At 44.0% G+C, this 288,358-nt stretch overlaps 1 protein-coding gene across 1 annotated transcript; it reads right to left on the reverse strand.

Annotated features, from left to right (window-relative positions):
- Positions 1-21,058: 21,058 nt before the first annotated feature.
- Positions 21,059-183,194, reverse strand: LARS2 (leucyl-tRNA synthetase 2, mitochondrial). The gene is made up of 21 exons (XM_082848549.1): positions 183,103-183,194; positions 179,440-179,694; positions 173,730-173,858; positions 149,054-149,145; positions 146,205-146,265; positions 118,050-118,139; positions 106,901-107,044; positions 81,837-81,944; positions 80,488-80,647; positions 72,193-72,297; positions 69,274-69,389; positions 66,088-66,371; positions 62,236-62,334; positions 59,080-59,217; positions 44,106-44,206; positions 41,247-41,429; positions 39,509-39,678; positions 37,495-37,572; positions 36,485-36,596; positions 25,037-25,164; positions 21,059-21,307 (listed from the first exon to the last, which is right to left on the reverse strand). Exons 2-21 carry the CDS (start codon positions 179,671-179,673, stop codon positions 21,128-21,130), a joined length of 2,712 nt encoding a protein of 903 aa, XP_082704675.1. The 5' UTR covers positions 179,674-179,694; positions 183,103-183,194; the 3' UTR covers positions 21,059-21,127.
- Positions 183,195-288,358: the final 105,164 nt, after the last annotated feature.

Here is a 288,358-nt window from a genome sequence, read left to right on the forward strand (position 1 = left end):
TCCTGTCTTCTTTGTGAGACAGGATATCAACTGATGTAGGTTAATGAAATGCAATTTTTAAAAAAAATTATTTATTTTATTTATGGCTGCATTGAGTCTTCGTTGCCGTGTGCAGGCTTTCTCTAGTTGTGGTGAGCAGGGGCTACTCGTCATTGCGGTGCGTGGGCTTCTCATTGCGGTGGCTTCTCTTGTCGCGGAGCACGGGCTCTAGGCGCGCGGGCTTCAGTAGTTGTGGCTCATGGACCCTAGAGCGCAGGCTCAGTAGTAGTGGTGCACGGGCTTAGTTGCTCCATGGCATGTGGGATCTTCCCGGACCAGGGCTTGAACCCGTGTCCCCTGCATTGGCAGGTGGACTCTTAACCACTGTGCCATCAGGGAGGCCCCGAAACGCAAGTTTTGTTAAGCAAATGAATTTCGTGATCAGGGGCTTCAAATCTGCAGAGCGTATGTGAATATAAAGATATCATCTTTATATGTATTTGTGTTTCATGTAAAAGAAAACATGTTTTCTGATGCCAAAAATAATTTAATTGACAAAATTTGGGAAAGCATGGCAAGTACATAGAAGAATATCAAAGCCAGCCCCCTGGGCAGCAAAAGCCAAGACAGTGTTAAAGTGCAAATGATTAATTCAAATATCACCTGTGAAATTAAAAGGGGTGAGGGACCAGGAGTGGGTGGGAGAGCACACAGACTGTGATGCAGGTCTAACACCTGTGAGGGCAAAGGGAGAAGGAAGGAGGATTGGGCAGGAAGAGCCTCAGACTGCAGTGAGCTCTGGGAGAGTTTTGGCCAACGCAATGTAAAGCTCCAGCACAAAGATTGCCTAGAAGAGTCTCGTGCTAGGCAGGAATGACCAAGCCGGAGTACTCCACCACACTTAGTCATTGGTTGTGGCTGCCAGGAGACAGCGTAGCCTTGGCTCCAATGTTGCAGCTGGAGGCTCTCAGCTAACTACCTCCTCTTGGCAGGTTCTCTCTTAAAGGGAGAGCTGACCATATGTATGTGTATGAATGTGAATATGTGTGTGTACGTAAATTATTTTTGTTTTACAAAATTGTGATCATTTTGTACAGACTGCTTGGTAGTCTGAATTTTTTCTACTCAGTTTATGCCACTGAGTACATTAATACATATCATTAAATGATTCTTTCAAATCATAATTCATTAAATGGAGCTTCTGTGAATCCACCAGTTTTCTGAAATGATGTGCTAAATTTCGTGACAGTGTATTTATGAGCATTTTCCCAAGGACAGATCTGGTAGTTTTCCTCACATCCTCTAAGGGGTCCAAAAAGGTTAAGACCCACAATCTAAAACATTATTTATGGCAGTGATATACCATGACTTGTGAAACCGGTTCCCTACCATTGAGTGGTTTCCAATTCTCGGCTATGGTAAACATTGATGTTCATAAATCTTAGCATAATATGACTATTCCCTTGGGATAAGTTCCTATACAAGCAATGCTAAGTCAGAAGGTACGTGCCTCATCTTTAAGGCTTTTGATACTATTGCCAAATACACCAATGCCTGGGAATAGAGAGCCTTGGACAGATGGTAAGAAAATCCTGGTTGCCATAACTTTTTTATCCCTTTTATCTTCTCCACTGGTGCACATTATTATCCTCATTTTACTGATGAGCTCACTGAGTCTCAGAGAGGTTAAGTAATAAGTCCAGGGTCACACTGGGATCTGTCTGGTTCTAGAGAAGCCAGACTACAGGGGACTTTTTCATAAAGAGCCCCATTATTTAACCATCCATAGGCTGAATCTTAAATACTTCCCCTCTGAATTATTTATGATTCTTTTGCTTGCAAGTGACAAGGGCGCATCTCAACCTACCTTAAGAATAAAGGAAGCTGACAGCAGGATATGTCATGGTGCATAAGGCCCGGAATGTGGGTGATGCTGGGTGTGTGAAAGATGGTGCTCAGTCAGGGTGCTGCCTCAGCCCTCTCCTCTCTGTTCACCACGGCCACGCCATTGGCTTCTCTGGCTGCATAGTGACCACCCCCAAGGCTCAGGTCCTGCCTGTTGGAGTCCAGGTAATCACTGGGAGATTGACTCTGCTTTTTCTGTCTCAAACCCAAATTCCTGGGAAGGAACTCTGACTGGCCGGGTTAAGTCAGGTGATTCCCCCTCTCAGTCACTGCTGCCAAGGGAGGAGGTGGGGCAGGGGGTGGAGTTGCCCCGTATTAACAAGAGCTCCGTACACTAAGTAGTCACCACAAGCAAGGAGGGGAAATGCCATGACCCCTACAGTTTGCCCTAGAAGAAGGAGAATAGGATTTTTCATGGTCCCTCTTCAGCTCATGGAGATAGTCTTTGGGGAGAAAAGCACATGCCCTTGACCCTGGGCTCCACCTACAAGTGTGGTAGGAGATCTGTGGCGCTGCAGGAGAACAGGTGTCATTTATTTGTTCAGCCAATTCTTTGTGGTACTAACAGTGAGGCCCTGGAGCAGATGAAAATCATCAGTTAGCCTTTTGGTTATTAGCCTGCCACCCGCCTCCCCCCAAAACACACATGCGGCTCAGAGTCCAAAAGGAAGAGCTTAAGTAAAGGGGGAGATGAAAGTTCTCTGTACAATAAAGGCACAGGCATTTTCAGAGAGCCTGTTAGGGAGAATATTTAAGGCGAGATCTGGAAAAGCCAGATACTGGGGGAGCATTCTCACAGAGGAAAAGCAACTCCCAGTTCTGGGGCAGCAAGGCCAGTGTGGCTGGAACGAAGGGAGCACTGCAGGAGAGGGGGCATTGAGGCCAGCAGGGCTGGGACAGGGAAGGGGGGGCTCTCAATGGCCCACCGCTGGGTTTGGCCCTGGGGATTGTTAAGGCAAGTATGTGATTTGAGCTAAGCTCTGAAAAGATCAGCACAGCTGCCATGTTAAGAATAGACTTGGGGGCTTCCCTGGTGGCGCAGTGGTTGAGAGTCCGCCTGCCAATGCAGGGGACGTGGGTTCGTGCCCCGGTCCGGGAGGATCCCACGTGCCGCGGAGCGGCTGGGCCCGTGAGCCATGGCCACTGAACCTGCGCGTCCAGAGCCTGTGCTCCGCAACGGGAGAGGCCACAACAGTGAGAGGCCTAAGTACCTCAAAAAAAAAAGAAAAAAAAGAATAGACTTGGGAGTGGGGTTGGTGCCAAGGGTAGGCGCCGGGAGACGGGTGAGAAGGCGAGGCTGTTGTAGGGCTGTTGAGGGGATGGCACTGAGATCAGGGAGATGGCCCTGGAGCCAGAAAACAGTGGACGGACTCGAGATACCTGGAGATTGTGGATGGATATGTGGGAGGCAAGAAAATGGGGAGAATCAAGGATAATTCCTAAGTTTCCCATTTGCGCAACTGGATGGTTGGGCGACGGGTGACGGGTCATTTACTGAAAGGGAGCAGACTTGGAGGGAAACAGGGTTGGAGGGAGAAATCAAGCGGAGAGGCAAAGAAGACAGCTGAGCGGCCAGAAAAGAGGTCTGGCTGGACATTAGATTTGGAGTCATTGGTGTTCGAAGCCGTGAGGCTGAGTGAGCTCACCTGGGCAGGGGGTGTAGCTAGAGAAGAACAGAGGGCCCAGGACCAAGTCCTGAAGAGCCCAAAGAGAGGGAAGAGCCAGAAAATGAGCCTGAGGCAGAGCAGCCAGGGAGGTACCAGGAGAAGAAAGAGTGTGTGACATTAAGAGGAGGGTCAATCCCTGTTGTGGGTTTGCACCATGGAGGTCACTGTGGGGGGCAGTTTCCGTGGGGAGGGCCATGGCTTCCCTGGTGTCATGGGAGCAGGGGCTGGATCTACTTCACTTGGGTGATATGCAAGTGGGTGACTCCACGCCAGAGGACTTGGGGACCTTTGTGCTATGTCTGTAGAGCAACATGAAACAGAGAAAAGTGCCTGTGACATTTTCATCAACCAACATGGTTGGGGTGTGAGCTGTGAGGGCAGCCTGCGGGCAGCCTGAGGAACGCCCTCGGAGCTGCTAGAGGAACTGTGAACTGAGGACCTGGGTGTGAAGCCACTCCCCATCTGCTACATGGGAGAAGTGCCCTGCCACATGGGGAACGTGAGCCCTACAGACAGGAAGGAGGATCGCCCTGTTTATTTCTGTCTGCCTGATTTCACATCTGCTGACGTCTTCACACCCACCCTCCTCCTCTTCTTTGAGCCTCAACGGTTGAGGAGCTAAAAATGTACCCCTAAGGCCAAAGCTATGCCTTACGCTTGGTCAATTTAGCACAACCAGTCTATTGGGGAACTCAAAATGCAAAATACTGAGAAGTAAAAATGCTCACAATCCTCTAAACCTGTAAAAAAACAACCCCAAAAGATGGAAGAGATGTGCTCCATGCCCTCCGAGCACTGTGATCATAAGACTAAGACGCAGTGGGTGTCCACAGGGCACCCACCACAACTGAGGGCTGGTTGGAGTGACTATTTTTTTTTCTTGTCAAAATAAATGGGCCTTCTGTGTTGAAAATGATTTCACGGTTTCATTTCCTTCGAAGGCATCCTGCCCTCATTGACGTGAAAATGCCTCATGGAAATTCCTGCTGTGGGCTGGCTGTCATGGGTGACCTTCAGGGCACCTGGGGCCCCCTCCTGCAGCCCCCACCCACTTGAGAGCTGACCTACCTGGGATCCCCCAGACCCCAGGCTTCTTCCCCTGGTAGGGCCTGAGTTTATGGCAGGGCTGGGAGAGAAGTGCTGGCCCTTGGAACCCCCTGGTAGGCCCTCCAATCTCCAGCTGTGGGGAGCACGATTGCCTGATGCCAGGCTCTGAACCCAGGTGTGCTGAGGCTACATGTCCCATAGGCTGCTCCCAGCCCCTGGCTGAGCTTGGCGGGGACAGATGCTAAGACAGGCCTGTGCCTGGGAGATGCAGGGCTCCTCCAACAGGCAACTTTGGCCTGGGGAAGACCTTTCTTCTCCCTTCCTTCTCTCCTTCCCAGGGGTCAACCAGCATCTCCTTCTCCAGCCTCCCGCATCTCCCTCCCCATCCCCTACACAGGCTTGGAATCTCATCTTGGTATTTGCATCTCAGAGGATCCAAGTTAGCACACCTGGAGCTTCCAGAAATTGATGGGAGTGTAGCAAACAGCCCCAGTGTTCATTGCCTGGAGGGCAAGGTCAGTCTTATGCCATAGTCTGTCTCTAATTGGGGTCATCCCTCTGTCCCCTTCTCCTTTTTTTTTTTATTTGAGTTCCTTATATATTTTATTTTATTTTTTAAAATTTTACTTATTTTATTTATTTATTTTTGGCTGCGGTGGGTCTTCGTTGCTACGTGACAGCTTTCTCTAGCTTTAGCGAGTGGGGGCTCCTCTTCGTCACAGCACGCAGGCTTCTCATTGCGGTCGGTGGCTTCTCTTGTTGCGGAGCATGGGCTTTAGATGTGTGGGCTTCAGTAGTTGTGGCACGCAGGCTCAGTTGTTGTGGCACATGGACTTAGTTGCTCTGCGGCGTGTGGGATCTTCCCAGGCCAGGGCTCGAACCCATGTCCCCTGCATTGGCAGGCGGACTCTTGACCACTGCGCCACCAGGGAAGTCCCCTCTGTCCCCTTCTGAAGAGACAGATTCCCTCATGAGAGGTGCAGGTGGCATCCCCATGCCTTTGTGGTGCCTGCTGCAGAGCACTGACACTGAGCTCCAGCCTGTCTTAATTCACATCCGCCCAAGTCAGTGAGTGTCCCCATGATGGGCACCTCAGTGAGCTGGTGATTCCCATGTTCAAGTATGAGGGGACATGTGACTTCACACTGAGAAACATAAAGCGCAATGGGACGCAGTCAGCAGTCCATCCTCTTGTTTGTCAGGGAATGTGACTTTAACCAGGGATTCTGAGTGCTGGGAGATTAGAGAAGAGGGATGGGAGAGGAGGAGGGAGCAGGGAGGGATGGTGAAGTAACAGGGTCATTTTTTCATTTACCAAGGGGAGGTGTGGGGCTGACAGTGAGTGGAACATAGGCAGGAGGTAGAGAAATCAGATGGAAAAGAGCAGCTGAAGACCTGTACTGGGTTGAACAGTGTCCACCCCATCCTCAAGAATTCATGTCCTTCCTGGAACCTCAGAATGTGACATTATTTGGAAATAGGGGAGTTGCAGATGTCATTAGTCAAGATGATGTCAAACTGGAGTAGGGTGGGCTCTAAATCCAACATGACTGGTATCGCTATAAGAAGAGGAGAGACAGAGAGAGCCAGGAGGAGATGCCATGTGGAGACAGAGGCAGAGGTTGGGACAACGCAGGGGCAAGCGAGGAATGTCAAGATTGCTGGCAGGCCTTTCTCGCCTTCTGAGATGGCCCACACTCTGTCTGTGGAGTGTTTCTCTCTAAATAAATCCACTTCTTACCTATCACTTTGTCTCTCACTGAATTCTTTCTGCGATGAGAAATCAAGAACCTGAGCTTCATTAAGTCCTGAAACCACGGAACAGAAGGTCGAGCCCTGGTCCGGGAAGATCCCATATGCCGTGGAGCAACTAAGCCCGTGCGCCACAACTACTGAGCCTGCACCCATTCAACTTGTCAGTTTCAAGTCTGACACCCATTCAAGACTTGAAACTAAGTGAACTGAAACTACCAAAGCTATTAGCCCCCAGAGAGTTCAACTCCTGAGCATATGAGGAGATCAGCCCCTCTCTACGTCCCCTGCATCGGCAGGCGGACTCTCAACCACTGTGCCACCAGGGAAGCCCTCTAGTGTGCTTTTATACCTATGTCTGGCATATACTAAAAAAAAAATTATGACACATGAAGAAGCAGGAAAACGTGATCTTTCATGGGGAAAAAAGAAACAAATAATAGAAACAGACCCACAGATAACCCAGCTGTTGGAATCAGCAGACTAAGTATTTAAAATAACTTTAAATACATTAAAGAATTTATGTAAAGAGATAGACAAATATAGGGGAAAATGGACTAATTCAACAGAAAAATGAAAACTTATTTTAAAAAAGCCAAATGGAAAAATTTGAATTAAAATATATAGTATCTGAAATGAAGAATTCCTTATATATATAAGTTTAACAGTAGACTAGACACAGGATAAGAAAGAATCAGTGAACTCAAAAACATGCCAGTAAATAAACAATTACCACATAACCCAGGAATTGCATTCTTCGGCATTTATCCCAGAGAAATAAAACCTCATGTTCACACAAAAGCCTATATATGAATGTTCATAGCTGCTTTATTGGTAATAGCCAAAACCTGGAAAAAACTCAAATGTCCTTCAGATAGTATGTGCATACCATGGAATGCATCTCAGTAATAAAAAGGAACGAACTACTGATAAATGCAAAAACTTAGATAAATTTCAAGGGAATTGTGCTCAGTAAAAAAAAGCCAATCCCAGAGGTTACATACCATATGATTCCATTTATGTAACATTCTTGAAATGACAAAATTATAGAGATGGAGAACAGATTAGCTATTGTCAGGGGTTAAGGAAGGAGTGGGAATGTGGTAGGGAGGTGGGGTGGTTATAAAAGGGCAACATGAGGAATCCTTATACTGATGGAACTGTTCTGTATCTTGACTATGGTGGGGGACACATGGACCTACTGTTGTGATCAAATTGCACTGGACTAAACGCATGCACACACATACATCAGATCAGTACAAGAAAGACTGAGCAAATCTGAATAAGATCGGTAGATTCTATTAATTTCATTATCATGGTTGTGATATTGTACTACAGTTCTGCAAGATGTTATCATTGGGGGAAACGGTACAGGATCTGTTTGTATTACTTTTTTTTTCCCCTTTTTAATTTTTATTGGAGTATAGTTCATTTACAATGTTATGTTAGTTTCTGCTGTATAGCAAAGTGAATCAGTTATACAGATACATATATCCACTCTTTTAGATTCTTTTCCCATATAGGTCATTACAGAGCATTGAGTAGAGTTCCCTGTGCTATACAGTAGGTCCTTATTTGTTATCTGTTTTTTTAAAAAATAGTTCTTTATTGGAGTATAATTGCTTCACAGTACTGTGGTAGTTTCTGTTGCACAACAAAGGGACTCAGCCATATGCATACACATGTCCCCATATCCCCTTCCTCTTGAGCCTCCCTCCCATCCTCCCTATCCCACTCCTCTCAATCATTGCAAAGCACCGAGCCGATCACCCTGTGCTATGCTTCTGTTTCCCACCAGCCAAATATTTTACATTCGGTAGTGTGTATGTCGATGCTACTCTCACTTCGCCCCAGCTTTGCCCTCCCACCCCATGTCATCAAGTCCATTCTCTATGTCTACCTCTTTATTCCTGCCCTGCAACTAGGTTCATCAGTACCTTTTTTTTTTTTTTTAGATTCCATATATATGTGTTAGCATACAGTATTTGTTTTTCTCTTTCTGACTTACTTCACTCTGTATGACAGATTCTAGGTCCATCCACCTCACTACAAATAACTCAATTTTGTTTCTTTTTATGGCTGAGTAATATTCCATTGTATATATGTGCCACATCTTCTTTATCCATTCATCTGTTGATGGACATTTAGGTTGGTTCCATGTTCTGGCTATTGTAAATAACGCTGCAGTGAACATTGTAGTGCATGTCTCTTTTTGAATTATGGTTTTCTCAGGGTATGCATTACTTCTTACAACTGCATGTGAATCTATTTTTTAAAAAAGAAAGGAAGGACTTCCCTGGTGGCGCAATGGTTAACAATCCGCCTGCCAATGCAGGGGACACGGGTTCAATCCCTGGTCCTGGAAGATCCCACATGCTGTGGAGCAACTAAGCCTGTGCGCCACAACTACTGAGCCTGTGCTCTAGAGCCTGCGAGCCACAACTACTGAGCCCACATGCCACAACTACTGAAGCCTGCGTGCCTAGAGCCCGTGCTCCACAACAAGAGAAGCCACCGCAACGAGAAGCCCGTGCACCGCAATGAAGAGTAGCCCCCGCTTGCCACAGCTAGAGAAAGCCTGCACACAGCAATGAAGACCCAACGCAGCCAAAAATAAATAAATAAATAAATAAATTTATTAAAAAAAGAAAAATAAATACCAAAGAAAATTCTTTAAGCCAACAGGAAATTATCTCAGACTGAAGGCCAGATCTGCAGGAAGAATCAATAATATAAGAAATGGTAAGTATCTGGGTAAATATAAAAGACTATTTTTTTTTTGTTTTTAAAGCAAAAATAATAAGCAATTTGTGTGGGATTTATAACATATGTATAAATAATTTTGACAATAGCTAATAATTTGACAAAAGGACAGGAGGGGATAGTTGTGTCAGAACAGTTCGATTTGTCCATTGTGAAGTGATTACAACACTAACTCAAGGAAGACTATTATTGGTTAAGGTTGCACATTGTAATGTCTAAAATACCCATGAAAAATAATACAAGGAGATATAATAAATATATTATCTATTCAACACTCATGACAAGTAGGTAGAATGAGCATTAACACCCAATTTCACAGGTATAAAAACTGAGGCTTGGAGAGTCTAAAGCTTTGCCTGAGGGCACCAGATGGGAAACAGGTGCACCAGAACTTAAGACAGGTTTTCAGACTCCCCAAGCCCAGTGTCCCTCCCATCATTCTGAGGTTCAACAAACTTTTTCTGTGCAGGACCAGATAATAAATATTTTAGGCTTTGTGGGCCACAGAGTCTCTGTTGCAACTACTGAACTCTGCAAAAACAGCCACAGAAAATTCATAAATAATCGAGCATGGCAGTGTTCCGATAAAACTCTTTATTTATAAAAACAGGTGGTGGGCCAGATTTGGCCCATGGGTCACTGTTTTCCAGTCTTGCATTATGCTACTGTCCAGCGGTTTTGTGGCTCTGGCCCAGAGAGGGTCATTGTGATCCACAGCCAGTGTCCACAACCACCAACATAGCAACAGGCTCTTTTTGGTCTATGGCTGTCCCCCGCCCATCTACCCTGCCTGGCTCCCGTGGGCTTTGGCCCCAGCCTTATGATAAATAGAAACCTTAGTTCCTTTTCATTCCTTCCTCAGGGGAAATATCCAGCAACAGGCCAGGGACTGCTGGGCCCTGATTACTGAATCACATTTTGCTCCCTCACCTCTCCTTTCCAGACTTAAAAATAAACCCACAGCGCTTCCGCCAGCAGCAACTCACCGCCTTCTCACTGTCTCCCTGTGGCCTTTACTTGAAGCTCTCTCCCCTGAGGGCTTCCAGTCCTTAGGGTCAGCCCAACTCTTGACAACCAAGACTTTAAAACACACACAAACAATATTTGCAAGAGGCTGATGTGCTCTAATAATGCCCCATGACTGATGTTTAACAATGACTCTGTGGCAGCCCAGGCAAGAGAGGCCAGAACTGAAGGCTTAACTGAAAGAGCAGGAAACCATCCTGTTGCTGTCCTTTTGTTCCCCGGCAGAGAAACCCCCAGACTGTTACTTAGGCCTGCTCAACACTTTCTAGTTTACAAAATATCCCCAGACTATTTTCAGCAGATTTCCCTTCCAGGACGCCCATCTCACCCAGCAGCTGGTATCACTGTGTCAATTTTGTTATACTTTTTTTTTTTTTGGCCTCGCCATATGGCATGTGGGATCTTAGTTCCCTGATCAGGGATCGAATCCGTGCCTCCTGCAGTGGAAGCGCAGAGCCCTAACCACTGGACAGCCAGGGAATTCCCTCAATTTGTAATTAAGGAAATAAAAACCTCTGCTGGGTTTAACAACTTAACTTGCTCAAGGTCACTGAGCCCACTTAGGACTAGAATCATTCATGCAAATATTTACTGAGCACCTACTGTGTGCCTGATGGTGTTCTGGGTCTGAGACACAACAGAGACTAAAATTGCTGTAAATAAATAAAATAAGGCTGCATGAGTCCCTGCCCTCACGATGCTGACCTTCTGGAAGGAGAGACAAATGATAAGATAAATATGCAAACTGTGTCATTATTTGCTAGGGGGTAGGGGATGCTGGGGATGGGGTGGTATTTGGTATAGGATGGTCAGGGAAGACCTTACGAGCACAGAGACCAGCAGGGGGTGAGAGAAGGAGTGACCTGGGGAGGGACTTTCTTGGTAGAGGGACTCCAAGTCTGAGATGTTGAGGCAGGAGTGTGCCCGGTGTGCCCTGGGGAACAGCAAAGAAGCCAGTGTTTCTGGAACAGAGTGACCTCGGAGGAGTGTGGAGAGGCAGCGGTGGGAGGGAGTGGACCCATCATGTGGAGACGGCGTCTTATTCATTTCCAGGTACACTTTGCTTAGCACAGCACAGAGCAAAGCACGGCTGATCAGAGGTTTATGGCAGCTTGTGGGGCTGCAGTAACAGATGTGGGGGAGCTCAACCCTGCGGGTGACCCGGTGTTCTGTCCTCACCCGGAATCTGTCCCGGACCTCCTGCGGGGAGGAGGGGCACAGGTAGAGTGCGTGGGGAGAGGCCTCCAACTCACATTCCTAGCTCTTGCACTGAAAGATCAGCACCTGGATAAAAGCGAGATGGGATCTGGGAAGCGAAGACCCCTCCGCCCCCTGCCCCCACCTCTCCCTGACCTCCAAGTCCACCCTCTGGGAGGCTCCTGTTTGTCGTTACCCTAGGCAGGCCTCCGCCCAGACCTCTGACCCCTGCCCTGGCCCTGGGGCTGTGCCTCAGCTCACCTGCCCCACCTGTGACCACCTGGCAGTCATTTGTGGCCGCAGGGAAAGGGAGGGCTCTGGGAGGGGAAATGGGGAAACCAAGGTCAGGTCTCTGAACCCTCCTCTCCTTCTCTGCTCCCTTCCGCAGGGTCCTGTCTCAGGCCAGGAAAGCGCGGAAAAGGGGAAGAGAAAGGAACTATCCTGTGCTAAGCACTTACTGTGTACCAGAGCTCATGACCTCGCGCATCCTGGTGGGCACCGTCCCTGTGGGGCGGTGGAGCCTCTGAGCTGTGGGAGGCTGGCCCAGGGTCCTGCTGGGTAGGTCATGACTGGCTATTTTGCTTTTAGCACTTGGTGTTATAGATTTTTTTTTCTTAAAGTATAATTGATATACAATATTCTATAAGTTATAGGTGAACAATACAGTGATTCACAATTTTTAAAGGTCATATTCCATATATAGTTATTATAAAATATTGGCTGTATTCCCTGTGTTGTACAATATATATCCTTGTAGCTTATCTAGACTTCTTAAAAAAAGTGAACATTTGAGGAAATAGAGATTCTGAAAACTCATACACATTAAGCGTACAGGTCAACAAATCCTCATAAACTCTGCCATCAGCACCCAGATCATGAAACGGAAACCAACAGCACCCACCTCCAGACACTCACCAGCTGGCGACCTCAGGCAGGTTCCCCGACAGCTCCAAGCCTCAGTCTGCCCATCCGTAAAGTGGGGCCCTGCTTGTTAACCTCCTCACAGCATATCTGGTGAGGATTAAATGGGATAAAGCATTTAATCATAAGAACACTGGCCGAGTCATCAGCCTTTCTACATACATGAACTCATCGAACCCTCGCAACAACGCCAAGGTTAAAACTGTCATCCCCACTTCCCCAGGTGAGGAGACAGAGGCTCGGGGGGTTAAGTGGCCCGCCGAGCTCTCAGGACCAGTACCTGGGAGAGCGGGGACTCCAGCCAAGCCGAGTTCCAGGGTCCCCCATCTCACCTGCCATTTGCCGAGCTCAATCTCTGCACAAAGTTAAGCTTAATACACAGTAGAGTCCCGACTTATTACTGTGCTTCCATCAACAATACAGACGACTCCCACCATAGGTGGGTGCTGTCACAAGAGGGTTCCCTGCAGTTTGATGCCTCCGGTGATGGTGTCACCTGAGCCCAGGTGAGGATGGGGGCCTCCCTGTGTAACTGTCTGCCTTGGCCCCAGCCTCAGGCCCTTCCTTGACTGGCAGCTGTGGCTTGGATTAATCCTCAAGACTAAACTGCCCTCCCCACGACACTCCTAGTCACTTGGTGTGAAGCTCATCCTCTGTCAGGCAAAACTGAATTACCAGTTCCCTCCCCCAAAGCAGGTTTCTGGCTGTGGGCTTGTGCATGTGTTGTATGCTGGCATGTATGGCGCGGGATGTGTGTGCAGTATGTGTGGTATTGTGTTATGTGTGTGTGGTATCTCTCTGTGTGTGTGTGGGTGTGTGTGTGCGTGTTGAGGTGTGGGTGTGTATATGTGGGGTGTGTGTGTATGCGGTATGCGTGTGTTGTGTATGGGCTGTATGACGTGTGTGTATGTGGTCTGAGGAGTGTGTGTGGTGTGTGTGTGTGGCATGTGGTCTGTGTGGCGTGTGTGTGGCATGTGTGTGTGGCGTGTGTGGCGTGTGTGTGTGTATGGCGTGTGCGTGTGGTGTGTGTGGCGTCTGTGTGTGTGGTGTGTGTGTGTGGTGTCTGTGTGTCGTGTGTGGTGTGTGTGTGTGTGGTGTGTGGTGTGTGTGTGTGGTGTGTGTGTCATGTGTGGTGTGTGTGTGTGTGGCGTGTGTGTGGTGTGTGTGTCATGTGTGGTGTGTATGTGTGGTGTGTGTGTGTGTGTATGTGTGTGTGTGTGTGTGTGTGTGAGGTGGGATGGGGTGGGGTGGGGGTGTTAAGCCTCCAGGACCAAAACAAGGTGAAGCATTTAGGGCTGTGTCACATTTCTACCGTTAATGAACAGCTCTGACCCTTCAGAAACAGGAATCTGAAGAATTTCCCAGGTTTCCAGCAGGGCGTGTGGGAAACCTGCCTTTCCTACCTTTTAAAATGCCCCACATCTTCCAAACCAGCAAAACACTCCAAACTGTCTGCATTAATCAATGTGTGAATCTCATGGAGGAAGAAAGTGGGGAGAACTAGAGACCAATAAACGGACCTTTGGAGTAAAAATCAGTCATTTATAAAGTGGCACAAAGCAGATCTGTGATTTCATACATTTCTGGAGTGAGGCCTGGAGCCCAGAACAGAGCGCAGGGCCGGCATCAGCCGGCAGGCGATGAATGAGTTATTTCAGAGCCACTGTTGGCAGCATTCACACACTTAGAAGGTAAACAGTCGTCACTCAGGAGATGCCTATATATCCAGGTGTCAGCAGACAACTGAGATATTTAGAAGATAACAGATTTACACAGACAGCCAAGAATTTAAAAGCAAAGATTGTTCAGGTGGTGGAGGCAGGTGGCTGCCCACCGAAGATTTGGGTTCCCCTTCCCTTAGGCAGAGTTGTTCTTGGGAAGGGGCTGCCCAGCCGGGACCACATTTCCCAGCTCCCTGAGGCCAAGAGAAAGTGGGCAGAAGTGATGTGTGGCTGTTTCCAGACCCGGCCCATGAAAACCACCTTATAAAATTCCACCTCTCTCTGCCCATATCTGAGGGCTGGATATCAACATCCAGGGTAACTTGAGAGCCAAGAGGTGAAGGTGGTGGAGGTTCCTTCAGCCTGGGTCCCTCCATCAAGCTGGAATGGGATGGAACAGGATCCCTCCCTGCTCCCTTCTCCAGAGGATTAGACTTAGGGAATGAGAAATAAAGTTTGCTGAGTGAGTGAGCCCACTGTGGCTTAGGGGTTTATCTGTTATAGTTACATTAACAGCTGATAATTTTTGAAAAATTATTGCTCAAGATGATTGGTAGACAATCAAGATACTGGCAGACCACTAAGGTGTTAGTGCACAATTAAGGGGTTGCAGGTAATCATGAGGTAACTTGTAACTGAGGTCTACTGCACTCACTAAGAGGGGAACTGACTCCTAAGATGTTAGTAGTTATCTTAGTTCTGGCTGCTCTAACAAAGTACCATAGACTGCATGGCTGATAAACAACAGAAATTTATTTCTCACAGCTCTGGAGGCTAAGTCTGAGATCAGGGTGCCAGTTTGGTCGAGTTCTGGTGAGAACCCTCTTCCGGGTTGCGGACTGCTGACTTCTTGTGTCCTCACGTGGCAGAACGCAGAGGGGAGGCAAGCTCTGTTGTGACTCTCATGAGGCCACTAATCCCACCCACAAGGGCTGCACCCTCATGACCTCACCTAGTTACACCTCCAAAGCCCCACCTGCTAGTATCATTTGGAAGTACGATTTCAACATATGAATTTTAGGGGGCTACAAACATTCAGGCCATAATAAAAATCAATTAAGATATTACTAGAAAGCTAACATGTTATCTGATAACTAACAGGCTAACAGACAACTAATCATGGAGATACTTGGTGACATCTGGTTTTTCAGCCTATTTCCACGTGGTTGGCTACCTTGTGTCCTGCCCACTGACAGCGAGCCCCCTGGGGAACCCACCTCGCAAAGCCCCACTGGCCCACCCTGTCCCTGTTTCTATTGGAAGGGAGCTGCCTTTTCCCTGATGAATGACATTCCAGGTTCAGTGAATAATAGCACCTTTTGGGTGGCCCCGCCTCCCTAGTTGACCCCACAGTGTCCACTATACCCACTGGACACTCGCCCCTCACCTCACAGTGTCTGAGGAAGGGGATCCCTGTCCAGGCCTGGTTCTTCTCCTGGTCCTGAGGCAGCCCATGAGGGTGCAGCTGCAGCAGGTGTGGCAGGTGAGTCCACCTTTAGAGGGGGCTGGGGCGAACCACCCCTAAGTAATCACAGATGAGGTTCTGCTGTGGGCAGAGGAAAGGATGTTCTGGGGAAAACACTGGCCCAGCCGCTGTGAGGCCAGGCAGCTCTCACTGTGCCCACAGGCCCAGGCCAGGTCTCCCCTTCCATGGAATTTTCCTCGCAGTATGTGGAGTAGAGCCAAGTTGACCCCCTGACTTCTAGGTCTCACTGATGGGGCTCAAAGGTGAGGACTCCCTGGGAGTGGTCAGTCCCAGGCTCAGAGAGAAAGCCCAGACCTCTCCCTGGGCACCAGGGAGGTGCTCACCCAGGTGTCCTCAGATCAGGAAGTGTGGGCTTGGCAGGTTCTAGGGTACTCTGAGAGCCAGAAATCAGGGCTGTCTTGGAAAACCCAGGAGGTTCAGGGCTGGTTTGCATCAAGGCCTTTGGGAAGCAATGTGGTAGAGTAGGGTCGGAATCACGGCTCTGCCAGCCTTTCATGTGGTCTTGAGCTGGGCCCCTTCTGTGGTAAGGCTCTTACAACAGGGTCTAGCACAAAACTAGTCCTCGGTAAGTGGTAAGTGTTATTATTGCTGCTGATATCGGGGCATCTCAGGCATCACTGGGTGTCTGGCATGGGCCTGCTCTTCCAGAAGCCAGACAAGAACTGGAATTCAAGTTCAGGGCTTGAGGCGCATGGAGGTGAGTCATGACTGTTGGGTTCCAGGCGCGTGACTCCAGCAGGCCTGGCTCCCCACCCCCGCAGGGCCTTGTTACCCCTGCATCCGCTCCCTCACGTGGGCAGACGCAATGAAGATCTGGAGTGAGGTCAACCGTTCTGGATGGCTGTTGGCCCCACCCTGGGATCTGAGGCTGCTCCCCACAGGACTGGCCCTTCCTCAGCCGTTCCAGGCTGCCCCCTCCCTGCCAGCACTGCCTGCCCACCCACCCTTGGGGGGGTTCCTCCTTGCTCATTGTTGGTCACCCCAGATTCCGATCTCCAGACTCATCAGCTTGGATGAGAGCCTTTGGCCGCCCACCCTCTGAGCTTCAGACAGGGACTCAGCCCGTGAAACAGATGTTTTCTGCTTGCTCTTCTCACAGGAAGAAACGGAGTACAGACTCTACTCATTTTGTCTACCCTGATGGTTTCCACAATTAAGAATATTTACCTCCTGAGCTAAGTTTTGCCTGGCGGTACCACCAGGCTTTTCCTGCAGGGTAGGGGCAGGGGCCCCTGAGTGGAATGAGCACAGAATGGGGGTCAAGATAGTCCATCACTTACTGTAGGACCTTAAGCAAGTCACAGCCTGTGTGAGCCACGGTTTTGTCATCTGCAAAAGGGGGAATGATGCCTTCCAGTTTGGTCTCACCCACTGCCTTGAATGCAGCAGCACTGCCCGGAGCCACCCAGCCCAGGGCATCAAGGCAGGCCCAAGGCAGCTCAGCTTGTCCTCACTCCATCCTATGTTCATCCGCGTCTCTTGTGACTCTGTGTCTGTCTAGAGCGTTTCCTCACCCACAGACTCGCTGCTTCTCAGGCTTCTCAGGACTCTCACCTTCTCTCCTTGTGGGGGTCGCCTTGGGTGCTCCACCGGGTCCTCCTCACAAGCAGGGGTGCCTGTCCCCAGCTCCCGTGCATGCTGGCTGCCGACGGCTCAGCTGTGCTCCTCTGTGGAAACCTTCCCTGAGCCAGTGGGAGTCCCTTCATCCCAAGACGCCCAGGAAATTACTAACTATCCCCCTCCACCTGGTGTTGGCCCACAGCCAGTGATGGACAGATTCAGGGTACAAAAGCCCAGCCCCCTTCTTTAAGGAGTGTCTGCAGGGAGGTGAATCATGAGTGTGGGGCTCCAGTCTGCGGGGCCACATACATGCCAGAGCTCCAGTTCAGAATTCCCAGGAAAGAAAGAACAAGAGCTGTATTTCCTCCCAAGACACCCCACTTCTTCCCTCCCGGAAGGCAGGTTGGGGCTGAAGAGAAAGCATGAGCTGTGAACAGGAAGGCAGAACTGGGGCTGAATCCTGGCTTGAGCAGCTATCAGTGGCATGATGTAGGTAATCTGCTATACTTTTCTAGGCTTCAGTTTCCTTCTTTATAGGATGTGCGTCATAATTCCCACTTTGTAGCACTGATGTGAGGATTTAAGAGCACCAGCAAAACCCCTTGCACGGTTCCTGGTGCACAGAATGACCCTGTAGACTTGTCTGCCTCCTTCCCTTTCCTCCTAGGCTGAGAAACACCAAGAGGGCAGCTGGTGGTGGAGGCCAGGGCAGCTGGTGCAGGAACCATGCCCTCTTTGGCCCGAGTAATGGCCAACTGTGGCCCAGCAGAAATGTCATCAGCCCAGTTGCATGTTGCTGCATGTCCGTGTGCACTAGTGGCCTCATAACCCTGACTTGGGCTCAGTTCAGGAATCAAACCACCTGGAAATGAAAACCAAAGCCAACTTCGGATCCTCAGCTTTTGGTTTGGAGGCCATCTTGTCTGAGCATCGGCCTGCCAAGAAGCCTGTGGGCCATGAGTGGCTTGCAAGGATTTCTGGTGGACTTCTTTATGTGGCCACAAACCTCTAGCTCACACCACTGGGCCATCTGCCCCCAGCAGCCTCAGGCCATCAATCAGTAAACCCCAAGCCAAGGCAGCAAAGGCAACAGGAATAATGGCCACTCCATTCAGTCGTGAGGCTTCCCTAGTAAGCCCCAAGCTTCCAGCCAACATCTCAATTTTCCTGACTTCAAGCAAGATGGGCAATTAGGTGAGGGGACTGGTAGGTACAGTGGATGGCATAAGGGGATTTGGAGGCCAGAGGACCTGGGTTTGGATTCGGTTCTTCTACTTAGCTGTGGAAACTGAGCAAATTACTGAACCTCAGAACCTGGGTATCTTCATATTTATGAGAGAATAATTCCCTCCCTCTAGGGTTTTAGTGGAAATTAAATGACATAATGCAAGTGAACTTGTTGAGTCCAGTTTTTGACCTAATCAAGGCAGTTAATAAAGGACTGAGATCATTTCCCACCCCAGGGATCAGATTTTTCTGTTCAATTTTTCCATTACACCAACCATCTCAGTAGTACCAATGAGCTCTTGTTTTTAAAAGTTTTATCCTCTTGGAGAAAAAGGTCTCCAAAGACGTGCTGGTTAGTCCAGTGGCCTTGAGGCTGGACTCGCCCATTGCTCTGGCCAGATTATGTGCAAAGGGCTCCCTACACTCATCTTGTTGACAGACTCAAGACCACTTACGTTACTTCTGGAATAAACAAGACAATCAAGCAAAAACACTCACTCGCCTCCTTGTACCAAATATCCTCATCCGTTCACTTATATTTAATCCACATTTGCTGGTACATGGAATTGGATTGTGTGCACTCAAGTCAGCTCTAGGAACGTCTTAAATATTTGCTCCAGAGTTCCGGCCCCTGCCTTCCCTTCTGGTCCTAGTCTTTCCCAGCTCTACTTCATTGTGTTTTGGTCGTTACCAAATTCATCCCAGTTAAGCTGAAGGTTAGGGAGAGAAAGGACTAGTTAGACATATGGTTCAAATGCATCAATTAATCCGGTGGTTTTCAAACTTAGCTGTCCATTAGAATCACCTGTGGAGCTTTTACGATTCCCAGATGCCCAAGTGCACTTCAGATCAATTAAACCAGGATTTCTGGGCATGGGGATCAGGCAGAATATTAAGTTTGAGCCAAGTGACTTAGTTGCTGTTACTAACGTTCCTGAGTCAGTATGGTCTACCATGTTCTGTAAGTTCCCCATGCATCCCACTTTATAACAGTCCACGTGGAGTCAGGCACATAGCCAGTGCTTCAGATGACGATGGAATACCTCAATCTGTTCCTGATTAACTCCCAGAATTGGAATATGGTGGCTATTCCAGGATCACACATATGTCCCAAAGTCATACATGACAAACATTTTATTCCATTAAAAAAAGTCATCTGTTAACTGCTGAAGTGCAGGGGACCACATCTGAGGCTACTTCAGAAAAAGGCATCAGAGAATGAATACAGATTTTCAGTGTCACAGAATGGCTAGATTCTCCTCCTCCCTAGATTCTCCTCCTCCTCCCCCTATTAAATAGTAATCAGTGGCTTAGGCCAGTTCTGGTAAGAGCACCTGATAGCTGACTTCACAGAAACCCAGGATCACCCTAATATACAATGACACAGGGTCTCCCTGGCAGCCAACTGCAGTGGCTCAAGCACAGGAGGAGATGCCTGGGTGGCATCAGTCCCACCCGCTGCGGTAGACTTGCTCTTCCTAATGACTGGCTCTGGGGGCCACATCCATGGCGGCATCACCATCTGCGGCGCACATGAGCAGACTCCCTGTTGAGCTGCAGCGGGCTCCGAGATTGGTTCCATCCGAGGCTGGAACCAGCTCTGTTCCGCTTCACTTCACAGCAAATTTTACACCCTGAGGGAGTGGTTAGGAAGCGCTGCTCACCATTCACAGTGGGAAGTGGTACTTCGTCCAAGAGCCTGAGTACCAGGATCAGAGAAGGCCTGGCAGGCAAGTCCAGCTGGGCTGGGGTGGAAACAGCCTGCACGGCAGGGCTGAGAAGTGGTGGGAGTGCTGGCAGCCAGACTAGCCCTGCTTGCCTTTTGATTCCGAGCAACTTCTTCTTTTTTTTTGGCTGCGCCAGCCCACAAGATCTTAGTTCTCTGACCAGGGATCAAACCCAGGCCCACGGCAGTGAAAGCGCCGAGTCCTAACCGCTGGGCCGCCAGGGAATTCCCCCGAGCAACTTCTGAAGACCCCAGTGTCCACTCCGCATATGGATATTTGGACACGACCCAAATGGCTTCTCCATCTAGCCTGAAGGCGGGAGACAATCCACCACGATGCTGAGGCTCTGTCACCTGTTCAACAGTGACTGCCCACGCTGCTCTTCCGCCCCTGTGCCTCCTCAGTTTAGCCTTATGTTCCTAACACCTGCCCAAGGCAGTGCAATTTCTGGGGTCCAGAAGCTCCCAGGCTGCTCGAGAGGCTTCATGCTCATCCTCACTTGCTTTTCAATTCACCTTCTCCCTCCCACCCAGCTGAATCTCTGGTGGCTTCCTATGGGGCTAGATGCTTCCTCCACCCTGCAATGGTGGAGGAAGGTACTGGGTCCCCACCCCGCTTCACTCATATTTCTCCTCTGCCTCCACCCACCTTCACCCCTGCACCAGGCCACACCTCAGAGGCACCCTGTTGATGCCAGCCCGTCAGAGTGCAAAGGCAGACATTCAAGACATTGGGCTTGGGGCTTGGTGGCGCAGTGGTTAAGAATCCGCCTGCCAATACAGGGGACACGGGTTTGAGCCCTGGTTCAGGAAGATTCCCACATGCCGCGGAGCAACTAAGCCCGTGTGCCACAACTACTGAGCCTGCGCTCTAGAGCCCGCGAGCCACAACCACTGAGCCCGCATGCCACAACTACTGAAGCCTGCACGCCTAGAGCACGCGCTCCACAACAAGAGAAGCCATGACAAAGAGAAGCCCGCGTACTGCAACGAAGGCCCAACACAGCCATAAATAAATAAATAAATAAAATTTATGTATATATATAAAGACATTTGGCTTTTTCCTGCCCCTGGACCCCAGACTCCTTCTTTCATCCCAGACCTGGAGGAGGTGCCTCAAGCCCTCGTGGTAGCCGCAGCATCCCTGCAGTCACTCCTGTACCAGGAAGTTGATGAGGGCGGTTCGGGGGGAGAGGAAGGCCTTCTTGATGCTTCGCCCCTGTAAGAGCCTGACACCCAGTTCACTTTGGAGAACCAGTTCGTGGACTTTGTCCTGGTCCTGGGCAACTTGTTGGGGCACAGGGATTTTGCCGCAGGCTTTGTTGTTGATCTGAGAAGGTGAAAAGCCGAGACAAACAATGAGGAAAGTCCTGAGAGTGGCAGGCAGCCAGACATCAATACCCACTGCCCCTCAAGGGTACTGCTGCCTCTGTGTGGGGAAGGAGTACGGGAAAAGAGAAAGAAGAGGCAGCACCTAGCTTCCCGGAAGAACAAAGCGCACTTAGATGGGTAGGATTAACGCCTGAACGCTTTGGATAAGGAGAGGGAGAGGGCGCCACCCTGTACTTCCTGAGTGCTGCCCCGTCACAGCTGTGGTGGAAACTATGTCAAAAATCCTCAGCACGAGATGGCTTAGGCTGTATCCGGGGGTAGAGGGATTATTGTGTTACTGAAGCTCAAATCAAGTTTAGATCTGGCTACAGGGGGTGTCACCGAGGATTTACCTAGATCTCACGTGGACTAATTTCTGGGGTGTGTAAGCAACCTCCCTCCCTGATGACTGGCTCCAGAAGGGGGCGCTCAAGTTTGACCACCTGGAAGCTGGACCCACATCACACACAACTCTTGCCTAAAATGGGCCAGTATAGTTCTAGCCGTAGTGGTATTCACTGAATATTAGTTTCATAAGGATAAACTTCACATCAAATATGAACTGATACTGCCACCGAGGAAAGCGACACATGACCCAAATAGCTTCTGAACAGCCGTGCTTCAATTCCTCCATCCCATGGCTCCTGTAAGAACGTTTACGTTTTTTTCACGAATGCTCCTGTTTTTAACTTGGAAAATAAAGTCACTGTGTTATGAAAAATTACCAGGAATAACTTCTGAAGTTTCAACCCAAGCACATTATCCAGGATCCCTTAATCACCCACCTCATCTTTTCAGATTTCTGTAGAATTTAGTGGCATTCTTATGGGCTGCATTAGCCTAGATCACTGGGTGGGTGACAAGTAAGACATCACCTCAAACAGCGGCTGCTTGACTTTAGAAAGGTCTCCCAGTCCCCATTTGGGGGCCTTGCAAGCTTCCGCCCCTCCAGCTTTGCCACCTCCACTTCATCGCTCAGCCTTGGTCCAGGCCTCTGCATTGTTCTCTTGGACTTTTCCAACAGCTGCCTGGAGGGTCCCTGGCCATGAGCACTATCCACCCGCCCCATCCACCACTACTCACTGACAGGAGCCCTGCAATGGCTAATGACAATAAAAGCTCACGTTGTCTGAGTTCTCACTCTGTGCCAGGCACTGTGCTCCACAATCCACCTGAGTGAACCTGTTTATCCCCACCACAAGCCTGTGAGGTAGGTCACAGCCGTTCCATCCCCAATTCACAGACGGCAAAGCTAAGGGATAGGAGGTGAAGCCACTTACCCAAGGCCCCTTTCCAGCAAGTGGTGGGGACGGGATGATCCCATGGACCCTCTCTCTTCCCTGTCAGCCCCCAACCTCTCGGGATGGAGTCTGGCCTTCTCTCCAGTGCTGCCCTGCCTCTGCCTCTGTTCCACCCCCTCCATGGCTCACGGTCCAGTGAGGACTTCCCCCGCCTTTGCTCCTTTCTCCACTAGGGAAATGCTGCTCCTCTTTCAAAGCCAAGGTCCACATCCCCTTCCTCGGATGCCTCCTCCAATCCCCCAACTGCCAGAGGCAGCGATGCTGATGCTAGCAGCATTTAATATTTACTGAGTGAGTTATTAAGCCCTGTTCTGCCACTGTTTCCTCACTTGTAAGATGGGGTTAGGCACGTATCTGCCTCATCTGTGAAATGGGGAAAACAGCGGGGCCTGCTTCACAGGGCTGTTGTGTAGGGTTAATGAGTTAGTATCTGGAAAGTCCTAAGGGCAGTCCCTGCCTCTTAGTCGGTACTCACTGCGTGTTAGTGGCTTTTGTCATTAGTGTGTCCAGAAGCAGGCTAAGTACCTCCTGGCATTATCCCATCTAATTCTTTCAACAACCAGGTAAGGCAGGCCCTGTGTTTTCTAACTGAGGAAACTGAGGCTTAGAGAAATTAAGTATTTTGCAAAACTGAGATGGTCCAACTCCCAAGCTCTTACATCTTAACCTGGAGGCTACACAAACTCTCGGTGTGCATGACAATGCGTGTACCTCCCCAGACTGTCCCTCCTGGGTGCTGGGCTCCATGAAGACGATGTAGTGCCTCTGGGCTCAGAGCACACGGGCACGGCTGAACTGAATTACACCGAGTTATACTGTTCTGTGTTGCAACTTCTATTTCTGGCCATGGCACCAAGTGAGATCACGTGGAGACAGAACACAGACCTTGACAGAAGTCCTGCCACATGGCACAGTGCCCCAACCCAGAGGTTCTTGAGTTGGGTGTACTTGCAGGGAGTCCTCCACACATTTTAAATCTTGGATTTTTATTTCAATGATAATCTGAAATTATTTTACCAATTATCAAAACTAAATTTCTTTTCTTCAGTGGTAATTTAAAATGGAAAGACATTTTCACAGATTAAAACTTCAGTGTCTCAGGTTGGTATTTCTCAGTTGCGCTGAGGATGAGTTCTTAGGGGTACACAGATAGTTATTTCTTAGAAACATTATTCAAGTTAAAGAAATCGCCTCTCTGTGCCACAGGCTGGTTTCGGTTTTGAGGATTTTGGGAAGAAGCCTAGCAGGGCAGCCCCGCTCCTCCCCTCCATGGAGGGGGGGGGGCAAATCGGAGGCAGCGAGGAACTAAGTGTCGGGGAGGTGGTATGGAGACAGAGCATCTGTGAAGGAGCCAGTCTCCTGGGGGCAACTGGCTTTCCCAACATGGATCTGCCCGCAGGGCCCAGGGTTTGCAGACGAAGCAGGTGGGGCCTGGCAGGCCCGGCTCCTGTTCAGCCCCTGGGTGATTACTTTGTGGTACTTTCCACAGTTTGCAATTATTTTGTTTATTTTTCTCTTTCCTTCTTCTTTTCCCCTATCTTTCCCACCAGGCTTTAAGCTCCGTGAGGGCAGGGACCCTGTTTTTTGCATTTCAGTTTGTGTCCCCAGAGCCTAGCACTGTGCCTGATGTATTGATAGCATAGGTAACTTGATAATGACTGAGGAATAAACAAATAAACGTGGGCAAGGTGACGAGCTTCTCTGAGCCTGTGTCCTCAGCCGAAAAAAATGGGAACAGCTATGCCTATCTTTTAGGGTGATGAGAGTTAAATTAAACTTGGGATGTAAGTTAGCTGGCCCACGTGTGGTTCAGACTAAAAGGTTCACCCCTTGTTTTCTTTCCCTCTTCAGCCACATTAGCATATTTAGGAGATATTCCTCATAATGGGTCTCAGATTAAACAAATTAAATACATAAAAATTACATAAGGATAAACTATAGGAGAGTTATTTGCTCTATAATCAACTACTTTTGTGTATTTAAAATGATGCAATTTACCAAAAAATAAATTTCATGTAGCCTTTCTGAAATATATTTTGCAGCGCGAGGTGTTCCTTGCCCACCTCCTCACCATCACCCTACCCCCTCTAAGAGCCCAGAGCAGCTGAATGAAACTTAGAGAGATTGAAACACAGTTGTAAAGGAAGACAATTAGAACCTATAATGCAGGACAGGTTGATACTTTCCACTTTCTGGCCACAAGTTTTATGCTCACAAGCTTTTGGTATGTGGTAACTTCAAAACTGAAGGTGCTGGCAAAGGAAGACAGGCTGGAGGGTTGGGCGGAGAGCTGAGTGGGCTAGAAAGGCCTGGCGAGAAACTTCCAAACCCATCCGTGTGTGTGTGGCCGGTTCACCTTGGCCCTGGGGGCTGCAGGAGACACTCACCAGAACCGCCATCTGTATGACATCGGGCTGCTGGAGGAACTGCGGGTCCACAGCTGGCCAGGCTTGAAGCAGCACACTGGTGTCCCAGGCGTAGTGAGTACACAGCTTCCTTGGCACCAGCGCCAGGCCTGCAACGCCAAGGCACAGAGAGTCACTGAGCACGTACGAGGCCCTTGGGAGCACTAATAAAGCGTTTGCCCTGACACAGCCTGGCTTGGAGCCGTCTGAGGCCCCAGGAGGCCACATCATGGCTTTCCACAGCCTACCAGGTGCCCCCTACTTCCTTCAGCCTGCCTCATCATCCCAGTTTATAGGTAGCTTTCTTTTTCTTTTTTTTCAAACAACACCCAGAGCCATAACGATGGATGGACACACTGTTCTCAAGTGCATTTGCAAAAGCAAGGCTGCTGCTTTTACTCGGTCTCTCTGCAGTCCTGCTGGTGAAGGAATCCTTTGTGCTCCTGAGAGTGGATCCCAAAGTAATGAGCTGCATTTGCTTCCTTTCTGGCCCATGAATACTTGTGGCCTGAGAGTACTTTTACTCATAATCACCAGAGCCAACATGCTGAGAACAGCGGGTGCTCCTCCTGGACCTACTCTGAGGGCGCTCAACCTTTCCGCTAAACTTCTTCTCAGGAGGGGCTCCCGCCATTACCAAATTGGAAAGAGCTGTCCTTGGCTCAGGGTGGGCCAAACCCGAGGAAGCAGGGAGGAATGAAACCCTCTCCAGTCTCTCTTCCCAGAGTGCTTCACGCTGCAGCTCCCAAAGCAGAGGAGGCTCACCATCCAGAGCTGCTCAGGGCCAACTGTCAGTGCTTTGCGACTTCAACCAGGGGCTTCCTAGCCGGGAAAGTTGGATTTCCAAGCCTCTGTTGATCTCATGAGTACAAAAGATGCCCCCAAATGGGCAGGAAATACACAGAGCAGAAAACAGATCCCTGGGCAATTGTTGTGTGGTATCCCCGCTGCCTCCTGGTCCTCCCAGAGGCAAGCCCTGGGCAAGCGGGCAAGTGCATGTGGCCCGTGTGCCCACACTGGGGGCGGTGCTATGGTAGATGCACAGCCCTTACGCTGTGAATGGCTTTTCCAGGGCTGGTGGAGGTGGGGTGGCCCTTACATACCTCCCCCTTATTACTAGCCTTGAGACCAGCAGATGCATTTGAGGGACGGGCCCATAGCTCAGGGGATGGTCTGAGGCCAAGTCTGGGACAGAGGGAATGAATCCCACCAATGCCAGTCCCGAACACTGGGCTGTGAATGACAATGTTTTATTTTATGTTCTTTGATGACAAAAGTAATGCATGCTCCTTGCAGAAAATTTGTAAAAAGTCTAAAAACAAAGAAGAAAATCATGTTTACATGGATAGCATCTTTTTAACTTTTTATTTTGAAAGATACTAATGTAATGTATTTAATGAATACTTGTATGTACAAACCAACTCCACAAAATGAAACCAAACTACCACCAGGATCATGCTATAGATATAGTTTTGGATTCTCTTTTTTCCTACATTTTAAACTAATAATCAATTTCATGGAAAAGGATGACACACAATAGTATATACAGTATGGCCACAGTTTTAGTAAATATTTAAATAAACAGATAAAAATTTAGAAGGAAATACATCAGAAAAGCAGCAAGCATTAACCCCGGGAGGCAGAAGTATAGGTGATCTTTCTATTAAAAACAAATTTATTGATGATGATGAAAAACCACCACTGAAACAATACCAATGCTGGTGAGGAAGCGAAACAATGGAATTCTCATGTACTGCCTCTATCTAGGCCTTTAGTAGTATTAGGAAGAAGACAGCTACCAGAGCATTCACTGAAGCATTGTTGACGTTTTTTTAATAGTAAAAATAATGAAAACTTCAAACAGCCCATATGTCCATTAGTAGGGGACTAGATAAATAAATTGTGAGCTATTTATTCAACAGAATATTATACAGAGTGAAATGGAATAACTAGAACTATAAAAATAAACATAAATTTCAAAAAAAATTATAGATTTTCTACAAGGAATACTTATTACTTTTGTAATTAGAAAAGATATTTAAAAACAGTTTTCCATGCTATAACATCAGTTCAAGATTTTTCTTCTGTTTTTTTTTTTAGGTTTCATTTTCTTGCCCATTTACCCATAATTTATTTTGCATATAATGTGAAAAAACATTCTTAAAAAGAACTTGGTCAGGGCTTCCCTGGTGGCGCAGTGGTTGAGAGTCCGCCTGCCGATGCAGGGGACGCGGGTTCGTGCCCCAGTCTGGGAAGATCCCACATGCCGCGGAGCGGCTGGGCCCGTGAGCCATGGGCCCATGAGCCTGCACATCCGGAGCCTGTGCTCCACGACGGGGGAGGCCACAACAGTGAGAGGCCCGCGTACCGCAAAACAAACAAACAAACAACAAAAAAAAACTTGGTCAATTCTCCAAATCCAATCTGTTGAATAAACCTTCTCTTCCCTATTTTTTTGTGATTTTTCTTTTACAATATATTATATTAGGGATGGTTTCAGAACTATTCACTACAAAGATACTCAAAATGCCTGTCTGTGATGAGCTGAAGAACGGGCCAGAATATGAATTAACACACTGCTTCCTTCATTGAGAAATTCTTGCTACCAAAAAAATGGTCAGCCTTACACGAATATGTGCTTAGTGACACAGGTGATGTACCTACTAAGCTCCTTATCTTGGCCTAGAGACAGTTCCTAGACCAGCCTCAGGTCTACGGACCACTCTGAATAGCACTGGTCCATTTTGTTCTGTTGACCTCTGTCTTGGTTCTTGTGCAGGCATCACAGATTTGTTGTAGCTTCACATGTTTTACTATTTGTCACTCCTATTGTAACCCTGTGCTGCTAGTCAACCTGAGGGAAGGAAAGGCCCATCGGGGTCTGAGAATCAAGTAGCATAAAAGATGTATTGCTGGGGCCCATCTGGCCCCTGTGTCCTGGGATTCCCATGCTTCTAATGAACCTACTCCATTTCTAACAGATGTGCCTTTTGGCAGAAGCAGAAAGGAGCTTCCTGCTTGTTCCTCAGAAGGGATCCTATTAAGACTCATATCGCAAGACAGAGGTCACAGAAGGAAGATAATTACTTCTTTATTTTAGCTGGCTGGGCCAGCACGCCTTGTCCTGTGACCCAGCTGCAGTGGGAAGCATTCCAAAATCTCCGCATGGCAGTTGTACAGGATGCCTGGGAGATGAAAGGACATTGGACACAAATGTTCTGGGCAGAAGCTGTTACAAATTCCACTTTAAAAAAAATGAGGAAGTCTAGCCTTCCTGGAGCAATTTGGATGCTTATTTATAGCGGCCTGGGCCCCTGCCAGCAATTCCATATAGATGGGAGCGGGGCCATCCTGCTCAGCAGGGAGGAAAAGAAACTTACCACCCCCAGTTCTACGTAGTGTTTTTGCCTTCCTGCTCTTTTTAGGGTAGTAAAAATACCTAATATTTGCATGGCAAATACAATGGTTTCTTTACGTGACACAGGTCAAGTCAAGAGCTGGCCTTTGGGAAGCATGTGGAGAAAGTCTGAACACAGGCTGGGAAGTGGCAAGGCCCTGGCACACAAGGCCACCACGAAGGGCCAGCTGTCGCTCTCAGCCCACGCCCTTCCTGCCCCTCCTCTGGAGAGCTGTTGTTGCTGACCTTCCCGTGAAATAACTGAAACAAGCCTCCTCTCCTGCTCTGAGAGCTGGTGAGGTTGCCATGCCACCATGGCACCCGAAGTGAGTGCTGGGTGGTCATGGTGCCTGTGGATGGCAGACCTGTCTCCAGCCCACCCCCATCCTCATATACACACAGAGGAGGACCTGAGGACTCTGTGGTGTCTCATCCCCATCATGCCTCGTCCAGCCCTGGCACTTCCAAGGAAGTGGACAGGAAGTGATGCTACTTCACATTAGCCTTTACCCACAGAAAGGGTTCTGTTGACATTATTTTGAAATAACAACACTGACACAGCATACACATTCATGTATAAAACCATCCGAACATCAGCAGATGTCTTACTGTCCCTTACAAGCATCTTAGCGTCCCTTACAAGAAGTGTTCCCACACTTCCAGATTATTTGTAGATTTGCAGTTGTTGTTGCTGTTGTTGTTGTTCCTTGGCTGCACTGCGTGGCTTGTGTGATCTTAGTTCCTCAGCCAGGGATTGAACCTGCACCCTTGGCAGGGAAAGCGTGGAATCCTAACCGCTGGTCCGCCAGGGAATTCCCAAGATTTACAGTTTTGTTGAAATTAATGAATACAGCATATATGTACAGCAAAACAATACAGCTACAATATTTTACCACCATTTTTACTAAGAAAAATGGGTTTATGGTGGTAGACTATACTTCAAGATTAGAGTTACTTCAGAAACTTAAGAGAGGCAAAGGGTCACCTTGTTGTGACCCTCACAATTAAAGTATTGATGGAAGACTTGGAGATGACAAGAGGTAAAAGCCGGAGGCAAAAACCAAGATAGATAAATCACTGTTGAAACTGTAAAAATGGCCAGAGAAATAGAAATGGAGATCTTATCACCACATTTTAAATAACTTGTATTTTGGACAAGAGGCTCATCTCAAAGCAGCACAAAAAAACAGAAAAAGAGGAGAAATCACTCAAATGCCCATCAGTGGATGACTGTTTAATAACCTATGGAATATTCACTGGGTAGGACGCCATATAGCTGTTAAAAAAGAACAAGGTCAGGGCTTCCCTGGTGGCGCAGTGGTTGAGAGTCCGCCTGTCGATGCAGGGGACGCAGGTTAGTGCCCCGGTCCGGGAAGATCCCACATGCTGTGGAGCAGCTGGGCCCGTGCGTGAGCCATGGCCGCTGAGCCTGCGCGTCCGGAACCTGTGCTCCGCAATGGGAGAGGCCACAACAGTGAAAGGCCCGCGTACCGCAAAAAAAAAAAAAAAAAAAAAAAAAAAGAACAGGGTCAGCCTGTAAGTTTTGATATAGAATGACTCTATACACTCCATATGGTAAGAGAGAAACATTTCACATACATGCATGGAGTTCTGTCAAATCAACTATCCAACTGGCAGTGGAGGTGCCTGGGGAGAGCAACTGAGCATAGGGGTGAGGATGGGAGGGAACTTAGGACACACCCTTTGTAAGAACTGAAGGTTTTACAATATGCATATAGATGTACTTTTCAATGAAAAATCTAGGTTCTGCTTTTGCTTTAAGAAGCCCAGAGAGGTACGCTGGAGGGTGAAGCTATTTTCTGCAGCTGGCTCTATGCACTTTTCTTCGGAAGCGGGGCTTGTATAGCTGTGAGATCACCCTCGAGGAGCAGCGCTCCTTGGGCACTTAGGGCAGACCCATCCCATCACCACGAGCTCCTTCACGCTGCTCTGCAGAGCGATGCAGGAGACACGGGAGCCTCACACACTAGTGGGATGAATGGCTGCATCTGGTCAGTTGTGTGTGTGTGTGTGTGTGTCTGTTAAAACCTTCCACAACAAGAAATAAATTGCTTCTTCCCTTCCTTCCTTTCTCATCGTCTATGACATTCCAGAACCAGAATCTCAACACTCAGGACTTGTGGGTTTAGAAAGGTAATTTAAAACAAACAAACAAAAAGAAATTGAAATAATTATAGATTCATAGGAGGTTGCAAAGAAATGTACAGGAGGTCCTGTGACCCCTCCCCCAGCCTCCCCCAGTGGTAACATCTGGCATAACTACAGCACAATGTCAAAACCAGGAAATGGACATTGGTACAATCCACAGAGCTCATTCAGATTTCACCAGTTTTTGTTTGTTTGTTTGTTTGTTTTTTGTGGTACACGGGCTTCTCACTCTTGTGGTCTCTCCCATTGCGGAGCACAGGCTCCAGACGCACAGGCTCAGTGGCCATGGCTCATGGGCCCAGCCGCTCCGTGGCATGTGAGATTTTCCCGGACCGGAGCATGAACCCGTGTCCCCTGCATCGGCAGGCGTACTCTCAACGACTGCGCCACCAGGGAAGCCCAAGATTTCACCAGTTTTATAAGCACTAACGTGTGTGCGTGTGGCTTCATATAACCACCACTGCACTCAAGAGACAGAACTGTTCCATCACCACAAGGCTCCCTTTCCCCTTTTATGGCCACCATCCCTTCTGCCCAGTCCCCAACCCTACCCTGGGCAACCACTAATGTGTTCTTCATCTCTGTAATTTTGTTTTTTTCAAGAATGTTATAAATGGGATCATAGAATATACAGCCTTTTGAGATTGGCTTTTTTTTTTTTTTTTTTTTGCGGTACGCGGGCCTCTCACTGTTGTGGCCTCTCCCGTTGCGGAACACAGGCTCCGGACGCGCAGGCCCAGCGGCCACGGCTCACAGGCCCAGCCGCTCTGCGGCACGCGGGATCCTCCCGGACCAGGGCACGAATCTGTGTCCCCTGCATCGGCAGGTGGACTCTCAACCACTGCGCCACCAGGGAAGCCCGAGATTGGCTTTTTTTTCACTCACCATAATCCCCTTGAGATCCATCCAAGCTGCTGCCTGTTAGAAAGGTCTTTTTTTTTTTATAGTCAGGCTATAGTTTATTACAGCAAAGGGATAAAAAGCAGGATCAATAAAGGAAAAAGGTACATCAGGCAGAAGCTGGAGGATACCAGGTATAAGCTTCCAAGAGTCCTCTCCCAGTGGAGTCACACAGGACATACTAAATCCCCCAGCAAGGAACTGCAGAAACACATACAAAATGTTTTCTTCCAGGGAAGTCTGCTTGAGCCTAAGAGTCCAGGGTTTTTATTGGGGTAACTGCAGTGGTAACTGCAGTTACTGAAACTTCAGACCCTCCAGAAGGAAAGCACGTGTTCACCATAAATCACATTTTTTACACAAACTATCCACACAAGCTGGTATAATGTGGTTCAAGACCTCAAACATGCACAGTGCCCTAATCAGTTAGTAGCATAGGGAACATTCTAAGACCTCAGTTCCTAGGAGCCAGCCAAAGGCTAGTCATACAAGTAGGCCCTTCTGAGAATGTACAAGATTTGAGTAACTCAAGGCTGCTGGGTTAATTATTTACTTCACAGATAGGAATCAAATTATCGTGAATTTAATGTACTATATATATATATGATAAAGCAGTACATTATAAAATACATACATTAAATTATAATTAAATGTAAATAAATATATCATAAATGTTATAGGACATATCATACATATGATAAGCAGTACATTAAATGCAAGGTATTATTATTATTACAAATGGGTAATGAGGGCTAGAGCTGTCCTAGGGTGTGACTGAGCAGAGTAATAATGGACATTTGCGAGGCAACTCCTCAGAGCACTGAATGGGAGGCTGTGAAAAAAATCCCACTGAAGAGTTTTTCTCTCTGATAGAGATAATTTTGTCACTAGAACCATTTTGTCCCTCTCCAGTTTGACACCATACATTCTTATCATTAGCTACGTATTTCTTGGGGGGGCATGCACAAGCTAAATTGTTCCACCACCCACCATGGAGTTTTGGCAAGGATGTGACCCTTCCAAGGAAGGTGCAGAATTGAGCCTCTGGAAAAAGGCATAGACAGGTGCTTCCTAACAAACCCTGAGCAAGGCTCAGTAAAAGACTGTGATTAGTAATATGATGACTAATACCAACAGTGAATTTGAGTCTGAACTGAATTGAGATGAATTTATGTGAACCTGAATACTGTGGGAATATCATTTTGAGCTAAATACTGGACTAGATGCCCAGCCAAACCCTGATCTTTTTTTTTTCCAAAAAAAATGTGCCCTCTAAGGATGAAGAAAAAGACTATGGAGATGAAACTTGGGCACTGTTTGGGCATTAGAATGATTTCCTTGTGGAGAGGGGAGGAGGAGGGTCATCCTGAGGAGGCACACTTACCCATGCCTAAAACTGCCAAAAGCATTTACCAAGGGATAGTCTGTATTATCTGAACCCAGTTGGTGGTGGCAGCCAGTAGACTGGAGAGCAACTTGGGGGAGGGTGGATCTTACAGATGGACAACAAGCCTCCTGATGGAGCTTTGGTGAGAGAGTGCATGTTAGAGTATTTTAGCTGCTGTCAGGCTCCTCCCTGCTTTACACCTGCGTAGCTGCTGTAGTTCCCCCCACCAACTGCCCAAGAGGGGGACCTGAGGCAGTTGCCCTTATTCTGCATATAAGATAAAACCAGCTCATTTGTATTGCTGGTATATTCTTAGAAAGGTCATTTTTGATGGTGATAAAATGATACCTTTAACCAGAGTACCACCAAGGAGCTCCCTGTTTGGTGATTTTCCGTTTTTTTTTTACTATCCACCAACAAAGGAAACCTTGTGTCCTTTGTGTGGAAACAGTATCAGTAACTCCAAATATGCAAAATTTCCCTAACACCCTCATAGATAGGACAGTATTCTATGGTGGTAAACAAAAGATAAGTTTGTAAATTCAGATGTGGTCTATTGACCTTCTCAGATCCAAAGTTTCAGGAAGGAAAAAAAGATTTCCTTATCCTGTTGAAGTGTGCACACTGCCAAGACACTGGTTCTGTTTCTTGGGTCTCCACTGATTCTTAAAGTGATCGGTAGAGAAGCGCTCTGGGCTTCTCTAAAGGTTTCCTTTTATCCAGAGCCATGATGGCCATTTTGCCCATGGACCCCAAATTGCCCCCCAGAAGACAGATCTCAATTCTGCTGCCCTTGAGGGAGGATCTCTTTTATGAAAACCTGCTTCTCTGGAGAATTCTGAGAAATGGTAATTTCTGAACATCCCACCCTCACTGACCACATTTCCATTATAATCATTGTGAGGTTATCTTTCGAAGATGCAGGAATGAAACCAGAAGTTATATGAAAGCTATGTCTTTTAGAATAAACCAAATGGGTGTAAAAACTGTCCCAAAGGCTTGAGACAAGAGTGACTGACAGTGTGGGATGACAATAATGACCCTCACAACATAGCACTTCTGTTTGCAAAGAACTTTCAACACCTTGTGACACTGGCCCTTATCCGCTGCTGGGAGAGGCAGGAAGGGGTCATGGCCCCATTCTCTCCAGAAGGCACCTGACAAAGACCTGTCTGTGAGTTAATGACCAGGGTGATATGCCTGGTGTGTAGGACTCCTCACTTGACTGTGCTATAGCCCCCGATGCTCATTCAGAGGAGCCACACACATACACATGTGCAGAGCCAGGAGACAAAGGCTTCCCATTGTTTCTTTGAATTAAAAAAAAAAAAAATTAGTTGCCATGAATTTGTAAAGCTTGAGGGAAGATCTTCTCAAGTGAATGAACACAGACTGCAATGCCCACTGCTCAGAATGCCCTCCCCAGCTTTCCCACCAATGCCTAAAACAGAGCCTGGCACAAAATACATTCTCAATGAATGTTTACTGAATGGCTGAATGAGACATGCTAGCAAAACTAAGACTCAGTCTAGATCCACTCCTTATTATAACACAGCTCACAAAAGCCCACTGGTATTGTGTGTGGAAAAAAACATGGAGCAAAGTTTGAAATGGGCCAGTTGCTACCATACTGCTTTAGTGTATATCCTACTGGAGATCTTGTCACACAATTGAAGGACAGACTAACAGGGTAACACCACAGTGTACACCTGTCTGGTAAGACCTGCTGGGCAGGGACAGGACCCTGGAGACAGCAGACCCTCTCTGCCACCCTCCCAAATCCTGGCCCTAAAACACAGAGACTGGAGGGGCAATGCAAGGAGGGAGTTTCTGAAAACCCCATTTACATCAGTCCCTCCTGGGAGAAATGAAATGAAGGAGGCAGACAGACAATGTGGGACAAAAAAGGACGATAAAAGGGAGAGATCTGTATATTCTAGGGTCAGAGTAAACACTTTTATTATAAATTAGATAAGTTTTGCTTTAAAAGAAGAGAAGACTAGGAAAGAATTAACAGTGTGCCATTTAAAAGACTTAATGATCACCAATGCTAAATGAAAGAGGCATGTTTCCTGCCTAAGGAGATAATGAAAGGCTACACAATCTAATATGATATGGCAGTATCCTGGCAGGGCCTAATACCACCCACCCTTTAGGGCATTCTGGCTATTCAGCAAAGAATGGGTGAATGTCTTGTCCTGTATAGTCTGTTCTAAAGCACAGAAGCAACTCAATTCACTTGGTGAAGTCAGCAAAACCCTTATTCCCAAACCTGACAATGCCTACTAAGAAAAAACTGGTGTCTCTTAGGCGTATAATTGCAAAATTCTAAATAAAACACTAGCAAATAGAATTTAACAGTATGTTAAAGGTTTACTACCCCATGGTTAAGGTAAATTTATCCCACAATAGGCTATTAGGCAATCAATTAATTGGACGTAGGTCATGACAACAGGGCAAAGGGGAAAATTAAAAGCAAAGGATACAACACCATAACAATTGAAGAATGGATGTTAAGTAAAATCTACCTCCCAATTCCTAAGACGAGTTCTGGTAAACAAGGTTAGAAGGCCACTTCCTTAACATGACAGGGAATATCTACTGTAAACCAACAGCCAACACCATACCTAACAGGGAAGTGTTCCATTTAAATCTGGAAATGAAACAAGATTGGCTCTTGCCAGTATTCTTTAACATTACATACGGTTTTCTAAGCAGTATATTAAAGAAAGTAAACAGACACAAGGGCATTACTATCAGAAAGGAGAAAACTTAAACTTATTTGCTGATCATAGACTCCTGGAAAATCCAAGAGGATTCTACCCCTTAAATGAAGGAGGAGAGATTGGTAGGGAATCTGGTTAGAAAATAAGGAAGTAAATTAATATTAAAAATTATATGCCAGATATTACCAGTCAAAAATTATTAAAGAAAAAAGATTCCAGTCACAATAACAAAAATAAAATGAAATGTGGCAAGATTACTTGAGAATAATCTTAAGAAATGTGTGGGACCTACATGAAGAAAATTACAAAACTTGCCCAGGCACGAGGGAAGTCTTGAATGAATGGAGAGACAGATCATGTTTTGGAATGGAAGCCTAGATGCAGTAAAAATGTGAAACTTTCCCAAGTTAATTCTAGGTTTAACCAAATCTCAATCAAAATCTCAAGGAGATTTTGGGAGAACTTAACAGAACTATGCCAGAGTTCTACTGAGAAGAATAAACAGGTGAGAAGAGCTAAAATAATTATGAAAAAGAAATGAATGCTACTTCTCAGAGGCCCCCAGATAAAAGCATGATGTAAACACAGCATCCCTTGGCTGCCTGGCTTCTGCAAGCTTTGAAACATCCACAGAAGTCACAGGAGACCTCTGAACACAAGGTCTGGAGAACGGGGCCCAGAATAACCATCAAGTCCTCCTGCACAGCACCTTCTCACTTCATTCCCATTTCCACAGAGACGTCCCAAGTGCAGATGCCAAACGCTGGACCCCACGGCTGCATAATGCTCAACAAGAGGCTGGAGCACATGCTGCTCAGTAGTAACTGGTCAAGCAAGGCCTCCCCACCTACCTGCCCAGAGCTCCGAGGTTATGTGAGGGGCCATGGGAGCAGCCATCACCATCAGGGCGCAGAGAGCATCCTCAAACTCAGGGCTGTGGAGAACAACTCTCTGAGAAGCTTGCTGAGGAACAGAAAAGAACAGCAATGTAAGAACACTGAGGTGTACAAGATAAGCCTGGGTAAGAAAGGCCATGAATGCATGTGAAATCCAGAGACACAAACAGGCAGGAAGAAACCCTCTTCAACATCATTTTTGCTCTAGGCAAAGAACTTTCCCCATTTAATCATAGTATTAAAAATAGCTGGAGCAGCAACAGCAGATATATTACTATTTGTCTTTTTGGCCGTGCTGCGCGGCTTGCAGGATTTTAGTTTCCTGGACCAGGGATCGAACCCGTGCCCCCTGCAATGGAAGTGCAGAGCCCTAATCACTGGACCGCCAGGGAATTCCTGAGCAGATATACTGTTGACTGAGCATTTAACCACGCCCACGGTCTGATGCTAACGCATTTGGTTTTTACTACCCTTTGAGGGCAGTATTGTTACCCCATTTGACAGATAAAGCAGCTAAGGGTTAGAGTGGGAGAGTCATCTGTCCCTGCGTACACGGTTAACCAAGAGATGGAGACCAGATTAGAATCCAGGTCGGTCCTAATTCTTAACTCAGCTATGATTCCTATGTGCACAGAACCAGTGGGAAATACAGAGACTAGCTCAAAGGTTCTGCAATGTGGAACCTCCAGGACAGGAGTCCTCTTGCGCCCCTCAGGGAGCTCAGGGTTCCCCATTCTTCGACAGTTCCTGCAAACACTCAGTGTCTTCCTGAGGTGTGGCTAATCAGTTAACTCAGTCACACCCATTCACTTTATGGGGTACCTACTATACACCAGACTTCAGAGATAAAACGTCCAGAAAGGCATAGTCTCTGCCCTCAAGGAGCTGCAGGCCACCTCACCACGTGACTGGAAGCCACGCTCCCTCCTCGGTTACCAGCAAATGAGCACAGACGGGCCACCTACCGAGAGGGCACTGCTGAGTCCCATCAGTTGAGAAATCGCAGAATTCAGTGAGAAGTCCTCTGTGAAATGGGCAGTCACCTATTCGTAAAAAGTTGAATTATTCACTTTGTTCAAATTTCCTCTAAGCTTTCCATAAAAAAACTAAATTATCCAAAAAATGTGAAACTAAATGCATGCAATAAAAGATATTTATAAATGTATTCACTATCTTAAATAGTCCCTTTATGTTTCGTCAGCACAAAGATTTTTTTTTTTTTGCTGTACGCGGGCCTCTCACTGTTGTGGCCTCTCCCGCTGCGGAGCAACAGGCTCCGGACGCACAGGCTCAGAGGCCATGGCTCACGGGCCCAGCCGCTCTGTGGCATGCGGGATCTTCCCGGACTGGGGCACGAACCCGTGTCCCCTGCATCAGCAGGCGGACTCTCAACCACTGCGCCACCAGGGAACCCCAGCACAAAGATTTTAAAAATCAAAGTCAATGTTGTTTCCACCACTCAAGACTGTTACTCTTCCCCCATATTTGGGACAGTGTTGGTTCCCATAGTAGGTGCCTAAGAAAACACTGATCATTACCTGAAAAGGAGGCAGGACCCATTTGATGAGCAAACATCAAAACGATAGTAAACAGGAGATGGGGTAAAGGATGTCACCTCTCTGTGGTTACATGACTTCAATTCACAGTGAAGATTATTGGTATACGGGATAAGGTTAGTTTTACATTGTTAAACATGGAGTCAACACAAGAACACAAATACGATTTGTCAGCTTTTTCCTGTTGGTGCTTTTCAATTTTGACCATGGGCAAAGATATAGAAAAATAACACATCCTTAAGATGTCCAGAGTTTCCAACTTGTTGAAATAACCCAATTCCATTATCTGACAGAAGAGAAGAATTTGCCAAATCCAAAGAGAAAATATGGGGTATGAAAACGATCATTCAGGCATCACTCAGATCACTAAATTCAATTCAGTGAGCTCTGTTTCTCTGTACTATAGTAGAGAGGATGAAAATAAAGCTGAAGAAGTGTCAATAAATGAGACCATGCTGGACCCAGGGCCACTGCAGGTTATACAAACCAGAGGAAAAGCCCTGCTCCTTCAATGTAATCAGTTGCCAGAGTCCAGCGAAGTGACCTTGGCTAACTTTCTAAGCTTGAATCAGCACAACTTAAAAAAAAAAATTCAGCCTAAGGAGAATTTGGGGTATCTGGTACCCATTAAAAAATGGCTTCAGATTTCCTAAGGGCCTTCTTTCAAAGATATATGACATTTTTTCACAAAGTTCTTAAAAAAGGTGAATGTCATGGTATTACAGCAGACCTCTAGATGAACAATTTAAAGGGATGCTATCAATGAAGAATCTTTTAAAATGATTTAGACAATAATATACTATTCTCTAAGAAGATAAAGTGAACAATTATTTTACCTGTAAAATTTAACCCACAATAACTCACGTGAACATTGTGTAACAAAGTACCTGAATGGGAAAGTACTCGCTATTCTGAGTATCAGGGAACTCTGCTCTGTTCCTCACTGGTTGTGTGACTTTCATAAGACATTTAACCTCTCTGTGTCTCAGCTCTGCCCACAGATGGGATGAGGAGGAGGCTAAAGAAGAGAGTCTTTTCCAGCCCCTTTCAACTCTAAAATTCTGTTTCTGTTTTTATAACATATACAGTGTGTCATCAGTATGATATTAAATTTGGTTCTCTACCTGGATGTGTTAAATATGGAAACATGGAAAGTGGGCAGCTTCTTGAGATCCGGAATGGTTAAATGGGAGGCACCATTAGTGGGAGCCATTTCCTGAGAGCATCTCTGTTCATGACGTTTGCACTGTTGCTCCACCTTGGTGAAATACCCAAAGCAGTAAGATCAATTAATCAAGGCAAGTGGGCCACCATAATAAGAAAGGAGGAAGACCCAGAGTGCCCACCCCAAGGCAGGGTGAGCCACACAGATCACGAGGGCTCAGTTACAGAATCAACCAGTGTCCCCTGGAAGGTTTCTGACCTGAGAGATGATGGAGTTCTTGTACTCCCACAGCTTCCTGCCCTCGGCTTTCTCCTCGTTACTCAACAGCTGAGGCCTGGGAACCTTCCCAGAAACCCTGGCCTCGATAAATCGAGTTGCCAAGGACCAGAGACGCTGCTGCCATCTCAGCACCCCAGGGAGAGCGTCGGCTGAGTGTAATGTCAGTGAATGAGAGAGAGAAAGAGAGACATATGAGAATGATTGGTTTGGTTATACCTAAGTGACAAAGCACCTGTGAATGAAGAGACACTTCATTGTGCCCGGTGGATCTCTCCAAGGGCACGGAGAAGGGTCCTTCCTGGCTTCCAGTGTCTGGGAACTCAGACCAGGACTGACTCTATCATTTCTTAGAGCTCCAAATATTCAGAGTACAGGATGGCAGGGCTACACAAAGGGTTTCCACCAACTGTCACTGGCCCACAACGAGCTTAGAAGCTTGGGCCAGGATGTGCATCAGGGCACTGCCTCCTTGGTTAAGAAATCTTGCTGTGACAAAAGTGTCCTCGGAACTAACAGTGTGCTTGGAGACAGGGTTGACTTACACTGGTGCAGGTGCCCCATCTCACGTGGACAGGTAACATGCAGAGGCGGCAGTGGTCCACAGACCGCACTCTGAGCTGCAGTGCTGCACAGCCTGAGGTGTTTTAACACAACCCCTGTCCTTGCCAGATCAGATGTGTTCATCAAATCAGCTGTTCATCTGATCTGGAGAAGTTGAACAGCTTCACCTGGTGGCCCTGGTCACATGGCTAACCAAATCAGGGCCAGTTCAGGTCTTTTACACTTCAGCCACTGGACTAGACATTCTAAAGCCTGGAGGCACAGCAGGATCTTCTGGAAGGCCTGTTAGAGACAGATTCCTGGAGCTGGTCCCACAGGGAGGGCTGGGGAGCCAGAACCTGGGCCTGAGTGTCCCCAGGGATTCTAGTTCCAGGACTGGCATCTGTGACCACTGCTCCAGACCACACTTCTCACTAGAAATGGTGTGTTGAACTGAACGGTGATTCCAGGCATCTGATTTCTTTTTCCCATAACACTTGGATAAGACCACATGAAGGAAAACTGAATTACTGATTACTGTTGGACAGCTTATTCTAGGATATCCAGATACCTGAGATTATTCTACCTCACACCATTTTAGGTCTAAACAACTTTGGAGGGACGAATCTCCCCTGCGGGGGGCCTCTGAAGGCTACTGTGGGTGACTGAAGAGGTCACAAGTAACATCAGGACCAGGCCCCATGCGGGGTTTTCTGGACTGGTGACAGGCAATGACACCATTCTAGAAAAAACCTTTCAGGTTAGACCAAAAGGGGACTGGCCTCTGTGGAACACAGTGGGCCCAGGAGTACCACAAACACCAGTCTGGCTCAAGGAAACGTTTTCAAAGTGGGATCCTCGAAGAACCTGCATGAGAACACCACAGACTCACTGAAGGCAGGCTCCGGGGCTCTGGCCTGGGGGCTGGGTCAGCAGGGCTGTGGTGAGGACTGGGAGTCTGCAGTCACAGCGAGCTCCCCCAAAAGTTGGACGCTCATTACATCTGAGAAAACTAGCCTAGGAATGGCACAGGATGTTGGGCAAACTGCTACTTGCCTCACAGAGCTGATTCCTAGAACCCTACTATTGACTCAGCAAAGACATTTCCTTCCTTGAATTCCTTTGGCACCGAGGCGGTTCACAGAGGAGGCAGGCTGGGAAGAGGAAGGTGACTTACTTTTTACATCCCACAAGATATCCTTCTCAGGAGGGGCGGCGAAAAGGATGTAGAGCCGGATGGTGTCAATGCCGTACTGCTCCACAACGGCCTCGGGGTCCACGCCATTGTGCTTGGATTTGCTCATCTTCTCCCAAGTCACCTCTAACTTCTCCCTCGTGTTTGCATGAACAGGAACAGAACCTAGACACCAGAAAATTGCAACAGCAGGGGATGTGTGATGCCGAATTGGTTCTGTGACAGTATATTCAATAAGAAAATACTGGGTGAGCAATTATAAGTGTCAATTTAAAGGATTCCATTAATTCATTTAACATGACTCGTTCTCTCCCTCTAGACATCATAAAAATGTTTTTGTTTTCAAATGAGTGAGGCCCACCTCCCATAACAAACTTTCCTTTTTCTCAATGACAAAACAACACAAAGTAATTTCCCTTTTTTTTTTTTTTTTTTTGCGGTACGCGGGCCTCTCACTGCTGTGGCCTCTCCGGCTGCGGAGCACAGGCTCCGGACGCCCAGGCTCAGCGGCCAAGGCTCATGGGCCCAGCCGCTCCACGGCATGTGGGATCCTCCTGGATCGGGGCATGAACCCGCGTCCCCCGCATCGGCAGGCGGACCCTCAACCACTGCGCCACCAGGGAAGCCCAATTTCCCTTTTTTAAAACAAGTAAATTACTTATATGCAAAAAGGAAAGTGAAAAAGGATAAGGAAGACTCGCATATTGCACTTCTCTTTATGGATTCAGGGTCTCCTTTGGAAACTGGCAGATGACCAGTCAGGGTCTCCGAGCAGCAAAGCACCTGAGAGGTCACTTCACCTGGGGGCTAGGTCCCCCGTCCGTGTTGAAGTCACCAGAACATGATCTCGCAGCATCGAAGCCCATGCGTGGAGTTAGCTTGCTGGGCTCACAGTAAACGCGGTGTCCCGTTGTGCAGCCCTGTTCTTTGTCTCCTTTCCACCCACACACCATCGGTCCAGACGGTGCTGATGGAGGAGGCCTTCCATGGCCATGTTTGGAGGAGGTGACCTTGCTGCCAAGCTCCAGTGGCTGGGACCAGGAGGGACATCTGAGAAGGCTAAGCTTCCTTCTCAGGAATTGGAACTAAGAGACAGAAACTCTGTCTCGATGCTGTTGGGCACTGGAACCAGAAGGTCCTAAGGAGCTGGGCCAAGACGTGGCTCTGCGGCTGCCAAAGGTCACTCTGTAAACTGAAATTAGGGAGAGCAGAATCCAAGCCTGGCGGAGGAAGGGGAACACGGCAGAAGAACAGAGAGGGGCAGGGAGAGGAACTGGAGGCTCAAGAAAGACAGAGGAGAGAGGAGTGGCCCGGCGGCTTCCTAAATGTTGTACTTCCTGCGGCTGGGTTTGGGCGATGTCCCTACATCCCTGTGCGAAACCTGCCTTTGCGTGGATTTCTGTTCCTTCCAGCTAAATACTCCCTCTAACAGCAACCAAACTTACTCCCCAAGGGACCAGCGTATATACCTACAAGCCAACTCCATATTTCATGAGAGGCACACCCACTAAGTAGACAGATGCCTGCCCTTGCTGATCCACGTCCATATTCTCCCCCTGGGGGCAAGTCTGCGTGGGAAGGGAAAAGATGTTCACAACAATGCTTGACCCCGTGACATCAGAGCAAAGGGAGACTGAAGTCCTGGAAGATGTTTTATCCAAGCTGTGGTGAGGATCAGGGAAGCACTGCCCCCTCTACCCCACACCCCAGTCCAGGCTGCAGCAAGCCTTTATAACACTGTTGTGAAAATTAGGAAAAAGGCATCTTTCTGGGAAGAGAAGTTGAGAAGTTAGAAAAAGGTGCCCTCTCTTGGCAGATGTGGCCCTGAAGTGTATAGTTGGGTGAGTAGCTGGATCTCGGGCCCTGCTCACCCCCTCAGCCGGTTGCTTTTGTACATTGCACAGACTGCACAGTCATACGTAGCAGCCCTGCCCATGACACAGACAGCCCTTCACCAACAGCTAAAAGTTATGTGTCCCCTGGATTTAGCTCCTTTCCCTCTGGCAAGTGTTGGAGAAACACTGCCAATTTCTGCTTCTCCAGCTCTTTTTCTCCCAAGGACCATGGTGACCCTTCCAAACCCTGAGGAATTACTGCTTTAACTAGGTAATCCCATTGCCTGCTTCCACCTAAACCTTCTCTCTAGTGTTCGGCTTGGGAGCCTGCCTACCATTTAAGGGGTTGTGGGGTTTACCTAATTTCATCCATTAAGCATGAGTTATTCTAATTTTAACTGCCAGAGTTTCTCACAGCCACCTCCCAATTTTCTGACACGTCATTTATTTGTATGCTGGGTGCACGTGATACACCCTCATCATGCCACCTAGAGATCTTTGAGGATGAGTGAAAACACAGGGTGGTAGGAAAAGGCTCGGGAAAGCTGGGAGAAGGGGAAGTCCAGGGGGTCAGGGGGAGGAATTCCACCAGGGGGGCCCAAGTAGACTGGTGGCCCCTGATGTTCTGAAATGCCCCTCTAGACCACGTGGGGAGATGTGCCGAGAATGCCCTGGTCTTACAAGAATGTCTCTTGGGTCCGGGGGCTCTGTCCCTGAGATGGGCTGTCAAACACAGGCTAGGACAGGAGGTGATGCCAGAGTTGACTCCATGTTATATACAAAAGAAAACACTTCCAGAAACTGAACTGACACTTGAGCTGGATGGGATGGGGCTGAGGGCAGCCAGCCTCAGCCTCAGAGGGCGCCAGCCCAGAGTCAGCTGAGGCTTTGAGACCATGAGGCTAAAGGGTCACTCGCCTAGATTCCTACCCAGCCAGGGCCTGGCAGCGTTCGCCTGCTTGGTTTTCTCTGAGCACCTGGATGGGACTAGATGGGCCATTCTTACCTGTGAGATCTACTTCTTCTCGCTGTAGATACTGTCCAGATGGTAGGCGGAACGTCTGCCCCTTCACAAGGCCTTGGGCCAGCAGTTTATGAAAAGGCTCTCTGAGGAAAGATAACAAAAAAAGAAAACTGGTGGGGCAGGGATTCAAAGCATCCAGAAAACAGCAGTACAAACCTTACCAGCTGATGAGCAGAGATAACTGCCCTGCATGAAAACTGGCTGACCAATGCCACTTGTAAATCCAACTTGAACAAATGGCTCCTTACAAATAAGTGATAAGGAAATTAAGTCAAATCAGAAGAAGTTAACTACTTTCCAATGTGGCAAAGTGGAAAGAACATCAGGCCTCACATCTGGAAGGCCTGGATCTGAATCTCTGTTCTGCTTCTCAAAGACTTTTATGAGCCCAGACAAGTCACTTACTCTGAGCATCAGTCTGCTCCTCTGTAAAATGGGGATTTAAAAAACCTGCCTCAAAGGGTTGTTGGGAGAATTAAATGAAATGACTGCATGAAGATACTTGTAAATTTTAAAGGTCTGTACAAATGTCAGTTATGCTGAGCCCGGAGTAATGAAGGGCTCAGGAGGATGTAGACAGGTTTACGTTGGGGTTTTGCTCGTTAAGATTACTCTTTCCTTAACTTTTATACAGTGCCTGCTTACATTCTTTTTAAAATTTTAAAATTGTACAAATTATATATGAATATGCCCTTTCTCTTCAAATTCAAACACCCCTGCCCCGGCCTTCCCAGGCCTATTCCCCTCTGATGAGGCAGTTACTATCAGTCCATACAGATCTATTTCCTTTTTTTTTTTTTGGCTGTTCCAAGAGGCTTTCAGGATCTTATTTCCGCAACCAGGAATTGAACCCGGGGCCCCAGCAGTGAAAGCACAGAGACCTAACCAGTGGACGGCCACGGAATTCCCCAGATCTATTTCATTTTTAAACATCTATCGAGCATTTTACATATGGGTGGCTTACAATTTACTTATAGTGCCTATTTTTTTTTAATAGTGCCTATTTTTTTAAAAATCTGTTTTAGGGCTTCCCTGGTGGCGCAGTGGTTGAGAGTCCGCCTGCCGATGCAGGGGACACGGGTTCGTGCCCCGGTCCGGGAAGATCCCACATGCCACGGAGCAGCTGGGCCCGTGAGCCATGGCCGCTGAGCCTGTGCTCCGCAATGGGAGGGGCCGCAGCAGTGAGAGGCCCGCGTACCGCAAAAAAAAAAAAAGCTGTTTTAGTCACACCCTTACTGGCTGAATAATGAACTATAGATGTTTTCTCTTAAAAGGACAAGAAGGGGTTGACCCTCCTACTGAAATTACTTTGTCTCAGATTTGAAATTGTTACTCAGTTTTGAAGCATGTGAGCAAGAGCTATTCCAAACTCAAAGTATTTGTGGAAACCTCTGCTAAGAGCATGTGCCGTATTTCACGCTTACAAAGCAGAAGGTAGGAACGTCTGAATGAGGGGACAGATTGATGTTTTCCACCAATATCACCCCCAGCATGACGAGCCTATCGATGTACAAACCCTCGGGTGCTTCAAGCTCACTTACATGGAATGGCTTTTATTTAGAGGCTCAAAAACCCAATAACCTCAAAGAGGCCAAGCCGACCACAAACCCAGCTCTAGTGATGGAGGTAGAGGGCGCTGTCTTTGTTAATTTAACAGGATCTCATTTCACACTCGAGGCTCATGTAGATGAACCCTGATACAGGGTAAGGCCTCTGGACAGGCCTCTGATTTGTACACTGTGCAGCCCCTGTCACAGCAGCTGTGTGGACAGAGGCAGTTTAAAGGAAACTTTCTAGTGGATTCAGAGGGACAGAGTGGAACAAAGAGGCTTACTGGGAAAAAGATGAAGGTCAGCTAGAAAAAAAGGACTCCTGCCCTTCGTATTTTAAAATCTTGTTATGAGCGTGTGTATGTATGCATGTGTGCATGTGTGACTTTGGTGGTATGTGTGTGTGGGGGGGGTATTTTCCAACGTGGAAAAGACCCATATATTTGACATCAAATGGAAATGTAACACGTATTTTTGAAACCTCAAATTATTCAGTGTCACAGGGCCCATCCAGCATGGTACTGTGTTAATTTGGAAGAAATTTCACATGTGCATATGCATAAAAATAGTCATCCCATTGTTCCGGCTCTAAGATCTATCTTAATAATAAGCTCTTTTGAGTCATAAAACTGCCTTCCTTCCACCTCCAAGAAATTCCACCAGCAATGTCACCATTGGCAGAATGACATCCTTTTGTGCCACATCCCAGCAAGATTCCCAGAAAATGTGAGTGATGGAAAGATATGAAAAATGATTTAAAAATACAATGCACTTGGATCTCATGATGCATTTTAATACAGAAGCACCTTGAAGGGGGAGCAATGGTGTCTGGGGTCCCTGTTTCTCAGGAACACTGGCACAGACTCCACGGGAACCTTGTGTCCTCGGGCCACATGAGCCGCATCCAGGGTAGGTTGGGGTTTTGATGCCCGAGGACCCAGATCTGCATTTTCCTCAGGAAGCTCAGGGAATTGTACCCACAGACCAAGCATGCAGTTCTCTACCATCAGCCCCATCTACCTTCCTGGCCTCTCCTCTCACATCTAAATGCCCCTGCTCCTCATAGAGGTCACAAACACACTTGACCATTCCCAGAATGTGCCGTGCTTCCTAGGATTCAGCAGGAATGCCCACCTCAGCCTGGGTTCCTGGGGAAACCTGGACCCAACCTTTACCACTGAGCTCAGGCATCCCCTTCTCCGGTGGCTGTCCCTGTACCCTGCACACAGTCCCCTTCACGCAGCTCCGAACCCTCCTTTGTGCCCTGCCACGTCCAGCACACCCTGCCGTGAAGAGCATGACCAGGTTGCCCTGTGATTACAACATAAATACCCGTCCGCCCCCTGCGCTACCCCCACCGTGGCAAGGAGCATTCTCTTGTCCTTCCCTCTATCCCCAGCACTTAGCACTGTACTCAACTGACAACATTCTCTTTAAACATGTTCAAAACATGGATGGATGGATGAACAAATGCGAATGAACAGACAGATGGCGGGATGGAAGGAGGAAGACACGGGATGTTTGGGGCTGCCAGCTCCTGAAGCCATCTTTGCCTTCTATCCAATCTGAGGTGGAACCTGGATTTTAACCTCATTACAGAAACAATACAACACAGTTTTAAAACAGAAGGAGAAAATTGTATGGCTACGTTTCATTGGGCAGATGAAAAGACTGATTACAAAGCAAACTGCACAAGTGTTCTACACAGAAGGGATGCCTCCCCAACCCGCAGTGGCCATCAGTGGCTCGACGGGACTGATTTCTCACACGTCCAGGATGCACGTTTTTGAGCACTAGCTTATCTTTCAAGAATCTTCCTCAAATAATTTTACATGCTGCTGCCTAACACAAAAGAGACAGACTGCAACCTTGTCCCTGCTGTGCTCGGTGGCAGGAGGATGAATTTGCTGTTACCGTCTTAGGCTCTCGTGTCCCTGTACCAGTTTTTGGGGCTTTTCCTCTCTTTTCTCACTTTGAGTACATGGCTTTGGTCACTCTCAAGAGAAAGAAAAAAGATGTCTTTGGGATGGAAGGAGGGAGGGAATAATCTGGATCCCAAAGATAAAAGACCAGTAGGATGATCAAAATCAGTAGCATTAAGCCTCCAGAAGGGGCGGGGTCAGAAACAAGGAGCTTGTTCTCCAGTCTTGCAGGTTATCAAGTGGCACAATGCTACCCCCTTCTGGGAATGGACAGAATTGCAACCTGCTGGAATCTTGACCCTAACTCCAGCCTTTCCGCCTAAGGCTGCACTCCTCAGACCTCATCTTTTACAACTCTCTCTTCTTTTGTTTTTTGTTTTTTTGTTTTTGTTTTTGTTTTTGTTTGCGGTATGTGGGCCTCTCACTGTTGCGACCTTTCCCGTTGCGGAGCACAGGCTCCGGACGCACAGGCTCAACGGCCATGGCTCACGGGCCCAGCTGCTCTGCAGCATGTGGGATCTTCCCGGACCGGGGCACGAACCCGTGTCCCCTGCATCGGCAGGCGGACTCTCAACCACTGCGCCACCAGGGAAGCCCACAACTCTCTCTTTTTTAAAAGTAAACTTTTACTTTTTAAAAGTAAACTTTTAAATGAGGTAAAGCACACATACTGAAAAGCATATAATTCCTACGGGTAAAACTTGAGGAATTTTCACAACATAAACACACCTGTGTAACCAGTACCCAGGTCAAAGATCAGAATGTGACCTACTTTCTGAAGGCCCCCTCCTCCCACTTCTAGGCAACACCTCCCCACCATGGGCACCACCAGCCTGGCTGCTAACACCATAGATCAGTTCTGCCTGTTTCAAAACCACTTCTAAGCCTTTCAGAATGAGGGATCTCAGGGGAGCGTCCACACTGGAGGCCTTCTCCAGAATGGCAGACGTACCCTTCTCACACAGCAGCACACCCAAAACAAGGCCTGCCAGTTAAACGAATAAATCTTAATTTCCAAAAGTTAGCAACAACACAACTTGATAGCTGAGGCTCATCTGGGCTACCTTCTTCTTCCAGGGCTGAAGCACTGCAGGGCTGGCTGGAAGTGTCATCTAGTGCAGGGATGGCAAGACTGCCCCAGTGCCCCTCCCGCCCCATCACTGATCCATGGCAGCACTTCCTGGTGGACTCAGGCCGAGGCTCAGAATTCTTGGTATCACGTCCTCAGAAAGCAGAGTTACGCCGTGAAATCTATCATTTATTTATTCGGCAGGTATTTATTGAGTGCTGACTATGATTCCGTCACTGAGCCAGGCATTAGGGATGTCATGGTGGGCAAATCAATTACTGCCCTCAGGGAGCCAGCCTGTCTGCTATCACTGAACCAAACCAATGCCTGACCACCTCAGAGCTGGGAAGGAGGAACAGAGAGTCCAGTCAGATCTGAAGATCAACTCCCGCCACATCAAGTCCAAACTGCCGGCTTGGCCATCGGACTTCTATCCCTCCCTTTTCGCTTCCTTTGCTCTTTCTACATGTTGCCCATATGCGTTTCCATGTCCTCACTCACACACTGTTCCCTGAAGTGCTATCAAAACTGCCCATTTGTCAAAACTCTACTCCCTCTTCCAGGCTTGACTCAAATGCCACCTCCACTGTGAAGGCATCTCAGGCCCTCCTGGTCAGAATTAGTTGCTCTTTCCTCGGTGTGTCCAGTGTTGTGCCTGTGACGGCATTGGGCAGATACTACATGTCACTGTGTATTCAGGTGAGTTGCATTGCTGCCTGTCTTCCTCCTGAGAGGGAGGAGGAGGAAGAGGAGGAGCCGTGAAGACCCCTCCCAGCACCCAGTTCATAGTAGATGCTCAATTAATGAAACTGGTTCGAAATGAATGAATAAATAAATCTGCCAGCAGCAGAGGGGGGGACAATGTGGAGGGGACAAGAGATGAAGGAAGAGAGGGGATGAAGAGTGAGCACTCGACGCTATGGCTTCCAGGTGGGGCCAGAACCTTTTTGCAGACAGAGGCACACTCAAAGATCTCAAACTCTTTCTATTTCAAGCCCTTGGGAAGATCAGCAGGGAATGAGAGTGAGAGAGAGAGAGAAATTCCACAGTGGCGAGGGGCGCTTCCCAGGTCCTGGAATCCTGCTCACCCCCCAGTGATTCTCCCTCCACTCTTCCAGGGCCAAAGGGCTCTGGGAAGCTGGTTCTTATTCCATCCATCCTCAGGTGTAGTTTAGCCCAGAAAGAGGAGTCACATTTGTATTTGAGCGACAACTGGGTACAGAGCCCTCTGAAATTAATCAAAGAGCTTACAGTAAAATGGGCGGCCCAAGACATGCTCATAAATCGCCACCACCACAAGGAGGAGGCATGAAGTGTGATATAGAGAAGCACGGTACAGGGGAATGGGGGACAAGGGGACATCAAGGGCCCTGCTAGACTTGGAGTCTAGTCCTGCTGGAGCAGAGATGACACCACATTGCCAGGTTCATTACTCAGATTCATAACAATGTAACTAATGTATTTTCCATTTGTTCATTCATTCATTCATTCAACAAATGGTACCTGGGAACAAACCTGTATAAGCAAACAAGTTATTCACGCATCATAATGACTGTATAGCAGGGAGCTTTAGAAGAAAGTGAAGAGTGAATGTTTTTAAAGTCTGGGAACAACTTGTCCACTGGGTTAAGATGATGGCCACGCCTGGGCACCCAAGCTTCTACTTTCCTCCATTTGAAGGTAAAAGGAGGCGTTTCCAGCAAGGTCAGGAGTGCAAACGGCACTTTCTCTTGTAGGTGGCACCCTCTGCCACTTTGGGTGGGTCATGCTGCTGGTGCCCGCAAGGGACCAACATGACCAGGCCATGTACCTGGGTCCCAGACCCCTCCGAAGGAGCCCGGGGACACCTGTCCAGCCAAGCTATGTCCCAGGGACCCGCTCACCATCTCCCTGGTCACTGCTCCCACCCACTCTAGCTCCTGGGCCTTTCTCAACAGCCCTCCTCCAAGCTTCCCTCTGAAGGGAAAACTGGACAACAAATACACAAACTGGGGAACAGGGCGGTGGACAGTATTAATGCACTTTCATCTTGTTTGAATTTTTTTAAACATGCATTTGTCCTTCTACGATATTTATTTACTTATTTATTTAGCTAGTTAGCTAGTTATTTTTCAAGAGAAGGAAGGATTTATCATTACTGGCAGCAAGTAAGGAAAACACCGGGGATCTTTCCCAAAGCAGCGTCTCCCTGAACAGCAAAATTGGGAAGTTTTTTTTTTTCGGACGCATAGGCTCAACAGCCATGGCTCACGGGCACAGCTGCTCCGGCGGCATGTGGGATCTTCCCGGACCGGGGCACGAACCCGTGTCCCCTGCATCGGCAGGCGGACTCTCAACCACTGCGCCACCAGGGAAGCCTGGGAAGTTTTAAGCTAAGGGTACATGCATATTCATGACTTCTGTGATTTTTAAAATAAATTAAATTAAAAACAAGAAAAAGAAAGTGAAAAGTCTGCAACTGTAAACCACCAACAAACCCCTTCTGACTCTGAAGCCATTAAAGGTAGAGGCGTTCTGCAGGGCATCTGCCTTGAGGAAGGCCTAGATGGTTTCACTTTCATGAATACAAATTTGTGCTCTTTGCTGAGCCAGCTTTCTTCTCACTCCTTCAATACCACCCCTAGAGATGGATTACCTTTTTTTGTACCACAGGACAGCTATATGCAATCAGAATGATGAAAAGGGACGGAATCTTCAGTTTCCTTGATAGTTTGGACTGCACTAATTCAGAAATTACAATGAATACCTGCTGGTCATTGAAAGGCACCTTTGTTCAAGGAAGGAAAGAAGGAAGCAAGGGAGGGTGGGTGTGAGGAAGGGAGGGAGGGAGGAAGGTCACTAATTCTTAGGATTAACAAGGAATTTCAGAACATAGACAGGCTATTTTAAGCACCCTTGTAAAACTCACTGCATAAAGGAATGCATTAACCAAGATGGGCTAAAAGAATCTCAGGATCCATCAGAGCCCTAACTAGTCACTGCAGATGACATTTCCCTACTTAAGAAGACCTGGAGAGCCTGCTACCCACTCTCCTGCCTGGTCAGGCGGCTACTATAGATCTGAAAAGAAGAAAACAGAAAGCCATGGATCTCTGAAAATAGTTTCTAACTGGGATTTTTCAGACTAAGTTCACCTTGCTCTTCATCCCTGCCCTGAGTCTAGGACCAACATGTTCACATAATTAGCCCGTTTCTAAGTATCAAGACATGGCTCATCTTAAAATATCACGGTTTCCATTTCCTAGCAGCTAGCTAGGGGCATGGAAGGAAGCCTTAGCTTTACGGCGAGACTCAAGTAAGGTTTTTCTTCTCTTCCTTTGCCTTTTCCCAATAGCTCCATTTCTGGTGTGATCAGAAAAAGTTCCCCGGACCATGGATGGGGGCCTGCTAAGCTCTCAATGGTCAGCAGGTGGCTGTTAGCACGGGAGCAGCAGCTTCCGACACCTCCCGCTCTTTGTTGTTTGCGAACTGCAGGGAGAAAGTCGATTCAGGGAATTTAGTGTCTGAGTTGTATGAAAGAGCAAGAACAAAAACTGACAATATTCCGTGTTACAGCTGTCTCTCACAAAGGGGGAGAAAAGGCTTCCTGACCCCAGTTCAGTGGAGATGAGCAGAGACATGTACCCCCACCAAGCGTGCCCCTCTGTGCCTTCCAGCATCCTGGTGAGGAGCAGCCAAGACCGGTGCCAACCTCATACTCACACTGGCAGGCCCAGTGCACTTCCCTGCTTCAGAATATAAACTGTAAACGACTTTGCTTTATTTTCTGTTATAAAGTTACATAATCATTGGATAACATCTGGAAAAAATCCATTAAAAAATAATAAAATCATCAATAAGCTCATCATCCAGAGAAAAATAGTGTTAGCACGCTGACATAATTTTTTCTAGTCTTTTCTCTTGCTTTGTGTATGTGTATTGGTATGTGTGTACATGTAAAGACAGAGATAATCAAACTATCTACAATTTTCTATCTTGCTTTTTTCACTTCTCATTACTAAGATGTATTTCTCCATGTTATTCAACATTCTTTGTACAAGAATCCTCCCTAAGATGGGGTATACTTTGCCCTTTCTCAGCATTTTGGGGCAGTTAGGTTCAGGGTATTTAGCTACTTGAAGTAATACTTACAGGAACACTTTGCTGTATAAGTTTGCATTTCTGATTATTTCTTTAGGATAGATTTCTAGAAGTGCAAATAGTGTCCAAAAGTGTGACTATTTTTAAAGCTCTCACTATATACTGCCAAAATGCTTTTCATGAAGCCTGTTCGCAATTGCCTTGTAGTATATGAGAGAGCTGTTCTCATTGGGATGCTATACGGAAAACAGTACCTCACTGCTGTTTATTTTGTATTCCTTTTGCTGCTAGAGAGATAAACATTTTATAGTATGTTTATTGGTCACTTGTATTTCTCCTTTTGCAAATTTCCTGTTGACATCAATTGCAGCTTAATCATTAACCTGGTGTTTCAGACACAAAATAAAGGCACTCACTGTCCCATGTGATGGCATACCCAACCCAGAGGCCAGTTTCTTATAAAAGGTAAAGAGACCTTCTGAAAGTTCAAACTGCAGACCTAAATGTACCAGTGATGAAAGAAAGGGCCAGGGCTCTTTTAGGAACTAGGAAGATTATTAAATCTACATAAACCTTTACTTTTATATTGATATTTGAAGACATTTAACCAGAATCATAGAGTGAAAAGAGGGCTCAGAGGTGACTGAATCCCTAACCTATGAGGCCACTGAGAACCAAAGGGGTTAGGTCTCTTGTCCACACCGCTAATTACAGGCCCATGTGATCTCGGGACAGAGGTTTTTTTGGACTCCCAGTCCAGAGCTACTACTTGAGACAGTGGCCACGTGGCTGAGAAATGAAAACAAAAGTGAACAGTTGTAGTCTCAAATCCCTTCTGAAATGACAACGCTAATCAAAAAGAATACAGAAATGGACATGAAATTCCAATTTATACACATTTCAGGAAAAATAGCTAATAAACAGAGAGAAATACACACATAAGGTTGACAGGTTTCAAAATTTCCTCTTAGGCCAGCTTGATAAAATTGTTTGGAGGCTTTAAAAAATGTTTAATCAGAGAGTTCTGAATTACTCATCACAGAAAGTAGATGATTTTCATTTCATCCGAGGCCAAGTGGTTTACCAAAACACCTCTGATAAACAGGTAACACTCAGAAATAGTTTTCAGAGGCTATTGTTGCCCTGATGTAATGTAACAGGAGTAATTCTGACAACTGTGCTGAGAAACAGAAATAAGATGACTTTCTGCACCTTCCTCAAAAAAGTCAGCCTTCTAAATACTTAAAATAAATCTCCCTCTTTTTGGGGGGTGGGAGGGCATGGAATAGAACATACCATCTTGTGAAGAATTAAAAAAATATACTGCCTAGGTCTATTTCCATTTATACCATACAGCTGTCCCTTAAAGTTGATGGTAAGGCACATACCAGGTGGCCCTTGAGGATTTGCAAATTAGAAATTTATCTGAACAGAAACAAGTCACATCCAAAACTGTATTTTAAATTATGTCGGAATGCTACAAACATTTTTCCTCCTTGACTATAGTTTTAAAACACTGTAAAGAAATCAGAAAAGTAGCCAGGGCCTGTCCTACACCTTAAATTAGTGAGCCGTTGAATAATTTATTTACTCATTCATTACTTCTACAAATAATTGTTCCAAAGCTGAGAAATGTGCCCTACTGTTAAGGAGCCAGAAGCCATTTATGGTCTTTGTTTCTAGACCTACATGAGAAGGAAATATTTCTCATGTTGTATTTGGCCTTTGAACTAAACCTCTCTCTATCCAACTCTCCTTATCCCAAGAAGAACATTTCCTTTGAACAACATAAACTTTTATCTGTTTATATCAAGGGGTTAACCTCAACTTATTTAAACAAATATTCACTGAGAATATATAATGTCCATGAGACTGTGATAGTAACAGAACACAGTTTCCATCCTCCAGGGTAATTTTTATCTAGTGAGGTAATGAAGTTTCCATAGAGAAAATGCAAGGCAGAATGGTAAATTCTATAATCCAAGTTACAAACATTTTAACGACAGTCAGCCCTCTTTATCTGTGGGTTCCACACTCGTGGATTCAACAAACCGTAGATCAAAAATATTCAAAGAACAGAAAAATTCCAGAAAGTTCCCAAAAGCAAACTTGAATTTGGTGCACCCAGGCAACTATTTACATAGCATTTACACCGTATTAGGTATTATAGGTTATCTAGAAATGACTTAAAACATTCAGGAGAATGAGTGTAAGTTATATGCAAATACTACACCGTTTGGTATGAAGGATTTGAGCATCCTCAGATTTTGGTATCTTCGGGGGTCCTGGGATTAATCCCCTATGGATACCAAGGGATGACTGTAATTTATTTCTCTGAAGATTAACACTGTTAATGTGTTTACTGTCCTTCTGATGCAGATGGGTTAATTTTTACACATGAAGGTCTCTGGGACTAATGAGAAGAAATTATTTTAAGCATTTAATTTATATCCTAAATTAGCTTTCTGTAGACTTTTAATCCATGTATGCATGCACAGAATGAGGGAGCAGGTCTGAGCATGGGGTGAAAAGGGACGGAGCTTTCAAGGTACTTCATTTTAATGAAACTGGATTTTAGTCTGCATTACAGAGGTTCTAAAAGTAATATATTTTTTAAGGATCAAAAATTTAAAAATACATATTCTTTGACCCAGCATTCTCCAGTGTCAGGACTTGAACCTACAGATATGATCCCAAATGCCTGCTAAGCATATAGATAAAGAGCATCATTGGACTTTTTTTTTTTTAATAGCAATTAGAAAATTAGGTGACTGCTTAAATAAATTATGGTATATGCATATGACAGAATACTATGCATAAATTGTAAATGCCGATGTAGAACGACCACTGAGATATATTATATCAAAAATGTAAAAGGCATATATATATATATATATATATATATGTAACATTTAAAAATGAGTATATCAATAGAAATATGGAGATATGCAAAATATTTTTCAGGAGGAAATCAAAAGAAATTCAACAGGTTGAGGAGATGGGTAGAGGGTGGGATGCAGAGAGGGAGATTTCAATGTTCACTTTCTGTGCTGTTACATTTTTAAATTTTAACCTTAGATGTATTACTTTTTCATTACTTAATTTTTAAATTGTTAACATGAAGTTATCTGGACAAGGAGATAACCAGATTTTTCCCCCCTTTTCTTCTCTGCAACTAAAAAATATTCTAAAGGTTGTTGTATTATAAAAACAAAACACAGCAAAAACTGAAAAAAAATCCCAGGAACTATGCTCCAGGCAGTATGGAAGACAAGAGAGCCTGAATCATTGTCCTGATGAAAAACAAGTGAAAAAGTCAGATAAGATATAAAACGTGTATAAAATGTTTTAACTGTGTTATTGAGCTGGCAAACTCTAAGAAATGAGGTTGAAATAAATGTATTTTTAGATAAATAATAATAGATGGACCTTCACTAAAAAACATGAGATATATTTCAATATAAGGGAGAGTATGTATTTCAGATAAAAGGGAAATGATTTCAGATGTTAAAGTCAGAGATGCAAGTAGGAAGAGAGAAAAGATATTAGTAAGTATGTTGATCCAATGCAACTACAGTTGAACTCCCAATAGATAATCTCTGTGGAATTTGACAAGCTAAATCTGAAATGTATATGGAAGAACAAAGGTCCAATTATAGTCAATAAACAAATAGACTAATGGACAAAATAAAGACCCTATAAATAGGCCCTTGCATATATATGAAAACTGGATTTATAATGGAGAGGGCACTGCAGATCAGTGGGGAAATGGATGGACTGTTCCATTAAAGGTACTGAGACACTAAAAGCAATAGCCATAAAGGAAAAGATTATTAAAATGTACTACATTAAATTAAGAGTTTCTATTCATCATTAGTGGCAGGGCACAAATAAAGACACAGATGTAGAGAACGGACTTGAGGACCACGGGGTGGGGGGCGGGGGGGAGCTGGGATGAAGTGAGAGAATAGCACTGTCATATATACACTACCAAATGTAAAACGCATGGCTAGTGGGAAACTGCTGCATAGCACAGGGAAATCAGCTCGATGCTCTGTGACTGCCTGGAGGGGTGGGATAGGGAGGGTGGGAGGGAGGCTCAAGAGGGAGGGCATACGGGGATATATGTATACATATAGCTGATTCACTTTGTTGTACAGAAGAAACTAACAACATTGTAAAGTAGTTACACTCCAATAAAGATATAAAAAGATACATGAAATCCATGTGTGACATGAAAAAAAAATAAAGAGCACAACAATCATTAAAGAAAAAAAAAGTTTCTGTTCATCAAAAGACACCATAAAAATAAGACAAGCCGAAAACCGGGAAAAAATATTGCAATACATATAGCTGATAAAGGATTAGCATCCAGAATATTTATAGAACTCCTACAACTGATAAAAGACAACCCAGAAGAAATAAGGGGAAAGGACACAAATAGGGATTTAACAGAAGAGGAAACACAGAAGTCCATAAACATAATAAAAATATGCTAAACTTCATTAAGTAAGCAGTGTCTTTAAATTCAAATTTAACTCACAAAGTGATCCATTATATAACCACAAGTTTGACAAAATTTTAAAAGTTAGATAATACAGTCAACCCTCTGTGATTATGATCCAAGGTTGGTTGAATCCAAGGATGTGGAACCCATGGATAAGGAGGGCAGACTATGAGAATTGTGCATCTACAGATTTTGGTATCTGTGGTGGGCCCTGGAACCCATCCCCCACAGATACACAGGGATGGCTGTACTATATGTTGTAATGATGAAGATCTTGAGTGATAGGACCCTCACCTCTGTTGGTGCCAGTGTAGGTTTATATAACCAACTTGGAAAACGGTCTGGCATTTCTTAGTGAAGCTGAACATGTGGTTACCCTAATCCTACTCCAGGTACACATCCTAGAGAACTGTTAACACGCGTATGTCAGGAAACGTACCGGGATGCTTACGGCAGTTTTGTTCTTAATTGCACAAAACAGCCCAAGGACCATTAATGGTGGTATAGACATAAACTGAGCTCTGTATTAGAAATTCCATTCCATGTAATGGAATACCAGATAGCAGTGAATCACGAATGAAACATAACTCCATGCAGGAACATGGATGAATCCCCAAAAATGCTGAGCAAGAGAAGCAAGAGAGAATACATGAAATATGATTCTACTTATACAAAGTTCAAACACAGAAAACTAAACAACACATACTGTTTAAAAATATATAAAGAAGTATGGGTTTCCCTGGTGGCGCAGTGGTTGAGAATCTGCCTGCTAATGCAGGGGACACGGGTTTGAGCCCTGGTCTGGGAAGATCCCACATGCCGCGGAGCAACTAGACCCGTGAGCCACAACTACTGAGCCTGCGCGTCTGGAGCCTGTGCTCTGCAACAAGAGAGGCCACGATAGTGAGAGGCCCACGCACCGCGATGAAGAGTGGCCCCTGCTCGCCGCAACTAGAGAAAGCCCTCGCACAGAAACGAAGACCCAACACAGCCAAAAATAAATAAATAAATAAATAATTAATTAAAAAAATATATATATAAAGAAGTAATACATTTAAGAAAAGCAAGAAAATGATAATTCAAGATTCAGGATAGGGATTGTATGGGGGAGGGGTGGGTGGTGTAGGAAGGAGGATGATCTGATTAGTGAGGGCCCCCTGGGTAATCTAAGGACCTGTAATACTCTATATCCTAATCTGAGGAGGGGGTGCATGGATGTTCATTTTATTTTTTAAATTGTATAATACATTAAATACATATTATATAATATATATATATTATATATACATATATATGATACATTTCATGGGAAAAAAGCACACACACACATCTTTCTGAACATGATGGGGAATATATTATAGTCCAACAAGAAAAGAATTTATCAATGGATTTACAATGTGATCCCTAGTTTTTAATCCATTTTATCAGAATGACATATTGAGACAGGATTCAGTCAAGCTTGGAAACATAGCTTACACCAAGGAACCATATGATAAACATGACCTCACATGAGAAGCTATAAAAAGCTGTGTGACATTATGAACCGCTCTTCTCTGCCTCACAGCGAAAATCTCAACTACTTAACTCAGTTCAACAGAGAAAAGCTGAAGGGAAGATCCTATGCAAGCAGGCAAACACCACGGGCTAGAACTGACTAAGCAACATAAATGGACTTCCAGTGGTTAAGGCTGACAATGACCTCTAAAGTATGCTTAAAAAACAGAGTTCTTCTGCCACATATATTTACCTTGCTTCAGAAGAACCAACACCTGCCTTCAGTTGCTGTTCAAGGAACTGAATTCTTTTGCAAAGCAGTATAAATGCTCACCTGTGCTTGACCATTTTTTGATCATGGCAAAAATGACTAAAGAATCTTGCATAGAACAAGTGCATGACAGCATGTTCTTTCCCTCCAATGTACAAATCCACAGGCATCCAGTAATCTGCCAACGCTGTGCTGAAAGGGCTGGGAGGAAGAGAGATGGTCATTTATTAAAAAACCCTGCTTTGTCACAGTTGCATAAATTAGACCAATCATAATTTGCATATTCCCTGAAATAAATTATGTCAGAGAAAAACAGTGATTTTCTTATTAAAATATAATGAGAGAAGCTTATATAACAAAGGAGAAAAATGTCAGAGCAGTGTTAATTTATGAAATTTATAAAAACTGTTTCAGAAGCCATTATTGACATATTTTAACAAATGTGATTTTCATATATAATGAGGACAAAAGGAAAACATACCAGCAAAAAGGGTATTTCTGTACAATGCATATTTGACTATCCGGATTTATTTTAATTTTTATTACCATAGACAATCAAGATTTTTGAGTTCTTACCAATAGAGGGCAATATGGCATGTACAATGGAGACTCTCATGCAGACACTAAAAGTTCATTTTAAGACAGAAATTCATTTGCCTTTATAGTGCATTAAGAAATGACATGCATGTCATTTCTTAATACACTAGAAAGGGGAAATAAAGTACACAAGTCCAAGTCTAAAATTAGTACTTTTCCGTGCAGATTTGTGCACATGTGAGAGGGTGTCCAGTTTGTCTGGTGATTGTTAGAGAGTTGGACCACTATTGTATGTTGCTAATAATCATCGACTGTAGTCCCAAAAATGCCTTGTGAAAATGTTATGCCCTATGTAACAGCAGAGTAACATAAAATTACATTTTATAAACCAAAAAATAAATAAATAAATAAAACAGAAATTCAATCTTATTTTTAGAGCAGCCTCAAAATGCAGATAGTCAGCAAGAGCCTGCATATGCTTCCTGAATGCACTGAGCATACTTGGAGTAATTAACATGAAACAGCCTAGTTCTATCACCTAATAGATACTTTTTAGTCAAGAGAGGTCCTAAAAGAAAGCCTTCCTCACTGGAGGCATCATTCCCTAGTCCTAATGGATGCTAGGGAGGAAAAGAAATGCCACTCACTTTATTTTCTGTGTGTGTGTGTGTATGTGTACACTATGTGTGTATACACTCCGTGTGTGTGTATACTCCGTGTGTGTGTACACTCTGTGTGTGTACACTGTGTGTATGTGTGTGTGTATATATTCCATGGTTTCACATATATGTGAATTCTCTTCCCCACATCTCAAGGTACTTTTTTCCCTGGCGCTCAGCAGGTGGGCCTGGCCAAACACCATGTGTTTGCATCTTAAGGCAGCTTGTTTTTCTCTCCTCCAGTTACTATGCCAGAATTCTGATAAAATTTTAAATAATGTTTCTTTGTGAAAAATGCTTCCCCAGAGAAATCTAACTGCTCATGCAGGTGACAGAAAAGCAAGGGAAGTCAAGAATGGTACTCGGCCTGAAAGTAAGTTTGAAATAAATTGAGCAGTGAGATGTTGAAGGTAGCTATAGCTGGGATCTATGATCTTTCCTGGAAACCACCTAGTGAGAATGCAAGCCAGCATGGAAATAAACAGCAGCATTTTACAAAGGAAACGATGTGATACGTGGTATTCCCAAACTGGGGGCTGTGAAGGTCTTGGGACATATCTCTCACCAGCTAAGGGTCCCATCATTAAATTGGAGTCTCATCTGTAAGAAGGTTTTCCCTTGAAGCATTCTGAGAGGTGGAGAGCCTGATTTCCCTTGCATTCTAAGGCAGCTCTTCCTAACTGGAAGTCACCAAAAGCCCCTTCTAGAAGGAAGACCCAGAAGAGGGGCCCCTCTGTGGGTTAGCCGGGGCTGCCCTGGTGGTTCCCAGCCACAGCAGTCGCCCTGTATCCTTTCTTGCCTCTGCCGGCTGCTATTTACTCCGGATCCTGCTCATTCTGCACAGCCTCAACTCAAATCACAGATCCGCAGGACTGCAGGGCAGGCAGGAGCGCCTGTCTCCCTGGAAATATATTATCTTACAACCAACGAAGAAAATGGGGGCATTTTCATACGTGGACTATGGGGTTTCAGTATAATTGTTCTCCCATGGACAAGAGCAAGCTGGCAAGGTCTTTGAAGCACAGTGTCTGTGGTTTTCCTGTGCTCTGTACCAGTTTTCTTTTGTTCTCATTTCCTTCTTTACCTATCTACCTACTGCTCTCTTACCCTTATTTATTTATTTTTGTCAAGGAAGCACATGCACATAGCTGAAAAAAATCAAATAGTACCAAAAGCTTTATAATTAAAACAGTGGTCTCCAGCCCCATTCCTTCACTAACCTCCCTCCCACCCCTCACCTGTCACTTAGCCACTTCTAATTATTTCAGATGTGTTTTCTGGCAATTATTAAAAAATGTTTATGCTCTTTGTTCGTTTGTCAATTTTGGAGATTATCTAGCACTGTATGTGCTAAGAAGTCATGCTTCTCAGCTCTCTCACACTCCCTACCCTCCTATCCTCCCTGAATAGTTACATCATTATTTTCAGTTAAGTAAGTAACATTACACCTTTACAACTGCATAAATGCAGTTCACCACAGGGCCAACGAGGGTATTAGCACTTCCTTCCTTTTTCTGCTTTTCATTTTTCTTGTACCTGAGACTTACTTGGCTGTGAAGAATCTAATTTAATAATCGAACACACTCCCTACAAGAACCTGTTTCAAAGAGCACAATTGATCAACAGCTTCTAGCTCTTCTGTCTTTGGAGCCACTGGGTGTTCACACAATCCATGCCCTCCTATAGGGAGCGGACCACAGCAGGCGTTTCCTCCTGACCTGAGACTCTCTAATGGACAAGCTTTGCTTGAGGCTTCCCGTCAGCCTGCTCGAGACTTTCTCAAGCTGCACTGCGGTCTGAGGCTCTTCTACGCCATCCTCCTACCTCCGCCCTCTCCTTTCACAGGGGTCAGACCAGCATCACGGTCAAGGGCTCGCCCTGCCAACTCCTGCCCCCTCACCTCCTTATTCCCTAGAGGCACTTGTCCCCATAAATCTCTTGCCCATCGAATTCCATCTTGGCGTTTGCTTCTTGGAAGACCCAGACTGACACATGCTCAAGAATTCAGCAGGGCTTTCTTTACCTCTGAGTATTCTGAGGGTCGGTATATCTGAAGTAGTACCAAGCAGAATCAACAAAGGTATCCATCGTATCTGTCTCTCTCGTGGCTGCTCCCTTGCACCTAAGAAATAAATGAAGTTCATCGATTGGTTTCTTTTTAAATATTAATGCATTTTCCACCAGCTTTTGAGAAAGCTATGACAATCATTATGAATTTAAAATGTCATAAGAACAATGCTCCATCATGAAAAGATAATTCACAGTGTGGACTCTCTTTGTACTGCAGAGTACATGATGTTTTAAAGAAACTTACAAAATAAACATTTAAATCTTCAACAATTAAAAGCCCTATTCTGTACTTCTCTGAATTTAACATGGTAGAATATCTAACAGGAATCTTGTCTCTTTACTGCATTCACTTCTCTTTTAGGCATATCAAGACTGCCTTCAGCCGTATGAGGCAAATCAGTTTATGAAGAAAAGCTGAAAACCAAATGTAGTGAGATACTGTGCTGAAAAATGAACTTGGGGTTTTTTTCTATCTCTGTCTCTTGGGTAAGGGGAGCAGAAACCCACAAGAGGTGACCTTAGGAAGATAAATCACCTTGGGAGCCCAAAGGCAGAGGCATGCTGGAGCCACCTCATACCAGCTTGTGAGGACTAACTGTTGGGATCGCTTCCCAACTCTGGGACAAATGATGCCAAGTTGGTAGTCTGAAATTAGCCCTTGGTGGAAGTACCTATACCACAGAAATGGGCTAACACTACAAATCAGAAGCTCCCCTCCAGAGAGCTATTTAGTACACACTTACCAACACACCACTGCCTAAAGGAAGCTTCCTTATAGAAGGGTGAAGATAGCCCCACTGTTCAAGAAAGTGAATGAAGTGAGATGCCTGGTGTGTAAAGGGTTGAAAAGAAAAAGCAATCCTCATCCTAGGCATGCAGATGACTGGGGAGGACTAAGGTTCCACAAACACCTAACTGCTGAACCAATTTTGAAACATGTTGGTAGGGTGATGGCCCTGTGGGACTGAAGCCAAAAGCCACAACTTCTGGGAAGCCAAGAGAGAGTACCCTGAGCCAAGCCTGGCCAAGGAGGGTGCTTGGCTTCCTTGAAGACCCCCCAGAGGCATGGAACAGCAGGGGATGGGGTGAGCCAGCTACCGACAGCTATTAGCAGGGACCCTTTGTGGCCGTGAGAAGCCACAGCAGGAGAACATGGCTCAGACTCCAGGCTCTCCCTTCTGAGGCATGAAGTGGGACCAACCACCTCTCCAAATGCTGCCCTTTTGGCAGTATGGGTCCTCGGGGGTTCTTGGAGAATTTGAGGAGGGGGACGAGGAACCCCAAGAGGAACTGATGAATCCTCTGCTAATTTAGCATGCAAGGGCTTCAGTCTGTTTTTAATTCAAAAATAAAAGAAGGGGTGCCTTTATATGTTGCATCTGTGATACAGTTCATACTGGCTTTCCGAATATTATTGGAGGAAACAGCCACTCCCCATCTTCTGCTTATTAAATGGAAGTGGCTCAGCAGAGAGCACAGGAGCCCAGATCTGGCAGGGCTCTGGGCTCCCAGGGGCCTCCTCATTTCAGTCAGGGGGCCTCCCACTGGGAAGAGTGGTGGTCCCTGGGGTAGGAGCTTATCGGAGAGAGCCCCAAGGGAACCCTAGTCCTGTTTCCTACAGTGCATCTCTAAATGAAAGCCAGGGGACTTCCCTGGTGGTGCAGTGCTTAAGAAACCGCCCGCCAAAGCAGGGAACATGGGTTTGAGCCCTGGTCCGGGAGTATCCCACATGCCGCGGAGGAACTAAGCCCATGCGCCGCAACTACTGAGCCTGAGCTCTGGAGCCTGTGAGCCACAACTACTGAAGCCCACATGCCTAGAGCCCATACTCCGCAATAGGAGAAGCCACCGCAATGAGAAGCCTGTGCACCACAACGAAGAGTAGCCTCCACGCACTGCAACTAGAGAAAGCCCGCATGCAACAACAAAGACCCAAAGCGCCGCCCGCAAAAAATAATAAAATAATTTAAAAATTAAATAAATAAAATCCAGGTCTTTTTATTTGGAAGGCAATCAACCAGAACACATACTATTTTGGGAAATAATTAGAAGGTAACTGTTACTTCTTCTTCCTCACCATTAGGGCACCCACACAAGTTAGGAAGAAAATGTAGGATTCAACTGATAATAGGACTAATATCTGACTAAAACTTGCCATGCTGATTTTCTTTTTAAAGGTCATGTTGGACTTGAAGACAACCAACATGTTTTCCTGCTGACACTAAAAGCTGGATTACATGGAAAAGGCTACTTGGTAAGTGGGATGGACAGATGATGGTGATGGTGACAACGTTATTACCATTATTAGCTCCAAGAGTAATAATACTAACACTGGGTGGCAGACACTAAGCCAAATGCTTCATGGGCATTATCTCATTTAGTCCCTAGTAACCCTGGGGATTATGAGGTAGACACTACTCACGTCCCCATTTTGCAGTTGAGTAACTAGAGTTCCGCGAGGTTAAGAAATCTGCTCAAGGTCTTAGAGTTCAAGGGTAAGGAATCCACCTTTGCTGGACTCATGCCTGTGGTCCTTACCACCATGCTGTCCCGCTTGGCCACATGGGCTCAGTGGCTCTCAGCCCTGCGTGCTCATTAGAATCATCAGGGAGACTTGACCAAGACCAAGTCCTGGGCTCTGCCCTCCAGGAATCTGCAGCCAAGGTAGGAAAACTTATCCCCACCACCAAGGCCCTGGGCTGCCACAACTGGCGGGCTGAAGGCTGCTGATGTCTCCGGCAGGGAAACCCTTTGTCACTGCTTATCAACAAAGAGGGTGATACCCTAAAATGGCCCAGAGCTTCCTATGTTCCTGACTGCAAGCCCCATCTCAAACCTCAGAACCGCCTGGGTGAGGACCTGGGCGGACTGTTGGCAGGCCCGGGCAGGATGGCACTAACATTTCCAGTCACAGAGTGTCTGCTAGGTGTCACTCTGCAGTGTTACATGCATTAATTCTCGTCTTCTGAAATCCCTTCGAGGGGGTTATTTTAGCTCCTGATAAGGGAATCACAGCTCAGAGAGGTTAAGTGACTTTCCCAAGACCACACAGCTAGGGAAGAGGCAGGGCCAGGACTTGAAGCCATTACTGTCTGACTCCCCATTCTGAGCCATGCACTTGCACTACATGGTTACCTAATTACTGACCTAGAGATGCTAAGAGGACTAAGTTATTTTAAAACAACCCCATCATGATCTATAAGGCAGAGAAAAATTGCTTTTCCATAGAAGGAAGAAGGGAAATATTACAGCTTGGTATCTGTTATTTGTTTAATCAGCTGGAATGGTATCATAAAAATCACATGTGAGACATGCCAGTGAATTAACAGGAAAACATAATCCTACTGTCAAAATGAGAAGAAATGAGATATGGTATGTTTCAGTATATTAAAGAATGAGACCCCCTGAGCATACTTGTCCTCGTAGCTACTACTACTCTGCTACTTGTGATAAAATCCCCACTGTTATCACAGTCACTATGTGGGAAAACGGTAAGGCATTTTCTCTCACCTCTGAGATGCTCTTTGGAATATAAAATGGAGGAAAGTGGTCTCTTCCAAAGCTATCATGAAAATGTGTAGCTTTTCCATCAGTTGGATCAGCTGTTTCTGGGAAAGATATGAATTGACATTGCTGCTTCTACCAGCTCAGAAGAGAGGACGGGGCGCTCATCACAGGGGCTGGGCCCCAGATTCCAGCCCCTTCTCTCAAAGATAGCAAAAGACCTAAGACCTATGTTATTCTTTCCAGCCAAGTGGAAGTCTGGGACCAGACATGGTCACAGCTGGGGAACGTGGTTTCTTACCTAGGGCAGGAGCAATTCACCCACTCCGAAGCCGAGGCCAGTGGGGAGCCTCCCTTGCCAGTGAAAGAGGTGATGCTGGGCAAGGTCACAGGCAAGTCCTCCAGAGGCACGGGCACAGGACCGCAGGCCGGGCAGTGGACCATGGGGATGGGCGTGCCCCAGTACCGCTGCCGAGAGATGAGCCAGTCCTTCAGTTTATCACTTGTCACCTCTCCGCCCACTCTCTTCCTCCGGGCTTTCTGAGTCAGGGCTAGAAATGCATCCGGCCGGTTCATACCTGTGAACTGAGAGGGGAAGGAGAGAGATCGCGTTCCTCCCTTGGTAAGAATGAGCTGCCACCCTGATGCCACCACCCTGGATTGCCATTTTTTGTGTGGTCTGTGCAGGGCCACATTGTGACTCTCTGTTGCCTTTGTGGGCACCTTCCTCCTTACAGTATTAAAACTTATATTTTATGACAGTGGTGAATAAAGATGAATATAATTTTTGACCTTAAGAGTTCACTTTTTTCTTCTGATGTTAAAGAAATTAACACTTTTTGGGGGGCCCCTGAGAGTACTGTGGGCTCTGGTTTGGGGCTCTCCTTATCACCAGAGCCCTGTGGCACCTACAGAGAGAGGCAAATATCAGCATTCAGCTGCCAGTAAAAAACTGCACATTTATTTTAATGACTGCTCCCCTCTTGAGACAGGGGTGGCCAGAAAAGAAAAGTTCCATATTATCCTAGAGCCGAAGGAATTCGGGCAAGCAGGGGAACAAACTGAGGCCTCAGCTTGAAGGACCACCCCTTTTGTATTTAAATGCTCCCATGTGAGAGACAGCAGGGCAGGACACTCATAGCAGAAAAGAGGAATTCTCTGTTCACCGGACACTTTTTTTTTTTTTTGCGGTACGCGGGCCTCTCATTGCTGTGGCCTCTCCCGTTGTGGAGCACAGGCTCCGGACGCGCAGGCTCAGCAGCCATGGCTCACGGGCCCAGCCGCTCCACAGCATGTGGGATCTTCCCGGACCGGGACACGAACCCGTGTCCCCTGCATCGGCAGGCGGAGTCTCAACCACTGCGCCACCAGGGAAGCCCCACCGGACACTTTTGAGAGGACCAAACTAATGATAAGAATCGGGCCAGCATGGCTTGCCAACGAGGGGATCGTGGGAACCTTGGAATTGGTTCAGTGCAGGTGTACCGCAAACCTACTAGGTGCCAGGCTTGTGCTAGGCGTTGGGAGCACAAAGATAAATCTGATCTGCCCCTAACCTCAATGAGCTTACAGCCACGGGGCATAAAGAATAGGAAAGTACAGCTATGTTTATCAAAAGCAGCCTTTTCCATTAAGCGTCTGAAATGTCCTGAAGACCGAGCTCTCTACCAAGGAACCACTTACACTCTGGGAGAGCACTTTCTTTGTCCTACACTCCCACTATCATGTAATTATGGTGCAGGTGATCACAAGCTCTCTTGAAAGTCTATCTTCTCAATGCATTACTGTTTTCACATCCCAGAAGCTCATGGAGGCTTTCACCATCCGTTCTCCTTCCATCCATTGAAAGAATTCCTCCAGTCTAGATATTCAGTCTAGGCCACCAGAGGATTCAACAGACCACCTGAAGCTATTTGAAAGAAGCCAGGGAGCGTAATTAATGCTCAGTCCTATACTAAGGAGGGGGCATTTTTCTGGCTAATTCATAAGACTAATTTTGGCCATGACTGTCCTCTTTCTCACCCTGCAGAGGGTTATCCGGGTCTCCTTTCTGGCACCTTGGCTTGGCTCTGCTCTACATCTAAGAAACCTGCTCACACACAGTCTTAAGAAGGGTTTAAGGTTCAGTATCTTAAAACATAACTCATGTCTGGGTATATAATTTATGAAGTGAAGGCACAAACATGAGGTCAGAAAACATTGCCACTCCTTACACAGGAAAAAAAAACCTGGCTATTCCCTTATTTTTTATATACATGATATCCTATAGCCAGGTAGTTCCAAACCTGAAAACCCTGGATCTTCAGGTCTAATGGAATCAGGATCACCCAGGTGGGGCCAGTAAGCATCTCCCAGGTGATTCTGAGACATGGCCAGGTTGCAATCACTGTGTTAAGCCAGGAGTTCCTAGGCCCTACTGCACATTAGAATCACCCGGGGAGCATTGAATTCTCCTGATGTCCGATCCATGTCCTCTCCACTCCCTCAACCATTAAATCAGAATATCTGGGGTGGGACTCAAGCATCAGTATTTTTCAAAACGTTCCAGGTGTTCTCAAAGGGCAGCCAAGTTTAAGAAAGAGTGCTCTAAACCAGAACTCTCAAACTTTAATGCGCACACAAATCACATGGGGTTCTCACTAGACCAGGTGGGGTCTGAGAGTCTACACTTCTAACAAGTGATGCCAACGCTGCCGGTCCAGGGACCAGACTTTGGGTGGCAAAGTTCTAACCCAGGGATTCTCAAAATGTGGTCCCTGGATCAACAGCAGTAGTGGCATCACCTGGAAACTTGTTAGAAATGCAAATTCTTCAGTTGCATCAGGGACTGTGAAGCAGAATCTCCAGATGGGGGCCAGGGAATCTGTGTTCTAACAAGGCCACCAGGTGATACTGGTGTGTGCTCAAGTTGGAGAATCACTGTCTGAGCCATTTCCCACTTCCCCCTTCCCACCTCACCCTACCTTCCCCATCATAATTTCTGGCCTAGTTCGGTATCAAGGCTGAGCTCAAATCCTGCCAGACTTACCACCTAGCAAGAGACAACCTTGACCAAATAAACATGACTCAAAACTTCTCTGCTGATTTCTAAAAATGAGTCAAACTTTAGGTGGGAATAAGTCAGTAATCTGGGGAGAACAGAGATCTCTAAAAGGAACAGCCAATTTTGGTCACCTGTCCCAAGGAATCAGTTTCCCTGGAAGAGGTCATTTTTCTTAAGCAGAAGATTCACAAAATAAAGTTTAGTTCCTTCGATAACCACACTATCCTAGGATCAGGTTCAACTTGGAGCTGATAAGCTTTTAGATCTTGAAAAAGAATATTATTTTGTTTTCATAGATTAAGAAACGAGGCTGCAAGACTGTTGGTGTGGGTATGAATGAAATGATAGGTTGTAACTTGCACCCAAAGGAAAATGTGTCATCAAGCTCATGTCAAGGCCCTGAGTTTATAAGTAAGTTCTTCGGCCACCTCCACAGGCACCAACCTCCGCAGAGCTGCTCAGTCTCTCCGTGCCATCTGGCATGGTTTCAATGACTTCAGAGTACGACAGGCCCAGGGTTTGGGCTAAGACAGTGTCCTCTAAGCTGGTGCTGGGAATTCCTGTTTAGGGGAAGAAACACAAAACGTCTCCTTTGCAAATGGCCAAATCACAAAATAATTGACAGCACCGACACTCAGCGTTAGCTTCTCAAGGGAGACTCTAAAAGATTTTAGTCACAGAAATTATAAAACCACATCATATTCATTGGGAAAATGGAGAACAGGCTTGGAGAAACTCACTACCGTAACACAATAGTTTACCATATTGGCACTACTTCCCGTAAGTCTTTTTCCATTGCTTAGTTTCTTTTAAAAAATAGTTGTAATTCTAAAATATACAATTTTGGGTGCTTCTGTCACTTAAATAGTAAATCACAAGCATCTGGGGAAGTGTCTCTTTTGAGTGACACAGGGCAGTGGAGTTCTCTTGAGAAGCAGGGCTGACTCCTCCAGCAGCTCCTAGTGCCCCAGAAAAATCCGCTTGGTCAGTAAGTGGAAAGCTGGCCAATGTGTTTCTTCAAACTATGCTTTGTTCCCAGAGGCAACAGTACGTTCTGAACAGACATTTCTTCTTCAACCCACATATGCCCTTGAGGAGATGGAGTTGAATGTAAGTAAATCACTCATCCAGAGGGCCAAGGCATGCTGTTTCAGCTTCAGCTAATTAATACAAACAGGCTTTTTAGTTGTTGGTTCTGTAGGCCAGGGTTTCTCAACCTGGGTCCTACTGACATTCTGAACTTTGCTGGGGGGCCTGTTCTGTGTGCTGTAGGATGTTGAAGAGCATCCCTGGTCTCTACCAGTAGAAATGTTTCTAAAATTGCCAAATGTTGCCTGCTGCAAATCACCCCTGGTTGAGAACTGCTGTAGGGTCAACTGTCAAGACTGCTGACATCCTTGTGGACACTACACATCACGCAGCAACTGAGAGAGATAAAACTAAGGGTAATACACAAAATGCTTACGTCAGATGTCCATGAACAACCTCTCTGGAATGCTGCCCTAAAAGGGTGATTTAATGTTTGGGACACACATTCTAAAGCTCCTTGGTAAGATGGAAAACTCCATGGTATGATGGAAAGTTCTGCAGTGTTCCAGCTGAGATTATGGACGAAAAGCATCTAATGAAGCAAATAAACTCTCAGAGTGGACTTGAAGGATACTGAAGGGTGAGGACAAATGGCAAGCAATAAAGGTTGCTGAAAAGTGTTCATGGTCAAGAAGGGAAAAAAGTCATTTACTGCATTCCAAAAGTTTGTGGTCTGTAGTAACTAGGAGCAATCTTCGAATGGAGACATTGTAACCACAGAATTTATTTGATCACATAAAGACCACTCTGGACCACTGTGTTGGTCATGTGGGGCTCAGTAGAATCTGAACTATTTGTAACATGCAGGTGAGATGGTGAAAACACCACTTTAACTCTTGTTTACTTTTGTTTCTGTTCTTCTTGGAAGGCCAAGAGCCAATAATTCACAAAACATTAATTACAGAAGTGTGGGAAATCAAGACAACAGGAAAAATGGTTTTCCATGCATACCCAAGAAAATCAGATTTTCCTTTTTCTTTTTCCCTTATCCTTCAGAACTCTCAATATTCTGTTAGTACTTTGACTCAAAATACCAAAAGGGGAGACTTCCCTGGTGGTCCAGTGGGTAGGACTCCGCGATCCCAGTGCAGGGGGCCCAGGTTCGATCCCTGGTGGGGAACTAGGTCCTGCATGCATGCTGAAACTAAGAGTTTGCAGGCCACAACTAAGAGTCTGCGTGCGGCAACTAAGAAGTCTGCACGATGCAATTAAAAGATCCCTCATGCCGCAACTAAGACCCAGCGCAGCCAAAATAAATAAATTAATATTTTAAAATAACAACAACAACAAAAAAAGGGAAAAAAGCCACATCAACAAGAGCTTCCTTTATTGTTTATCTTGGCTGGTTGTATTAATGAATTTTACTAATTATAAAATGCATTAAAGTAATAGAAGGAATTATTTCCTTTAAGGAACATACTTTCTAGGTTTAAATTGTCAGAGGAGAATGACTTGGGTGGCTTAATATCTGTTTTCTGTGTTGATGTTTCTTCAAATCAGTTTGCCAAAGAAGGATCTGAGAATTGTGAGCAAAACCATGATTTCAATAAGCAATGCTATTTCTTCTGTGTGCTAGGAGATACAGAGTGTGGAAATAACTTCCTCCGCAGGTTCTGGCACATTGGAGACTGGCTGGAATCTACAGCAGGAAAGCTGTAGAGATTGCTCGGGTCTACCCTGAGGGCAGGTCTTGGATGGGGTATGATTAGGTCTCACACCTTGGTTCAATCCCAGACTTCCTGTTCGGTGATGATAGGTTAGAACTCTTAGGAATGAGTAAGGCCGCCAAGGAAATCCAATTTACAGCTCTAAATATGACTTCGATTTTACTGCTATTTCACGATCCCTTTCTTGCATAGCTGAAGTTCACCTCCTCCACAAAGCCTTCACCAAAAACCCAGCCCACATCGATCATGTGTGCTTTGAACACCCATCTCAGCAGTTGCTGTTGGTTCTATGAATTCTGAAATTGGATTTTCATCTGAGTTGTATGGTTCCCCACATTGTATAGGCAAGTCTCACCAACTAGCTCTACTGGCAAAATCCATGGGCCAGACATTTTTCATTATTCTCAGTAGCAACTAGCAAGATGCAATATACTTGATATGTTTTCAAAATATGATGCTTAAATAAGAGATGATGAAATGAAGGGACATTCATTTTTACAAAGAGGCAAAACAGATCATGGAATATATAGTCAGCTCTTCCAGGCTAGGATTTTGATCTTAAACCTGCTAAGTACACTATCCTGATTACATTTTAATGGCTACTTACCTATTTTTGCATCCAGAGAGCCCTCAAAGTCAGCTTTGGCCAAGATGACAACAGGGACTTCCTGCTGGGTGAGCATGTTCACAGCTGTCACGGGCGTGAGGCAATCTGAAAATGAGAGCAAACAACTGTGGACGCCAGTCTGCTGGGACTCTAACACCATCTGAATCTCAGAGGAGACAAGTGAGAAAAATAAGCTTTAGAATTTCTGTGTTTTTGTGCTAATTATTATAGAATTTGTTCTTTGAAGGTATTAACAGATAATTCACACTAGTGGAGAATCAAAAGATTAAACAAAAAAATGAAAATATTCATTCGCACTCCTAACCAAAGACATGAAAATGGCATTTTTACTTTCCAGATGGTGGAGTAAAGATGATCCCACCACCCACTTTTCCTTTTGAAAAGTACCTCAAGTATACAGAAGAATGAGAAGCACAACAATCTATCTATGGTGAAACTAAAAGATATCTGAAATTTTAAACTATAACACTTGAAGGTGGAAGTGGATAGGAAAGGAGAAAATGACTAAACAGAGAGGAGATTTCCACACATACAAGGACAAAACAGTTCCTTCCCATGTACCATTTCTAAGGAGATACCAGAGGTTGTGATCCAGCAAAAGGAAGAGGTAAATCAAGAAAGAGACAGACATGGGATCTAGGAAACAGAGGATCCAACAAAGAAAAGAGGGTAGGGACATTTGCAGAGCAGAGACAGAAAGAAGTCCCAGGATGACAGATATGCAGAAGCCTGGAGGATGACCAGGTCAGATTTAAGCAGGACAGAGAGCCCCAGGAAGCATCTTCAGGAAAAAAAGGGGATGGATAGATTATCTGACAGGGTGGAATATGTAGAAAACTTGAGAGGAGTTTTAAAGAGCTTCTGGAAGGATGTGGGAAGACAGTCAGAAATTCAAAGAACACAAAGCAAATTTAAAAAATGAGGACACCATGAACTTCAGGAAAAACAGAAAGTTATATAAAAAGGAAAATGTAATCATAGTATATTTGGCTCAGGTGACCAATATTTATGTGGTCATAATAAAACACTTAATTTGGAATTATCCAAACAGTGCGTCATCTTAAATGAAGCTTATTACAACTACTGCAGCAGTGAGATAAACCATACACACATGAATCTTCACTGAATATATGTAGGACTGGAAGCATGAAGACCCCAATAAAGTCCCAAAGGAAGAAGGGATGAGAGGTGGTAAACAATTAGTGAGTTCATTTGTACTTCTGCAACATAAGCAATTAACTAGTTATAATTTATGAACTATTACTATTTACACCCGCTATGTTTTAAGACTTTATATAGATTTATCTAAAATATGTTCTACAAACCCCAAAGTTAAAATAAGCCTAGGGGACTTCTCTGGTTGTCCAGTGGTTAAGACTTTGCCTTCCAACACAGGGGGTGTGGGTTCAATCCCTGGATGGGGAGCTAAGATCCCACATGCCTCACAGCCAAAAAACCAAAACATAAAACAGAAGCAATATTGTAACAAATTCAATAAAGACTTTAAAAATGGTCCACATCAGAAAAACCTTAAAAAAAAAAAAGCCTAGGAATTAGGATTTATTTTTCAGAGAGGTAAAGATAGGCTCTGTAAACATCTAAGCCAGCTCCGATCTTCCTTCACCTTGGGTGTCAGGAAGCACAGGACAGGGTTACGGTGGGGACAGGGTGAAAATGCAATGCAAATGGGTCTCCAGGGATGAGGTTCAACCAGCACCCTGGTACCATGACTGGAAGGCACCTGCTGCTGGAGCTGCTGAAGTGCTGACACCCTCAAAGTGGACAGCCAGATTTCTGATTCCATATGGTCCCTTCTCAAAGAATAGGTATACATTTGCAAATTCTGCAATTATGGTATGTTATTAGGAGGATGGACAGTGAGGTGTGGTGGAGTGAGAATAACAGTCACTAGGTAATGTCTAGAACTGGTGAATGGAGAGACAGCAGTGTAGGCATATTATACAGACATGTGGCGGTCTATACCAGAGAAACGGCGGTGGAACAGACTGCCAGTTGACACCATATCTGTCTCTCCTTCTGATTCAGCAATAGAATGTTTAGTTGGACACATGACTGCGTAGCTAATGGCAGCACTGCTCAGCTTCACTTGCACTGGGTATGGCCATGGGGTTAAGTGTAGAAGCAACTTGCAGGTCAAGCTCTCAAAGGGAAGGAGCTGCCCTTCTTCCCCCACCACCTTCTTACTGTGACGCAGATGAAGTGTAGAACAATCTGGAACACACAGATAAGGGCAACGTCCTAGAGGGGCAGAGCAGGAAGACAGAAAGAGCCTCGGCCCCAACCACCCCACAAAGCAGACTTGTTATACCCACTCTACATGTCACGTGGGCAAGAAATAAACTTCTGTCCTTTTAGTCACTGTTTTTCTAGGACTCTGTCACAGCCATCGAACTTATATCCTAAGTAACAAATTCCCCCCAAAATTAAAAGTGGCTGGGTAAGGAGGCTACTGTCATTGCTGTTGTTAGTACCCTCTGAAATTTCACATAATATACATATATCACCTAGATTTTTAAAAACACAAATTAATTTTTATAAAGAGAGATGGAAATTAAAGTAATTTTGAAGTAGTATTATTTTTCACCTGGTAAGTTAAGAAAAACTTTTAGAAGGGTACCATCACTGTTTGTGAAGTTGCACTGAAATTCATATATCATTGAATACAGCACTCTAAACTGATACAGCCCTTTCAGAAACCAATTAAAGCAACTTGTAAACAGAACTAGAAAAGGGTTCATAAACTTTGACCAAAAAAATCACACTCTTGGGGATGTTTCCTAAGGAAGTAATTCTATAGAGGCAAAGAGCTGTCTCCATAATAGCCCAAACATGAAAAAGGTCAAATGTTCAACATGATAGGGAAGATTTAGGATATTATGATACACTTGAGTTGACAGAATATTATGTATGGATTAAAAAAACAATTGGGAAGCCTGCCTAAAAACAAAGAAATATTTCTGATATCACATTAAGTAAAAACCAAAAAATAAAGATAGAATCAGTCTGATTTTTAAGATAAGTGTGTGCGGGAACACGAATTTAAAAGATTTATGACACATACAAAAGAACAAAGTTGAACTCCTATCTTTGCTATATATAAAAATTATACTTAATTTAAAAATGGATTAAAGACCTAAATATAAGATCTAAAACCATAAAACTCTTAGAAGAAACATAGGTATAAATCTTTGTGATCTTTGATTAGGCAATGGTTTCTTAGATATGACACCAAAATCAAAAACAAAAGAAAAAGTAGATAAATTGGACTTTAACAAAATTTAAAACTTCTGCGTTTCAAAGGACACCATCAAAGTGAAAAGAAGACCCACAGAACTGGAGAACATTTTTGTAAATCATATATCTGATAAGAAACTTGTATCTAGCATAAAAAATTATTACAATAATAAAGACAACTAAATTAAAAAATGGGCAGATGATCTGAACAGATGTTTCTCTAAAGAAGATATATAAATGGCCAATAAGCATGTGAAAAGATGCTCAATACCATTAGCCATCAGGTAAATGCAAATCAAAACCACAATGAGATAATGCTTCACACTCACCAGCATGACCATAATAAAAAAGACAGACAATAACAAGTGTAGGCAAAGATGTGGAGAAACTGAGAACTGAGAACCCCCATGTACTGCTGCTGGGAATGTAAAATAGAGCAGCTGTTTTAAAAAAGTCTGATTGTTCCTCAACCAGTTAAAAATAGAATGACCATAAGACCCAACAACTCTACTCCTAGATATTGGGTTGGCCCAAATCTGAACGAATGTTCATAGCAGCTAGCTGGAAAGTGGAAAGAAACAAAATGTCCATCAACTGATGAATGGATAAATAAAATCTGGTATATACAATGGAATATTCTGAAATAAAAAGGAATGAAGTACTGACTACAACATGGATGAACCTTGAAAACATTATACTATATGAAAGAAGCCAGTCACAAAAGAACAAATATCATATGAGTCCATTTATATGAAATGTCCAGAACAGGAAAGTTTATGTAGAAAGAAAGTAGATTAGTGGCTGCCTGGGGCTGGGGGAAATAGGAGGAATGGGGGTGACTGCTAGAGGGTATGGGACTTCTTTGGGGGATGATAAAAATGTCCTAAAATTGACAGTGGTGATGGTTGTAAAACTCTGTAGATATACTAAAAACCATTGAATTGCACATTTTAAATGGGTGAATTTTATGATATGTGAATTATATCTCAATAAAGTCATTACAAGAAAAATATGAAAAAAAAGTAGAGTACTTGCATTAAAGGGTTGAATTTTTCTCCATTTTCCCACATAAAAGGTCTATTATGACAGTTTTTCAATTAGAAAAAAGTTCTTGGCCAGGCCTAGCATTCTCCACATTTCTCATTAGTCATGTGCTGGTGACATGAAGCAGGAAGCCAAGGAGAAATCCCAAGTAACTGAAGCAGTTCATACAGGGGTTAAGTCATAGCTAAATGCTTTAGAAGATACAAAGGATTACTAACTTAATAGTTAGTAATTACAAAGGAAACATTCCAGTCAAGAAGCTGCCCTCTGCTCTCAGGGCCCCCACTGCAAAAAAGGCAGGTCTTTCACGCCCCATGGAAAAACAGACCAAAGTCTCTGTTCATAACTCAGCAAAGCAGTGCTGCTTGCAACTAGGTCCCAGGGATGCTCTGTGGAAACAGGGTCCTCTGGTCAAGTAAGCGTGAGGAGAGCTGCATGACGTTCCCCTCATAGACAGTCACAGTGCACGTTAGCACAGCGAAGGCACTAAAAAGTCCAGAAGCAAAGAAACCTATTTATTTTTGCTTTATTCCAGGTTACCTGAGCACGGAAGCTTTCCTCCACACAGTATCTATTAACATGTGCTGAAAGGATGCTAGTAGGAGCAGTTTGATTGAGAATAAACTATTATCCACAGGATTCTGTTCCTTACCCTTTGTCCCACCCCCATGCTGAATCAATGGAGACGGGGCAAGACAATAGGGAGCAATAAATTATTCAGTGCTCTGGGGCTTCTCTCTAATATGTCAATAACAACAGGGTTTCTAAGTCACCCATTAGGGAGACCTCATTTACCCTTTTGGCAAAAAATACATTGTGTAGACCACTGGTGACTCAGAGCTGAAATGTGTGGTTCCAAAGCCCTAGGGTTTGCATATTTTAATATTAGGAATGTAAGAAAAGGCTCCAGGAAATGTCAGAACCGCTTCTAGAACTCTGATGATATTTCCCTATTGATGCTTTTTATGGTTTCTAGTTCCTATCAAGTCACAGCTTACATAACATGACTTAAATCAGAGGTGGTCAGCTGAGAAAAGGAGGCAATGCCAATGATTATGTAAATACACTCAATTTCAAGAACTGTATAGAGAAGGACCTTAATTTTTGCTCTCTTAAAGGAATCTGTGCCAATTATAGTATGCTGAGCAAAAACCGTACATTTAGTCAGTAACATCAGCAACCCAGTCGGCCAGGCCAGAAATCAGGGAGTTGTCCCAGGAGCCTTCCAAATACTTCTCAGAGCTGTTCTCGCCCCTCCATTCTGATGGCCACTGTTCTAGGGTCTTCACCATCTCTCACCCTAACTAATGGGGTAAGCCAGCTCTCCTGCCTCTACTCTGCGACTCAAGCATCACCCTGTCTACATGTGTCACCCTCCTCCTCAGACCCCTCAGGGCTCCTTCTGTTCCCACCAAGCGCTCCACCCCACCTTGCCCGATAGCCTCATCACCTGCGCTGCAGAGAAAACTCAACTTACAAAGGTGAAATGACCATCCTTAAGTCATAGGATGGATCTGGGATCAGAACCTTGATCATCTTGTGCCAACTCAGGAGACAATATGCAGAAATCAACTTAGCAACTGCAGGAACTCATGTTTGAGAATTTAAACTTGTGCAAGTGATATATTCAGTCACAACTGTGTGCTGCCATGACTTGCAGCAGTTAATGCTCTAACATTAGTTATCCTCAAAACTGGACATTTGAGGGAAAACCAAGCTGCTTGCCTGATTTGAGCCACATGGCAATGGTAAATGACACTAGTGATAAGATGTTCAGGTTTAAAATGTGACCTCAAAGGCCAAAGGAGGCATAAATCCATATTCATATGGTAATTTTAATTCATTGGGAAAACTGCATTACACTCTAGCACTGTACTGGCCATAAATGAGTGATTCTACATGTCAACATCCAGAGACTTGACATGCAAATTAATCTAGAGACTTTGAATAAATTGACATCTGCAAAAAGAATATTTCCATTCTGAAAATTAGAATCAGAAAATTTAGAGCCAAGTGTAGTGTTCCATTTGTAATTATTTCAGAGATTACTAAAAAGAGGGGAGAACAAAGTGAATGAGCCATTCAGCACCAAAAGGAAATAACCAGGCCAAGTCAGATCTGCTGATATCCAAATGATCATGAAAACAGTGCTCTCTGCATATGCTAAAATCATTTCTTAATTTCTTACATATGAAAATGTTTTAGATTTATATAGTGTCTTTCATGTCAGGAACTCCATCTTTTGTAACTTATTGGCTAGTTAATCCTCTATTGCTATTACTTCATTTTCATTTGTGTCCCCAAATTAACCATGGGAAAAAAATCTAAGGCCAGATGTTTATATTTTTCAGTTTTTCAATTTTAGATATTATTTAACCAACATAGCCCTCAAGGAATCTCAAAATGCTCATGAAAGTAAAAACAACAAGTTTTCCCTTTAAACTAAACAGTTGAAAACAATCCAATCTTTCTTTTGAATACGTGGAAAATAAAACTGAGAGAGATAGCTACTGGACTTTATAAGCACACACTGAAATCTTAAGAGTCTTTTCTCCATTTCAATATACAACAAAAGAGATGAAACCAAGTGATATCTGTCCTGTGCCAGTGAATTACATATGCATCTGGGTCTCCTCGGCTATGACCCTGCCTCCGCCCCCCGAAGACAGGACTGTGAACGGCCATCTATGCATCCCCAAGCGCTCAGTATGTAGCAGGCTCTCAGTAAGTATTAACTGATCTGAATATTGATGTTGTTAAGCAAACAATTAGAAGTTCTAAGCAGAGATAAGCTGGGATGACATTGTTTATCTTTCCAATGTGATCAGGAAATCTTTCATTCTGACTATTTTAAGAATAGCAATTAAAAAAAAAAACTTTATGCCACCATTCAAAAAATTTTATTAATCAAATAATTTAAATAGACCTCCAATAATTCAGATGGTGTGCTTTTGGGTTGAAGTTTATAGTCTATGAAAAGTGAAGGAGGCTGAGATTTTTACAGAAATTTTACATTTCTCTGGAGACCTACTTCTAAATGACAGGTGAGTTCTTTTCGCCTGCCCAGGATCATATCCCCTTCCTCTAGGAAGAGCCTCTGAGTTTCAGAAAGCTACCCCTTCCTCACTGATGACTTGTTGGTCTATCAAGGAAGGTGCCTGGCCTTCCCTTGGCCAACAAAAAGGCCAGGGTCCCCAGTTATACCAAGTGAACACCCTTCTCTGCAACAGGAATCTCAAACCAAGTGCCCCAAGCACTGAGGGCGAGGTGAGAGCAGATTCACTCAGTCAGTGGTACGCAAGACACTATTAGTTCCTACTGCCCAAACCCCCATGGCTGTCTGGTCCAAGTCCTCTTCCAGACTGGTTCCTCCCCATGGCTTTCCAGTATGTTCCCCTCCTCCCCTGGGTTAGCCAGAGATGGATTCTGTTGCTTGCAACCCTGGAATACTGACTAATGCATAGGCACTTCCCAATCCTCACTGACCAACACCTGCTATGCCAATTCTAGGTCAGCTTGATCCACTCATTTAAGACCTGTATTGAGCAGGACTCTGCTTGTCTGCTCAGATCACTGTGTGAATTCTTAAAGATACTAAAATTAAGTTATTGAAATGTTTCCTTTAATTGTCATTGGCTTCCTTCCTGTCCCTGTCAGTATCGTTTTATTTGATGATAAAATTATAAGTTAAGTACCAGATTCTATTCCTATCAGAAAAGAGCTTTAAATCTAGATTATATTTAAAGGGAAAGAGTTGAGCTTTCAAACAAAAACTTAAGAAGCGGACAAACTAGTAACTCAAAGTAACTTAACATTTTCAAAGTTCTTTTTGATCCTCATGTTTTAAAATCAAAACATGAAAAGTTAGGCCAAGGAGAATAACAGATCACACAAGATGACAAATGTGAAAGGACCGTGAACTCTGTGAAACATAAGGCATAATGCCCCCGTCTTAACCTTAACTTGCCAACTCACCTTTGCCAGGGATGAGAGCCTTCCGAAAGGCTTCCTTCAGAGAGCTGTGCCCATGTAAGAGTCTGTGGCTGGGAGAGATGGCCACGTGGGCGGTGCCGTAAACGGCCTCGGGGGTGGCCGTGTAGGCGCTCAGCTTTTCTCCTGTGACTTGCCCATCAACCTGGCAGGGGGGAAGCAGAGTCATTTCCTCAGTCCTCCCTCTGGGCTGCTGTGCTCCCCAGCCATATACCTTCCTCCCACCCCTCCCCAATCCCAGATACCGGTGACAGCTTCTGACCATAGCCACAGGGATGTGGGGACCTGAGGTGGTCCCTGGCAGGGGCAGAAAGGGCAAGAGAGAAGAGGGTCACAGCTCCTCTTTCAGGAGGCCTCCCCAGTGCCCACAACCAGTCGTACTTGGGGGCCCCAAATCAAAGGGGGTCAAAGCATGCTCAGAAGGATGCCTTCCCCGGTTCTTGGCTCCTTTGTTCACAAATCAATAATAACTGTCAATGTTATTCGTCCTGAGAAAGGAGCTATACTTTCCTCCAGGATTTAAGTTACAAATAAAGGCATCAACATTTCTAACCAGAAAAAGACACTGAGGCTAATTCCATTTTGAATAGGAAAGAAAGGACAGCCTGAGCTGAGCTCAAGAATGAGTGCTCCTAGGGCTGGTTAAATGCCTTTCAAGGAAGAGTCAAACATTAGGTACCAACTGAATGCCAACTATGTGACAGACACAGAGGACACAGAGAGGCCAGATCCTCCTTTGTTCACACATTCAAATGTGCTCACAAAGTGCCAATGATGTGCGAAGCGCTTGGGGCCCAGAACTAAAAGTCCACACTATGGACTGAGTGCCAATTAGGTGTCACCTGTGGAGCCAGGCCTGGGGCCTCAGAGGCACAGCCACATGGCCCTGTACCTGCAGGACTGAGAGTGTTCCCTCCGGAGATGTCTCATTTTCAGGTGGGTCCAGGAATGGAGGTGGAGACACTTTCATGATAAAATATTGGGCAAGGGAGAGAATACAGAAGACATTCCACATACAGTAGCCAGGTGGCTCAGAGACCCGCATCCCTCACCCTGGTGAAGGAGCAAAGGCCTACAATGTGATCACATCTTGAAATGAAAATTTTGGATGTAACGAGTTAAATAAAATGTTATTAAAATTAATTTCACCTGTTTCTTTGCACTTTAAAAAATGTGGCTACTAGAAAATTTGAAATTACATATGTGACTCTCAGTATCTTTCTACTGGATAGCACTGTTGCAGAGTCTCAAGTTGCTGGTTTCTTCAAAGAGTTCTAAAAATGCAGAAGGGGGTTTCTGAGCATTAATTGCTGGAGATGCTCTTGCTCGATCACCTTTAATGTGAAGTCCAAATGGCAGCCCACACAGTCCCCGATCCAGTGGGCCTGCATGCCTTTTATTCCGTACCATTCCGGAAGGTCTGCCAGCGCGTCCTGCATGGGCTGTAGGAATGAAAGGAGAACGGAGAGGTAGAAGCACACAGCTTACTTAAGACAAAGCAAGTGATCTGGGGCTCGCTAAGGTGGGAGAACTGGGGACACTGAAGGAGGTTCAGGATATAGCCCTTTTCTTCTTCACTTGTCAATCAGAGAGGCCCAGCAAAGGTCACACAGATGCACTCATCATGACTCAATTTAGTGAGATGGGTTTCACTCACTTCTCTATTTTGAGTGGGCCAAGGTTTCAGAGAGAGAAGAAAATTAACAAGGAGAGACCATGATTAACATCTTTGATGGATGTGGTTAGTGCACTCTCCTCCACAGTCTGGGACCTAAACAAAAGAAGTTCAAGTTTATGAATTTTTAAACCCTAAGATAAGTCATTCACAGGTATGGCTATTCTACAACTCAACTGTATCATATATAGAACATTATAAGTTTATTTAAAAAATAAAAATTAGCATAAGGGAAACCATCACATTGATTTGTGTAACATTTACTATTAAAAGCACACATTTATTTTCATCGTCTAATTTTAATCCTAAAATCCTACAAAAGGGAGGCTTTTCAATAAACTATTCTCTATGGTCTCAAGCTCATGCCATCCCTTTATTTGAAGATGAGATACATTCTTTCAACAGATAAGTTTAAAAGTAAATCATATATTTATAATAAGAGTCCAATTTTAAATTCCTAATTGTATTATGACTAATACAGGCAACATAACGATGCTTTATTCGTGTAGTGTTTTGTAATTCATAAAGTGCTTTTACACACATCTCTTCTCACACACTCTGGGTAAGGTAGCTCACTTTCAGATTAATGAACTCACACTGAGAAAGCGTATAGCTTTCTCATGCAAGCCTGCAGGAAAGGACAAGCCAGGACTAAAACCCAGACCTTACTAACTGCATTCTTTTGCCTACAGGGCAGAGACTTACTCTATCGTGTGATAAACAACACAGAGCATTTTTTACACTTGTCATCTATCTATCCATCCATTCTCATTTATTCGGGAGAGCCTGCAAGTTTCAAGATCCAGAAATTTCTTCTGAGGCAGAAATTGTGGATTATGGACACCATCAAGTTGACCAGCAATGTGTTCATTCATTTGTTTATTCCCAGGAATGTATTAATTCCCCAACCCTAAACACAAGGACCTCATCTAGGCATTGGAGACTGGGGCATACACAAAGCAGGATGTGCCAGAGTCCCTAAAATGAAGTTTAAATAATGCACACATGGAGCCTGCTGCTATTCGTTGGGTAACTGATCAAACTGCAATGCCAAATGCTATTAGCATCAAAGAAGATGGGACACGGGTCGTGGAAATGAATCAAGGGAAAAGAAAAATAGTGGGAGGGTAGGGAAGAAAAGTAACAGAGTGAAAAGTAGGGACAGGTATAAAAGATTTGGGGGGTGGACCACAGAGGAGAAGGAAAGTCACAGGAAGTGGGTGGGTGAGGAAAGAAAAGCTCCAAAAAGAAAAGAAAGGAAGGGAAAAGAAGCAACTAAAGAGTGCCTGCCCAGCCCACAGTAGGGTGCAATGACCAGTCAGTAACAGGGTGAGCCTTCCTGCCATGGGGCTGTCAATCTTAAGAGAAAAGCAAAGGAAAGAGGGAACGGAGTTACACTAATATTAAAATAGAAACCAGACGTGTGTGCAAAATTGGAAAAGGAGAGCACTGAAAAGCCTCAGTGAAGAGCTCAAGCTGTCCTTTTAACGCAACGTCACACTAAGGCTCAGTAAAGGCAGGTCCCCTTCCTTTTTGCTACCAATAGGAACCTAGCTGTGTGACACTTGGCATAATCCTCATGCAGAGACCCAACTACCCAGCTCATGTTTATAGGTCATCTTCAACAAAATGATTCTAGGGTTCTCCCATTTCCGGACCATTAATCACGAAAGATAAAAACGTTTTTTATGAGGAAATGTCATTAATTAGAAACCGTGGGTATTTTATAGTCTACCTGGTCATTTGGAAAGGAGATCCACAAAAACCAAATAGCTGATGACAAAGACTCAGAAATATTTTAGGTAAGTTTTGAAACTTCATAATTCAGCATGAACTATGCTTAAGCCAATTCATGATGCTGATGAAACCGTACTGCCCAATCTCCCAGGGCAGGATCAAGGAAAACCAGAGTTGCTAGTTTTAAGTAAAATAAGCAGATCAACATGTGTCAATGCCATACATATATTCCAAAATCTGTGCTTGTGAGATGGCTTTCCATAGGATATACAAAATGCTTTATGGGCCAACTAAGTTGCCCAAAAGGACCATTATGTTTCAGTATTTGCCTGAGTGAAAATTGACTTTTGAGAAGGTGGTAAAAGTCCTGCTTCAGGTTCCTGACTGTTCATTACTTCAATTAAAGTGGCTTTCTTTTGGTACAAACTATTATGTATAAAATAAATAAGCTACAAGGATATATTGTACTGCCCAAGGAATATAGCCAGTATCTTATAATAACTATGAATGGAGTATAATCTATAAAATTTTTCAATCACTACATTATATACCTGAAACTAACATAATATTGTAAATCAACTATACCTCAAAAAAAAAAAAAGTCAGAGCAACGAGATTGGTTCAAGATGGTGGAGTAGAAGGACGTGCTCTCACTCCCTCTTGCAAGAACACCAGAATTACAACAAACTGCTGAACAATCATCGATGGGAAGACACTGGAACTCACCAAAAATGATACCCCACATCCAAAGACAAAGGAGAAGCCACAATGAGATGGTAGGAGGAGCACAATCACAATAAAATCAAATTCCATAACTGCTGGGTGGGTGACTCACAAACAGAGAACACTTATACCACAGAAGTCCACCCACTGGAGTGAAGGTTCTGAGCCCCACGTCAGGCTTCCAAATCTGTGGGTCTGGCAACGGAAGGAGAATTCCTAGAGAATCAGACTTTGAAGGCTAGTGGGATTCGATTGCAGGACTTTGACAGGACTGGGGGAAAAAGAGACTCCACTCTTGGAGGGCACACACAAAGTAGTGTGCTCACTGGGACCAAGCGGAAGGAGCAGTGACCCCATAAGAGACTGAAGCAGACCTACCTGCTAGTGTTGGAGGGTCTCACAGGCAGGGGATGACTGTGGCTCACCGTGGAGACACTGGCAGCAGAAGTTCTGGGAAGTACTCGTTGGCATGAGCCTTCCCAGAGTCTGCCATTAGCCCCACCAAAGAGACCGGGTAGGCTTCAGTGTTGGGTTGCCTCAGGCTAAACAACCAACAGGGAGGGAACCCAGTCCCATCCATCAACAGACAAGTGAATTTAAGTTTTACTGAGCTCAGCCCACCAAAGCAACAGCCAGCTCTACCCACCACCAGTCCCTCCCATCAGGAAACTTGCACAAGCCTCTTAGATAGCCTCATCCACCAGAGGGTAGACAGCAGAAGCAAGAAGAACTACAATCCTGCAGCCTGTGGAACAAAAACCACATTCACAGAAAGACAGACAAGATGAAAAGGCAGAGGGCTATGTACCAGATGAAGGAACAAGACAAAACCCCAGAAAAACAACTAAATGAAGTGGAGATAGGAAACCTTCCAGAAAAAGAATTCACAATAATGATAGTGAACATGATCCAGGACCTGGCAAAAAAAATGGAGGCAAAGATTGAGAAGATGAAAGAAAAGTTTAACAAAGATCTGGAAGAATTAACGAACAAACAAATAGAGATGAACAACACAATAACTGAAATGAAAAATACACTAGAAGGAATTGATAGCAGAATAACTGAGGCAGAAGAACGGATAAGGGACATGGAACACAGAATGGTGGAATTCACTGTTGTGGAACAGAATAAAGAAAAAAGGATGAAAAGAAATGAAGACAGCCTAAGAGACCTCTGGGACAACATTTAACATAACAACATTCGCATTATGGAGGTCCCAAAAGGAGAATAGAGAGAGAAAGGACCAGAGAAAATATTTGAAGAGATTATAGTCGAAACCTTCCCTAACATGGGAAAGGAAATAGCCATCTAAGTCCAGGAAGTGCACAGAGTCCCATACAGGATAAACCCAAGGAGAAGCACGCCGAGACACATAGTAATCAAACTGGCAAAAATTAAAGACAAAGAAAAATTATTGAAAGCAGCAAGGGAAAAACAAAACATAACATACAAAGGAATCCCCATAAGGTTATCAGCTGATTTCTCAGTGGAAACTCTGCAGCCCAGAAAGGAGTGGCAGGATATACTTAAAGTGATGAAAGGGAAGAAACTATAACCAAGATTACTCTACCCAGCAAGGGTCTCATTCAGATTAGACAGAGAAATCAAAAGCTTTACAGACAAGCAAAAGCTAAGAGAATTCCACACCACCAAACCAGCTCTACAACAAATGCTAAAGGAACTTCTTTAAGTGGGAAACACAAGAGAAGAAAAGAACCTATAAAAACAAACCCAAAACAATTAAGAAAATGGAAATATGAAAATACATAGCGATAATTACCTTAAACATGAATGGATTAAATGCTCCAACCAAAAGCCACAGGCTTGCTGAATGGATACAAAAACAAGACCCATATATATGCTGTCTACAAGAGACCCACTTCAGACCAAGGGAAACATTCAGACTGAAAGTGAGGGGATGGAAATAGATACTCCATGCAAATGGAAACCAAAAGAAAGCTGGAGTAGCAATACTCATATCAGATAAAATAAAGAATGTTACAAGAGACAAGGAAGGACATTACGTAATGATCAAGGGATCAATCCAAGATGAAGATATAACAATTATAAGTACATATGCACCCAACATAGGAGCACCTCAATACATAAGCCAACTGCTAACAGCTATAAAAGAGGAAATTGACAGTAACACAATAATAGTGGGGGACTTTAACACCTCACTTACACCAATGGACAGATCATCCAAACAGAAAATTAATAAGGAAACACAAGCTTTAATGACACAATAGACCAGATACATTTAATTGATATTTACAGGACATTCCATCCAAAAACAGCAGTTTACACTTTCTTCTCAAGTGCGCACGGAACATTCTCCAGGATAGATCACATCTTGGGTCACAAATCAAGCCTCAGTAAATTTAAGAAAATTGAAATCATATCAAGCATCTTTTCTGAACACAAAGCTATGAGATTGGAAATCAATTACAGGGAAAAAAATGTAAAAACATAAACACATGGAGGCTAAACAGTACGTTACTAAATAACCAAGAGATCACTGAACAAATCAAAGAGGAAATCAAAAAACACCTAGAGACAAATGACAATGAAAACACAACAATCCAAAACCTATGGGATGCAGCAAAAGCAATTCTAAGAGGGAAGTTTATAGCTATACAAGCCTACCTCAAGAAACAAGAAAAATCTCAAATAAACAATCTAACCTTACACCTAAAGGAACTAGAGAAAGAAGAACAAACAAAACCCAAAGTTAGCAGAAGGAAAGAAATCATAAAGATCAGAGCAGAAATAAATGAAATAGAAACAAAGAACACAATAGCAAAGATCAATAAAACTAAAAGCTGGTTCTTTGAGAAGATAAACAAAATTGATAAACCATTAGCCAGACTCATCAAGAAAAAGAGGGAGAGGACTGAAATCAATAAAATTAGAAATGAAAAAGGAGAAGTTACAACAGACACTGCAGAAATACAAAACATCTGAAGAGACTACTACAATGAACTCTATGCCAATAAAATGGACAACCTGGAAGAAATGGACAAATTCTTAGAAAGGTATAACCTTCTAAGACTGAACCAGGAAGAAACAGAAAATACAAACAGACCAATCACAAGTCACGAAATTGAAACTGTGATTAAAAATCTTCCAACAAACAAAAGTCCAGGACCAGATGGCTTCACAGGTGAATTCTATCAAACATTTAGGGAAAAGCTAACACCCATCCTCTCAAACTCTTCCAAAAAATTGCAGAGGAAGGACCACTCCCAAACTGATTCTATGAGGCCACCATCACCCTGATACCAAAACCAGACAAAGATACTACAAAGAAAGAAAATTACAGACCAATGTCACTGATGAATATAGATGCAAAAATCCTCAACAAAATACTAGCAAACAGAATCCAACAACACATTAAAAGGATCATACACCATGATCAAGTGGGATTTATCCCAGGGATGCAAGGATTCTTCAATATACACAAATCAATCAATGTGATACACCATATTAAGAAATTGAAGAATAAAAACCATATGATTGGGCTTCCCTGGTGGCGCAGTGGTTGAGAGTCTACCTGATGATGCAGGGGACACGGGTTCGTGCCCCGGTCCGGGAAGATCCCACATGCCGCGGAGCGGCTAGGCCCGTGAGCCATGGCCGCTGAGCCTGCGCATCTGGAGCCTGTGCTCCTCAACGGGAGAGGCCACAACAGTGAGAAGCCCATGTACTGCAAAAAAAAAAAAAAAAAAAAAAAAAACCCAAAACCATACGATCATCTCAATAGATGCAGAAAAAGCTTTTGACAAAATTCAACACCCATTTAGGATAAAACCTCTCCAGAAAGTAGGCATAGACGGAACCTACCTCAACATAATAAAGGCCATATACGACAAGCCCACAAAAAACATCATTCTCAATGGTGAAAAACTGAAAGCATTTCCTCTAAGATCAGGAACAAGACAAGGACGTCCACTCTTGCCACTATTATTGAGCATAGTTTTGGAAGTCCTAGCCACGGCAATCAGAGAAGAAAAGGAATACAAATTGGAAAAGAAGAAGTAAAACTGTCAATGTTTGCAGATGACATGATACTATACATAGAGAATCCTAAAGATGCCACCAGAAAACTACTAGAGCTAATCAATGAATTTGGTAAAGTTGCAGGATACAAAATTAATGCACAGAAATCTCTTGCATTCTTATATACTAAAGATGAAAAATCTGAAAGAGAAATTAAGGAAACACTCCCATTTACCACTGCAACAAAAAGAATAAAATACCTAGGAAAAAACCTACCTAGGGAGACAAAACACCTGTATACAGAAAACTATAAGACACTGTTGAAAGAAATTAAAGATGATACCAACAGATGGAGAGATATACCATGTCCTTGGATTGGAAGAATCAATATTGTGAAAATGACTATACTACCCAAAGCAATCTACAGATTCAATGCAATCCCTATCAAATTACCAATGGCATTTTTTACAGAACTAGAACAAAAAATCTTAAAATTTGTATGGAGACACAAAAGACCCCGAATAGCCAAAGCAGTCTTAAGGGAAAAAAATGGAGCTGGAGGAATCAGACTCCCTGACTTCAGGCTATACTACAAAGCTGCAGTAATCAAGACAATATGGTACTGGCACAAAAACAGAAATATAGATCAATGGAACAGGATAGAAAGCCCAGAGATAAACCCATGCACCTATGGTCAACTAATCTATGACAAAGGAGGCAAGGATATACAATGGAGAAAAGACAGTCTCTTCAATAAGTGGTGTGGGAAAACTGGACAGCTAGATGTAAAAGAATGCAATTAGAATACTCCCTAACACCACACACAAAAATAAACTCAAAATGGATTAGAGACCTAAATGTAAGACCAGGCACTATACAACTCTTAGAGGAAAACATAGGAGGAACAGTGTTTGACATAAATCACAGCAAGGTCTTTTCTGATCCACCTCCTACAGTAATGGAAATAACAAAATTAAACAAATGGGACCTAATGAAACTTACAAGCTTTTGCACAGCAAAGCAAACCATAAACAAGACGAAAAGACAACCCTCAAAATGGGAGAAAATATTTGCAAACAGATTAACGGACAAAGGATTAATCTCCAAAATACATAAACAGCTCATGCAGCTCAGTATTAAAAAATCAAACAACCCAATCCAAAAATGGGCAGAAGACCTAAATAGATATTTCTGCAAAGAGGACATACAGATGGCCAGGAAGCGCATGAAAAGCTGCTCAACATCACTAATTATTAGAGAAATGCAAATCAAAACTACAATGAGGTATCACCTCACACCAGTTAGAATGGGCATCATCAGAACATCTACAAAGAACAAATGCTGGAGAGGGTGTGGAGAAAAGGGAACCCTCTTGCACTGTTGGTGGGAATGTAAATTGGTACAGCCACTATGGAGAACACTATGGAGGTTCCTTAAAAAACTAAAAATAGAATTGCCTTATGACCCAGTAATCCCACTACTGGGCATATACCCAGAGAAAACCATAATTCAAATTTGAAGACACATGCACCCCAATGTTCATTGCAGCACTATTTACAGATGAATCAGTTTGCAGGGCAGAAACTGAGACACAGATGTAGAGAACAAATGTATGGACACCAAGGGGGGAAAGCAGCGGTGGGTGGTGGTGGTGGTGTGATGAATTGAGAGATTGGAATTGACATGTATACACTAATATGTATAAAATGGATAACTAATAGGAACCTGCTGTATAAGAAAATAAATAAAATAAAATTCAAAAAAAAATTAAAGCAACAATCACACAGTGTATAAGTAGTTCCTTTTGTATAAAGAATAAAAAAGTCAATAAAATTTATTGTAAAGTTAAAAAAAAAAAAGTGGCCTTCTTTCAGTTTCTCAAAAATACCAAGCCTGCCTCATGGCCTTGGCACATGCTATGTTCTTGCCTTGAAACACCGTTTCCTCACCCTCTATACAGTGGCTGCTGAGTCTCCCCATCTAAAGAGGTGCCCCTATCATTCTCCTTGCTCTTCCCACATCCCTAATGGTCCATCTCTTCTCTAGTCTGTTTGACTGCTTGTTGATGGTCTGGCTCCTCCTCTGCATTATAAGCTCCCTGAGAGTTCTGTTCACCAGTGTAAACTCAGCACCTATAGTTTCTGATATATAATAGGTATTTTGAATAAGTGAAAAAAAAAATGAGAAATGGGCCTCCTGCCAAGGTAATGCAGAAACCAAAACCTTTCCCCTTCTCTTTTCCCTGATAATGACGAGGAAGCCTACCTCTAATAACCTGGGTCAGCCAAGGCTCTGGTTTCAATAGACCTGTCCCAGGGGACACACTGCTGACCATGGACAGGTGGCCTTGTCCTCCTGTGGCACAGCCAACAGGAACCTGGCTCTTCAGTGGGCCCCTTGGTGGCCTTTCAGTTTCATTGGTGTCCCTCTCTTTCCCTCCCTCATGGATCTCAAGAGGAGTCAATTCCATGATTTTAAGTCTGCAAACTTTGTGCTTTAAGAGAAAGTTACAAAAGTCCAAAAAAAAAAACCATTGATACAGATTTATTTATTTATTTATTTGATACAGGTTTATTTTTAAATGTGACTTTTGGGGTGTTTAAAAATCACTCATAAGGACTTCCTTGGTGCTTCAGCAGTTAAGACTCTGTGCCCCCAATGCAGGGGGCCTGGGTTCGATTCCTGGTCAGGGAACTAGATCCAGCATGCTGCAGCTAAAAGATCCCACAGGCTGCAATGAAGATCCCAGGTGCTGCAACGAAGACCCAGTGCAGCCAAATAAATAAATATTTAAAAAAATATCACTCATAGGGGTGGCCGTAAGGCAGCATAAGATCATGATTCACTGAAGAAAAGTTGAATTATATTCCATATGTAGTTTATATGTATTTAGTTGGATATGAATTCCTTGGAAACTAAGCATATACGTAAAGGTACCTATAAACACACTCAGCTAAGGAGAATATTTACTTGATTGAAAGAGCTTATTCCCAAAATCTTTCAGATAAACCATAGTTTCTCCGTATTTTCCCTTCCTGGCCGACATAAATGGAACATGAAATTGCAGAGCTACACATACATGTAACATTTTAAGAATGTTACAAAACAAATATTAGAAACATAGAGTTTCTGTTACTGACAGCACAGACTTGAAAAGTCGAACAACTAATTTTAGCATAACCCAGAGGTTAATGGGATTTCTGGGATTTGATCTTTGATATACTAACCTAAAGATGCATGAGAGACAAAAATGAGTTAGTTGGTAAGAACTGCAATGTAAACTTCATCTAAAATAAGGCTTTCCTAGAAATTCTTTCAAAAGAAACCAGCTGCTATGGACACTAGAAGATGGCATGTGGTATCTCAATTATGAATGAATCATGTACCAAAGTATCCATGCTCCCATACACTTCAATTATAATATGGCCACTGAGCTCCCTTGTAGAAGACATTGTGTTTTGTGTAATAAAAGGTGCCAGGAAATCCAGAGAACACAGGGACATGTTGAACTGCCCCATGAGTGTTCAATCAGCAAAACCCAGGAAACTATGGGCCAAACAGCCCAGGTCCTTCAACTGATAAATTGTAAGAAAAAGAAAGGGATAAAGATGGAAACCTGTAGATTAAAGTACTTGAAAGACATCAAATTTAAAAAGTGAAGGTAGGAATAAACTATACTCTCTAGGGAGGCACATTTAGGTGCTAAAACTATAGAGAAATGTGAGGACGTGACTATCTAAAAGTTAGGATAGTAGCTACTTTGGGGCCAGGGAGGCACTTATGTTGAGATGAGGCATGTAGAGGGCTTCTGGAGCGCTCTGGCAAGATCCACTATCTTGACCTACAAGGGCGGCTGCTTTAAAATAATTCAGAAGCTATATATTTGTTATATGGTTATCTGCATTTCATTTTATAATAAAAATGTAAAAACAAAACAAAAACTTACTACTAAGTTTGGTATTACATAGGTCACAACTCTTATCCCACATTGTTCCCAGAGTATGGCATAGAGAAATGTTGGCCTGTGATCTCTATGATTCAAGTGCAAACTCTCGTTTTTCTTTAAACCCCACAAGGGGCCTGACCTAGAGCCTAGGACTGTGTCTTGAACTGGGCAAATGCTCATCAAATTCCCATTTAATTCCCTCCACTCAAGGGAGAGTCTCAGAGAGCAAGCAGTACTACAAAACCAGATCCCCAGGCATCTAGGGAGGGGAGTAGTAACCTTTGTAGAACACTTCCTATGTAGCAGGCACTTTTATGTATGTTGCCTCATTTAATCTTCACAACAGGACAAGTCAAGAAGTATCTCCACCTCACAGATGAGAAAACAAGTCTCAGAAATTTCCTCTAAGTCACTCCAAAAGTATGGGGTGGAATAGTGAAAAAGCACTGGCAGCAAGGTGTAGCTGACTCCTAAGTTCATATGCATTCCTATACTCTACTATGCAATGACTACCCTCCAGCAGAGGTCCTTAAATCCAGCTTTCCCACAACCATATTTCAGATAGTTTTGGCTTATCATTCTCTAAGTTAAAAGAGACACTTATTAGAGATCTGCCTGCTTCTATTATCCTATTTATATTTTTATTTTTTTCCTGGAAAGAAGACTCTGGTTATAGAGTCATAGGGCTTGGGTTGTGATCAAAATTCCCTTTCTTCAGATAAGGACACAAAGGCTCCCAGAGGTTTAGCAAGCTGCCCAACATCACTTAGCTAATTGGAGTGAAGCTAAAAACTCATTCCTCAGGCCTCATTTAACTACAATGCATCTTCCTCAGAACCTTTCTCCCCAGTTGCACAGTGAACTTCTATTGTTTAAGCTGCCCAGCACCTGAAGTCTCTTCTTTCTTGGGGGCAGGGGTGGGGAGGTGAATTGCAAGATGGAGTGGCAGGGCCCCACCACCAACTATGGAAGCTAGAAAGAGGGTGCTTTTCCCATCCCAATCTCCTCCTCTGTGGAAGTTAAACAAATAGTGTAACCAATCATAGGCTCAGTACAATTGGAACACTGAGGGGGGACCTAGAGGCACAAGGTCAACTGGTTTAAATGCCACACCAGAACTGAGAGGCTGGAGATGCTGGTACCAATGGCAGCAATGACTTAACCAGACCATTCCTAGGACAAGATTTCAGCTGTGCCCTTGTTCTCCCTGATTCCTGCCTAGGCCTGGGTCTCCTGCCTTCCCATCCAACTGTGAGGAAACTGATCCTCTCCTGACCAATTCCTTTTTGGCTTAAGTTAACCAGAGTAACTTTAGGTTGTTTCAACCAAGTTTCCTAACTAATAATGGATTTTAAAAGTTTCAACATCCTGGGCTTCCCTGGTGGCGCAGTGGTTGGGAGTCTGCCTGCCGATGCAGGGGACGTGGGTTCGTGCCCCAGTCTGGGAGGATCCCACGTGCCGCGGAGCGGTTGGGCCCGTGAGCCATGGCCACTGAGCCTGCGCGTCCGGAGCCTGTGCTCTGCAGCGGGAGAGGCCACAACAGTGAGAGGCCCGCGTACCGCAAAAAAAAAAAAAAAAAAAAAAAGTTCAACATCCTGATGTGTATCTATATTAGCTGAAACTATACTGTCTGATATCATTGTAGCAAAAGTGTAAAATCTTGAATATATTAATTAATATTAGAAAAATAAAACATAATGCTAATAAACTATTACTCAATCTTCTGATACAATTATATATTTTAGAAAGCTTTTCAATTTATGCAGCGATTTAAGGGGTCTTAAATGCCAACAAGCACGTAACTAGGGCATTATGAACTCAGAATGATCCTCGGCTTTTCCTCTCCAAGGATTAGTGAGATTCCATTTAACTTCCAAGCAAACCTATGTGTGATATCACGGGATCTGATGTCTTTCCATCAGATAAAACCCACGTTATATGATCTGAAGGTTAGCCCCAACTCCCACTCCATCCTTTCCTGCCACAGAAAATTCGGAGCTGATGGGGTCCATTTCTGACACACTTTACGCCCCTCCCCTTCCCCTGCATTACTGAGCCACAGTTTACAAACCCTCTCATTGTGTTTTTCTTCTAGATTGAACTGTCAAAGCTGGAATACTTCCTATGGAGGTGCTTTGCTTAAAATATTCAGATCTTGATGAGGACAGAAGATTCAAATAGAATGAAATGTGAATGTTTTGATATGCTAATTGCGGCAGGGAAAAAAGTCCACCTGCTTAAAACCTTACCAAATCTATGAATATTTTTTAAAAATCAAAAGAATTGAAAAAGAAAAAATGAAACCAAACTCTTGAGAATAACCCAGCAAGCCCTTTTTAGTCCCCACTATAAAATAAACTCATTATTCACGACTGAATTTTGAAGAACAGGGCTCCAGAAAGCACCTGCCCAACAGCTTCCAACAAGCCCCCCTCAGCCCAGGGCCAGCCCCACCAAGTCTCCACCAGAACAAGAAGAGCCTGGTGAGCATTTACAGTGCTACAGTTGTTCAATGCAAAGAACTGTTTTCATTTGTTTGTTTGTTTGTTTGGGGTTTTTGTTGAGATTATATCCTTTTTGTGGTGTTTTGTAATTACAGTGACAGTAGATGGTATTCATCTCAAGTCCTTACGTTTGCCAGTTGGCAGTGCCTCCCTTACCCACTCTGGCCAACCTCAATTTATAGAAATCTTACCGGCTCATAGAATCCAAAAACTTGGGGAAGTACCAGGTTTTGAGACTCTTTATTAAAGTGCTATGAAATCCCTTTTCAAATAAAATCTGAGGGAACCCAATATCTAAGAGTTGAAAGCTGAACTATTCTAGGAGATGCCCTGCTCTCTCCTCTAACCCCTCTACATCAACTCCCAAGGCTTGGGCACAACTTGGAAACCATGAATTATTCAACTCCCTTCACTTAATTAATGAAAAAATGGCTCACTCGACCAAGTCAACAGCAGACCCCAAATAATGAATTCACCAGATCTGATTTTTCTGGGGCCATCATGCTCAGTTTTCAGGCATCTTTCTGTAAACTAAAAAAAGAGACAACTTCTTCCATATGCAAAACCTAGAAATGAACAACGTGAATGGGCTCCTCATTCAATTTTTACAAATAATTATTGTATTTAATACTCAGCTGAAGTCAAATTGTAAAGTTTCCCTGTGGTTATTATTTAGCATATATAGAAGTACTATGGTTAGGATTGGGGGGACCTATTATAATCATTTCACTAGGATAAGTCTGAAAAGATGGCCACTGTTGCTCTATAGGTATAGCGCGTGAATGAAGATGCCTTCAGAAGTTGAAACAACACTGTAGAGGAATGAGTCTCAGTGTGAGCCTGTGTTTAAGAGCATGTACCACCAGGAGATGGGCTGAAGCAAACATCCAACTGAAAAGGCTTTAGTAATACAAAATAGAATCAGGAATAAGAAAGAGGAAGATGAAAACTACAAAGCTAGGGATAAAAAGAGGATTAGATATAACATGGCTAATCTGACTGTTTCTTCAAAGAAGCAGAAATAATGCCAGGAATAAATCCATACTTCCCAAGAGAAGACAGGATGTGAGCTAAAGCAGGAAGAACAAGGTGCAACAGGACTGTAAATAAGAATTCTAGAAGACGTGGTTTTAAAAACATGACACATTTTAAAGACCTTGGTAAAAAAAAAAAAAAAAGTTTAGGCAAACTGAGAAATATAGACCTTTTAAAACAAGTGGATTTATTAGCTACTAAGGGGCAAGTCGAGAAACTGGAACCTTGAGAGCTGGTTACAGATTTGAGACAGGATTTAATGAGATTTAATTAAAATGGACAATTTTTAAAAAGCTTAACACTTAGCCTTCTTCTGAATCAGTATGATTTGATTAGCAATTTTTTTTTTTTTTTTGCGGTATGCGGTCCTCTCACTGTTGTGGCCTCTCCTGTTGTGGAGCACAGGCTCCGGACCTGCAGGCTCAGCGGCCATGGCTCACGGGCGCAGCCACTCCGCGGCACGTGGGATCTTCCCGGACCGGGGCACGAACCCGTGTCCCCTGCATCGGCAGGTGGACTCTCAACCACTGCGCCACCAGGGAAGCCCAGCAATTATTTTTGAACGATAATTTGTCTGTATTTTTTCTAAAACAACTTATTGTTGCCAAGATTTCTTTATTCTTTTTGTTTCTGGAATCATTTCAGTGCAATTACTCCAAAGACACAGTATATATTTGAGTTGTAATAAAGGAAAGTCAATTCTGGAGGCAATAAGATGTTTAAAAAATCTAGATGTCCCCTCTGGAATATTCTAGAGAAATAAACTCTCTCACGTCCTAGTCTCCCTCTTCTGCTTTGGCTCTGGCATGAAGTTGTGCATGAAGATTATAAACACATTAAAAAGCTCTGGCATGATGTTTACCTTGTTTACCTCTCTCTCTCTGATGGTTCTACTTTAATCTCTCTTCTGCAAAATAATATGCATTTCTAGCAAAATCCATTTGTTGTGGCATCTCAATGTAAAACATTTATTTACAAATTCAGTTGTGCTATCCAAGGGTCTCAATTCCAGTGAAGGTGCTATTAACCCAGAAGGGAAATAATCAGTTCTAAGCAACGCACCCTGCAAATGATGTATGACTTGCCAACAATGTACGGGTCATGAGACTGCAGAGGCAAAAGGAAAAGAGGCACCAAGCAGCCCATGCTTACATCAAGGGTGTACCTCAGAGCCATGTGAAAAGGAGGAACAAACCAAGTGCTATTAAATAGCTTCTGAATAGCTGGAAAGAAGGAAGTGCTTTCTGGGTATGACCAGCATGGATGTCCCGGTGTGCATGCTCTGTGGGAAAGGATGTGGTGAAGGAAACCAGGAAGCTACAGTGGCAGCCATGTATCAAGTCATATATCAACTTACTCATGTATCAACTCAGGCCACACACCAGCCTTTTTGTTTTTTCCCTCTGTCTCAGGTAACCCACTTTTTCAGCAGCAAAATGATTTAAATTCCACTAACTTCTAAGAGATGGTGACTATAGGTTCTGAAATGTCACCACCAAAACCTAAGAGTGCAGATGACAGAGGACAAACTCTCTCAGTGACAGAGCCACCTGTCTGATGAGACCGCTTCTGGTTCCCAGAGGCCACCCACATCACCTCACTGCCCCTGTCTCCACAGTACAAGAGAGAGGCTGTAACTGTACCCCTTAGGGGGAGGGAGAAATTAAATCACTATCCTGCAAACAGAACATGGTACTCAGCCCAATCTGTGGCACTAGGCTACCCTTGCCTGAAAAGGTGCTTTTGTTCCGAGAAAGGGAGTTTTGGGAGCAACACTAAGAGCTTTTATTGGTCTAATTAAGAAAAACAAAATGGGGACAGCAGTTCCAGGGGACATTCTGCTCAAATGCCTTCAATCTGGAAGCTTGCTTATAAACTTAAAACTTGCAAGAACATAAGACCATCCCTTTCCAAGACACTCAGGTCTAAAGAACATGTGTAAATAAATGCTGACATAACCCTGCTATCAGGCTGTTTTGTTTTATGATTATCAAAATAACAATAATCATTATGGAAAATTTGGAAAAGACAGAAAAGGATGGGGAAAAAAATTACAGTTACCCAAAATCAACTTAAGCATCCAGGGAGATCACTATTAATATTTGTTCTATATTTTCCATCCTATTTATATCCCATCTTCCAGTGATACTGAGATGCATATTTTCCCCACAAATTCTGAAATTGAGACATGTCTTACAATCAATGGTGCCTTTGATTGAGCATTTTTCATTCTCAGTGGAGCATAAAATTTAAAACCAATCGTGTGTTAGAACTGATAAAACATAGTATGAGTGTGTGTACTTGTGCATATGCTTTTACACAGTTAAAATTATGCTGCTAATATACTGTTTTTAAATGACTAGAGTTTGCATTTTACCAGAGTTCACAACTTACTACAGCTCTAGAAAGGATTAAATCTCTTTTTTAAGCAATTCTGACACTCAGAATCAGCCACCCTGGAATAGTAAGCAAAATAAATAGAGAAATGGAAAGATACTGTGGAAAATTGTCGCTTTCTATAAGAAAACACATTTTGATAAACAAAACAGAACCATATAATATGGATATGTATGTATCTGCTAATGTCTGTTCGCTTCCTTAATAGCAGTGGAAGCCACTGGATCAGTCTCACTGTTCTCCAGGCAGCTGGGTTTAGAATGCCCTGGGGTAAGGAAAGGGCCCTGGATTAGAGAATAATGACATAAAACATGACACTGCTCCAGCTCTGAGGTCAACAAGCCAACTCCATCAAGAACAAACTAGAAAACCTCTAATCACTGTACTTTCCGTTATCTGGCCATTTGTGCCCTCTCCCTGTACCTATAACATTTCCTAACTTGCATTAGTTGGCTTCCTGCAACACTCACCCTCCGACTGTCTGCCCTCTGCATGTGGTTGTCGGAAATACTTGGTTGCTTGGGAACTAGTGCTCAAGAGCAGGAGGACAAAACACAGGCCTAGGGCTTGGGAGACTCAGGTTGGGTCCTGGCTTTCCTAGCCTTGGGGGTCTGAGTTATAAAATGAGGAATGGGATCAGGCGGTAATTTTCAGGGACATCTCAAGCTGGCCATCAGCCTTCCTGAGGAGCAGGAGGAGGGCAGGATGTGGCCTACTTAAAATAAAGCAACACCTTATCCCGTCGTTTTTAGACACCATATTGACTTTGTAATTTCCGGCAGCAGTAAAGGCAGGCACGAGAGTTGTTTGTTTTTTTTTTTTTGCAGTACGTGGGCCTCTCTCTGTTGTGGCCTCTCCCGTTGCGGAGCACAGGCTCCAGACGCACAGGCTCAGCGGCCATGGCTCACGGGCCCAGCCACTCCGCGGCATGTGGGATCTTCCCAGACCGGGCCACGAACCCGTGTCCCCTGCATCGGCAGGCGGACTCTCAACCACTGCGCCACCAGGGAAGCCCCATGAGGGGTTTTTTTTTTTGTCGGCTTTTATGTTTTTCAGATCAGGACAGTGATTAGAAAGCACAGGAGACTGAGCCTAATGTCGGGGAGCCTGCACAATGTTCTCTCGGGTTTCTTCTAGTGTTAAAATTCAGATGACTCCCTAAGTTAAAGGAGTTCGTTGGTGACACTCACTAGCGCTCCTGAGCACAACCAGGGACTGCCCCCAACAAGGTGCTAATCAATCTTTTTCCTCCCACGGAGTCCAGGCTAACACCTTGAGAAAGAAGGTGGCCTTTACGCTCCTAAAGGACCTGGCTGGGAGCTCAGAAAGGCTATTAAGGGTTTAAGAGCAAGACATAATGTTTACTTTGTTCATTTTTTTTCCTAATCAAATTTATAATTTATTTCATTGTCAATACACAATAAGAAATATATTATTAATGTATTTCTCCCATTTTCCCCTTGCAATCATTCCATCTTGAAACAAACAAAAAAAAAGGAAACCTTCCGGCTTGCAGAGTATGTGTGCCAAGCTGGAGACTGTGTGTCTCCTTCCTTCAGAAGTTCTCGTTCATTCTCACACACTCTGGAGTGGGTGTGCAGGCAGGGCTGTCTTCAGTTCCCTGATGGGAGGGACAGGGTGTGGGCAAGAACTCTGGGGTGAGGAAATAAGGCGGCCCTAGAGACCTGACCTAATAGAGGCCACATACAGATGTGATTAGGCATTGATGGGGGACATTCCCAAGACAGGCAAGAAGGCACTGCATTTAGGGGACAGGAAATCTCATTGCCTGTTCTGTCATGAAATACCATGGTTTCCAAATCCAGTGCTGGAACCCAGCCCTGCACCAACTCTAGTGAGCTCTTCCAGGCAGAAGTTATCCCTGAGGCCTGCTCAGAGTCAGCCGGTGGCCTTCTCCCAGCAGGCTCACCGTCAGCCCCAGCTGACATTAAAGAGCCTGTCCCCTTGGCTGGGGCTGCGGGCCGGAAGGGAGGCTGGCGTACAAGTCTCCTGATACACCCCAGGCAGCCTCTCGCTCACCTGCAAAGTGCCGGGGACTGTCAGCCTCAAATCACCTACTTTCCTTTCGCCTCTGTCCCCCTCCCACCCGCGCCCCCAGAAGGACTTCACTGCGCCCCTTGGCACCAGACAATGATCACCCTGAGGAGGACTTAGAGGACAGGACGGAAGGTGAAGAGTAGAGTTCGGCTCACGGTTTAGGACAGAAAAGATCCTGGAGAGGCAGGTTACACAGAGAACAGAAGGAAGTATTATGTAAGAAGGAACAGAATTTAACAATTAATTAGTTCTGTGAGACAGGGAGTCAAAACCAGATCCTGGGGATGGGAGCAGAGTCTGCTGCTTCCAAAAGAAGAGACAGCCAGGGCCTGGGGGAGAACTCGGGCAGGAAGCTGGTTCCGAGAATGCGTCTGAGCACTGGTCTGAGTCCCGGGGTCCAGAGCTGTATGGGCTCTGCCCCCGCTACCACGCAGGAGCTGATAAACTGCTTTTTACAAGGAGGGAGGAATAAGGCCACGCTCAGCCCTGACTGGCCACAGAGGGGCACGGTGGGGGTGAATGCAGTAACAGCGTTAAAGCCACTGGGCTTAACCCTAACCCTCACAGTAGATACACCTCAGCATTAGCGCTGTTAAATCTGGCCCTGGTCTGGATCCTCACGGCTTTTTATCCCAACCGCCCTGCAGAGAAGCTGACAGTTCATTAAATGTTTCTCACTTGCTCCTCCTGGTTCTCAGAAACTTTGCTTCCTCGGCCAACATCTAATCTGTGCACACGCCCACCGTGCGAAGGGCCAGGCTGAACACACAGCAGGCGACACTGGGGCCAAGGGTCTTTTTGGGGGGACAAGGTGGGGTCAAGTCGCCAAACCTCACTGATTAATCCCTTTGCAAAGTTTTCTGAGAGCACAGGAGGACTTGCATGCTGTTACGAGGAGGTGCTTCCTGGCACTCTCTCTGTTCTGGGGCTGGGAGAGGACCTGAGGGTAGAAGCAGAAAGCCAGGCGACAGCCCACTTTCCAGCAGACAGCCAAATGCTTTCAAAGGGACCACAAGGCCTCGGGATTAGAACAAGGGTGCCCAAGGGTCCCCATTTCAGAGTGCAGGGGACTCTTAAGCAGCCAGGGGCACCCAGGGGACTAGACCCTTGTACCGCTGCTCCTCCGGGGCTGTCCTTCTGCTCCAGCCTCCTCCTCCACCTCCCCAAGGAGCTCCTGTCATAAGCCTCATTCCCTTCCCTCACCTCCTTGGCTCTCCAACTCCAGAGTTTCACTCTTTGCATTGTCCAACAAGACCAGTGCGTTCTGGTAAAGGCGTCTCTACTTTACCCACAAGTGCAAGATGAAACCAAGATGAGAGGCGCAGAGGGGGCAGGGAAATGGGCGGCTTATTACCTCCCATCCTCCCTGATTTCATAAGGGCTCACTGTTGCCCATCTGCTTCTTGCCAGCAGAAATTCTACTTGGAAATACTTGTGAAGCGTGAAGTTTCCTGCATGTCTGGGAGGCAACAAAATACTCCCTTACAGATATTCTGCACTTCCCATCTTTCATCACCATCTTGTGATACCTCCTCAGACCACTGGATAGAGCTGGGGCTTTTCCTCGCCTCCCCTGCACTCTCCTGCAATGTGATGTTGATCCCAACGGCTGTGACCTCTCATGTCTGCGAATGTCTCCTGCACTAGCCTCCAAGCTCCCAAAGAGCAGGGACCTCAGCTTTTCTCACCTGTATTCTTAGCACCTAGTCAAGAATACAGCTGGGGAGAGAAAGAATGAATTCAGGCTATCTGAGAAGTGGCACATACTGCCAGTGAAGAGCTCAAGCACCTGGATTTGAATCTCAGTGCTGTTACTTATGACCAGTGTGAGCCTTAGTTTCCTCATCAGTAAAACAGGGATAACAGGTGTATCTACCCTCCAAAGAATAATGTGAAGGTTCAATAAGATGGTGTAAGTGAAAGCCTGAGAACTGATCAGATCAGGGGCAAGCAGATAGGAAGTGCGAGGTGATCACTGACTTGGTTCACATTCTAGCAGTTGCCGGGTAACTCCTGAAAACTTAGAAAACATAAGCACCAATTTGGTGTGGGCATTGACTAAGCACCATCAGGGCATGATTATGTCCATCTTAACGCCAAAGAGGAGTCCATGTATAGTGTCCCAGCAGCTGAGGGCCTGCGAGAAGTCAGCCTCTGGGGGCTAAAGGAAGCCGCACAGAAACCAAAACCACAAATCTATCAGAAAAGTTCAAACGGGAAGCTGTCTATTTGTCTCGCTTTCCAATTGTCACCCTGTTGTCAGGAACTGAAGTGTTCGTTCCATCCTGCTTTGAATCCCTCTTGCTTTCTGTATGTAAGTCTCCAATCCGTCCTCCTCCCCTTCCTCTCACCTCGTGGTGCTGCCCACAAGCATCCTCCCACACATCTCTGCCAAGACTAATTCATTTTCTTCAGATACTCCTACTGCCAGTTTTCTTTTTCACAGAACGAGTGGCTGAAATCACTTTTAACGTTTCATAAAGCAAACAATCCTAGGAAGACTTGGTGGGGGGGGGGGGTAAAGGGAGGAAAATCAAATACGTCACAGAACAGCCTTAATAAAGGATTTTTATATTTCAGGGTTCCCTGTAATTTTTACATCAGGCATCGTCTTTATAATTTGGAAGTTAAGTGAATGAAAGGAGGTCTCCTTCACAGCCATGCTTCCAAGCAGACCACCAGCTGTACATCACAGAGGCAGCCCTCAGAGCTGCAAAACTAGATGTAAATACAGAGCTCTAAAGATAACTGTGGCAGGCACAGCTCACCGGCCATCCCAGCACCCATTCCCCATCCCTTCCCCCAACCATCTTGACTATAGAAGCTAAAAAGCCTGAGCCTGCTTTCCTAGTTTTCCTTGAAGCTGGGTGTAGTCACATGACACAACCGGGGCTAACAGAACATCAGTGGAAATTGGCTTTGGGTTTGTGGGAAAGTTCTTGCATTCTAGTCACTCACACTGCCTCTTTTGCTTCTTTCTGTCTTGAATGGAAGTGTGATGTCTGATCTGCAGCAGCCATCTTGCAACCATGAGTAATAGGTAGGAAGGAAAGGTCATGAGAATCACAGAAATGCCAACTCAGAGTCCTCTCCCAATTTGGTCCCAGCAACTGGGACTTCTTGTGTGGGAAGTAACCTCCCATCTGTTAAGCTACTGCTTGAGTTTTTATTTACTTGCAGCTAAAAGCATTGTTGACTCAATATCTCATCCTTATCTAAATAGGACCTCATCACTAACTCAACACTATTACTGTTATACCAGGTTTTAAAATAGATGTCCTATCTCATTTGATCTTCTTTGAAGTTTTGGACCCATTTATCCAAGCATCATTTATTTCTACATCTCTACTCAAATGACTCATGGCCACTGCAAACTCAAAAGGGTCAGGACTATGTCTCTTCCAGGACTCCCTATCCCAGTGAGTAGCTTAATCATTCACTTTGTGTCTAAGTCAGGGTCTTTCTTGATGACATCATCTCCTACACACTCTCATTCATTATCACCAAGTTCTACAGATTTCACCATCTGAATATTTTTCTAACCTACCCATCTCTTTCCACTACCATCTAAGTCTAAGTTATGCATGCCTGGACCACTGCAATAACCTCCTAACTAGTCTCTCTGCACCCACACTTGCCCTTTCCACAGTGAATTTATAAAAGCACAAATCTGACCATGTCATTCCCTTCTTTGGAATCCTTTAATGGCTTCTCAGGGACCCCATGATAAAGTACATATTTCTTAAGACCTAAAAGGTGTTGCCTGATCTGGCCCCTAACCACCTATTCAGGTTCTCCAGCCCTATCTTGAGTTTCTCCTCTTGGCTCTCTTAGTTTCAGGTATACTGTCATTATTTCAGCTTCTCAAACTTGTCATATCCGTTTCTGTTTTAGGGCTACCACTTGTTATGTTCTCTATGTGGGGGGATGGGGGTTCCCCTATAGCTTTATGGCCTACTTAACCCATACTCATCCCTCTGCCGCTCAAACAATAAATTTTCCATTTTAGAAGTTGCACTTTTCTGTTCTAGATTTCCAGTTTTTTAAAAAAAAAAAGTTTCCATTTCTCTTCAGAGATTCCCCTGTCCACTCATCTTTTCCTTTAAGTTCCATTATCTCAGGATCTATTTCTATTGGGCTGACTCCATTTTCCTCCCCTTTATTATGAGTCACAGTTTCCTGATTCTTTGCAAGTCTAGTAATTTTTTTTTATTATATGTTAGACATTGCAGATGAAACCAACCCTGCAGAAAGTCTGGATTATGTTGTTTCCTTTTAAAGGTGTTGAGTTTTGTTCTGAAAGTTCCTTTTGAAACTGTCAGGCTTACTTTTTTTTTTAATTAAGGTGAGTCTATTTTAATTTTGTCCTTGGTCCTAGGGTGTCATCCACACTTGTAATATATAGCCTTTCTGAGGTCTCAACTGCGTACTTTTGGCTGGGCCATAACTCCAAGGTTTCAGAGCACTGTGCAGCCCCCTGGTATCTCTGTTCTCCTCTCAATCTCATAGTAATCATTTTCTATTAGGCCTTATGAAGTCTTGCTTTGTGCATGTGCAGCCCTCAGCCAAGGACCTGCAGTGAACATGGATTGCTGCCCACCCCTACCTCCCATGCCACCCCCTCTTCTCCTGATTTTCAGGGCAAACCAAGTGTTGACCTCCAAACTCAGCTTTTTCAATAATTCTTCACTGGAGTTCAGCAAGAACCATGCAAGTCACCATGGTAACTAACCATTTCTGCTGAAGAGCTGAAAATTCACAGCTGACAGTTTAAAGAATAATGCCACTCAGTTAGATTATTACATTTCCAATTAGAGGCAGAGGACAATTAGGTGGCCTTTCCACCAGTGCCTATTACAGAGTCATCTGACAGGTCCGCGAGGTGACCTGGCATGCCTCCCAGTAATGCAGTCGACCCCAACTGTCAGCAAGTAGGGGCTCTCACTGCCTGGGACGTTATAGAAAGCAATGTCCTCGGCTTCCTTATTATTATTCAGCCTCTCAATACTACTAGTGTGCTTAAAAGGAGTAAGGCATTATGTTAACAAGTTCTAATTAGTAGTTTTCCAAATCCATATGCTACATTCTGAATAAATTAAAAAGGGAAAACAGTCTCATTTTTAAGACATGTCTTTTGAATGAGAGAACTAGAGGTCATATAACCATATGGCATTGGTATGGTGAGCTGGTGTACTACAGTTCTAATTCAGCAAAGTTTTATAGTGATCAGAGGTTATTTATAACTTGTGCTTTCTTTGCATATAAGAAGTGCAGTATTGGATCTGACCCAAAGTCCATTTCAGTCCAGTACCCTCTCTGTGATGGAGCAACCCATGGGCTACTATGGAAAGGTACAACTATCCTTTGTATGGTGACTACCCCAGGGTAAGAACTACCATGACATACCATCAGTAGCCCTTCATGATGCCTTTACCTTTTCAGATCCTGCTTACTTCCTGTCTTATGCTAATACAGAGATTATCAAATTGCCATGGGAAATGCCCCTGATTTGCTCTAAGCACTTTTCTCTGGAGTTTCAGGGAGTGATCACTCAATTCCATATCCTGAAACATGGTAGGCTCAAAGAATACCTTGCACAGAATGGTTCTGGCATACCCAGAACAAGTTATTTTGCCAAGGCTATTGGTGATTTAGTAAGCAAGCTCCCACTTTCAATGGTTGGGTTTGCCTTGAATTCCTGAAAACATAAAAAGCCAGAGGCACCTTAAAGACCACTTGGTCGCACCCTCTCCTTTTATTGATGAGGAAATTGAAGTGCAGGGACTTGCATCAGTTTACACTATTAATCAGAAACACAACAAGAGTTAAAGTCCAAAGCTTTGGTTCCTGGCTTAGTTCACTTTCACCCTGGCCTTCCCTCATGGAGACTGGCCATCTCTTCACTCCTTTTAGATGGTCTTCTCTGGACCCTCTGAAATGTCATTCTGTCTTTCCGGAGGTCTTACTAGAACTGCACAGGTGAAGATACTTTCTTCCTTTCTAGCTTTATTGTTGATATAATTGCAGATGAAGATGAATGTTTTTTGGCCTCTATGGCAGTACAATGATATGTTGAAAGGTCAGCAAACAATGGCCTACAATGACCCCCAGGTGCTATTCTTGATTTCCAACTGAAAGACCCAAATCCATCAACCTCTACGTGAGTGACCCTGAGGTTCATGTGCTTCCTGTCTGCACACCCATGGCTCTAACAGCTCTAACTAGAGTTCACCCCCAACAGTGAGGCTCTCCAATACCGAGAAGACCTTGGTGTTGCCTATCAACATGTACGCATTACTGGGGAGCCTCCAGGCTGACACTCACCTTTGCATAAGCAGTTGTCTTAATAAACCACTGTCTGAGGTACTTCTGTTCCACCTTCGCTCCAGAACGCCACGAACAGCCATGTTCATCCACCTGCTCATTGGCAAGCACTGTTTGATCCACTGGGTCCCAGTTAACCAAGGCCTGTTATAATTCATGAAACAAAATGATGCAATCTGGTAAGTATACTGAATAGGATCATATTGAGGTTCCTTACATGTGAGAGGGTCCGCAAAGGCAGTATCTCTGCTCTGAGACTTGAGGGCACCTCCTTGGAGCATCATGTGGCAAGGAAGCCACTAGCAAGCTGTAAAAAAAGAATGTGAACTGCCTCTGTGCTTTCATTTTATTAGAATAGGTTTGGGAAGGGAGGCTCTAAGCATGTGTCTAACTCAAGTTTGGAATCTGCCTGTATGAAAGGATGGACTTGCAGATTGGAAATTTTAGTAAACAGAGGAAAAGAAGAAAAACTGGTACTTAGAACTTAGCAAAATTGGGTTATTTTAGGGGAAAAAATGTATTTATTTTAATGTAAATAGCTAACACTTACCGAGAGATTACCATGTGCCAGATGCTGTGCTAAGTGCTTTCCTAAGGTTGGCTCTTCTAATCCTCAGGACAACATTTTGAGGTAAGAATATTATTATCCCCATATTGCAGAGGAGGAACATAAGGAACAGAGAGATTAAATAACTTGCCTAAGGTCACACAGTCAGTAAGTGGCAGAGATAGCAAGGTAGGAACTCAGGTCTCTAGGAACTGTAAACATTTTTGCAATTTTTTAAAACTTCTGTTTAAATTAAGGTATAACATACATAGAGTAATGTGGATAAATCTTAAGTGTACAGCTCAATCAGTTTCTACCATCACTCATACCAAGACATAGAACATTCCCAGCAACCCAGAAAATTCTGTCGTGCCTTCTCCCAATCAATATCTGCCCCCCCGCAAAAGGTAACAATATTCTGAGATCTATCTCTATAGATTTCTTTGGCTGATAAAACCTGTAGTCTTAACCATGATGAAGTTTCTCTCCATAGAGTTCTAATTCGTTTCTATTTTCATTTAAAATACCTCTGCCATCTACATTCACTCCTTTATGACATTTAGGTACAACTGAGTACAAAGAAGGCAATGAGTACAGAGACATGTTTAGGCAGTAAAATACACATTGTTTTTAAAAATTTTAATAAGCAATTTTAATAAGAGATTGTGCTGAATGTTGTCAATTTGCCCGTCCAAATCCTCTTTCTACCCTGTTCTGTACCCCAGGAAGCTGTCCCCTGTGCCTGCATTAACCAGGACCCTTGCCCTCTGGCTGGGTTCAACCAATGAGAGGCACCCTGGCTTCTTCCCAGTTGGGCCACGGCCCCCGTTGGGCAGGCCTCTCCTGCTGCTCCAGCTACTGCTCTCCCAGTTCCAGTAATGGCTCCCGATGTCGCCCCTGCTGCCTGGGGTGGGCAAAAGCTTCCTTCTGTTCCCAGTGCCAGGTGCTCGACCATCCCTTGTGGGTTTCCCTGAACTCTGCACAGAAACAGTCTTTTTTCTTTTTTGTTTTTGACGTGGACCATTTTATTTTAAAGTCTTTATTGAATTTGTTACAATATTGCTTCTGTTTTATGTTCTGGTTTTTTGGCCGCGAGCCATGTGGGATCTTAGCTCCCCGACCAGGGATCGAACCTGCACCCCCTGCTTTGGAAGGCGAAGTCTTAACCACTAGACCTCCAGGGAAGTCCCAGAGACAGTATTTTCATTACATTTTCTTCAGTGACTGCTTTCGGGTAGGCCCTCTTTTTCCTGCTGGGACCCTGACTGATTCAGAGACATATCTAAAAATTACATAAAAAGTAGGAGTGGAGGAGGGGCTAACCCATCTATGGGTTGTGATTTTACAACTAAAAAGTAGTACATCCACTGAAAAACTTAAGCCTGTGAAGCCTAGAGTTGGAGTGGGAAAGACATGCATTGAATGATTTTCTCCCCTGATTCTAGGGCCCCCCAAATCCTTGAATCCATAAATATAGACAAAATATAGGACAAATTACCTTAGACCTAAAAACTTGAGGTGGATAAACCAAGGGTGACTTACTTATCTATTATCATTGCCCATATTAGGGGTTAGGGGGAAGGACACCACTTAAAATAAAAGATAAAAAGAAAGAGCCAAGTATTGTTTGGTAACAAGGACAGCTCCTTCAAAGCCCGCCCCCCCCAAAAAACCCCATGTACAACTAAAATGGTATAAAGTACGAAAGGGGGGGAAAAAAGCCCTATATGCCTTCACCTCTGTCTCCTGCCCCCTGCAGGTGACATGGAGAAGCAAACACTCAGCACTGCAGATTGCAAAAACAAATAGGACTTTATTTTCCTATCAACATTCCCACATGGCCTGGCATCTCTCAGACTCCAGGTCACAAAATGCAATAAAACCCTGGTAATGAACGAAAGACAAATAAAAGCAAAACACAAAAGCAATTTTTCCCGCAATGAAAGTCTTGGGGGTGGAGAAGAGGAAAAACACAAAAGGAAATAAAGTCTTGAATCAAAGATGCATCCTTGTGAGAACCCACTCTCTTTTCTTCCCAGGACTGTGATCCACCTCAAGCACAGAGTTTCAGGGTTCGGACTCAGCCTTTCTGCTGGCGGTAAAACCATGGGTGGTCAAAATGTAGGGCCTGTGGGGTCCAGGGTGCACAGCACCTGTGGCCTCTTGAAGCCCTGGAGTTGCTTCCCAAATACCTTTCTCCGGGTCTCCTCTCTTATGTAATGGTCTCTATCCTACAGCTTCCCCTCAAGCCACAGTCTGTCTTCTCTCATCTGGCATTCTTGGGTTTTCACATTTTGAACACTTACTTTGATAGATGCCCTGATTTTTAAGCAAGCACAGTCTTGCTACATAGAATATAGTTTCTGGACAACTTCACTGACTGTAGTCACTGCACTGGTTGATGCTGGTCTCTATCACCTCCTGAAGCCAACTCCATGCTCCTTAGAGTGAACTAGTCGTCTTAGTAAAATACAGCCTATCTCTGTACTTTGAAATCAACTTTAAATCAATACTGAAATCATTAAAACACTTGCAAAAACACTGGACTCTAGTCGATTTTGCCCACTGCTTCCCTCACACAAGTTATCTGGCAACATCACAGAATGAGCCATCCCAAATAAGAGAACTTCCCCGGTTGATCAAGGGTTAAACACTAAGATTAACATTTTTTGTCTGTTTGTTTGAGTGATTTGTGGGAAGCTTTCAGAAAGCATTTAATAAATGCACATCACAATTCTAAACAACACGATTCTAAACAAGAATCAGCCATGTTCACAGGGTCAGTTTTGTACAGTGACTGTGGGTGCTGCATCATTTTTGCCTCCTCCCCCTCCCCTTCTTGGCTGTTAGGCTCCTGGAGGTGTGGGTGACTACGGGGTCCATCGGGGATTCTCAAGGCAATTTCATCCTGATTTTGAGTTTATCAGCTCTCCTCTCCGCAACACAGCAGCTGTGGTGCCTGTTGCCCAGCAGGCTTCCTATTCCAAACCTCATCCTTTCTCATCTCATCCTCCTCTTCCCCTGGATCCTCCTTCCCCTTGCGTCCCTGGCCCTCACCCATTTCACAGGGTGCCAGTCCCAACTAGAGCACATCCTCCATTAGTATGTTTTTGTCTCCTGGCCAAGGCATCACTCTTCAGGCCTTTGGCTGCTCTCCATCATTTCCCTTGCTTCTTTCTCCTCAAGCTCTTCTTTTATATGACTGAAGATGTTTTTTGAGTATCCTGTCATGTAGCTTCACATTCCAGAAGGCTGGTAAAATATATGTTTTAGGGTATTGATTTCCTCAGGGTCTATTAGCTTTTTTCTCGACAAAAGCTTATTTAATTAAGGAACACCATATAGATCTTATTAAAGGATCTAATTCTCAAAATTGATTTTGCTCCATTCCATCTAGAATGGGCCTGAATTTGGACTCAGTCCAGAATGGGGGGTGGAAGGTTCCCAAGGCCTGTTTATTTGTTACCTGCCACCACCTTCCAAAGCCACCAGGGGGCAGACTGAGAAAGGCTGCCTGTCTGTCCACCATGTTTCTTTAAGTAGCTTAGGTAGGTGAATTAGCACTATAAGCACCTGCCACTGAAATCATAAAGACAACCAAAGACAAACTCATAAATTAGGTGGCACTCCACAGGTCTCTAGGATGTCCAAGTAGAACACAGCATCATTTTCTCTACTAGCTACATCCACAGAATAATTTATTTTTAAACCAAAGAGGTGAAATTAATGTTCTCCCAAGAAGAGGTCTCTATATTCATATTTTTGGCTGAAAATATTTTGTTCTGTGAGAGCAAGAAGAGATTCCCTTTTGCATGGAAAATAAACATTCTGATGGACAGTGCTTGTTAAGAACAAGATTTAAAGACTCTGGTTCTGTTTTGTAATGCTCTGCTAAAATACTTTCCCTAAATGTCCATTTATACAGCTTGTAGCAGAACTGAATTTAAGAATTAAGGCTATCTTCTTTTAAAAAAAAGTAAGTTATGACAATGCCATTAGAGGAAAAGTATTAATATGTGAGTTATTTTTTGCCAAATATGCTTTACAAAGTATGCTATATGCAGTCTTTCTAAAGTAAATTAACTTTCTAATGTTAATTTCAAGTTTATATTTTGAAATAAACCCCAGGAATAGAATGTTAACTGATATCGATATGTTTTTATTTTTATTTATTAATTTAAAAAATTTTGTTAATTAATTAATTAATTTTTGGCTGTGTTGGGTCTTAGTTGCCGCACGTGGGATCTTTCATTGGAGCGCGCAGGCTCTTCGTTGTGGTGCACAAGCTCTCTAGTTGTGCAACGCAGGGCTTAATTGCCCCATGGCGTGTGGGATCTTAGTTCCCAGACCAGGGCTCAAACCTGCGTCCCCTGCATTGGAAGGTAGATTCTTAACCACTGGGCCACCAGGGAAGTCCCAATATGTTTTACGTTCTAAAGCCAATTTGAAAATGGCTATCCAATAAAAGGAGATCTACCTGGAAAAAATACTTTGGATTAGAGCTAACTCTGGTCTTCAAACAATGTACCAATTGTGCACGTTTGCATTCTATTTATGATTTTTTTCTTAAGATCATGTCATTTAATAGTGACTTTTAAACATTAATACACCAAAAACACTTAAGTCAATGTTAGCAAGTTTTAGTTAGCAATAAGAACATTATCTTTCTAAATGAAAATCCATGAAATAATCTACATTGTTTTTCTGTGATACCTTCCCATGGACAGCCTGCCTTAGAATTAGCCAGGAAGCTTCAGGATTTTTTTTTTTTTTTTTGGCTGCATTGGGTCTTCGTTGCTGCATGCGGGCTTTCTCTAGTTGTGGTGAGCGGGGGCTACTCTTCATTGCAGTGTGCGGGCTTCTCACTGTGGTGGCTTCTCTTGTTGTGGACCGTGGGCTCTAGGCACGCAGGCTTCAGTAGTTGTGGCACACGGGCTCAGTAGTTGTGGCTCACGGGCTCTAGAGGGCAGGCTCAGCAGTTGTGGCTCACGGGTGGATTCTTAACCACTGCACCACCAGGGAAGTCCCTTCAGGATTTTTTTTAACTTTCTGAAGGGGTCTCTTCAGATCCCTTCAAGATTTTTTTTAACTTTCTATTTTTCCAATTTAAATATCATAATGGGGCTTCCCTGGTTGCGCAGTGGTTGAGAATCTGCCTGCTAATGCAGGGGACATGGGTTCGAGCCCTGGTCTGGGAAGATCCCACATGCTGCGGAGCAACTAGGCCCGTGAGCCACAACTGCTGAGCCTGCGCGTCTGGAGCCTGTGCTCCGCAACGAGAGAGGCCATGATAGCGAGAGGCCCACGCATCACGATGAAGAGTGGCCCCCGCTTGCCATAACTAGAGAAAGCCCTCGCACAGAAACGAAGACCCCACACAGCAAAGATAAATAAGTTAATTAATAAACTCCTACCCCCAACACCTTCTTTAATAAATAAATAAATAAATAAATATCATAATGACTCCAGGTACCTGCAGGCACGCACAGACAGGCACTTATTAAGCACATACTCTGTGCCAGGCACCATCCCAGGCTCTCCACAAGCATTCATCTGTTTTACCCTTGCAACACCCTATGAAGTGGGGAGAAGAGGGTGGTAGGCAGAACAATTGCACCCCAAAGATGTCCACACCCTATGTCATCCAGAATCCAGATGCCCATGTCACTTGCAACCAGTGAATATGTTACCTACATGGCAAAAGGGTCTTTGAAGATATGATTAATGAAGGATTTCGAGATGGGGAGATTAACCTGGATTAACCAGATGGGCCCAAAGTAATGACAAAAGCTCTTATAAGAGAAAGAGGAAGGCAGAAGATTCAGAGTCTGAGAAGGAGAGGTAATGATGGAAGCACAGGTCAGAGAGATTTCAAGTTGCTACGCTCTGGCTTTGAAGTTGGAGAGCAGTTCAAAGTCAATGACAGAAGCAGCCTCCAGAAGCTGGACAAGGCAGGGAAAGAGATTCTCCTCTAGCGCCTTCAGAGTGAAGCAGCTCTGCCAACATCTTGATTTTTATCCCAGTGAGACCTATTTCATGGACATGTAAGACAATGAATCTGTGCTGTTTTAAGTGACCCAGTTGGTGGTAATTTGTTACAGCAGCAGCAACAGGAAAGGAATACAGTCTGTTCCCATGAGAGAAGTAGTCAGAGGGAAAACTGGACCAAATTCCCCAGGGCTATGCAGATTGTGAGGCTGGGGGGCGGATTGTCACACTGACATGGAAACAACTGGGGAGAAGAGAGACATCTGGAGCCAGGAGCATGGTCATCTTTGTGCAATGGGGGGCCCCAGAAACCCCTTCCATCATCAGAAAAGTTACTCAGCTCCGAAGATGCTGTCTGTGATTGGCTTTGGATCCAACCCAATAGTGATGAGATTAAGCTTCCTACTTGGGTTTGATGTGCTTAGAACTGAAGCAGCATGAACAAACCCGGGGTGTGGAGACAGAGAAGCAAGTGTCCTATGAAGAAATGTTATAATAAACATTCAATATATTCAAAAAGTCAGCTTAACTATACAATAAATAGATACAAAAAAATCAAGTGTCTTGTAAAGGGATATTACACAACCAAGGGCTCCATGCAAGAAATGTTTACACTATTACATTAACATGTCACATCATTTCACACCCCATGCATATAAATAGTAACTATGCAACTGAGGATAGGTAACACTGGCTAATCTAATTGATGCTGTGTACGACTGCTTACACTCTTTAAAGAACTGTTCACTCTTTCCTGTGTTTTACCTGCAGGACGCCCTTTGCTTTGCTGTGGCTTTTTCATGTCTTATAACTTCAATTTTTGTTTGTCCTTCCTGCTATCACTTGGAATACACAATGTAGCTCATGATCTCTTACTCCCTCTGCCTGGACCCACGGGTGATTCCAGTGTAGAAACCCCTTTTGGGTATAATTATAATCCACCTGAGCAAGGGAGGCTCTTCTGGGAAGGTGTCTGCCAGGCTGCTAGATCAGCACCGAACCTGTTGATCAGAGTGGAAATCTGATGATTTTCCCACCAATTCTCTTCCAACCCTTTTGCTTTTGGATATTGAATAATGCTGCTAAGAAAAATTATCCAAAACTTAGAAACAGGCAAAAGGGATTGCTCCTTCAGTGTAGGCTGGGATTGGCTAGCAGACCCACATCCCCCAGGGATTATCTGATTTTCTAGGGATGTGTACCTTTGTTTGACTCCCTATTCACTATTGTTTAAGTTATTTTACAGCACTGCTAGGTGAAAAGAAGAGGTTAACTTGCAGAAAACTCAGAGCTACGCAAACCAAACGCTTTATGTCTGAGAGCGATGCAAATGGCTCCCATGCAAAGACAATGCCAATGATTTCTGTCTCACAGAAAAGATTGTCCCCAGAATTAGGTTTATGCCTTGTAGGACGGACATTAAGCAGTTTTGATTCTATTAGTAAATTCATTTCAGCACGCCTGTGACCCTATAAACCACCCTTCCTTGAAATCTCATTTGAACCAGTCTTAACATACAAATGGTTCTCTCACTAATTAATGAGTTGAATAAAATCCTTGACACATGTTCATTTTATATTTGTATGGGAGTCATATTTTTAACTTCTGAAAATAAAGCTTTAACAACACAAAAGGTCTGTTGCAGTCAGCACTTTGAACAGGTACTCGTCTCTCACCACTCCTCACCTAACGGGGCTCTGAGCATAGGAACAGCTATGGTGTGTTAAGAAATTAAATTGACCCAGGAGGCTCTACAGTGGTTAAACATCAGTATGACTCAGTTCCACAAAGTTCTCACTCTCAATTTATCCCAGATGTTAATGGGGACGGAATAGTCTCTTTAAAAAAACAAACATAACAACATAATATTTTAAACAAGCAATATTTTAATATCCTTAATTTAAAGATGAGAGTGGGTTAGGGATTGTATATGCTGTACAGTGGTTCTCACAGTGTGGTCCATAAACCTCTGGGGTCCCTGAGACCCCTGCAAGGGGTCTGCAGGTCAAAACTATTTTCATTATAATAATAATGCATGGGTACAACGTTCATTCAAAGTGTAAAATAGGCCAACACATTTTAATATAACAGAGTACAAAAAGTTCATTGATATTTAGATTCAACACTGCAACTGACCTTTAAGAACCCACCACTTGTTGAGTTTTGGTGTAGTATCAAAGGAGAATACTCATAATTATCTGCAATGGTTATTAAAATACTTCTCCACTTTTAGCAGGTTCTGTTAATTAGTTCTTCTGGTATTTACTATTATAACTTTAAGTAATAAAATTGTACTACCTCAAGTATGATATACTATCTTTATTTTTTTATTATAATTATTATTTTTGGCTGCATTGGGTCTTCATTGTTGAGTGTGGGCTTTTTCTACCTGTGGCAGCTTCTCTCGTTACAGAGCATGGGCTCTAGGCGCACGGGCTTCAGTAGTTGTGGCACATAGGCTCAGTAGTTGTGGCTCATGGGCTCTAGAGCACAGGCTCAGTAATTGTGGCACACAGGCTTAGTTGCTCCACTGCATGGGGGATCTTCCCGGACCAGGGATCGAACCCATGTCCCCTGCATTGGCAGGCATATTCTTTTTTTTTTTTTTTTTTTAAATAAGATTTAATTTTGTTTATTTTTTTGGCTGCATTAGGTCTTCGTTGCTGCATGCAGGCTTTCTCTAGTTGTGGTGAGCGGGGGCTACTCTCTGTTGCGGTGTGCGGGCTTCTCCTTGTGGTGGCTTCTCTTGTTGCAGAGCACAGGCTCTAGGCACATGGGCTTTAGTAGTTGCGGCACACAGGCTCAACAGTTGTGGCATGCGGGCTATAGAGTGCAGGCTCGGTAGTTGTGGCACATGGGTTTAGTTGCTCCACAGCATGTGGGATCTTCCCGGACCAGGGATCAAACCCATGTCCCCTGCATTGGCAGGCGGATTCTTAACCACTGCACCACCAGGGAAGTCCCTGATATACTATCTTTAGACAGTTCTGCTGACCCTCTACCATATAATATGAGATATTCAGCACAGTCATACAGCCTTCCTCCCACCTGACCCCTATTCTAGTTTTTGCTACCTTTGTTAGCTTTAGCTTTAATAGCTACCTTTCAACTTAAAAAAAAAATGGACATAAATCTCTAATTCTCCATCTATGACTCCTTGTTATGAAAGATGTAGGGATCATCTCACGCTTGCTTCTACTTCTCTTTCCCAATTTCACCTCCTGATTTTTTTTTTTCTCTTTTAGATGTTGGGGGTAGGAGTTTATTAATTTATTTTATTTATTTTTGCTGTGTTGGGTCTTCATTTCTGTGCGAGGGCTTTCTCTAGTTGTGGCAAGTGGGGGCCACTCTTCATTGCAGTGCGCGGCCCTCTCACTGTCGCAGCCTCTCTTGTTGCGGAGCACAGGCTCCAGACGCGCAGGCTCAATAGTTGTGGCTCACAGGCCCAGTTGCTCCGCGGCATGTGGGATCCTCCCAGACCAGGGCTCGAACCCGTGTCCCCTGCATTAGCAGGCAGATTCTCAACCACTGCGCCACCAGGGAAGCCCTCACCTCCTGATTTTTGTTAGCTATGTTATTTTTTATGTTGTCAAGGTTTAAGACATTTTGTGTTATTCTCATATTCTAAACTGAGCCTTCCATATGAGTCTCTATACTGATTGTAAAATGTTTTATATTTTAAAAATAATGATATTATAAGTACTATTCTTTGCAAGACGAAGCAATGTGATGTGACCCACAGAAAAGTAAATATAATTCTATGTCATTAAATCCCTCTGGTCAAAGGAGAACATCTAAAGTATAACGGTACAATGAGTTTTCTACTTGGTACTTCTGAATTTTCTAGACCAGTGCTATCTGGTACTTTTCTTATGTGGAAGCATATTCTGTTATGATGGGAATGTTTTATATCTTTGCTGTCCAACACTAGCTACCAGCACGTGAATGTGGCTAGTATGACTGAGGACCTGAATTTTTAATATTATTTAATCTTAATTACTTTAAATTTAAATTTCAACAACCACATGCAGCTAATGGCTATCATCATACTGGACGGTGCAGTTCTAGGCCATGTGATGATACTCTTTCTCTCAACTTCCACCATCTAAGGCTTATCTACTATTACTGACCTCCTGTTTTAAGAAGCATTCCATTTCTTGGGAGGCCACTAGGTGTGGGCACTGTGCTTGTTGTTCTTTAAATATTACCTTTCTCTTCCCAAGACCCGGCAAGGAAGATATTATCACCCATCAGCAGATGAGAAACCATGATTCCTAAAGGTTGTCACCAGCCGGCACACATCTATGAGAGGTAGCTAGGATTTGAGAAACGTGTTCCTCCTAAGCCTCCTTCTTGACTTCATTACAGACATTGTTATGTGCTGGGAATTCAAGGGTGAAAGAAGCTCAAGCCCTGTCCTGGAGGCACCAAACTAAGCCAGACAGTAGTTACTCTCTGGGCCCGCTGTGATTGATTTCATGAATGTGAGGTTGTGTACATTTTCACTGCTACTGTGCAAACAGGGTTTATTTTATTCCTTATTTAACAATGATGTCTTCTAAGAAGATGGAGAAGGTTTACAGAATCTTAAAAGCAGAGCTAACTTTAACTTACCTCTTTTTGATAGGCCAGTCCAGCTTCATAGAGTTTAATAAAGAGATACTGAGTCCATTTGTAGTAATCTGGTAAACACGTGGTTATTTCCTGCCAAAGAGGGGGAAAATCAGGTATAGGCCATTGTAAATATCCCCTCTCCCAACATATGCATCAGCTTTGCAATTCAATTTTGAAAAGCAATCACACTGCAAAAATATTTATCAACCTACAATATTTTTACCAATTTGCAAAGTAAGGGAAGAAGCAATTTATTCTGGGAAGAGAGATGTTATCGAAACCCACCCTCACCTTTCCCAGGGCATGTTTAATGATGAGAAACTCGACATAAGTCTTTTGCACAGCACCACCCACCATGTATGCAAGTAATAGCTGAATTACATTGTACAAAATTGGGTACTCCCATTCTTGTCAGCATAAACATATTTGGGGGGCCAAGAAGCTAATTCATAAACATAGTTCATTTTAGAAGCAATCACAAAATTCAAGAACAATATTTGCCTGCTTTGGTATGATCCTCACTGGAAAACAAACCTGTGCTTCTATATATAACTGGGGACTGGTAGCTCTTTTAGACTCATTATATTCCATTTATCCCATTATGTGAATCATGCTGTAGTCTACTTAGGAAGGCCCATTAAAAAGCATTATCAGGGCTTCCCTGGTGGCGCAGTCGTTGGGAGTCCGCCTGCTGATGAAGGGGACACGGGTTCGTGCCCCGGTCTGGGAAGATCCCACATGCCGCGGAGCGGCTGGGCCTGTGAGCCATGGCCGCTGAGCCTGCGCGTCCGGAGCCTATGCTGCGCAATGGGAGAGGCCACAACAGTGAGAGGCCTGTGTACCGTAAAAAAAAAAAAAAAAAATTACACAGGTCTGCAAGATGAACTGGAATAGAGAATGGGGTGGGGGTAAGGGGAATGTGGTGGAAATATTCCCAGACCTTGTTATGGTAGGTATGTTCTTTAAAATTCTTATCCAGTAGAGGTTTAAAGAAATAGGTGAAGCAAATATGACAAAATAATGACAACTGTTAAATCTAGGGGTTGGGCTCTTTTCTCTATTTTTCTATATATTTAAGTTTTTCAAAACAAAATATCAAAATACTCCTAATGAATATATATATGTATGTATGTACATACATATGCATTTTCTCAGCCCCTGAATCTGCTTCCATAGATTGAGAGTAAAAATTACACAGCAATGGAACAGCATGATAATCTTCACTTACGTTTGTAGTTTTGAAAACTACTTTTATCTAAAATAGAAAAAAGATGATAGATCCAGTCAGGGGGAGAAAAAAAACAAGATTATCCAACCACGCATTAGCCCACTTTCAGTCAGACGGGTGATGCAAAGTGCATTGTCTTTGGAAGTGTCAGCTCCAAGGTGAGATGAGGTGTGTGGGGTACAGGTCCCCTCTTTCACTCTGCCTTCAAACTTGGGTCTGACATTTTTTATTTATATTGTGTTTTTGCACATGTCATTTGAAGAAAAAGTAACATCAGCTGCTAAAAAAGTATACCTCGAAAACCACAGCTCCAGAACCGTCATCTCAAACCCAACAGAACTGTTTCAACTCATGTTTACCTCACTTGCACCGCCCCTCCTGCTGAAGTGTTGGAGGCTCCTGCCTAGAGGAGGCTGGGGACGTCCTGGGGACAGGAACCTCGCTCCTGCCCATTTATTCCCATCTGCTGCACACAGGGCCCAGCCACGACCCTCAGTACTGCCCACTCCATGAAGAAATGCCAGAGCAGGAGTCCAGTCTCACAAGAACCATAAGCATGGTAGGTCACAGACCCTGCTCGGAAAAGTATTTCCTGAAAAAGTCAAAGAGTCTTTCTGGAACCTCCCTTGATTTGTTGATTAAAAAAAAAAAAAAAAAAAAAAAAAAAAAAACCCGAACAGCTATTTCTAGTCTTCTAATGCCTCATCTTAGTAAAAAGCATCAAACATATCTTTCTGAAATTAAACTGCTTAAAAGCTTCACTATAGTCAACTGTCTAGAAATTGAGACTCCCTTTTCATGCTTTGGGAACTAATTTAAAACCCAGCCCTGTAGACAAAGGTCTTCTGGGGTTTCAGCACCCACGAAGATGTTAAGACCCCTTCCTTCCTTTTCCTAAAGCAGGGATTCTCAATGGGGAAACTTTTGCTCCCCAGGTATGACTGGAAACATTGCTGTCTGTGACAACTGTGATGGGGGCGAGGGTGGGGGCAGCTGTCAATTGCACCTAGTGGGTGGAAGTCAGGGATGCTGCTAAAACCCTACATACAATACACAAGACAGCCCCTAGAACAAAAAATTTTCCAGGCCCAAATGCCAATAATGCCAAAGGGAGAAACCCTACTCGAAGGATTTCAATCTTTTTTAGTCTGAATCTGTAACCATAGATTAAGGGGAATGAGCCAAGCAACTCTGGAGGGCAGTCCGTAAAAGCGATAAAACGTCCTTGGGAAGAGTGGAAACGGGAGTAAATTAACTTAGGTTTCCCTCTCCAGCTGGTGTGACCCCATCTCCGTTGAGCACATCATGCAACGCAGGTGGGAATGCTGCACGATGCAGCCACCGGCCCTTCCACCAACGCTGAGACCAACCAGAGGGGAGATCTGGCAAGTTGGGTGCCAGGAGACACAGGTCTGAAACTGTTAGGCACACATAATGCTACTCACTGAGGAGTGACTGACTTTATGAACTAAATTTTAAATCATTCAATATACCTCCGAGTAGCTGTCTGACCTGGAAAATCTCCTGTAATAAATTCATGTAATAAATTTCCTATTTTGAAGTTAGAGAGGCATACAGTTTTTCTTGACACAACATCAGTTTATCCCCGCCCATGAAAGAGTTGTTGAACAAAATGTTTGAAGATCATCCTTTGGAATCCAGCCCACAGTACCCAAATGTCTAGGCCCAGCCCTGCCTGTCCTCCAAAGGGGAGCCCTACTTCTGCGGGCTGGGGATTCTTGTCCTCAAGCTGTGGGACGGCACCATCTTGGTAAGACTTCTCAGTGAGACCACCAGAGGAGTCAAACGAGGGCTGTTCTCTGTTTTCCAAAATCCCTTTTCATTCCTGTGCCTTCCTTGCCCTGCCTTCCAAATAAGCCAACACCTACATGAAAGCATCCTTCTTTTTAAAACAAAAAGTCAGGTAATTCAAAGTTATAGCTCCAAAAGCAACTGCAATTCGGCCACGCTGCACATAGATCTATATAAAGATGTCGACTTTTATAACCCCCTGAGCTCTAGAAAGTGCAATCTAGCTGCCAAGAGACCAAATTTATGCATCTGGAATCTCAACTAGACTCATTCCTCCACACTTTTAGCATTAGAAATGTTTTAGCATTAGAAATATTTTGCACATTCACAGCCAAACCCAGGGCCCAACAGAGAAGGTGACACATCCCAGAACACAAGTAAGGATCAAAACGTGAACCTTTGAGGCCTGCTACCCACACCTCAGTGACTGTACAGATTAATAACCAAGCCAGCCTTGCCAGGACCGCCTGCACACAGTGCTCGGCAATGGCCACAAGAAGGCCGAGGTGCAGACGTCCACCAGATTGTCCCTGAGAGAAAACAGCATTTGATCTGTGAAGGTGACTGACTGCAGTGTACCTCACTGAGGTCTCTTCTGACACTCCTTGCTCCAGGAAAAGAGAGAGAGAGAGATCCAAGGGAAGGAAAACCCACTTTGCAGCCATTTGACTGGGTTCAAGTCCTTGCATCATCATTAGCCTTGTAGCCACAGCTGAGTTTCCCTGTCTAGAGGAGAGGGGTGATGAGGTCTGTCAGAGGGGCTGTAAGGACAAATTTGATGATGTGTGTAAAGCACACGCTGGGCACATATGACGGATCGATGGTGCCACTTCCCTTGCTTGACTCAGAGTGTGTGACGAGAGGAGTGAGGCTGGCTCCACCACCACACCCCTCTCAGAGGCGGCTGATGCCCTCATTGGGCTACTGGGACAGGGCAAAAGGCAGAGGAATGGACTGGGACAGAAGAGCTTGCCATCACCACCCCTTACCAAATGTTGGCTTTCTAACTAAACAGAGATAGTGCTTATGAGGGGAAGACCAAAACACATGACCCAGACCAAGAAATCCACACCAGGTTGCTCCCAGTCACCTCTGGTGGCAATGCCCACCGCAGGGAGAGCCAGCAAGGTCGCTTCCTATCCCCACCTTTCTGCTCTGGCAGGATTTAGTTGGATCTTTGTTTCTTGGTCCCACTGCACTTTTGACAGTGATTGGTCCCAGATCACAGAACCACTCAAAGCCATCATGCATGTAATTTGCATTGCAACCTCACAATGTTTAGGTCAGCTATCAGGATTGAAGAAAATGAAACAAACCAAAACCTGAGGCAACATTTTATCAAGTCAGTCATTCGGTGGCCATGTACACGGGGAAAATAAACACAGTAAGAAAGGTGAGCCACCACCATGCATCACAGTTTCCAGCATCGTCTCCCCTCTCCTCAGTCTCAACAGAGCCTTCTGCCTCCAAAACAACCAATCTTGTAAACAGAGGAGAGAGGGGGGTACTCACATACCTTTTCTGTGCATTTCTATCATTTGCTCTTTACTGCAATGGATCAAAAGGAAATGTATGGTAATAGCCTTGCCTTTTATTCCTTCCTAGGTTCTCTAATTCTGAAGGGGAGGGGTTCTGAAAGCATAGCACAGCTTAAAGGCTGGAGAAACCTGCCTCAGGATTCATACTGCAGAGCTTAGGAGTAAATATATATACTGAATCAGATGTTCCTCACTGGTGATGGTTCAAGGTTCCAGTCCACAGCTCTGTGCACCTGCTGTGTTAGAAGAAGGGAGAGGGAGGCTCACCAGAAACATCTGCCAGAATAGGACATGTATGGCCACCCCCGCACGAAGTCCTCTAAACTTAGCACTGGCTCTCAAACTTGGTTGCACCTTGAAATGGAGCTTTAAAGGTTACTGGCGCCTGGTTCTCACCTCACCCCCAGAAATTTCATGTGCTGCCAGGGTTGAGAACCATTGCAGAGAGGTTCCTCCCAAATACTGCATTAAGTGACAGGGTCCTCTGTCCTGCCCTTGTGTCTTCATGGAACTTAATGAACTGGGCTTCGACAGGAGCTAAGGGCACAATTTAGTCCATATGAGATTTCTAACAAGGGCCCCCAGTGCACTGTGCTAAGAAGGGTCTCTCCAGGAGCCTGTCCTGGATTCAAATCCTTCCTGTGCGCCTCAGGCCTGCCCCAACACAGATTCTCTTTGCCCTTACAGTCAATCGTCACTGTCTGTTTTCACAAAACAAACATAAGAAAACAATAAGAAATAACCACCTCCATCCAACAGACACAGAAACTTGATTAGGTAACTACTGTGCTCAATGATCAGCTGTTTAAAAATACAAGACTGTCTGACAGCTCATCCCTCTTCCCAGAGGAGACTTGGTTCTAGAAGAGAAGCTGCAGAAAACCAACAAGAGTGGCCTGGCCTTCCCCTGGGGCTTCACAGGAAGAGGTAGGGGGCAAGATGACTAATTCCTCACTTAGAGGCTCCTACAGGATCCTCAGGCAGGAGGGGGCATAGAGAGTGGAGGCAGACCGCTCAGCACAGCCTTGGCTTGGAGTCTTGATTAGCAAATAACAGAACACATCTGTACACGGCTCTGCGCTCCCAAACTTCTCCTCCAGCTCTCCCCTCCTCTCCTCTCCCGTCCCGTGTCCCACGGTGGCGCTGCAAAGCGGTGCCATGAATGCTGCTTTACACATGAGGAAACGGCACCTCGGTGAGGAGGGGGTGGCCTGCCTAACACTGCCCAGCTTTTGGGTGACGGAATCAAGAGAGGAACCCAGGTCTCTGGGCTCAGAGAGGCACCAGGCAGTGAAACAGCACCTTGGAAAGTACAGCCAGGCTGTGCCCGACTGACTCAAATGCGTGCTCCAAGGAGGTCTGGGTAAATCAAGCAGGAGGAACAGGTTGGAGCACTCTTAGATAAAGGAATACTGCAGTGAAATCTTCTTTTAGGAATAACAACAGCAGTAATAATAGCAAACATTTACCAGGTGCTGCCTAGTACTGGGTCCCATTTTGGCAGTTTAGAAACATCTCACTTAGTTCTTATTATGATGCAAGCAGTCAGTTATTACGGTTATCAAGTGTGGACTTGACATCACTGCTTAAAATTGCAATTAACCCCTGGCCATCCTGTCCCCCACCCCTTACCTTGTTCCACTTTTTTATTTCTGTAGCGTTTATGATCTCCTAACATACTATATTATTTACTTATTTATTATGTTTATTGCCTATCTTTGTCTCCCCTCCTCCCACCCCCAGTCAATTGTAAGGTTCCTTCATTAAAGAAAGAATTTTTGTTGGGGAGTTTTCTGGCGGTCCAGTGGTTAGGACTTGGCACTTTCACTGCCATGGCCCGGGTTCAATCCCTGCCCTGGGAACTAAGATCCCAGAAGCTGCACGGTGAGGGGAAAAAAAAAAAAAAAAGTTTTTGTCTTTTTTCCTCCCACTGATATATTCCAAGAGCTTAGAACAGTACCTGGTACAATGGATGTTTAATAAAACGGCTGCTGAATGAATAAATCATTTTACCTTTCAGAAAACTGAGTCTCTAAGTAACTTGTTTAAGATCACATAGCCAGTAGGAGGCAAAATTAGGATCCAAACATGTGTCTGAGTGACTTGATGACGTATGACCCCGAATGATTTCTTCCCCTCAATGTCAGCCCAACTTTTGTAAGACTTTCACGTTAGATCTTTTCAAACACGGAAAGCCACATGAACCAAACACATACTACATGTAGTTAAACTTGTGTTATAAATGTTCACATAGCTGTCTTTCTATTGAATATTTGTACAACTTGCACTAAAGCTAGAATAAATATTTTAAATGTTATATCCTTGATTTACATAAAAACTATATATAATTTTTAATGACATGGGAACATGAAAGTTGATACAAAATGGAGTATGTTTTATGGTTTCAATTATATAAGGGAAAAATGATAAGAATACTAGAAAAAATGCCGACATATAAACAAACATTGGGTTGCCTCAGGATGACATTGATGATTGTGGGTGATTTTCTTAAAATTATAAAGTTTTCTGAACTTCCCTGATGCTGTATAGTGATTGTGTATTACTCTGGGAATTCACCGATGGCTTTACAGTCCTAGAAAACCTTTAGATTCAAAGGAAGAAGAAAACCAAAGAGCTAGGTCTACAGCAATGCGACCCTTGCCCTGGTGAGGAGCTTTCCAACATACTTGGAATACACACCCCGAGACTCACATAGAAGAGATTAAAGGAACTAGAGATGGCCCATCTACAGACAAATGTCCTGGGGTCATAAAGGGGCAACTACATGGCCACCTCTAAGGCCCCCAGACAACCTTAGTATGTATCCATATAACCAATTCCAACAACCCAGGCTCCAAAGGGAAGGATCTGGCCTAAATGCAGAACCACGGGGGAAATATAACGGGGGAGGAGGGCTCACTGTCCACAATCTCTGGGTAAGAGGCCTAGGATGGCCTACCCACCTTCTAAGTTGCTATTATAAGGGTGTAAAGGGCCAGGTAGACACCTTTGCCTGCGAGTAATGAGCAAGAGTGGGGTGGGGGCAGGGCATGCAGTGTCCTGGAATCAGGAGGTTAGGGCTCAGATCCCACCTAGGGGCCATATGATACAAAGCAAGTGACTTATCCATATCTGTACCTCATTTTCCCCATAAGTTGTGGCAAGTGGCCTCTAAGAGGGACCTCAATGATCCCTGCCTCCTGGTATTCTCACTCTTATGTTATGCCCTTCCTTTGAGTGTGGGCTGAGCCCTAGACACTTGCTTCTAACAAATAGAATACAGCAAGTAATGGGATGTCACTTCCAAGATTAGGTTACAAAGGGACTGTGGATCTGTCTTGGCCGTTGTTCTCTTTGTCTCTTTCTCACTCTCTCTTGCTCTGAAAAAAGCCAACTGCCATGCTGTGAGCTGCCCTATGGAGGCTCATGTGGCAAGGAACTAAGGTAGGCTTCTGCCAGCAAATGCAAGGAACCAGCCCTCAGTCCAGCAGCTAAAAACCACATGAATGAGCTTGGAAGCAGATCCCACCAAAGGCGAGCCTTCAAACGAGACCTCAGCCTTGGCCTTGATGGCAGCCTTATGAGGGACGCCGTGCCAGAGGACACAACTAAGCCATGCCTGGATTCCTATCCCACAGAAATCATGAAATAATAAATACTTATTGTTTTAGGCTACTAAGTTCTGGGGCAATTTGTTATGCAGCAAATAAATAACTAATACATTTGTAAAAGGAGCCAATAATTGGACCAAATCCTGGGACAGACACGAAGATTAAACGAGAAAATGTCGGCAATGTATTTGGCAAATGCTTAGCACATAGATGAGAGGAGAATGGTGATGCCAGGGGCCCCAGGGGTATCTAAGGATCACCCGCTCCCTTCCCCACCGTGGTGGGGTGGAATCAGTCTGCTGTCCAGGCCACGACGGAATGAAAGGGAGGCCTAGTGCTCCATGCTCTTGCCTGGCCGAGTCTTTTCTTTTTTTTTTTTAATTTTTAAATTTAATTTTACTTTTTCTTATACGGCAGGTTCTTATTGGTCATCAATTTTATACACATCAGTGTATACATGTCAATTCCAATCTCCCAATTCATCCCACCAAACCACCCCCCACCGCCACTTTCCCCCCTTGGTGTCCATACGTTTGTCCTCTACATCAGTGCCTCAATCCCTGTCCTGCAAACTGGTCCATCTGCACCATATTTCTAGGTGCCATATATATGCATTAATATATGATATTTGTTTTTCTCTTTCTGATTTACTTCACTCTGTATGACAGTCTCTAGATCCATCCACATCTCAACAAATGACCCAATTTTGTTCCTTTTTATGGCTGAGTAATATTCCATTGTATATACGTACCACATCTTCTTTATCCATGGGCATTTAGGTTGCTTCCATGACCTGGCTATTGTAAATAGTGCTGCAGTGAACACTGGGGTGCATGTGCCTTTTTTTTTTTTTTTTGCGGTAAGTGGGCCTCTCACTGTTGTGGCCTCTCCCGTTGCAGAGCACAGGCTCCGGACATGCAGGCTCAGCGGCCATGGCTCACGGGCCCAGCCGCTCCGCGGCATGTGGGATCCTCCCGGACCGGGGCATGAACCCGTGTCCCCTGCATCGGCAGGCAGACTCTCAACCACTGCACCACCAGGGAAGCCCCTCATGTGTCTTTTTGAATTATGGTTTTCTCTGGGTATATGCCCAGTAGTGGGATTGCTGGATCATATGGTAATTCAATTTTTAGTTTTTTAAGGAACCTCCATACTGTTCTCCATAGTGGCTGTACCAATTTACATTCCCACCAACAGTGCAAGAGGGTTCCCTTTTCTCCACACCCTCTCCAGCATTTGTTGTTTGTAGATTTTCTGATGATGCCCATTCTAACTGGTGTGAGGTGATACCTCATTGTAGTTTGCATTTGCATTTCTCTAATAATTAGTGATGTTGAGCAGCTTTTCATGTACTTCTTGGCCACCTGTATGTCTTCTTTGGAGAAATGGCTATTTAGGTCTTCTGCCCATTTTTGGATTCAGTTGTTTGTTTTTTTAATATTGAGCTGAATGAGCTGTTTCTATATTTTGGAGATTAATCGTTTGTCCGTTGATTCGTTTGCAAATATTTTCTCCCATTCTGAGGGTTGTCTTTTCGTCTTCTTTATGGTTTCCTTTGCTATGCAAAAGCTTTGAAGTTTCATTAGGTCACATTTGTTTATTTTTGTTTTTATTTCCATTACTCTAGGAGGTGGATCAAAAAAGATCTTGCTGTGATTTATGTCAAAGAGTGTTCTTTCTATGTTTCTAAGAGTTTTATAGTGCCTGGTCTTACATTTAGGTCTCTAATCCATTTTGAGTTTATTTTGGTGTATGGCGGTCGGGAGTGTTCTAATTTCATTCTTTTACATGTAGCTGTCCAGTTTTCCCAGCACCACTTATTGAAGAGACTGTCTTTTCTCCATTGTATATCCTTGCCTCCTTTGTCATAGATTAGTTGACCATAGGTGCGTGGGTTTATCTCTGTGCTTTCTATCTTGTTCCATTGATCTATGCTTCTGTTTTTGTGCCAGTACCATATTGTCTTGATTACTGTAGCTTTGTAGTATATTCTGAAGTCAGAGAGTCTGATTCCTCCAGCTCCGTTTTTTTCCCTCAAGACTGCTTTGGCTATTCGGGGTCTTTTGTGTCTCCAGAGAAATTTTAAGAGTTTTGTTCTAGTTCCGTAAAAAATGCCATTGGTAATTTGATAGGGATTGCATTGAATCTGTAGATTGCTTTGGGTAGTACAGTCATTTTCACAATATTGATTCCTCCAATCTAAGAACATGGTATATCTCTCCATCTGCTGGTATCATCTTTAATTTCCTTCATTAGTGTCTTATAGTTTTCTGCATACAGGTCTTTTGTCTCCCTAGGTAGGTTTATTCCTAGGTATTTTATTCTTTTTGTTGCAATGGTAAATGGGAGCATTTCCTTAATTTCTCTTTCAGATTTTTCATCATTAGTGTATAGGAATGCAAGAGATTTCTGTGCATTAATTTTGTATCCTGCAACATTACCAAATTCATTGATTAGCTGTAGCAGTTTTCTGGTGGCATCTTTACTATTCTCTATGTATAGTATCATGTCATCTGCAAACAGTGACAGTTTTACTTCTTTTCCAATTTGTATTCCTTTTATTTCTTTTTCTTCTCTGATTGCCATGGCTAGGACTTCCAAAACTATGTTGAATAACAGTGGTGAGAGTGGATATCCTTGTCTTGTTCCTGAATTTAGAGGAAATGCTTTCAGTTTTTCACCACTGAGAATGATGTGTGCTGTGGGTTTGTCGTATATGGCCTTTATTATGTTGTCCATGCCCACTTTCTGGAGAGTTTTTATCATAAATGGGTGTTGAATTTTGCCAAAAGCTTTTTCTGCATCCATTGAGATCATCATATGGTTTTTATTCTTCAGTTTGCTACTATGGTGTATCACATTGATTGATTTGTGTATATTGAAGAATCCTTGCATCCCTGGGATAAATCCCACTTGATCATGGTGTATGATCCTTTTAATGTGTTGTTGGATTCTGTTTGCTAGTGTTTTGTTGAGGATTTTTGCATCTATATTCATCAGTGATATTGGTCTGTAATTTTCATTTTTTGTAGCATCTTTGTCTGGTTTTGGTATCAGGGTGATGGTGGCCTCATAGAATGAGTGTGGGAGTGTTCCTTCCTCTGCAGTTTTTTGGAAGAGTTTGAGAAGGATGGGTGTTAGCTCTTCTCTAAATGTTTGATAGCATTCACCTGTGAAGCCATCTGGTCCTGGACTTTTGTTTGTTGGAAGATTTTTAATCATAGTTTCAATTTCATTACTTGTGATTGGTCTTTTCATATTTTCTGTTCCTTCCTGGTTCAGTCTTGGGAAGTTATACCTTTCTAAGAATTTGTCTATTTCTTCCAGGTTGTCCATTTCATTGGCATAGAGTTGCTTGTAGTAGTCTCTTAGGATGCTTTGTATTTCCGTGGTGTCTGTTGCAACTTCTCCTTTTCCATTTCTAATTTTATTGATTTGAGTCCTCTCCCTCTTTTTCTTGATGAGTCTGGCTAATGGTTTATCAATTTTGTTTATCTTCTCAAAGAACCAGCTTTTAGTTTCATTGATCTTTGCTATTGTGTTCTTTGTTTCATTTATTTCTGCTCTGATATTTATGATTTCTTTCCTTCTGCTACCTTTGGGTTTTGTTTGTTCTTTCTCTAGTTCCTTTAGGTGTAAGGTTAGATTGTTTATTTGAGATTTTTCTTGTTTCTTGAGGTAGGCTTGTATAGCTATAAACTTCCCTCTTAGAACTGCTTTTGCTGCATCTCATAGGTTTTGGATTGTCGTGTTTTCATTGTCATTTGTCTCTAGGTGTTTTTTGAATCCTCTTTGATTTGTTCAGTGATCTCTTGGTTATTTAGTAACATATTGTTTAGCCTCCATGTGTTTGTGTTTTTTTACATTTTTTTCCCTGTAATTCATTTCTAATCTCATAGCGTTTTGGTCAGAAAAGATGCTTGATATGATTTCAATTTTCTTAAATTTACTGAGGCTTGATTTGTGACCCAAGATGTGATGTATCCTGGAGAATGTTCTGTGTGCACTTGAGGTGTTGGATCATGTTCACTCTCATTATTCTGAATCCTTGTTCTGGAAGGTTTCCTATCGCCACTTCATTTAGTTGTTTACCTGGGGTTTGATCTTGTTCCTTCATCTGGTACATAGCCCTCTGCCTTTTCATCTTGTCTATCTTTCTGTGAATGTGGATTTTGTTCCACAGGCTGCAGGACTGTAGTTCTTCTTGCTTCTGCTGTCCACCCTCTGGCGGATGAGGCTATCTAAGAGGCTTGTGCAAGTTTCCTGATGGGAGGGACTGGTGGTGGGTAGAGCTGGCTGTTGCTTTCGTGGGCTGAGCTCAGTAAAACTTTAATTCACTTCTGCTGATGGGTGGGACTGGGTTCCCTCCCTGTTGCTTGTTTGGCCTGAGGTGACCCAACACTGGAGCTTACCTGGTCTCTTTGGTGGGGCTAATGGCGGACTCTGGGAGGGCTCACACCAAGGAGTACTTCCCAGAACTTCTGCTGCTTGTGTCCTTGTCTCCACGGTGAGCCACAGCCACCCCCGCCTCTTCAGGAGACCCTCCAACCCTAGCAGGTAGGTCTGGTTCTCCCCTGGGTCACTGCTCCTTCCCCTGAATCCCGATGCGCACACTACTTTATGTGTGCCCTTCAAGAGTTGAGTCTCTTTCCCCTAGTCCTGTCGAAGTCTTGCAATCAAATCCCACTAGCCTCAAAGTCTGATTCTCTAGGAATTCCTCCTCCCGTTACCAGACCCCCAGGTTGGGAAGCCTGACGTGGGGCTCAGGATCTTCACTCCAGTGGGTTGACTTCTGTGGTATAAGTGTTCTCCAGTCTGTGAGTCACCCACCCAGCAGTTATGGGATTTGATTTTACTGTGATTACGCCCCTCCCACCGATTCATTGTGGCTTCTCCTTTGTCTTTGGATGTGGGGTATCTTTTTGGTGAGTTACAGTGTCTTCCTGTCGATGACTGTCCAGCAGCTAGTTGTGATTCTGGTGTTCTCACAAGAGGGAGTGAGAACACGTCCTTCTACTCTTCCATCTTGGTCACAATCTCCTGCCTGGCTGAGTCTTAAATGCCAAGTACATCTCCATCTTTTAGGACCCAAACTTTTTTTTTTTTTTGGGGGGGGGGTACGTGGGCCTCTCACTGTTGTGGCCTCTCCCGTTGCGGAGCACAGGCTCCGGACGCGCAGGCTCAGCGGCCATGGCTCACGGGCCCAGCCGCTCCGCGGCATGTGGGATCCTCCCGGACCGGGGCACGAACCCGCGTCCCCTGCATCGGCAGGCGGACTCTCAACCGCTGCGCCACCAGGGAAGCCCTAGGACCCAAACTTTTTGACCCTTTTATTTAAGTCCCCAAATTTTGTTCACCTTTCTAAACAGGCTGTCAGCTCCTGGAGGCAGGTGAAGATCAGTGGATGGAAGGAGTGAAGGGCAGGCAGGCTGAAGACCAGGGTCTCAGCACTGGACTCAGTCTGTGGGTCTGCTGTGGACTCACTGGTAACCCTGGACAAATGACTCATCTCTCTGGGCCTCACTTTCCTCATCTGGAAACTGCGACACTGTTGTGAGGATCAAGGAATCTGGAGAGGGTCAGCCTGCCTTTCCAACACTGTCTGGCCCAGTATTTATGCATAGCAGCTGCTCGATAAATCTTCATTAAAGTAACAAATACAACAAAATTCAGGACGTCAAGTGTCACTATATTTAAAAAACAAATTAAAGCTTTGAGACAGAGCCCTTGCAAGTTTTCTTAAATATAAAAGGTTTTCTAAAAAAGTATCAATAGAATGCCTTTGTTCTTGGAACTAGTCTGGCTTATTCACATTAAATGTTGTCAAGTAGGGGTTCACATGAGAAATGTCACTCCAATTCACAGTGAACCCAGTGTTCTAAGAAACCTGTCTGCAAAACCTTTGAACCTCTAAAGGCAAACGAAGAACCACGTTTACCTCCATTAGCAACTTCTACAATATCAAAAACAAATGGCTTTTCAAAAGGAGACATACTTGAGATCAGTTTCTCAGCTCCCTGGTATAACACTGGTTCAGAATTCTGTGTTTCTCCCCATTTAATCCACCAATGAGAAAACACTCACCAAGAGTCTACCTTACCGAGTCCTTATCCTGAGAGACTCAATAACTGGCTATCATGATAGAAAATGGAGGTACAGAGAATAAAAAGAAGGGAATTTCCATCCAACTCAGGGCTCTTTCCTCATTTACTCACTGAATTATTCCACAGAGATTTATTGAGTACCAACAACATATGGGCATTAGGTCAGGGGGCATGAAGATTCAGGCCACCTACCTATACATTAAGCCTTTTCACAGTCTCTCCTCCCTTAAGCAGTTTCTCTGAACTGTCCGCCCCATTCCTATCCCATTCACACCCATTTGTGTCAGAGAGAAAAGAGAGGCAATCCATCACCCACCTTACCTCCCATAGGCATTCCAGGCCCTAGACCCATCCCTCCCACCTCTCCAGTTCTGCTTTATTCCATTGCATTTGCAGCTTTCCCAACAACTCTTTGTCATCTACAGTCCTAGCCAGGGGTCCCTGTTCTAGACCACACGGCCACTGCTTCCTCCCTCCTAAACTATTTGTTACCCCCCATGACTGCCACTGCCCAGGCTTCTTCAGCTTCACTGTCCGCTTCATCTTGGCTTTATCTTCTCATCCCTCTTCCTTCAACCATCTGTTTAATTCCATCTTGGCTGAGTTTCTCCCTCTGGCCTCCTTTACCTTCCCTGTTCTCCTCCTTTCTGCAGAACTGAGGGAACAGGTGTTAATATCAGGGTAATTAATAAATCATGAACCTAGGCATTTGTTTAAGAACTCATTTTTACATAATTATGTTTCTTCATCTCAGGACTAACTTTAGACTGAAAATGAGCATTTAATGAAAATTGAAAATGACAAATGCTAGACACTCTGCTTTTATAGAGCATGTATTTTATTCTTAAAGGTCTTGTTTTTCAAATCTAGGGCTACAGCTAAATTTTCAAGTAATTTGAAAGATTCATGTTCTACATGTTCTTGAAGCCAATTTAGAGAATGAATATTAAGTGAAGGGAAATCATGGTCTTCGCAGTTCTGAAGACAACTCACACTTTCTGAACTGAAATCAGACTCATCAGTAAGCTCCTCTTTTGCTATTTTCTTGACCACTATTTTTTTTAATTTAATTTAATTTATTTATTTATTATTTTTGGCGTCATTGGGTCTCAGTTGCAGCAGGCAGGATCTTTGTTGAGGCATGAGGGATCTTTCGTTTGCAGCACATGGGCTTCTCTCTAGTTGTGGCGTGCCGGCTCCAGAGCGTGTGGGCTCTACAGTTGCAGCATGTGGGCTCTCTAGTTGAAGCACGCAAGCTCAGTAGTTGTGGCATGCTGGCTTAATTGCCCCGAGGCATGTGGGATCTTAGTTCCCCAACCAGGGATTGAACCCGCGTCCCTGCATTGGAAGGCAGATTCTTTACCACGGTACCACCAGGGAAGTCCCTTGACCATTATTTTTTGAGCATTGTCATTTTTATGGTAACCTGAAAGCTGCCTCCTGCTACAAACTGCACAAGATTCTGTAAACTATCCATAATCGGACAAGAAGCAACAATTTGCCTAATTTCCTGGTAACTGTTCTTTGCCAGCTGACAAGAATTTCATCGAGGCAGTCAAACAATACAGACAGCTTTTCTAACTAGACAGTTGGGAACTGTCCATTAAACTGTCCAGAAAACCCTCCATTAAACTACAGATGAGAGGAATGGGTTTGAGTTGCAGTTTGTTATCGGTCTATTTGGGGAGATGCCAGTATTTCAACTATCCATGCCAAACCAGCTCTCTACAACTGTTCCATTTTTCTGGAAGGAAAAGAACATTAATTTTATCTGCAACATACTTGAAAGTTTCAGGATCAACAGGGCAGAGTCATCTGAAAGATATTTTTGAGATGTGAGTTCTCTAGGTTTCCTGAATAATGTGAAGGCTATTTGTTAGATACGGACATGGATCCAGAGGAAGAGGAAATATCAATTCATCAATTCCTAGGATGCAAAAATGACAGCAGTGCCCAAAATGAGCTGTTCTGCTGCCTGCGAGCGCCATAAGCAACGAGTAGTAGAAACCCATCACAGCTTAAAAGATTTCCTATGTGACACAGACTAAGAAATAAAACTATAAACTTAGAAAATAGTATAGAAAATTATTTTGAAGATCTTTTAGTCCAATGATGTTTAAGGGAAAGATTACAGGCAGGGAAGTGCAGATCAGAATCTCACAAGAAGAAGGAGGGATTTGAAACTATATACGCCGTCTTCTTCTGGGAAGATGGAATAGATGCACTTTTCCTTGTTCTTTCCACTAAGTACAACAAAAAACCTCGAATATTATATATATGTATAAAACAAACATAGACTCCAATAAATTGAAAAGAGAAGGTAGACTAATTAGAGACCTCAGCACCTGAGGAGTGACACAGTGGTGAGTTCCACGGATTTTCTCATAAGTCCCAAAATTGGAGCTAATGAAGCCAGTAATCCAGAAATGCCAAGGAGTACAGACAAAAAATTAAAAAGAAGAAGAAAAAAAAAAAGAACAGCCTGCTCTCTTTAGCCAGAGTACCAGGAAAGGGACAGCCTAGCAAGAGAGAAAATTTAGACAATAATTGCTCTACCTTAGTCAACACCACAGGAAAAAAATGACAGTCCTACCCTCGCCAGCAAGGGCTCAGTGGAGAGTCTAGACTTACAACCTTGGGAGGCAATAACAAGGCAGCCCAATCTCTCTCTGTGTCAGTGTGGCATCACAGGAGGTTGAGTGGAAAGCCGGGACTCTCCTACCCGTACTGCCCGCTAAGCTTTTATATACAGAATGGATAAACAACAAGGTCCTACTGTAGAGCACAAAGAACTATATTGAATACCCTATGATAAACTGTAATGGAAAAGAATATATATAAAAAAATAATGTAAATATGTATAATTGAGTCACTTTGCTGTACAGCAGAAACTAACACAACATTATAAATCCACTATACTTCAATAAAAATGAAATAAAATGCAAGTTAACATAGAAAACAAACCCTTGGTGGTGTCAGTGGAGACCACAGGGGTGGGGTCTTGACTTCTACCCCAACCAGCAGTAATGAGGTGCCCCTCCCTATCCCTGATGGGACAGTGTCAGAGGAGTTCAGACGGAGAGTCAGGGAGACCATCCCTGCTCTATGAAAACTCCTGAACAGTAAGATTTGATGGGCCTCTGGATGATAACATGCAGGAAGGGTGGCCCATCCCAGTTCCAATGGGACAGAAGATTCTGTGCTTGAGACCCTCCTGGACCTCATCCTATATACTTCTTCATCTGGCTGTTCATCTGTATCCTTTGATGTCCTTTGTAATAAATCACTAATCTAGTAAGTAGACTGCTTTCCTGAATTCTGTGAAGTTCATGAATTCTTGCTAGCAAATTAATCAAGGAAGGGTTGTGGGAACCTCTGACTTATAGTCAGTTGGTCAGAAGCATAGGTAACAACCTGGACTTGTAATTGTCATAAGAAGTGGGGGACGGGGAAAGTCCTGTAGGGCTAAGCCTTTAACTTGTGGGATCTGACACCATCTCCATGTAGATAGTATCAGAATTGAGTTAAGTTGTAGAACACACATCTGGTGTCAGAAGTGAAGGTGCGGTAGTAGAGTACTGAGAGTACAGGAGACACACAGGAATGTTTTTCCTCCAGAAAATCATACAGAGAATATTCTCTGATCGTAATGTTGAGTTAAAGAAGCTAGACGCAAAAGAACACATACTATCTGAGTTCATTTATGTAACTATGAAAACCATATGCAGGTGGTAAAACTGAAAACAAGGCAGTGATTATCATCAATGCCAGAACAGAGGTTCCCTATGATAGTGGTAGTGGGGAGAGATGGAGTTGTGATTGGAAAAGGGCACACAGAGAACTGCTGGGTGCTGCAAAGTTCTATTTCTTAACCTAGGTGGTAGCTGTACATTCCAATAATGCGTTAAGCTTTACATACATGCTTTTGCTCTACTCTATCCACGTTTAATATTTCACAGTGAAAGAAGTTATAAAAATAATCTTGTATTTGCAAAAACATTGACTATTTCTTAAAATTTTGTTTTTATTATTCATTTATGCGCTACCACACGTCAGAAAAAATTGATGGTAGGTCTTCTTATGATTCCTACCTAATAAGGTTTGGGAGCACGATCATTCCTAAGATCCTTTTTTTCTGAATACAAAAACAAAACCACAGACCTACTGCATCAGAAACTCTGGGGGTGGGGCCCAGAAATCTGTGGTTTAAGAGGCCCTCTTGGTGATTCTGATGCTCGCCAATGTTTGAGAACCACTGGTATAAGCACACACATAAATTATCCTTGTGGGCTTCCCTGGTGGCGCAGTGGTTGAGAGTCCGCCTGCCGATGCAGGGGACATGGGTTCGTACCCCGGTCTGGGAAGATCCCACATGCCGCGGAGCGGCTGGGCCTATGAGCCATGGTCGCTAAGCCTGCGCGTCCGAGGCCTGTGCTCCGCAACGGGAGAGGCCACAACAGTAAGAGGGCCACGTACCGCAAAATAAATAAATAAATAAATGATCCTTGTTATTTTCACGGAGTAACAACTTCATCTTCAAGACCTTCTGAACTTGAACCACATGCTTAGAGCACCTTGCATCGTACACCTACAAGCACCTGTTCTGTCAAAGGTTGTACTGGCTATTGTGCAAAACTGACCTGGAGACCTGATTCAGCCATGGGGAAAGAGGGAGCAATAGATCATGCCCACCATGTGTGAATGGCAAAGTCCATCACCAAAACTCAAGCCTCTGGAATGAGCATCCAAGATCCAATCTCCTAGAAGCATTTAACAAGTATTAAATTGGTAAATTCTATTCCCATTAGCCAGAGTGTACATCCTTGATAGGACTCATGACCACCACTGGGGATGAGGATAAAACAAACTACTTCCTTGCATAGCCACATATGCTGAGCGGCCCCAGGAGACCTCCTTCTTTAGTTAGGGCTGAAGAGTCCAAGAACACGATCCTGTCTGAGGCAATGAAAAACTTCCCTCCATGTTTTAGGCTGGTAAGGACTGAGCTGTCACAGCTGTGCATGAGGTCAGCTGCATGTGTGCTAGGTATTCATGATGAGACACGGTTCTCAGCCTCGAGATGATGATAATTCTGAACACTAACCCTTATGCACCAGCACCAACCTTCCCTGAAATGAAAGCACTAGAGATATGCTGCCAATTCATTTCAGTTAAAACAAAGGTATTGCCTCTTCCCTCCCAACCAAAAGAAAAACCTCTGGAAAAAGGTTAATTTTCTGATTCTGAGAGACAGAAAGTAATCTAGAGTCAGAGATCTACCAGACCAACAGAAAGTAATCTAGAGTCAGAGATCTACCAGACCAACTGCTTCACCTCTGTAAGGACTTGAAAGAGGACTCAGAGAGTCAAACACTTCGAGGGCCTGTTACACGTTGTCAAGGCAACCACAACCCCGAGCTCTCACAATGGGAATCTTCCCAACCAGGTTTTCAGGCAATCACTTGCCCTAAATTCTTTTTGTTTTAGGCTATTCTTTAAATTCTTTTAAAATAAAAACCGTTAAAAATATATCTTTCTATTATCCTGGAACCCTCATTATTTCTTGGAATTTAATCTTTCCTTTCGAATGTCTAGTCTTCTATGTAAATAAAATTCCGAGGTAGTAAGGGTCTTGAAGCAATAATAATTTTCATTTTGTAATCATACAAATCATGCTGTCTTTGAAAATAAACTCATGCAGGTATGGTCCAAAGGGCGTGTGTTTTGGATGAAAAGAGAGTACTGGTTCCAAACCATGATTATGACATGAGGGTGGGGAAGAAAAGGCTAAACAAAGACCAGCAGAAGTGCAGGCAAACAAACCCACGGAATAAGAAATACTGATAAGACAACCAGTGAAATCTGCAAAATGACTGGTATTCCAGGATTTTATGGTATTATCATTAATTGTTTTAGGTGTGATAATGGAATTGTGAAGAAGGAAGGAAGGAGGGAAGGAAGGAAGGTGAGTCAAGGAGAATGGATGAGAATAAGGGAATGGAAAGAGGACAGTGAAAGGGAAGAAAGACGGAGAGAGAGAGAAATAGAAGCAAAGAGATGCAAATAGAAGCAAAGCACCATCTGCACATGGTGGAGATGCCACAAATGCCTCAGCAACCCCCTTAATTTATGTAGGCTGTGCAGCATTGATGGATAAAACTTGGAAAAGCTCGACATCATAAAAGCCTGTCCCAGTAAAAATTCTGATGGAGCCCAGTTCCGATGCCTCTTCCACTGCTCCAGGATAACCACACTACACATCCACGTTAGCCCGCTCAGCCTTTGGGGAACATGGTGGGGGGCACACTGAGTTCGTTTCAATGGATGACTGTCTTGGGGGCAGTAATTCCTATGTTTGCCTGGCCCCAACGGGACTGATGGGCAAAGCCATCAGTCTTATTACTAGGCACCAACATGTAGAGAAGGCAGAATGGAGAAACACGAGAAGGAAATCAAACACAGGAATTTAAAATCCAGTGAAAATGAGTGCAAATAAAATTTCATAAGATCTCCATAGTAAAGAAACTCAGCAGAGTCAACTCTTGATTACTCTAGTAAAGGAGACAAGAAAAGTTAATCCAAACATCATTTATGCCCAGTCCTATGTTCCTGTTTTGTTTTGATTTTACATTGGAGTATGAGTGTTTGGGGATTGCTCAGCAAGCACCATAAACAGCTAATAAAGCCCTGCTCTCGCAGATTCCACAGGCATTACTTTGAATCCTATCTGGTTTGGATGTTTTCTTCCTTTCGTATACTTGTCTGGTTTTGAAGGGAACTCCTAGGGCACTGCTCCCCACATAATTATCCAGATGACTCCTGATAAAAATCAAGCCCCAGAGTCTATGCCAATCAAAACACAGCCAAGGCCTGGTCCAGAACCAGCTCAGGCACCAGAGCACTGGTGAGATGGTAGAGATCAAAGTCAGAGACACACTTGCCTCAGTGGGCCATACCACAAAACTTAGAAGCTAACTATGTCACTGTCACAAGGAACTCACGGGGGCATCTCCTAGGACCAGTGCATGATCACCAAGGCCATAATCTGAACCCATGAGAGCAGAATGCAGGGTCACACCCTCTCCAGAAAGGCTGCCAGTTATTCCACAAAGTAAGTGCTCCACAAAACAACATGTCTGATCTCTCTCACTGCAGAGTTTGGAATTTTATCTCCTCTTCACTCTTCCCTTAGTAGATGTTCAACTATTCAAATTCAGCTTTCAGTTTCTTAATTTCCAAATCGAGATGATACAAGCTATTTGCGGAATAATATCTGAAAAAGTGAAACACAGTGCTGAGCTAAAAGACATCATTTGATTATCATTCTGGCTCACTATTAATTCAAGAAATGTATACTTTTTTCCTTTTAATTCAGAAAATTAAGCATTTTCTGTAAGAAAGATGAGAATGCAGCTCCCGAGCTGGACCATTCCTACAGGGATTCCCATCCAGGCAAAGACAGGAAGAATGAGTCCATGACCCACGTTTTCAAGTTAGCTTTCTCCACCTGGGGGAGGAAGATAACATTTCTGAGCCATCGTATTTTTAAAATATTCTGTTAACTGTCAGATACCCATCTGCTTAATTATCCAGTTTTTATGGGACTTTAGGATTGTTATTTGCAAAGGGTACAGATCTGCCTTGTCAATTAAATAAACTATTCCTGTACCTCCTCACTCTGCTGCTCTATATGACCAATCAGATTGTAAAGGTTTCATTAAAAAGCACTGGTGGATTTCTGGGAAAAATGGCGTCAAGAACACATGTTTCTAAACTTGTCTCCATTACTCCCATTAAAATGACCAAGAGAGGGCTTCCCTGGTGGCGCAGTGGTTGAGAGTCCGCCTGCCGATGCAGGGTTGTGGGTTCGTGCCCAGGTCCGGGAAGATCCCACATGCCGCAGAGCGGCTGCGCCCGTGAGCCATGGCCGCTGAGCCTGCGCGTCCGGAGCCTGTTGCTCCGCGGCGGGAGAGGCCACAACAGTGAGAGGCCCGCGTACCGCAAAAAAAAAAAATGACCAAGAGAATATAAAGATGGGGACCGAGGGGACTGCACCAATACAGGAAATAACACAGGTGCCACTGACACGCCAGAAATGACAAGGAATTTTGGCAGATGGGACTAGGTTGAAGAAAAATACCGTAAGCCAAATAGCATCTCCCCCTCTTAAGGACAGACTGGGTTCTTGAGAAGCAAGGGCTCTGGCACCCCTTACTTGAAACGGCAAATCCAGAGGGGAGAGTGGGCTACAGAGCAGGTAAAAAGCCCACCAACTGGACACGCCTGTCTGTGGTGCCTCAGAAGCATTTGAAGCAGTCAGGGTGTCATAGGGGCATCTGTGATACCACAACTCACACCCGGGTGAAGATCAGAGCAAAGAGAAAGATGCCCCAGGAGCTATGGGTTCCCCGAACCCGGACAGAAATGAATGAGGCAGAGAGTATGACAGAGCTTCCACTCTGCTCCCCTCATGCTGATGGATCCCTAAAGTGATACACTAGTCCACTTCACTCAGGAAACGGGGGAAAAATCCACAAGGTGTCTATGAAAAGCTTCTGAAACAAACAAGGAGAGCACAGCATTTCAAACTTGTAAAAAGATTTATTACAAGAAGCAAAAATAATTTTTCAAGAGCATCACCTTGTACTCTCAAGAAAATTTTTGAACATACACAGTCTATGAAATGAGATAAGGTAGCAAAATAAGAAGAAAAAAAAAGCAGTTGGCCAAGAGGCTTGAGAAAGAAAATGGGAACTGAATGAGATGAGGAACACTAAGAATCAATCTAAAAATAAAACAGCATCACTGTCTGCATTAGAAACCATATAAAGCAGCCCTGGTTCAATAGAAACTGAATCAGTGATGTGGAAAGCAAACATGAGTTCTCCCAAAAGGTAGAGAAGAACAAAGGGACCAAAATCATGAGAAAGATGGTGAAAACAATGGAGGACAGTGAATAGAGCAAACACTCAAAGTCAGCGTTCTTGAGAAAGAGAGTCTAGAAAACCAACAGGAGGAAATACCTACACTGCAGATCAAAAGTGGTCACCAAGCACCAGGCAAAATTAAAATGAAAGGATGGACACTGAGCTACACTTTGATGAAAATTTTAAATGGAAAAGGCAGAGACAGGAGTCCGACAAGCATCAAAACGAGGGTAGAAAGATCACTGTATTACAAAGAGATGATCTGGGCTGGCCTCAGACTTCTCCATCAGAGGCCAATGGGCCAGATGGTGGTCATTCCATAATTCTACACATGTGATTAAACTGTACAGAACTACTACTACTACTCCTACACACACACACACACACACACACACACATACACACACACACACTGTGTGTACATATAAAAACTGGTGAAATCTGAATAAAATTTGTACTCTAGTTAATAGTAGCGTGCCAATGTTAATTTCCTGGTTTTGATATTATATTATAGTTGTATAAAATGTTATCATTGGCAGAAGCTGGGTGAAGGGTCCATAGGATCTGTCTATACTATCTTGGCAACTTCCTGTAAGTCTATAATTTGTATTTTTTTTAAGACAGTAAATCAAGGATCAAGGTCTACTAAAGAGATTTGAAAGAAAAAAGAATTCCATACCCCAGTAAGTTGCTGGTCATAGGTGAAAGCAATGAAAAGTCATTCTCCATTATGAAAATAACATGCAATATCGGAAGATTCAAAGCAAGAGCTAAAATATCTGAACATTTTCTTTCATCAATCTAAGTTGTGAAAATGGGCAATCATGCTCTATAAGGTCATGCTCTATAAGGTCTATGATGAGCACTGAAACTAGTTAAGAAGCATTCAGTTTAAGTAATTTGCTATGAAAATGATTCTAAAACCAAAAGCAAAGATCTATTTTAAGGAATGATACATGATAAGAAAAATTTCAATAAGAAGAAATTAGGGGGCTTCCCTGGGGGCACAGTAGTTGAGAATCTGCCTGCCAAAGCAGGGGACACGGGTTCGTGCCCCGGTCTGGGAAGATCCCACATGCTGCAGAGCAACTAGGCCCGTGCACCACAACTACTGAGCCTGCGCGTTTGGAGCCTGTGCTCCGCAACAAGAGAGGCTGCGATAGTGAGAGGCCCGCGCACCGCAATGAAGAGTGGCCCCTGCTTGCCGCAACTAGAGAAAGCACTCGCACAGAAATGAAGACCCAACACAGCCAGAAATAAATAAATTAATTAATTAATTAAAAAAAAAGAAGAAGAAGAAGAAATTAGGCCTAAAATCTCAGAACATACCCAAAAAAACCTCTGGAAAATAGATTTAGAAAGTGGAAAGTGTGGGACTTCCCTGGTAGCACAGTGGTTAAGAATCCACCTGCCAATGCAAAGGACACGGGTTCGGTCCCTGGTCCAGGAAGATCCCACATGCCGCGGAGCAACTAAGTCCACGTGCCACAACTACCGAGCCTGCGCTCTAGAGCCCACGAGCCACAACTACTGAGCCCACGTGCTGCAACTACTGAAGCCCATGCACCTAGAGCCCATTCTCCGCAACAAGAGAAACCACCACAATGAGAAGCCCACTCACCGCAGCAAAGAGTAGCCCCTGCTCGCTGCAACTAGAGAAAGCCTGTGTGCAGCAATGAAGACCCAATGCTGCCAGCTAATCTCCTTATCTTATTGACACATGGGAGGCAAAAACATATGTTCTGTTTTATTTTTTATGTTGATACTAAACACGTGGTTTAAGACCCTTACAGCTATCTTTTAGCACAATAAAGAATTGCTATACTAGTTATAAAAATAAATACAAATAGCTTATACTTCCCTGTTACAGACAAAGAGTTTAGATTAGCTAAAACGTTTCCCCCATATGCTTTGTCCATCTTTCAATTTTTTTTAATTAATTGTATCCACAAGTGATGCACCAAAAGAATTCAACAAATAAAGGATAAAATTTTTTTCAAATGGGCAAAATATATCAAGGAAACAGAAACACAAGATAGTAGGGATGGCACTGTCAGTATCAGACAATAAGAAGAAACTTCTGTTACCTGGTATTAGAGCCAATTATAAAGCAACTGTAACTAAAAATAGCTTAGCAATGACATAGTAATAAATGGATCAAATGAACAGAAACAGAACTTAGTGTATAATAACAGTGTAAAAGAAGATGGTTATAATAAAGTTAGCCTTTTAAATCAATGAGGAAAAGAATGTTTGAAAATCAAAGACAGAAACAATTGGTTATTCAGAAAAAGGAGGAATTCCTTATCTTATATCATATACTAAAATAATTCCAGCTGAGTTAAATGCAAAAATTAAACAAAAGATTGAGAATAAAAATGTATTTATCTGAAAGGCCTTTCCAAGTACATATTTGTGTGCTAACAATAATCCCACTACAAACAAAATGCAAGGCAAATGATAAATTGAGGGAAAATATTTGTAACAAAATGAAAATCATTAAGAAAAGGACAAACACCCTCTAACTATATGGGCAAAAGACATGATTAGATTATTCACACACACACTCCCTCCCCAAATTCAAACATTCATTAAAAGCACGGGAAAAACTCATCACTAATAACAAAAGAAGTACAGGTGAAAACAACTATATAATAACTTGGGAGTGTAAATATGTATAACCTTTATGGAGGATAATTTGGCAATAGCAAAGTAACATAAGCAAATTATACCTTTAAGTATCTTTAAATTCAAGTACTGTAAGCTTTAAACTTGCTCATGGTTTTTTGAGAAGTCATATTAAGGAAATAAAATATGTGTACTAAAGTATCTGCTCCAAGTGCGGGGGGTGAGCACAGCAGTCATAAAGTGGCCAGTGGATTAGCCCAGCCCTGCCACTTGGGTGACCAGCAATAAAACGATGTCAATAAAATCACCCACATTTTAGAGCTTTCTAGAGATCTGAAGAGAGAATTATGGGTGCCTGGCCCATGGGAATTGTTCAGTAACTATTAGACACTGATAGAAGGGGTGGTGATATTTATCTACAATCCTGCACTAACAGGTTCAAAATCCCTTATCTGAAATGCTTGTGGTCCAACTGTGGTGCTTCAGAACTAAGACCTTTTTGGATATGAAAAGGTAACAGTATATTTACCTAACTAGGTCTGGGAGAGCACCTAGTAATCACTATTCCTAGAGTAAAATATATGAATATTCATTCTAAGTGAGATAAACATCAGTTCAGGTCAGGTTTTGCAGTCAAATGAGTTATGGAAAAACTTTTCATTTTTACAGCTTTCTGGACTTCAGATTTTTACAAGAGTGATTGAGAACCTATATTTATAACAGAGGAACATTAGAATCTATTTAAACATATGATAATAAGGGGAAGGTTACATAAATTATGATACATTCATAAGATGGAAAACTACACAGCTATAAAAAGTCACTTTTTCCAAAGAATATTTAATAAACTGGGAAAATGTTCATGAATAGCAGGTAAAAAAAAGCAAAATGAAAAACACGAATTATGAATTCTATTTTGCAAAAGTAAATTATATAATATTCCAGAATAAAAGACTACAAGGAACCATACCAGGACGTTAAATTAACCACATTGTGGTTAACCACATTAACCACATTATGTTCTTCCTTATACTTTTCTGCATTTTCTAATCTTCTATGATAATCAGGAAAACAATCCATTAATTTTTGAACTATTTATGGTTGCTGTTCCTGCGTAGGACTAGGCTAGTTCTCATCCTAGAGGGTTAACAAGCCCATCTCTACTCTCAAGGAATTTACCAACGCATCTCTGGAGAGCTGAGGGCATTACTCAGTTCTCTCCACATTAGAATGCAGTTCATTCTTCATCAGCACTTCCCCACTGGCTCCTCAGGACAACTTGACTCAGGCACCAGGACTTTTTCACACCTCTACCAAATGAAACCCTGGTGACCTTGCAAGTTAGTGATAAAAATGGCATCAGTGCTACAATAAGAACTTGATTCAACCCATGACCTTATCTAAAGAAGCTAAAAAAGAAAAAAAGAAAAAAGCAGGGACTGTTTAAACGTGTTTGATTTTCACTTTTTTACTGTACTCATCAAATTGCAATCATTTAAGAAATTATGGGGGAGGAGGAGAAGGTGATTGCATTTGGGTTTGTTCCAGGTGCTTCGCACGAGTAAAAGGATATGAACTTGAACTTGACAGACCCAGCAATGAAAAGCATTTTGTGGAGTTAGTGGGATGCTAAGAGAGATCACGACATTGGTTCGTGGAGAGGACAAGCAAGAGTTCATCTTACCTAACAGACCACCCATCAATGTCTAAGGGGTGGTCTTTGGCCAGAGCTTTAAAGGGCTCAGCCGTATTTAGTGTGGGTGTTCCTAACACCCAGGTGGTCTTCACTGAACTCCACCCAGGTCTGGAATTCTCCAGTGGTTTAATACACAGTTTGAAAACATTTTATACCAAAAGGCTTTTTGTTATAAGCCTCAGTTCCAAACATGGAACAAAAGAGATAAATGATCCATCAGCCTACACCTAATCACCTAAAGGGACCACATGGGTTGACATTTAATCACTTTTACATAGATTCCAATAGTCTTTTTAAACTATTGCTGAGAACACGAGAAATCCTTGTGCAAAGCTTTTGCCACACATAAATAATAGCCAACTGTGAAGTTAAATAAGAAGTTAACTCTCTTAGCTTAATCCCACAGAAAATTACTTGTTTGCAGGCAAATTATCCACTGGGGATACTTTTTTATTTGTGGAGTGCTAATCCTTCCCTCCTGCTTTCTGCCACCCTTCTTTTCCTCCTTCCTCCCAACCTGAAGAGAAGGAAGATAAAGTAAATGTGCACAATCCCCCATTCAATCAGGACCTTGGTTAAAATAAAGACCTTCCAGGAAAAAGGTGACTTACTCTATCCCAGCTGAAACACAGGCCCAGTCGATCAAGTTGTTTCCTCATGTGTCTAATATTACTGCGAAACAAAGGGAAAAGAGTTTGGATTTTAGAAACGGGAAAAGCCATAAACAAACTACACTTTGAGAATGTGAAAAGGAAACTGGAAAAGTCTAGATTATTCCAAAGGGCTTTAAGTGTTGTTTCGCCCTGGCGAAGAAATTAATTACTAAGAATCCGTGAAAATATCTGCCTAGTAGAAGACACCTATTCTTTGGACCCTTGCAAAATCCACTAAAAGCCATGACAGTCTTTGGTCCTAGGGACTAACCCTTTCCCAGGCCATTCAGGAAGGCAACCCTTCTGATTTGTGCACTCCTGGCCCATCCATATGCCTGTATTCTGCACAAATTTAAGCCAAGCATTTACAAATTTAAAAGCGACTGAAAAGAAAAATCTTAACATACAAATTGCGGGAATCCAGGAGGAGCCATACAGTGCTTTGTCAATCAAAACCTAAAACCGAAAACTCTCCAACAATTGGAAAAGAGGAGAGAAGTAAATTAATCAACTTTAATATAATATGAAATATTATTTACTTTTTTCTATTTAAATTTTTTAAATTAAAAAAATTTTTAACTTTTTATTGAAATATAGTTAATTTACAGTGCTGTGTTAGTTTCAGATATATAGTAAAGTCATTCAGTTATACATATATACATATAAATATATTTTTCAGATTATTTTCCATTATAGGTTATTACAAGACAGAGTATAGTTCCCTGTGCTATACAATAGGTCCTTGTTGTTTGTCTATTTTATATACAGTAATATGTATATGTTAATCCCAAACTCCTAATTTATTCCCCCCTGCCCCTCCCCACTATCCCCTTTGGTAACCATAAATTTGTTTTCTATGTCTGTGAGTCTATTTCTGTTTTGTAAGTAAGTTCATTTGTATCATTTTTTTAGATTCTACATGTAAGTGATATCATACGATATTTGTCTTCCTCTGTCTGACTTCAGTTAATATGATGATCTCTAGGTCCTCTTTTTTCTTTTTAAAGAAAAAGGACTAATTAATTTCTACTGTGTCCCCTTTCAGTACAAGCAGACTGAAAATATGGAAAACCATGAAGAAGTTCTCTAGGTGATCTCTGATTAGCTAACAATAGCTTATTTTAATTCCAAGCCTCGTGTTAAGCATTTTGCAGAAAAGTGCTTGCAACAGACTGAATGTTTGTGTCTCCCTCAAATTGTTATGTTAAAACCTAATCTCCAACGTAATGGTATTTTGAGGTAACCAAAGGTACTATGAGAGGTAACCGGATTAGTGCCTTTATAAAAGAGACTCCAGAGAGCAACCTTGCCCCTTCTACCATGTCAAGACACAGAGAGAAGACAGCTGTCTACGAACCAAGAAGCAGGTCCTCACCAGACACCAAATCTGCAAGTGCCTTGATCTCGGACTTCCCAGCCTATAGAACTGACAGAAATACATTTCTGTTGTTTATAAGCCACCCAGACTATGGTATTTTTGTTATAGCAGCTGACTAAGACAGTGCTTAATCTTTACCCATTCATAAGAGGTAGGAACTATGACTATCCCTCCTTTACAGATAAATAAACTGAGGCGGAGAGAGGTTAAGTAATTTGCTCAAGGTGAATGGCTAGGAAGAAGGAAAGGCAGGATTTGTACCTATGTGGCCTGATTCAGGGGCCATCTTCTTTACTGCTATGCTCTAGTTGGAGGAGCATACTACTCCTCCTTGGAGGAGTTGGCAAACTTTCTGTAAAGGACCAGATGGTAAATGTTTTCAGCTCTGTGAGCCATATGGTCTCTGTCACAACTACTCAGTTCTGCCATTGTATCATGAAAGCAGCCATGACCAATATATAAACAAATGGGTGTGGCTTGTGTTCCAATAAAACTTTATTTACAAAATCAGGCAGGGCCAAATTTGGCCTATGGAATTTGCCAATCCCTAGCCTAGCTTACATCAAACTTATACCATATTTGACCCATTTTATTTAAATCATTATTTCCTCCTTTTTTCATCGCTCCCGTTACTCTAGAATTAACCATAATTGGAAAAGTGGAAACTAGGGATTAGGAAGAAAAAAGACAAATAGATGGTGCAGAAGATATTTCTTTTTACAATGTAGCCTTGGGCAAGATAAAGCAAAGGGAGGTGAAAGACAATGGGGATAGACTTTGAACCGGGTAGGGTGAGGAAAGGCTTTGTGAAAGGGGCTGGAGTGAGCCCAGAACATTCTGCTGGGTTCTGGTATAAGGCCCTCAAGGCTTTATCAGGAGGGAGAGGGATGGGCACTGCTGGCCCACAAGTACATGGAAGCCTGAGGCACAGTGGGTACTGAGAGTATGTCCTCCTTGGAGAAAGCCACACCCAGAATAAATTGGCCATATATTTCCTCGTTGAATATCTAAGTTCCTCTTCCTTCAGAATGGTGAAGGCAAAAAATTAACAGAATTTGCAGAGAAAATTATAATGTGGAATTTGTATATGGCTCAAACTACAGTCACGAAGATGAAGAGCACTGTAGAAATTTAACAAATGTCACCCTTTCCTTCTCCTTTTTCCTTCCAAACGCAAATACTCAAAGGAAGAATAACTAAATAACAAAGCATCAAAATGAACACATGAATGATATCCAAACCCTCTTTGTTATTTCTTAGATAAGAATACAGTGTGCAAAAAGGCAAACACCAAATACAGACAATCCTGTTTATTGCTCGGCAGACTGCAATGTTTTGTTTGCTTTACTTTCTATTTCTTGTGCACAGGTTAAAAAAATTGTTTAAGGGTTCTGTATACAAGTGCTTGAATATGCCTGTAAACACATACCTCTGTGTCCAACTTTCTGGATGTAGATTCCTCTCGATCGCAGCATTTTCGGCAGGCAATCCAAATGCATCCCATCCCATGGGATTGATAACCTAGCACCCAGAAAAGAAACATCAGCCGTGGCAGATTGCTAAAATCTTTATCAGTATTCTCTTCTGGGCAATGAGCAGGCATTCTCTCTTTCTAACACATCTTATCCCTTTCCTGGATGATTTCAAACTATGCTTTTGAAAGCCAGCTGGCTATCTAAGACGTAAGCACAGAAGAGAATTTAGAAGGTTATACACCAAGGTGCCAATAGCAGTTATCTCTGAGTAGGTATTTTCGTGACTATTTTTTACTTCTTCTTCTTCTTGTCTGTATTGTGTGTAATGAACCCAAAGCGTTTTTCTGACATTATAAAAAGTTTCTTTTAATTTCAAAAATAGGTATATATAAAAATATATATAGGCATTCAAAATGCTCACCTCGTGTTAGATTTTCCAGTTAAGGAGTTGTGCTGTCCAATAGGGTAGCCCCTAGCCACATGTGGTTACATAAATTTACACTTAAATTAGTTAAAATTAATTAAAATTTAAAATTCAGTTCCTCAGTCACACTAGCCACTTTTGAAGTGTACAATAAGCCACTCTGAATCACCTCCTATAAGATATTTCCATTTTCCAAAGAACAGGGGATCCTAAGATCTCAGAGCTCGAAGAAGCTTTTGAAACATATCCTCCATCCCCACTCCTTTATTTGACAGTCCAAGCAACGATGGACCAACAAGAGTAAGCAGCCTAGCTAGGTCACACCAGAAGCAATTACTTCAGACCAGGATAGGCACTCATTTCTGCAAATGGATGACCAGTCACAGCTCAGCTGGCAGCTTCAATAGGAAGTTCTCTCAACCTAACTTACATGCCATGAATGGGAACAATGGCTTGAAACACAAGCTGTGGCATCAAGGGACAGACTCAGAAGGCTGGGCTCTCTACCCACTGCCAGGCAGGACACCTGCTTTGAAAACTCAGACTCCTACCCTTCTCTAATGCTGATTTTCAGCCACAAAGCCATAACCACAACTTCTCCCAGAGCCATATTTCTGAAGTTTGCCTGTGGGTGAGGATGGCCTGAGGAGGCTCCAGTATTTCTAGAAAACAGCCCTTTACAGCTGGCCTTCTTACTTCCTATCAAGCTCCTGATCTGTCAACTGCCACAAGCTGAGTTTGTTTGTTTGCTTGTGTTGTTTGTAATCATGCAGAGAACCTGAGCTTCTGTTCACATACATCTTGGATAGTGATGGACACTCAGACACACTTACTGGCACTACCTTATCACCCGCCCATATCATGATGGAACATTTTCCACTAAAGAAACAGGTCTCATTTTCTTTTATAAATAACTTTTTCCCCTGATTTTTGAAATAATGCATGTTCACTACAAATAGTCTTGATACACAGAGAAAAATATTCAGAAGAAAATAAAATACCCTTAATTCTACCATATAGCCATACATAACTGTTATTTGGTAAATTTATATCCAATTTTTAACAATTGGGATCATATTATTTCTGTGTGTTGTTTTTTTTTCATTGTGCACCTAGAGTTTTCTTCCATCTTTCTGTCTTGTTCAAAGACTCTCTGAGATGCAAATGAGTATCACCCATGGCCACCTCTGCCTCAGGTCCATAAGCACCTACAATTTAGTGTCCCGAACTGGATTCACACTCGAATCCCAGTGCCCAGATCCGTTCTCTCCCTAGTCCCTCTTAGCAGGTGGCAGTAAGAGAACAGGCATGGCCCTCCCAGTGGCAGAAGCCACTTGCCTTACATCGTCCTTCCATTCTGCACATTATTGTTTTTAAATTAGGTTTTAGTTCTGATGGAACAATTCCATCTCAAGAATGAAGACCATGCATCTAAAATCAGAGCTGCTCTAACTCCTTTGGCTAGTGAGTGGGAAATGCAATAAAGGCTCGCTCCTCGGGAGGCTGTGTGGTTTGGGGGGAAATGTCCTAACCCAAACCTGCCATTTACTGGCAGTGGGACCTGAGGCACATCACTTACCCTGAGTCCCAACTATCAGCTGTGACTGAAAGCAGCCACCCAAATCGTTGAGAATTACACACTAAGATGTATGTGGCGCACCCAGCACAGTACAGGCACCCAGTAAATGGCAGGGCTGGCCGCAGTGGCAGCTGCCGTTGTCTGTTTGATCTTCAGCACCTCACAACATCGCACATCACCGATTCCCTCGTCAGGACCTCAGCCCATGTCTCTTTGGCCACATTCATTATGGTGGTTCTGTGACAACAGACAGGGAGACCCCTTGACCTCACACACATCCTCATCCATGTACAATCCTAAGGGTGTGTTACTTATGATAAGAGTCTCTGTAGCAGGTTAGTGCCAGGCATTGGAAGTTCTTAACCAAACCGAACAGACCATGAGGCTCAAAGGGCCAGCCGTTTGGCCTTCTTTTCCATGAAAGGGGCGCATCAGTTCTTCTTTCGTGCATAATTAGCGGCTCAGATCAGGTGCTTCATTTGAAAGTAGCCCAGCTGTTCTTGCCATGGCTGACTGGAGCAGGGGTAGTCCATGAGCAGAAGCAGCCATCTGTGTGCTGGGTAGGAAGGGCCCTGCCCAGTAGATTTTGCTATATCAGGGGTGGTGGTAGGTCTGATCCACTCAGGTCTGCCTTCTGTACGGGATACAGACTTGGTGAACAACAGTGCTGTGGATCTCTCCAGTTTGCTGCTGCTCCAGTCTGGTTTGCAACATCCTCTGCCGTGCTTCCCAGTCCTGGAAATCTGGGAAGAGTGGAATGCCCTGGCCTGCCAGCCTAAGATAACATGACTCCCGGGGAATTTCCTCACAGTCCAGTGGTTAGGACTCCGCGCTCTCACTGCCAAGAGCCCGGATTCAATCCATGGTCAGGGAACTAAGATCCCGCAAGCCATGCGGCACAGCCAAAAAAAAAAAATGACATGACTCCCAAGCTATCACATTCAATCCCTGCATCCACGTTCCTGAGGTCAGTCGGAATAGGCTCCTCTTCTTTTTCCTTAATTGGATGTTTCTCAAATTACGAGCATAACACAAGCTTATTTTAACAAGTGAAATGACACAATACATGATATATAAAGGCAAAGCTGATCATCTCCCCCAGCCCCAACTCCTATTCTCAACTCCTTGATGTAACCAACAATGTCAGCCTTTGTATCCTTCCACACCTTTCTCTTCACTCAAACAAAGATACACATACATACATACATATATATATATATATATATATATATATATATATATATATATATATATATAGGAGCTGGATGGTTTGTTTTTATGGAAATAGAACCTGTCATACACTATTTTATGACCTTTTTTTTCATTTAACGTATCATGGACATCTGTACAAAATATGTAAGTATGTGTGTGTGTGTATACATGTCTTTTAAAAAGATTCTAACATTCCCTAGGAATATCTAGTCTATGTAGTTTTAGGAAGTTGTCAAAACATAACCCAATCCAGTTGATCTTTCAGACCTGAGGTCTCTTTTCCTCTTGCTAAATGTGTCCTACCCAAAGTGTTTCATCTTTCCAAACAGCACCCTCCCCTTCTGGCAAAATGCTCCTCCTCCTACTTCATATGGTCCTGCTGCAGACGGCGAATCACAAAACCCACCCCTCTGGCCACAGAGGGAGCACCTGGTGGAGATGTCTAAGAAAATACTGCTGGCATGTGGACAGATGCAGAAATGGGAAGCAGAGACTAGGGATACTGATGTGCTCCCAGGACGCGGGCCTAATTCCTAGTGGGCCCCATTCCTACAACATTTCCTTTGGTTCTGTGAGTTACAACAGGATTTGTAAAAACACACAAAACCTCCTTTTTTGCTTAAACTGGTCTGAGTTGGGTTTCAGTCCCTGGTAGCCAAGAATCCTGACTAAAACACTCACCCTTTAGAATACAGCTTTCTCTTGAGTACTGCTTAACCCATAAATGAAAAACATTTCCTTCACAGATTTTTCTTTTTCTTTTTAATTTTCAAGAGCTAAAAATAATAATAATCCCATGTTGGGGATTTGTGCTTGATTAGTAGAAAGTTCTGAAATACTTCCATGGATAACACTAGAGTACAGCTTCCAGCGATGCTTTAATTCTCCTAGGGCTACTTCGCTGGCAGAATAATGTAACTGTTGTATAACCATGTTCCACAAGAAAGGGGGAAACTTAATTACCACTTGGTTTCTTCATTGGAACTGCCAAAATGGCACCAGTTCAATGTTTCTGCCTATTAACATTGTTAGGTTACCATCCATGTTTTTAAATAAAGTCAATACAGAGACAGTCAAAAAATCAGTCTGGATTTATGTAATATACTTATTCATTTCTATTTTTGTTTTCAGATGAAATTAACATGAAAAGATATTCTTAGTTCACATGTTACCCCAAGCTGTCTATGAAAATATAGTTAGGGAAGGAAGAGTCAAGAGGGTGGTGTGGGAAGACGCAGAGTTAGCGCCTCCCCATAACTAGGGCACCTGCCTGCTGCTGGTGGGGGACTCTGATGCCCAAGGAGACAGGAGGAACCCCAAAGTGAACCGGTAGGACGTAGCGGGGCTGAGGGCAGAGAAGAAGTGGAGGTCAGACAGGATTGATGCCCCTGAGGCTGGTGAGATCAGGAGAGGCAGGCAGGAGGGACTCTCTGGGAAGCGTGGGAGAGGAGCAGAGCGGGATCGCCTGGCCCACTTGGGCAGGGGAGCCTGCTGAGCTCCCAAGCCGGTACCTGCCCTCCAAACCCCGCTCCAGGCTGCGTCGGTCCTTGGGGGCATAGGAGGGAGGCTAGGGAGATCAGTAGAGGCAGGCAGGAGGGGCCCTCCCAGACCAGAGGAGAGGAGAAGAGGGCGTTTGCCCCACCCACTCAGCCCAGGAAGCCTGCTGGGCTCCCAGGTGAGGTCCCCTACCATCTGAGACCTGAGGTGGGGGGCACACCTGGGTCCCTTCTGTTCCTTGAGCCTAAGCTCCACCCCCCCCACAGCCCCCAGGGCCTTTCCCAGCCCCACGGGTCCTGAGCATTGGCCCCACCCACTACCCAAACCTTGCCTTTGCTTAGGCCCCGCCCTCCACAGCAAAGGCCTTCCCCATCCCCACTTTTTTTTTCTTTTCCCTCCTCCACTTTTTTTACTATTGTGGTACTGATGTACCTTCAAGTTGTTGATGCATCTATAACTTTATTTTTATATTCTTCCTAACATATCTGTTAGTTTCCTAGGCTAATTTTATTTTTTACTTTGTTATTGTTCTTTTTTTTCATTTTATTTATTTGTTTTTGCCACCCCAGGTGGCTTGTGGGAACTTAGTTCACGAGCCTGGGGTCAGGCTGAAGATCCTGTGGTGGGAGGTCCGAGTGTGAACCACTGGACTAACAGAGAACCTCAGACACCACGGAATATGCATCCAAGTGAGGTCTCACGGAGTTCCTCATCTCAGCACCAAGACCCAGCTCTACCCAATAGCCTACAAACTCCAGGGCTGGAAGCCTCAGGTCAAACAACCAGTAAGACAGGAACACAATCCCACTCATAAAAAAAAAAAAAAAAAAAAAATGAGATGGCAAAAAAATATGTCACAGATGAAGGAGCAAGGTAAAAACCTACAAGACCAAATAAATGAAGAGGAAATAGGCAATCTACCTGAAAAAGAATTCAGAGTAATGATAGTAAAGATGATCCAGAATCTCGGAAATAGAATGGAGGCACTGATGAAGAAAATACAAGAAATGTTTAACAAAGATCTAGAAGAACTAAGGAACAAACAAACAAAGATGAACAACACAATAACAGAAACAGAAAATACACCAGAAGGAATCAAAAACAGAATAACTGAAACAGAACAAATAAGTGAGCTGGAGAACAAAATGGTGAAAATAAGATCAGAATAAAGAAAAAAGAATGAAAAGAATTGAAGACAATCTCAGAGACCTCTGGGACAACACTAAAAACACCAACATTCGAATTATAGGGTTCCCAGAAGAAGAAGAGAAAAAGAAAGGGTCTGAGAAAATATTTGAAGAGATTATAGTTGAAAACTTCCCTAACATGGGAAAGGAAATAGTCACCCAAGTCCAGAAAGCACAGAGAGTCCCATACAGGATAAACCCTAGGAAAAACACACCAAGACACATATTAATCAAACTAACAAAAATTAAATTCAAAGATAAAATATTAAAAGCAGCAAGGGAGGGCTTCCCTGGTGGCACAGTGGTTGGGAGTCCGCCTGCCAATGCAGGGGACACGGGTTCGTGCCCCGGTCCGGGAAGATCCCACAGGCCACGGAGCGGCTGGGCCCGTGAGCCATGGCCGCTGAGCCTGCGCGTCTGGAGGCTGTGCTTCGCAATGGGAGAGGCCACAACAGTGAGTAGGCCCGCGTACCGCAAAAAAAAAAAAAAAAAAAAGCAGCAAGGGAAAAACAAAAAACAACATTACAAAGTAATCCCCATAAGGTTATCAGCTGATTTTCAGAGGAAGCTCTGCTGACCATAAAGGAGTGGCAGGATATACTTAAAGTGATGAAAGAGAAAAACCTACAACCAAGATTACTCTACCCAGCAAGGCTCTCATTCAGATTCGATGGAGAAATCAAAAGCTTTTCAGACAAGCAAAAGCTAAGAGAATTCAGCACCACCAAACCAGCTCTACAACAAATGCTAAAGAAACTACCCTAAGCGGGAAACACAAGAGAAGAAAAGGACCTATAAAAACAAACCCAGAACAATTAAGAAAATGGTCATAGGAACATACACATCAATAATTACCCTAAACGTGAATGGATTAAATGCTCCAACCAAAAGACATAGACTGGCTGAATGGATACAAAAACAAGACCCATATATATACTGTCTACAAGAGACCCACTTCAGACCTAGGGACACATACAGACTGAAAGTGAGGGGATGGAAAAAGATATTCCATGCAAATGGAAATCAAAAGAAAGCTGAAGTAGCAATACTCATATCAGATAAAATAGGCTTTAAAATAAAGAATGTTACAAGAGACAAGGAAGGACACTACATAATGATCAAGGGATCAATCTAAGGAGAAGATATAACAATTATAAATATATATGCACCCACATAAGAGTACCACAATACATAAGGCAACTGCTAACAGCTATAAAAGAGGAAATCGACAGTAACACAATAATAGTGGAGGACTTTAACACCTCACTTACACCAATGGACAGATCATCCAAACAGAAAATTAATAAGGAAACAGAAGCTTTAAATGACACAATAGACCAGATAGATTTAATTGATATTTATAGGACATTCCATCCAAAAACAGCAGTTTACACTTTCTTCTCAAGTGCACATGGAACATTCTACAGGCTAGATCACATCTTGGGTCACAAATCAAGCCTCAGTAAATTTTTAAGAAAACTGAAATCATATCAAGCATCTTTACTGACCACAAGGCTCTGAGATTAGAAATGAATTACAGGGAAAAAAACGTAAAAAACACAAACACATGGAGGCTAAACAATACGTTACTAAATAACCAAGAGATCACTGAACAAATCAAAGAGGAAATCAAAAAATACCTAGAGACAAATGACAATGAAAACACAATGATCCAAAACCTGTGGGATGCAGCAAAAGCAGTTCTAAGAGGGAAGTTTATAGCTATACAAGCCTACCTCAAGAAACAAGAAGAATCTCAAATAAACAATCTAACCTTACACCTAAAGGAAATAGAGAAAGAAGAACAAACAAAACCCAAAGATAGCGAAGGAAAGAAATCATAAAGATCAGAGCAGAAATAAATGAAATAGAAACAAAGAACACAATAGCAAAGATCAATAAAACTAAAAGCTGGTTCTTTGAGAAGATAATCAAAATTGATAAACCATTAGCCAGACTCATCAAGAAAAAGAGGGAGAGGACTCAAATCAATAAAATTAGAAATGGAAAAGGAGAAGTTACAACAGACACCACAGAAATATAAAGCATCCTAAGAGACTACTACAAGCAACTCTATGCCAATAAAATGGACAACCTGGAAGAAATGGACAAATTCTTAGAAAGGTATAACCTCCCAGGACTGAACCAGGAAGAAATAGAAAATATGAACAGACCAATCACAAGTAATGAAACTGAAACTGTGATTAACAGTCTTCTAGCAAACAAAAGTCCAGGACCAGATGGCTTCACAGGTGAATGCTATCAAACATTTAGAGAAGGACTAACAACCATCCTTTCAAACTCTTCCAAAAAACTGCAGAGGAAGGAATACTCCCACACTCATTCTATGAGGCCACCATTACCCTGATACCAAAACCAGACAAAGATACTACAAAAAATGAAAATTACAGACCAATATCACTGATGAATATAGATGCAAAAATCCTCAACAAAATACTAGCAAACAGAATCCAACAACACATTAAAAGGATCATACACCATGATCAAGTGGGATTTACCCCAGGGATGCAAGGATTCTTCAATATACACAAATCAATAAACGTGATACACCATATTAAGAAATTGAAGAATAAAAACCATATGATCACCTCAATAGATGCAGAAAAAGCTTTTGACAAAATTCAACACCCATTTATGATAAAAACTCTCCAGAAAGTGGGCATGGAGGGAACCTACCTCAACATAATAAAGGCCATATACAACAAACCCACAGCACACATCATTCTCAATGGTGAAAAACGGAAAGCATTTCCTCTAAGATCAGGAACAAGACAAGGATATCCATTCTCACCACTGTTATTCAACATAGTTTTAGAAGTCCTAGCCACAGAAATCAGAGAAGAAAAAGAAATAAAAGGAATACAAATTGGAAAAGAAGTAAAACTGTCATTGTTTGCAGATGACATGGTACTATACATAAAGAATCCTAAAGATGCCACCAGAGAACTACTAGAGCTACTCAATGAATTTCGTAATGTTGCAGTATACAAAATTAATGCACAGAAATCTCTTGCATTCCTATACACTAATGATGAAAAATCTGAAAGAGAAATTAAGGAAACACTCCCATTTACCACTGCAACAAAAAGAACAAAATAACTAGGAATAAACCTACCTAGGGAGACAAAAGACCCCTATGCAGAAAACTATAAGACACTGATGAAAGAAATTAAAGATGATACCAACAAATGGAGAGATATACTATGTTCTTGGATTGGAAGAATCAACATTGTGAAAATGACTGTACTACCCAAAGCAATCTACAGATTCAATCTATCAAATTACCAATGGCATTTTTTACAGAACTAGAACAAAATATCTTAAAATTTGTATGGAGACAGAAAAGACCCCAAATAGCCAAAGCAGTCTTGAGGGAAAAAAACAGAGCTGGAGGAATCAGACTCCCTGACTTCAGAATATACTACAAAGCTACAGTAATCAAGACAATATGGTACTGGCACAAAAACAGAAATGTTGATCAATGGAACAAGATAGAAAGCACAGAGATAAACCCACGCACCTATGGTCAACTAATCTATGACAAAGGAGGCAAGGATATACAATGGAGAAAAGACAGTCTCTTCAATAAGTGGTGCTGGGAAAACTGGACAGCTACATGTAAAAGAATGAAATTAGAACACTCCTGACCACCATGCACCAAAATAAACTCAAAATGGATTAGAGACCTAAATGTAAGACCAGACACTGTAAAACTCTTAGAGGAAAACATAGGAAGAACACTCTTTGACATAAATCACAGCAAGATCTTTTCTGATCCACCTCCTAGAGTAGTGGAAATAAAAACAAAAATAAACAAATGTGACCTAATGAAACTTCAAAGCTTTTGCACAGCAAAGGAAACCATAAAGACGACGAAAAGACAACCCTCAGAATGGGAGAAAATATTTGCAACTGACAAAGGATTAATCTCCAAAATTTACAAGCAGCAACTGACAAAGAAGCAACTGACAAAGGATTAATCTCCAAAATTTACAAGCAGCTCAGGCAGCTCAATGTTAAAAAAAACAAACAACCGAATCCAAAAATGGGCAGAAGACCTAAATAGACATTTCTTCAAAGAAGACATACAGATGGCCAAGAAGCACATGAAAAGCTGCTCAACATCACTAATTATTAGAGAAATGCAAATCAAAACTACAATGAGGTATCACCTGACACCAGTTAGAATGGGCATCATCAGAAAATCTACAAACAGCAAACGCTGGAGAGGGTGTGGAGGAAAGGGAACCCTCTTGCACTATTGTTGGGAATGTAAATTGATACAGCCACTATGGAGAACAGTATGGAAGTTGTTTAAAAAAACTAAAAATTGAATTACCATATGATCCAGCAATCCCACTACTGGGCATATACCCAGAGAAAACCATAACTGAAAAAGACACATGCACCCACCCCAATGTTCATTGCAGCACTATTTACAATAGCCAGGTCATGGAAGCAACCTAAATGCCCATCGACAGACTAATGGATAAAGAAGATGTGGTAAATATGTACAATGGAATGTTACTCAGCCATAAAAAGGAATGAAATTCGGTCCTTAGTAGAGACGTGGATGGATCTAGAGACTGTCATACAGAGTGAAGTAAGTCAGAAAGAGGAAAACAAATATCGTATATTAACACATATATGTGGAACCAAGAGAAATGGTACAGATGAACTGGTTTGCAGGGCAGAAATTGAGATACAGATGTAGAGAACAAACATATGGACACCATGGGGGGTAAGTGGCGGGGTGGTGGTGGTGCTGGTGTCATGAATTGAGCTGTTGGGATTGACATGTATATACTTATGTGTATAAAACTGATGACTAGGGCTTCCCTGGTGGCGCAGTGGTTGAGAGTCCATCTGCCGATGCAGGGGACGCAGGTTCGTGCCCCGGTCCGGGAGGATCCCACATGCCGTGGAGCGGCTGGGCCCGTGAGCCATGGCAGCTCAGCCTGTGCATCCGGAGCCTGTGCTCCGAAACGGGAGAGGCCACAACAGCGAGAGGCCCGCGTACCGCAAAAAAAAAAAAAAAAAAAAAAAAAAAAAAAAAAAAACAAAAAACACCTGATGTCTAATAACAAAAAATAATGCAAACCATATATGGTTTTTATACAATTTAAATAAAAACTCTGATTTGTAAAGGAAGATTATACAGCTTTTGAGGACATGGGTTGGAATGCTTTTTAAATGTAATTAACCTAAAATAAGCCAGGCAGAGGAAGACTAATACTGCATAGAATCACTTATATGTGAAATCTTAAAAAAAAAGAAGTCAAAGGCTAGAAACAGAGCAGAAAAGTGGTTGCCCGGTTTGGGGGTGGGGGAAATAAGGAGAGGTTGGTAATAGGGTACAAAGTTTCAGTTATAAGATGAATAAGGTCTGAGGATGTAATGAAAAACATGGCAACTGTAGTGATAACACTGTATTGTATAATTGAAATTTACTGAAAGAGTAGAACTTAAATGTTCTTACCTCCCCCCAAAAAGGATAAATACGTGATGTGATGGATGTGCTGATTAACGAGATGGGTGGAATCCTTTCACAATGTACGCATACATCATATCACCAAGATGTACATTTTAAACGTCTTGTAATTTTATGTCAAATATACCTCAATAAAGCTGAAAAAAAAAAAATCTTCCAACAAACAAAAGTCCAGGACCAGATGGCTTCTCAGGCAAATTCTATCAAACAGTTAGAGAAGAGCTAACACTGATCCTTCTCAAACTCTTCCAAAATATTGCAGAGGAAGAAACACTCCCAAATTCATTCTACAAAGCCACCATCAACCTTATACCAAAACCAGAAAAAGATATCACAAAAAAAGACAATTATAGACCAATATCACTGATGAACATAGATGCAAAAATCCTGAACAAAATACTAGCTAACAGAATCCAACAGCACGTTAAAAGGATCATACACCATGATCAAGTGGGATTTATACCAGGGATGCAAGGATTCTTCAATATATGCAAATCAATCAGTGATACACCACATTAACAAATTAAGGAATAAGAATCATATGATCATCTCAATAGATACAGAAAAAGCTTTTGACAAAATTCAATACCCACTTATGATAAAAACTCTCCAGAAAATGAGCATAGAGGGAACCTACCTCAACATAATAAAGGCCATATATGACAAACCCACAGCAAGCATCATACTCAATGGTGAAAACTGAAAGCATTTCCACTAAGATGAGGAAAAAGACAAGGATGTCCACTCTCGCCACTCTTATTCAACATAGTTTTGGAAGTCCTAGCCACAGCAATCAGAGAATAAAAAGAAATAAAAGGAATACAAATTGGAAAAGAAGTAAAACAGTCACTGTTTGTTGATGACATGATACTATACATAGAAAATCCTAAAGATGTCACCAGAAAACTACTAGAACTAATTAGTGAATTTCGTAAGGTTGCAGGATACAAAATTAATGCACAGAAATCTCTGGCATTCCTATAAACCAACCAACGAAAAATCAGAAAGAGAAATTAAGGAAACACTCCCATTTACCACTGCAACAAAAAGAATAAAATACCCAGGAATAAACCTGCCTAAGGAGACAAAAGACTTGTACTCAGAAAACTATAAAACACTGATGAAAGAAATCAAAGATGACATACAGCTGGAGAAATATACCATGTTCTTGGATTGGAAGAATCAATATTGTGAAAATGACTATACTACCCAGAGCAATCTACAGAGTGAATGCAATCCCTATCAAACTAGCAATGGCATTCATTTTTCACAGAATTAGAACAAGATATCTTACAATTCGTATGGAAACACAAAAGACCCTGAATAGCCAAAGCAATCTTCAGAACAGAAAACGGAGTTGGAGGAATCAGGCTCCCCAACTTCAAACTATACTACAGAGCTACAGTAATCAAGACAGTACGGAACTGGGACAAAAACAGAAATATAGATCAATGGTACAGGATAGAATGCCCAAAGATAAACCCACGCACATATGGGCATCTAATTTATGACAAAGGAGGCAAGAACATACAATGGAGAAAATACAGCCTCTTCAATAAGTAGTGCTGGGAAAACTGGACAGCTACATGTAAAAGAATGAAATTAGAACACTACCTAACACCATACACAAAAATAAACTCCAAATAGATTAAAGACTTAAATGTAAGGCCAGACACTATAAAACTCTTAGAGGAAAACAGAGGAAAAACACTTTTTGACATAAACCACACCAAGATCTTCTTTGACCCACCCCCTAGAGTAATGGAAATAAAAACAAAAATAAACAAATCAGACTTAATTAAACTTAAAAGCTTTTGCACAGCAAAGGAAACCATAAACAAGACAAAAAGACAACCCTCAAAATGGGAGAAAATATTTGCAAATGAAACAACAGATAAAGGATTAATCTCCAAAATATACCAACAGATCATGGAGCTCAATATCAAAAAAAACAAACAATCCAGTTAAAAAATGGGCGGAAGACCTAAGTAGACATCACCAAGGAAGATATACAGATGGCCAAGAGGCACATGAAAAGCTGCTCAATATCACTAATTATTAGAGAAATGCAAATCAAAACTACAATGAGGTATCACCTCACGGTGGTCAGAATGACCATTATCAAAAAAGTTAGAAACAATAAATGCTGAAAAAGGTGTGGTGAAAAGGGAACCCTCCTGCACTGTTGGTGAGAATGTAAATTGATATAACCACTATGGAAAACAGTATGAAGGTTCCTTAAAAAACTAAAAATAGCACTACCATATGACTCACAATCCCACTACTGGGCATATACCCTGAGAAAACCATAATTCAAAAAGAGAGATGTACCACAATGTTCACTGTAGCACTATTTACAATAGCCAGGACATGGAAGCAACCTAAATGTCCATCGATAGATGAATGGATAAAGAAGATGTGGCACATATATACAATGGAATATTACTCAGCCATAAAAAGAAATGAAATTGAATTATTTGTAGTGAGGTGGATGGACCTAGAGACTGTCATACAGAGTGAAATAAGTCAGAAAGAGAAAAACAAATACCATATGCTAACACATATATATGGAATCTTAAAAAAAAAATAGTACTGATGAACCTAGCTGCAGGGCAGGAATAAAGAAACAGACATAGAAAATGGACTTGAGGACATGGGGTGGGAGGGCAAAGCTGGGGCAAAGTGAGAGTAGCAGTGCCTGGACATATACACTACCGAATGTAAAACAGTTGGCTGGTGGGAAACAGCAGCGTAGCACAGGGAGACTGGCTCGGTGCTTTGCGATGACCTAGAGGGGTAGGATAGGGAGGATGGGAGGGAGGCTCAAGAGGGAGGGGATACAGGGACACGTGTATGCATATGGCTGAGTCCCTCTGTTGTGCAACAGAAACTAACACAGTATTGTGAAGCAATTATACTCCAATAAAGACCTATTAAGAAAAGAAAGTTAGAAAAATCTTAAAGCTTCTTAATATTTCACAGTCTTACCAAAAATTAACAAAAAACAAATGTCTGCCCTGGAATACAGACTGTGGGGAGTCAGGACAATTCTTTCCATCATGGGCTGGACCACTGGATTCAATGTCCCTGTGAACCAAGTTTCTACGAAACAGGAAAGGGTCTAATCAATTCTACACCTTGGGTTTCCCAGACATCCAGTGACCAAAGGCAGAACTCACTCTTGTGCCATAAGATGACTCACTACTGTCCAGGAGGAACAAAATAAAGACCTATAACAAGATTACAAAATACCAAAGCCTGTCCCTTTCCCCTGGGCAGCAGATTCTAGTTGCTGGTCAAATTGTTATAGCCTATTTATTTAAAAGACACCGTGTCAGTAATGTCTTTGCCCACCTCGTTCACCTCTTGGTCTCTTCTACATCAGGGGTCCCCAACCCCTGGGCCATGGACTGGTACAGGTCCATGGCCTGTTAGGAACCGGGCCGGACAACAGGAGGTGAGCGGCGGGCAGGCGGGCGAGCAAGCGAAGCTTCATCTGTATGTACAGCAGCTCCCCTTCACTCGCATCACTGCCTGAGCTCTGCCTCTGTCAGATCAGTGGCAGCATTAGATTCTCATAGGAGCATGAACCCTACTGTGAACTGTGCATGCGAGGGATCTAGGTTGCACTCTCCTTATGAGAATTTAATGCCTGATGATCTGAGGTGGAGATGAGGCAGTGATGCTAGCACTGGGGAGCAGCTGCAAATACAGATTATTAGCAGAGAGGTTTGACTGCACAGGGACCATAATAAATCAATTACTTGCAGACTCATATCAAAACCCTATCAGTGAGTGGCAAGTGAAAACAAGCTCAGGGCTCCCACTGATTCTGCATTATGGTGAGTTGTATAATTATTTCATTATATATTACAATGTAATAATAATTGAAATAAAGTGCACAATAAAGTAATGTGCTTGAATCATCCCGAAACTATCCCCCCCAACCCGTGGTCCGTGGAAAAACTGTCTTCCACAAAACCGGTCCCTGGTGCCAAAAAGGTTGGGGACCGCTGCTCTACATCATCCAGATCAAATACCCCCATTCTGGATATATAATGCCCACTTTCTTGTCTGTGATTTCTCTATGGGCAAGAGTATCAAAAACATTCACTGGAGGAACTCTAAACTCTCCTTTTGGCTTCTAAAATTTCTATTCTTTTCTATCACCATAACTTGGTTTAATCCTTCCATAGTTCCACAAGTAACTAAACCTACAGTTCACATATGCCAACTAGACAATTTATCCTAAAAACAACAACAACCCGCCCACCAACATCTGGATTTATATTTTAGGGCCACCTGAGCCCTCTCAGTCCCCTAGGTGTTAACCTCTTCTTGGATGAGTGCTTTCAGCAGAAAGGGAATCAAGAAGTCCTGGCAGCTATAACTTGGAAATCATAAAATAAACTTCCAGGGTGTAAAAAACCATCATTTCCAGCTGTTCTTCTAACAAATGCTCTAAGTATTTTAAATTGAGTGAGAAGCCAAGAGGATAGGGAAACAACCCAGAAATTAGGACGAGTGGGACACTGCCCCCACCTTCTAGACTGAAGGAACAAAGGGAGGAAGCAGAGATAACTGAACCCAAAGGCTGAGATCAGTTGCAGAAGCTGAAAGAGGAAGGTCTGGCCAAATGGAACTGGAATAATGAAGGAGATACTAACCAGGTCAGAGAGAGGGAAATTCCTTGGCTTCTTCCTTCCTCCTCCCCTACAATCTTGCCAGAATTCTTCCTGTCCAAAACCAGCCAGAGGCCAGCTGACACCAGGGCTTGGGAAATGTGGCCTGCAGAGTTCTGCCCTTCCACCATACAAAGCAAAGCAGGAGATCCATCTGACAGCCAACTAGTCAAAGACCAGCACAGGAACACTACAGGACTGCAAAATTTACCATGACTCGAGATATCAAAGGGGAGTGAGGGCCAGCTACTGATGAGGGGCAAACACAGGGATCACAGCCCTGTCAAGTTAGACAGAGCTGGCCAGGAAGCGAGACCTAGAAGCTCAAGCTAGAACAGCCTCCGGTGTGGACCCAGTCACATGACCATGGCTTACCCAACAGGACCTCTTGCCTCCATTTGGGCAGAGCTATGGGCATCTCAGGGATGGCAGGCAGGACGGATGGCAAGCAGACTAGAAGGGATACAGGAGAACACAGGTGACAATGTACAGATGAGGCTCTGGAGGGATATACCCTGGAAAATGATAGGGATCACTGTCTAGAAGGGCCTGGGGGGAGTGGGTAGTCAAAGGGGACTGTAGCCTTATCTATGTTGTATCTCTCCTTTTTAAAGGGGAGAATATGGAATTTTATGTACAATTTAAAAATACTTTTTTTAAGAAGGAAGAAACGAACAGGCAAAAGTACAGTTCTTCCTCCAGCACAGGAAGGAAGATGAAGGAGAGTAAAGAAGACTTTGGAGGTTAAGAAGGGAAGGAAGCTGGGGCAGCTGATTGTCTGCCCTCCCAATGAGAGAGAAGTACCAATTCCCCAGGAATGTCCACCTTTCTCTCCCTTTCATCATAAAACAAAACTTTATATTTGAAACCAATTCAGCTTCTAATTAAGAGCAACCATGGTTACTGCTTCTGAAAAAAATTGCTATTTTCAGAGAGTGCCGTGGTTTCTGTGGAGTAGATTCAACACTTTATTTCCAAGAAATGAGAAACACAACATTTAATTTTGTTTAGCAAGTTTAATAACTCACTATTATTACAGGTTGGGGATCAAAATGAAGCGAATACTTGAGGGTAAAGAATCTAAATGACAGTAACTAGACCCAAAACAGAAGACCTCTGGGAATGTGAGGCAGATAAATCAGGCAGTTTCCCATCAAAATACTGGACTAGCAACTCAATGTCCCTTTCAAATTACATCTGAGAGGATAAGCCCTGGAAATCTACTCTCTACTTTCAGATGCTTCAGAGATTAGAAAATCTGAAAACTAAATGGCATGCGATGCATTCTCTGGGCACTTCATAAACATTTGTTGACTGACTGGCCAACTGAAAGCTGATGAAACGTATATTATGGTTCACTTGCTAAGAACTCCCCTCACTTCCTGATATTTGTGGGTAATTGCATTATGATCATGCAGCTGCCAGACACATAGCCTCAATTTCCTTCCTCCTCCACAGGAAATAGCAAAAAGGCCCAAGCGGAAAACACTACTTGGGCAGTGCCCTGTGGTGTTTTGCCTGAGACAAATTATTCAAGGTCCAACTCTGTGAGGGGGACTTGGCAGCTTGATGCTTTAATTGCCCCGCTTCTGGCCCAGAAGGTGCTGAGGAGACCAGCTGAGGTGGGAGGTGGGTAATTTTATTTTCTAACCATCTGTGCACACAACATATGAAAACACAACAAAATCACCATATGGTGCTAAACTTTAAATATGTCATCAGACATTGTATGAGTTTAAGAAGAAACCGAATGGCACTGTGGTCTTTTCTGACTCCTGAAAGAGAATGATTTATCTCTGGCTTCAAGTGGTCCCCGCTTAAACATCCAAACCTCAGAACTACCGTATTACTGCTATTATTAATTGGGTTACACTGGAAAATTGCATTATGGTTTTTAGAGTTTTCTCATTGATCATTGCACATGAACCCTGCAACAAATCTGTGAGGTAGGAGGCAGGTGGGAGGCCGCTGCCACTGACTAAAGTCACAGATTCCTGATCAACTCATCACCCCCAAACCACCTCCCTCTCCACTTGCCAAGTCCACATGTAATTTACTTATATGCCCAAGGCCTGGCCAACTTTGTGACTTTGGGTTTCCCCAAGAGAACTGTGATGATCATGGCCTCAGGCACATCTCCATTGACTACAACAAGAACGTGGGGGACCCCAATGATCTGCTTACAGTCTTGTCTCATTTCTCTCCTTTGCACAACTTATTTGCTGCTATAGGAGGAAACCAAAGTAAAAGCAACCTTGAACTTTCCAAATCATCATTCTTGTCCATTCTCAAACCCAAATTACAATCTGTGGTCTGGCGGGCTCACAAAATACAAGGACAAACCACAGACTGGGAGAAGACATTTGCACTGTATTTAACTAACAAAGAATCAATAATCCAGACCATATAAAGAACTATATGAGGGACTTCCCTGGTGGCGCAGTGGTTAAGAATCCACCTGCCAATGCAGGGAACACGGGATCGATCCCTGGTCCGGGAAGATCCCACACGCCGCAGAGCAACTAATCCCACGAGCCACAACTACTGAAGCCCACGTGCCCTAGAGCCTGCACGCCCTACAGCCCGTGCACCACAACTACTGAGCCCATGTGCCACAAGTACTGAAGCCCATGTGCTGCAACCACTGAAGCCTGTGAGCCTAGAGCCCGAGCTCTGCAGCAAGAGAAGCCACAACAATGAGAAGCCCGCACGCAGCAATGAAGAGTAGCCCCTGCTCACCTCAACTAGAGAAAGCCCGTGAACAGCAACTGAGACCCCCCCCGCAAAAAAAAAAAGAACTATATGAACAGTAAGAACAATATGAAAAAGACAAACAACCCATGAGGAACTTGGCAAATAATGTGAGCAAGCCAATCAGAGAATAGGAAACTTAAATAGATAAAAAATAGCTTCACTAGGACAGAACTCAGGAAAATGTAAATTGAAAACACAATTAGATGCCATTTCCCATATATCAAATTAGCAAAGATTTAAAAGCCTAACATTAGTAAGTATTGTCAGGGATGTAGGGCTATATGAAATGCCATTTATTTCTGGTAGGAATATAAATTGGCACCAACATTTTGGAAAGCAATTTGGCAAGACATATTTATGCTGAGGAGTGTACACTCTATGACCCAGCAATGCCACTTCTCCCACAGGCTAACAGTTAGGTGCAAGGATGTTCATTGGAACAAAAATCTAAAACAACCTAAAACTCTATCAATGTGAAAATAGATAATTAAATATTGTCATAATTATACAGCACTTAATGGATGAACTATAAGCACTTATAATGGATGAACTATAAACTATTGTGTATTTTGAACTGACTTAAAATACACAATACTACACACAAGTGTGTATGTATCCATAAACAATACATAGAATAAAAGCATGAAAACATGAAGGCAAAGGATAGACACTAGCTTTTTTTTTAACTGAAGGACTGGAATCTGATTGTGGAGAGGCACAACTGTATCTGCAACATAGAAGAAAAAAAGCTGAGATTAACAAGATTAAATGGTAATATCTATTATATCAGGATGGCGGGTCTGAGTATTTAGAATAATGTTCTCTGTATTCCTGTGTTGGAAATGTTTATAATTTTTTAAAGTATCATATTTAAACTAAAGAGGATAGAGCCTACCTAGGGAAAGTGGATAGAGAAAAAAAAGAGAAGGCAGTCTAGAACAGAATCTGAGGTGGGGTAGACAAATCCCTCGAAAAACACAAATTAAAACTGACACAGAAAAAAAAAAAATCAGAAGATCTGAATAGCCTTATATCCATTAAAGAAATAGAACTGTAATTTAAAAACTTCCCACAAAGAAAGCTCTAGGTCAAGATACCATCACTGGTGAATGCTATTGAACAATAAAGAAAGAAATAACACTAATAATACACAACACTTTCAGAAAGTGGGAAGAAGGGAACACTTCCTAGCTTGTTTTATGAGGCTAGCATAAACCTGATATTAAATACAAAGATATTACAAGAAAAGTAAATTACAGGTCAGTGCCTTTCAGGCACATAGGGATACTGACAAATGAATACAGCAATATATACATTCAAAAAAGTACATCACAACCAAATGAAATTTGTCCTAGGAACACAACGTTGGTTTAGTATTTTTAAAAAATCAATCAACATAATACATCACATTAACAGATTAAAGGAGAAAAACCATGTATTGTCTCAATAGATGCAGAAAAGGCATATGACAAAACTCAATACCCATTCATGATAAAAATTCTGAGCAAACTAGGAATACAGGAATAACCTCATTGCACTGCACTCTGCTTTACTGTACTTCACAGATACTGTGCTTTTTACAAATTGATGGTTTGTGGCAACCCTTCGTTGAGCAAGTCTATTGGCACCATTTTTCCAACAGCATTATTTTTTAATAAGGTATGTACATTTTTTTAAAGACATAATGCTATCGCACACAACAAACCACAATATAATGTAAACATTACTTTTATATGCACTGGGACCAAAAAATTCCTGTGACTCACTTTATTGCGATATCCACTTTACTGCAGTGGTCTGGAACAAAACCCACACAATCTCTGAGGTCTGCCTTTAAAGCAGAACTTTCCAACCTGATAAGAGTATGCAAAGATGGAGTGGAGCAGGAAAACCTTGTGGAGTAAACTGGGAGGAAGAAACCAAGTTGCAGCAAAAAAAATCTGGAGGGTGGGTCTCATGCCAAGAGCACAGTCTTTTACAGATGGGGAAATGGTCTACTGTATTACATGCCACTGAGATGAGACAGGATGACAGAGACACATCCAGGGAGGTCACTGGTGGCCTTGAAGAGAGCAGATTTGGTGCAAATGTCACTCCACTTTTTACTTCTCATCTACTGTTCTTATGTGCCTTAGAATGACTTCCATATCTCCATTCAAGAATTAAGCAAATCAGGGGGCTTCCCTGGTGGCGCAGTGGTTAAGAATTCTCCTGCCAATGCACGGGACACGGGTTCGATCCCCGGTCTGGGAAGATCCCACATGCCATGGAACAACTAAGCCCATGCACCACAACTACTGAGTCTGTGCTCTAGAGCCTGTGAACCACAACTACTGAAGCCCGCATGCCTGGAGCCTATGCTCTGCAACAAGAGAAACCACCGCAATGAGAAGCCCACGCACCGCAACAAAGAGCAGCCCCCACTCTCTGCAACTAGAGAAAGCCCGCGTGCAACAACAAAGTCCCAGTGCAGCCAAAAATAAATAAATTAATTTTTTAAAACAATAATAATAAAAAAAAAAGAATTAAGCAAATCAGGGACTTCCCAGGTGGTGCAGTGGATAAGACTCTGTGCTCCCAATACAGGGGGCCTGGGTTCAATCCCTGGTCAGGGAACTAGATCCCACATGCATGCCGCAACTAAGAGTTCGCATGCCACAACTAAGGAGCCCACGTGCTGCAACTAAGGAGCTAGCGAGCCGCAACTAAGAAGCCCACCTGCCACAACTAAGGAGACCACGTGCTACAACTAAAAAGCCGGTGAGCCACAACTAAGGAGACTAGCTGCCGCAACTAAGGAGCTCACCTGCCGCAACTAAGACCCAGCACAACCAAATAAATAAATAAATCTTAAAAAAAAAGAATTAAGCAAATCTACCAACAAATTAACAAATTATAGAAAAAGGCAAGCTTACTGAATTTTTCCTAGGCCTACTGACTGATTTTGAACCTAAGACTCCAATACTACTATATAATACAGTAGAAAGGCCGGTGTTTGGAAAAGCTGGTGCCCAAGGACTATGTACCGAATGAATTAATCAATACACATGTCAGACGTTGCTATTGCAGAGCAGATATTCCTTCCCTCCTTAGAGTAAGGATCACTGAACCTGACCTGAATCCCAATCCCTGGGACTAGTCCTGACATTGGGAGAGAAGGATTTTAAAGCAACAGGAAGCTCAACAGGCTTTCACACTGTTGACCATTACAGAGATTTGCTTCTTTGTTGCCATTACCACTTAGAAATGGCTGGACAAGTTTTCACCATATTTGGCAGTTATTTTGGGGATGATCTGACTTAAATATGGGCTATGAAAATTAACAAGAAATTAAGTTCAAGAGAGCCTGGAGGATACCCGCCCCCCTCCAAGATAGCTTATCATCTTAAAGAGAGCAACTGAAACTGAGGAACAGAGGGAACCCTAGGTGTCTGCTGGTCACAATGACTAAGATACCATAAACCAAAAAACAAAGAGTGGTTTTAGGAACCAACCGAGTCACAGGATAGATAATACAAATAGCAGGTGATGATCTGCAGTCTAGTTGCTTCTCAGAAGGCAACTCCATGCAGCAGGCCCCAAGCAGAAGAGAGCAGATTCATTTATTAAATGAATTAGATTTCATTTCATTTATTAAATGACTTCCCAGAGTAAGTCAGATCAGTATAAATAATAATCAGGACTACCACTTATTAAGGGACTATTATGTGCCAGACACATGTACTATCTCATTTAACCCACACAATGACCCAGGAGGGAAAAATAATTATTATTATATTATTATCCCTATTTTAAAGACAAGGAGAGTGGGATTCAGACATTAAATGACTTGTGCAGGGTCACTCAGTGAGAAAGTGGTACAATGGGGTTCAAACCTGGGTTGCCCAGTCCCTGGGTCCAGCCTGACCTTGGGCTTCAGTTACTGTAAGGGACTCCATTTTGTCTTTTGGGCCTAAGCTGCCTACGAGGGTCCCAGTATCTCTGGGCCTGGGGTTCTGCCTTGAGCCTTCTCTGTAACGTCTCACCCACCCAAGGGAATTAGCGTCCCACTTACACCCCCTCAACCACTTATCCGCTAATGTATCATAAATGTACAGTTTTGCTGTAAAAGTTTAATCTTCAGCAACTGGCCTGTACTCACTAATTTTCCAAAATAAGTTGGCCTAAGTAAAAAAAAAAAAAAAAAAAAGATAAATCTAGTTGAAGAAACACAGATATTATACTTCATGACAAGAGTCAATTTATTCTGCACCACCTCTTTCTAATAAACATTGCAGAAGTGATGGAAAGCAGTATCTGGGAAAAATAATACCTCGCATAGCCCAGGGAGACATCCCTTGTAGAAGGCAAATCTCTGAATCTGACAGTAAAAGTCATTAACTCTTCAAGTGACAAAGAGACATTATACCCTGACTTCCTTTTTAGGAATACTTCTTGCTGCCAATGTCAGTTCAGCACAAATTTTCAAACCAATTATGACAATGGATTCACGTACCTTTCTAAAAGAAAATCTTGATAAAGGACTGGGAGGGGGCAGATACCCTTTATATAGACCCTGAGAGGTTAATAATAGCAACAGCCAGTGGCAGTGCCAGTAAATGTTTAACAATCAACTCTCTGGCAGAAAAAGCCCTGATTTGTAGGCTTTGCTGATTTCCATGATGTAAATACTCCCACCATGGTGGATTTCAAGCTACTAAGGTGACAAATAATTAACATGAAGTTGGGCAGACATGCCCACAGCTCTCAGGAGCTGGTACAAGCAGGCTCCAGCCCTCCACTGGCAATGCTAATATTTACTAGTTACGTACTTATGTGCCAGCTATGTGCTAAGTGCTTCATAGTCATCCTCTTTCAATCCCTGTAACAGTTCAATGGGCAGGTACTATTTTATCCCCATTTTACAGATGAGAGAAAACTAGGTATTAGAGACGTTAATTTAGTAATTAGTCAAAAGTCGAATAGCTACTAAGTGTTAAGGGCTAGCATTCAAATGCTGGCCATCTGGTTCAACGGTCCATGCTCTCAGCCCCTCTTTAATCCTGCCTCTCTCTGTAAGGTGTTAAAGAAGCTGCTATGATCATTGCCACCTCATCTTACAGATGACGTGTTGGTAAAGAGTACAGCGCAGGCTCTGGGGTAATTGGCAGTGGGGTGAAGGCGTCTACCAACATCAGACATGCAAGGTTTCTTCTCCTCCTCTCCCAGGAAATTTCACCTTGTCCTTCAAGGACAGATGCTCCCTCTTTAGCGGAGCCTTTCCCAACTCCCGCAGAGCTGTTACTCCCCACATATTTTTTTGTTAGGAAAATTTTACTTTTTCCATTATAAAATAAATACATGCTCATTAGAGAATACAGAAAATATCAAATACAAGGAGAAAAATCTCTTGTGGTCCCACTTCCTACTCACAGCATTTGTTCCTCATTTCTACTATTGGATTCATTCCCCTGTTCAATGTTTGTCTATTTATGGGTGTCAGCCCCACTGGACTGTGAACTCCTCCTGAGGAGATATCATGTGGTACCCACATTTGTAACCTCCTTCCACTGCATCCACACCCCACCTCCCTCCCTAGCACAACATCCAACACACGGCTGCCCCCCAATTAATCTGGATGCTTTATTATGTCCTCCAATTCATGAGAGGAAACCCTGAGCTTTTCACATTTATCTTCAAAGCTGTCCTAATCTTAACTAAGATTGGTTTTCTTCCTTTGTCCTACATTCTTATTGTCCTGAGTCAGGCAGGAAAGTGCTATTCCAGCAGGCATCTTGCCTTACCTGCATCCCTCTCATCTTCTGGAAGCGTGCAATGGTGTCGCTGATGGTGTACACACGCACGTGGCCCATGTGCAGCTTGCCGGAAGGATAAGGGAACATGGAAAGCACGTAAAACTTGGGCTTTGATTTCTAGGAAAGAATGACAAAAAAATGACAATGAGTATTTATTAAGCATTCATGGGGAAACCCGCATGCACATAATATTTTGGCATTTTACTCAAGGTAATAATTTAACATTTTTAAAAGTTTTCTTTTAAAAAAACCGTTCCCCTAAGGTAAACTGACAAAAATGCCTAATACCAAACTTCAAAGCCCTGGCTTAACCTAAAGAATGTCCAAAATAATGCCAAACAACCTCAAAATCCTATTACCCGTATGTATTTTTAAATCTGTCTTTTTCTCTTCTAAAAGCTTCTCTTTTAGGACAGCTATCTAGGTCTTAAAGAACTATATGTTTTTCCAAATGAAGCTCTGACACATATGTCCATATAATTCAAGGAAACAATAGTGAATCACAGAGATGTGACATGTCTAAAAATGGAGCCCCTCCCTAAATTCCCTGTAGCTGCATGCAGACTTGGATTGAACAGTACGAGCAGGGTCCTCAGGCACCGGTTCAGGTCCCGGGTTTTCTGCTGTATTGTGAGCTTATCTTTCAACAGAAAAAGTTGAAATGGTAAGGTAATGAGAAAATTTTAGCTATTTCCCAGGGGGTGATCTACAGGCAGCCTCAGGCCAGGGTTACATAACTCTCCAACTTCCAAAGACGCAGCTTCATCACGAGAAACACAGAAAAAAGGTAAATGCATTGGAACAGAATGAACACAGGGCAGGAGGTCCTCACTGGAACACTGACTTTTGGCACCTTAGTTCTTCCACAGTAAAATGGTGAATGCTGTCACGAGTTTGTGCACATGAGGGGAAAAGGCTCCACAAGAAAGGTGGTATCATTTAATTGGTTCCTTACTGGAGACCTATTGTTCAAGGGCAAGGACCATGTTTTAATCATCCCTCCCCCCAACTCCACCTTCCCGGCTGCCCACCTCCCAGTTTAATAAATGTTGGATAAATGTTTGTCGGCCTTTGTGCTCTGAAGCCTGATAACAGGCCTCTGCAGAGCACTTATTACTGAAGGGCACTTTTCCCAGCACACTTCACCAATCCTATCCAGGTGACAGGAATGTTCCCCCTCTCCAACCTCAAATCCTCCCATGGGGGAGAAGGGGTGCCTCTGAAGAAAGGAAGAGAACAGGTAACTGCTTCTGTTTAGTCACTAAGGGTCTGGACTGTCTGATGTTATCATTACTTTTTTGCCACCTTCTATTTTTCTCTTTCTGTCCTTACTCCCTTCCATGAGCGCTACTAGAGTTCTTTAAGCCTTTGCTTCTTCAAAATGAATGAAAACAAATGCAAGACAGAATATTCATAACCACTCTTTTGGGTATGTGTGTGGACTGGGGAGGTATTTTTTGGTAAGTATTTGCATGACTGATAATTGACAGCCAACTGTAATCAGGGGAACAGAAGAAACCAGAAATCAGATTCTTTCCAAATCTCATTCGACCCCTTGCTTTACACTTCCTTCAGCAAAGAAGTTAAACAAATCTTTAGCAGGGCCCCTAAAGGGTGGCAAAACAGACCAGAGTGGCACTTTTCTCTGTACTGCCCATCTTCTGGAAATCACCCACTGAGTGGTAAGTAAAGGTGCCTGAAGGAAGAGAAGGGAAAAGTGAATAAATAAGAAGTTTGGATAATACATAAACTTGGAAATCTGGAATACTGAAGTGACAGCTGCTGTTGATTTCTAGAAACGGATGGAAAGCCCCACGTTGATCATGCACTTTAATGTGGATCCATAACTCTTAGGAAAACCTCAGGAGCATGAGAGAGGGCTTGAGGTTCAGGAGTTAGTGGGGACTTAGGACTTTCCTTCTTTAAGAAGGCAAGTGACAGACAATCCTCTCAGCTTGTAAACAAATCCCTCAAAGGAAGTACAAGACCTCGTTCTGATACATGGTGCAGAATCGGAAATAAGCAGACTACCCACTCGATTCAAACATTACTCATTGCAATGGATTTGGCCTACTGCCTTTCCTTTGGGAATTTTTAGGGACATGGGAAAACAGCTGTTACAGAGTTCTTTGGGACCTGAAAAAAACAATAAAATCCTTGATATAAACTATTTCTAGTTTTTCATTTTAAAGTTTTTACATTAAACCTATTTTTTATTATAATCACTTTGTTTTCATTATAATGACATATATTTTAAAATGATGTTTATTTAACAATGTTGCCCGAAACATTTTCCACATATAGCTTCTTCATTAACATATCCATTTTGTATGTCTATCCAACAAAGATTAAATTTATAGCAAAATCAAGGGATTCATTACATACTAGCTAAGCGGAACTACAAAACTGAGTTTACAGAATATATATAGAAAAGTATTGGGCTTCCCTGGTAGCACAGTGGTTAAGAATCCACCTGCCAATGCAGGGGACACAGGTTAGAGCCCTGGTCCGGGAAGATCCCACATGCCACAGAACAACTAAGCCCACGCGCCACAACTACTAAGCTTGCGCTCTAGAGCCCGTGAGCCACAACTCCTGAGCCCGTGCGCCACAACTACTGAAGCCCACGCACCTAAAGCCCACGCTCTGCAACAAGAGAAGCCACCTCGATAAGAGGCCCGCGCACCCCAACGAAGAGTAGCCCCTGCTCGAAGCAACTAGAGAAAGTCCGCACGCAGCAATGAAGACCCAACACAGCCAAAAATAAATAAATAAATAAATAAATTTTTTTAAAAAAGAAAAGCATTGCTAGCAAAACTCTTTACTATTCATGAATATTTTTATTTATTGCAGAAAAGGTATTCAGCTTATTGCCTGCCCCTGCCTTTTGCTTTTCTGTGTGAATTAAGTCATTTTCCTCTGTGACAATGAAATGAGTTCTATCTCTGGGAGTGGAAAGAAGGAATTATGGGAGTTTATACTATAATTGAGTAGGAATCTGATTGAAAGGGAAATTTTCATAATTATATAAAAGTGTAAGAATTTAAGCCTTTAAAAGAAATTAAGATTGGAAGCGATAGAAAAAGGATGGTTTTTATAAGTGGGTCCTATTATTTTTGTCAGCTTCTAACATCAGGAGAAAGATAACTTCTGCCTCTTTATAGATCATGCTCTGAAGCTGTCGCTGAGTCTAGAGGATGGAGGGGGAAGGACCACTCAATAGGAGCCTGCAGCCTGGGATCTGGTCGAGCTTTGACACTAGCTGTGAGACCTTAGGCAAATTCCTTTGTCTTTCTGGCCTCGGTTTACAATCTGTAAATCAAAGGCAAGGCAAAAGAAGGTTCCTGGTGAAAGCATGAGTTTAGAAATCAAATGTGTCTGGGTTTGAGTCCTGGGCTCTGCCACAAGTGAGTTGTGCATCTCAACAAGTTACCAAACCTCCCTCTGAGCCTGTTTTCTTACCCCCAAAATGAGGATAATATTACTCACCCCCAGGGTTGATTCAGGATTTAAATGAGATAATCAATGGAAAGATGGTGGCTGACATAGTAAAATGCTCATTAAATGGAAGTTCTTTTTATAACGATGATTATGATGATGATGGCAAAATATTCAGCATCTAGAAGCTCATTCAGGTGGATTTCAAATGTAGCTAATACCAGAGGGAGGTTGATTATAGATTCTTCAAAATCCACCAGCATCTAGTCATATTCTCATTCCTGACAAAGACACACCACACATTTTTATCCTCTTTCAGTTTATAAAATGGGTTCAGTCATATTTTCTCATTTGATTTTCAAAGCAATCCTGTGAGATAAACAATGCAAAGAATCTGACGATCAAAGAGGTTAAACGATGCTGATGAGATCACACTGATTTGGGGGCAGAGCCAGTATTACTGCTCAGGCTCCCGATCCAGTGCTCTCTCCACTTTGCCGTTCCCTGATTCAAACCCTCATAGAATGCCACCAGGGGATGACCCAAAATGTCCCTCAAGCTATTTACCCAACTAGTGAAACACAGTTTATTTTGATCCATTTAAGTTTTTACACAACCATACGCTTAAGAATGCAATGTCACAAGAAGAAAAAGCTACAACTTCAAAATGTTTGGAAGTGACTAAATTTAAACCAAAAGAAAAAAAGCTAATTTTATGCTCCTCATTGAGAATTAAACTGCTCCCTAAGGTCTGCTTCCAAAATACATTTAGTTACATTAGTCTGGTCATGTTGCCACAAAGAATTTTCACTTCCTAATGAGGTAAAAGTCAAGCTTTTATTGTAGAATTATGCAATATATTTAAACCTTGCTTTTTATCATTTCACGTGTTACACACTACATCTCTTTAAATACCAGATTTTCTTTGTAACTAATGCCGAAAACCATCCTTCAGTTTAATACAAATAGCTACCCACCCACATTGTTCATAATGATCAATCTCATAGAAAGAATGAGTCTGATAAGAGTGGAGAATCAGGAAAGGCGATTCAAGCAGTGTCATCTTGTGCAGATATATATTTACTCAACTGCTTGCCTTTGGCCTAATCTCTTTAATTAAACATAAAGGGTCAGCATTATTTTACTGGTAACTATTATGAAAGGATGGTCAGAACTTAAGAGTAAAACTCTATTTTATAGTGCTGTGCTCTGATCAGATTCAACATTTCATTCAACAAATCATATCTTCCATTTGTCATTTTGACCAATATCGAGAGGTGAGGGTTAATGCATCCAAGACTGATCCCCAGCAGGTTGGTCTCCCAGAGAAGGAGCTGGCCTCCAGCAGAGAACTCCATGGAAAGTGGCTACAGCCAAGTGCTTTAGACAATTAATTCAGGTAGAGCGCTGAGCTGGTGCAGACAGACCAAAAGCCAAGGGTCCCCTAACTTATATAGCTGCAACCATGAGGTTGGACCCCAGTCCCAGATCACATCTGGGAAGGGCTGGTACCTCCCAAGCCATGATGGCAGAAAAGGGCTGGAGGCCAGCGTCATGGGAGGGGAGAGGGAGGTACTTCTCAGAATATGCAGGAGCTTAAAAGTTCCACAGCTGAGGGGCCCAGGTGCCTCTCCTAGCATCTCCTATCTGACACTGCTGGATCCCTGTGTGCTGCCCCACCATGCAGTGGACCACAGAGGACCTGACATCTGTTGTGGCTCCTGTCTTGATGAGCTTCCCCAGCAAATGCTGCTCCAGAATGCCCAGTGTGGCACCATTTGCATGCACCTTGTTTGTATGTGCACCACACTGAAACTCCTCCAAGCACCAGGTTGGTCTCATCCCAGTTACCCCTCACAAGCATCCTGGGAAGCAGGTGAGCACTACTATTAACAATGCCCGTTTTAGATAAAAAAAAGTTGAAGCCCAGAGAGATTCAGAAATTTGGCTCAATGTCACACACTCAATAACTTATTTGAATTCAGGCAGTCTCACCCCAGTCCAAGCTCTTAGTCCCTCTTCTCTACCCTTTCAGCGTCTCTTAGAATACTCATGGGACTTCCTTGGTGGCGCAGTGGATAAGACTTCAAGTTCCCAGTGCAGGGGGCCCGGGTTCGATCCCTGTTCAGGGAACTAGATCCCACATACATGCAGCAACTAAGAGCTCGCATGCCACAACTAAGGAGCCTACCTGCTGCAACTAAGACCTGGTGTAACCAAAAAAAAAAAAATATATATATATATATAAAAGAATACTCACATCAGCTTCTGAAATTTTGAAGGCCTGTTCTTTTATTCGTTGATGCCACCATTTCTCCACATCCTTTCTTGTCTGCAGCGTATACTCTTTGGTCCACTTTCCCGTGGCACTGTAAATACCTCTGGAACATCCTGGAATCACTCTCCTTCCCCATTTGATGACATCTGGACCATCATGTAGCTGCCTTTTCAGAAGAGAGGCATATAAACCCAGCCTCTGCCAAGAAGGAGCCATTCTTCAAAAGGAGGGAAGGCCCTGAAAGAGAGGGCAGAAAGCACACCGTGTGAGCCGCCCGGAACCTCCCCGAGCTCATCCTTCCATTCAGCACAGCCAGCGCTCCCCGCCCGTCCACATGCTTTCCTCTTATTCTGATGACTTCTTCCCCTGAAAAGAATACTTCAGAAGTGCAATTGAGCTAAACACAAACTTCTCAATTGGAAAATATTAAACGTGTTCGATGCTCCCAAACAGCAAGATACAAAAGCCCCATAGGAACAAAAGGAGACCACCACCTGGGCCAGCTCCTGCTGCAACCTCACAGCTTGCTTGCGTGGGAAGCAGCAGAGCCACCTCTGGCCCTCGCCTTTAGGCCAGCCTAGGGTCTGTACAGGAGGCTTTAATTCCCATTGTCCAGGCTTCAGAAGAGCTCTAAGCACATCTGGGCTTGGGCTGAGGCTCAAGTATCAGAAGAGATCTGAACACAGGTCTCCCAGGAAGATCGGAGACTCTGAGCTAAGATTAGCGTTCTTCATACATACTACAAGCTACGTATACTCAGTAGGCTGAGCCAGGAAATAACCATTATTTAGAAGACTGCTTATTCATTTAGTTCTTCATTCACCTACTAAATATTTATTAAGTGTCACTAGGTCCACACACTATTCTAGGCACTGGGGATAGAGCAGTGAACAAAAACAAAGTCCCTTCTTTCATGGCACTTATATACTAGTAGAGAAAAGCAGATAAGAAACAAACAAATAAATATATAACATGTGGAACAGTGATGAGTGTTATGGTTTTCTGGAATACAACCCACAGGTTGGGGCCCACTAAGACATCTAGCTGCGAATCAAAATTCAACTTTAATGTTTCATTGGTTTCCTCCAAAGGTGAATTCCAAAAATGACCTCATAGAAGTTTCATGTTTTATCACTGTGTTAAAGCCTAAGGTGACAGTTCATCAAATATTTAAGATTTATGACTAAATAGCCTAAACTTTCTGCCTTCCTGCATAACAGCATTAGCTATAGTGCAGAAACAGACAAAAACAGACCTTTCAAAACCAGAGAGAAATGAAGGAAGAAACTGGCACTCTGAGCTGGCATTAATTCTTTTTTGTTTTGTTTTGATTTGATTTGAATTTTATTTTATTTATTATTATTTTTTATACCGCAGGTTCTTATTAGTTATCTATTTTATACATATTAGTGTATATATGTCAATCCCAATCTCCCAGTTCATCACCTCCCCCCACCCCCCGCTTTACCCCCTTGGTGTCCATACGTTTGTTCTCTACATCTGTGTCTCTATTTCTAAGCTGGCATTAATTCTTGATCCTCTCAAAATTTTTGTTTCGATGCTCGTTAGCCATTGTGAAAAAAGAAATACCAAAGAGTGCAGACAGATCACCAATATGAGCAATATGAAGGAAGGAATCTTAATTTCACTTAAAATTCTAATCCTGTCTCTATAACTTTCTTATACTATGCACCAAATTATAAAAAACGTATAACAACATTCCCTGTCTACATAACAATAAGCTTTCTAAAAATGTTTACATAATACCTGGCTCACTAATGACCTTTCCTGTACATAAACCAATGGTACAGACTAGAGAATTCTGAAATGGATCTGGGTATTTTAAAGAACTTAAAGTTCATAAAGCAAAAAGCACAAATAGATTAGCAAGTGATAGACTATTCAATGAATGGGGGACCGATTCAAATTAGAGCCCCACCTCAAACCAAAAAGCAGAGTAAATCCCACATAGATTAAAGAATTTTTAAAAATACCATAAAACAAGAAAAAACATAGATGAGTATGTACTAATTCTGTAAAAGGTGCAGGATGTTCTGTCCTAAGCATAAAAGCAATGGAAGATTTCATAAAGGAAAATATTAATAAAACTCTCTAAAAAATGTAAAATACCTGCATATCAAAACCACCACGAACAAAATTAGAAAGCAAACAAGCTGAGAGAAAACTGCCAAAACTACAACAAAAGATTACCCTTCTCTATAAAGAGTTCACATATGAGAAGAGAAAGAGTAACAACCTAATTTTAAAAATTGGAGACGGAGAAAAGAGGAAATACAAATTGGCTAACAAATACCTGAAAAAGAATGACTTTACAACTAATCAAAGAAATGCAAATTAAAACAACAAGGAAATATTTTGCTTATCAGATTGGTAAAAACCTGTTATAAAAAGAAATGTGCACTTTGATACACTCCTGGTGAAATGCAAACTGATTCCAACTCCCTGGGGAGCAATCTGGTAATATATGTGTCAAGACCCTTTAAGAAAAGTCCACACCCTTTATGTTAGGGGAACTCAGCCATAAGTGCACTCAGGGCTATGATTTACTGCAGCCCTGGAGCTCAGTCCAGTTCCCTTTCTTTACATCCCAGGCCCTGCTCTGGGACACTCCACCACCAAAGCCCTGATGGACATTGCCTCTTCCTGATGAGGAGCAGCCATTTTATTAGAGGACCATGCCCCTACCATGAATGTGAAAGGTGTGATTCATATCTCGTGCTATGATCAACTTGGCCCTTTTCTTCCTTAGCTCTGTCACATCCAGTTCCTTGCCTAGATGTTTGGAATCTTGTCTCATCTTCCACATCCTTCCAAAGTATCAATCCCCATTACTCCACTCCTCTTTAAGAGTCAGCCCTGATCTCAACCTCACTTAGGGCTTAAGGTTAAGTTTTTTGAGAATGGTGGGGGTAGCGGCCTGTGACCATAGAGGGAGGGGCCTGAGAACTGGACCCAAAATGACAATCATATACGGACAGAGAAACCTAGCAGAGTAGGAAAAAACGGGCAAAGAAACAGAACACAGAGAAGCACACGAGGGCATTAGCGTGCGCCCAAAAGAAAGTGTCTGAGAATGTACCTGGGAAATTAATCTTAAAGGAGCTATGTGCAAAAACAACAACAAAAAACCCCAACTAATTCTCTGTGACCTCAGGAAAATTACTTCCTGCCTAGAAAATCAGCTTCTCCTTAAGATAAAGGGGTAAATCCAGATGCTCTCTGATGACCTTAGAGCCCTAACATGCTGTGACAATGATCTGTGGGTCACAGAGAGGATGTGGGCCAATGGATGTCCTTCGAGTCTAAAGCCTCAGCCCCGGGAGCAAAGATCCAGGGACCAGCCGGGGTAGTGGAGCGGTGGAGAGAGGGGATTGAGTACAAAACTATACGTACATATGCGTTTTTCTGGGAAAGGGTCCAGAGCTGTCAACAGAGTCAGTGGCTCAAAGAATCTGAAGATCTGAATCTCAGAAACTTTTCCAGCTGGGAAACTGCACAGCTCCGAGACCACCAAACACAGCCCGCACTTTCCCTTCGGCTCCCGGCAAGTCGAAATCTACCAATCCGGGTAAAGGGGAGATCAGGCCTCGTATCTTGCCCCTATGAGCCCGGGTCAGGGTTTACCTGCTCACAGGCTCTGGCCTGCGGCTCCTTAACGCCTCGGTTACCACCTTAAGCGAACACGGCCCGGCCAGTCACCACGGGCGCCGCCATGTTGGCAGAACAACAACTTTATCGATGGCGGCCACTGCAGACACAGACAGGCGGGGGCGGAGCCGAAAGAGTAAGAACGCGGCTTGGTCCTGACTCCCGGCATTCCTTGAGGCCGGGGCCGCTGGGCGGCTGTCGCGGGTTCCGCTCTTCGGTCACTGGCACCGCCCCCTGGCCCCAAGCCCCGCCCTTGGGCCCAGACCTCCACCCTGCGTCTAGCGGCTGCAAAACTCTGGATATCCAAGGATAAAATTCTTCACAATTGTAGCAGGCGTGTGAAATTCATCAGTTTAGTGTCCCTAGGCGGCACGTGGTGTAAAGACCACTGGAGGAATCCCGAGGCCACGGTTCGAAGTACATCGTAGTTACAGCCTCCTCCTCCTCTCTCAACCTCTTGATCCTTAATGGACCACATGATGGTTAAGCCATCTTCCACCATATCCGTGGTCTAGCTGTGGGAGGGGAATTACCTGGCTGAAGTTGGAGGTAAAGTGTGCTTTCCTCACCTGATACTTGGGCTGGGAGTCAGGAAAATATGATGCCTGACCACCCACTTTCCTATTAGAGTTTATGTATTCCACCCTGTAACCTCCCCATCCCTGGCAAGTATTTCTTGCTATAAATAAATAAATGAATGAATCAATGAATGAATTGCAAAGGAACAGTGGTGTTAAAGTATAATTTTCAAAAACGTAAAACCTGTTTAAAGGAGATTTAGAAGAACACATATGTATGGGCAATCAGGAATACTGAAAGAAATTTGCTACTTGTGCAAAACTGGTTGATATCATGTAGGACTAGAAAAAGTAATGTTTGAGAGCTATCTTTTTCTACAGGGCTGAAATCACTTGTGCCTCTATCAAACAAAGTTCATCCCATTATTCTGTATTCTACATCTATAGTCTATATCTTAGCTTTTGCAGAGCTGGACAATAGAAGACAAGCAAATGTGCATACCCCACAGCACCAGATAATCCCCAGACCAGTACTCCACCCACACACTAATCTCTCACCAATTTCCAAGTCTTTAACGAAGTTTCCTGACAGTTCGAAATCCAAATACTTTTGTTATTCAGTGTACACTTCAGACCAGCATCAGCCTCACTTGGCAATTTGCTAGAAATATAGAATCTCAGGCCCCACCCCAGTCCTGCTGAATTGGACTCTGCATTTTAACAAACCTCTAGGGAATTCTTAGGCACACTGAAGTTTGAGACTCACTGTCTTAGAATGTGAGAGTTAGAAAGGATCTTGAGAATAGTCTAGCCGGCTCATTTTACAGATGAATAAACTGAGGCCCAATAGAGCTGTCTAGCTCAAGATCACAGCAAATTAGTACAGTCATCCCAAGGTATCCCAGGGGGATACCAGGATCCCAGATCCTGTCCTGGGTCCAGGACCCCTTGAGGATATCAAAATCCAAGGATGTTCAAGTCCCTTCTTAAAATGGTGTAATATTTGCATATAACCTATGCATATCCTCTTGTACACTTTAAACCATCTCTATGTTATAATACCTATTACAATGTAAACGCTATGTAAATAGTTGCCAGTGTACAGGAAATTCAAGTTTTGCTTTTTGGAACTTTCTAGAATTTGGGGGGGGGAATATTTCCCATCTGTGGTTGATTGAATCCACTGATGTAGAACCCGCAGATACAGAGGGCTGACTGTAAAAGATTTGGTATTCAAAACTGGGTCTCTAACCTGCTAAAATAGTGCCCTTCCCAAAGTGCAGAATGAAAGATCATTAGTTGAGATAACTTCCAGGCCAATTCTCTTATTTCGAAGATGAGGACACTGAGGCCCAGAGATTGGCTACAGCTTGCCTGAGGTCACACAGCTAGTTGATGGCAGAGTCAGGATTCCCATCCAGGTCTCCTGATCTCTCCACCCCTGAAACCAGATGCTTAATTTAAATTGACACCATGGAAGCACTGACTTTCATATCAACATACCACACAAAGTAATTCAATCTTCAAGGACTTCATGCTGTATGCACATATAACTAGGGTGCCCTTTCTCTAATTTACCCAAAACACTAAATTCTAAGTAGCCTCTACCCTTATTTTGATTCAAAATACCTCTTTCCTCTTATGAATTAAAGTTAACATTGACATTTCTATGAGATTATTTCAAATAGAATTTTTCTAAAAGTTCACTTGCTTTACTGGAAAGTTGCTATTTTTACATCAAAGAAGACATAACATGAAAGTAAATTTCTTTCACTCTTAAAGAGCTTGCTACAGAGATACATTATTAAATGAAAGAGACAAGTTGCTGGGCTGTGTAAAATGTTACCCATTTTTGATTTTTTGAAAAGGAAAGGAAATAAATGAAATACATGTGTTAGTATATGCATGAAAAGAAATCTAGAAAAATATGTCTCATACTATTTATTTCCTGTGATGATCTCTAGGGACAGTGGGGTTCTATGGGGCTTTCTTTCTCTTCATGATAGTTTTCTATGTTACTTTTGCTTTTTTTTTTAGCTTGTGTGGTAGGCTGAATAATGGTCCCCAAAGATATCTAGGTCCTAATCCCTGGAACCTGTGAATATTATTTTATATGGCAAAAGATACTTTGCAACATGATTAAATTAAAAATCTTGAGATAAGATTATCCTGGGTTATCCTGGTAGGTCCTAAATGCAATGACAGAGAGAGGCAGAGGGAAATTTGACACAGAAGAAGAGGCAATGTGACCACTGAACAAGATGCTGTGCTGATGGTTTAGAAGATGAAGGAAGGACCATGAGCAAAGGAAAGCAAGGAATGCAGCTCTAGAAGATGAAAAAGACAAGAATATAGATTTCCCCATATGATCCAGCAATTCCATTTCTGGGTAGATACCCCAAAAAACTGAAAACAGGATCTTAAAGAGATACTTGCACACCCATGTCATAGAGGCATTGTTCACAATAATCAAAAGGTGGAAGCAACCCAAGTGTCCATCAAGGGATGACTGGATAAACAAAACATGGTACATAAATACAGTGGAATATTATTCAGCCTTAAAAGGAGGGAAATTCTGACACATGCTACAACATGGACAAACCTTGAAGACATGCTAAGTGAAACAGTCACAAAAGGACAAGTATTACATGATTCCTCTTGTATGAGGTACCTAGAGTAGCCAAAGTCATAGAGACAGAAAGTAGAATTGTGGTTGCTCAGGGGCTAGGAGGAGGGGGGATGGGGAGTCATTGTTTAACATGTACAAAGTTTCAGTCTGGGAAGTTGAAAAGGTCCAGAGATGAATGATGGTGAATGCACAGCCATGTGGATGTATGTAATGCCACTGAGCTGTACATTTAAAAATGGTTGAGATGGTAATTTTAAAATTTATTTATTTATTTTTGGCTGTGTTGGGTTTTCGTTGCTGTGCACAGGCTTTCTCTAGTTGTGGCGAGTGGGGGCTACTCTTGGTTGCGGTGCATGGGCTTCTCCTTGTGCTGGCTTCTCTTGTTGTGGAGCGCGGGCTCTAAGCATGTGGGCTTCAGTAGTTGTGGCACATGGGCTCAGTAGTTGTGGCTCGCAGGCTCTAGAGCACAGGCTCAGTTGTTGTGGTGCACGGGCTTAGCTGCTCCGCGGCATGTGGGATCTTCCCGGACCAGGGATCGAACCCGTGTCCCCTGCATTGGCAGGCAGATTCTTATCCACTGCGCCACCAGGGAAGTCCCGAGATGGTAAATTTTATGATTATTTTAAATTTAAAAAAAGGAAAGAAAACAGATCCTTTCCTAGAACCTCCCAGAAGGGAGTGGACTTCTATTGACACCTTGATTTTGGCCCAGTAAAACTGATTTTGGATTTCTGACATCCAGAACTATAAGGAAATAAGTGTGTATTGTTTTAAGCCACCGCGTGTGTGGTAATTTGTATACTATTCAGCTTCTATGACTTTGTATACAGAAAAGACTAAGACGACTTTTTATTAAATAGAGTGATGCCCATCACCATTTGTTTGATTTCATCTTTATAGGGCATTGTATGTTATTAACATTCTAATTCTTCAGAAAGTTTCTTTACATGGCACCGTCTCGTCAAAGGAGCCTAGCTCTCCAGAGTCTCACCCAAACATTATTTGTCTCCTTTGGCCAGGACTCAACTTGAAGAACAGGTCAGGGTCAAACATGCCAGATACCACAAATAATCCTTAAAGAGAAGGAGAGCCTTCTTTCACACTTGAGTAAGCACTGCGAATAGCCGTGATAGTGGACATCCTTGTCTTACTCCCTCGGTCCCTCACTTGGATTGGGGTTGCTTCTAATGCTCTACCTTAACGTATGATGCTTGCTTTAAGTTTTTGGTAAATACTCTTTGTGGTATCCCACCTCCAAGATACCACCAGTACCACTGATAACCCCACCTCCTGGTCTTCACACCCATGTGTATCCCCTCCCATGTTATACTGGGTTGGGTTAGTGTGACCAATAGAATACAGCAGAATTAACTCTATGTACCTAAACTTTCCACATTAGGTTGTAAAAGGCACTGCAGCTCCCATCTTGGTGTGTGTGTTTGTTGCATCACTCACTCAGGTGATGGGGTATGAGGGAGTATGTCATGAGCAAGGCTATAAAGAGAGCTAGGGACTTCCGTGGTGGTCCAGTGGTTAAGACTCCATGCTTCCACTGTAGGGGGCATGGGTTCGATCCCTGGTCGGGGAACTAAGATCCAGCATGCTGTGTGGAGTGGCACGGCCAAAATAAAAACAGAGAGCTACATGGTGAGGAACTGAGGTCATCTGCCAGCAGCCAGGTCAGTGGGCTTGGAAACAGTTCCTCCAGTCCGGTCAGCTCTTCTAAGACTGCAGCCCCAGGCAACAACTTCACTGAAACAGCAGGAGAGACCCTGAGGAGGAACCCCAGCTAAGTCATTCTCAGAAGCTGCATGAGATAGAACATGTTTGTAGTTTTAAGCTGCTACGCTTTGGGATAATTTTTCTCAGCAACAGATAACTAATGCACTCTCTATCACATCAGGAGAGTTTCCTTCTAATACCCGGTCTAGGATCCAGTCCAGGGTATACCCTGCATTGAGATACAATTCCTCTTTGTCTCCTCCAATCTGGGACAGCTCCTCCATCTTTATTTGCATGACCTTGACACTTCTGAAGAGTTCCAGTCAGGTATTTTGTAGAATGTCCCTCCTGATTTAATTCACGATTTGTATGTGGGGCAGACATGCCACAGAAGTGAAGGCTGAGCCCTTCTTGGTGCATTTTTTAAAAGGAATAGGAAATGCATGAACATGTTTGTAAGGCGGTGGAGATGGTAAAGTCAAAGGAGGAATCAGTGTCGGACATGGAAGGAATGACTGAAAGAGGGAAGCCTGAAAAAGTGAGAGGGGGCAGGATGCCCAGCTCCCAGAGGTGGACTTTCACATTTTACTCTCTGTATTAAAACACTGAAGTTTTTAACAACAGACATGTATTACTTTTGCGATTAAAAAATGAAAAAGACTTGTTTTTTTAAACTCTAGGCTCAATCTTGTTTCAGAAATTATACTACCTTTTCCCCCCATATTGTAAGAGGCTTCTATAGCGTGGAGACTTGAAAATTTTACTTTCCTTCCAACGTATTTACTCATGTTTACTCCTTTAGGAGCCGGCATTCAATCTTTAGCCTGAACTACTGCATACCTCCCATCCTTGTGTCTCCCCCTCCAGCTTCCCGGCATCCTTCTCTGCGTGCTTCTTCTGCCTTGGTTTTCACTGTAAGAGCGTAAGAGCCAGGCCCTGCATCAGGAAATGGGTGGACAAGGATGAAGAAAACACGCTTCTCTGACCTCAGGGAGACTCTCATCTTCAAATTGCTTCTCTAGTTCTCTCTGCCTGGGTGCCCCTGCCTTTCCTCCCACCTGTGTGCCTTTCATATTATGGTGTCTGATCCTCCAAGTTTCTCTTCTTCTTCTTCTTCTCCTTATCCTTCTTCGTCCTCCTCCTCCTCTCCCTGCTGCTTCCTCTTCTCCCCCCCCCCCCAACCCCTCCCTCTCTCACTGTTTCTTCTCTTCCCAACCACCTTATCAGTTGGTCTCTTTCTGGTCCCTCCCACGCCACCTCCTCACCCCCTTCCCACCTCGTCTTGCCCCACCTACTCTGTTGGACCCTACCAAGGTTTAGACATTCCGGATTCATTCAAGTACTATTTTGAAAATTGTAATGACCAATTTCCTGAGTTCTTTGCGGACTCCCTTAACTGCTTTGAGTTTTATTTGAATCACTGAAACTTTACTTCTCTACCCTTTGTTCATTTTCCTTACCTCTTGCACCTTGCTGTGCACTCTCTTTGATTAATACAAAAGCCTGCGTGTCAGGAATTTCCAGGAATAGGAGTCTCCATTTCTTCATTCATTTCTTCCCTTAGTGTAAAAACAAGCTTTTTCCCTGCTTACCTCACTAGGTAAAGCAAACTCACTAGAAATGACCTCGAGGTACAAGAGTAATAAATAATTCCAACTTGACATTTATTTCCATGCTTTTGCGACCTTTCAAAAAAATAAGTCCTGAGGCAGCCATGTAAATTCTTATCTGAGCTGTCACATTTCAGACATTGATTCAGATCTTCTGGGAACAACTTGAAGTCTTCCATTATGAAGGCCAACCCCAAGATTCTTGCTACTGTATGGCCTGTTTTTCAATAAAAATGCCCCAACTGTGATAATCAAGCCACTGAAGGTGTAGATAGGCTTATCATCTATGATTTTTCCCCTTACCTACTCCTTCCCCTTTTCTGATCAATGCTTCTGGACTTCCCTTTAAAAAGCCACCCCTCACCCCAACTCTGAGCCATTTAGTCTTGTGAACTTGACTCCACCCCTCATACCCCAGGTCTGAGGTCTGGCTTAATCCAGTCCAGTTATTCCATCCCCTGACCACAAAGACGGTTGAGGCAGGCACATTATCTAAGCTGGACTAACCAGACGAAAGCATAGGACTTCTGCTGGGAACACTAGAACCCAGATTCTTTTTGCTGCTGTGTGGAAAGAAAAATCTCAGTAATTGCAGCAGCCATCCCAGAACGAGATGGATGAGTCTGCTAAGAATGAAGGCAGGACGCTAAGAGAGGAATTGGGTCCTGGTGCTACAGAAGGATCTGCCAGATCAAGCCCTACCTGAAGCCAGCTGTCTCAGAATCTTCTTCCCAACTAGGCCTCAACTTTGGCACTTCTGTGTCTATCTTTGCATGGCCCAATCATAGCAAGAATCCTGCTAAGTCAGTTTAGCCAGACTCCCCCTGCCCGGGGTTCCTCTTCCTCCACCAACCCCCAAGTGATCCCTGATCACCCTGGCCTGCCTTCAGCAAGCATCCTGTTAGGTTGGCTTAGCCAGACTCTCCCCTTACCCTTGATGTTTCCCATTGGTAATTTTCCAACCACTGACCCTCACTCTGCTCCTTGGTTATAAATTCCCACTTTTCTTTGTTATATTCAGAGCTAAGCCTAATCTTTCTCCCCTACTGCAAAACCCCACTGCAGTAGTCCCTACACCTATAGTAAAAGTCTCCCTGAATAAAGTCTGCCTCACTATTTTAACTAGTGTCATGGATAATTTTTTCTTTAATAGTTCTTGCTGACCTGAAAGTTAAACCTAGCACTGGTGGGTCAAAAGACTCATAATGATCTTTGCAAAGCCAGTGTCCAAGAGATCAGGAACCAAGAAAATGGGAGTAGATGCCTTTCTGAAGAGCAGTCTTGGCCTTGAGTGGCCTGGAGCAAAATCAGTACATATTTTCCTAGGTGCCTGATATAAAAAAGTACCCGTTTTTGGCATCCCTTCCAGGATACAAAGTTTGCTGAAAGTGACCTCTTTTGTTGACTTTTAAAATTTTATGTCTCCCCCACCCTGCTGCCATGCCTTGCGGTTCTTGAGTGTGTAGGAAAAAACCCACTTGGAGTGACTCACACCACAATTATCCTTGGACACAGAGACAGACCTTGGGATTAAGCTTTTGATCTGTTCATTACAGGGGAGAAAAAAATCCTTTCCACTGCTGCAAATCTCCTTAGGCTTTGTGATTACTTCTAGAAAAAGATAATCTTATTTGAAGAAATACTGAATGTATAAAACAGTACTGAGTTACATTTGACCTGAAGATATTCGGAATTTGTTATTTTTAGTCTAAGAGTGGGTTATGGGTTACTTATATTTATTTGCAAATGTATAAAATGTATCTTGTCCATCTTTTGGTGATATCTGCAATTTTAATAAATAAATGTTAGTAAGATCTTATAGGTCCTATATCCCTGCCATTAATTTGGTGTTTAGTCAGACCATCTCTGGCATCTCTTGTATTCTTGTAGAGGTAATTAGCCCTTGAATTTATGTGTATATGTCTTCTCTTCCCAAGTAGACAATAAATTAATTAAGTCAAGGATCACACTCCTCTGATCCTTGATCAGCAGCATAGTTTTGTACACAGAGGACAGCAAGTTGTGTGTCAGTCCCAACGATCTAGTTTACTGTGTTACAGTCCAAACTGTACAGCAGATAAATAGAGAAAGCACAGGCCTCAGTTTCCTACCCTGCCCAATCTGTGACATGTAGGAGTCGTGTATGGAAAGAATTTAAAAAGTGCCAGGCATGCAGAGGGAGTGTAGGAAGTGGTGGGCTGGTACTAGCAGTAACAATGATGTAACTGCCCTGTAATTACATCATTACGTGGCTGGAAGGACTTGCTGGCATACCCTTAACCTGACAGTGGCTTCCCAGTGGCTGGTGATGAACACACTCCAAGTAGAGAGGATGGCGCCAAATAGTCTGTGCTTTTCCTACTCATCCCCTTGCAGAACAACCAGACTGTGTCTGAGGAGCACCCTGGAGTTCCTTCTTTCTAGTGTCTTCTCTTTTCTCTCCCTCCTCACTCCCTGCGGTCCTTATTACCCATCATGTCCCTCCTCCTCACCCACAGAGTTTCCAGATCTTTAAGACAAACCAGACTTTCTCTTCCTAATGTTGGTTGCTTTTCATAGCAGTTCATGTTCTTATGCTGAATGACCTCCTTCCCACCAGGGTAGAAGATGAAAAGAATAAAGGGGAAAAGGGACCGAAAATCCTGCATGGCCAAACAATAACAACGATAAAATCATCATCGTCATCATTGTCACCATCATCATCATCATCTGAATTCTCTACCTGGAGCCCAGAGCGAAAGGAGGAAAGGAGGGGGATGGAAGAAAGAGGAGCTGCACTGAGTTCAAGTGCTTGACCACGGGAGGAGAAAGAAGAGAAAAAAGGGAAATATCTATCTATGAAACAGAAACAGACTCACAGACATAGAGAACAGACTTGTGGTTGCCAAGGGGGCGAGGGGTGGGGGCGGGATGGAGTGGGAGTTTGGGGTTAGCAAATGCAAACTATTACATATAAAATGGATAAACAACAAGGTCCTACTGTATAGCACAGGGAACTATATTCAATATCCTGAGATAAACCATAATGAAAAAGAATACAAAAAATAATGTATGTATAACTGAATCACTTTGCTGTACAGCAGAAATTAATACATTGTAAATCAACTATACTTCAATTTTAAAAAATCTAAAAATAAAAGGAAAGGAAGAGGAGAGGGAACAGGAAGAAGAAGAGGAAGACAAGAAAGAGAAAGAGGAGAAGTTGGAGGAAGGAGAGAATGAGGAGGAGATTGAGGAGAAGTACATGGAAGAACAAGTGGGAGCCTTGGGATGGGGCAGGCAATAAGATACTATCCCTGGCTCTTGGCCCAGGGTAGCAAATACCATTCTAGAGTCTGCAAAGGGTTGAAAACAGAAGATGACACCTCAGTGCAGTTTATGAGTCAACTGAACTATTCTGCAGCCATTTAAATATGGACACCCTGTCCCCAAAAAGAGAAGGAGGATGCTGAAAGCCTTCAATTACAGAACCCTTGTTACAGGCCAGGTACTGTGCCAAGCTGGCTGGCAGCAAGCAAGCTGTTTCTTCTCTCTAGTCTTCAGGCTCTTCATCTGTAAAGAGACAGAGGTGGTACCTACCTCATAGATTTGTTGTAAGGATTGAGAGAGAGAACGCATATAAAGTGGTTAATGGCAGCCCCTTAGGGGCGGCGGTGCTGCTTCTTACAGGAGGTGTGCGTGGGACAGGTAGGGAAGCCTTTCCAGTGTGTAGATCCCATAAAGGTGTAGGCCACTTAGTGCTGATAAATTGCAAAGAGGTATATATTCAATCCTCTTCTTTTGGTTCAGTCCCCACATCATCTCCAAGGTATGAAACAGGGACATTGTCCAGGTTAGTTAAACCTCTGTTCTCAAACATGTACATGCATATGAATCACCCAACGATCAGAAAGTCTGGGGTGTGCCTGAGGTTCTGCATTTCTAGCAGGCTCCCAGGAGATGCTGATACTGCCAGCCCATACACTGCACTGTAAGCGGTAAAGAGCTAACCAATCGCTTTGGTGTGACAGTGTCAATTGAAACATGAAAGCAATGCAGAAACCAGACAAGATACATGACCACAGATTTACTTCCTAATACTTATTCTCTTAATTTGGGGAGCAAACTCTCATCTGAATGAGTGGGAAGGAAGGAAAGAAAGAAGGAAGGAAGGAAGGAAGGAAGGAAGGAAGGGAGATGAAATGAAAATGAATTACTGCTAAGGCCATACAGTAAAAGACAGTAAGAGTTAACAGAATTTTGCCAAATAGAGATTGGTCCTATTGAACTTACTTGAATAAATACAACTAAATCATTTGAAATCAACCAACTGTTCATCAAATGGAAGCTGCCAAAGTACTTGGAAAAGATATTTTTTTGAGTGTTTAACATCTCTCCACCTGAGTCTTGTTTACACATTAAATTTGCTCAGCAGCTCCAAAGGCAAAGACCAATCCCTATCAAAATAACCATATTTCCTTCTGAATTGAACTAATCACGTGTGAACAATTCAATTCAACTCATCAAACAACATCTGAACATCCTGTATGTACTGAGCGCCACCTTCGGTCCTGGAGAGGAAGAGAAGAAAGGCACTGAACACACGCTCTCAGGAGTTCAGGGTGTAATGGTGGACACAGACAATGGAGCCCTGCCATCATCTATGATGCTGGTCAGCACAGGGACTGCAGCACACAGAGGAGGGACACATCTCTCAGCCTGGAGAGGAAGGAGAGGGCACAGTGGGTAGGGATAAGTCAGGAAAGGCATCCTGGAGGAGGTGATTTCAGCTCTGTCCTGCTTGTGTGAGTGGAAAACAGCTTTGGGATGTTCATTCTTCAAGTCCCCAACATGGGACCTAGGAAGATGGATAGGCCTCTGTTCTCCCTAGTCATGAATTGCTGGCTGGCAAGTCTTCAGTTCCTTGGCTTCTTTGCCACCCCATACCCTACCCACCACCATAGCCAATAGGGGGCAGAGACAGTGGTCCTGAGCAAAAAGAATCTCCAGGTATTACACTAATGTATGCAGTAGCATCTCATTAGCATCTTTGCCAGCAGAAAGCACATAAATAATTCATTGGTTCTGCTCTAGAATATCTGATAGACTGGTCCAAACTCCCTCGCAGAAAGGGGAAGCCTCAGGAGCTGGGGGAGGGCTCTGATGGAGCAGCAGCTCTCAGGCTGGAAAGTCTTCACGCATGGACCCACAGTGCTGCTCTGATGGAAGAGAACAAAGCGATGCATCGCTTTCCTTTTACCCAAGAAGGAGACCCCTTTTCTCCTATAAATGAGACCCTCTAAAAGAGTGGAAGCCGACCAGGGTGACCCACTTACAAAACAGAATAAAGATTCACTGTCAGGAAGCTCGCAATAACCCCAGATCAGCCCTTTCCAAGGCTCCAGATCCATGGCCAAATTAGAAGTTCTGCAACAGAGACCTTTTAAGCATTGTTTGATGAATAGTTTTCCCAAACATAATTGACCATGGAAACATTTTTTTTAATAGCTGAGGACTTACTAACATTCATCAAAAACTAGTATTCCATAGATGGCAGAGTTGCAGTTAGAGTCAAAGACCTCAAGATCTGCTGCAGAATTCCTTCTCGTGGATTTCCCTGGTGGTCCAGTGGTAAAGAATCCACCTTACAAGGCAGGGGATGCGGGTTCAATCTCTGGTCGGGGAACTAAGATTCCACATGCCGTGGGGCAACTAAGCCTACGTGCCACAACTACTGAGTTCGCACGCCTCAACTAGAGCCCGCGTGCCGCAAATTACAGAGCCCACGCGCCCTGGAGCCTGTGCGCCACAACTAGAGAAGAGAAAAAACCCTCACCCCACAACTAGAGAGAAGCCCTCACACCACAGTGAAGAGCCCACGTGCTGCAACAAAAGATCCTGCATGCCTCAGCGAAGATCCTGCGTGCTGCAACTAAGACCCGACACAGCCAAAAATTAAATAAATAAATAATAAATCTTAAAAAGAATTCCTTCTTGCTCAGGGGAGGTCAGTCTTTGTTCTATTCAGACCTTCTACTGGTTGGGTGAGGCCCACCCCATTATGGAGGGCAATCTTATGTATTCAAAGTCCACTGATTTAAACGTTACTCTCATCTGAAAAACACCTTCAGAGAAACATCCAGAATAATGTTTGACCAAACATCCGGGCATCCGGGCACTGACACACAACATGAACCATCACACAGCCCTATTTAGTGTCATGTCACTCTATGCGCCATCAGCTAAGCTTGACTGGAGCTGGAGGACCAAACCTTCCCAGCTGGCTCACTCCCATGGCTGGCAAGTTAGCGCTGCCTATGGGCTGGGAGCTCAGCTGGGCTGTTGGGAGAAAGGTGCAGGGCCAGGTTTCTCTCTATATGGGCTTCTCCATGGGGCCGACTGGGCTTCCTCCAGCAGGACAGAGGTGTTCTAGAACTTATTACAACCCACCCTCTGCTCAAGTTATTTACATTTAGCCCACATGCAAAATATACTAACCCCCCCCACCCCCAACTCTCATCCCTTTACCACATCTGGCTTGAGGATCAGAAGCTTATCATCGACATAAGGTTCAGGTGTGGATGAAGCTTGAGTTCAAAGAGACAGCCACAAAACATTCCGCCCACTGAGAAGGCAGTGTATGTGCCCTCCCCTGAATCTGGGGACAGGGACCTCTGGTGATTATGCTGACAGATGGCAGATGGCAAAGTGACGCTGTGCTGGTTTCCAGGCCTGGGCCTTAAAAGACTGGTGCTTTCTGCTTTCTGTCTCTTGCAACACTTGCTCTGGACCCTGAGCTGTCATGAAATCCAATTACCCTGAGACCATCCTGCTGGAGAGGCCATGGTAGATGTTCCAGTCAACAGCCTTCCAACCACCCCGACAAGGCTCCAGCCATGTGAGTGAAGCCATCTTGGACCCTCCAGACCAGCCCGGACACCAGCTGAGTAGCCCTGAGTAACTCTGGGGGGCACCATAGGGGTAGATCTGCCCAGATTCCTGACCCACAAAATCATGTATTAAAATTGTTGTTTTAAGCCATACCAAGAGATAACAGGAACAAACAGTATTTGACATCTTTTAGGTCACCAGTTTATAACTCTTGGTTTTATGTTTAATAGCAGAAACATCCTTTCCAATAACCTCTCACATGGAACCTAATATGTAAAGAGATCCAAGGAGCTACTTTGCTAAAAGTAAAACTCCCTCAACCTTCGTATCCCCATGGCTAAAGCACCTCTGAAAAAGGTACTCCTTGTTTTACAAAGACTATACTCAAGGTCCAAGGCTTAAATGGCTTGCTTTATGTCAGTAGTTCTCAAAGTGCGGTTCCTGGACCAGCAGCATCAATATCTTCTGGAAACTTGTCAGAAATACTAATTCCCAAGCCACGTCCCACATCTACCAAATCAGAAACTCTGGGGTGGGGCTCAGCCTTCTGTGTTTTTGTTTTGTTTTGTTTTTTTGCGGTACGCGGGCCTCTCACTGTTGTGGCCTCTCCCGTTGCGGAGCACAGGCTCCGGACGCGCAGGCTCAGCGGCCATGGCTCACGGGCCCAGCCGCTCGGCGGCATGTGGGATCTTCCCGGACCGAGGCACGAACCCGCGTCCCCTGCATCGGCAGGCGGACTCTCAACCACTGCGCCACCAGGGAAGCCCGCCTTCTGTGTTTTAACAAGCCCTCCAGGAGATTCTGACACACGATAGAGTTTGGGAATCACTGCTCTGTATCACAGAATGAGGTAATTACCCAGCAAAACCTTGACTTGATCTGACCTGGGTTTGAATCCTGGACATTTCTCAGTTTTGTGACCGTAGGCGAGTTACTGTCTCAGCCTCAGTTTCCCTACCTGAAAAGAGAAGAGAGTAATAACTACTGTTGATACCCTCTTCCATTCTTTCTCTCTCCTCTGATGGTCCCAACCCTTCTGGGTGATGGAAAAGGAGAAAGGGCTCTAAGCCCCAGGTTAATGTGGTGACTCTGAGCCCTGCTGGTAGAGTGGGTGGCTGCGATTCCCTGAACCTGGGTTCTGGAGTTTCCTTCTAAGCAACCTTGACTAATCTGAAGAGCCAGGGAAGCAAGGAGGATATGCAACCAGTGAGATTTAATTTAAATTGAATGGCTTCACTAAAATTTCTGAGAGGAGCTTCAGGTGTCTCTAGCACATGAGTTCAAGTCCATCCCTGTACAGGAAACCCCATCTCTCCCTCTAGTCCTCATGCCTCTGTCTGAAACACCAGCCCAAGAGCCCTCTGCCCCTCCTGGACTCCTCCCCAGACCTCCCTGCAAGATGAAGCAAGCCAGATCACAGCTGGTTCTGCCTCTAATGACTATTTTCTTCATTTGCCTGTTTTCCCTTCTGTTTCATCATTATGTCAATACCAGAAGGAGAAGGTTGTCAGGGCAACCTAGAGTGGAGGCGAGAAGTTCATCCTTGACCAAGACCTTAAGTCTGCTTGGTTAAACACCCACTGAGTTCTTGGCTGCCCTCTGTTTTCTGGAAGCAAGAACGTAAAAATTCAACATTTTCTGCTTTTCTCCTCTTTTCTCTCCCTCTAATCATCTTAATCTCTCTCTTCTTCTCTCAAGTCAGCCTGACCTGTGTACATTCTCCGGAATTTACTAGCTTTAACTCCTTCTGTTTCTACTAACTAACCTTGATACTCTTTTCTACCTGAATCAATACATTGAGACCCTCCAGTACCCTGTCTGATGGGTACTGCACACAGCACCCCACCTCATATGCTGGCGGGGGAGGGATTAGATGTGGTCCAGCACCAGGAGGGCTGGGGGCATGTGGCAGACACATGGATGTTGGGCTGGTGGTATTACTGTTTTAGTAATCCCTGTCTCCCTGGCTGGCATTCTCTCCATTATAAAACTAGAATGTCAGTGCTCAGAGCTGCCACAATTGTGTTATGATAGCATTTAAAATGAAAGAATGGAGAGAAACATACCAGAATACAGACAGTGATTAAGTCTAAGAGATGAGGTAATTTTTATACTTTTCTGTATTTCCTGATTTTTTTTTTTTGCGGTACGCGAGCCTCTTACTGTTGTGGCCTCTCCCGTTGCGGAGCACAGGCTCCGGACGCGCAGGCTCAGCGGCCATGGCTCACGGGCCCAGCCGCTCCGCGGCATGTGGGATCTTCCCGGACCGGGGCACGAACCCGCGTCCCCTGCATCGGCAGGCGGACTTTCAACCACTGCGCCACCAGGGAAGCCCTTTCCTGATTTTTTATAATGAGCATACATTACTTTTTTAACTTTCTTTTTGAAATAATTATATATTTACAAGAAATTGCAAAAATAGTACAGAGAGGTCTCATGTACCCTCCACCCAGGCATATATAACTTTTATAATAAAAAATTAAAACTAAAAATAATTTCTCCTATACACACAGGAGCCAGCTTGAGGGTTCCCAATGGCCAAATCTGAGATAATTTGAGCGATAAATAACCATAGTAATGGATTATAAACCATAGGGGAAAAAATCCATGAGTCCATACTGTTATAAATAAATACCTGAATAAGTAAATAAGAAGGAGAAGGGATAATTCTTCTTTAAAGTAAAATTCCGATTAATAAATGTAGAATGAATGATAGAGATAGGAAATCAGGAATAGGCAAACAACATGGAATAATTGTTGTCCAAAGGCATTATCAATGGATGCCAAATCAATGGGTAAAAGAAGGAAAAAAGAAGATATTTGCACAGTTTCAAAGTAGCTCAAGATAATTATTAATTACAAAGGAAAAAATAGAAACTGTGCAGATACCTACCACCTTAACCAAGTGATGAAAGTCAACAGCACCAGTAATAAGACATGTTGATATCACGTATCCCTTATATGATTCATAATATCACTTCTGGTGCTTTTGTCCAAAATGCATTACCTCAATCTAATCACGAGAAAATCTCAGACAAACCCAAATTGAAGGACATTCTACAAAATGCATACTCAGTACTCTTCAGAAGTGGCAAGGTCATAAAAGACAAGGCAAGACTGAGAAACTGTCCCAGATTAAAGGAGACATGACAATTAAATGTAATGTGGGATCCTGTGTGGAGTCTGAACAATAAAAGGAGATTGGTGGGAAAACTAATGAGCATATCATTAGCATTCTTGGTTGTAAGCAACATAAACCAACATGATTTGTTGGAAAACCATCAGTGTGGGGAGGAGGAGGCCAGATTTGAACCTAGGCATACTGGCTCCATAAGTCCAGCTCCTAACCACTTCATTTTGCTTCCTTTTGACAAATAAGCCTTTACCGAGACTTTGTGTTCCAGGCACTGGAGATATAAAATTTAACAAAGAATTGGTCCCTGAACTCAATTATTGCCAGCCATGTTGGTATCCCCAGTCCTGAGCATAGTGCCAGACTCCTGGCAGGTGCTTAATAACTGGCAATCGAATGAATCAATGAACCAACGTGGTAGTGGCCCCCAAGGTGGCCCCCAATGATCCCCACTTCCTAATGTTGACTCTTCAGGTAGTCCCCTCCTGTACTGAATAGCGTTGTCCTGTGGGACCAATATAATATAGTGAAAGTGATGGTGTGCGATTTCTGAGGCTGGCTCATGAAAGACACTGTGGCTTCAACTTCCTTTTGTAGGATCACTTGCTCTGGGGCAGCCACATCACAAACACTCAAGCAGTCCAGGTTTACATGGCAAGAAACTAAAACCTCTTGCTAAGAGCCATGTGAGGGAACCATATTGGATGCAGATCCCTGAGTCCTGGTCAAGCCTTCAGATGACTGCAGCCCTGGCTGGCATCCTGACTTCAACATCATGAGAGACCTTGAGCCTAAACCACTCAGCTAAACTGTACCTAAATTCCTGATCCACCAAAACTGTGTGATAATAGTTATTATTGTTTTAGGTAGCTAAGTATTGGGGCAGTTTATTGCCCAGCAATAAATGACAAATACAGTCAGTGAATGAATGAAATGTCAGACCTATTCTTTCCCTGCTGTGTCTTGCCCTTATTATCATAGCATTGTCATAACATTTGATTGTTTACAAGCCTGTATCACCTGATGCCCTGAGGACAGAGATGGTCCGTGGTCTCTGGGTCCCCAGTGCCTGGTGCCATACCTGACATATGGCAAGTGCTCAATAAGTATTTGCGGAATGGATGAGTGCCAAGAGACAAATGGAGTCCTAAACCCATCTTTATCCAGAGTTCTCTAGCAGTCCTAAAAGTATTACTGCTGGGAAGGAAGAAAAGGGATAGAGTTTTATTGAGAACACTGAAGTCAGTAGGGTTCTTTTCTCCTGACTTCCAATCATCAGTGTATTCCAAAAGTTTTGAATTTGGAACAGAAACAGAAGTATTTAGTAAGGAGATCAATGCCTTCCCTCCACTCACTTGGGTTGAGGAATGACACCTCCCTCTATGCCACAAAGGTATAAAATGACCCTTCTTAGGTCACCTCAGTGGGCCAACTTGTCACTGTTTTGCAAATAACACAATATATAGAAATCGATTATATATAAAATTTAAACTTTTCCCTCTACTTGGAAAGCAGCCATTAAAAATTATGAGAACGAAGATAACCTATGGAATGGGAGAAAATATTTGCAAATGATGTGACCAACAGGGATTGATTTCCAAAATATACAAACAGCTCATATAGTTCAATATCAAAAAAACCAAACAGCCCAATCAAAAAATGGGCAGAAGACCTAAACAGATATTTCTCCATAGAAGACATACAGAAGGCCAAAAGGCACACGAAAAGATGCTCAACATCACTAATCATTAGAGAAATGCAAATCAAAACTACAGTGAAGTATCACCTCACACCAGTCAGAATGGCCATCATCAAAAAGTCTACAAATAATAAATGCTGGAGAGGATGTGGGAAAAAAGGAATTCTCCTACACTGTTGGTGGGAATGTAAATTGGTGCAGCCACTATGGAGAACAGTATGGAGGTTCCTTAAAAAATAAAGTTACCATATGATCCAACAATCCTATTCCTGAACAAATATCCAGAAAAGATGAAAACTCTAACTCCAAAAGATAATGCACCCCAATGTTCAGAGCAGCACTATTTATAATAGCCAAGACATGGAAGCAACCAAAATGTCCATTAACAGTTGAATGGTTAAAGAGGATGTGGTACATGTATACAATGGACTCTTGCTCAACTATAAAAAAGAATGAAATAATGCCATTTGCAGCAACATGGCTGGACCTAGAAATTATCACACTAAGTGAAGTAAGTCAGACAGAGAAAGACAAATACTATATGACATCACTTATATAGAGAATCTAAAATGTAATATAAATGAACTTACTTACAAAACAAACAGACTCACAGACATAGAAAACAAACTTACGGGTGCCAAAGGGGAAGTGGGGGAGGGATAAATTAGGAATCTGTGATTAAAAGATACACACTACAATATATAAAATAGATGAACAACAAGGACCTACTGTAGAGCATAGGGAACTACATTCAATATCTTGTAATAACCTGTAATGGAAAATAACCTGAAAAAGAATATATATATGTATGTATAATTGAATCGCTTTGTTGTACACCTGAAACATTGTAAATCAACTATATTTCAATTAAAAATTTTTGAGAACTATTGATCGATATGGAAAATATATAAAGTTCAGTGGGGAAAGCAAGGATAAAATTAGGTGGGCATCGCCAAGACTGTATTGGTCACCTCTTCAGATCTGCTTGGCCCTGCCTGTCTCTTAGTCCTGCCCACGCTGGGGTGACCAGTTCTGGGTCAACTCCGGCCAGCTTCTCACAGCTGCAACCTGACATTATGTGTCCCCTGCTTATGCCGCTCACCCTGGGGCTTCTCTGTCAATGCCATCGTCTGGGACTTAGGGGAAACCCACTCAGCACCCATGCAAGGGCACCTAAGAAATGTGGGTGAGTTACCCCACGGGGAAAGCCTTTGACCGACCGACAGGGGTTGGGAGCCAATGGAAAATGCTTCTCTCTTTCTCCCCCCACCCACGCAAGGTCTTCTTATGACTCCTCAGATGATCTTGGATCCAGCACCCAGGTGCACTCAGCTGTGGCCAGTTCCATAACACATTCTTGCCAGCTTCGCTCCCCATTTCTCGTTCCTCCTCCCTGAAATCATGTTCCTCAGTGAAATATTTGCACAGAAACCTTTGTCTCAGACTCTGCTTTCTGGGGAACCAAGCCAAGACAAGCATCACAACGTTCAAATAAAATGTATTTATAGGGACAGAGACTACAAGGAAAAAGCACCAATATGATGGTATTGCTTGTGTTAGAGTTGGGGGGAAGGGATTATGAGTGGGTTTTTTTATTTTCCCTATTTTAAATTTTTTCTTTTTTCTTTTTTTGGCCGCGTGGCACGGCTTGCCGGATCTTAATTCCCCAACCAGGGATTGAACCTGGACCACAGCAGTGAAAGCGCTGAGTCCTAACCACTGGACAGCCAGGGAATTCCCCTAAACTTTTTCTTAAACGATGCATTACTTTTGTACACTTAAAAAACCATTTCCATTTTGGAAAAGAAAAAAAACAAAAAGAAGAAGAAGTGCTTAATAAAACCAAAAAAATGTGTTTATTATATTAAAATGTTAAACAGCCTATTAAATTGTTTTTAGAATATAATCACACAACTATGTAAAACAGATTTAAAATATTAAAAATTGTAGGGCTTCCCTGGTGGCGCAGTGGTTGAGAGTCTGCCTGCCGATGCAGGGGACACGGGTTCGTGCCCCGGTCCGGGAGGGTCCCACGTGCCGCGGAGCGGCTGGTCCCGTAGGCCATGGCCGCTGGGCCTGTGCGTCTGGAGCCCATGCTCCGCAATGGGAGAGGCCACAACAGTGAGAGGCCCGCATACCACAAAAAAAAAAAAAAAATTAAAAATTGTAAGTAAATGACAAAAAAATCATTTCTGTTTTGAAAGTCACTGTTGGAAATGGTATTGAACTAGACAGAAAACTGACAGGATGTCATTTGGAGACCTCTGCTCAGATGCTAATTGTCTTCCTTAAAAGGCAGGGGCAAGGGAGAGGTGCTGGGAAGGCTTCCTCCTCTGTGAGGGGAATAGAGGGACTGGAGTTAATTGGCCAGAGTGATGCTAAGGAGAACCTGTCCTCTCTACCCTGCTGGTTGCTGAGTTTGACATGGAGTGTTTTTTAGCATTTTGACCAGCTGCAATTTTGGCATTTTCTTCTACTTAAAACATCTCTATTAATATTGACATATTTAAACATCCCAGGAACCTTTGAAGCTCTTCTTTGGGAAAAGCTCTTCAGGTCTTATGGAGTCTCCTCATTCCACCTAGTCATTGGCCAAGGTTAGGGCTGGGGTCTCTGGGGGAATGAGGTAGGAGACAGGGGTTCTGGTGGGAGACAACCTAGGGGTTCTTATGGGTAGGAACAATCATGACAGCATCTTTTGGGGAGGAAAAAAGCACTGGATCCTGGAGGAAGCCAGGGTTGATGGAAGAAGGTCAGGAGCAGGGTAGGGTGGGGCAATGTCCCCTTTGGGCTATTCTGGAGTCTTAACAGCCCTCCATTTGAGACTGGTCCTTGTAGGTGACACACTTGAGGCTGTCAATTCCAGTCAAAGAAGGGTGGTAGAAATCTGGAAATTTCAAGCTCCAAATCCCTTCCCTGCCTCTTTTTTTTTTTGCCATGCCACTTGGCTCGCTGGATCTCAGATCCCCAACGGGGATTAAACCTGGGCCAAGACAGTGAAAGCCCAGAATCCTAACCACTAGGCCACCAGGGAACTCCCTGCCTGCATTTTCCAGCAATGTTTCCAAAGTCACCTAAATGTGTCGGTTTTGCTTTTCATGCATTGATGTGGGAATTACCCCAGAGAATCCCTGGTATTCCAGAAAGCCAGATGACAGGGCTTGGGATAGCCTGTTGGGTACTCTCTGGGCTTCTCTTCACTTCAGGGGGGTCAGCCAGATCCCCCAGATAGTAAAATGTCAGCTTTAGAACATAGTCCCCAAGGGCCCAGCTTGTGCCTACAGCAACCCCTCCCCACCCCCAGGCCTTCAGAGTCTTTAAATGCACTTTCACAGCGCCCTGGAGGTGGCTGGGGTATCCATCCACATTACCACTCCCATTTTACAGAGGAAGAAACTGAGGCCAGAAGAAGTCAAGGGATTAGAAACACAGTAATATGTGCTAGAGCTCAAACCTGCCAACCCCTCTGGCCCCCACATTTAGTAGTCTTTTCGTTATACCCGCAGCCCAGCAGTTCTCAAACTTTTCCATCTCAGAACCCCTTTATACTCTTAAAAATTAGTGAAGACCCCAAAGAGCTTTTGTAAGCTCCTTGAGGGCAGGGATCAGCTTTCTCAGTTTTGTGTGCCCATCCCCTCCCCACAGAATTCACACACAGTAGGTGGTCAATTCTCATGACAGGATGAGAAAGAGAAGATGAAAGGAAAATGGAAGGAAAGACAACCCCAGGTCCAACCTGACTGTGGTGTGACCTACCCCACCATCACACCAGCTCGGCCTCTGGATGCCCCTGCCATAAACACTGCCCCTTCACGACTGTTCCACAGTGACCGACAGTTAGAGCCTGCAGGCCAGGAGGAGCTGCAGACATCAGCTGCGAATCATCAACATAGAACAGGCAACATTCATGAGCACATACTGTATGCCAGGCACTGTTCTATCACTTTACAGGGATTTTTTTTTTTCTTTTTTTTTTTTGTAGTACGCGGGCCTCTCACTGCCACGGCGGCCTCTCCCGTTGCGGAGCACAGGCTCCGGGCACGCAGGCTCAGTGGCCATGGCTCACGGGCCCAGCCGCTCCGCGGCATGTGGGATCCTCCCAGACCGGGGCACGAACCCGTGTCCCCTGCATCGGCAGGCCGACTCTCAACCACTGCGCCACCAGGGAAGCCCTACGGGGATGGTATTTAACCCTATTTCTCAGCTGCTATTATTTTTACGGATGAGGAAAACTAAGGCACAGAGAAGTTAACCTGTCCACAGTTACAAAATGAGTAAATGGAGGATCCAGGGTCTGCTCCAGATTCTGCTGGCTTAACCACTCCTCAATGCTGCCTCTCATAGTGGGAAAGAGTAATCTGGAAGGGGCTGCCACAAGACAGGAGCACCTAAAGGGAGATGATGAGGCCTCAGCGAGAAAAAACAGCCAAGGAAGCAGCCCCTAGACCACACTCACCCCTGCAATCACATATAAACATACCCAAGTCCATGGCGTGCAAGTAAATGTTTAACAACCAGCTCTCTGGAGTGGCAGGGACCGATTTGTAAGCATTTGCTCATTTCCATGGTGTAAACATTCTCCCACCATGGCTGATTTCAAGAGACCAATAGTTTACCATCAGTTTACACAATTCCTGAATATTTAACCATTGGCTCTTGTGAGCATGTATGGTCCAGCTCTGGCACACCACTGTACAAGCCAGCCCCGCAGCACTGATTTGGACCCTAGATACCCCAGCAACACATAGGACGCTACGTGAATGACTGCCATGAGATGGACTATCAATGGCATTACACAGATGGCTACACAGCGGCTCAGAACACATAAATAATTTTTTCAGGGCCACAGAGCTAGAAAGAAACCAAGCAGGGACTCAGATTCAAGTCTCCAGACCCACACTGTCCAGGGCAGCAGCCATGAGCCACACGTGACTATTGAACACTTGACGTGGGGCTGGTCCAAACTGAGATATTGCTGTAAGTGTAAAATACACACCAGATTTTGAAGACTTCATAAGAGAAAAAAGACCGTAAGATATCCCATTTATATATTTTTATATTGAATGTATGTTGAAATGATAATTTTGGATATGCTGGGTTAAATAAAATATATTTTGGAAATAGATTTTCTTTTCTTTTTTTCTAATGTAGCTACTAGAAAATTGAAAGTTAATATCTAACTCACGTTCTATTTTTATTAACATGACTACATTCCTGGTCTAGAGCTCTGCCTGCAAAGCACCAGGCATTTCCCATATCTGGGGATACCCAAATCCCTATAGGTCCCTGTGTAAGCGAGCGAACGCGCGCACACACACACACACACAACCCGCTTGCAGGACAACTTACACTCTGCCTCCCCCACCCCCAACACTCACCACTCGTCCCACAGAGCCACTCAGGGTAACAGGACCCGGGGACACAAAGACACACAACCCCCAAGACCAGCCACAGAGCACCTGCCTGAGGACATCATCCGCCCCCGCCCCGCCCCACACTGAACTTGAGGGAAAATGCTGTTCTAGAACATCGGCTGGGGGTGCCTCCCACCCACTTATCAGCAGCTCTCTGTCTGGCTGAGTGGCAGACGTGTGGCAGACGGCACCTCTACCTGTAGCATCAGCCTCTTTGAGGGGGTTCTTCTGAGAGAAGGATGTTTGCCTTGGTGCTGAAACATTACTGCCTGTGAATTTGAGCTGCAGGGCAGGCCCTTGAGTAATGAGAGCAATGGCTCAGGTGTCCAACATGAAGGTGGCTTCTATTTGGACCCGGCTTTTCCCAAGCTATCTTCTTCCTGAATTTTCTGGTTTGAATTTTTCCTGATAGCGGGCGCCCAGGACAGAGGGTGTCATATCAGAAGCCCACCGCTGCCTGCTTCTCAGTGAATTTGCACACCCTTGTGCCTGTGTGTGAGGAAAGCAGGAAGATCAACACATTTTCTATGAGGCTCCTCTCTACCTCACCCACAAGCACACTTGTTCAGCACGCTGCTGGCTGTGCTCTGGCCTCACCACACTGGCTCACTAATTCTTAGGGCGATTTCCAAGTTCGCAGTCATTGAGCCTCTCCAAAGGGTTTTGTTTTTCCTCCCTTAAGCAGAAAACAGCAGACCTCTGGCCCACATTAATCCCACAATCACATGGAGGTAATGATTCCAAAGGCAGACTTTAGATTCCATAAAAAGTCAGGGCCACAGCCCCCAGGCCAGCCCAGCAAGACTCGGCTTCCAGAGGTCTCCACGGCCCCTGGCATCCATCACAACAACCAGTCAGGGCTTATAAAGGCTCATCATGAAAAGCAGGTAGGCTCTGGAGATGTAGCCTTCCTGCTCTTAATTGCTTAATTAGGTGGAATATAGCCTGCTGGATTCAAATCAGATGAGCTTCTGCATACACAGCTGACTACAGAAGGCTCAGGGCTGAGGGGGTGGGGGGGGCAAGGCAACATGGAAGATTCTAGAACCTGTCTTACCATGGGATGAGGCCGAGGTTAGAAGGGAGGTGAGGCTCTTGTCTCTCACTGCCATCAGTTAGTTTTGACACCTGGACACACAGATGTCCCTCTAGGCCTTGGTTCCTTCCTCAGTAAAATAAGATGGTGGTGAGTCGGCCTTCCTCAGGCTCTGCAATATCAGGGCTGCAAGTAGCAGAAAACCGCAGTTCAAACCGGATTGTCATTTGTTATTTCACACAAAAGGCAGAAGAGAGTGCGCCTGAGGCAAGGTACAATCAGCAGCTCAATGTCATCTAAGACCCAGGTTCCTTCTCTGCAAGGTAGCTGTGGCCCCTCCAGGTGTACTTCCCAACTCCTGCAGTGAGAAGGCAAGAGGGCCTGTCTAGCCTCCTGGAGAGAAGGAAGCCTTTCCCAAAGGCCCCTCCCAGAGACCTCCCCTCACATCTCATTGGAGGAACTTCATCACATGCCCACTCCTGAGCCAATCAGTGGTAAGGAACATTGGACAACCTGGATTGGTTCTGTTAATAAGGTGGAAGGTGGGGAATGGATGGTAAATGGGCAACCTACAGTGTCTGCTACAGATACCACTTACATTTAAATGGAAAACAGAACAGGTCTGGTCTTGTCCCCCTTCCCACCTGACCCCCTCCCGCCTTCCTCCATTTCTCTTGTCTTCCTTTTCATTCCTTTTTTTTTGGCTGCCCCACATGCAAGTTGCAGGATCTTAGTTCCCTGACAATGAACTGAACCCAGGCCATGACAGTGAAAATGTGAATTCCTAACCACTGGACTGCCTGGGAATTCCCTTTTTTATCTTTTTAATCTCTATTCCAGTTATAACTGGAGGGAATATAAACCAAATCAAACTGGCTTAAGACTTAAAAAAATACATATTGGCTCATATAACTGAAAAGTTCAAGAGGAGATTGACACAGCTTGATCCAGGGGTTTCAGTGGTATCATCAAGGAGGGCTGGACCTTTCCTCCTCTTCATTGCCAGCTCTGTGCCAGCTTATTTCTCAGGCCAGCTCCTTCTCTCTGTCCCTTTGTTAGCTGATATGGCCTTTGGCAACTCAAAGCTTCCACAGTCCCCAGCTCAAGGCTCTGGAAGGAGAATGTTCCAGTTAATAGGAACCATCATCCAGTTAATAGATATTGCTATATTAAAAAGTCACTCCAAAGCTTAGTGGTATAAAACAACTGTTTCTTATGCTTATGAAGTCTATGCACCAAGGATTCAGACAGGGCATGGCAGGGTTGGCTGTTCTCTGCTCCACTATGTCTGGGGTCTCAGCTGGTATCTTAGTGTGCTTGGATTACCATAACAAAATACCATAGATTGGGTAACTTAAACGACAGAAATTTATTTTCCTACAGTCTGGAGGCTGCAAGTCCAAAATCAGGGTACTGGCACAGTCAGGTTCTGGTGCAGGTTTCTTCCTGGCTTGCAGACAGCTGCCTTCTATGTGATCAGAAGGTCTTTTCTTAGCACGTGCTTGCAACAGCTCTCTGGTGTCTCTTCTTGTGAGGGCACTAGTCCCATCATGAGACCACCACCTTCATGACCTCATCTGACACTAATGACCTCCCAAAGGCCCCATCTCCAAATACCATCACATTAGGGATTAGGGCTTCAACATATGAATTTGGGGGTATAACATTCAATCCATAACAGCTGGTGAGACTCAAATGGCTGGGAGCTGGTATCATCTAAGTGCTTTTTCACTCCATGTCTAGCACAAGGGGTGGGATGACTCAAATGACTAAGGGCTCATATTCCCTCCCCTCTCCTCCCCTCCCCTCCCCTTCCCTCCTTCCTCTCCTCTCCTCTATTCTACTGTCTGGTGGTTCAAGGCTGTAAGAGCAAGTGTTTCAACAAACAAGACAGAAGCCACATGTCAACTGGTGTTACTTACATCGTATTCTGTGCTCAAAGCAGTTATGATCCTGCCCAAATTCAAGGGGAAAGTCATGGGCTACAATTCTAAGGCAGGAGTATCACAGAATTTGTGGCCATGACTTAAAACCACCACAAGGGTTCCCTCTCTCTCCCAGAGAGCTTATGATCCCAGGAGAGGTGACTGATTGGTCCTGCTGGTGTCCCAGGGCCACCTCTGGACCAATCACCATCAGCACATGGATGTGGTGTCTGTCCTAAGTGGCCAGTCTTGGGTATAAGCTCCAATTTGTGCCATTTGATGGACATGTGACCTTGGAGGGAGAGGGCTTAGCTGACGAGTACTTGTAGGCCAGCAGGAACCTTTGAGTTCATGGCTAGAGTCTACTATCCTTAAAATGATGAAATGTACAGATTCTTTTCCACCATTTCACATTGGTAAAAATCGAGAAAGAAGGATAGCTAAAGGCAAATAACAAATAACATTAAAAGTGTGTCCAGGCAGGCCCCTGGTGAGGCCCTGGTTCCACCTCTGCTACCCTTCCCTGCCTGTCTGCTCGTTTGCACCTGAGCCAGCCTTCAAGGTACAGCTACAGCTAACCCCCTCCTGACACCACCCCTGATCGACACAGACTATGGAAGTTTCCTCCTTCCCCGAGCGAATGCACTACACATCATCGTCCATCCCTGGTCTCTGCATTTATCTTCTCCATCCCGTCCCTCCCAGAGCCCACCTGCAAACTTGGCATCTCCACCCTCGGCAAGGATTCTCCCCTGAAACAGGAGGAGTTTATGGAATTCCCGGGATTCTGTATTAAGTTACTTTGGTTGCCAGTCCAGCTCTGATAACTGGGTTCCTAACTTGTGCCCCATAATAATGACATCCAACATTTCCAAGCTCTGTCTACATGCTTTACATGTGTGTTCCCATTTCATAGTAAAAACAATTCTAGCACTGTTTTCCCATTTTACAGAGGCAGCAGAAGCACAGAAGGTAAGTAACCTGTGCCCCCTCAAAGGAGAGAACATAGATTCTACCTCTTGACGTGGACGTGGCAAACTTTGGAAGACCGTGTGGCATCCACTTTTAGAAAATACAATGTACCACACCATGCTCCCCTTCTTAAAAATTGCTTTTTATTTTCAAATAATTGTGAAGATTTGCAAAGATGGTATAGAAAATTCTGTGTGCTCTTCCCCTAGGTCCCTCTGTTGTTAACATCTTACATAACCATGAGTCATTTATCATGGCACATACAGTCACTAGGTCTCCATGGCTTCCTCTGATCTGGGCAGCTTCTCTCTCTTTCATTATCTTTCACAACAGTGTTACTTTGGCAGAGGACTGGGTCAGGCATACACTCTCATTTTGATAAACACACAAATCTCACATCCTGCTTTAATAATGTATAAAATTTAAAAAGTAAAATTCCATGACCACAAAGTCGCTATCATATTGTATGCTTTCTCCACTATATATGACCGTATAGAGATTGTGATTTTGTCATCCTAGGGATGTGGGTCCTCTTTCTTATATGGAAAACTATTCATTGACTGATCTGAGCCTCGCTTTCCACATTTGATAATAAATGAGGGGGTGGGGTGGGCTAGAGGATCTCCAAGCTCTGCCCAGCTCTAAAAGTTGATCCCACAAAATCAGTTACGTGAACTTAAAATAGATTTTTCAATCCTCAATTCTTAGTCAAATTTCTACATTGATTGTAAGGTAATTAAAGAATATTAAATAAGTTTCTTATAAAGCCTGAGACCTAAATTTTCCCTGTCTCTGGGCGTTCTTCTCACTCTCCCTTCACCCCACCAGACTCAAGGCTCGGGGAGGGCAGGGTGGACCTCAGGATTCATCATGCCCCAGCACTCAGCTGAGCAGCCAGCCTCAGTCAGCACTCAGGACATTTGATGGATGAATGAAATCACTTGCAGATGGACGGCCCCATTTGCCTCCTTGTTGCTCTGTTTCTGTTACGAGTTCACTAACTTCTATAACACGTACATTTTTTTTTTCCTCCCAAATTACACATTCAAGTCCTCCAGGGCGGCAGCCTGGGGTACTAGTCCCTTTATCCCTCCCATACTGTGCCCACTGTATCTACCTCGGAGGGTAGTCGATGAATATCGTGGGCATCAGCACAACCGGGTCTGGGCGCATCTGAGTGAAAGAATTTTTCATTCAACAAATATTTACTGGACACCTAATACATGCCAGGGCTTTTCTAGGTACTAAGGTATATTCTCTTGGGGATAGGATGGCCAATCTCTTGGATAAGATGACATTTGAGCAGGGCTCTGAAAACTTCCCACCCACTGATGGCTAAATGTATCGGAAAGATAAAATGAGGTATAAATCATACTAAGGCAAAGTGTCTGCATTAAAAAAATCAACAACAGAATACTTTATTCCTGGCGAAATACAGGATAGGTTTTGCTTCATTTTGCTGCAAGGTCTTGGGTTATTTTGTTTTGTTTTTCACTCAAGTGGCCCATCAGGAAGAAAAGTCTGGGGGCAATGACAGCCTAGAAATGCAATAAAGGTAGAATGGGGTGTTTGGGTTTAGATTCCATCTACTTTAGAGCAAGACAATTAGGCCCAGCATTTGGAGGTGGGGCTTGGAGGCTCACTGTAGTGCCAACTTTGATTTGAGTAGCTCACCCTGCCCTGCCCTGCCCTCCTTGAAACTGAAGGATGCCATTTGGAAGTCACTGGACAGTAAGAGACGCCCCAGTTCTTCTAGAAAACTTACCCTCTTCCAGTTCTACACCCCCTGGTCAAATCACCTGTCAACCACACCCTGAAACTGCTGACCCTCCCTTGGTTTCCGGGCACATAGGGACACCATACTTCTGAATTCTCCATCCTGGAGAGACTCTCATTTCTCTTGTCTCTCTCTTTTAAAGAAAGAAACCCATTTCCTTTCAAATGGGATCCAACAGTTTAAGAAAAAAAATCTATTGAACTTTGTTTTTTCCTCTGGTCTCTTGGTAAGGCGGATTTGGGTTTTGATTCTGTCAAAATGAGAAATTTGCCTTGTTCTGTAAAATCAGAGATTGGAAGCGTTTCTCTTTTCTTTTTCTTTCTTTCCTTTTTTAAGCCCTCAGGGGCACGGACTGACAAGGGAGATGCATCTGACTCTGGACACCTCAAACACAGCCAGCGGTGCTCCATCGCCCAGGAGCCCATCCCTGGGTGCTGGGTTTCAGCGTCGTATCGTACCGCAAATGCCAGGAGGCGCCACTCACATCCTCATCCATGATGGGGCAACGTTGTGCCTGACAGATAAGAGGAAGCTCCCTCTTGATGAGGCACTGCCACTCCAAAGGCCTAGGGTGTTTAATGGAAGGAAACAGCAGAGATCCTGCCTCTAAACTGCCTTGTGACCTTGAGCAGGTCACTGAGCATCTCCGACCTGTGTCTCAACTGTAAAATATGAGGTTTTAACAGGTGAGTCTTTTGTGACATAGTGGTCCTTTTTCGACTGATGCTGACAAGCAAAAGGTCACTATGCTCAGGGTCCCGTATTAACCAAACTCAGTTGACCCTGAGTCAACTGAGGGTAAAACATAAAGTATTTCTCCCCAACTCCAAGAAGTACAAAGCTTTTCTTTTTCCTGTTTTTCTTTTTTTTTTTTGGGGGGGGGGAGGGTGGCAGTAGCTACAAAAATGACATTTTGCAGTTTAAATAGAAAGAATGAGGAAATGAAAGAGAGTCCTGGAGGCAGGTCAGGGGTGAAAGATACATTTTCAAACATAGCGAAGGTGACCGATGGTTGCTTTGCACAGGTGACCTTTGTCAAAGGTGACAGTTGTTTGCTTGCTGGTATCTTCTTGGGGAACCCCATCTTGCCCTCTGGAGATGCTCTGGTGGGACAGTCAGTCAAGGTTCCCTGCCTACTGAGACATGGGGCCAGCAAGCGTCCCAGGCTAGTCCAGTAACTCTGCTTCCCAGGAAGATGGATAGTGGACCCAGTGCCAAGCCCAGGGGGCCAGCGGGAAGGGCTCCACTCAGGGCATTGCTGCCCTGAAGAGGCTATCTATTCCTTCCTGCTGTCTACATGCTCCTGTCTTCCCGAGACCCAGATGTTCAACTTTGTCTTCAATTTGGTGTCACCCCATGCCCTTCCACTAAATTCCAACTTTCATCTAAGTTAGTCAGAGTCAGATTCTGTTGCTTGCAACCAAGAACTCTAGATCTAATGGACATTTTATTTCTCCTCTCCTTCTTCCAAACTTTTCTGAAAACACAAAGAAGGAAGGAAGGGAGGGAGGGAGACATCAGTGTTTTTAAAATGTGTTTTAGCCACAGAGCCCTTTTTCTCTAATTAGATCTAATGTGGACTCTATCTAAGACGGATGAAAGCAGAGCTCCTTGTCCTCCTCCTACCTGTTCTGATTCAGTTTCCCCAGATCTGCTTCCTCAGAATCCAGAAATCTCAGCCACCATTTCCTCTGTTAATACCTACCTGCGAGAAGTTAAGGTTCCTTGGGGAGAGGGGCCAAGGAGAGAGAGGTAGTAACAGCAGCATTCATGGAACACCACCTGTGCTCTAGGCACAGCTGGGAGCTTCATACATGCTGTTCTAGTTACTATAACAAGCCTGTAAGGTGGGTTCTGTTCTGTTATTATCATTTGCAGAGGAAACTCAGGAGATCCAGCAATTGGCTGGAAGGCACATAGATACAAGTGACAGAGCTGAGATGTGAACCCCGGTCTCTTGTGACCTAACACAGGCAGATGGTCCCCCACTGTTATGGGGTATACAGTATGCCTCTCCCACACCTGCATGTCCATACCACCAGCAGTTCCTGCCCCCAGAGCCTTTGCCTTACTCAAATGCTTCTATCAATGGAAGTGTCAAATAAAATTCAATAAAGTATTGAACAAAAGAACAATGATTATATGAAAGGAGTACAGTTTAAAGGTTAAGAATACAGGGTCTGGCATCAGATGGGCCTGGGTGAATCCCAACTTTACTGCTCACCGGCTCTGTGATGTTGAGCAAGCCACAGGACTTCTCTGTGCCTCATTTTCCTCACCTGGAAAATAGGAGATAATAATATTTCCTATTGTGATAAGCAGAATAATGGCCCCAAAGATGTCCACATACTAATTCCCTAATCCCTGGAACCTGTGAATATGTTACATTATTTGGGAAAAGAGAAGTAAGGTTGCTAATCACCTGGACTTTAAAATAAAGAGATTATTTTGGATTATCTGGGTGAGGCCAATGTAATCACAAGGATCCTTACATGTGAAAGAAGGAGGCAGGAGAGTCAATGTCACAGTAATGAAATGTCAGAAAGACTTGCTGGCTTTGAAGATGGAAGGGGACCATGACCAAGGAGTGTAGACAGCTTCTAGAAGCTGGAAAAGAGAATGATTTCTCCCCAGAGCCTCCAGCAAGGAATGCAGCTCCGCTGACATCAATCCTTGATTTAAGCCCAGTGAGACTCATCTCAGGCTTCTGACCTATGGAACTATAAGAAAATAAATGTATTATTTTAAGACATTAAATTTATGGTAATTTGTTACAGCAGCAAGAGAAAACTAATACACGCCACTGAGAGGGTTGTGAGGATTATTAGCGATGCTACTGGATATGCAGGAACACAGGGAAGCTGTGTTTCCTCATTGGTTGGTGTGCAGAGCTGGGAACTATTGAGAGTGGTGGTAAGCTGTGCCCTGTTTCTTCTGACCATCCCTGTCCACCCTCCCACTCCTGCACCTTCATGCCTTAATTATGTTGGAATGTTTCTTTATAATCACACACCCGATGACTCCCTTCGTCACGCTGAATTCTAAATTGCACTTGAAGTAGCTTGTACAATGTGTGTCTTCTGATTAGCTTCTTTCTGAGCTCCAAAATGAGGGTAATCAGAGTGGAGGACAGACCTTACTGTGTACCCTGGGATGGAGGAGAGGGCAGGGGATCTCTCCATTGCAATTTTCTAATAAGACTTGAAGAGCTTTTTTAAGAGCTGGCTCACCTCACTCTGCAGGCCTGTGGTCATTCCTGCCTCCCATCCCCTCCAGAAACGCAAGCTCTCAGACTTACCCTTCCAGGTTCCGACGCAGCTGCCTTTAGTCCCTCCTTCACTGTGGTCTCTTCTCTGAGATTGTAGTTTGTTCTGGAGACTAGGAAAGTGATTATAACCCAGCTGTCAGTCATATCCAGCCAACCCCTGAGATCTAGATCAGCTTGACTCAAACTCCCCCACTGTGTGGACTATGGAGCCCAAAGCCCCCTCAAAAATTTCTGAGGATTTTCAAATGGGGTCTGGCTCTCCTGTGGTCACGTCTTCCCAGTGAAAGATTTATAAGAAAGCTAATGAAGCTTAAATTCCAGGGCTGTTCCCTTGTGGGACGCCCTAGCAAAGCGTTCACGTGGTCATATGTTTTGGTAAAATTTGCAAAAGGTTGATATTTTTATATTATTTTTCTTTAAGGGCATCTCACCGAACTGTATGAGCTTCAGATTCCATGAACTTTGGATCTGCCCCTGCACTTAGCTCCCTGTCTGTATGCCACAGTGCATTCACCCTCACACAAGATTCAGCCCTTTGTTTTCCTCCAAAAGGTGTCAAGGTATTCCTGAATGTGGTAGACCTGTCTACTCTGTGTGTGTGTGTGTGTGTGTGTGTGTGTGTGTGTGTGTGTGTGTGTGTGTGTGTGTGTGTGTGTGTGTTGCGGTGGGGATGGGAAGAAAGGGATTACAACTACAACTGGCCACTAGGCGTCCTCATTCTTAGAAGTTTCCTTGGGCCACCAGCATGGACCACCTGTTTCTGCTACTTTTACCCCTAGGGACCCACCCTCTGGGTAGCTCTGGCTTCTCTCTGCCTCATTTCTTTTTCCTTCTTCCTCTCAGGAGCACAGAAAATTCCTCTTACTCTCTCGTCTTTAAGCATTACTTTTGACTTTTCATCTTGTAACCTCCCTGCGCTGCCCTCAAAAGTTGATCATGGTATCTTCCCAGGCTGGCTTTCCTAAGAGGGCTTAGGGTACCTACAGTTAACAGAGTATACTTTTTACATCACAACATGGTTATCACAGAAAGTATTGGGCTTTTCTTTTCTAGGGCTGGGGGTGAGCATACCCAAGGGTCTGGGGGATAACACAGTCAATAGGGTGGAGTAGAACCTGCAAACAGAGGTGATTGGGAAAAGGGGGAGTGGCCAAGAGCTTTGGCTGAAAAACAAGTGTGCTGAGGTGCTGGTGCTAGGCCCATTTTTTCCCAACCCATTGGAAAGCCTCAGGACTTACAGCCAGCTGAATAACACTAAGGAGAAGGGACCATTCCCTCCTTTGTGCCCAGCTGGACCCTAACAGCTGGTCATGGTGGCTCCTATAACGTTTTATTTTATGTTTTTATTTATGCATTTGTCTCTGCCTCCATGGTCCTAAATCCTTGATGCCAAGAAAATATGTTAGTTTTTCTGTTCCTCCCCATTTAGCATAGGACCTGGCATATTTCTTGAAAATTTCTTACTTATGAAATAGTGATAATATTAGCAGTTATCCCATAGAGTAATTATATAGATTGAATGAGGTAATCATCTAAAGTTCTTAGCATAAAGTCTGGCACAGAGTAAATACTCAAAAAGTATTCCTTGTTAATATCATTGAATGAATGATTGGATGAACGAATGAATGAGGTGCTTTGGTTTAATTCATCAGCACAAGCTTTTACATAGGCTTGGAGTTCCTTCTTCATCTTTCTTCTTGCTATATTGAACTAAAAGAAATGTCATGATAAAAGAAAAGAAAGATAATAAAGTGGAAATCACAACTGTTTAATTATATCTAGAAATACAAATTTTTCCTTTTAAATTTCTAGGGTGCTGACAGTAATCGAATGCAGTGCCCCTATCAGCTGGAGGAATGTATGCACTGTCAGTGAAGGTTGCCTTCTTTTTTTCAGAAGAATTACAGTCCGCCTTCCACATCTGCAGATTCAACCAACCAGGGGTAGCAGATTTTTTTTGTTTTATTTTATCTAAAAGTTTTTGGCCACACTGCACGGCATGCAGGATCCTAATTCCCTGACTGGGGATTGAACCCTTGCCCCCTGCAGCGGAAGAGGGGAGTCCCAACCACTGGACCACCAGGGAAGTCCCCTAGAAAATATATTTTTTAAAAGATTCCAGAGAGTTCCAAAAAGCATAACTTGCATTTGATGTGCACTGGCAACTATTTACAAAGCATTTACATTGTATTTATAACTGTTTACATAGCATTTACATTGTATTAGGTATTATAAGTGATGTAGAGATGATTTAAAGGAGTGGGAGTGCAAACCCTTACAATTTAAGATCCTTTCCCAAAAATCCCTACCAGAGGAGAAAGGGGAAAAAAAGGGCAAAAAAGGACAGAAACACCATGAAGCAGCCACAGAGAAGGCGAAGGAGACAGGGACCTAAAGAGGGTGCATCTCAGTGAAGTGTGGAGGCCCTCCTGCAGGTCTGCACTCCCATCTCCCTCTCTCTGGATAGATGGAGTGAATTCAGAGCTTTGTGACCCAGCCTTGGCCCCATGGAGCAGCTAGAAAGGACTGATGGGAATTGCCGACCAATGTGCCTGGGTGTTGGGAGGGAAAGCAGATTGTAGGGTGTTTTTCAGATGCAGACCGCCTTCAAAATGTAGCATCAGAATGAGTGCATGTTATCAGAAAAGCCGCCTACACAGCTCAGGAAATTAAAGAGATTTCCAGGCTGACGATTTTCGATAAGCACTGATCTTTGACTTTATAAGCAGTAGCAAATTCTGCTCAAATCAAAAGGCCAGCTGGTCGCCTGTGGAAACCTAGATTTTAGTTGAGGAAAAAGAGGAATAAAAAAAAGTCTTAATTAAAAAAAATTTTCACACTAAGAAGGCAACATGTTTAGTCCCAGTTTACAACAAATTCCTTTTGGTTCCAAAGCATCCTAATTATCTAGAATTTATGAGGACTTTAAGACCCATCTACACCATCCCAATTATCCAGATGTGTCTGCCCTGAAAAGGGTTACACAGTAGTAGCCTATCTGCTAGTATAGACTCTGCCTGGAAAATGACTTATGTTTCCATTATATCAAAATTATATAGGTCACTTTGGAAAATACTGGATCACATACGTTAACACTAGAGCTAGAAATGACTTCCTGGGGCTTAGGTCTATTCCTCTGCCTTCTGAAAGCTGACATCTGAAGCCAGTGATTTTTTAAGTCTGTTTTGGAAAGTCCCCAGGAGTCAAGATTTCAGTCTCTGGATTTTAGTACCTAATCACTATTCCTACCAGGATATTCTTTCCCGAGAACTTTATTTTCTCCAGTGGTAACTTAAGCACAGGTTCAGGGAAAGCAGTAATGAACGATCAACGCAGTGTTTAAGCACACATTTCCCCCAGGTTTGAGGCATCTCTGGTGTGTTTGTTATTCTCCCTCTGCCTCTCCCTTCTTCTGTTCTTGGCCCTGCCCTGTGTACCCCAAGGCTGATCCTGAGGACGGCAGCACCAGGGGTTCCCTCGCCTTCTGGATTCTGGCAGGGTTGGCCAACGCGAGACCTTCCTCGGGGAGGAGAGCCGGGGAAGGTCTGCCCTGTTGGCCCTGCTCTGGCCCTGGCGGTGGCCCCATGACCACTGCTCCCTCGGGGCAGTCCTTCCTTCATGCTCCAGCCCTCGGGCCTCCAGGAATACCTTTCCTCCTCCTTTTTAGGTCCGGTGGTAACAACAGCCCCCATTGCGGCTGGTCTCTGGGTTTCCTTAACCTGCCCAAACTCTGTAATAACAGTCCCAGCATTGAAGTCTCTTGAACCGCAAGGGCTAGATTCTGTCCAGCTGGGACCCCACTGAGGAACCGGGTGACAAGATGTCTTGAGCCTTTTGGCAGCACAGGGTCACCCTCCCATTTATCCCATTTCCTCCCTGAATTACTGCAAAGGGTCTGGGTTTCCCCAACTGTTCTGAGGCCAGTGGGACCTCTGTGTCACCAACAAATCATGCTGTGACCACCATGGAAGGTGCTGGAGTGGAAGCTCGGGGTGGTAATAAGTAGAATCGACTCTGCAGTCTAGTGCCAGAGGGGAGCCAGCAGAGCCAAGGGTGCCACCTTCCCAGTCTTTCTACTGAGGGTGAAGGACGTTTGCTCTGCAGGGTGGAAGGTGCAGAGACAGCCTCCGACCATAACCCCAGGCCTTGCCTGTGGTGCCCCAACTCCTTTCACACTGGCCTCTGTGCAGACCCCCTCTTGGAGCCCAGCTCACCCTCTCCCGGCCTGCACAGCCCTCCTGCTCAGGCTCTCTCAGAACATAAAGCACGAAACGAGATTAAATGCCTCAGGAGCAGCCAATGGCCTGGGTCTAAGAAACAACACCTGTGACATGGGACAAGCCCCTTCTCTCTCTGGCCCTCAGACTCTCCATCTGTAAAGAGAAGTCCCGCCCACCTCCCAGGGGTCATCAAAGACCCTAATAATATGCACATGAGCACTTTGAAAATGGTTTCCATATAAAGTCAACTTCATCAAACTTCTTTTTCCTCTAACACTCACATCCAAGACATCAGGAAATCCCATCAGCTTGTCTTTGAAAGTGTACCTAGAATCCAGCCCCTAGACCACCATCAGCCTCCAAACTGGTTTTCCTGCAATCCACGTTTGCCCCAGCCCCCAAGTCTGTTCACCACTCAGCAGCCAGAGTGATTCTTTAACACAGAAGTAAAAAAACAAGTCAAGATCCTCCAAAGGTTCTCCAGCTGACCTGGGCACAGCACAAAGCCATGTGAAGTCATCTGCAAGGTCCTACGATCTACCCCCTGCCCCGACCTCAGCACCTGACTCTCTCCCTGGTCCACTGCCATGGTCCACTCCTCTGCCTTCCTGCGGGCCTGGCTTGCCATGCACGCTCCCACCCCAGGGCCTTTGCTCTTGCTTGCTGATCCCTCTGCCTGGAGCCCACGCTGGGCTCCCACCACTCGTTCAGTTTTCTGCTTTACTTTCTCCATAGCACCTCCTTCCCTCCCTAGAAAGTGCTATCTGCCTACTCCTGGCTCCCTGCACTGGAATGTTAGTCACTACTGTGTCCCCAAGGCAGTGCCTGGAACATAGGGGATACTCAGCAAACATGAAAGTATGAATGAATGGGATTTGATTTTCTTCCCCCAGCCTTGGCAGAGGTCTCTTTGTCCAGAATCAGGGCCTGCTGTGTGTTTGGACTGCTACCTGTGTGGTGGGAGTGTGAGGACACGGCTCATGTGAGCTCCTGATGAAAGTGGGGGATGGTGGTGGCAAAAGCCCACAGGAAGGTTCAATTTTTTAATGGGCACGGAAAAATTAGACTTGGAATTTCAGCGTCTTAAAAACAAAAGAAGAAGCTGGGACTGAAATATGCTTAGTGCTAATATTATTCTACAAACATTATTCTGCAAGCATCATTCTAGAAACGTAATGTCTTTATCATTTCCTACCTCCTATAACAATACAACAGCTGTGATGCAACAGTTCCTTACTGCATCCCCCCACTCCAGCACACACACAAATGGTGAGGATGAAATGGCAAGTGCGAGACAGAGGGGAAGGAGAGCAGGATGGGGGACCTTCTGGAGGGGCCCCCAGGCTTTCATAGCTCAGACAGATGTGCCAGGAGTTGAGACGGGGAAGAAGCCACTGGCCAGTGGGGAGTTCTGTGCAGGAGGGAGGAATGTGGATCTGGGCCTTGGAGACGGGAGTGGTGTACGCCTGGTAGGAGGGCATACTTTTGTCATAAGCAAAAGTGAGAGGTGGGACGGGGTGGGGTGCAGATGACCTCCGCCAGAACAGGGGGTGTGTGGGGAGGTAAGGAGGCTGGTTGAGACAGATGAGAAAGAGCTTCCCTGATGGATAGGAGTCTGCCTTCAGCCTCGGTGTCCTGAGCCTCACCCCCTCTTCATCCAGCGTGTGGATGGAGCCCTGGGTGTGGGGCAGATGCTGGTCTAGTTGCTGTGGATACAGGAGTGAGCAGGCAACCGTGCCGCCCCTCCCAGCTCTCCTTGGAGTCCTCGGTGGGGTTGGAGTGTGGACTGGAACCTGGACACCTGGGCTCTGAGACGGATAAAGACAGAACCTACCCGCCACCACTTCTCTGGTTCCCTGACCCAGTAACACTTTGCCTAAATAAACTGACACCAAATGAGCCCAAAGGATTTAAACTGTTAGTTTATTTCCAGGCTAAAGTGAGCTTCAAGTGTCACACAAATGGATGCAATCACACAAGACCAAGCGAGCAGTTTGTGATTAGATGCCTCTGGGTTTGAATCCAAACTCTGTCACTCAGTAGCAGCATCGCCCCAATGTGGCCCCGGTGTGGCACTGGCTTCCCCAAGGCTCATTTCCTTGTCCACACAAGAGAAATCCTAGAACCTGCCTCTTGCTGTGTGGTTTCTGTGCGATAGTGCACAGAAAAGTCTCGACTCAGTGCCTGCCCGGAGGACATGCCTGGGGGCTGCAGTCAGGACTCTCTAGCAGGAAAATACGGCCTGTCCATGCTTCCCAGACACTGACACTTCTTTGACAAGAGGGGCACAGCCCAGTCACCAACCTGGAGGGGGACGGGTTCAATTTTCATGAGACATGGGTTAATGACGAGGACCTAGTTTTCTGCAGGCATAAGCACACCTATAGACGCCTTACCCTGGCCTGCTGCTTTCACTATTCAAAGCATCTCCCTTTCCTCTCATCCACACAGTAGGACAGATGAAAGACGGAGAACACAGGAGTGGCAGCCCAGCTTGTCACTTGGTTGCAAGCTCTGAGGACGAGTGGTCCTGGCCAAGGCTGGCAGTGTGGTGTCGGCTGCCCTGAGCATCCTTGTCACTCAAAGCTCAGGCTTCCAAGAGTCTAGCCTGTAGGAGACCAGGCCGTGGCCAGGAACGTCGTCCTCCTCTTGTCCTCCTGGGGCTGGAATGGGTCCCTAATTCTTTCCTGGGCTCATCCTCCCCCCATAAATACCTTCCTGGGGACAGGGCAGACGGCACAGAGGCTCCTCTCTCTCTGGTCCCTCCTGCTATCTGGGCACCATGGCAACAAATGCACTTCCTGGACACACGGCTCTTTCACCACCTGATTCCAAGCAGCATTACTGCCCCGGTCCTGGCCAGGTCAACCCTACGAGGATCCACAACTGTTTAGAGCAATCCCCCTCTTTCAGGTGCTGAAAGCTGGGCTGCTGGCCACTTTCAGGGTCACCGCAAACTGCAGGTCCTGCTCTCGCTGTTGCCTGAAGGACACCCCCTTGAGGTCTTTCCATGAATTCCCTGGCTGTGCCAGGCTTTAAGGAAACGGTGTTTGTCTCCTTGTGACCTTTCGACACTCTTGAGAACAGGACCCTGTGTTTGTTAAATTTGCAGCCACAGCACCTTACACACAGTAGGTGCTCAGAAAACGTTTGCACAGCATGCCTTGGTGCCAGGCCTACACAAGCTGTGACAAGAAGGACCAGAGACCTACCAAGGTCAACAGCTCATTTGCTGGGGAGCCAGCACTGGAAACCAGAGCACGGCACAGTGGCAGCTAAGAGCACAGGTTTGTGGCCAGGCTGCCAGGGTTTGAATCCCAACTCTACTGTGTATTAACTAATGACCTTGGGCAAGTTGTTTTAACACCTCCTCACCTCAATTTCCTCATCTGTAGAGTGGTGGGGATAAAAGTAGCTTTCATAAAAGTAGCTTTCTTTCTAGTACCTGAGAGGATTAAATGAGGTATTATCAGTAGAGTACGGAGTGTGGAAAATTGGTCCCAGTGCACAGCTAATGCTCTATATGTGTTGACTGGCAGTGTTTAATAATTTGGATAGTATGCTAAAGTAAAAGAAAAAATATTAAAAAACAGAGTATTTTGTGTGAGCTATTACTCTATGTATGCATCAAAACAGATGGGAATAGATACCCAAAAATGCCAACCAGAGTTATCTGTGGCTGGTGGGATTGTGCGTGACTTTTGGTTTCTTTTACATATTTTTCTATAATTTCCAACTTTTCTATAGTGAACTTATATAAAGTGACTTTTGTTAAAAAACCACCTGGGAGGGGCTTCCCTGGTGGCGCAGTCGTTGAGAATCTGCCTGCTAATGCTGGGGACATGGGTTCGAGCCTTGGTCTGGGAAGATCCCACATGCCACGGAGCAATTAGGCCCGTGAGCCACAACTACCGAGCCTGCGCGTCTGGAGCCTGTGCTCCTCAACAACAGAGGCCGCGATAGTCAGAGGCCCGTGCACCGTGATGAAGACTGGCCCCCGCTTGCCACAACTAGAGAAAGCCCTCGCACAGAAACGAAGACCCAACACAGCCAAAAATAAATAAATAAATAAATTTATTTAAAAAAAAAAAAAAAACCACCTGGGACCTCTAATGACTACCTCCCCCACCCCTTCCTGAATATGATTTTGGATGCTAAGGAGACACTCCTGCTGTTTCCAGTTGCTTGGGAATGGAAGGAAACCTGCTGAGACATTTCAGCTGGAGTAGCGGAGGCTACATTTCCGCAGTACTTTGCTTGTACACCCACTAGGAAATGAGATATCTTGTGTTTTGAGTGAACCTCTCCCATTAATCACGGGGATACTCCAGGTCTATCGGGCAGAGTGACTGGTATAATTAGGGCCTCTGCCTGCAAGGTTAATGCCAGCAGTCAAGAGCAGTGTGCATGAAGCAAGCCTGAGTCTTCCCGGAGCTTGTGGCAATATGATTGCTTCCCTGAGCCATGGAAGCCAAAGGTGAGGTGGCCTGGGTGGTCCCGAGATTTCAGGTGGGGACAGAAGTGTTGTGATAGCCATTGAGAGGATCTCCCCAGGCTCTCCCATATGTGAGTAAATGTGGGGTCGGCCAGAATATCAGAAAAGGATTTCCACAGTCCAAGAATTTCCTTAAGGACAGGTGACTCAAGTCTGACACGTGATTTTTTCCAGCCAGGCTCTGTGTCTTTTTTGCAAGTGAAAGCAGTCTGTACCCATCAGAACGTTATGACGAGTTCAGAACTGCATCCACACACTTCACTCCAACATGTGCAAATTCTACAGCCCAAAGAAATGGACGGAAAGATGACCAATAAAATACGTCCATTCCCAGCCACTGGGCCACCTGCCCCGGCTGTTCCCTGCCCTCTTTAGTAGCTGTGGGTTCCTTGTTGGTCTTTGGGCAATGCCAAGAAGGTAGGAACCGATCTGGTCTGGGAATCATAGAAAAGGGCATTCTCCTCCCTTATGGTGTCCACAGTGTTAGGAGGACATGACTTCAGTACAGCTCAGAGAAGAAAACTTTTACAGTGGTTCGTACAAGTTATGCCCCTGCCTATAAATAATCACATAAAACCAAAACACCGAACCCTTCCCCATTCAGCCCTCTCCCATCACCATAACACCCTCATCCCCTAATAAAAAGGGCATTTATCAAGACACACAGAATGAGCAGCTTGATGGTTCTCACTGAGAGTTTTCTCAACCCTCCAATCTGCCTGTGGTTTCTGACATTTTGAGATGTACACGCATCGGTTAGCCCCATAGCAGTCCCCACTGGATCCTGCTACAAGAAATGACCCTTAAATCCTTCCTCGTCCTTCCCTCCCCCATCACCCAACCTCAAAATAGGACAAGCATCAAAGAAAACTACCTGAATCATGTGAATCAAACAGGAGAGAGATGGAGGCTTGGAAGGAAATCTACCCTATTGCATCCTGATTCCAAAAAAGAAAAGAAAAAGCCTGAAAAAAGGAGAAAATGCAGGAACTCTGATCAGACGGTGCCCCTAGCTCTGGGACAAGGAGAAACAGGATATTCAAAGAAGGGATTAGCCATCCTAAGTGCTAAACAAAGAGCAGTGGCTACTGTCTCTGGGAGGTGACAGTGCAGCATCCAACAGTGAACCTGGGCCATTACTGGTCAGGCACCTGGCAGTCAGGAGGGGAAACAGAGCAAGGAGGGTGTGACAAACTCTCTTTCAGTGCCTCCCACCAATAACAACCTTCAGGGTTGCTGCAGCAATTCTGCTTCTTGGGTCTTGCAGAACTTCAGCTGTGGCCAACTCAAACTCAGAACCACACCAGGAAGGCAATTTTGGAAAACAGAGTTCCCAGTGTAAACAAGTTGACAATAGAACAATCCAGCAAAGGTTGCCAACCCAAGGGAGGTGAAACCCACTGAGGATGTCAGCTCTGCGAAAGGAATTCAGGCTGTTGGAAAACGGAAAGGTGCGTCACCTGGAGATTAGAGAGAGACCTGGGACCAAGTCACGCTTGAAGCCCACCCCCCTGCAGCTGCGTTTCTAGTACAGCTTGCCCTGATTTCCACACGGGAATCTTCTCCACTTTTAAGTCTATCCAATATTTAGCAGCATTAGGAATGTGTGTCAATCAGAGTTCAGTACAGGAAATAGAGCAGAAAAGGATTTAATCCAGGGAACTGAGCACTTACAAAAGTTGCTGGAAGGGCTGGAGAAGTGGAGCCAGGGACCACCACTGCAGCACAGCCTTCAAGGTCCAGCCTCAACGCCAAGATCCAGAGCCAGGATCTGCTGTGACTGTCTCTGGCCACAAGCTGTGATGGCAGTGGGCGGAGAGTTGGCCCCTGAAACTGCTCATGCCCCCGGCCTCCAGCTTGCCTGCCAGCAGCCTCTGCCTTGCTCTACCTTCCGGTGTTAGTCAGCTCAGGCTGGTAACAGAGTCTCACGAACTGGGTGGCCTAAAACCAGAAATTTATTCTCTCATAGCTCTGGAGGCTAGACATCTGAGATCAAGGTGTGGGCGGGGCCATGCTCCCTCTAAAGCTCTAGGTAGAATCCTTCCTTGCCTCTTCCTAGCCCCTGGTGGTAGCCGTGTTCCTCGGCTTAAAGCTGCATCACTCCCATCTCCGCCTCTGTCGTCGCATGGAGTTCTCCGTGTGTCTCTGTATTCACGTGGCATTTTCCTCTTCTTACAAGGACACCAGTCATATTGGACAGCGACACACCCTCATGACCTCATCTTAACTTGATTATGTCTGCAAAGACTCCATTTCCAAATAAGGTCATATTCACAGGCACCGGAGGTTAGGACTTTAACATATCTTTCCGGGGGAACACAATTTAACCTATAACATTTCCTAACCTTGCATCTCATTGGCACAACCTCATTCACATCCAGAAGTCTAGGAAATGCAGTGTTAGCCTTCCAACTGGTCAAATAGAGTGAGGGCGAATAAAGGGGGAAAGCCCACCCATGTGGCTAGCACAGGGGCCACCATGCAAGCACCGCTGTATTCTGGATGAACAGATGAGGTAATCCTGATACACAGAATGAGAGGCAGTGCAGTAGGGTGGTTAGTAGCACTGGATCCAATGTTTGAACCTGGCCCAGCTTCTGCTGGCTATGAGATCTCGGGCAGGTTAGTTACTTCTCTGTAACCTTTAGCTTCCACACCTATAAGTGGGGATAATAACAGCCACCATTTCTCAGGGTTTACCTGAGTATTAGATGAGATTATGGACTCCAAGTTCCAAGGACCAGGCACACAGTAAGCCGTCTACAATGGTAACCATTATTAAATTATCAAACTTACTAGGTTTATTCTGTGTCCCACCATGGGAGAGAATTGAATGAAGCACAGACACATGGACGAACTGTATGTAAGGGTTCACCCTGGCATGGTTAGGACTTTATGTAAAAATCAGAAACTCCAAGAATTTGAGCCAAGGCATAAATTTCCTGATGTAAGGGTTTTCTTACTCAGCGCAATGACCCATCAGAGTATCAAGAAGCTAAGGGATTTATCTCCGGAATAGATTTCTCCAAGTTCTGTTGGTGATTATTTAACTTTAGTTGACATAAGAAGAGAAAAAGCAGGTGTCAGCTAAAGTGTAGGTGTTTTCTTACACAAGCATTGTTACATGTTTATGTTCCTGAAAAAAGGAAGTAAAAGTCATACTAACCATGTTTAGGGTTCAGAGGACAAATGCTTGTTCAGTTTTAAAAGGTGCAGTGGATTAAAATAACTTTGTGGTGGCCAACATGACTTGGATGGAGGTACATTCTGTATTTTACTATTATTAAATCTGTCTCTCTAAGTGAGATAAAGCAGTTGAGACAGAAATCAGACTTCCGTGCCTCAGACTGGGTCATAGGGAACATTTAGCTATTAAAAAGTTGGCATTTTACATAAAAAATGAAATAATGCCATTTGCAGCAACATGGATGGACCTAGAGATTATCATACTAAGTGAAGTCAGAAAGAGAAGGACAAATACCATATGATATCACTTATATGTGGAATCTAAAATATGACACAGATGAACTTACCTACAAAACAGACTCACAGACATAGAGAACAGACTTGTGGTTGCCAAGGAAGGGGGAGTGGGGGAGGGATGGATTGGGAGTTTGGGGTTAGCAGATGCAAACTATTATGTATAGAATGGATAAACAACAGGGTCCTACTGTACAGCACAGGGAACTATATTCAATATCCTGTGATAAACCATAATGGAAAAGAATATGAAAAAGATGTATGTATACGTATAGTTGAATCACTTTGCTGTGCAGCAGAAATTAACACATTGTAAATCAACTATACTAGAATAAAATAAATTTTTAAAAAATTAGGCATTGTACAATTCAATAATAAAAGGACAAACAACACAATACAAATATAGGAAAAAGATGTGAACAGACATTTCACCAATGAAGATACACAAATGGCCAATAAACACATGAAAAGATATTCAGCATCATTAGTCATCAGGGAAATGCAAAGTAAAACCACAACAATACACCACAATGCAACTACTAGAATGGCTAAAACACACAAAATAACAACAAAAACTGACAATACTAAGTTCTGACAAGGATGTGGAACGATTGGAACTCTTGCACGTTACTGATAGGAATGCAACGTGGTGCAGTCACTCTGGAAAACAGTATGGCAGTATCTTTTAAAGTTAAACATAAACTTACTATATGATTCCGCCATTCCACTCCTAGATATTTACCTATGACAAATGAAAGCATACGTCCACACAAAGATGTGTGTGTGAATGTTCATAGTAGCTTTAGTCATAATCACCCAAAACTGGAAGCAACAAATGGTGGACGGATAAACAAATTGTAGAATATGCATACAGTGGCATACTACTCAGCAATAAAAAGGAACAAAATACGGGCTTCCCTGGTGGTGCAGTGGTTAAGAATCCGCCTGCCAATGCAGGGGACATGGGTTCCAGCCCTGGTGGAGGAATATCCCACATGCCGCAGAACAACTAAGCCCGAGCACCGCAACTACTGAGCCTGCACTTTAGAGCCTGTGAGCCACAACTACTGAGCCCATGTGCCACAACTACTGAAGCTTGTGCGCCTAGAGCCCGTGCTCTGCAACAAGAGAAGCCACCGCAATGAGAAGCCCGTGCACCACAACAAACAGTAGCCCCACTCGTCACAACTAGAGAAAGCCTGTGCGCAGCAACGAAAGACCCAATGCAGGCAAAAATAAATAAAATAAATAAATTTATATTAAAAAAAAGGAACAAAATAGCAATACATGGAACAACACAGATCAATCTCAAAAACTTTATGCTAAATTGAAAGAAGTCAAACACAAGAGGCAATATATTACATGAGAGCATTTATGTGTAATTCTAGAGAAGGCTAAACTATAATGACAGAGAGCAGACCAGTGGTTGCATGAGGCTGGTGGGGGGCGAGGAGCAACTGCACAGAGGCAGGAGGGATTTCTTAGGGTTAGGGGATGGTTCTGGTCTGTGTTGTGATGGTAGTTACATGACTGTATACAGTTACTCAAACTCTTCAAAGTGTACACTTCAAATGGGTGAACTTTATGTAAATGATATATTAATGCAAACATAAGCTTTGAGTTCTGATATGACAGGCTTGGGGAGAGGGAGCAGTTGGAGGATAGGAGTGGGGTGGTGGTGCAGGGCATGGCTTATCTATGCAATGCCAGAACCCAGTGATTTATCCTCTAAGATCAAGCCTATCAGTTATAACTGGGAACCTAGTGCAGCCAAGCTCTGTTCCAAGAGGGGGTGTTAGCATCATATCTATAGGGTTTTTTTTTTTCGTTATAAAAATTTAGTGCTGGGGCTTCCCTGGTGGCGCAGTGGTTGAGAGTCCGCCTGCTGATGCAGGGGACACGGGTTCGTACCCGATTCTGGGAAGATCCCACATGCCGCGGAGCGGCTGGGCCCGTGAGCCATGGCCGTTGAGCCTGCGCGTCCAGAGCCTGTGCTCCGCAACGGGAGACGCCACACAGTGAGAGGCCCGTGCGCCGCAAAAAAAAAAAAAAATTTAGTGCTTATTTTATTTTTTATATATATATTTACTTATTTATTTATTTTTGGCTGCACTGGGTCTTTGTTGCTGAGCACGGGCTTTCTCTAGCTGTGTCAAGCGGGGGCTACTTTTTGTTGTGGTGTGCGGGCTTCTCATTGAGGTGGCTTCTCTTGTTGTGGAGCATGGACTCTAGGCGCACGGGCTTCAGCAGTTGTAGCACACGGGCTCAGTAGTTGTGGCTCGCGGGCCCTAGAGCACAGGCTTAGTAGCTGTGGCACACGGGCTTAGTTGCTCTGCGGCATGTGGGATCTTCCCCGACCAGGGCTCGAATCCGTGTCCCCTGAACTGGCAGGCAGATTACTAACCACTGCACCACCAGGGAAGTCCCTAGTGCTTTTTAATGTTATACTGATTTTTATTATAGCTACAAAAGGAAGTGAGGATAGGTATCATCATACATCAAAGAGCAGATGAGAAGCGGTGAGGTCTACGTTAAAGGAGAAAGCATATGTGAAGCAGAGTTCACAGAGGACATTCACAAATGGAAACTATTATTATTTGCCTAGGTTGATGTGGTCAGCATAGAAGTGTGAGGCCAGGCTTCTCGCAGGGGAGAAGCAGCAGAGACCCGGGAACAGGATTAGAGTGGCGAGGCCATAGCCTTTCAGCCCCAGTGACTTCTCTTTAGAACAGGTATTTTATGACACCCTTTTTGCTAACCCCAACCCTTTTGCCAACAGCTTCTTGGCTTCTGATCTGATTTCCTACCCTTGCTGTCCAGGGCAGCATCGTGGTCCACTTAGCCCCCACCCTCATTCAGATCACTTCCAGCTTGCTCTCCCTCTCGGTCTCCATCTCTTCCTCCAAGAGGAATTGCTGCATTTTAAAGTTAATCCAGGACAAGAAGAGCCAAATGTGTCTCAGGATGCAGTTCCCAGAAGAACTGAGGGGAGGAGAGGGAGTCCTGGGCTTCCCTCCAAGGCCCAGGCATAGGGGCTCCAAGTCATAAGGGCTGAGCCCTGGTGTCCAAAGGGGCCTGAGATCAGCAATGTGTGGGTTTCTTGCTCTTCCCTTTGAGCCCACGTGTCTACTGCAGCCTTTTACAGAAGGAGAGTCAGCAATTCATTCCAGGACCTTCTATGTGCCAGACACTGCCCCAGGTGCTGGGGACTCTGAGACAAAGAGGGAAAGTCCCCACCTTCCAGGCACTCACAGTCTGGTTGGAAGAGATAGACAGTTGCTGGTGATCACAATGGAAACCAGAGCAAAGGTTTAGAGAAGCCGTGCTGGGAACATAGAGGGAGAGAGCTGTCTCTGCACGCTATTTTTTAAAACAGAAAATTACTTTCTATTTACTTCCCATTGAAGAATTTAAAAAGTATATCAGCGTGATGGGGCACCAAATTATTAGGCTGCCCAGGATGTCCTCATGCCTTAGGCCAGCCTGGACTAGGTTTGTCCAGTCTCCCTCTGCACCCACCCCGGCCCTCACCTTCTGCAGCTTTCAGAGGTTCAGTCCTCTGAACCAGGTATTCTGAACCTGATTCTGGGGGTGGGGCTTCTGCAAATCAGGCCCTCGTCAACTGGGAATTATGGTTTGTAGTTCAACAAAGGGAAAATCAAGAGGCAAATCCAAGCAGGTCTGGACTCACGAGGAGCAGACGGAGAGAAGGGAATGAAGTGGGAAAGGGGAGGCAAGGTTGGGAGGAGTTCTGAGCTTCATCCTGGTGGTTTATGACAGGGTCACAGGAGGGGACATGTCCCGGGGGCTTATTGGGATCACCAGTATGCTCCCGACCTTCGCTGAGTGCCTACTGTGTGCCAGGCCCTGTGCCAAGGGCTTTCTCTATACCAAGCTCCTACCCTCTCAACAGGCCCTAGACTCCAGCGTGATCCCAAGGAGAGAGTGGCTATGAGTGAAATCTGAGGCTATGAGTGGCCTTTCATTTTCCAACTTGATAAGAGCAACATATATGACAAAGGATTATTCTTAATATAAAGGACTGTGCAATCAAGAAATTATGGATAAAATTATACTAAAAAAACCCCATGATGGGCTAATGAGCATATGGAAATATGTTCAGCTTCCTTAAACAATCTGGTATGAAAACTAAAATTAGATACCATTATGTCTTCATCTATCAAAATACTTTTAAAGAAAATTCTGGTTTGGTGAAGTTGTAATAAAATGGGCAGGCGAGTAATGGCTGGCAGATGTATAAATTAATCAACTATGGCACCTTGTTAATGTGTACCAAGGTGTACATAGTACTAGCCTAGTAGTTCCATTTTAGAAGAAGATAGATAAGGATGTGAATGCAAGGATGTTTGTCATACATGTAAAAGACAAAAACTGGAAATGACCTCAAGGCCCAACAATAGGACAACTGATCAAATGATGGGTTGATCACACACATACACACACACTTCCCCACACAGAGAATCTGAGCTTAATTTTGTTAAAAAGGATATTTATATATTTTCTCTCATTGTTTCTCTTTATATACATGCAGAGAAAAAAAGACTGGCAAGAAATGCACCAAAACATATTTATTTTGGAAAGGCAGGACTATGGGCTGCCTTTATTTATTTTTTCTTTAAATTTTTCCATAATAACTTTGAATTGCTTTCATTATCTGAAAAAATATTTTTAAAAATCTGTGACATATTCTTGCTAAAAATTAATCAAATGAGCCTTAACTCCCACTTTGCATGAAAGAGAGAGATAAGTGAAATGACACCACAAAGAAACAAGTTGACAACATCCAGAAGATGGAACCTTTTATAAAGAAACTGATTATCTTCTCCAAAAGTTGATATGATAAGGGACAAACAATTGGGGGAACCATTCTAGATGAACGAAAACTAAACAGGCATAGCAACCAAATGCCACGTTCAAATCTTGATTGGGTCCTGACTCAGAGTCAGGTCCAAATGACATTGTAGGGACAATTGGGGAAAGTGAAATATGGATCTTCATTTTGATCTTCACTTGGCCAAACTACAGACATGCCACCCAGCTGGCAAATACCTGATCTGCAAAAGCCCCACCCCTAGAATCACAGTCCATAACAGACACACTCAGAGAGGCCATTATGGTATGTTCCTAAACCAAGGGGAATTCTGCACAACCTCAAAATAGCACATTTTTCTTCATTTTACATAAAATGCCTATTAGAAAACTATTTAAATTCAGTTTTGGTAACTAAACTTTCAGTAAGTACCACTTATTAAGTATGAACATCTTGGCTTACTGCACAGTAATACCCCGTGACTCCCAACCAGTGGGGACATGTAAGATGCTGTGGGTGGGCTGGTGGACGGAGACCACCCAGCACTGTCCCTCATTCCACATGGGTGCCTGACATCCCCCAGGCTAATCCTGAGCCCAGTGGGGTGTGCGTGTGTGTGTGTGTGTGTGTGCACGTGCGCGTGTCTACTTCTAATTAACAAAAGCTAGGAAACTCTTGATTCAGGGACCAATTTTACAACAAGTCACCAACTTTACCTCACTAGATTCTGTTATTTGGTTCAAAAGCTTCCGTTTGTGGGTAGAGGGACAAAAATATCTAACAGCAGCCTATGACTTACAGAATTCTTTTACTGACACATCACATTTAAAAGACTCCAAAGCTCCCAAGGGGGCAACTGTTCCTTTCAGTCTTGGAGTACGTCCTTGCTGACGAGAATTTTTGCCAGTCTCCATTTTCTTCTTTGGTGCAGGGGTGGGGGTGAGCAGGGAACCCACAAGTCTGTGTGGTGGGTAAAATAGGGAATTGTTATCCCCATTTTATAGACTTTTTATAATATAAATATAAAAATATATAATGTAAAAATATATTTCTATATAAGAATATGCATTTGCTATATACAATATAAATATAAAATATAGGAGATTGACACTCAGAGATATGCCAGCTGCCAACTCCAGGCAAAAATACCACCTGGATAGCCTGTGGGGCCCGCAAAGCTCAGTTTATTGCTCTGCAGCAAGTGGGGAGGTCAAGGGTACCATATTTATAGGATTTGAGGGTCTGGTTTAAGGTGGATCTTCAACTGTGGGGAGCCGACCGGAATTGGACTAAGTTCCTGATACAATAGTTGAAGGTTGGAAAAAACAAAGAAAGGAAGGTTTTGAATGAACCTTACGAGTAAACAGTCATTTGCAAAAACCAGCTGAGCGATCCACTGTTCTGAGAAAGGGGCTATTTACCCTGACGAAGGCTAGTTGAGTGATAAATAAAAATTCAGATAAATGGATTTTCAGGAAGTTCATAAGACAAATAAAACAATTATTTGTAACTTCATCTCCCTGGGCAGAAATATTCTGCAGAGAGCGGAGGGCTAATTTTATTTTATTTTTTTGAATTTTATTTTATTTATTTTTTTATACAGCAGGTTCTTACTAGTAACCCATTTTATACACATCAGTGTATACATGTCAATCCCAATCTCCCAATTCATCCCACCCCACCCCCCCAACGCTTTCCCCCTTGGTGTCCATACGTTTGTTCTCTACATCTCTGTCTCAATTTCTGCCCTGCAAACCGGATCATCTGTACCATTTTTCTAGATTTCACATATATGCATTAATATACGATATTTGTTTTTCTCTTTCTGACTTACTTCACTCTGTATGACAGTCTCTAGATCCATCCACGTCTCTACAAAGGACCCAATTTCGTTCCTTTTTATGGCTGAGTAATATTCCATTGTATATATGTACCACATCTTCTTTATCTGTTTGTCTGTCGATGAGCATTTAGGTTGCTTCCAGACCTGGCTATTGTAAATAGTGCTGCAATGAACATTGGGGTGCATGTGTCTTTTTCAATTATGGTTTTCTCTGGGTATATGCCCAGTAGTGGGATTACTGGGTCATATGGTAATTCTATTTTTAGTTTTTTAGGGAACCTCCATACTGTTCTCCATAGTGGCTGTATCAATTTACATTCCCACCAACAGTGCAAGAGGGTTCCCTTTTCTCCACACCCTCTCCAGCATTTGTTCTTTGTAGATTTTCTGATGATGCCCATTCTAACTGGTGGGAGGTGATACCTCATTGTAGTTTTCATTTGCATTTCTCTAATAATTAGTGATGTTGAGCAGCTTTTCATGTGCTTCTTGGCCATCTGTATGTCTTCTTTGGAGAAATGTCTACTTAGGTCTTCTGCCCATTTTTGGATTGGGTTGATTGTTTTTTTAATATTGAGCTGCATGAGCTGTTTATATATTTTGGAGATTAATCCTTTGTCCGTTGATTCGTTTGCAAATTTTTTCTCCCATTCCGAGGGTTGTCTTTTCGTCTTATTTATGGTTCCCTTTGCTGTGCAAAACCTTTTAAGTTTCATTAGGTCCCATTTGTATATTTTTGTTTTTATTTCCACTACTCTAGGAGGTGGATCAAAAAAGATCTTGCTGTAACTTATGTCAAAGAGTGTTCTTCCTATATTTTCCTCTAAGAGTTTTATAGTGTCCGGTCTTACATTTAGGTCTCTAATGCATTTTGAGTTTATTTTGGTGTATGGTGTGCGGGAGTGTTCTAATTTCATTCTTTTACATGTAGCTGTCCAGTTTTCCAAGCACCACTTATTGAACAGACTGTCTTTTCTCCATTGTATATCCTCGCCTTCTTAGTCATAGAGTAGTTGACCATAGGTGCATGGGTTTATCTCTGGGTCTTCTATACTGTTTCACTGATTAAATTTCTGTTTTTGTGCCAGTACCATATTGTCTTGATTACTGTAGCTTTGTAGTATAGTCTGAAGTCTGGGAGCCTGATTCCTCCACCTCCATTTTTTTCCCTCAAGACCGCTTTGGCTATTCAGGGTATTTTGTGTCACCAGAGAAATTTTAAGAGTTTTGTTCTAGTTCCGTAAAAAATGCCATTGTTAATTTGATAGGGGTTGCATTGAATCTGTACATTGCTTTGGGTGGTACAGTCATTTTCACAATATTGATTCTTCCAATCCAAGAACATGATGTATCTCTCCATCTGTTGGTATCATCTTTAATTTCTTTCATCAGTGTCTTATAGTTTTCTGCACGCAGGTCTTTTGTCTCCCCAGCTAGGTTTATTCCTAGGTATTTTATTCATTTTGTTGCAATGGTAAATGGGACGGTTTCCTTAATTTCTCTTTCAGAGTTTTCATCATTAGTGTATAGGAATGCAAGAGATTTCTGTGCATTAATATTGTATCCTGCAACTTTACCAAATTCATAGATTAGCTCCAGGAGTTTTCTGGTGGCATCTTTAGGATTCTCTATGTATAGTATCATGTCATCTGCAAACAGTGACAGTTTTACTTCTTCTTTTCCAATTTGTATTCCTTTTATTTCTTTTTCTTCTCTGATTGCCGTGGCTAGGCTTTCCAAAACTATGTTGAAAAATAGTGGTGAGAGTGGACATTCTTGTCTTGTTCCTGATCTTAGAGGAAATGCTTTCAGTTTTTCACTAGTGAGAATAATGTTTGCTGTGGGTTTATCGTATATGGCCTTTATTATGTTGAGGTAGGTTCCCTCCATGCCCACTTTCTGGAGAGTTTTTATCATAAATGGGTGTTGAATTTTGTCAAAAGCTTTTTCTGCATCTATTGAGATCATCATATGGTTTTTATTCTTCAGTTTGTTAATATGGTGTATCACATTGATTGATTTGCGTATATTGAAGAATCCTTGCATCCCTGGGATAAATCCCACTTGATCATGGTGTATGATAGTTTTAATGTGTTGTTGGATTCTGTTTGCTAGTATTTCGTTGAGGATTTTTGCATCTATATTCATCAGTGATATTGGTCTGTTATTTTCTTTTTTTGTAGTACCTTTGTCTGGTTTTGGTATCAGGGTGATGGTGGCCTCATAGAATGAGTTTGAAAGTGGTCCTTCCTCTGTAATTTTTGGAAGAGTTTGAGAGGAAGGGTGTTAGCTCTTCTCTAAATGTTTGATAGAATTCACCTGTGAAGCCATCTGGTCCTGGACTTTTGTTTGTTGGAAGATTTTTAATCATAGTTTCAATTTCATTACTTGTGATTGGTCTTTTCATATTTTCTATTTCTTCCTGGTTCAGTCTTGGGAGGTTATACCTTTCTAAGAATTTGTCCATTTCTTCCAGGTTGTCCATTTTATTGGCATAGAGTTGCTTGTAGTAGTCTCTTAGGATGCTTTGTATTTCTGTGGTGTCTGTTGTAACTTCTCCTTTTCCATTTCTAATTTTATTGATTTGAGTCCTCTCCCTCTTTTTCTTGATGAGTCTGGCTAATGGTTTATCAATTTTGTTCATCTTCTCAAAGAACCAGTTTTTAGTTTCATTGATCTTTGCTATTGTTTTCTTTGTTTCTATTTCATTTATTTCTGCTCTGGTCTTTATGATTTCTTTCCTTCTGCTAACTTTGGATTTTGTTTGTTCTTCTTTCTCTAGTTCCTTTAGGTGTAAGGTTAAATAGTTTATTTCAGATTTTTCTTGTTTCTTGAGGTAGGCTTGTATAGCTATAAACTTCCCTTTTAGAATGGCTTTTGCTGCATCCCATAGGTTTTTGATCATCGTGTTTTCATTATTATTTGTCTCTAGGTGTTTTTTGATTTCCTCTTTGATTTCTTCAGTGATCTCTTGGTTATTTAGTAATGTACTGTTTAGCCTCCATGTGTTTGCGTTTTTTACATTTTTTCCCCTGTAGTTGATGTCTAATCTCAGAGCCTTGTGGTCAGAAAAGATGCTTGATATGATTTCAATTTTCTTAAATTTGCTGAGGCTTGATTTGTGACCCAAGATGTGATCTATCCTGTAGAATGTTCCATGTGTACTTGAGAAGAAAGTGTAATCTGCTTTTTTTTGATGGAATGCCTTATAAACATCAATTAAATCTATCTGGTCTACTGTGCCATTTAAAGCTTGTGTTTCCTTATTATTTTTCTCTTTGGATGATCTGTCCATTGGTGTAAGTGAGGTGTTAAAGTCCCTCACTATTATTGTGTTACTGTCGATTTCCTATTTTAGAGCTGCTAGCAGCTGCCTTATGTACTGAGGTGCTCCTATGCTGGGTGCATATATATTTATAATTGTTATATCTTCTTCTTAGATTGATCCCTCGATCATTATGTAGTGTCCTGCCTTGTCTCTTGTAACATTCTTTATTTGAAAGTCTATTTTATCTGATATGAGTATTGCTACTCCAGTTTTCTTTTGATTTCCATTTGCATGGAATATCTTTTTCCATCCTCTCATTTCAGTCTGTATGTGTCCCTAGGTCTGAAGTGGGTCTCTTGTAGACAGCATATATACAGGTCTTGTTTTTGTATCCATTCAGCAAGGCTGTGTCTTTTGGTTGGAGCATTTAATCCATTGATGTTTAAGGTAATTATCGATATGTACGTTCCTATTTCCATTTTCTTAATTGTTTTGGGTTTGTTTTTGTAGGTCCTTTTCTTCTCTTGTGTTTCCCACTTAAAGAAGTTCCTTTAGCATTTGTTGTAGAGCTGGTTTGGTGGTGCGGAATTCTCTTGGCTTTTGCTTCTCTGTAAAGCTTTTGATTTCTCCATCGAATCTGAATGAGATCCTTGCCGGGTAGAGTAATCTTGGTTGTAGGTTCTTCCCTTTCATCACTTTAAGTATATCCTGCCACTCCTTTCTGGGCTGCAGAGTTTCCACTGAAAAATCAGCTGATAACCTTATGGAGATTCCTTTGTATGTTATGTTTTGTTTTTCCCTTGCTGCTTTCAATAATTTTTCTTTGTCTTTAATTTTTGCCAATTTGATTACTATGTGTCTTGGTGTGTTTCTCCTATGTTTATCCTGTATGGGACTCTCTGCACTTCCTGGACTTGGGTGGCTATTTCCTTTCCCATGTTAGGGAAGTTTTTGACTATAATCTCTTCAAATATTTTCTCAGGTCCTTTCTTTCTCTCTTCTCCTTCTGGGACACCTATAATGTGAATGTTGTTGCATTTAATGTTGTCCCAGAGGTCTCTTAGGCCGTCTTCATTTCTTTTCATTCTTTGTTCTTTACTCTGTTCCACAGCAGCGAATTCTACCATCCTGTCTTCCAGGTCACTTATCCGTTTTTCTGCCTCAGTTATTCTGCTATTGATTCCTTCTAGTGTAGGTTTCATTTCAGTTATTGTATTGTTCATCTCTGTTTGTTCTTTAATTCTTCTAGATCTTTGTTAAACATTTCGTGCATCTTCTTGATCTTTGACTCCATTCTTTTTCCAAGGTTCTGGATCATCTTCACTATAATTATTCTGAATTCTTTTTCTGGAAGGTTGCCACATCCAGAAAAAGGTCTCCACTTCATTTAGGTTTTTTTCTGGGGTTTTATCCTGTTCCTTCATCTGGTACATAGCCCTCTGCCTTCTCATCTTGTCTATCTTTCTGTGAATGTCGGAGGGTTAATTTTAATGCACACAGTCTTAGAACTTAATCCTATTAAGCTGTGGGTCTCAGGTAGCTTCACGCTCTGAGGGTAGTGACTTGCTCAGGTCCACAGGAAGTTGACCCAAGTCTTCAGATCCAAGCCCTGGCCCTTCTTTCACACCACAGTGCCTGTCTTCACTACTGTGGTGCTGAGCTCACCCTGCTCAGATTTGCCAAAACAAAACCCCTCACACAGAGGATATATAAGGTTACGTAGGCCCCAGGGATACTGTACTGGGTTAAACAGTGTCCGCCTAAAATTCAGCTCTACTCAAACCTTCCTTGGAAATAGGGTCTAGGTTATAATTGGTTAAGATGAAGTCATACTGGATTAGAAAGGGCCCTAAATCCAATGACTAACTAAATCCAATGACCCTTCTAAGAGGGTCATTTGAAGACACACCAGGAAGAAGGCCATGTGGCAATGGGGCAGAGATTGCTGTGATGCAGCTACAAACCAAAGAGCATCAAGGATTGTCAGTAGCCACCAGAAGCTAGGAAGAATCAAGGAAGTATTTTTCCCTGGAGCTGTCAGAGGGAGGATGGGTCACCTTGATTTTGGACTTTCAGCCTCCAGAACTGAGAGAGAATCAATTTCTGTTGTTTCAAGCACCCCCCCCCCACCCCTACCACCCTGCTCTGCCAAGCGTAGAACACAGTCCAGACTTGACACCCTGAGTGGGAACCCTGGACCCTGGGGTGGGATGTGCAGCCTCCCTGGGCTCTGAAGTGGGTGGGGAAATCTAATGAGGGCAGAGGGACACTGTCCATGTCATATCTTTTTCTGGCAGTCTGGCCACTTTGCCAACATTCAAGAAGGGACCCTTTAAAAAAGTGTCCTCGAAACAATCAATTCTGGAAAAGCTTCAAAATACAACACCACTTCCCACTGTGTCCCTCAACTTTCCCCTCCAGAGGGGAGAGCCTCATTCCCTGTCCATGCCGTACAGGAAAGAACAGAACGCATAGGAGGGCAGTGCTCATCCTCTTCCCTCACAGTGGGCGGGCAGGCATGGTGACAGCCTTTCCCTCAGGACAGGGGCACTTAGAAATCTGCGCCACTTCAGAAACCTCCCAGCAGGAACCAGCAGCTGTTTTGGAAGCCTGCACGGAGTTCTGACTTAACCCACCAGCCTGAAAATAGTTTGGTCCTTTTCCCCATGAAAAACAAGGTTTAATAGTAATTAATTTGGCAAACAATGATCGGGCGTCCCTGGGAGAACACTGCAGAGACTCCTGTTGGAAACCAAGAAATGTAGGATATAAAGTCCTGTCCTCCAGGGAGCCATTGGTGAAAATGTTAACTAGGGCTTGAATGCTTGGGTTTCCAAAGTGAGTGCTCATATCATCTCAGCCATCTTCCCCATCTTACTGGTGAGAAACCTGAGGCTCAAAGAGGATGAGCGATTTGCCCTAACCTGGGACCCTCCAGGAATCTCACCCAAGTTGGGGAGCTGGAACCAGAGTTCAGTTCTAAGTTCTTCCTCTGGGGACACGATATGTATGTACATTCCCAGGGAGAGAGGGAGGAGGGCAGGAGCCGGAGGCAGTGGGAACCCAGGGCCAAAGTTCCAAATCGATCCTTGAGTGGGAGAGGAAGGAGTCTACTGACGTCCCATCATAGCAGCAAGATGGAAATCCAAGGGCATCCAGCAACCTGTAGGGCGGGTGGGGGGCGGGCGGGGCAGGAGAGCACAGAGCCTCAGATGTAGGCCTCGGACACTGACTCCAAAGATGTAAGTGAAGGATGGAATATACGAGCCACTCCTCATGATTTTAGAGCCATTAGTGTCCCAAACCGTTCACACAGAACTATCATGGGGTGGGGGTTGGGGTGGGAGGACTTTTAAATCCTGAGGATGGGTCCCATTTCCAGAGATTCTGACTTCATTTGTCAGGTGTGGCCTGGAGCTGTCAGAGCTCCCAGGGGGTGCTGGGGACAGCCAAGGTGGCAAGCCCCTGCTTCAGAAACCTCCCAGTTTTTATAATCCTGCATTGGCGTTTCTCCTCCTTCTCCCCTCCTTTAAAAAATTATACAAGGATCCCAGGAGTTGTAGGCAGGACTTGGAGTTAATATCTGACCAACAGAGGCCTACCTGGGTCTGGGTGAGGAGAGCCAGCCTAAGTGACCCTGTGTATGTGTGTACTGTATATGTTGAAATTTAGGGAAAATCTACATAGAGTAGAATTGACGCTTTGAAGTTTAGAGTTTTATGGCAGGTTTGACAGAGGCATATGATCCTGTAACCATCAACCACAATCAAGATACAGAACAGTTCTATCACCACAAAATAGTCTTGAGGGACAATTTTGAATGTAGTTCCAGTGGCCTGATTGGGGGTAGAGGTTCAAAACCTAATCCCCCCAACTCTCTGCCCCTCTCAAAGTAGCATGTCTCTGGTACCTTCTCCTATTTCTGGTCCAGGCAACTTTCCTGATAATTGGAAGCAATTATTCCCCCAAAACCAGCTCTGCCTCATTAGAGCCTCTGTTGAAAAAGGCAGGTTGCTAATGTCACTTTTCTTGCTTCTCCTGAGACCAATTTTCCTGAACTACACAACACCCACAGTCAATACCTCGCTCAAACGACTTCTGGTGGGAGAAAAAAATTCACCTGTTACCCAAAGCCATCACAAGCACTTTCCTCACACAGCTGTTCCCAGCTCCTGAGACATGATTTAATTGGTCCAGAGGTCACAGGATCTTCTTCAAATTAGGGTCCCACACCAGAAGCTGCCATCTGCACCGGGGACAATCCAGACAAGGCTTTGGAGGACAAATAGTCGTCCACTCTTTGAAGCAGCATCAGTTCCTTAGCAGCTACCTGGTTCCTTTCCAAAGGCAGATGCCCTGGAGGCCGGAGCTCATCTGTACCTCCAAGCCAATTATTTGGGAATCAGGATGGAATGAACAGAACGAGAAATTCCCACTCTGTCCCTTTCCCTTTTCCAGAGCAGCTGTCATAGGGGTAGAACAGGGTTTCCAAGGCAGGGAGGGGCCTTCGAGATCTTTCTGATTTTGTGGAAGGAGAACTGCCCACCTAGGGGCCCAGTAGTATGTCAGCTCCATCACGCCCTCCCCTGTGATGCTCACATCACATGAACTCTGACCTCAGTGTCCAGGGCAGGAGGGGGCCCAGGGACAAGCTGAGTGGCAGAAACACGATGAACAAAGAGCGGTGCCTGTGTGGAAGTGTCTTTAACAAAATGTTCCCATGTAGGGAGGACTTGGGAAAAAATGGAGAGGCCAGGGTGGGACTTAGGCTACCTGGTGAAGTCAATGAAACTCCAGCTCAAATGATTCCTCCCCCACAAACTGCTCCTCTAAAAGTCTAAAGTAATGTGTGCTCTGCTCCCGGGACCCTGATGATCCGCACTCCCCCGGGCCTTGGAATGACTTCAGTTCAGGCAAAGCCTCCCAGGCAGACCAGGGCTGGGGGCCTTCAAAGGGAGCTGGGTGGCTCCTCTGGACCCCTATTCCACTCCCAACAGACTTGTTTCATTGTGTTTTGTTTTGTGGCTCTGTTTCCTTTTCTTAAGACTATTTTTTTTTAGAGGAGTTTTAGGTTCACAGCAAAATTAAGGGAGAAGGTACAGAGATTTCCCATAAGCTCTCTGCCCGCACTTATACGTAGCCTCCCCCATTATCAACATCCTCCACCAGAGTGGTACATTTGTTACAACTGATGACCTATCATAGTCACCCAAAGTCCACAGTTTACCTTAGGGCTTGCTCTTGGTGTTGTGCCTTCTGTGGGTTTGGACAAAAGTATAATGACATATATCCACCATTATGGTATCACACAGAGTAGTTTCACTGTTCTAAAAATTCTCTGTGCTCCACCTATTCATCCCAGTAGCCTCTGCCCTCCTTCCAACTCCTGGGAACCACTGAGCTTTTTATTGTCACCTTAATTTTGCCTTTTCCAAAATGTGATATAGTTGGAACCCTACAGCATGTGGCCTTTTCAGATTGGCTTCTCTCACTTAGTAACATGTACTTAAGGGTTCTCCGTGTCTTTTCATAGCTTGATAGCTCATTTCTTTTTAGCGCTGAATAATACAATACATCCATTGTCTGGATGTACCAAAGTTTATTTATCCATGCACCTACTGAAGGACATCTTGTTTGCTTCTAAGATTTAGCAATTATGATTAAAACTGCTATAAACATCCATATGCAGGTTTTGGTATACACCCAACATACTAGTCTTTCGTCGGAGTGGGAAGAGGGAGCTACTGCAACACCCCTCTCCGACCCTGCCCCAGGCCCATCTGAGACTGTAGCAGAGCTCCTGGTCACTAGAGTCCCCCATGGACCACACTCCTCGCCGACGAAAATACACGTGCCCTCGTTCAGCCTGGGGTGGTCTAATTCCCTCCTGATTTAGAGAATCCTTAAGTCAAAAGCAAATAATACTAGCTGACATCATTGTGCTGTTTGTCCACCTCTGCTTGGAGGACAGGCAGTGCCCGTTGACCACCGAGCCCCCTTGGTTTCCTGGGTCTGTGCTCAGGCTGCTCCACCCCCGTAAACCCTGTCCCACCCAATCCCTGCATGCTCTTCAACAGCTCAGACGACACCTTGTCCACAAAGCTGTCCCCAGGTGCCCCACTAGGAAGCCATGCCTCCTCTCCTCACCCCCTTTTAAATAATCTAATTAAAGAACAGTTTTAGATTTATGAAGAAGTTCCAAGATAGCATCAAGAGTTCCTAAATACTCCTCACCCAGTGTCCCCTGATGTTAATATCTTAGGTTACCATGGTACATTTGCCAAACGAAAAAACCAACATTGGTACACTACTGTGAACTAAACTTCACACTTTGTCCAGATTTCATTCGTTTTTCCTTAGAGTCCTTTTTCTGTCCCAGGATCCCCTCCAGGATGCACATTACATGTAGCTGTCATTTCTCCTTAGGTTCCCCTGATGTCTGATAGTTCTTCAATCACAGTTTGGGCTTGTCTGATGTTTTTTCTCATGCTTGGATGGGGTTATGGGTTTCTGGGAGGAAGCGTGCAGAGGTGGAGTGCCCCCATCCTCATCATTCCACCCTGCTCTTTATTACTTATTGCCACATTCTCCTAGCCTCTTTTCGTGCCTCTTTTGTCCAATCTGTCCTCCACAGAGTGGGTTACAAGACCTACCCACAATCTTAGTAGATGCCTGAGTGGATGCCACATAGCAGGCATTGTTCCAGCCCTGAGGTTCCTAAGATACCACCAGAGAATAATAATTACAATACCAAATGCCTTCTCCTGGGTCCTTAGGTCTTGGGGACCTAAGAGAATCAAGGATCAAGGATGGTCTCCCATCATTGGGTGAGGTCTCAGGCCTCTCTCTGGCTCCCTCTGGTTTTGCTGGTGGGGTGCTCTCTGCGTAGATGGTGGGTATGGCCCTCGTCAGGTGTGTTCCGCCTCAGCTTGGCCCCCATTGTCACTGAGGATGCCCTCAGAGAGGGACAGCTTGGCTTCCTCTCCAAGGGGGAGAAACGGCACCCCTTCCCTCTCCCACTACCAACATGGGCTATGTTTGAGTGGGGTGAGGGGCTGGAGGAGGCAGATATGGGTCAGGAGGCAGTGGGGTGGGGCTGGATGAATCCATTTAGTGCCCTGGGCAAGAAAAGACATCTATTATCTGTCATGCCTCCTCCGTATACCTAACTCCAAATAAAAATCATAAAGCACAATATTTATATGTATGCTGAAATTATAATAACTTCTTAATTATCTGGTTGCCATGGTTCTGCATAGGTCTGTTGAAAGTAAATTTCCCTCCTTCCCTCCGCTTTGTCTCTGCCCCATGAAGCCCAGCTCGGTTGGGAGGTCCCCTTCATTTCTCACTGTCTTCCTAGCACCTCTCCTCCCAGTGTCCCAAAGGCCAGGACACCCTCATTCTTTCTCCTCTGGCTCTTCCATGCGCCCACAGAGCCCCTTCGACCATGTTAAGACCGGTTGTTTTTCAAAGGCAACATTGTAAAGATCTTGGATGCACTCCCTTCTGAGACAGAAGAGCAGGGTTCAGCTCCCCGCCTCCCTCACAGCCAGGGTTCCTCAACTGCAAATGTTTCAGCAAAGGCATGCCCAAGAAGCAATAAAGATGGCACAGCCCATCAAACAGACTAAGGGGCATTCTAAACCAGCCGAAGGCCACAGTCAGTCCACAAACCAGCCCACGGCATTACTTCATTCTCGATGGATGAGTCTGGCTCACATTTCCCCTTCATTCATGCCCTAGACACAGGGTGCTGGAGCCACTCTTCTGGCTCGAGAGCCCATTGGGTGCATCTCTTCCCGACTTTATTCAGTGGCATCATGTCAACAGCTTGAAATGGGCCGTGGTGGGAGTGATTACACCACAGCAACCAGCAAACGCTACAACTGAGGGCCCCTGCTCTCCCCGGAGCTGGTAACCAGTCAAACATACACCAGCCTACCCCTGCCTTGAGGCCAGGTTTCCCATAGTGACAAATCAGCACCACAACCTTTTTCCAAAAAAACGATCAGCAGGGGCTCCCTGCTCCTCAAATGCTCCACAGAAACCCCCTTCTTCCTGCAGATTCTCTAACTCCATAGGCAAACCTCTGGCGTCCTCCTTCCTAGCTGCACATCCTTGGGTAAGTCCCAGGTCTTCGCTGGCCCTCTGGTCCCCCATGCATAAAACAGGGACAGTACTATATACCCCATAGGCAGGTGGCATCTAACGGGGCTTTAGAATGGGCCTGTGCCACTGTAATAAGTGACCTCCAGGCAGCGTTGAGTCTATGCCTCTCTCCTCTGGAGGGAGAAGGTTTTCCTCTTCCCTACCACCAGCACCTCAGATGGGGCTCCATGCCCGCAGGATGAAATTCTACTTCTCCCTCAAGGCTTAGACTGGAAACCACTTCCTTCATGCAGCCTTCTCAAATTTCCCAGATTGGAATCCATCCCTTTTCCCACAGCTGTTGGTTCCTCCATTTCTGGGTTTATTGCAATGTGCTTTGCCTTGGAGGAGCATCAGCTCTTGATCATCATTGTAACCTCGCAAGTACCTAAGATGCAGTAACCCTGAGGTTTCCACACTTTAATGAGTGGAAAAATCACTTGGAGAGTTGGCTACTCTGATAGATATCCAGACCACTGCCAGAGATTCTGATTCATTAGGTCTGCGGTGGGCCCAGAAACCTGTATGCTTAACAAATACCCCAGGGGATTCAAATGCAGGTGGTATGTAGACCACACTTAAACCAGCATGGCAGCATGGAAATGCCCATGAAATAAACACAGGAGGACTTTGAGACCCTGGGGAGGGGGAGGGGGGAAGTAACTTGTCCAAGATCACACAGCTGGAGAGTGATAAAGCCAGGATTCAGACCCAGTTGCAGTCAGAGGTGCACACACTCTGTACATATTCTTTGGGAAGGAGAACACATCATGTGGGCCACTTGTACAGCTCTAAACTCTAACGCTACGCTGGTGGCCATTGTGGGCTTTCTTCCTGTAAAGGAGCTAAACGATTTCAGAAAAACATGTGCACACGCACACACACACCCCTTTAAACTGCTGTTTCTCAGAGGGTCTGCCCCAGCAGACGGCCCTCCTCCTACTCAGTCATACTCCTCAGCTACATTGGTAAGGTGTCAGATTAATTGCCAGATGTTGCCGGCATCACCTCTGATGAAGAATCAGCCTTCTGCCCCAACACTGAGAAATACAGAGATCTCAAGGTCCGTGTCTGCTTTCCCCCTCCCCAAGTCCCCAGCAAGGTAGCTTCGATGAAGTCCTGGAAGGTGCCAGGTGCGGAAATAAGTGAAGACTACCCAAATGAGAACAAACAAAGGCTATTTATTCAGAGCTTGCTATATAGCAAGGGAGTCAGCACTTGCCTTTGGCAGAGACTCAAAGGCAGGCGGGGGAGTGGGAAAGCTGTGTAGTGGAGAAAGGGAAGGTTTCAGGTGTGTCCTGATTGGAGGCTGTGGGCAGAGGGAGCTGGAGGTGGGCTAACTAGAAGCCGGGCATCCTATGTGATTGGTTAGGGGAGCATATTTGGCCTTCTGTGATTGGTCCTAAGTTGGAAGGAAGACACACATTAGGGAAGCTGGCAGTTATTGATTGTAATGTCCCAGTCATTTTGGGCAGAATGTTACGAGCCTTGTGGGTTGGCTTCCTGAGCTGGTGGCAGCAGATTGTGGGTCAGAGTTCTATTTTTACATGTGGTCCAGCTGCCTGCATTTGTACATTTAATCACTCACAGGGAATTCAATTCCCAGCACATCTCCTCAGCCATTCAGCCCTGTCCTTACTTCCCACAGAACAATCCAGGGTCAGACTTTCCCCGACTCGTGAGATGTCTTCCCCCAACCCCCTAAGCTCTCAGTGCCCAGAGGGCAGAGCTGAGAGGAGTTCAAGCAGAAATGCCACCTCTTTGGGGGCTCAGGGTGGAGCTCTGCTCCCATTCGCGTCCCAGTACATCATCAGAGATGTCTATGGAGGAAAATCCACCTGCTGAGTCACCAAGAACCCCCGTGACCCACCCCACCCCCATTTCCTCTAATACTGTTCAGACACAGTCAATGACCTTTAAGTTTTCACTCTGGGGCCTCTGAGGAGGGAAATTTTGCACAAAGGACCTCTTGACATCATTAATTGTGGAGTAAACGGAGTTCCGAGGGACATTCTACCCTCTCATTTCTTTTCACGGACAATCCTCCGGGTGGTTCATGCAAGGAACCTGGGAGTCACCTGTCAAAGTTCCTCCCACACTCAGTTCAGTCTTTTCCCAAGTCCTGTCAATTCTCCCTCCAGAATCTTTCTCAATTCTGTCCAATTCCCAGCTCTCTCTTCTCCACCGCCCTCCCCACCAATCCAAACCTGCAGCATCTGTCACCTGACTTTGCAAAAGCTCCCTACGAGTCTCCAGGGTTAATTTCAGTGAGCCAAAGCTAGCAAACTCTGTTTAAAAAAGAAATACAAAAAGGTATTTTTTTTATAAAGAGAGAAGAAGGGAGGGTTCATGTTCTCCTCCAGGCTCGAGAAAGAAACCTCGCAAGTACTTATCACTTTTAGAGAATAAAGATGCCATTTTAAATATTATTACCAGGGTTCTCAATTAAGACAAGAGACATCTTAGAGGTTAAAAGGCATGGACATATGTACACTACCAAACGTAAAATAGATAGCTAGTGGGAAGCAGCTGCATGGCACAGGGAGATCAGCTCGGTGCTTTGTGGCCACCTAGAGGGGTGGGATAGGGAGGGTGAGAGGGAGGGAGACGCAAGAGGGAAGAGATATGGGAACATATGTATACGTATAACTGATTCACTTTGTTATAAAGCAGAAACTAACACAGCATTCTAAAGCAATTATACTCCAATAAAGATGTTAAAAAAAAAAAAAAGGTAGTTATAGGGCAGAGCAACCATCTCCAAAATCCAGGCATCTTAGAGAAGACCTTGTCAGAAACAGCATTTGCAAAGACAGTTTTAAGATGTAGAATAGTATCTGCTTTGCTAAGGCAAAGGAGGTTTGCCTAAGCTGCAGGAAAGGAGGCAATATCTTTCTTTCTTAGTGCGATGAGAATTCTTTCCCCAGCAGTTAGAAGGACCTGCAGTTTCAAGATCAAGCACTAGAACTTGATCAGTAAACAGAGGAAAGAGTTTGCCTAAGTAATTCAAAACCTGTGGGATGGAATATTACTCAGCCATAAAAAGAAACGAAATTGAGCTATTTGTAATGAGGTGGATAGACCTAGAGTCTGTCATACAGAGTGAAGTAAGTCAGAAAGAAAAAGACAAATACCGTATGCTAACGCATATATATGGAATTTAAGAAAAAAAATGTCATGAAGAACCTAGGCGTAAAGCAGGAATAAAGACGCAGACCTCCTAGAGAACGGACTTGAGGTTATGGGGAGGGGGAAGGGTGAGCTGTGACAGGGCGAGAGAGAGTCATGGGCATATACACACTAACAAACGTAGTAAGGTAGATAGCTAGTGGGAAGCAGCCGCATGGCACAGGGATATTGGCTCGGTGCTTTGTGACAGCCTGGAGGGGTGGGATAGGGAGGGTGGGAGGGAGGGAGACGCAACAGGGAAGACATATGGGAACATATGTTTATGTATGACTGATTCACTTTGTTATAAAGCAGAAACTAACACACCATTGTAAAGCAATTATACCCCAATAAAGATGTTAAAAAAAAAAAAAAAAACCTGTGGGAAAACAAATGGCAGAAAAAGAACGCTGACCCGTGGAACGTGGTGCAGGGGTGAAGTGTAGCCTCTGTGTCCCGCTTCCCTCCTCCCCCTGCAGCTCCCTCCCCACTCAGCAACCAGAGGGATCTTGTGAACGTGACCATGTCCCTCCTCTGTTGTTTAAATACATCACTTGCCTGTTGGACCCATTGCTTGTCGAGCCAAGACTCCACCCTGCTGGGGATGCCGAGGTTCTGTATATCCTGTCCCCTCCAATCCCTGCCTCTCCAGGTGACTTTCCTATTCCTGTTCCCCTCACTAACTGGGCACCAGCCCCACTGGTCTTCCTTCAGATCCCAGAAACTCCAAGTTCCATCCTGCCTTGAGGCCTCACATACCTGTCCCCGTGCCTGGAACACTGTCCCTGTGCCTGGCCCACTCATGTTCACCTGTCAGGTCTCAGCTTAAATGGTTTATCGCAAAGAAGCCAGCTTGGACCCCTGTCCACCTCCAAAAAACCAGAACCAAATGATATTTTTCTGTTACATCCTTTCATGGCTCCCTAAACTTTCATAACAATTGTCAAAATTTAAATATGTGTAACATATAATAGATATTTATTTTTGCTTCTTTATTTATATGTCTCCCCTCTGAACTGTAAAGTTCATGAAGGCTGGAGCGCTATCTGATTCTTTTCAACACTGTATCCTCATCAATAGTACTCAATAAAAATACTAACAGTCAACATTTACTAAATGCTTATAATGTACCTGTCCCCATTCTGAGTGCTTTAAGGAAATTAACAACATTTAACAATATTTATTGAGCAATGGTTATTGAGCTAGGCTTGGTCATAGGTGCTGGGGATACATCCGAGAACAAAATAGACAAAAGTCACCACCTCAAGGAGTGGATATTCTAGTGGAGAAGACAGACAAGAAACAAGATAAATAAGTAAATTACTTGACATAGTACAAGGTGATAAGTGCTAAGGAGAAAGATAGTACAAGGAAGAGGGTTGAGCAAGCATATGAGATGCATATTTTCCATGTCTCGTAGCTGAGGAAACTGAGGTGGAGAGAAGTTAAGGAACTTGTTCAAAATCTAATCCTTTGGCTATTAAGTGGCAGATTCAAAATTGAAACCCAGGTTCGGATACCACATGACTAACCACTGTACTCTCCTGCCTCTCAAAATAGGAACTCAGTAAGATTGGATGGAGCAGTGAAAGAATGAATCTAGGGGTTACCTGTGCTATTCAGAGACCTAGCATGCACATGTGGAGCGACCCCTATGGTTTCAACAACTGGTTTCCAGACTATGCTTCTTGGAGACTTAAGGTCCACAGAGACCCTCCTGCAGGGGCCACTGCAGGAAAGAGGGAGCAGGCAGCCAAGGACACATGGCTCCCAGCCCCTCTCCTGCCTCCAGCCGGAGCAGCTCTCCTTTTATCTGTCCTATATTGGGCTTCCAGGTGATCTGCCTTTTGAAGAAAGAATGAATGTTTTAAAAAGATGGTTTAAAAACATCTTTTCTAGACAAAAGCATAATTAAAGCAATTAGCATAGTCAAAGTCAATGTTAGCGCTGGCTAGGGCGGTAGACATAGCTAGCCCAACCCCTTCATTTTACTGAGTTGGACAGTGAGGTCGAGAACAGTAACATGACTTACCCAGAGTCATGTAGCCAGCGACAGAGTGAGCACTAGGACTCCTGTCTCCAGTCCAATCTCCTTCCCTCTGCACCACCACTGTTGACAAAGACGACTGGGCAGCAGGGAGGAGAGTAGGGCTGGCACTGGCCCTGCTGAGGCTGCTGTGTGGCACTGGTTAACGATCACCAGTCCCATTTCCTCTTCTCCCTGGGCATGTGGCCAGGCTACATTTCCAAGTGTTCCTTACATAGACTTTTCCCAGCCTCCCCTGAGATCGTGTGGCCTTTTGGTTGAGTCTTTGCTAATAGAAAGTGAGCAGAAGTGACAAGCATCACTTTCAGGCCTGGTCCATAAAACCCTCCCACATGGGGTCACCCATGCCCTTTCTCCATCTACTGCCTTGACTTAGAGGAAGCCACCTGTCGAAAGTGACAAAACCATAGGACGGAGATGGCCTGGGTCCCTAAATCACCACTTGGAGGGGAGCCACTGCCAATCAGGAACATTAGTTTTAGGCTTTGGGTGAATGAAAAATAAATTCCTATCATGTTTGAGCCGCTGTATATTGTTAGGTTTGTTCCAACAGCTAGCATGACCTTAATTAACCAGCTATGATCTTCAATCAACAGCCCTCAGGATCTCTTCTCTGCTTTTTAAGATGAGGATTATGTTATCCATCTCTGGGATTGTTGCAGGATGATGTGGAATGCCCAGCATGAGGCCCAGCTCAACACATGACAATGGGGATAAGTCATTAAAAGGTAATGCTGCTGGAACTGCCAGATATTCAGAACCACATTCCAAGAAGACTGAGAGAGGAAGAAAGGAACATAGCTGCCTCTGATAATAAGGATATCTCAAAAATGACGGGTTGTGATTATACTCGAGCCTAGCAGAAAAATGGAAAAAACAAACAAAGAAGAAAACCAAAACAGTGAAATACAGTGGTTGAATCCCAGCCTTTGGAGTCTGACAGAACTAAATCTTAGTTCCTGGCTTACTGTATGACTTTGACAAATCTTTTAACTTCTTGGAGTTTCAATTTGCTCTTGAAGAAATCGACTAACCCCAGGGTGAGGGAATCCAAGGGTGTTAATGAGGACCCTTGGTTGCAGGCAACAGTATCTGTTCTAGCTAAGAAATTTATAAGGGAGAATAGAAAACTTACAGAATCATTATAGGGGCTGAGGAAATTGGCTCTGGACTGAGCTTCCAGGAACAACTACCAAAACCACAGTGCCAAACTGGGCCACCAAAAGAACTGTTCCTGGGCTTCCCTGGTGGCGCAGTGGTTGAGAGTCCGCCTGCCGATGCAGGGGACACGGGTTCGTGCCCCGGTCCGGGAAGATCCCTCATGCTGCGGAGCAGCTGGTCCCGTGAGCCATGGCCGCTGAGCCTGCGCGTCCGGAGCCTGTGCTCCGCAACGGGAGAGGCCACAACAGTGAGAGGCCCGCGTACCGCAAAAAAAAAAAAAAAAAAAAAGAATTGTTCCTCTGCTTAATTAGGAAACTGCAGGATCAGGAAGCGAACTCTACAGTTGCTAACTTAAGAACCATGCCACCTCTAGACCAACCTGTGCCAGGAAAATTGAGCCTTGGACCCTGCTTCTCTGCTCAAGTAACTCAGTTGTAAATCAAAGTCTCATAGGAGAACAACTGGAGGCAAGCTTTTAGGAGGTCTGGAAAATGCCTAGCTTTCCAGTCTTTGCAGTGTAGGAAGATATTTTAGAAAGAGGTAGGAAAGGGTGTTGAGTAAGCCAATAATTCTATGGAAAACAGAACAGTGTCTGGCACATAGAAGGTGCTCAATACGTTTTAACTAGAGTTAGCAGAGCTTAGTTGTTAAGGGCCTAACCTCTGCAGCCATACTGCCTGGGTTCAAATCCTGGCTCCACCACTATTAGTGTGTCACATTAGTAGCCTTCTTCCCATCACTATATTTCAGCTTACACATCACACAGTTAGGCTTGTTTCAGTTTGCTCATCATAAAATAGGCATATTATAATAGGTCATATACCTTACAGAAGCACTTAGAGAAGTGCCTGGTCATTGATCGTCAATTAACACTGGCTGCTACCAGCACTGTCCTGGTCTTCATGGCTCCAAAGGGTAATTGCATTTACTAGAGGCCTCTGTGACACCACATGGGCATCCAAACTCTGCTGACTCTGCAGGTCAGCTTTGCCTCTCATTTGAACATCTCATTCTTTTCCTCTATTGACTCAAAGAGCCTGATGATAATAAACAGTAACAGCTAGGCCCTCCGTTAATTGCATTATTCATGGTATTGCACTGGTTCTCACAATATCCCTTTGGAGATTGGTATTGTCATCCCCAGTTTACAGGTTAGGAAACTGAGGATCTGTGGTGTTAAGGCCCTTAACATCTAAGCTCTGCTAACTCTAGTTAAAACGTATTGACCACCTTCTATGTGCCAGACACTGTTCTGTTTTCCACAGTATTGGCTTACTCAACACCCTTTATTATCTCTTAAATCCATAATTTCAGAACAGGAAAAGAAAAGTGGAAGTGCTCCCTTTTTCCCAATAATCTTAGGAAGAAAACCTAGTAGTACTAGTTCACCTAAGGCCTTAACACCTCCTCCTTCTGTGGATCCAAACTACCCAATGAGAGAGACACCATCTCCGAATAGAATGATCATAAATAGTGCTGCTTCTCCAAAACAGGTACCAATACTTAATCCTTCTAAGGTTACAAATGAAGGACTTGGCCTTGCAGGTGCAGCTTCTGGAACTAACAGCTCTCCTAGTAGTCTAAAAGATTGTCTCCCTAAATCAGCACAACTTTTCAAGTCTGTTTTTGTGAAAAATGTTGGTTGGGCTACACAGTTAACTAGTGGAGCTGTGTGGGTTCAGTTTAATGATGGGTCCCAGTTGGTCGTGCAAGTAGGAGTGTCTTCTATTAGTTATACATCTTCAGATGGTCAAACAACTAGGTATGGAGAAAAGGAAAAATTACCAGAGTACATCAGACAGAAATTACAGTGTCTTTCTTCCATCCTTTTGATGTTTTCTAATCCAACTCCTAGTTTTCATTGATTAAAGCTCCTTTTAGATATATAAGTTTAATAAATAACGTTTTTGTTGGCTTTCAAGTGACTTTTTTTTATTTTAAAAAACTTCTTCAGAAAGCCTTTCTATAAAAGAGAATTTTAATCTATACCATAATGGATGTATTCTAATGAGAGAACAAAGCAGAATGAAACTTGAGTCACTTACAAAATGTAGTGGTAGTAGACTAAAATAGGACTACTTGGAATCTGAAGTGTCTTCTCAGAGAGTAGAGAGCAATAAGCTTTGGAGTTAGTACTCAATGGGCTTTGAGTTATGTACTCAAAGATATAAGTAAATTGAAAGTAAAAGAATGGAAAGAGATATACCATGCAAACAGCAACCATAAGAGAGCTGGAGTGGCTATGCAAATGTCAGACAAAATAGACTTTAAAACAGAAATGTTACTAGAGTTAAATATGAACTTTTTATAATGATAAAAGGGTCATTCCATCAGGAAGATATAACAATTATAGTTATATATGCAGCTAACAAGAGAACCCTAAAATAACTGAAGCAAAAACTAACTGAATTGAAGGGAGAAATAGACCATTCAACAATCATACTTGGAAATTTCATTACCCCACTTTCAATAGTGAATAGAACAACTATTCACTATTGGAAACTGGGTAACTTTTGCTCTGCTTCTTGACTTGTGTGAGACCCAGTCTTGTCATCTGCAAAATGGAGATTTTAATGCCTATTATTGTGAAGAGCGAGATGGTATACATGAAGCTCATGGCAACATTCCTGTTACACTAAAGAGAATCAACAAAAACTTAAGGGCAATGACAATGAGCCATTCCAAGCTGCAAACCCAGCGTGTGCTGAAGGGCCCTTCAAACTTTTTGAAAGAGACCTTTAGAGACATCCTAAAGCAACTCATCTCTTTTTTCATCTAGAACTTTAGAGATTGGTGTTTTAAAGTTCTGTAGCATAATCCCGATTTTAATGGGTGTCTCCTTGGCTGTCCTTTAAACACAAAGCCACCTGCTGTCTCTGCTCCATCCCCATTCCCCCACCCCCACCCCCCAGCTCCCATTAATACTCCTCTCCAGTTTGACACTGAACTTGAAGAAAAGATGAGAGTTTCCTTTGTGGACATGAGAATTGTGTTGTTCCAACAAAAGCTGGCAGACTCCTCTTTGGATGTGTTGACAGCATTTTGATCACCTAGACATCCGCTAAAAACTTGAACATGTCTAGTTTTTAATTGCCTTGCCCACCCACACAGAAGCTGTTTGGAGCATTAATCTGGGCTGTTTAGTACTTCTGAATTGCACCTCTACTGACATAAACAGAACCACAGCTCTTTGTTGAGATGAGAGAAGACTTTAAATTTCTTGTTCTTCTCTGGTACGAATTTCTCAAGAAATTATCACCAAAGAGCCCTTCCACTTCAGAATTACAAAGGATATACAAAACCACAAAGAAGAGATTAAACTACAAAGATGAGGTCAGAAATAAAAGAAGAGGGGAGGGAGAAAATGTAAAAGAAAGAGGTGATGGGGGAAAATAGCTATTTAATAGGATCAATGCCAACATAATCATAAATAAGAGGAGTGTTGAAGGGGGCAGATGTGCACATTGTGCATCTCCTATGCATCAGCCACTGTGTCAGAGTGAACTGGAATCAAGAAGACTTTTAATCTGAGCTGGTACCACCCCTGCAGGTGGCTGAGAGGGAGGCCATTTATAGCCACTTTGGCAACACTTGCAGGGACAGAAAAAGTCAAATTCATCTTGCCACAATTATACCAGGGGTATGATAGTCATGCTCAAGGCAGGCAGACATTTTCCTCATATTAAGGCTGGACTTACCTCTGAGGGGAACAAGGACAATGCTTGCCTTGGTGAAGTTGCTTGCTTCTTTAGTAACTTAGTGGGGAAATTGGCTACAGATATCATGGGTGGGGAGATTGGAATGGAATCAGAGAATCTACCATCATCCCTAGGAAAGGGGCCAGAGAACATCAATTAGTTTCCAGCTAAAGCTCAAGGTGCCCATACTTGCAAGACACAACAAGAGATGGAGGGAGGCAAAGGCTTTCCCCCTTTGGCATTCATCAATGGCAGCACCAAGTGTGCCCTCCTTTCTCTCTTCCATGGACTACCATAAAAGACTAGCTCTCCCTTGCAATTATTGTGGAGGATTCCCATGTGCTGGATAAACATACCTGCTAAGTTACCTGCTTCTTCCTTCTCAGCTTGTCATGAAGTGGTACCCAGGGTGGTAACACGTTGCACCATGTTGTTTTGCATCTTTCCTTATCCCTGCCCCCCTTCTCTTTTTCCCCACTCTCACCACCCTGGGCTAGACACTTCTCAAACAATTAATGTCCATTTTTTGATTGGGTTGTTTTTTTGTTGTTGAGTTGTATGAGCTGTTTGTGTATTTTGGAAATTAAGCCCTTGTCAGTCGCATCATTTGTAAATAGTTTTTCCCATTCTGTAGGTTGTCCTTTTGTTTTGTTTATGGTTTCCTTTGCTGTGCAAAAGCTTGTAAGTTTGATTAGGTCCCATTTGTTTATTTTTGTTTTTATTTCTATTGCCTTGGGAGACTGACCTAAGAAAACATTGGTACGATTTATGTCAGAAAATGTTTTGCCTATGCTCTCTTCTAGGAGTTTTATGGTGTCATGTCTTATGTTTAAGTCTTTAAGCCATTTTGAGCTTATTTTTGTGTATGGTGAGAGGGTGTGTTCTAGCTTCACTGATTTACATGAGACCTAAATAGACATTTCTCCAAAGAAGAAATACAGATGGCCAATAGGCACGTGAAAAGATGCTCAACATCGCTAATTATTAGAAAAATGAAAACCAAAACTACAATGAGGTACCATCTCACACCAGTCAAAATGGCCATCATTAAAAATCTACAAATAACAAATGCTGGAGAGGGTGTGGAGAAAAGGGAACCCTCCTACTCTGTTGGTGGAAATCTAAGTTGGTGCAGCCACTGTGGAAAACAGTATGGCGGTTCCTCAGAAAACTAAAAATAGCATTACCATATGATCCAGCAATCTCACTCCTGGGCATATATCCAGACAAAACTATAATTCAAAAAGATACATGCACCCCTATGTTCACAGCAGCACTATTCACAATAGCCAAGACATGGAAACAACCTAAATGTCCATCGACAGATGAATGGATAAAGAAGATACAATGGAATACTCCTCAGCCATAAAAAAACCAACAAAATAATGCCATTTGCAGCAAAATGGATGCAACTAGAGATTATCATACTAAATGAAGTCAGTCAAACAGAGAAAGACAAATACCATATGACATCACTTATATGTGGAATCTGAAATATGACACAGATGAACCTATCTATGAAACAGAATCACAGACATAGAGAACAGACTGGTGGTTGCCAACGGGGAGGGGATTGGGGGAGGGATGGAGTGGGAGGTTGGGGTTAGCAGATGTAACCTTTTATATATGGAATGGATAAACAAGGTCCTACTGTATAGCACAGAGAACTATATTCAATATCCTATGATAAACCATAATGGAAAATAATATAAAAAATGTATATATATGTATAACTGAATCACTTTGCTGTGCAGCAGAAATTAACACAACAATGTAAATCAACTATACTTCAATTTAAAAATATTGATTAAAAGAGAAGAAAACAAAACAAACAATTAATGTCAATGTTTTAGTCTTTGCTTCTGGCTCTGCTTTCCAGAGGCCTAAGCTAAGAAACCCTTCTCATTATCTTGTCTCATGTTCACCCTGGTATTTGATCAAGTCCAGATTATCCAAATCCTTAAAGAATCTGGAAGTGACTGTTCTTCCTTCTAAATTGAGAACAGTTTGTGCTCAGTTGTAGTATCAGCCACATAAAATAAAAAAGGATATAAAATAAAAAAGGAAATGAGGCAGGGAAAGAGTCAAAGCAATATAAAATTTTACAACCATGCACTGAAACCTTTCTCTGTAAGGTAGATCCCATTTTGCAAGTGACAAAACTGAGACTCAGATGTTTTATAGCTTAAATGATTGAACTGGAACTCTTCTCCCATTTTCTGAATGCTCATTCCTCTCCTGGTACCGCTCAGGACCGTGTCTTAAATCCCCACTCCAGTAAGCTGCCAGGAGAGAGCAGTGGGGTCTCCTCACACGTAGTCAAGCATGGGCCTGGGTAGAACTTCAATGGCTGGATACCCGGTACGAGTGAGCTGGCCATGGCCCCCACCCATGCCAAGCCCATCCTCTCTTCTCTTCCAAGAGCTGAACTTCTGCCTAGAGTTTCCTCAGTGGGGAAAATGATGCTGTGTCAAATCCTCCTACCAGGGCTCCCTCAGAGCCCGGGACCGGGGTGTTTGCAGGCTTGCAGAAGAGCTCACAAAACTGAAACCCAGTTCTCTGACAGTGGCTCCTCTTTGACAAAGAGATTAGCAAGCTGCCCTTTGCTGCTGCTTCTCCTGCAGGATCACCTCCTTGACTTCTGATCATTGCACTGTCAGCCCCAGGCTAGAGAAAACAGCGCCCACTCTAGTCAGCTGTCTGCTATTTACAGATGTCGCTCTTAAAGGTTTCACCGGGGAGAGATGCTCGTAATACGTGTGGATTTCTTTACCCCATGCTACCTAAAGTCTGGTCCCACACCAGCACCATCAGCATCATCTGGGAATTTGTTAAAAAATGCAGACTCTCAGGCTCCACCTCTGACCCACGAGATCAGAATCACAGCTGATAGGGCCAAAATATCTGTGCTTTAGGGCTTCCCTGGTGGCGCAGTGGTTGAGAGTCCGCCTGCCGATGCAGGGGACACGGGTTCGTGCCCCGGTCTGGGAATATCCCACATGCCGCAGAGCGGCTGGGCCCGTGAGCCATGGCCGCTGAGCCTGCGCGTCCGGAACCTACGCTCAGCAACGGGAGAGGCCACAACAGTGAGAGGCCGGCGTACTGAAAAAAAAAAAAAAATCTGTGCTTTAACAACCTCTCCAGGTGATCCTTATGTGCCTTAAAGTTGGAGAATCACTGCTTTTACTGACTTCCTTCGTCCCCTCCTTAGCACGAATGTTGAGAATTAGTTAAATTACCAAAGTGCCTTCTTAGGACAATTGGAGAGGCAGTGTGTGGAGTGGGTGGAGATTTGGAATCCAGCAGAGCATCTCTTGCTCCTCTCTCCTCCACATGCACTGTGCCCATGAACTAACCTTTCTGAGCCTCAGATTCTTTATTGATAACATAGAGATAATTACAACCACTTTATGGAATTATCGTGAGGATTAAATGAGATAGTAATAGACTAGGCATTTGCTGCATGGTAGGAGCTCAACAAATTGTTGTAGGCGTCGTCATCACCATCATCATCCTCATCATCTCCTCTTTAGTGGTGAGTTTGGGGTGCATCGTAAACATCTGCCATGTCTTCTGGGTTCCCAGGACCTTCTGAACACCACTGCTAACTCCGAGAAATAACCATCTGTGATGGGTATTTTTATGTGTTAACTTTTTATGGGTACTAGGCTATAGAGCCCAGTGATTCAATCCAACACTCCATCTAGGTGTTGCTCAGTTGACATTAAGTAAAGGAGATTATCGTAGATAATGTTGGAGAGCCTCATCTAATCAGTTGAAAGTGTTAAGAGGAAAACTGAAGTTTCCCTGAGGAACAAAAACTCCTGCGTCGAGATGGTTGCATCAACTCCTGCCTGGAAGCTTCCAGCCTTCCGGGCTGCCCTGAGGGTTTCAGGCCCACCCCCACAATCACATAAGCCAATTCCTTAGGATAAATCGCGTATACCAGCCTTACAAATTCTGCTTATGGAGAGCAGAACCCAGAAAAATCAGTTCCCCAACCTCCATTGCTGCTGGGACACAGGCACACAACCTGTATGTCAACTCTCACCTGTGTGAGATACAATTTCAGAAATGAGCAACTCAACAAAGGCGGCTCTATTCAGAACCTGCTGCAGGGTGGTGGCAGAGGCATCTAGCTTTCAGGGTCAGCAGCGGGTACAAAGTCACTTCCTGGGGAAAAATCAGCCTCAGAGGGGTGGGCTGGAGGTAGGGGGAGTGTTCCTCTAGTGCCAGAGGCAGCAGTGTCTTCATCAAGTCAGGTCTGCAGTGTGATTCTGGGAGCTCAGCTGTGAGCATGATTCTCCACCCTCCCAACACTTCTACGAGCTATGGCAATGTGTTTTTAATAAATGCCTTTCCTACTTAGAGTCAGTCTCGCCATCAGACACCTGACTTATCCAGAAATTGGGACTAGAAGTCGGTCCCAGCTACAAAACCCTGGGAAGGAATGTGGGCTTGGTTATCTGACTTAGTTGGAAGGGATGGAGTTGAAGGGCCAGCTGGCAATAAGGAAGGGGACCAGGCAGTCCAAGGCATGACTCCTGAAAACAGTGTTTCCTGTGGCTGCCTTGGAAAGCACGTTGAAGGCAAAGCTCAGGGTGATCTAATGGTGCTGCCATCAAATGGTATGAAAAGTATGAGGAATTCAGGGCCAGACGGGTGGTAAACTGGCTGCCCCCAGTACACTGGACAGCTCACCAAGAGGAGCACTAAGCCCCTCCATCCTGCTTTTGTTAGAACAGTATCCCCTGACTTCCCTGCCTGCTTGAGGGCCTGGAATGCCTCACCCACAGGAGTTACTTGGCCCGGTAACTCTAAATCCCTCCAAGTTCCCCTCACCCCCGGCCATCACCACTCATTGGCCTGAGACCTATCAGGAGATCAGAACCCAGCAGTCACAGGAGGCCAAATATAAAGTCAAACTTGGGAAGAAAAGGCATCTGTATTTAAAGATGTGCAAGAACCTGCTAATTTGTGCCAGAAGGAAGCATGGAGGCACGTGTAGGGATTGATTCTGAAGATGCTGGGCCAGGGAGGCAAGAACATAACATAGATAGACCTGCATTTGTCAACTGGAGTGCTCTGACCAGAGTCCATGTTTAATGGTCTTGAGCAGGTGATTACTATTCTAATTACTCTCTCTAATTGATTGGTGGACTTAATCCTGAATTCAATGACAGCCAACATAAAACAGAGTTCCAGAAATTTCACGGCCTAATGTAGAATGGCAGCTCTCAAGCATGGCTGCACATTAGAATCATCTGAGGGGCTTTTCAAACTACTGATGCTAGGGTTGCACTGAAGACCAAATTAAATCAGAATATCTGTGGATGGGGATTTCCCTGGTAGTGCAGTGGTTAAGAATCTGCCTGACAATGCAGGGGACATGGGTTCGAGCCCTGGTCCTGGAAGATTCCCACATGCCACGGAACAACTAAGCCCATGTGCCACAACTACTGAGCCTGCACTCTACAGCCCGCAAGCCACAACTACTGAGCCCACATGCCACAACTAATGAGCTCGCATGCTGCAACTACTGAAGCCCGTGTGCCTAGAGCCTGTGCTCCACAACGAGAAGCCACCGCAATGTGAAGCCTGCACACCACAACCAAGAATAGCCCCCGCTCACCGCAACTAGAGAAAGCCTGCGCCCAGCAATGAAGACCCAAAGCAGCCAAAAAAAAAAAAATATATATATATATATATATATATATATATATATATATATATATATATATATATCTGTGGATGGGGCCTGGGCACCAGTATTTTGTCAATGCTCCTCAGATGATTAAAATGTAGACCCAAGGTTATGAAGCCCTGATGTAGAGGAGGGAGCCATAAATGTTGGACTAAGTATATGAGATCTGTTCATATAATATGTCAGGGGACATGTCATTCCCTAGACATGTCCCCTGAAAGGGCCCTGAAGACACTCTCTTTGCCAAAGTATTGAGAATTACATTAATAAGGAACGAATGGGAATGTTTGAAAGGCACTACTGTAGCTCTTATCTGTAGTTTGGATGTGCTAGTGGGAGAGACTGCATTAAAATGGGTTCCCTGATATCAGCAGGGGGTGAAGGGATACAGAGGTGGCTGAGGCCAAGAGGTGGCCTAGCTTCCAGAAGGTGCTTTGGGATCACGGCAATCAGCAGAGAGGCTGGGGTAGCACTCGCATAGTCTGACCACAGAGCTTTTTGGAGTAGCCAAGTGATCATGGGGTCTTAGGACTAAAATAGGATGGCAGCTAACTGTGGTGCCACTTGACCTTATATCCCCAAACCTCTAGTTTGGCCAACTGGAGCTTAACTCGAGCCACCAGAGCAGTTCCCAGATCTGAGTTATTTAGAAGACCCAGAATTTCTGGATAATGTGATAATATCACAAGTATGTACATAACTTCTTATTCCTAACCTGGGATAAACTGGCTTCTTCCAGTGGCACTGAATGGCTTAGTAAGAGATGTACGAAGTCCCACTAATCCACTTGCCAGAAAGTGTCCCTTCCTCCCCAGTTTGAAAAGGCTCTCCCCACCTTGCTTGAGCCCTGTAATGGTATCACCTAAAGAAGTTACTTTCATGGGGAAATCAAAGTTTCTCCAGGCTGCCCTTACTCCATGACATCACCACTCTCCCAAACGGACCTGTGGCCATTTCCCAGGGTAACTATGTTCTGGGGACAGGGAAATCATCAGACCATTTGAGGAGCATTGGACATCTGCTCTGAGGGACCCAGGACTACACTCTGGCACTAGTCCACCTCAGTCAGCCTCCTGATATCTTACACACTTATATCCTAGCACATAATGGCTCATTTCCCAGTTCAGCAAGAGGAAGAATCCCCACACTGACTCTTTGACCTTGGACTAAAGACAATTATAGCAAGAAGGAGGGAGTCCCTAGAGCTTCTCTTGCATTCCAAAATTAAAAACAATAGGGACTCCCCCTCACCAAGATGATCTGGTACTGCCACTCCTGTTTCCCCAGTCTGCCAGCAGCAAAGACCATTGCTGGGCATCTGATATGGTACCTACCTCAGGTACCCAGTGGCAGGTTGTTTATAATCCCTTCCATCTTGAACCGGGCAATGGGTTGTCCTCAGGTAGTAAGGGCCCACTCTGGATTTGAATTTGCCTTCCATGGTCACCATGTTTCTTCCAGCAACATCATCAGTAGACTTACTGAATGCTTTACTCCATCATTGCTGTATCCCACACCACGTGCATCTCAGCAGGGAATTTATTTCAGAGTGAAAGAACTGAGGAAGTGAGATGAAAACTATGGCATTCCCTGGTCGTATAGGAGGTTAGAATGTTTAAGAAAGACTCAGTAGTGTTTATACTTTTACTTCTTCCTCAGCCACAGGGATTGCCCTGCGTGTGGAAAATCAGACGTAATGCGAGATGAAAGATAAATGAATTGATGCTGTATTTGGCTTCCTCCCACCCTTGGGACAAATAGAAAATAATGTTTTGCTATGAGCCAGTGACTTACCTTCCGATGCTTGATCATTTTGGTTTTCCCAACAGGTGAGAAATGGTGCCTGGAGTAGGTACAGTTGGCGTCCCACTGAGCTCCTCTTTTCCTGGCCAGCGCACCCAGCCCCCAGCTGCTGCGGGTGTCACTGACTAATGGATTCCCTTCTCCAGGGAATCATCCTCACCCGAAAAAGCCTGGGAGGTTCCGCCCTCCCGCAGAAGCAGCTGCCAGCCAGCGGTGACTGGTCTGCGTGTCCAAGGGCCAAAGGCCTTACCTCCAGGTGGAAAAACTCATGCCTTCGAGCTCCCCGTGGGATTAGGCTGAGACTAGACTTCAGTTTGACCTACACGTTTGCCCAGCCTCCTCTCTGCCCTATCCTGATTCCCTCACTCCCTTACAGGTTTTACCTAGGAGTAGTCCCCCAGTAAACCCCTGTCTCAGGCTCTGTTTCTGGGGAACCCAACCAAAGACAGTGCCTCAGGGGTGGTCAAAGGAGGCAGACTCTGTGTGGAACGGGGCCAGCTCTGCCTGGCCAGCACTGGGGGCTTGTGGGAAGACTCTGTGGGAACTCCACTGGGCTGATAAGCCGACTGGAGGCCCAGAGGAAGCCCAGCGTAACCCTGTCCCCTGCCAGGCTCACTTGTGCACACCACTGCACGGCTCCGGAGGAGCAGGGTGAGCTCATTAAGAACCATCTGTGCCACCTTCCAGCACAGCAGCTATTTTTACTATATGGCAGCTACTGTGTCCCTCGGCATCTTCAGTGAGCTCTATGATTCATTCATAAGATTGGCAAGATGTGCCAAAGGGCATCCTTATTATATTTAGCTGGGACTGTTTTTGAAAGACTTAAGGTTGGGAAGAAAAAAAATTAAGTCTCATGGTTGGAACTTGTGCTGTGTAACATACTGAACTGAAAACCAGGAGCTGCAGTGATCTGGTTGGGGTAGTCCTGTTCTCAAAGTGGCTCCACTGAGGAGACCGGCAGACACCAAGGGCGGGTGGGAGGGGAAGGCTGAGTAGCTCACTGTGGTCCCCAAGAGGCGTGGGGGGCAGGTAATGCTCCCACTGTAATTGTGGGACAGTGGGGGCCGCAGGGGAGCAGAAGGGGCTGGCATTTGGTGTCCAAAGACAATCATTCAGGTTCTGACTATGATCTTCACTGACTACAGGCAGACCCTGGAGATATTGTGGGTTGGATTCCAGACCACAGCAATAAAACGAATATCACAATAAGGCAGTCACAAGAACTGTTTGGTTTCCCAGTGCACAGGAAAATTATGCTTACACTATACTGTAGTCTATTAAGTGTCCAATAGCATTGTCTAAAAGAACAATGTACATACCTTAATTAAAGAATACTTTATTGCCAAAAATCCTTAACCATCATCTGAGCCTTCAGCAAGCCATAGTAGTAACATAAAGACTACTGATCACAGATCACTATAACAAACATAATAACAGTGAAAAAGTTTGAAATGTTGTGACAATTACCAAAATGAGACCAAGAAACATGAAGTTAGCAAATGCCGTTGGGAAAATGACGCTGACAGGCTTGCTTAATGCACAGTTGCCACGAATCTTCAATTTGTGAAAAAACACAATATCTGCGAAACGCAATAAAGCAAATTACAATAAAAGGAGGTCTGCCTGTACATTTCCTTGAGCCAGTTCCCTTCCTTCTTTCCACCTGCTTTTCCTTTCCTGTAAAACCCAGCTCACAAGATCTCTGCGAAGAGGCATGTGAGAGAATTTATAAACTGTGAAGTGCTGGGCAGAACAGCAGTTGTTAGGGAGAGACTAAGAGGGGACCCTCAAAGCCTCTGGTATTTCCTCTCCCTCCTGGGCAGGTAGGCTGGGCAAACTCCCGCGATGCCCTGGGGGAGGAAGTATGTCAGAGGAAAACACTTTTCAGCCGTAACTTCAACCACCATGTCACTTTGTTCTCACTAGTTCCTCTGGGGAAGGGTATTTTAAGGGTGTTTAATTGACGCTGCCTGTTTCAGTGTGGGCAGCTACATGCCCAGACAGGATGGGTTGGAGCTGATCTATATTTTGGTGGTGGAAAAGATTAATTCTGGGCCTGCTCAGCTGTCAAGATCCTCCTGTGTGACCACACAGTCATAGATACACAACATCCCAGCACAGCATGGATGCCCATCCAGGTCGAGGCTGGGCAGTGGCTGCAGCGTGCTTTGGTTTACATTTCTCTTCCCGAAGACGGCTGTTCAAGGAGAGATTTTTGCCTGTCTTACATATAGTCAGTAAAGGAAAATGTGTTTGCAGTTCTCAAGTCCTGTGAACCACCCCAGGGAAAGACTTGAGCAACTCCTTCTTTCGGTGAGTTCTCAAAGAAAAGACCTTTGCTTCATTAGCAAGCACAAGTTCAGCCTCTTCTGGGTACCCAGCCTCATGCTAGGAATGTGGGCAGGGTTTCAATAGATGGCAGCGCTCCAGTTCGTGTTTACAAGCCACTAGGGCAAACAGTACTGGACTTGGAGTTAAGGGACCCTGGCCAAGTTACTTACCCTGTCTGTGTCTCCTCATCTTTAAAATGGGAGTTCAAAAGGTTGCTTATAAGCATGAAATGAGAAAAGAGAACAGTTTATGACAATGTAACTGTGGAATATTAGAGCTAGAAGAGACCTTTAACTGTGGTAGCTAGTTTCCCCAAAATGTCCCTCCCCCTCCACCAGTGAAGCAAGCCTCTCAGGACTCACATCTCCCACTATTCACTCCTTTAGGTCATAAGGAGCCTTGAGGTTTCCATGACTGGGTCTCTCGGGTAGTTTACTTTTGGGATTCTTGCCCTTAGGACCCAGCTCCCCTGCTGTGTGAAGCCCCCAAGTCACAAGGAGAAGCCATGTGTAGGCGCTCTGCGTGCCACAGCTGAGCTCTCAGCCAGCCTCCAGAATCAACTACCAGCCATGAGGGCGAGCCATCTTGATGGCCAACCCAGTCAAGCCTGTTGATGACTCCAGCCAACGTCTGATGGCAACTGTTTGAGAGACCCCAAGTGGGAACTGCTCAGCTGAGTCCAAGTCAACCCACAAAATAGCAAGTGATAAGAAACTGTTGTTTAATCCACCAGATGTTACAGCATTTTGTTATATAGCAGTGGAAAACTAGAAGGAAAATCTTCTATTTCAGTGGTTATTAAAATCTGGGGGACATGGGCTCCTTTGAGAATAATAATAGTACTCACTACATTCTAGGCCTTATGCCGAATGCTTTACTTAAATAAATAAGATTAAATAAGAATTCCATTGTTTAATCCTCATAATGAGCCTCTGCAGTGGGTACCTTTATTATAATCCCCATTTTACAGATGAGGAATCAGAGGCTTAGAGAGGTTGTCTGATGAAAGCTGAGGCCTCTTTCCCCAGAAAAATGTCCTCATGCACCAACACCGATAACTGACATTTCTCTGTTTGAGAAGCCCTGATGGATCTAACTCGTGTACTTGACATTAGCCAATTGTGGGGTACAGAAGTGCAGTAATTGCTTAAGAGTACTGCTTTAGTTCACAAGAAGCCTTTCTCAAGTTGGCACAGAAAAGTCCATATGAGCCAAAAGCTGGTGAGCTGCCCTAAGTAAACAGGCACCTCAGTCAAAACACATCCTTTATACATGGCTGCTCCCCAAGCAGAGTGTGTGTGGCTGTGTGTGTGTTTAAGGAATGAAACTATAAAAGTGCTGGAAGACAATAATGTCTGTTACAGCTAACAGGAAGTTTGAGAGAATTATGGAAGATAGAAAACAGATGAGTCTGAGCTGATTTGGCAAAGTGAAATAGGATCAGAGAGGCTTTTTTCTCTAACTCCTAAGGAAATGACAAAAACACTAAGAAAAACTAAACAAACCAGAAAATTTTACTAGTAGGAGCCAGACAAAGGCATAACCTAATGACATAAGAATTCAAGAAGTGGTGACAAAGGGGAAAAAAATAACTCAGAATACGGTGGAGTGCAGCCTACCTCCTACATGTAACTCTGGTGAGTCAACAGGATCCTGAGAATTCTACTTATAGACCTATTCTGGAGAGAATGTGACATTTTCTTTTCCTCTTCTATTTGGGTGGGGGGCTGGGTGGGAGAGTAAGAGTAGTGGAAACAGCCACTGAGAGAAGGGAGGTACTTTCTCAGATGAAAGCAAGGGCTTTAGGACTCTGCAGTGAATTAGGAGAATATTCACCCCTACCCCACGCTCTCATGTTACAGAAAAGTAGACAGAACAAGAAATACTTGTAGCGAAATTTCTCACAGAATATACTCTGTGTGGATATAGCAGTCCACATTCAAACTAGGAAAAAATACCCCAATAAACAAAAGGAAAGAAAAGGACAAAGCATGCCAAAGATAAGTGAAGAACATATTCTAAAAGAAAACAACTCAAAAAACAGAGCATGAGTGCTTCTTCTCACGAATTCAACAGAACAAGAACTGAAAGGTGAGTTCCTAAAATCAATAGACCACAGTTAAACCAGATCTTTCAGAATTAAGAAAACAAATCGAGGACAAACACAATATCATAAAAGAATTAATAAAAATACTACAGGGACATCCCTGGTGGTGCAGTGGTTAAGAATCCGCCTGCCAATGCAGGGAACACGGGTTTAAGCCCTGGTCCGGGAAGATACTACATGCTGCGGAGCAACTAAGCCCGTGCGCCACGACTACTGAGGCTGTGCTCTAGAGTTCAGGAGCAAAAACTACTGAGCCCACGTGCCACAACTACTGACTCCTGCTCACCTAGAGCCCGTGCTCCGCAACAAGAGAGGCCACTGCAATGAGAAGCCCGCACACCGCAACTAGAGAAAGCCTGTGCATAGCAATGAAGACCCAATGCAGCCAAAAATAAAATAATAATTTTTTAAAAAATTTACAAACAGTAAGAAATAAAAGGCTCAAAATCAAATTGCTATCATAAAAGAACTTATAATCATGACAATGCAAAGGAAAAATACAAAGATATTAATGCAATTAGAAAGAAGAGAATAGGTATTATGAACAAAGATAAGTCAATGTAAAGAGAACAGAATGACTGAAGAAGAGTAGCAAATAATTTGAGCATCCTGAGATCTTCTAGCAACAAAATATCTTAACATGATACACACACACACAATCTCCTTTATAGCAATGAAATAGTCTGCAAGAAAGTAAAGTAAGGGAATCATCTGTGATTTAGAAAATCGGCAGGAATACCAGCCCTTGAAGGTAAATAAAAATCAAAAAGCACTTCCCAGCCTGAGGTCATCTTTAGAGAAAAGAGACTGAGAATTTCCTCACATAGAAGCTAACTGGGGTGAGGGGTGGATGGGAAAGGAGAACAAGCCTTAGATGTGAGTAGTGATACAGACACAGAGCAGCAAAACCTGGCATCAATCCAGGACTCCCAGGGGGTTACACCCTGAGAAAAGGGGTGTAGTAGAAGAAATACTGCCTATCAGAGGCTGATTACAAGCAACAGTGACTTAGGACCAATTCTGTTGGAGGAGAAACAAAAGCTTCCCCTGAGATTTCAAGGCCACTGGCCAACACTCAAATAGATTCATACACTGAAATATACCAAAAAATCCCAAGGTAAGAATTTAATTTAGAGGGACCCAGGTCTTTAGTGCCTAAAACTCCTGACAGAGGCAAGCATGTACCTTCAACCCAGGCCTCATAAAACTCCTGCAGGCAAAGTTCCATCATATATGAGCTCACAATATAAAACCAGAAAATGCCGCAAAAAACAAGCCACTGTGATGAGTAAGAGACAGCAAGGAAAAAATGTTACTCACAAAGATTAGAATTATCAAATTGAAAATATTATTTTAATATGATTATGTAAATAACAGAGAATTTAAAAGAAAAAACTATACAAATGAGCAGCAAATGTACTACAAAAGAACCAAAAAGACTTCTTCTAGAAATGAAGGCTATAATAAAAATTAAAATATCTATGAGTTGAAAAGCAAAAAAGAGCTGAAAAAAGAAACAGTGAACTCAAATATAAATCTGAAGAAATTACACAGAATGCAGCTCAGAGAGGCAGAAATATGGAAAACTTTGGTTTAGAAAATGACAAGATGGAGTGAGAAATTTCAACATACATTCAATCAGGGTTAGAAAAGCAGATAACGGAGAGAATGGGGGAAGAGGCAATAGTCAAAGAAATAGTAGCTGAGAACTTTTGCAGAATTTGGTGAAGCTGTGAATCCTCATATTTAGAAAGTTCCCCAAAAATCCTAAACGGGATAAACAATAAAAAAGGCCATATCCAGACATCATAGTGAAAAGACAGAATGCCAAAGACAAGATCTTAAAAGAAGCCTGAAAGAAAAGATAGATTATCTACAAAAATATAAAAATCAATATCTGACTTCTCAAATATAGAAGCCAGAAGATAGTGGAATCAAGTCTTCAAAGTGCTGATAGAAATAACTGTCAACTAGATTTATAAACCCAACAAAACTATATTTCTGGAATGAGTGAAAACAGAGCACCATAGGGGCAGGGGCAGTAAATGATAGTGCAGCTGCTCAGAGAATTATGCCACCATTTAAAAAATAAAAAGAAGTTATGACAACTATTAGTATCCTAGAAAAATTCTTAGAATAGTGAGAAACAGGACCTGCACTTGCATGTTAAATAAGCCTACCTAGGACAACATAATACAAGGAAATAACTTCAATGGTATTAGTGATGGTAATAGGAGAGTGGGATTTTGAGTTACTTTAAAACTTTTCTGAAATGGATTATTTTCATAGAAAACTTGAATTTCCCCAGGCCTCACCAAACTAGAGAAACAAGTTGAGATCACAGTAGCAAGAATGAGTTGCACTGGCTTTGACCTCTAACAGATTGGTGGACTAATACTGGCTGCTTGAAGAGCTACACTGTGATGTATTCTGAAGCCCCACTGAAGTTCAAGGGCACAGAATGCTGAAATCAATTAATCATGTCTGCCATGGGAGAAGAATCAGAAGCAACAGCATATGAGCTTTGTGTTTGTCATTCTAGACCTAAAGATTTCAATTTGCCTATGGCTTTTCTTTTAAAAACTGAGATATAATTAGCACACAGCAAGGTGCAATGATCTTAGGTGTTCAGCTTGATAGGTTTTGACAACTGCCTACATCCTTGGAACCACCACTACAAGCAAGATATGGAACATTTTCATCATCCTGGAATGATCATTTTCATCATTCTCAATCTGATGGGCATTTGGGTTGTTTCCAGTTTGAGGCTATTTATAAATAAAGTTGCTTACGAACGTTCATATACAAATCGTTTTGAGGACATGTGTTTTCATTTTCTTGGGTAAGAATAGTAAGAATGAAACTATGGAGTCAAAGGGTAGATGTATATTTGTTTAACTTTACAAGAACTTGTCAAACAAGTTTCCGAAGTGGTTATACTATTTTGCATTCCTACAGGCAGTTGTTCCACATCCTCACCAAGTGGTGGTGTCATTCTGAGGTTGGCCATCCTAGTGGCGTGAAATGGTTTTTCACCGTGGTTTCAGTTGTTATTTCCCTGATGACTAAAACATTGGAGACCTTTTACATATGCTTAGCGGACACTTGTATCGCTCTTTTGTTAAGTGTTCCTGTGTGTTATTTATTGAGTATTAAAATGGTTTCATCCTTAAAAGGAAGTGTATGGGAAGCTCCTCTGTGGGCTGGGGTCTGGCTTCTGTATCAAGGTTATTTCGTTGTTGTCATTGCCACAGAATGCAGAAATTCCCATGACTGTCTGGCTTTCTTACCTCTGGTAACCAGGTGCTCTTTCCTCCTGTTTATCTAGCTCCTGAGCTCTCTGCCTTGGGACCTCTCTTACCCTGCCTTGAGATGCCGCAGTCCTGAATTCTGCTTGCCATCCAGCCACATGCCCTTGGTTGCCCTGGTTCAGAGTGTGGGCCTGTTGTTTGGTTACCATCTCATGGGCCCAGCTCTGGCTGGTCCAGCCCTGCCTCACCTCTTAGTTCCTCCTGCCTCCGAGCTGGGCATTTGGAAGTGTCTGCTCTGGGAAGTCTGGGGGTTCGATGGTATTGATTCTACACCCATTAGTAGCAGCTGTTAAGAGACAGGGTGATCTAGTTGTCTGGCTTTGGGGCTTGTTTTTCCCCTGAGTTAAGTACTTTCCGGGTACTTTTCTCCCAAATGGAACAAAGAAAAAGAAAACTATTTGTCACTATTCTAAGTGGGAAAGAAAAACGCTGGCAATGAGAGCGGATGGAACTTCCATCTTCTCCTCTTCTCACAAAAGCCTCTTGTCTCCATAGCCTATGGCCACTGTTCCCAGCATCCTCCTTATGCATTATTTCTATTTTTTTTAAATTAATTTATTTGTTTGTTTTTATTTTTTTTGGCTGTGTTGGGTCTTCATTGCTGCACACGGGCTTCCTCTAGTTGCGATGAGTGGGGGCTACTCTTCATTGTGGTGCGTGGGCTTCTCATTGTCGTGGCTTCTCTTGTTGCGGAGCACAGGCTCTAGGCATGTGGGCTTCACTAGTTGTGGCTCACGGGCTCTAGAGCGCAGGCTCAGTAGTTGTGGCACACGGGCTTCGTTGCTCTGCGGCATGTGGGATCTTCCCGGGCAGGGCTCGAACCCGTGTCCCCTGCACTAGCAGGTGGATTCTTAACCACTGGGCCACCAGGGAAGCCCTGCATTATTTCTTAATTAAGATCAATATTTTAGTTGTGGAGAAGTCTTAATCATGGGAATAGAACTTGCATCTCTCTGGCTGTGTCTTACCAAGACAAGTCAAAAGCACCATCTCTCACTGGGTGGTTCACAAGCAAATGAATAAAAATAAGTTAATAACCAGGACTTTTCCCTCCATGGACCCAGCTGCCTGGCATGTCCAGGCTGGAAAGACAGTGGACACAGCTGGTAGAGTATCAAGGACCACTGCTGCGGGGGCTTGTTGCAAATTTTCTGTTTCCAGGCTGCACGAGAGTGTTGGGTGGTGGTGTGACCTGCACTTAGACTCAGCTATGTCATGAACTGACCATGACTGGGCCTGGTTCTTACTCTCCCCCACCATGTTTTCACTTCTGTGAATGGGAACAACAATGCCTGCCTTGCCCATTAATGCAGTCAACAAGTAAATATCCAGCCTTGTGCCGCATGCTAGGGAAAGCACTTGAACAGCATAGAGGCTGTCTCTGGCTTCATGGAGCTAGCATCCTGGTTGAGGAGTTGGACATTAGAATCAGGAAATAAATAATGTGTGATGAGCTTTACAATGGGGAAGTACAGAGGATTATGGGAGCCTGGAGGAAGGGCACTTGAAGCAGGTGCAGAGGGTCACAGGAGGTAGCATCTAAGTGGTCCCCAAAGGAGACTGGGAATTAATTGGACAAGGAGATATGAGAAGAGCATTCTGTACTGGGAAGAGCATGTATGGAGGAAGGACCTCAGTAAGAGAAAATGCAGAGTGTGTTAAGGAAAGTAAAACACTTTCAGATGACTGGGCATGGAAGGCATAGTGGGTAGAGAAAAAAAGAGAGCTGGAGAGAGCTGGGGCTTTAAGACAGCACGGAGCAGAGACAACTCCTGTTCCTACTATGTCTTGTTCAAATTCCTGACCCAAAGAATCCACGAACATAATAATAAATGGTTGTTGTATGCCACAGAGTTTTGGCGTAATTTGTTATGAAGCAATGGTAACAAAGTACACATTATTTTAATGAAGTTCAGTGACATCAGAGCAATGGAAAAGTGATGCTTACAAAGCTTTGAATATCCCTCCTCTTGTGTGTTCCAAGCATCCATATTGTTGTCCCAAACGGGTGTTACTCTTAAGCTTGGTGCAGACAAGAATTTTAATCTTAAGGCATGTTTCTTTCAGAGATATCAGGGAATCTGATTTAGGCCATAGCAACTCATTAAAGTCTCCTGCTCTCTACTCGCTAACACCTAAAACTCCTAATACTTTTTCACTCTTCTGCTCCAACATAACTCTCACCCATGCTGTCTTTTCCCATCATCAATACATTTCCAGGCAACGTGTTCCTTTTATGTTGTACAATCCTGCTACGCAAAGCAGCCTTAGGAGTTCTTGTTACAACATAATTGCCTTTCTTTTGATAATCAACCCGTATATTTTTTCTTTTAATATTTAAAACTGGAGAAGGGGAAAAAGTGACCTAAGAAGAAACAAAATCTGAATAGTCCTATATCTGTAAGACAACTGAATTTATAATTAAGAAAAAAAAAAGTTCATTACAAGAACACTCCAGGCTCACTGGTGAATTCTATCAAAAATTTAAGGAAGAAACAATATGAACATCATATAACCTCTTTCAAAAAATAGAGGAAGAGGGATTTCATTTTATGAGGCTAGCTTATCTCTAATATCAAAACCTGACAAACACATTACAAAAGAAATACAGACCAATATCCCTTATGAACCTAGACACAAAAATCCTTAAACTAGACACAAAAATATTAGTAAATCGGGCTTCCCTAGTGGCGCAGTGGTTGAGAGTCCGCCTGCCGATGCAGGGGATACGGGTTCGTGCCCCGGTCTGGGAGGATCCCACATGCCACGGAGCAGCTGGGCCCGTGAGCCATGGCCACTGAGCCTGCGCATCCGGAGCCTGTGCTCTGCAACGGGGAGGCCACAACAGTGAGAGGCTCATGTACAGCAAAAAAATAAATAAATAAAATAAAATTAGTAAATCAAATTTAACAATGTTTAAGAGGATAACGTTTCATGACGAAGTGAGGTTTATTCCAAGAATGCAAGACTTATTTTACCTTCAAAAAGTAATCAATGTATATATTAGTTATCTATTGCTGCATAAAGAAATCACTCCCAAAATGCAGCATACTAAAGCAATGAACATTTATTATCTCACTGTTTCTGTGGGTGAGGAATCCTGGTGCTATTTAACTGGGTTTTCAGGTACAGGGTCTCTCATGAGGCTGTAGTCAAGGGGTCAGCCTGGATAGTCATCTCATCTGAAGACCTGACTGAGGGAGGATCTGCTTCATGATGACTCATGTGGTTCTTGGCAAGATTCAGTTCCTTATGGGCTGTTGGGACTGAAGCCCTCAGTTCTTCTCTGGCTAATGGCCAGAGGCTTCCCTCTGTTCCATGCCATGTGGACCTCTCTCTCCAGAGGGTGGCTCACAACATGGCAGCTGGCTTTCCTCGGAGCAAGTGAGTGAGGGAAGTCACCCATGATGGAAGCCACAGTCTTTTTATAACCTAATTTCAAAAGTGACAAGCCACTACTTCTGCTGTATTACATTCATTGTAAGTGAGTCACTAAGTCCAGGTCATTCTCAAGTAGAGGAAATTACACAAAGGCATGAATACCAGGAGAAGGGGATTACTGGGGACCATGTGAGGGGCTGCAAACCACATTGTAGTTCAACCCATTAAAAAATCAGAATAAAGGACAGTAAATGTGATCATTTAATTTACGAAGAAAAAGTGTTTAACAAAATTGAACATCCATTCATAATAAAAATTTTCAGCAAATTATTAATAGAAGACAACTTTCTCAACCTGATAAAAGACATCTATATAAAACCTAAAGATAACATCATACTTAAATATGAAAGAGTGAGTGCTTTCCCCCTAAGAATAGGAATAAGGCAAGGATGTTCACTCTTAACGCTTCTATTCGCCACAGTCCTAGAGGTCATAGCAAGTTCAATAAAGCAAGAAAAATAAATAAGAAGTAGAAATATGGGACAGGAAGAAGTGAAACCATCTCTATTTGTAGACAATATGATTGTGTATATAGAAAATCCTAAGGAATCTTTTTAAAAATTACTAAAACTAATAGATGAGTTTAGCAAAGTCACAGAATACAATGTTAATATATAGAAAAATCAGTGTTATTTTTATACTGTCACAAACAATTAGAATATAAAATTTTTTAAGGTACCATTTATAATAGCATCAAAAAACATACAATATTTAGGATAAATTTAATGAAAGATGATGTGCAATACCTCTGCTAAAAAACTACCAAAAATGCAGAGCAGATTAAAGGTTAATGGACTAAAGGAGAAAAGTAACCACATGACCATTTTAATAGAGGCAGAAAAAGTCATTTAACAAATTTCAACTCATATTTATGATCAAAAATCTAAAAAAAGGAACCCCTTAAATACAGCTGCCAAAAACATATATATTCAGTTATCTATGGCTGGATGACAAACTATCCCAAAACATAGTGGCTTAAAACCACAACAATTTCATGACTCTGTTGGTGCTGAATTTGGGCAGTGTTCAAAGCTGGGCCGTTTTTCCGGTCCATCTGGCATTGACTGAGGTCACTCACCTGCATTCCAACAGTAGGTGGGCTGGGTGGGAAGGCTTCATTCACCTCTGGCACCTCAGGTTCCTCCTCCTGGCCTCTCCCTCTCTGCGTGGCCTCTCATCAGCCAGTAATCTAGCCTGAGCTCCTTTACGGCACAGCGCAGCCTCCCAAGGGCATAGCATCACTTCCAGCACATTCCACTGGTCAGAGCAAGTCACAGGCCAGCCCAGAATCACCTGGAGGGGAAAACAAACTCAGCTCTTAATGGAAGGACATGATGAACGGAGTGGCAAGAATTGATGGTGACCATCTTTCAAAGTTACCTACCACAATGAATGGATGAAAAGATGAACAAATAAGTGAGTTATAAACTTCCTTCTGATTCTCACGCTGGTTAAAGAAGTGAAGAAACTAAACCCCACACTCCTGATTCTTTTTAGCCTGTCTTTCTTTAAGCAGAGAATAAACTGGTGACAGATTTTTTATGTCTTTGCTGGTCTGTATAAATTCCAGTATGGCATTAGCTTCACATAAAATGGCTGACAACTTTTAGCATCTTCCTTTAGTTTCGTTTTAGTTCCTCCTGCCCTCTTCTCTCATTCAGTTTCTTATTATTCTCTTCTCCCAAATTCAAACCCAGACTACAATCTCTCATTTTGGGGTGAGGAGGCTAGTTCCACTTTGCCCACTTTACAAGACCCAAAGAAATGAGACTCTAAGTAGTAAAATGTTTTCAGAACTGCGACCTTCCTACACGGCCGTTAAGTTTTTATGCCCCTGGCACATCCACGTCCTCCATTTGGAAGGCAAGTTCTGGTCAAATCCAATTATTATGTGGATTGCTGGGCCTTCAGACTCAGTAGTTACTCTCTGGTTTGACTCGAATCCCCTGACCATCCTTTCATGGCTCTGTACCTAAAATATAGTCGAGCTTTTATAAAAAAATTTTATAAAAGCTTTTATAAAAACCAATAAACCCAAAGGCCCATTCTGACTAACAAGTCAGGTGCACACAATACAAACTGTAACAAAGGGGAGTACGGGAGAGCCAAGGCCCTTTCTTTTATATATATTAAAAGAACACAGCCGGGCTTCCCTGGTGGCGCAGTGGTTGAGAGTCCGCCTGCCGATGCAGGGGACGCAGGTTCGTGCCCCAGTCCAGGAAGATCCCACATGCCACGGAGTGGCTAGGCCCGTGAGCCATGGCCGCTGAGTCTCCGTGTCTGGAGCCTGTGCTCCGCAACGGGAGAGGCCACAACAGTGAGAGGCCCGCATACTGCAAAAAAAAAAAAAAAAAAAAAAAAAAAAAAAAAGAACACAGCCTGTTCCAGGAAGCCAGTGACTCAAAATCATTGTAGAAACCAAAGCAGAATTCCTTCCATGTATAGGATTTTTCTTCCTTAAAAGGCAGTGTATAAAAGCGAACAAACTAGCAATATTTCCTGGAATTTGGAGGCCAGACAATGCCTCAATGTTTCTTTATCATGGGCATTCTGGAGAAAGTCCCTCAGTGCTGGAGGGGAGGAAGAGAACACCCTGGGAGCCATGCTTGCCCACAGCATTTCAGCAGATACTGGAGACTGCCAACACGGATTGTATATATTACTTTGAGGGGAACGTGTGTGTGCGTGTGTGTGTGTGTACGTGCGTGCGTACCCTGGTGCCCATGGTCTCCAGTCTTCTAGCTGGAGAGTTTGTGCATCACTTAAATATAGGTGGACACTTACTAACACATCACTATGTACTTGGGTACAGGGAATTTGATCAAAATGAGCTTAAGTGTGCTGACTCTAGACGATGTTATTCGATACAGTAGCCACCGCACATGTGGCTTCTGAGCACTTGAACTGTGGCTAGAAACACTGAGCAACCAAATTTTAAATTTTATTTAACTTTAATTAATTTAAATGTGAATGCAAAAACCACTACTTGATTCAATAACTGGGAAACTTTAAGTCTATCTGGAACAACTTGAGTATGTGTATCTATATATAAATTTTATGAAATATAAAATACAGATCAAGTATTTCCAGTGAAAATATGATGACTGAATTGAGATGTACTCTAAGTATAAAAGATATATTAGATTTCAAAGACTTAGTATAAAAAATGTAAAATATATCATTAGTAATTTTTCTGTTGACATGTTGAAATAATCTTCCAGATACATTGGGTTAAATAAAATATATTAATTTCACCTACTTTTTACTTTTTAAATGTAGCTACTAAAAGATTAAAATTGCATATGTGGCTTGCATTATGTTTCTGTTGGACAATCTAGAGTCAGACTGTCCACACTGAAATCACTGCTCCACTGTATTCCCAGCTCTGTGGCCTTGGGAAGATTATTGGGTAGCTTTGAGAAGCAATTGTCTTCTCTGAAAAATGAAAGAGAGAAAGGCGTGAGGATATCTTTCCCCTTTCTTTTTCTGTTTCTGGCCCTCACTGTGTGATGACATGGCGTTTGGGGCAATGGCAGCCACTTTTAAACGATAGGGAGAAACGTGGCCAATATACAAAGCGCACAACAGCCACTCAAGAAGGGCTAGCTGAGCAAATGACATAAGTAAAATTTCCTGGCATGTGGTTGGGTTTAAGAATCCATCATTCCCTCTCTTGCTTCTTTGCCCCCACATCCCGAACACTCTTTCCCCGTGATCTCTCCTTGTCTGCTCCTGAAAAACACATCTAAGCAGATGTAATCCAGGGCAGACACATGTGTTATTTGCATATAATTTGCCAAAATTCGTGTGTAATTGGCTTCTGTCTACAGAATCGGATCTCTGGCTATTCGATTTTAATGCTGAAATTAAGATATACAGGAGGGTCATTCCCTCTGCCTCCCTCAATCTATCTTTCTACTCTTCCTTCCCAGCTGGCAGCGTTGGCCTGGTAAGTGGGGTGTCAGAGGTCTCTAAGGGGTGAGGAGATGCTAGATGAGAGGGGCAATGGGCCAGGAATGGGATGCTTTGCTTTTATAACATGAGGAGCAGCATGAGTGTAAAGGGTCCCAACCAGGCTAAGGGCAAGGGTATCCTTGTGATGTGGCTGGACTCTGCTGATCTGGGCCTGGAAGTCGGTCCTCCCAAAGCTTTGAGCTGGTGGAACTTTGAGGGTAAGAACAGATCAGGGCTGAGGGAGGTGGGGTGATATCCTACGGGGAAAACAAGAGCACATAATAGAAACTGGGAATCCAACAGGAATCGGGGCCAGAGGTGAGCAGGAGAAATGTGAATACCCCAATGCCCAGAGATGTTTCAGAGACATCAGGGTGTCTATGATAAATAGGGCAGATTTCCAAGGTGATTTTAATAAAACTTAATAAAATCCAAAATGACAAGTTGATGCCTGCACATTTAAGGATTTGGGGAGGGGCAGACTGATCTGTTAGTTACAGCAGGTCTCCCAAACTGTGGATTCCGATCTAGCTGGTGACACCTTCCTCCTAAGCACGGCACCCCACCCGTCACTCTCATCCATCCCTTCTGGAGACAGCCAGCCCCTCCCATCTACTTGTCCCCCCAGGTCTACCCAGCATCTTCCATCACCCTCATTCCCTCTGGGACCACCCAGGACCTCCCTTTCCCACCACGGTTGTCTCAGGCTTCATGATCACTGTCCAAGAGTCAGGCAGAGAATCTGGGACAGGGCATGGAGTTTGGACCTGCACATTTAGGCCCACACAGCACGCATGATCTCATGCACAGACAGACACAGTTGCATTTTAGCAAGTCATACCCAGATAGCATGATGTCCTAGGTAGAGTTTGCTATTCTCCGAATAAGAAATACCATGAACTTCACACTTTGCCTCGCCAGCCTGCAAGGTGCCAGACAGATGCTTCCCTGATGCTAAAGATGGTCACCACGAGCCCAAACACTCCTATGCTTAGCTTACATTTTCTGCCTGGCATCTAGAAAATACTTCATGCAAATCAGCCCTCTCAAGGAGGCTGAAGACCCTCAGGTGACATTTTAAAGCAGTTGTGCTCTAAAGTAGCTTTGAATATGAAAAGGAGAAAAAAAACCTCACAAAAAGTATTTTCAGTTCCTGTGGTTAGTTCCCAAATACCAGTACTCTAAAAATTACACAAGAATCACCTTGAGAGGTGTTTAAAAATATGGATGCCAGGTTTTCAGCGCCAGGGATTTTGATTCCACATGTCTTGTGTGAGTCCCAACACCTGTGTTACTAGGATTTTGATATGCAGCCAGGGCTGAAACCCACTGACTTGGACCATCAAAGAAAGGTGATGATCTGTACTTGAGTCTGTTGCCACCCGGGTATCACTTGCAATTGGGCAAGGATCTCTGGAAACAAGGTTCCCAGGTAGGGAAGGGTTGTATCTCCATCCAAACAGTATGCAGATTTGTCAGGAGGCAACAACTTGATCTAAAGTTTCAGTAAAGGGGGTAGCTTAAGCAGGCATACCTAACTGTCCACCTATTTGAGACATAACCATTTATCTTCCTTCCTGTGGGACTTTTGATATAAGGGGAGCTTATCTGCCCACCTCGTCCCCAGCCATTTGGACATTTGATTTTTCATTAACTGTAATGAGTAAAATTAATAATGAAGCCCGTGGTGCAGGATAGTTTATGTTTCTTGTACACGAACCTTGTCGAAACAGGTACCAGGCGTTCTAAGGAAGACCTAGGATTTATGTCAAATTCCTTATTAAAGTGTAAGAGGAGAAACAAAGTCTGTACGTTTTGTGTTTTGTCTAAAACTGTGAGGCCTCCTCACTGCTGCCTGGGTTGTTACCATGCTCAGATAAGAAGGTTACCCACTCCTGCCGCTGCTCAGCCCACTTTAATTATTTTTACACTCAGTCCCCAACATCCCTTTAAACCATTCTTCTCTGCCCAGATAGACTGTTACACCTGTCTTTGCAATTATGGGAGAGATGCTTAAGTGCCTTTTCAAAAATCCCTTGTTAATGATCTGGTAATTATTATGGTGACTTTTCAATGAAGTGTGAAGTGCTCAGCTGGCTGTCGGCTAAGAGAATCTCCAGGCACCTGGAAAGAGGGACACGGGAAGGGAGAAAGCAGGGGAAACACCCAGAGCCTAGGTCTGTCCCAAAGTTACAGGGGAAGCCCCATCGGGCCAGAGAAGGGCCCTGCCTGGCAAGGCCACCAGGAGCTCCTGCTGGCAGATGAGAGCTCTCCGAGTCCTGGGAACAGTCTGACTATAGAACCTGGGGAAACTATATAAATGCCCGGCAAATCCCCAGCAGTACCCTAGTGGGCAATGCCACGTCCCACGGCTGGCTGCAGGGAGGAGCCACACTCCTGCACTCAGACGACAATACTGTCCTCGGTGCCCCTGCCCCAGTGGAGTGCCTCCCTTCCCTTCACAATCCACATCCATTTTAAGCCATCAGGGCTGCTGTCCAGAGAGGCCCTGCAAGAGCTATCGATGCTTTTCCTCCTGTCCTTCAGATCCCAGCAGCCAGTGGGGACCAAATGTGGTCCAGCTGTGCTGGGCACTCCCCACATCTGGAAGCCCAGTATGCGACCCATCTCCACACCTGTGCTCCCCAACATCCTGCTTCCACTTGTCAGAGTAAAAGGAGCACCCCAGGGACGGAGACAGCGTGTTGGATCTCTCACCGCCTGATGACCCCTCATAACCAAAGAGGCTGCCACACGCATCAAGGCGTGCTAACCGGCCCAAGTTCTCGCAACACCCGAGCTGGCCCTTTATCCCCCTTACCCCACAAAAGGAAGACAGTCCCAATGAAGAGGAGAAGTGCCAGCCCTGAGGACACATTTGACCGTGGAATCTTCAGGAGCCAAGGACATCATCTGGTGCAGGCCCCTCGTTTTACCAATGAGACACTGGAACTGAAGAAGGTGACGCGATGTGCTCAAGATGGAAGGCTCACCAGCCAACACCAGGGCAGGACTAGAACCAGGTGCCCTGGGGCTTCCCCACCTCCCGTGGCTTTTCCGTCAGTGCCCACCATGAGTCTGGGGTGACTTCATATTTTCACGTGCTGACTTGGTCTGGCTCCCCTTCCTCCACCAGCAGAGAGCTGTGTCCCTGGTCATCTCTGACATGCGCTTGGTACAGTGGTGATTGAGTAGAGCTGCCAGTTAGTTGACTGGTCCCTGACCTGGCTTCTGGGGCCGGACTCCAACCTCTGCTGGCCCAGCCCTGCTCCCAACACTGCTCCCCATCCTGGCACCTTCTCTGGCCTGGATACCATGGAAGCTGCCCTGGTTAGTTGCTGGAAATCATCTTTCCAAACCATGGAAAGATCTGGATCTCTTTAGTTAAGCAAATCCAGATGATGGGCAGTCTGGGATCCCCTTCTCTGGAGAAACTGGGAAGCAGATGCCCCTGGCATAAACATTTTTATGTAACGTTTTCTATCTCCAGGAATAGTACTATAATAATATGTGACAAGATGGAGCAAACACTGTTCACAAAATTCCTCTTAGGGAGAGTATTCTATGTGTTCAAGAGAAATGCTCCAAGTCAGTGGTTCTCAAAGTGTGTCCCCAGACCAGCAGCCTCAGCATCACCTGGAAACCATCAGGGGTCTTGTTAGAGATGCAGATTCTCAGGCCCCACCCTGCATTGCTGCATCAGAACCACTAGGGTGGGCCCTCCAGGGGATTCAGGAGCAGTTAAGGTCTGGAAAGCCAATTTTGGTGGAGATCGGGAAGCTCCAGAACATGCTCCAGTGGCAAAATCCAGGGCTCAATGGTCTTGTAAGAAGGAAGGGTCTGGTTCCCTGCATGGCTCAGGTCAGGGGAGTCCCAGGATAGATTGGGAGGTAGGATCCAGGGAAGAACTGGATTGCTCTTTACAATAGAAGGGAAGGACTTCTGAGGTCCCCTGAGGAAATCTAGGGGAGAGGAGAGTGAAGACAGTGAGGCTGGGTGCTATGTGGGAAAAAGGAAGAGAGAGTGAGACCCCCATAACAGGGAGTATCTCAAGACATTGTCGGTGGAATCACAAGCCTTATGCAATGTGCCCTCTCCCTAAACTGCACAAAGCATCGGTGAAGGTTATGCAAATAACCAAAGTTCTGGGGGTTCTACACTCTGGACACCATGAGAGGAGCTAAAGTCTGCATGATGGTCTCAATGCCACACTCAGCAGAAAACTCTCTGTAAAGAGAATTGTCATGGCTGCGTACTCTTTCATAAGGAGAACATTTCTCTATTTCCTAGCCATCCCCTTACTGGGGGGCATTTTGTTGGTTTCCAATTTTTCACCATCGTAAACAACATGATAAATGTCTTGGAGCTACAAACTTTCTCTTTATTCACGATTATGACCTTGGAACACAGATTCACAAATGTTGAGCGATTCGGTTCAAATGCTAATTATATAGAGAACAGAAATTTCCCCTGAGATTGAGCAGGGGAGGGAGTGGTGCTCATTTATGAATATGATTCAGGAGAGAAAAAAGTATCTTCTTTCTTTGAGAGAATTAGAGGGGTTCAAAGAGTAGAGCTGGCATTCTGGGGGCTGTGAGAAAAGGGAGTAGAGGGGCTTCCCAGTAAGATTAAAGCAGTGCTAAAGCTGAGGGTGTTTTGAGTGATAACAAGAGGGCTGACAGATAGCTGCTGCATGTATTTGGTTGCATGTGTCAGACACACAACTCTAGCCTGCTTCCAGTTTCACAACTGTGCTTTTAAGCTCACAATCTGGTCAGAACAGGGGCAGTGCAGGCTTCAAGTCCTGCTAGATCAAGGGTCACAAATGATAACAACAAGCCTTCCGGCATCTCTCAGAAACTGCTGTTGGTTATTCCTTCCTACTGTAAACAGGCTTTCTGTGTGCAGGGAGAGGAGAAATGGGCAGGGGGTGGAGGAAGGAGTGGGCAGAGCTGCAGACAACTCCAGTATTCCTTCATCCCAGCCAGACATGCCAGAGGAAAGAGATGCCTTCTCTCCTCCAGCTTCATGTATCAAATCCCAAGGACAGTCTCTGATTGGCTGGCTTGGGTCACATGCTCCCTGGGCAAATCATTAGGGTTAGGTGGCTGGGGCACTATGATTGGCTAGGCCTGGGTCACATGTTCATCACTGAAACCAGGGTCCAGGTACTCTAACTGGTAGCACCACCAAAACCATACGGATTTAGGGAGCAGCAGATACCCAAGAGAAAGGGAGGTCCTTTCCTGAAGAAACAGGCAGACAAAACCAGATATTCACTATCTGTATTCCTTCATACCCTGGCAGCTACTGTTAGTCCATCACAATATTTCCCCCTTGAGCCAAGATTCAGCCTCAGAATCCTTCTGAACACAGCACTCAGGTAATGACTTCCAGCCAATCCAAGCTAGCCTACAAGATAAAAGTGATCTGCCATTTTGAGGCTTAAAACAAGATGCCAGATCATTGATGAACAAGAGACTAAAGTGAACTGGATTTAAGAAAGGTGTAAGCCACAGGGGTCAGTTCAGAACCCTAATGGGTCCCCTCTGGGAGATGCCTGCTCAGGGGACTGTAGGTGACCGCAGGTATCAGTCTCTGTGACAGTGAGATGGTTGGGCCCTGGTGGAGCATGGGACATTGTGAGACTGTCTGCCTACGGGAAGCCAAATGTGTTTCCTTTCCATTACTGTCACTGAAAAGCGAGTCGCAAGTGGGCAGTGTGGGAAATCTCTGAGCTTCACTCATTAGATTTCCACAGGAGTTTGGCTTTAAGAGAAATCTGATCCCTCCCACCTGTGTGCTCCATTGCTTAGTCAGCAGCCAGCCAGAGAGGGCGATACATGCTGGGCTAGGGTGGACAGGGCTGGAACCACAGGCCCAGTTCCAGGGTGGCACTGGGTTCTTCCATGGAGGGGCTCACAGCTCACATCTCCAAAGTGCACAGGGCAAAGCAAACTGAGGCACCATCAAAATGAAGACTGCCATTGACGGGGACAGCCTGGATGGTGAGGACAGTGCACAGCCAGCTCTGGGTGACCCTGGTACATAGCTTCAAGCAGGCAGTCACCTGGGGATTCTCATACCATGCAAAGGACTGCAGGAGTTTGGCCAACAGCCCGGGTACCAGGAAGAAGCATGACCTGATGGCCCCAGTGGCCTCACTTGGACAGTGGGCTCCAAGTTCCTGCCTATTCCCATGGACTCCTTCAGGACTTAAGGGTGGGGTTGGTTCAGCCTGGGCTTCCACTCACATCGGGGTCTCCTGGGGCCTGACCCAGGTTCTTAGCAGAGCTGGAAGGAGAAAGGCTTCAATGCATCAGAATGGAAGCTTGCCAAGTGTGCTGACACTTTCAGCCCACGCAGTCAATCCTCCATCGTGTAAATAGAGTTAGGAGTGTGATTCTGGCAATTATAAAGCCCATTATTTTCCTCTTCTTCTCTAAGTAAATTAGAAAGGCTCTTTGCTCTCACTTTGCAACTGGACCTCATTTTTAAAGTGCAGCTGTAAAAGCACTGCAACAGACTGTACTTAGAGAGGTGCCATGTTTGATGGCCAGTTGGCCATGGGTTTTGGCTTCCAGCCCTGGTTTTGCTGCCAACCAGACTGTGATCTTTGGTGAGGCCAGCAGCCATCTCTGGGCCTTGGTTTCCCCATTTATAAAACGAGGAGCTTGGACTAGGTGGCCTCTGCGATCCCTTCCAACTCTCATGGCCACAGGAATCCAAGTGTGCTTGATTACTAGGGATGGCTCCGGGTAGACAGGAATGTACACTAGCTTCTTTTAAGCCAGGAGCCATCCCTCTTTCTTTATTTTCCACATACAATGATGAACCCCTGCAGGTGCAAATACATCCATTTCCACAGCAGTGTAAGGAGAGAGGAAGAGCTGCGTGCCCATGTTTCTGGAACCCAAAGTGCTAGCCACTCTCACTGAATGCTGTTTTGCAATAAGAATCCCATTTAACCCTTAGAAGAGAGCAGCTCTTAGGCCCATTTCACAGACAAGAAAACCGAGACACAGTAAAGTACTGCATCCAGTCTAGGTCTGCCCAGCTCCGAAGGCCATGTTCATAGTCACAACTCTCTCAAATCCCCAAATCTGGGGACTTTAGTAGAGAAAGAATGGGTAGACCAAGAGGCCAACTCAACACGAAGGCAATGCCAGGCAGGACCCCTGAGTGACAGGACATGCCCAGGCAAGTGGCAGATGTCCCCCTGCATGTGGGGCCAGTAGATCCAGCAGGAAGGGGGCGCAGTGAGAAGGCATGAAAGACTTTGACAAATGTGTTCCAATGTTCCTGGCTCTCTCCAAATGGGCTCTTGCTTCCTCCGTCTCCTCCCTACCTCTGGAAACGGAACACCAACGATTTCACTTGAAGGGAGTGTTTGGTGCTGTTTTGAAGCAGCATGAAGTAAATTTTTATGACGCTGGTTACTGCTTGATGGGGAACATTTCAGCTGCCTTGGCTCTGATGACCCAGCTCTGTCTCCCATATTTGCCATACTGAAACTCTCAGAATTTACATTTATAAATGTTAAATGACATTTTAATTTTTTATAAGGTGGATACAAGAACAACAAAATAGGGCTTCCCTGGTGGCGCAGTGGTTGAGAGTCTGCCTGCTGATGCAGGGGACACGGGTTCGTGCCCCGGTTCGGGAAGATCCCACATGCTGCAGAGCAGCTGGGCCCGTGAGCCATGGCCACTGAGCCTGCGCGTCGCGCGTCCGGAGCCTGTGCTCCGCAACAGGAGAGGCCACAACAGTGAGAGGGCCGCATACCGCAAAAAAAAAAAAGAACAACAAAATATCATTTGCTTTAAGGGTTGTCTTTCCAAAAGAAATTACTTTAAGCAACACCAAAGTTTTAGAAATGCACATCACCATATTACCAAAAAAAAAAAAAGTTTTTAAAAGATAGTTTCAGTTAGTTTGCCTGACAGATGCTCACCCTGGAAATAAGTGTTTAATGGCGGTTTTTTCACAGAAACTATTCTGCTATCCCCATCAATGGGGTTTAGTCAATACCTCTTGAATATTTCGCCAAGTAACTTGTGAATACATTATCTTAGAATCCATCAACGTCATACCTGAAAGCTCTCAGGTATCTCAGGAGCTCCAGGCTGGATGTCTGCGCAGCTGAGCAGTCCCTGCTGAATCCCAGGTTCCTGACCAGCACTTACTGAGTACCAGGAGCCCTGATGGCCCTGGAGGCAGAGCAACAGGCATGGGGAATCCAGGGCTCCATCCATAAGGATGCACCAGGTTGGGAAAACATCCTCCAGAATTTCAGTATTAATGGAATTTATGAACTGGGACTGAGTGTAGGCTAGATATAATTGGAATGCTGAAGAGGTGCAGATGACCCATCCTTTGCCAACTGCCCAGACATCCTGCACCTGCTTCCTCATCATTAAAACAGGACAATAACCTCCAACTCACAAGGCTGTCGGTGATGGCAGAGACCATTTAGCAGGGCTGTGATTAAGAACACTGTTGTCAGATGAGGTTTGGATTTTGGTTCCACCACTGTGATTCTGCATAAGTGACTTAATCCCTCGAGGCTCCGTTTACCTCATCTGTAAAATGGTCACAGTAATCTCTTTCTCAGGAGACTACGGTGGGGATGCATTTCAAGTGGTTGACACAGTGCCTGGAGCACAGTAAGTGTCTGTCAAGGGACAGTTATCATCTGGTGAAGGTACCAATGCTAGGCCAAACCCAAAAGAGGGTCTCACTTGGCAGGATTTCTCTCCCCTTCAAATTATTTCACATATGTTATCACCTGGGCACCATTTTCTTCCTCACAGTTCTCTCTTAGATACTCTCCATCTTCCTATAACAGCACAAGCTTCTTATTGCCTCAAAAAGTCTTTGCTGAAATCTTACCAGAAGCCCAGCATGATGTCTGGGTCTCTGGATAGAAAAGAAATACCAGCAGTGGCCCTGCCCACCATGCACAGAGGATATCCACAAGCAAACAATGAATGCACCAGACTGAATTGTCTTAGTAACAGCTTGAGCTGGCCACAGCAGCCTTGTCCCAAGGCAGCCCACGATTAATTGCCAAATGAATTGTGTGGGCTATAATTGCTGCCAGAAGTATGCGTAGGGAAATCTCCCTTCTGACCACAGTGATCAGGAAGAAAAAACATCCACACCCTGGGGATCTGGCTGAGCCACCCAGTGAGGTCACGAAGCAGCCTGGAAGCAGAGGGCACAGGACTGGTCAGGCTCTAATGACCTAAACATTGGGGGCCCCCAGCCCTCCCCCAGTGCCTGGTACAAAGGCCCAGCTCTTCAGCTGCTCCTGCAGTCAAGTTTCCCATCTGAGGAATGGGATTTCACAGGGAGACTGGAATGAAAAGAATTCTTCCCCTATTTCCTAGTGCCCGCCACCCCCACCCCCCCGCCCCGCCAAAACACATGCCAACCCAACTACCACAGCCTTCACCAGTGACTCTGGTATAGCTGAACCACTGCTTTCTAAGCCCCTCTTTCCTCTGTCCTATTTTTACGATTCTTTTGTGGTTCTTGCTTACTTCTCAGTCTACAGCGTGTGGTAATCATATCTAACAAATTACTGTACCTGTGGCACTCTGAGGTCGTTAGATGAAAGGAATTCAAATAACCCAGGGAGATC

This window comes from Leucopleurus acutus, assembly GCF_964270905.1.
Source record: "Leucopleurus acutus genome assembly, chromosome: 10".
NCBI classification, from domain to species: Eukaryota; Metazoa; Chordata; class Mammalia; order Artiodactyla; family Delphinidae; genus Leucopleurus; species Leucopleurus acutus.

What these genes read in the sequence shown, in the direction of transcription:
- LARS2 (XM_082848549.1), bottom strand. Translation starts at nt 179,673, where the DNA reads ATGGCTCCTTCTTGGCAGAGGCTGGGTTTATATGCCTCTCTTCTGAAA. An exon ending in AGACAACTGCTTATGCAAAG is followed by an intron (nt 81,945 to 106,900) that starts GTGAGTGTCAGC and finishes TCATTCCTACAG; the next exon opens with CCCATGCAGGACGCGCTGGC. An exon ending in GACCCTCAGAATACTCAGAG is followed by an intron (nt 59,218 to 62,235) that starts GTAAAGAAAGCC and finishes TCTTCCTCCCAG; the next exon opens with CCCTTTCAGCACAGCGTTGG.